This window comes from Neopsephotus bourkii, unplaced genomic scaffold (genome assembly GCF_033783945.1).
Source record: "Neopsephotus bourkii isolate Nb327-2 ecotype Australia unplaced genomic scaffold, CSIRO-AGI_Nbou_v1 NB_547, whole genome shotgun sequence".
Classification (NCBI taxonomy): Eukaryota; Metazoa; Chordata; class Aves; order Psittaciformes; family Psittacidae; genus Neopsephotus; species Neopsephotus bourkii.
In genome coordinates this window covers 1,202,238-1,490,595 of record NW_026901048.1, presented here as the reverse complement: position 1 = coordinate 1,490,595, position 288,358 = coordinate 1,202,238, and the positions used below count along the sequence as shown (strand labels likewise).

General features: G+C 41.3%; 9 protein-coding genes across 17 annotated transcripts in view; 6 read left to right on the top strand and 3 right to left on the bottom strand.

Annotated features, from left to right (window-relative positions):
* Positions 1-89,233: 89,233 nt before the first annotated feature.
* LOC133211007 (glycerol-3-phosphate acyltransferase 3) lies at positions 89,234-179,088 on the bottom strand. 3 transcript variants are annotated; one of them, XR_009725068.1, is made up of 13 exons: positions 178,903-179,088; positions 169,112-169,181; positions 163,546-163,816; positions 162,978-163,052; positions 162,393-162,482; positions 162,096-162,189; positions 161,586-161,701; positions 160,077-160,132; positions 159,511-159,596; positions 158,851-158,979; positions 158,303-158,382; positions 157,277-157,474; positions 89,234-89,243 (listed from the first exon to the last, which is right to left on the bottom strand). XR_009725068.1 is itself a non-coding variant. In XM_061350983.1 (12 exons), the coding sequence occupies exons 1-12, from the start codon at positions 179,044-179,046 to the stop codon at positions 157,348-157,350; spliced, it is 1,338 nt and encodes a 445-aa protein (XP_061206967.1). In that variant the 5' UTR covers positions 179,047-179,088; the 3' UTR covers positions 156,312-157,347. The 3 variants fall into 3 exon arrangements, 2 of the variants coding, with proteins under 2 accessions (XP_061206967.1, XP_061206968.1); XM_061350983.1 differs by lacking the exon at positions 89,234-89,243 and having other exon boundaries at positions 156,312-157,474; XM_061350984.1 differs by lacking the exons at positions 89,234-89,243; positions 169,112-169,181 and having other exon boundaries at positions 156,312-157,474; positions 178,903-179,064.
* Positions 179,089-184,746: 5,658 nt separating this feature from the next.
* Positions 184,747-207,539, bottom strand: LOC133211005 (glycerol-3-phosphate acyltransferase 3-like). 4 transcript variants are annotated; one of them, XM_061350981.1, is made up of 13 exons: positions 205,150-205,483; positions 198,399-198,471; positions 196,691-196,961; positions 195,508-195,582; positions 194,751-194,840; positions 193,732-193,825; positions 193,336-193,451; positions 191,966-192,021; positions 191,528-191,613; positions 190,630-190,758; positions 189,711-189,790; positions 189,132-189,249; positions 184,747-187,020 (listed from the first exon to the last, which is right to left on the bottom strand). In XM_061350981.1, exons 1-12 carry the CDS (start codon positions 205,303-205,305, stop codon positions 189,135-189,137), a joined length of 1,341 nt encoding a protein of 446 aa, XP_061206965.1. In that variant the 5' UTR covers positions 205,306-205,483; the 3' UTR covers positions 184,747-187,020; positions 189,132-189,134. The 4 variants fall into 4 exon arrangements, with proteins under 4 accessions (XP_061206965.1, XP_061206963.1, XP_061206962.1 ...); XM_061350979.1 differs by lacking the exon at positions 205,150-205,483 and adding an exon at positions 207,133-207,539 and having other exon boundaries at positions 184,749-187,020; XM_061350978.1 differs by lacking the exons at positions 184,747-187,020; positions 205,150-205,483 and adding an exon at positions 207,133-207,539 and having other exon boundaries at positions 188,461-189,249.
* A 5,114-nt stretch (positions 207,540-212,653) lies between these two features.
* Positions 212,654-219,082, top strand: ABRAXAS1 (abraxas 1, BRCA1 A complex subunit). 2 transcript variants are annotated; one of them, XM_061350975.1, is made up of 9 exons: positions 212,654-212,803; positions 213,490-213,580; positions 214,397-214,433; positions 215,263-215,329; positions 216,000-216,193; positions 216,838-216,957; positions 217,271-217,355; positions 217,824-217,932; positions 218,079-219,082. In XM_061350975.1, the coding sequence occupies exons 1-9, from the start codon at positions 212,717-212,719 to the stop codon at positions 218,498-218,500; spliced, it is 1,212 nt and encodes a 403-aa protein (XP_061206959.1). In that variant the 5' UTR covers positions 212,654-212,716; the 3' UTR covers positions 218,501-219,082. The 2 variants fall into 2 exon arrangements, with proteins under 2 accessions (XP_061206959.1, XP_061206961.1); XM_061350977.1 differs by lacking the exons at positions 215,263-215,329; positions 216,000-216,193.
* A 134-nt stretch (positions 219,083-219,216) lies between these two features.
* Positions 219,217-222,046, bottom strand: MRPS18C (mitochondrial ribosomal protein S18C). Its single transcript, XM_061350974.1, has 6 exons — positions 221,932-222,046; positions 221,686-221,747; positions 220,249-220,332; positions 219,800-219,857; positions 219,415-219,474; positions 219,217-219,333 (listed from the first exon to the last, which is right to left on the bottom strand). Exons 1-6 carry the CDS (start codon positions 221,978-221,980, stop codon positions 219,257-219,259), a joined length of 390 nt encoding a protein of 129 aa, XP_061206958.1. The 5' UTR covers positions 221,981-222,046; the 3' UTR covers positions 219,217-219,256.
* A 255-nt stretch (positions 222,047-222,301) lies between these two features.
* HELQ (helicase, POLQ like) lies at positions 222,302-240,521 on the top strand. Of its 2 annotated transcripts, XM_061350972.1 has the most exons (18): positions 222,302-222,481; positions 222,832-223,570; positions 223,916-224,094; positions 224,575-224,775; positions 225,758-225,830; positions 226,309-226,406; positions 226,957-227,055; positions 227,805-227,950; positions 228,827-229,066; positions 229,945-230,086; positions 230,385-230,489; positions 230,998-231,214; positions 231,982-232,139; positions 233,045-233,143; positions 233,439-233,612; positions 234,073-234,186; positions 239,104-239,238; positions 240,337-240,521. In XM_061350972.1, the coding sequence occupies exons 1-18, from the start codon at positions 222,332-222,334 to the stop codon at positions 240,421-240,423; spliced, it is 3,156 nt and encodes a 1,051-aa protein (XP_061206956.1). In that variant the 5' UTR covers positions 222,302-222,331; the 3' UTR covers positions 240,424-240,521. The 2 variants fall into 2 exon arrangements, with proteins under 2 accessions (XP_061206956.1, XP_061206957.1); XM_061350973.1 differs by lacking the exons at positions 222,302-222,481; positions 223,916-224,094 and having other exon boundaries at positions 223,359-223,570.
* Positions 240,522-247,467: 6,946 nt separating this feature from the next.
* Positions 247,468-261,251, top strand: HPSE (heparanase). Its single transcript, XM_061350971.1, has 12 exons — positions 247,468-247,700; positions 249,208-249,353; positions 250,728-250,853; positions 251,373-251,546; positions 251,987-252,158; positions 252,751-252,798; positions 254,811-254,904; positions 255,475-255,581; positions 256,534-256,648; positions 258,215-258,333; positions 258,483-258,629; positions 259,378-261,251. Exons 1-12 carry the CDS (start codon positions 247,525-247,527, stop codon positions 259,535-259,537), a joined length of 1,584 nt encoding a protein of 527 aa, XP_061206955.1. The 5' UTR covers positions 247,468-247,524; the 3' UTR covers positions 259,538-261,251.
* A 3,479-nt stretch (positions 261,252-264,730) lies between these two features.
* Positions 264,731-272,228, top strand: COQ2 (coenzyme Q2, polyprenyltransferase). The gene is made up of 7 exons (XM_061350962.1): positions 264,731-264,983; positions 265,095-265,261; positions 267,228-267,349; positions 267,575-267,660; positions 268,568-268,701; positions 269,157-269,345; positions 271,727-272,228. The coding sequence occupies exons 1-7, from the start codon at positions 264,767-264,769 to the stop codon at positions 271,871-271,873; spliced, it is 1,062 nt and encodes a 353-aa protein (XP_061206946.1). The 5' UTR covers positions 264,731-264,766; the 3' UTR covers positions 271,874-272,228.
* An 11,235-nt stretch (positions 272,229-283,463) lies between these two features.
* LOC133210999 (placenta-specific gene 8 protein-like) lies at positions 283,464-287,209 on the top strand. Of its 2 annotated transcripts, XM_061350970.1 has the most exons (5): positions 283,465-283,610; positions 285,422-285,550; positions 285,760-285,884; positions 286,681-286,784; positions 287,054-287,209. In XM_061350970.1, coding segments are annotated over exons 2-5 (345 nt in total). In that variant the 5' UTR covers positions 283,465-283,610; positions 285,422-285,435; the 3' UTR covers positions 287,055-287,209. The 2 variants fall into 2 exon arrangements, with proteins under 2 accessions (XP_061206953.1, XP_061206954.1); XM_061350969.1 differs by lacking the exon at positions 287,054-287,209 and having other exon boundaries at positions 283,464-283,610; positions 286,681-286,788.
* A 947-nt stretch (positions 287,210-288,156) lies between these two features.
* LOC133210998 (placenta-specific gene 8 protein-like) overlaps positions 288,157-288,358 on the top strand; it is a 5,256-nt gene continuing 5,054 nt past the window's right edge. Inside the window, exon 1 of the mRNA XM_061350968.1 lies at positions 288,157-288,358. This exon is cut by the window's right edge and continues 350 nt beyond it. The gene's annotated coding sequence lies outside the window, so the exon portion shown is untranslated.

Genomic DNA, 288,358 nt, shown 5'->3' with positions numbered 1-288,358 from the left:
CCTACAGTTACTCATGTGAGCTTAAACTAGAAAACACAAATAACTATTGCAGGCATACTTAAAATTACTTTTCATTTGTTTCAACAAAAAAAAACCACAAAAAAACAGGTTTTACACCTTCTCTCATAAATGAAATATTAACTTAAAATCTATTTTCACTGAGAATTTATTGGAGAAACTGAATTTTAGGATTTAAGTTTCTCCATTTATAAAAGATGAACAGTATCATGTGGCTTACAAAACCAATAAAAGGAAAGCCAGACTGAATTATGTTTTCAGTATGAGATACTATGTTGCACTGTGCTTCTGCTAAAACCAGACGGTATTAGTCCTAACTTCAGTAAAGTTTTTCACTTCAGTAGTGTGAGCATTTCACACATTGCTTAAAGTATCCCCAAACTTCAAAGGGAAAAAAAGAAAAGAATATAATAAAATAATAATCAATGGAGACTTATTTCCTGCAGCCTGGACTGTAAAAATGGTGCCTTTTCTGAGTCTGGTAGTTTGCCACCCGAGTAGAAAGCTTTACAAATCACTTTTTACAAGGCTTTTGGTGTAACTACCTTTAAGAGCAGTCAAAGGAAGTACAGTACAGAGCCCTTTTGTCAGCCATACTGTACTTCATTTAAGCAGCAACATGTTTAAGTGCAAGTTAAGATTACATACTGGAAAGTATACACATGATACTCTTTAAGTCTTGTGTGTCAATGAAAATTAGTCAAAAGTCCAGTGAATGAAGAAACGTGCCTTCTTTTAATGAGTGGTATTTCTAGCTGGGCTAAAAGGTTAATTACAGCTTCTGCTATTCATCGTACATGGGAGGTCAGAAGATCGAGCACAACAGTGAGACTTACCCTCAACAAAATAATGTCTATGATACAGTTATCAGGGGCAAAAATATCTTCAAATTATAGGTGAACTGCTGTCACATATTTAAAAATAAATAATCCTACCTACAAACATTGCAAGGGCCATTGCAGAAAACAGTACACCAATTTTAGTGAATACTGGTCAGTACATTTTGTAAGTGTTACCTGCAATTTAGCCAGGCTAAAAATTCCAGTATTAAGCAGAACGGTTTTTACCTTCTCACATATGTGAAATCCATCTTTCACGCACTTTTCAATGAATCATCACTGTACTAGAATTACCATTTATTAGAATAAAGCTCTTCAGGGAGTAAGAGACACGAAACTTGAGTTCAAAGCAAGATTTAAAACTCTCTATTTGGTAAACAGGGATGCATGACTGTACAGGTAAGGTTTGCAAAAAGTCACAAAAACAAAAAACAAAATTATTACTTTTCTTTTTCCCTATGGTGGAAAAAAGATTCACATATATCATTAACGAAAATGCAATGGGGAATTAAAATGGAGAGATTAATTTATCAGACTGGAGACTTAGCAACTGGGCAGTATAGTTCTGCAACAGGTCATGGTCTCAAGAAAATCAGCTAGTTAACTTACTTGGCAAAGGGCCAAGCAAAATGACTTTATCCTTTGGAATTTGATAATCTGATCTATAATCACAAAAGCAAAATCTGTATGTAGAATTTCCACAATTCTGGTTACATGGACCCTTATCCCAGCACAATGGGGAATTACAAAAAGCTGGTCCACAGCCCAAAGCTGAATGTTTAAATATGCCTTCAATACACGTCTGGGAGATGGGATCTGTTCCAAGAAAAAGTGACCCTCTCTTAGGGAGGAAAAAGAAAAATGAATCCCCAAGCCTTGGCAGAAGTTAAACATGTATTTCTGAAAGGTGCCACAGCAAGATTTGGAAACTCTTTGAAACCATTTTAAATACCATCCATGGCCTAGAAGTTGGGGTCTCCAAAGCAGATGGTTCTCAGTAGCCCTTGCACAATAAATAAAACCCAACAAACCCCTGGTTAAGGCTGTATTAAGGAAGTCCTTAGATTAAAATCTCCATTCTAGGAAAAAAATAAAGAAGTCAAGCTATGTAAATTTTGTCAAATGAAACATAAACATAAGAACTAAAGTGGACTTAAACAACCATGCATGACAAGCAATGGAATGAAACATTTGAATGTTCATTTAGTTAAAGTGACTTCATGTAGCATACTTTTAATGCCTGGGCTTACGTTCTGTGCTGCTAATAATAGCTTGCATGCGTAAACCTGGCAATGCAAATTAAATAGCAGGTTACTAGTGAGGCAGAGGGGCTAACAATCTGACATGCAATAACTAGAAACTTCATGACAGTCCTGGAGAGGAAGTTTTTAACACCCATTATTTTCTCACCATCCGGCTTAATTCTGGAGACCCGATTCAGTCTTTATGTAGCTCAACATTCCCCTTATTGCTTATAACACTAATGTGGAAGTTATATCAGAAACTCAGGCTGCTGGCCCTCACAGAGTTTATAGCCCTGTAAAAAAAATCAAATCACATTTCAGAGATCAGAACAGAGTTTTGTTGTTTTTTAACACAGACAAAATGAGTTGGTGGTGGTACTGAAGAAGCTATTTCTATGCTCTTTGCTGTTGTAAATTCCAGAAAGCAACCAGTCAAGTTCACAGCATCTATGAATGGGATACTTCTATACTCATAGCTGCTGTAATCCCCACAGAGCCAGAAAGAGATTATATTACAAAGGGCAATGAACTACTACTGCAATTGCTAGTACAAACTCCATAGAGAAGACAGAGTGCATAATGTTGCTGAACTGGTGCCCTCTGAAAGTCACACTCTTAATTCCAATATTATTTAGTAAATGTTAATTACTTCCAAATCATAGAAATCTCTTTCAATGCATATCATATCATATCACCATAGCTATAATTTAAGACCTCAACTATGGAGTCCCTAGCCTTTATTCCATAAAACACATTTCCATGCACTTTAAACACTATTTTAAAAACTTCAAGGTCATTTCTCTCTTTCTTTATTTGCCATGGTCCAACTGCTGCTGCTGCAGTAAAACACATCACAGCTATCCAAAATAGCGAATATGAGATTTGTATGTTCATGATATCATTGGCTGTTAGAAGCCCTAAGTGTGACCCTGAAGGCAAGTTCTGGTATGCAGGTAATGAAGGTGATAGTGGTTTTCAAATATAATCTCTTCAATGGAGAAACCAACATTTTGTTACCCAGGCAATAAACAGTTTGTTTGTCTTTACTCATTACAGCACATTCCCCAAAGGTAACTCAGTATTCACTCATATTCTGTCTCTCCAGCAGCCATCAGAACATGCCTAGGGAAGGCCTATGGCACATAATTGACCCTAAAAAGTCTTCTTTAACAATAAAGTATTACTGCAGTGTATTCTTTTTAGTTTATATGCCTAAGGTCACGAGTAGTACAGGTGACATAAACATCACAAAGAGAGGTAAATACAAAGCATGATAGGTAAATTATGACCCTCAGTGATTTAAAAGGCTCTTCACGTGATGTATAAATACCTGTCTCTATTTCCTTCTATGCTATTCATATAAATTTATATATACACACACACACATATAACAGGGCAAGAAACTGGATGAGTTTGAAAGCATCTTACACACATTGTGGATTCCTCATTGTCCAGCATGCATTTTTGGTTATTGTGGCATTAGCAGTAACAGTACCTTTGTGCAAAAGTCAGACGTGTCCACCTCATTGCTGACTCAAAAGCACATGGAATAAGTTAACCGGAACCCTAAAACCCAACTACTGTGGATGAGGGACAAGGAAGATGTCTTGTGAGCATCTGATCCTTCAATTAAAGTCCTCAAGGGGTACCCAGGTGATGGCTTTTACATCAAACATGCAAAACCCATCATTTGACATAATTCATTTTGTTCCCTTTAACCTGCTGAATCCTGTACTATATCTAGTGCTTTAGCATGTCTAAGTGGAGCTATGGTCCATCTTAAACATTTTCAGAAGACATGAGACAATATCTGTTAGATTACTGCTCTTCTTATAAACTGCCTTGCTGCCAAATGCCATTTGAATTTCTTACAGGTCAAATTCAGTAAGCAAACATTTCATCCTCTCCACTGCATATTGGAATTGCAATTTTATATAGCAAATCCTCATTTCTGCCTCTGGGCACACAAAATAAAATTTCTTCTAGTTAGATTATAAGAACAGACGTACTCCATCAGACCCCAAGTCTCATTTAGTCCAGTACCCTGTCCTCCACAGCAGCCAACAGCACAAAGTTAAGGAAGGAGTAAAGAAAACAGAAGTACTGAATTATTTTACACACATGGGCATCAACCAACCATGTCTTAACAGCTTCCTCAGCTGGGGTCTACTATACTGTATTTAAAAGCTGCCAGTGGTCCTTGACTTACTTTGTCTAAACACTTTGATACATTTATCATTTTACATCCACAGAATTCAACAGAGATGTATTCAAAAGGTAAATATGAATAATTTTTTTTCTTCCTTTTTTAAGCCACATCCACCTGGGTTATCTTAGTGGAGGGTCATTTTCCTCAGGTGACATCATAAACAGCTATTCTTTCTTTGCCATCCTCACTCCACTCTTGAGTCTACTCATCTCTGATAAACCCCACTGAATAACTGGATAGAAAGTGCGTATTCTGATTTACAAGGAGGAAAAACAAAAAACCAAACACCATCAAAGCCAAATAACAACCACCACCACCAAAACAGAAATTCTCTTTGGCCTATCTAGCTGGCTTTCCATGTAGTATCTCTAATGAAGGCTGCATGTTCATTTTTCTGTTCTTTTAAAACAGGTTCAGATGTAGGGCAGGGATCTGGATCTAGGACAAATTGTAGGTTTTTTTTCCTCTGCCTTTTCATAAGAAAAGGTTGAATAGGATGGGAAGAATTTCTTTCCATTAGCAGAGCTGAGAAAGAAAATCCTTGAGTATTAAGTAATTTGTCTCAGGGTTGTCCGCCATCATTTTCCCTCTCCAGAAAAAAATGCATCTTGGAGCAAAAGAGAAATGCTGGTGGATGTCAAACATTTAGAGGAGAAGATCACAGGCTGCAGTGGAGATGGCAGGCCTGTGAGCAGTGCCAAGAGCAAGTGATGCATAAAATCATTAAATGTGAAGGGCTGGGCAACAGTGCCTAGACTTATCTGGAAGTTTAATCAGAGAGAAGAATTGCAAAAGAAAAGAATAGAGATGGCTGAAGGCTGCAAAGTTATGTGTTTGACCTTTTATAACAAACTCCCCCTTCTTCCCCCAGCCAGGAAGAAGAGTAAAAAAAAAAAAAAAAAGAGAGAAAAAGAAAAAATTGCCCAGGTAATCTCAGTGCATTATTGTAGTTATTATAGAATGAGTGTAGACTTATTTCTTGTTTTCTCAGGAACACAGGTGCAGTTACAGTACAGGCTGACAGCTGTTTGCTCAATGCTGTCTCCACAAAGGGAGATGGGCTTTTATTTTTAGCTTGCAGAAGAGCAAATAGCTTGCCAGAAATGCTCAAGCCAAGCAACACGTGTCTCTAAGTTACTAGCATCACTGGGCAGGCTTTAAATAGCAAAATTGTGCAATAAGTTTGAATGATTTCATGCTGGAAGACCTGCTGTAAGACAGGCAGGCTGCATCCCTTCCTCCTCCAAGTCAGTAGCTGCTCTAACATTCACCAGATACTCCATACAAATATGACGGGTTCTCAGTGGACACAGACTGTGAGGATGAACACGCTACCCTTAAAGAGGAGTACAAACCTGCTTCTCCTCCCATCAAGCTCCCTGTGGCCACACTGGGAAGTAAATGACAAATGAGCTTTGTCATTCTGATCTTTAAATGCCATCTTCCAGAAAGCCATTCCGACTCAAAAGGGAGACTTGGAGGCCCACTGAGGCTGAGTAGGACACAATATAGCACAAGCTGGCTGTTTTTTTCCAAGAGGACAAGGTGAAATAAAGTACCTTAAAATGGTTGCTGTTGAAATTAATAAATGCACTGAGCTACAATTCTAGCGTTGATAAGCCAAATAAATCATGGCACTCTGGTCGGAGGAAACATCAACCTGTAGTTCAGATCAGTGTTTAGCATGTACCTGACAATCCCATTTCTGCTTACAGAGAAGGCAATGCCTCGTGATAAATTAAAACAAACACTGACCATTCAATTACAGTGGTGTTTTAGGCTGGAAAATCACTTGCATTTCAAAAGTCATCTCGCAGTTTTTGACTGCCTGCAAGCAGCAATGAGTCCCCATCACTGACAGGCACCCAGTTATGAAGAGCTACCACAGAGGGTTTGTGGGAACCAAGCATGGAGTGGGCAACCCAAGAGATCTGTTCACACTCTTAACCCCAGGTCCTGAAATGATTCTTGGTTAACAAGGACTGCCTGATGAAATAACTTCAGGAAGGGCAGCAGAGAATCAGGTTCTTATCACCATGCGATAAAAAGCCAGCTGCTTATACAGCACTCAAGCAAATTGCAAAAGGGTAGAGAAAGGGGCATGTATGTGTCTGAGGCAGTCATTCTTCTTTCCATTGTCTACCCAAAGGAGAAAAGACAGTACTAATATCAAAAACTACCCCATGTCTAACTTAAGAGGACATGAAGCTTTAAAAGAAAAGTTTTGCTCCCAAGGGCAATCCTTACCCTCCATGTGAACTGCTGGGAGCTGAGTGCTTCCAAAATTCTGCCTCATGACGTAGAAAAGTAGGAACCAAACCCTCCAGAAAACTTGACCTGCTCCTCCTTCCTTACTCACTGAACCATTTATTTACTTCCACGAGGCAAAACCATCTCTACATGCTTTGGACCTCATCTTAACCTTTTCTTGTTGGCAGAACCCTCTTCACAACTTGCAGGCAATGTGTTCATGCAGTGTAATAAACAAAAATGTCCTGCAGATCAACCCATGGTTGACCAGTCTTCCTGAATATGCTATGAATCTTACGCATAACAACACCGAAACAGCACAGTCCATGTTTAGCTCTGAATCACAGAGGCTACTACCAACACAACCAACAGAAGTTTAGGAAAAGGTTCTTCCCTAAACTCCCGCACTGCACTGGATAGTGACCACACTGAATAGTGCCCATCAGCACTTGGGTAAAGAGGGCAACTCCTTACCTTGCAGACTAACTTAGAGCTTCAACACCTGGACCAAAAGATGCTTCAGATTCTTGCAACAGGACTTCTGAAACAGAAAACAAAGAAAAAAGATTGTAATTTCTTATGCATAGACATCTGAATACAATACAAGATTAATGAGAGTCACAGAAGTAGACTGGATGACATACTTTACTTGTAAAGGAATTTGCAGCAGCGTGTTCCTTCTAATCTTTCACAGAAATGTGTGGGGATGCACAAATTGTGAAGTGCTCTTTGTCAAGTGGCATTTTCATATCAATGGCCTTTGAAAGGCCTTCCATAAAACCAGGGATAAACACAAAAGGTTTAATCTCTTTTGCTTCCCCCAGCATTTACACAAGTAGCTGATATGCAGCCTGGGGTATTTTGGGACCTGATTTTCAGTGACAGAAGAGTTAAAATTCAGAGCCTCACAAAATTGTGAAAGATCAACTGAAGCTTCTAGGAATAACAACTAGGATCTGCAGTGTTTTTCTTAATATTTTGAGGGATCTTAGGATACTACCGCCTTAAGGGATACCCTATAGGAATATGTTTTTTTGTGAACACCAAGGTTAAGTTAGAGCTATGACTCACTTTCTCTCCTCCCCCCCCCCCCCTTTTTTTTTTTTTGGCTAAGTAACACTATTTGATCTCTCTTCACCAGCAATTTTTTACTTATTCTTTTAGGGAGTACATTGCTAATCTAGTACATCAGAGAACTGCACAGTGCCATATGCAGCATGAGCCAAACTGTGTTTAAAAGCGTGAAACGGATCTTGAGAAGAAAAAAGGTGACTAAAAGCACTGTTGTTTCCTCCCTTTTACAGGGTAACGATTGAGGCAGCCCACAACTCTGGGGGCAGTGGCTGGTGTTACCATCAGTCCTGGGTACAAAAGCGACCTCAAAGTAGTTGTGTGTTCTTCTGAGGACGCTGCCCTGAGTCTGACTTCACATCCCAGCTCTGAATACACAGCGCACAGTGGGCTCTGTTTGGCCACTGGCTGTCCCTGCAGCTGTGCCGATTGCTCAGTGGGGAACATGTCTGTTCTCACAAAGAATTTAACAAATTAACTATGAACAAAGTAGCCTGGAAACGACACAGATTAACACATGCTGTGTCATGCCAAGAAGCAGCTTGTCAGCTTGTTGTTTTCTCAAACCTGAAAGGAAAATTCCCAAGACCAACTGAAAATATGGAAATGTTTCCATGTTTAGCTGTGTTAGAAAAGAACACAATTGTTGCCGAGGAGAAATGAGAAACATACAGCCCAGATAAAAAGAGTGTATAACAGGACTCCTAGGAATCATCTGCAGCACAAAGATTAAACACGGGAGAATCTGTTGTCTTTGTGTAAACTCCACAACCATGGGAGATGCTACGGATGAATTTGGGGAACGTCACCTACGTATTTTCAGTTAACAAGCAGAGAAGACAACCCAAACATGAAAGCTCATGGATGTTTAGCCCTCTTTGCTGCTACCCATGAAGGAATAGCTAACCACTTTAAGTAAATGGCTGTCTGCATTAGCTTGTAGCATACCTTTAGGAAATACAGATCTTCAGGGGGATGCACCACGCAACGGTCCAGATCTCTTTAAGGCAGAACAGATGAACCCAAATCGTGTTTATTATAGTCTGAGATAAAGTAACTATTAAGACATAACATAAATATTAGTTATTTTTTTAAGCATTAGAAATATTGATAAGTAGATGAAAAAATATTTAAGCAAAGCACTGCTCAGAAAAATGTAAGGTTTATCACTTCTCTGCTACAGTAGAGGAGCTGCATGAAACAAGTTTTGAAAGTGACAAGTCAATCAGAATGACTTAAAAAATAAAAAAGGGCAAAACAATCATGTGCTTTTATCTTTGGGTAACCTTCTGTGATTCCCTTGAGGGTGGTGAGGCACTGGAACAGGTTGCCCAGAGAAGCTGTGGCTGCCCCATCCCTGGCAGAGTTCAAGGCCAGGTTGACACAGGGGCTTGGAGCAAGCTGCTCTAGTGGAAGGTGTCCCTGCCCATGGCAGGGAATTGGAAGTAGATGATCTAAGGTCCCTTCCAACCCAAACCATTCTATGATAAGTCAAAATATACATGAAGACCTAAGAGTAGACAGGAGCCCTCTACCACCAGGATCCTACTGGCCCTGGCAATGGTCCCCACCATGCGGCTATCTGGTTCAGGAGCTTTGTTAGACACCCCAAAATAAATTAAAGTGTATGCAGCCAAAGTATTTTTAATATGCGAGTCACATACTATTAGTTTACTTGTTGGCCATATCTCATGCAGTTACAAACCCAGAATTTGCATATCAAATGGCATTTACCATCTCTTTTTGAAATATCATTTTGAAATAAATGGGCTTACTCAAAGGCATGAAGGTTTCTCCTATGAATAGTGCTCAGGTGCTTTAACTCACCTGCGCAGCCCAGAAGACTTTCATCAGTACAAAGAATCTGTTTTCACTACCACAGTATTCAATTTCAGCACACAAAGAAACAATATTTTACGCTGCCTAGTTTATGCAAGGTGAAAACAAATTTATTTTGATGGTGATAACCTGCAGTGTTAGTTTTCCCCTATGAATGAGAAAGCTAAAATTACTCAAGAGTGTACTTGGTGCATGTGTCCTCTGAACTTATTTCTTTGCTTTCATTATGAAAGAGGTGAAGCAGAGAAAGCTCAGTAGTTGGGAGAAGGTCGTTTTGATGCTTTCTTTAATAACAACTCCTACCCTTGCTGTGGCTGTATAGCAGCAGTGCTTTTTTGTTTTGGAGCGGGGGGGTGGCAACCAGTGGTTACAGATTAATCTTTCTTGTCAAATCCAGACCATATTTTATTTCACAGAATGAGGAATACCACCTCACAACAGTTACTAGAGGCTTGGGGCTTCCCAATTTGAGGAGAGAAGGGCAATTTCACAGGACATTTCAATCCAACTGCACATTTGGACTATTAATGTAGAAGCTAATGAAAACAAGGCCTAAAAAATAGGAACCAGCAGTGAGTCATCATTTTAGATATTCTTAGGTTGAATAATTTATTGTTTTCATCAGCCTGTTGCCAAAAGAAAACACACTGTGGTACCCTTTAGAGAACAAATGCATTTTTCTCAGAAAATTAACATCTACAGAAGCCCAGTGTGAGGGAAACTGAAAGGTAACCATTTGGAAATGACAAGAGCAAAGTAAATTAAAATTTCATCAATTGGACAGTGAGTTCCATCTGACAGCTGTATCTGATATTAGTCTATTTCCTGATGTATTTGAACTTGCCTGTTGAACTAAACAGAGAAGGACGTATGAAGTGCCAGCAGTAAAAGCCACTGGAAATACAGAGCTCCTCTTTGGCTTTCACATTGTTCATCAGCTATAACCGGCTTCTAAAAATGCAATTCCAGAGCTACCAGTTTGCAATCATTTGGCCAGGTTGCAGACAGTTTTGCACCGTGTTAAAGAGCTCAGAAGTGTAGGCGTATTACAGTGTGTGTTTTCAGCTGGCCAAACCTTTCTGTCCCTAAGTAGAAGTAATTGAAGAAGCTACCCATCAGTTCCTACTCTAGTTAAACCTGAGTAACTAGTAGATAGTGTGCTTGCAGTGGCACACATCAAGGCACGTGAAGGAGCAGAGTGGAGTTTTCCCCTGCGTGTTTGTGAATAACTTCAGGTTTGTGCCTCATGATATCTTGATCAAGTCACTACTGCTCAGTTTTTTCAGAAAATAACAAATTGATTGCTTTCAGTGTTGCAAACCGACTTATTTTATATTAAAGGGGAAAAGGTAAATTTATCCAAGATGTCAATCTTGCAAACAGTCTCTATCTAGTAGTGTTTTGCATCTCTGCCAATAAGAAAATGAAACAGCATCCCAATGGATGATGCCCTTTTCCTTTTGTTCACTGTAGACATTAACAACACAGGTGGATTTCAAGGGATGATGAAAGCACATTTAGTAGGTTTCAGTTTTTATTTCCTACACACAAGATGATGATCATTTTTGCAAGACAACAGGCAGCACATGTTTATCTGAGCACATTTGGAACAGGAGGCACGGGAGCCTTTTTCTTGTGGCCCAGTGTATGCTTCAAACACATGTAACAAGGCAGAATGAAAAGGAACAAAAGAAGCCTTGAAGGAATGATTAAGTGCTTCTGAATTTACACAGTGAAATATGGACAGTTAAAACGTCCCAGCTATTTGCTTCTGTTCAGCTGCTGAGCAGTTTCAAACACCCCATGGTGCAGTAAGATGAGTTTTGCATGTTTTTAGCCTGCTTGGGGTACCAAGGAGAGAGAATTGCCACAGGATCTCTATTTGCCAAAGCAAAAAGTATCTCATTAATGTATGATTAATAGCCATTTGTGAAGCAATTAATTAGTCAAGTTGACAGTAAACTTCACCAATATACATGCTTTTACCATGCTGCAGGTTTGCTTTAAAACAAGTAGAAAAAGAAAAAAAGGTCCTTTCTCATACTCAACCCTCTAGAAAGGAAGGAAAAGAAAGGCGGGGGGGGCTTTGCATATTCTGGTCTTGTCTGACTTCATCTGGTGTGTCTTTAAGAACAACATCGCTGGAATAGAAGCTCTCTAACATGATTGATGGCTTCTCTAGCTATCTGCAAGTTGAAAATTCAGAAAACGGGTATTTTTTCATAGGCCTCTCTGCTTATTGGCACAAGAGTTATTTCCACTTTGCTGCAGAATTGATTTGCAACACCAGCATATGAGTTTGTATATTTTTCTCACCAGCCTGTCATGAAGTATCACTCAGCAAGCCTTCGGTGGCATGATGAATTGTGGAAATGAGAGCCTCATGACTTCGTTTGCCATCAAAGACTGGGATAATTGTCATTAACTTCTGCAAGTAGTGGAGCATCTGCATCCCTGTTCTGGACGTCTGCATTTTGCAAAGCATATTACACAGCAGATGTACAAAGCACATACTGCCATGCTAATTTAATTTCATTCCAAGCAAGAAGCCAGACACCTTCCTTCAGAGAAAGCTGTCTTACCCCTCTAGTAAAAGAGCTTAAAGGCAGGCTTCTGGGTTGCATGTCAAATTGTTCTGATTCACAAGGTAATGGTAGACTGCTTACCTTTTCTGTGTTTCAATTAGTCCTTATGAAATATACATACCTATTTGTTGGGGTTTTTTGTTGTTTTTTTTTTTTTGTTGGGGTTGATGATATTTTGGGGGTTTGGGGGGGTGTTAATTTTATTTTTTAATGTAGCCCATTATAGAGCATTTCATTTCTTTTTCTTCCCCACAATTAACACTGGAACTAATACACCACTGCTAACACTACAACCAGAACCATCATTTCATTTTCCTTCTGTACTGACAATTCCTTGTTGGTCTTATCCAGGCATCACCAACTTCAGCAAGCATTACAGCAATGCATCCAAATACAGGATTAACTTCAAGCAGGGATTTATGCAACAAAAGGTTACTCCTGACTCAAGTGAGGCTGACACCTAGTTTCTTTACAGCACAGGGGAGTGGACCATTTAATGTGAAGGCCAGCTGTTTCAGAAGAAGTTTTTTGCTGCACCTCAGAAGAGTCTGAATCACCTGTAGACACTAGGAAACAAATAATACTTGCCCTCGTTACAAGATCCTTGTATTTGCAAAGCAACACCACTCAAAAAATGAAGCAAGACAGATTTAAATGCATGCTAATAAACAGATAAGCTGCTGAAGCCTTTCTAAGCACAGGGTGTGTTGTACAGAACAATGTTAGCGTATTATTCCATTCTTATTTTCTCCTCCACTACCTTGGGATGTGCTTAGGTACAAACACAAAGACAAGGTCTCTTATTTCTCATGCTTACACTACATTCAAGCAGTACATTTTCCTTTGCAGCAAATCTGCCTGATGACTGACTTGGCATAGCTTGAAAGTTCCTTCCCTTAATTGCATCTTTAAGAAACCACACAACACAAGAAGTATTTTAAGTGGTAAAGTGATACCTCGTTACAGTTATCACAGTGAGGTACCATGTCTGTTAGCATTATTATTTTACAGAATTATTTTATTCCAGACTTCCACAGTAAAATTCAAAACTAGTGCTTACATGTTTAAGCTCAAAATTTAAACTGGGGGGGGTCTGTGACATCCATGTCCTCTAAACCCCTCTGCACTACGGTCTAGTGCAATTGCAGAGGACTGTCTTGTAATTTCCAAACCTTTAACTGACAATAGAATCATGGGTGGAAAGTATGAATGGCCAAAGCACTGCTACTGGATCTACCCACACAAACAAGTATCGTCTCTTCTTGAAACAGGATCTTGAAAGTCAAGATCCTGTTCAATCCTTCTACTTCAGCTGTTCATGCTGAACATGAACTTATTTCAAAGTGCCAGTATCAGAAACAGAGATTTCTACCCCACTCCTAAGGAAGAGGCCGCATTAGTATTTATTCCGTTCATTGGACATGACCGCTCAAATAACACAGGCATTTTGGGCTTTCTGAGGAAGAAACACAGGATTCATACAGGTTAACAAGCCACTCACCTTCAGAGGCACTTTCTTTAGCTGAAGACTGAGCCATTTAAAAGCACTGTGTGCCTTCCCATTGATTTTAGTAGGAACTGAGCAGTCAGAGTTTTCACCTCTTCTGCATGGCTAATAGAGCTCCTTATGGGCCCATGAGACCATTAGACACCTGAAAGGCACCCTTGAGCACTAATATGCAAATTTTAAGTCCCCATATCCACCCACCAATTCAGTCAACCTAAGAGGTGAAGGAAAACTTTTTCCCTATCACCTGTACTGGTACATCAGGTTTAAAGATGCCTTTACTCTTGTATAGGTATGTGTTAAGTAAAAGCACCCAAATGTCACCCAAAGCAAGTGACGCTACTGGAGTTAAAGCTGGGGAGATGAGAGGAAGGCCATCTGCTATCTCGAAACAGTTGCAGGGCCTTGGGGGACTCCACTGCAATGGGAGGAGGAGGAGGTTTCAATGGTGAACCATCAATGAGAGCAAGAGTATACATGAGATGCTGGAACATACATAGAGACATTTGAGGTGGACTCAACAGCTGGTTAGGAGAGAGATCCAAACCTGAACTCATGCAAGCTGCCAGACTACTTCCACAGTAACTTGGCAGTTTTATTTAGGATGTTGCTGTAGCTGGTAATGGAGTCTCTCATACCCTTCAAGTGCTAGCACTATATAAATAGAATAGCATTATAAAAACAAGACAGATATCTGCACCTTTGCATATTAATGTGTTAACATTCTGAAGTGGTCCAGAATTCTTAATGAGCATCTTGACACCCATGCTAAAGCATACAGCAGAGTGAAAAGCAACCAGGACCTGCTTCCTCCTCTCCTGTAGTGGAGTCAATACACAAATATGGGGTAAATTTTTTTTTACTTTTTTTTTTTTTTTAATGTCACTGTTCACAATCTGTGGATTTAGAACTTTTTTTGACTCTCTGTCCATGATGACATGCAGCAGGAATTGCAAACTAACCACAGGGGTAGGATAGTTCAAGAGCTACATTCAGCATGAGAAAGACTGATGAGAAGTGAGGACTATCAGCTGATGTGAACAAACGGGTACCAAAAAGGATACTGAGCAGTCAAAACAGCTCTGGATATTGCTTAAGGCTGTAGACAGGAACACAGAACAGTTAAATACAAGTTGGAGGTTATTCCACCTGTCTAGAGAAACAAGCAGACAGATCAATGCTCTGGCTACAAGTGACCTTTTTAGTGATTTAAACATGTACTTCCATTAGCATTTGTGTATCAATTGTTTTTGTAGAAGAAAAATGTTTGTAATTTAAGTGAAAATTATCACAGAACTTTTGCATTCTTCTCTCTTATCCTGTTACCCTCTCCAGCATTTAAAGTCCTTTTCCAGCTTCATTAAAAGAACCCAACCATCACCCCAAATAAACTCTATTTGAGAGACCGTTGGAGATGAAGCCTCAGACTCATTTGTTCAGCTCTAGTTAATGCTCTCCACTGCAGGAATCTCTCAGTCTCACAAGTACTGAAGGAAGGGACACTCTTGGTGTCATTTCATCCCTACTGAGCAGAGTTCAGCCTGGGGATAGGAGCTGCAACAAGAAGGACTGCCTTCATAGCAAGGCAGCTATTGCCCAGCATGGACACAGAGAGCATAACCAAGCTGAACTGCATACTCAGCAGCGAAATTCAGTTCATAAAGGTGTAACAAGAAGAGAACATGAAAGAAAAACCAGGTTTAAATTCAATCTACCCTAACAAAATAATATATTCTTCCCCAGGGCCAAATTCTGTGCAGTCTGACACAAAAATCAAGGCATCCACCAAAGCCATCTTTTTGGCTGTGGCATCTATACTGTTAAAAATGCATAAACTGGCACTCTAATCTTAAAAGAACACTTGTTCAAAAACTATCATGCACAAAAAAAAGCAACTTATCAAAAACATTTTAATGAGGCCAGTCATCTGGAAAAAATTCCTCCTATTCACATCGTGATCTTGTTTAGGACATTTAAATCATTTGCATGTCTTTGAGTACCTAGGCAGTCCTTTAACTGTATTTTAACCATGCCTCTAGCCCATCCTAAAACACTGACCATGTCTAATAGGCTTCCCAGTAGCAGCCAAAGAAAACCCCCATAGGCAAGAATAAAAACCTGGCAGCCTTAGATTGCATGCATCATCACAGCATCAGCAGCTGCTGCCTCGTTCAGATGCAAAACAGTAAATCTAGGAGGGCTGCTGCAAATTTATCATGTGCTTGGGAGGAAATCAGAAAGAACAGAAGACATGGTGTGAATAATGAGATGCTGACCAGCAGAAAGTTACTGACCACCTAAGAAAGCTTCAGTGGTGTTAATGACTGCTTTCCATTTTGAGGAGCTTTGTAATGCTTGAGCAGCTCAGTCCATGTTAGCCATTCTGTTTGTACTCAAACCTGTCAACAACCACAACGCAGCTCCAGCCATGCAGCACATTCATTCTCAGTTACTAGGTTTACAGGAGCATTTTGACACTGACAAGAACAACAGAAGTGGGTGTCAGACTATGTAAAAAGTTTCTTGTAAGTGATTTTACCTGAAAAAGTTTGAAAGATAAGCTTTTCAATTCAAAGAAACCTGCATCCTCTTTGTACTCAAAAATCTGGCACAAGACCACACACCACCTGAGATACTCAACTGAACATGCTTTGAGCAGGGGAGATTTTCGTTTCTTATCCCCACTTACTGTAGCTACTTAATAAGGGTAGAGAGAAAACACAGCAATTGGTGATGGAGCTAAGACAAACACAGGCAGAGACAGTCATTGCATTCTTTGCGTGATGGATTTGTGAGATTGAGTGAATTGCATGCAAGGCTGATAAATAATTCCATATCGAAATATCAAGTCATAAAGTTCTCTATTTTAGGAGCTGATTTTAAAAAAGCAATTCTATTATCCTTCCTGTTGGATGAAGTGTGTCTCCAGCAGGCACCTTACTAGCATCCTCACTGCTTCTGAAGCAGTCCTATTCCTATTCTGTGCAAACTAGCCCTGGCATGTACCGCTACACGGATACGAGCTTATAAACGGGGTGCAACTATTGCCTGTGACAGTCACAAGGACACACTGCACTTCGGGTAATATTTTGCATATGCATCATATTTCTTTCCATATTATGTTATTTCTGCAAATAAGAAATTCAGAGGCATGCCTGGGAACTCTGAGCATCAGGTGATGAAGACAGAAAATAAGCCCTAGATGAAGAAAACCCAGCCTATTATTCATGGTGTACATTCATACTTCCCCCTTCAAAGGGCTGTGATGCTCACCTCTGTCATTCTTACATTAAGAACAGAAAATAAAATAACAGGAACCCCCCAAATGGAACTCCCAATTTGGAACAATATGGAACCCCCAGTATGGAACAGTCTCTCTGACACTTATTAAAGTTATATTCCTATTCTTCGGGAAAATTAACTCATCATAAAACACTGTACAAGGGAAGAAATATTATAATTTTCTAGCTAATTATGGTTAAGTACTTTCAACAATGATTTAAATACATGCTTCAGTGCTTTGCTGACAGAGACAAGTATACAGTTATAATTCGGCAGAGTATTAATAAGGGCAGGTGTCTGACTTAGGTGTGCACCAGTGGGTCCCAGAGTCAATGCACAGCACCTGCTTTTATGGCTTAGCCTGAGACTTGTGATGGTTCTTCCTCTGAAACCACTGTTAATGGAGTGATGGAAACCTTCGCATCCTTCAAAGAAAACCTTTGAATTGCACAGAAAAGCTGATACCCTGACAGAACTCCTCTAAAGCAGTGTTTTCCTTGGGTTCAGACCTGAGGCTCAATAACATCCAACAGCATATGACAGCTGCAACACAGAACTCTGCCTGGTGTTCTGCTACTTCCAACCCAGTATCCCTCATACCCATGCTCGCCACAGGTCACTATCCTTCTCTAGGGGGAGTCATCCATTTCCATGTCCCTGCAGTGAAACCCAGGTAACAGCAACTTCACAGCTTCATGGCAGTGCCGACAGAAAAATCCCTTATATTTTACCACAGTTGGAGACACTCAAGTGCTTAATTTTTACAGAAGAGAATCACAATGGATTATTTTTTTAACAGATAATTGATTTAGATCTGCACCATTACAGATGATGGTAGAGCAGCCATTCTGGAAAGGCTTTTTCAAGGCTAAGGCTTGAGACAGTGTTATAAAAAATATATACCCCCAACTTACCTTCATGCCTGCACACAGAGTACAAGTTCACTATCCAGACCATGTACTCTTAATATAGACGCAGCCACAAAGATAGGGTTGGTCACCCGTTCTCCCCCTACATGCTCCTAGCAGAACACAAGTATTATAAGCAGACCTATTAAAAGTGTTGGTTTGGTTGATAAAACCTCATGCACACTGAAAAATTTTCCTAGTTTAGTTCAGCCTGTTCCTCAGTCTGTCCAAGGCACACACATGTTCAGAGCAAAACAGACCCATCTCAAAAACATATGAAGTTATTTCTACTAACAAAACCCCAAGATCTCAAAGTAACATGTTAACAGTGATACAGCATGAAGTCTCCTCACAGTGCTAAACTTGAGATGAAAACTTAGAGACTACATTTTTTACCCATATGTAAAAAGCTTGGCATATTCTGGTTCTGCTAAGATAAAGCTTCAGTTCTATTGTTCTTTCATACATTCATCCGCATATTTGGTGTGTGTTATTCCAGTGGCATACGTCTTTCCAGATGTTAATGTTTCATCATGCCTTTTTTGCAGTTTTTTATCAGATTCTTTACACAAAATGTACTATAAATCCTCCCTCACTTCATATAGTATATCATATAAGACACCCTGATAAACATACAGATATATGAAGGCTAGTAAATGTAATAGGAGATTTAGCATGCTACTTGTACAGATACGCTATTATTCTTAATGTTGTGATTAATATGGACTGGCACTACTGTACAGATTTATTTTTGTCCATATGCTCTTTAATTGTCATTGCTTCCCCCTGTTTACCCCCTTTCACATCTGCAGCGTGTGTGGGCTGACACTTTCTCCTTTTGCCTCAGCAAGAAGGGAGAACAATTTCTCAGCTGGAAACCACGATGAAGAGAGAATTCCAGCAACCGTGTCTCTAAAGAGCGATTAAAGTAAAATAAAGTTTTTTAAAACTGAACAAGCAAAGGGTGGGAGGGAGGAAACTCACTGTCATTGATGTTCTTCATCTGCCTGAGCTCAAATTCGCTGGAATACTGTTTAATCGTGAGCTGCAAATGTGATGCTTCAAAAAGCCAGCTGTTGCTAGAGCAAATGGACCCAAGGAAGACTTTCAAGTCCAAGAGCAGATGAGCTTGCAGAGAATGTGAAAAAACCTACCACAGCTCTCCCAGTGACAGGTCTTACTGATTTAAGATCCTTTTGACTGTAAAACTTGGCTAAGAGATAATTCAGCAGAGACTTTGATTAATTTTTAAAAGATTTACACTACAGTTTTAAATGAAGCCCCAGTTAATTAAGTGTCTTCCTACGTTACCAAAGAACAGTTCCTCTAAGCTATTTTTTCCCCTTGTGAACTTTAAAACTTAAGTTCAATAATCTCTTTCCTCTTCCCTGTATTAAATAGAAGAAAACAAAATACATATGGGTGAAGCAATCTAAGAAAGCCAGATTCTTGCAATCAGTATAGTTTTTGAAATATTTTTGCATCTAAAGTAAAATATTTTTGAAAAGAGAAAAGAATTAAAACCACTTATGTATTTTTTTTCTATTTCCATTCAGTTATAGCTTTATGAAACCTTCCTTCAGTGAGACTTCTCAGTGGCAATGAGTGCCGTAATTTTCTATGCTAATCAGATTAATAAATTAAAGAAATTTGCCTGCATACAAATGAGAAAGCAGTCAATTTATATGCCTAGTAACAACTTTAAGCCCTCTCTGTGTGAACTTTGCTAGGAATATTTTTCATACAGACAGATTTACAAAAAAGTGCCAGTTTAAAAAAAAAAAGCTTTTTATATCTGCTATTAAATTATTTACAAACTTGCTTTACAAAGGATCTTTTTTATATGATCCCTAACAGGAAGGGGAATGAAGCGAAGCACAAGTCCCAGCTGGGCAAGTATCTAAACAGCAGTATGCCACAGACACATCCTTCAGCTTATTTGGAGATCAGATATACTAGGGCGAGCAGTAAGATGCTGCAGCTACATCCTTGGTGTCTCCAGGCCACATCAGATAACTGAAGCGCATTCACATGGGCTTCACTTTCTCCGTCTAACAGGAGTCTGAACAAGCAAAAGTATAACAAAAAGCCACTTTGTGCAGGAGGCCATCCTCCCCCTTTCTGATACCTTTTCATTCAGAACTTGCAAAAGCAGATTTGGCTATCTCTTTCTCTGGAAGGACAAAGACATCTCTTATGCTTCTTCAGAGATGAAATGGAACCTCTCACTCTCATCTAACCCAGAGGCAGGCACAGAGCGTAGATCAGGTTCCAGCAAAGTAATTCAGATTCTCACCTGACTCCCAGTGTTGTTGCATCATTAACTTCAAGCAATCAGAGTTGACTGACATGACCTGAGAATCCAGAAAGATTTCCCTCAGATTTATGAGAGAATAACCAATGTTTGCCATGAATTCTGCCTACAAACCGTCTCTGAGATATTCAGGATGAGGTAATTCTATATAGCTTTAGAAAGATATAGATGAAGATAATAGCTACTTGGTTACACTATACACTTAACAGTACCATGATTATTTGTAACACCTGTAATGAGATGCATCTTTGCTGATTTCTGAGATAAACTGTTATACTTAACATTTTGATAGCAAACGCTTGTAGAGTTTTCTGTCTCTGTCAAGTTTAAAGACAAACACAAAATATCTGAGAACTAACAATCCAAGGAAAAAAGCAAATAAAATAGGAAAGATGGGTAACAGCAATGAGCAAGATCCTTGCCATCTCTGACTACTTGCAAAGTGCCCATTCATGGGGACAGGAATTTTGTCTGCCTGACATCTCAGCCTCCTGTCATCTGAGATAGACAAGGAGTCAGCAAAGCTAAAACCACCCTTTGATTCCAGCACAGATCTCCACAGTGACTGGTTCAAATCATTCACAGGTGTCCTTAAAGGCCAACAGCAATTCTACTATAATCATAGCCCTGCCTGTCCCTGTAAGCTGTAAGCAGGAATCCATCTTACCTCATATGTATGTCTAACAACTGGCACAGTAAATCTCCACCCCACTGATGAACTGTTTGCTGCCCTAATGCAAATACCAAGCTGTTCTTACACCCACAAAAACATATAAAGAAACTTGTCAGGAGGGAAGAGAAAATAGTTCAGGAGTTGCATTCAGCCTCCACTCTGTGGTACCAAGCAATGTGTGCAAAGGGGGGTGGGGAGGTAGGAGGCAATCACTGGCAAAGGCTGTTTCTTTACTTGCTTCTCTTTTTAAACATGATAAAATGCAAGCAGAGGCTGACACCTCTGCTCAGTCAGCCAGTCTGATGGCACAAGGCAATGAAGGACTCTGCCTCCCACTCAGAGACTGACAACATCAAGTTTGGAGAAAAAGAACCTGTGTGAAGACTGTCATGCAATTGTGTCTTAGATATGGGCTTCTCCTACTGTCAGTCTTTTAGAGCACAGTTGTCTCATGAACAGGAGGATTTGTCAGCCCTACGCTTCCTGAAGTGCTCCAGTTCAACTCTGTTTACCCCAGTCACACTCTGTGAAATATTTACTGCTCCTTCCCCAGAAACCAGAGAACTGGGTGGAAGATGGGCCAAACTCTGCACTTTGACTGGTGAACATCTCTGCTGGAAGTTGCCCAAATTGCAGAAGAACCATTTGGCATGTGTCTTTGACATCACAGACACATAGATTAATAGCCTGCCCCTCCCCTACCCCAGCTTTAATATCCTGTCCTTTATGAGTGACTTTCAGACTCGCTTTATATTATGTTATCCTCCCAGGCAAGCACTTCTTGTTTTGTGATTATTTTTTGCACTTAAACAGTAATACACTTTCCCCCCTACTGAGTTGATGCTGTCTGTAAAACAAGATCGCATAATGCTCACCTGCTCCCTTTTAAGGCACCATCCTTGCTGCTGTGAATAGACCTCTTCTGAAGCTGCATGAGGACAATCATCTCTCACACATATATCCCCTTATATTTCTGAAACTTCTACTTCAAGCACTGTAGATGAGGGGATTTGACACTTGCAGCTCTATGACTTAATGCTACGTAGCTCCAGCTGAACAAGAAATACTCAGAGCTGTTGCAAGACTATACCTTGCCCAAGCAGTGGCCAGCACAACAGCTAAGATTTATGTGATTTATGTATTCCATTTTTAAGGAATAAAAAGAAATTAAAATCCAGAGCATCAGTTTGCCAAGTTAGATTTTTACTTCTGATTAAAAAAAAGTAGGTATTTATGAGTTAGGAAAAAGGTAAGCTTTAGAGTTGTTTCCAGTTGCACCAGTTTTAAGGCTCAGGGAATTGTTATTACAGTCATGTACAGCCCCTTCCGCACCCCACTGCTATCAGCAACTCAACATCCCATGGCCTAGCATTCAGGTTACATCTATGATTTGGAACATACAAGTTTACTGGAGGCAGACCTTCACACCGTAAAAATTCTGCAAGGACATAAAACACACATCTTTAAATATCTAGAAGCTTTGCACAGTGTTTGGCAGGGCCCAGCCTTTCATATGCTTGATTTTGAACACCTTCGTTCTATCATTTAAATAGACACAATGTTTGTTGCCTTGAAAGAAAAGGGAGACACAGCAAGTTATGTTTAACAAATGTAGAGAGCCAGGGGAATATCAGAGGAAATGTACTAGGTAGAAATATATATTCCGATTTTTCTCAGGCAAAACAGAGAAATCACTCTTCTGTACAAGCTGCAGTGGAAGTAAGTGCTTGGAAGTAATGCTCTACAGAAGAACCCAAAGCTTTAAACATTCAGCTCAACATAAGGAAGTCTGTCATCCAGGAGGTGGCTTTGCTATACATGAACCCAGGACTCAAGGGATCCCACACCTTCCGATTCTTCTTTCTAATAGCACAGAAATAAGAAAAATTTCACCAGTATTCCACAAATTCATCAACTTCACCTAAGAGACACAGCAAGAAGATGCAAGCAGGAAGAATGTTTCTAGTTTTCCAAATCCCAACTAAAATCCAAGACAATTCACTGCAAAAGTATTAGCTATCATACATCTTCTCTCAAATTTTGAACCAAACAGGGAACCATTCACTGCCTTAAAAAAAAACAACAAAAGCCACAGAATTTTTAAGCTGTTTCTTTCACCCTTGAGGAGATTCTTATGGAGAAGACGATGTGCGAGCTCTACAGGTGATCCTTCAACAATGGCAATGATTGGGTAAAAGTTGCTAACCCAAGTATCGGCTTCAAGGTTCAATTAGCCATCTTTTCTCAATTACTTGTGTTTTACTATCAATTAAAGCTCATGAAGCCTACCTGGAAATACAGGTAACAGCTAGGTTGAGTGGCACACAATCCTCCCCATTTCACCTTAATCTCGCCTCCTTATTTAATTACTTACACTAAGATAAATGCATGGCAAGCATACATGAGGGGAGAATGTTGATGCACTTAATCATTCATTTTACTCAGTTGTGACAACAATAAGACACAAATGCCAGAAGCATCTCAGATGTTTTGATGGTGTTCAATTATTTGGTTTGGACTCTTGGCTATTTTATAGGTTAATAGAGATGTGCTGAGGGAGATATTTCTGGCATGCAGACATTCAGGCAGCGCAAGGGATATATGTATAATATCCTCTGTTATGTGAGAATGAATGATAGAGGGGAACAGACAGTTAGGTACAGAGGTGACAGTGACAGAAAACTTACTTGATTATTTTAATTTCCTAAACGATATGAGATTTGAATGGGTCTTTAAACTTCATAAGCTCTAGCATTTGTCTGAAGCTATTATCTTGCCCAAAGCTCTCACCTCTGTGAAAGCCAAAGAGACTCCAACACAAAAAATAGTGAGATCTAATCAGAGTTTATTGCTTCAGGTATAAGTACTGCCACAGGGTTTTTTATCTTTTTTTTTATTATTAAATTTACAAACTTGAGCATCCATATTTGGGATCAAAAGGTGATTCCTGCCCCCTGCTGCAGAGTGGTAGGCTGGATTTTTCATACAATAAAAAACCTTTTCTTGTAATTTGTTGGAAAAATAGGTGACATTTCATTACTGAAGCAGGGCAAAATAACTTTTCCTCAGATTATATTCAGAATTGATAATCTCTTTATATAGGAAGGGGCAAGTCCCTACACCTGGACCTCCACTACAGCTTCACTGAAATAGTACAGAGTAATCCTATCACTCTTGCAGAGGACAGCACTAGGATTGCCTACACAGGAGAAAACTGAAATTTAGGGAAATGGATTAGGTAGCACTAAATCCCAAATGCCCTGTATTGCTTAATATGCATAGCAATACGCGCCTCAGTGTCTTCTCGGGGCACTTTTATGCAAGCACAGTTCAACTCACTTCAGGAGAACATCTTTTGATTTACACCTGCATAGAAGAGCAGCAGACTTCCTGACTAAATTGGGTCAGTGTCAGGACCAGTAAAAGAATCAGGCAATGGGAATCGGCACCCTCACATACAGTACAGCAGCTCAAAAAAAGCCAAAATTGAACCCAAAACTCAGATGACATGTAAATCAAGAGTAGTAATTTAAGATATGAGACAAGGGGGGGGCACAAAATCACAAAATGAAATATATAAACCTTTAGAATCAGTTTTAAGCAATGTTAAGTTTGATGGCTTTGTAACAGTAGCAATGGAAAATTACTGAGGTGCATAATACACAGAAAAAAAAGTAGAGTACAGCTAGAGAACATATTGAGAATTCTTGTACAAGATAAATTGTTGTAGTTGACATAGTTTTAGGCCCTTATGACCTTAGTACAAAATGAGTGTAAGAAAAACAGGCTAGAAGAACAGGACACAAGGATAAGGAGTATCTGGGAATGGCAGGTGTCCAGGATGGGGTGCAGTTAAACTAACTGATAAGTAGAAGGGCAGGAGGATTGTTATGTCTGTGGTGTTAACAAACCAATTAAGCTGGTATAAACATCAAAGGCTTCCAGAAGTGATGAAGATTGTTGGAAGAAGTAAATGACCCTCAGAGACCACCACCACAATTCTATATGAATGCAGGGAACTTTCTGGAAAATGATGCAATCCATGCATAGCCTCATGAACATATATGTATGCCCAGTGGCTATATAAGGATGGCTTGTGTAGCAACACGGGGACGCAAGTTAGGAGGAGCTATCCCCCATATCTCCTGACGCTGCAATAAAGAATACCTGCTTGTCAACTTGAAAACTTTGTTGGCAAGTTTGTTCCTGGAGTTTTCTCCAAATCAGTAAGTCAACACATCTGGCTGTGTCGTTCAGTTTGCAACACCAGGCACCCAAATACCACTGAAATTCTTCAACTGAGTCACTTACACCTTCACGCCACTAAAACCGCTCACCTACAACTAACCATGGTTCGCAGACTTGGCTCACCAACACCAGTTACAAGTCTTTCCAACTGTGCTGAAAGTACAGGTTGTAGTTGTTCGGAAGAAAATGAAAAGAGTGTCAGGATCACAGTGGTGTTTTTTTAATTCAATTTTTTGAACAGAAACCAGGCACAAGCACTGCCCAATAGTGAACGTGATATTCATTCATATCAAGTGGAGTGGTGCAGATATGAGAAGAGGCTGCTCCACAGACTTCCTGCTTGTCCATCCTGGCTGATATACAAACCTGACACCATGCTCCCTCCTTTCAGATGTTTTCTTTAGCTCACTCTTGTGTTTCTGAAATTTCAGGAATGGAGAAAAAAAAAAAATCTGTTCTTTGGGCCAGCCATGTTTCTTCTCAGCACCTGGTCTTGGTTACTGAAGCTCAGCTGAAGGTATGAGTTTAGCATCAGCAGGTCTTCCTCAAGCTAAGGATCTTTGCATGGATGCCTGTCCACTGCCTCCTGGACTCCTAAGGAGAGTCTGGAGACGCACAATGGATTCAACTCTTGGGTGGGTCATTGTTGGTCTTCAGCAGCATACATACTGACCAGCCTGAGAAGGTTTTAGTAAAACATGAACCTGCTTGAACAGAACAGTTCCAAGAGGCACAGTCCTTTTCTGTGTGATTTACCTGACTGTGAAAAAATACTTTTCTTATAAGGAAATTTTACAAATCATAAGTAACTGTGCTTTCAGTTTTCTTCTTTTTACATCTTCAGATTTGAAGGGATGTTTCTAGAACAAACAGTTAAAAACTCCTTCAAAGCAATGGCAGAATTATTACATAAAATCCAATGGATAGCAGATAAGGGTATTAAGTTCTTCAGGGTCAGACAGCCACAGTAGGAAAGTAAGGGGGCTTTATATGAAAATTATATACACTTAATTTAACTCTGTACATGGAAAACACACTACTTTGACACTGTTAACACTTGAATGCCCAAGTTCAGTTTTCACTAGTGTTGGTTATTTTAAAGGGTTAAGAAAAATGCAAATTAGCAATGGTTTGTAGGTTGTGGTTTTGGTTATTTTTAGATTGGAGTACTTAGGAATATCCAAGCTTCACTAGTAACAGTTAAGAAGCCTGAAGCTCTTTTTCTGAGAATTTTCCACATGTTCAGTTTTATTAAATCACACACAATTGTCTCTAAGTCAGAAGTAACAGAGCTCAGGAAAATTGCAATAATTTTGCCTCATTTTTGAGTGGTTAGTCTGACTTGTGTCAACAAATTGCCCCTTTTCAGCCTTTTCTGTTTACTGCAAAAAATCTTACAGTCATGATGCATTTACCAAAAAACCCCAAATAATTCACATCTTAATACTAATAGCAACAACAGTCATGACAATAGATCACAAGGATCTCTATTTGACCTGAAGGGTTTGGACCTGTAAGGCTGACATCCATGCAAAATGCATTTTTTTATTTCAAGAAATAAAGGAGTGCAGGAATTAAGAAGCTGCAATAACGAAGTACAATGGAAACAAGAAATTGGATATTTTTCATTATTATTTTTAATAACATAACTCCTTTAGTGAGGGTTTATAGAGAATCACCAAGTTGTCAGCATCAAGGCAAAATAATCACAACATATTGTTACACTGCCATCTGACAACTAAAAGGCCTATTGAAATAGGCTGGTGATATCACCTCTGCTCCTGCCACAAATATACTGCAAAACCTACTATTTAAACGGGACTGTATTCACAGCTGAGAATATCTGCAGGGATAGTTTCATTATAGTACACTTCAAGCCACTACACACCACTTCCGTATATTCAGTCAGTGTCCTTCAAATCCTAACACTGCAAATTCTTTGGGACAAAAAATGGTCTTTTATATACATACATTATATACACACGTATGTATGCATATACGACACATATGTATGTATATACATACAAGACACACCTTTGTTTCCATGAAAACGATAACTGACTGGCACCACAGAAGCCTGGGCTCCAGCCCTCGATATATTACATGAGAAGCAGAGATCTGGAGATCTCAGTACATCCGAGCATTATGGTCTTTTTGACCCACACCCAAGTAGAGGCACAGCAGCCATTTTCAAGCTAAGCTGACTCTCAGATGAAGCCCACAACCAGTCACACTTGCTGCTACAAAGCCCAAGTGAGATACAAGGTATGACAGCACCGTTTTACTGTGTGTGCCTTATCCCTGAGACAGTCACCAAGCAGGACCAGCAGTGCTCAGTGCAGCTCCACACCCTGGGTCACTTTCAAAGGCCACCACGACCAGTAGAAAGACCTCTTTGGGCTTTGGCTCAGGTCCTTCTCAAGTCCTTTGAATTGAGCAGTTCTGTATTCTATATAGGATCATAAAACAGTTTGGGATGGAAAGAACCTTAAGACCATCTATTTCCAAACCCACTGACATGGGCAGGGAAACCTTCTACTAGACCAGGTTGCTCAACACCCTGTCCAACCTGGCCATGAACCACATAGGGCAAAACTAGCATTAGGCACAACTGCCATCACAGTATGTTTCCTGCATACTTGCAGCAGGCTGTAAAGAAATTAAAATCTATCATCCAAAACAGACAAATGAAAGAATCAGACTTCAGTGATAACACAATTAAGGTTTCTCCAAAGTGGCTGTCATCTCCTAATGCGTATTTAGACAAGTAGTGAAAGCCCAGATGCATTATGGGATGATAAAACTCACCTTGGAGGGACTTAATGCTTAATTAAAAGGACGAACACTGCAATAAATGCACTAATGAGATAAAATCACACTAATTCCTAAATCTTATGGAGCCAAAGTGTCGGCCTGAGTTTTAATTAATAGAGTTCTATATGGGTTTCTCAGAAATAATAATAAAACATTGATGCAGTAAATCATGCCCGAAATCCATCACAAACTTATTTCAAATCCTACAAAGTTTTCATTTAGGATTTCACAATTTGCACAGTTCCAAAGATGATTAGCCCTATTGAGATGTAATTTCATGAAACACTTTCCTTTTAGATTATGATTTATTTTGTTAGTGTAGCGCATTTTATATGAGTCCTCACCCACACTTCTTTTCCTTTCTTGTTCTTTCCTCAGTCTCCAAGAGATACTGAATTGGTCTACAGCACTTGAACATTAAGGAACACACAGCTGACAGCGTGTGACATTTCTTCTGGAAATTTCTTATTTTCATCCGCATCAATCACTCCAATCCCACTAAATGACACTGAAAGCACTAAAAAAACCTCAGCACAAAAGTGAGACGCGAAACATTCAACCAAGTACCTATTCAGTGAACAGCTAAAGGGTGGGCACAACTGCTCTCTGCAAATCTAGTGCATAAGCAAGCAACAAAGGATGTCTGAGGAAGGCACCTAACAGCCTGCTGGTGTTTTCAATGCAAGTCAGGTGAGGCTTCATTTCAGCCCCTTGTTCCTGGGTGGTTACCAGGTTTCCATGGTGCTTCCTTCCACCTCAGATCTTGAAGAGACCTCACATTTCCAGTTTCACCACCAGAAAAATGGTATCCTCCCATTCACATGTGGAAGCCCACATGAGGAGTCTGAATGGGAGCAGTTCAGCAGACTTTAGCATTTCCAAATATAAGCACCAGGTACAGGCTGGAAATCATGGATTTAGTCTCAGTACTTGCACAGAAATGGTAATGATTAACTAAACAGGTAGCTTTCTAGTTTAAGAGGCATTTTGCAGGGCAGGATGTCTCCCACGAGGCTGTCACATATGCTGCTAAACAGCATTTTCTGCAAAGGCAACATGCTTGAGAGTGCTACAACCAAAGCTCATTGTAATGCCTCTTTCCAGCCCAAAGGCCAGCTAGTTTTGCTGGGACTCACTGTGATATGGCTTTCTGCTGTGGTCATGACCTAACTCTTATCCAAGTCAACAGCTCACCTTTCCACCATCTTTAGAGGGTTTGGAATAGACCAGTTGGCCACTGCCTCTCCAAGTTAGCATATGGCCACCTCTCCACATGTCCTTGTGTCATCCGCTGGCAAACTCACTACAGAATGCACAGCTCTGAGCCCTTGCACACATTACTGGGATGGGGTCAGCTGTCCTACATCTGCTGTAGTACTTTTTGCATAACTTTTAGCACAAATAAAATGTGAATTGCTTCCTCCATCTCATGATGCTATGAGGAGAGTCATGACTATTACCCATGATCTGAAGGCCTAGCTCTTGTTTCACAGGCAGGGATGGTTTATGACATTAGACATGGGCATTTTAAGCCTGGTGGGTGGACAAGAAGGTGCACCCCAGGCAGGCAAGAAGGATGACAAAGGCTCTGGACACCCAATGCCCAGTGGAGCATGTCACCTCCATGTTCCTAACATTAGGCTTTGTCACCCTCTAGTGGGCTGTGTACAGAGATTTATCATCCCATCAGTGGTGTCCTGCCCCAGGACCTCTGAAGAGCATTAACAGAGGCCTAACCTTGAGTTTCCAGGTTCCATGACCAGAGATGACTCCAACTGTGGGCATTTGCAACTCTCCTGTTTTCTTTTCTCATTTGGGAAAACCACACCCACACAACTACTCAACCCCTCAAAAAAAGCCCATCAACTATAAACTGTCTATGAAGCAGCAATGAAGAAACACTAAAATTATGTCAATATGTGTACTGGCAGGAGGTACAAGAGTATGCCCGCATTAAACTTTTATGTATGTATTTATGTATTACACCTGTACTAGTCAGCAAATCTATATCAATTTGTAAAAGATAAAATTAATATTAATATACTCATTGCACATATTAAGCAGATTATGAGCCATTTTTTGCCTATTAGCACAGAAAACATGCAGTGCTGCACATTTTATGTCCTGAAATGCATTAAATGGGCTAGGACTCTATGACAGCTTGAAGGGGAATACAAACATGATTTTGCCTCCTAGAATAAATGTATCTGCAGCTTTCTCTAAATCATTTTCTGATTTTTGAATTATTTTTGTAATTCTGGTTTACTGGTACAGGAAGACCATAGATTTTAAAATAGAGCAACTTCTGCTTTAGGTCCAAATCCTTTTTTTGAGTACCTAGCCATGATTAGAAACCTTGCCATTTTTGTCTTTCATGCATGTAGCTGGCAAGGCCTGATTTTTTAGGAGCAAGGTCTTAACATAGGAATACCTTGTTGAAACACCTCTGGCTATCACACAGGGTATCTTTTCTATCTACTTTTCCACAACCAGTGAACACTGAGGCAGAGTTGGCATTAGAGTTATCAGGATGTACAGCTATTTGCAGCAAACTGGGATTGCTCTCTCCCCATCATTTCCCCAGGCTAATATTACTATACACTGCCAAGGAAATTGGCAGTAAAACCAGTAAGCCTTTTTATCTTGGAAATGTAAATTTAAGAATAAAGAAAAGAGATTATAAGTAGGACCTATTAACATCACTTCAAAATTAGCAGATGAATTAAAGCCAGCAATCTTTTTCCTTAAAAACTACCTTCCAGACTCTCATGACTCACAGCTTTTTTTTCTGGTCCCATTTCCTGTTGTTTTATACTTGCAATAAAATAGCAAATGGAAGCTCCATTTAAGGATAGTATCTACAAGCTGCCAATACAAAATAATCATCCATGTCCCGAAGATGAAGTACTTATGACTTAACAAGATTTGATGAGATTTCCTGTCTTCCCTCTTTCATGATGGCAGAAATCCCTTAATGTAGACGAATTCAGAGCATACCTCTCATTTCTGTTGCACACCTAATCCTTGGCTCTGTTTCAGACTGACACCAAATGGGGTCTGCACAAAGTGTTTTCCCCCTCTGAAACTTGGGTTACTTAATCAGAGAAGCACAAGCCTGCATACAGCTCATTGCTTGCACATGACCAATGATACAGGATCATAGAATCATAGAATAGTTAGGGTTGGAAAGGATCTTAAGATCATCTAGTTCCAACCCCCCTGCCATGGACAGGGACACCTCACATTAAACTATGTCACCCAAGGCTTCACCCAACCTGGCCTTGAGCACTGCCAGGGACGGAGCATTCACAACTTCCCTGGGCAACCTATTCCAGTGCCTCACCACCCTCACAGTAAAGAACTTCCTCCTTATATCCCATCTAAACTTCCCCTGTTTAAGTTTTAACCCATTACCCTTGTCCTGTCACTACAGTCCCTAATGAAGAGTCCCTCCCCAGCATCCTATAAGCCCCCTTCAGATACTGGAAGGCTGCTATGAGGTCTCCATGCAGCCTTCTCTTCTCCAGGCTGAACAGCCCCAACTTTCTCAGCCTATCTTCATACAGGAGGCGTTCCAGTCCCCTGATCATCCTCATGGCCCTCCTCTGAACTTGTTCTAACAGTTCCATGTCCTTTTATGTTGAGGACACCAGAACTGCACACAATACTCCAAGTGAGGTCTCACGAGACTGGAGTAGAGGGGCAGGATCACCTCCTTCGACCTGCTGGTCACACTCCTTTTGATGCAGCCTAGGATACAGTTGGCTTTCTGGGCTGGAAGCGCACACTGCCGGCTCATGTTCATTTTCTCAACGACCAGCACCCTCAAGTCCTTCTCCTCAGGGCTGCTCTGAATCTCTTCTCTGCCCAGCCTGTAGCTGTGCCTGGGATTGCTTCGACCCAGGTGTAGGACCTTGTACTTGTCATGGTTAAACTTCATCAGGTTGGCATCAGCCCACCTCACAAGCGTGTCAAGGTCCCTCTGGATGGCATTCCTTCCCTCCAGCGTATCAACCGAACATGGACATCTACTAACTTAATGTGCACTTGGCTAAGCAGTGCCTAGTCAACTCTGCTCAACCAAGTCACAGAATGGATAAGCAGTGGAGAGAAGCAGCTCTATCCCCTCCAGACTCCCCTCTGTGGGGCATGGTAGCTCTTTCTCCTGGCTGTCACGGCAAGGCAGACACTTACAGTGTTTGACTTTATTACAGCACAGCCAAATCAAATGCACAGCCACTGCTTCCTCAGATGTCTATATTTCATTTAAACTGGGATAAAGCAAAGAAACTGGAATATTGTCTCATCATGCATTCTAAATCAGCCAGGGTAGAAAATAATGGGGAGTTAATCAGATCACTGAAACTCTAATTCACTTGGTATTGATCGGGCAGATTCCTAATGGGACGGCAGACCAATTTCAAATTACAGTAAGCTGACTTATCCTGGAATACCAATGACCAGCTCCTGAGAGAAGCCTGGACAGACCATGGGCTCACCTCTCATTATGGCACACACTCGACTGAATGCATCAATGTATAATATGATGCAGCATTTGGCTAATTAATAGGAGATTGATGAAAGGTGCAGTTTTGAAAGCAGAAATCTCATTTGAATAAATGTGGGATGAAAGTCCCAGCAGGCATGAGGTACACAGAGCCTTAGAAACAATTATAAAAAAGAAAGAGGGGAGCTAATGGAAGGTAATGCAATTAAACCAAGCTTTTCATTATATTAATCAGAGGCTTCATCACTGAAATCTAATATATACCACATTTAACTCTTCCCTGAATTTATTTATAATTTATTTAGAAAAGGCTTTGAATTATGACCATAGTATCACAGTAACTGGATGCCTGTGAGGAGACAGCGCCAGGAAAGAGGTACCTTCATTTATACTGTGTTTCCAGATCAAGAATCCTTCCTCAACAAATTGTCCTCAAGCAAATCCTGCCACCTTTAAGCAGTGACAGGATTAAGGGGCTGCTACTGCAGCATTTTTTCTTGCTTGCCAGAGCTACCGTGGGAAAATTGTACCTTAGTTGCTCTTCAGAGCAGGTGTCTTGGCTCAGTTTGAGACCATATCGGAGGAAGCATATTGCTATTCATGCCTCTCACAAACATTCGTGTACTGAAAATGGTACGCCACTTGTCTACACCTCAAATTGTGGTGCTTACTGCCTGTTTTTCTTATTGTTTTAAAACTGCATCCTCACTATAATTTAACAAGTGTGCTTAAAGACATCTGTGCTCACTGAGGTCTGTGCGGAAGTAGAGTGATACGAGTAAAGGACCTGCTGAAGCCATTGGGTTCCATGCTGTCACAGTCCACTGTTTTTTGATCCAAGATGCAGGATTTAGCATTGCTCATCTCAGTGAAGTCATTCATTACAGGTAAAAGTTCAACACAAAGGAGGACTTGAAGCTGTGGCTGCCCTATCCCTGACAGTGTTCAAGGCCAGGCTGGAGGGGGCTTTGAGCCACCTGGTCTAGTGGAAGGCATCCCTGCCCATGGCAGTGGATTGGAACTGGGTGAGCTTTAAGGTCCCTTCCAAACCAAACCATTCTATGATTCTATGATGACTTTGTCAGTGACAAAGTTCTTGGTTGTGCTACGTAACCCCCTCAAGGGGTGGCACTTCCTAAGAGTACGCTGACAGAACCTCAGGTGGATATGTGAATGGAAATTAAGAGCTGGAGTTTTACCATAGAAGACCCATTGCTTTAACTTACAGTAATACATTGATGTAGTCCTCTCCAAGTCTACACAAGCTTAGGCATGGGTAGTGGCTCACCCTACTATTTAAAGTCACTATTACATACTGCTTCAGCCACAACAGTGCCGGGACAATTTAGTCTTTGAGAGCAACTATTTTTGCCTGCAGCTTGCAAATGGAAAATGTTGAGAAATACATGCAATGCTCATTTACTGCCTCATGTGATTAGAACATGAATTCTGACTTCGAAAAATTGGATATATCAATTATTTAGATTAGTAGTAGTTAGTACAGCTAACAGGTAGTGTATAGTAATTCACAAATCTTGTTTCAGAGATCCCTCTGAAAGAAAATTGGAGCTTCTCTCCCAGTTCTTTCACTTCCCATCTACTGGCTGGGCCAACAACTCCATCCTACACCTCCTAATCCAACATCTTTACCAACACCTCCTAACTATTTGGTAATTAACTGCTAAAATCTGGTCCTTAATGACACCTCAAGAATGGGATTGTTTGGAATCCAATTACCTCTGTCTTATTTCTGCAAAAAAAAGCAAACTACTTGAGACAGGAAGGCTGCTGCAACAGCACAAGCGCCAAGGGTAGAGGTCTGGCTATGCTTCGGCAGGTTTCCTGGAAGGCACAGATGGAGGAGACTGCAGTCTTATGCCTGCCCTGGAAATAGCTCCGATTGCTTCTGGCATCATGCTTGATGCCAGGTTTCCCTGAGTAGAGGAACTGTGAAGCAAAGCTAATGGGGCAGTTGTTCTCAGAGTAGTAAGTTGCAATATATTCATTCGTGGAATCACGAGGCTGGCAAGGCATTAACAAACAGCAGCTTCCACTTAACCTAACACAGAACGAGATCTCATACAAAATTAGCATCAAGATACATTCTGTTTGTATAAATCCCTTACTTCAGTGCATTTCCTTGTCCTTTTAAGCTACTCAAATGAAATCCTTCGCTATAGCCCAACACCAGCAACCCACTGGCAGCTGGTGGACTGTAAAGGTACAGCCTCAAAACCAAGATAAAAATATGCATTTGATCCATCTTGACCTTCTCATTGCTCATATCACTACTTCACAACTACCCTGAACATAGGATGGAAGACTGGGCTCAGAACTCTCTATGTATGGGAGGTAAATTGTCACAGTACAGTCATAGCTCTTATACAGGACAAAAACATTTAGTTCACAAGGAACGTCATTTGCACTCACATCCAGCCTAATATGGATTTCCCCAGGGTAAGACTTGACTGTGGTCAGAAAGCTTCCACTTAGAATACACAGGGCTAGAAACCGACTTTTTTTTTAAAGGGGATACTGAAGTTGTTAGCTTCGGATTACCCACATTATTTGGTAAAGGTATTTACTCACTTCCACTGTATTTTTCAAATTTATTTGTATTTTTCTTATTATTCCATCCTCTTTATACTTTGCTGAACTTTGCAAGTAATTTATGAATAAACATGAAGGCATATGCATTTCATGACAGTTTTTCAATATAACATTAGAGAGCTGCATTCAGAACTGCTCAGCGATGGCCAAACTGTTCCTACCTGCAGTCAGAGCTCTGGGGTGAATGGAGTTGGAGTTACACCAGTGCCGGCAACTTCTGAAATAACGGACCATTAATGAAATGATTTCCCAAAAGCTCTGCTGCAAAGAGGTTAAAACATGCAGTACTGTTGAAACCTCTTGCCTAGCTAAGGTTGGAGTAGAGAAATGTCAAGCCAACAAGGGTTATTCCTTTGCCTGTATTCAAACAACCAAACATGAGAAGCTTTGCATACTTGAGGAGCATGGGGAGCATCAAAGCAGATACATGACAGGTATTCCCTTCACAGTTGGCTTTGTAATCTCATGTAGTTGTTCAGGGAAAGTTAGAATTATTTTAGAAGGACTGATAGCAAAGCAGAAAATTGTTAACAGTGTAACATGGCATCTACTTTTAGAGCTCCATTTATTCCTTGCCAGCTCAATACAGATTGTGCATCACCACTGGCTATTTCACTACTTGAAGCAGATACTTGCAAGCTACTAAATACCCCAAATTACCACTGGGGATTCAGAAATAGAATAGCAAGAAGTGCAGAACAGCAAGAAGGATTCTCCTTAGGCTTTTTTGGCAAGGTTTACTATAAAAGGGACAGCTCCTGCCAAAACAAATACCTTTCCCCACCCCTCCAACAGGAAAAATAGGAAAAAAATCTTTACTGAAGACAGACTTTTCCTACAGCAAGACTGACCTTTTAGTCTGTAATTGATGGGCTACAAGAAAGGTTGGAGAGAATGCCACTGCATTTAGAGGGTTTCGTGGCATCCTCATAAACTTAACTGAGGATATTGATCTTGCTGCTCCAGAAAGCCCTGGTGGAGACGCATTGTTAGACTTCAGCTGATGCTGACTCTTTTGCATAAAGCTGTATACATCAGCTAGAAATTGTTATTGACAGATGTTTTAGGCAGTGGTGTTTTCAGAACTGCACAACCACAGAGAATACCAAGAATCTGAGCTATCACTGGTCAGGGCTGAACAGGAAAAACACCAAACTACTGCTGTTAGCAATCTCCTGGCTCATATTAATAAATAAAACCAAAAAGGAATAAACACTTCAGCCTGGGAAGCAGCATTATTCCCACCCCCCATGACACAAACCGGTCTGTGTAGCAGGGGAAGAATTTTAATGCTTTACATTGCCATTCAAGCACAGAGTTTCCAAGTTTCCCTTAAATCGGAAAAGTAGATATTTTTTCTGAGTGAAGCCCAGTGCTGTTTCATATAACCAGCTATCCTTGACAACTTGAACTCACAGGTCATCCACAGATTATATTCACTGTTATTGTAATCTGAGCTAACAATATTCAAATTCCTTTTATTCTTTTTAAACTGGGGGAGAGGGAAGACATCAAGAAAGCTTTCCCTTCTTTCCACCTTGCCACACCATGAGCAGGCACGGGACTATTATCAGACTAGCGCTTGACACCCTAGTCTAGTCACTGGTTTTGCAGGTACACAAGACTGAAGTCTTCTCTGCAGGAGGGAAGCAACAGCTCCCCCAAGAGTCTTGAGCACTATTCAAGATCACAGGTTGTGCAGACTATACACAGGCAAGTGGGGCTCTAAACAAGCCCTTCTATAAATGAGACCAAGAGGAAAAAGGAGTAACAAGCTCCCAAAGCACATTTTGTGTTGTGCTTTTTGAGTATTCTGTGTGCCCCTCTGAGTTGTGACACCTCACATCACTGCCTTTGATCTGTGCCTTCCCATGCACCAGCTAGTTGATCCTATCCTTATTTTGTTCACTGTGTACCTCATATCTTATTCGAAAGGTATTTGGGGAGCAACAAACTGACTATGCTTTGAAACCTCTGTAAGGTTTAATGCAATAGCAACTTCTGTTGGAGCACGAGACGCGCCTTAAGATTTTTAAAACAAATCACACTATTTTATCTGAAGAAAAGCAGTGTTTTGCATTCTCCACTACCACATGACTGCAGAAGCTGTAGTATCTAAGATGTTCAGCTGGGGCAAGGGCGAAAGTCAGCCAAATGCCACATAACAGGTCAAAAGACAGTAGAGAAAAAAAAACCCATTTTCAAGCAATTTGTGAGTTCACTTGAAATTCCTCAGCACTTGGCATCCCCCAGTTTCTGCCTCATTTTTAGACAAACTGTGCTCATGTTCTGTCACTGAGAACGTTTACCTCCATCTCTCATCTTGATGCAACAAACATTTACAGATTCAACTGAATACTTTGGTGGGACTGATTTCCAAGCTTTAAGTTAGCTGTCCAAATTTTCCCGTGCTCTTGGATCACTGTATGTAAACAGATGATGGAAGAAATATGACTTTCCTCCCCTCTTAGGCTGAGCACATTCTACTGCAAGAACAGAGCACTGCATCCGCCCCATACATGTCAGTGCAAAAATGCACAAATACATCAATACCCACTGCCTCCCACTACCTACATCCAGGCACACTTACATCCAAGTATTGATTTCCAGAATTTCTCCAAGGAATGCCAAAAATAATAAACGAAAAATAAATCAAAAGCAAAAGCCTCTTTCCATTATGTATTAAATACCCTTCCATGAAGTTAGAACAAATAGGAGATGTATATAGAGTGCAATGGAGACATATATCTAGTGTCGCAGTAATCGATTTCTGCCTTGTTCTTTTATTTCCAGTAAATAATGATCTTCAGATCTTTCATGGTGGCACTACTGTAAAGTCTGCTAAGGGAACGCAGGCAGTGTTTCATCTTTGATATAGCCAACAATATCACCACTCTAAAATCATTACACTCACTTATTTCCTGTAGCACACTGGTAACAACATTTAGCAGGATCAAAGGAAATTTACAGAGGGTACCCCTTCACTAACCTCCATCCAATCATGTATATGATCAATAACACGTTTTGTATTGTTCAGCAGCGTGCAGAAGGTACAGATTTGTGCACAAAATGATACAGCCATACATTTCTAATCAGTCTTCAGTTCTCTAAAGAACACTCCTGGAAACTATAAGCAGCAGTAATGCCTGGTTAGATCAATTATATTTAGAGATACTTCTTGTATGCAAATTAAAACCAGAGGAACCTGATTCCCACAAAAAAAAAGTGTGATCATTTGTTGATAGTGCTGTGCAAAACCTGTGTGCTCTTTTCTGCATTCTGAAATAGGTTTTTCAATTTGGTACATGATCAAATGAGGATATCAATTTTAAACTATGAATGAATTAATTAAATAGCAACCATGGGTTACTATTTATATATTTATATTACTTATTTTGAAGTTGGTATTTTAACCACAACACTTTCCAATAGATGATGAAATACACAAATTTTGACTTTGTAGCAATTGATAACAAAATGTCAACCGCAGACACCTACAAGTTAATACAGGTAAGTTAAAAGAAAAATCCTGAACTATTTGTCTATGATCCCATTGAATACTATCCAGGATATCTGCTCATCATTCTAGCCACCAGGAAGAACAAGTGAATTCATCTTACCTAGCCTGAAAGCAAAAAAAAACAGGAACATTTTTGTTTAAACAAACCCACTTTAATTGTCAGTGTAAGGAATAAGGCAAGACAAGGTTTGCAGGTGGAATAACATCTCATTAGACTAACTTATCTAGCTGGGATAAAATATATTAGACTTTAATGTACTCATCTGTATCTCAGATTCTGATCAGACAAGGAAAAGGCACCTTCTCCCCATCACTGTTACTTTTCCCACTTGTAGCCATTGATTGATTAAAGATACTATTTCAAGTTACAAAACTCATTCTGTCAGATCTGGAGAAGTACTTGGAGGATTACAGCATCCAACTCTGGACAGAGAATCTTTAGCTGAATTTATCCCCTAAATAGGGACAACACAGAACACTTGGTACCTAATTCACTAATATTCTACTGTCATTTTACTTTTGTAATTTTGAGCATGAAATACCAAAACAAGATGGAAATAGCTGTGTTTAAAAACCCCAACTAACCTGCACACCAAGGAGCAAACAGCTTCTTATACCTAGGCAACTAGCTTCACCAAAATGTAGTAGGCTGTTCCAGGAATACAGTTAAGAGACATAATCCATCCTCTGATACAACTAAGGAAATGGAGATACGCAGATATGCAACTGTGAACATAAAGCAGAAGGGATCTGAGATGTAACAGCCAAGTAGCACACCTAAAATCTTAGCCACATTTTTTCACCTGCTTAATCTGATGCACTATGACTTTGGTTCCAGTGCAATTTCTCAAAGCAGCAGAGTGATTTACAATTGTGCACTTTCACAGAAGTATGTCCTTTTCTTCAATTTCTGTGGCCAAGGCAGCAGCTGTGGCAGGACAAAATAATGACTCTGGTGACAAGTCAATTTGTTCCTCCAAGTGTCTGCAAGTGTAAGGAACAGCACCTGGTGACCACGCACACTCTGAGAAGTACTACATTAAGAGAAAGCAGCTCTCTTCTATGAGACTAGTATTGTAGTGATGAGAACTGTTAAAACGCTTAGAGTTCCTTGTTAGCTTATCATTCCTTTGACAATAATTGTCACAAACAGGATTCTTTATAGATTTTGGAGACTTCTTCTAAAACAAAGGAGACCTCAAGATGCTTCGCAATCCTGAGCCAAAAGAATTTAAACATTTAATCTTAAAGAGATGTTCCCCTGTTCCAGGCTAAAACAGTTTATAAAGGTCATAAAAAATTAACTTATCTTGCTGACTGAAGCTTTTTTAATGCACTCCAAGTTACAAAAGAATCACAGCTGGAGCCTTTAGGCCAATGGTATACCATATTTTTCTCCCATTAGCAAGGACAGCAATATCTACATTAGAATTTTACCACAGCAATTGTCTCCAATTCATTAGTCTTCATGACTGAATATAAAAAGCATAGAGCTAGCTGGGTGGTTACATTCTGTGCTTGTTTCATTAAATAAGCTTACAGTTGTTTTACTCAAGAATTTAGAAACAAAACTGCTGAGGCAAAATTCATCACTTAGCCTGAGCCATGTTCTTTCTAAGCTCTAAAAAGCAGGACTGATACAGCATGTTAAAGGCCACTTCAAAAAACTGGAGGGATTATACTCTGCAAGAAGAAACTTGGTTACAAGGTCACAATTCAGGCAGCTGCGCCAGCATGTGCACTTCATAGGTCTCTTAGATCCTGTGTGCTAAAGCTGGTGGGGAGGGATTTTTACATTTTTGAGATTTTTAGATCTCCAGTATTAAGAGGCTGTCTACAAAGAAGATGGAGACCCCCTTTTTACAAGGAATCACGTGGAAAAGACCAGGAGGACAAATTACTCCTGGGGAGATTCCAACTAGATGCAAGAGGAAATTTTTTCACTGAGACCAGTCAGCCATTGGAATAATGCCCCCAGGGAAGTGGTGGATTCCCCAGTGTTTGACACATTAAAGACCTGGCTGGGCAGGGTGCTGCGACATCTTGCCTAGGTTATGCTTTGTCTAGAATGGTTGGACCAGGTGATCCTTGAGGTACCTTCCAAACTGGTATTCTGTGACTCCCAACTCCAAGCAAACCTACTGAAGATGGCATCCCTAAACTACAACATCATTCATATGAGAAAACTTGAAAGCAAGACAGGCCTTTCAAGATTTTTCTTTGAAGTAAATTGAATTCTCCCATTTGGATTAAGAATGAGATCTTTTGCTACTTTATATTACACTACTAAGTAGAGTGGATAAACCCAGAAATTTTTCTACATTACTTTAAGCTGAAATTTTCCCCCACTTTGAATAGATTACCACATCCACGTTATTTATTTCAGGTTCAATCCAGATACAGGTCACCATTCACATCTTCCTTTCATCAATAATAACAACAGAAATCTGGCATGGTCCTGATTTCTAAGTGCAAAATCCCATATCAAAGCCTTGATTTCCTCAGAACAAAAATGTTTAACCTGTTAAGGAAGAGTTCTCTTGTTGGGCCTTGAAAAGGGTGCCACAGATGATTTCCTGTCAAAGTGCAGATGCCAAACTCTTACCTTCTGAAACAGTAACAAAAACCCAGCACAGAAGAGAGGTGTGAGCTAAGAACAGGAAACTGGAAAAGTATACACATGGCCAGCTTCTGGAAGAATTTCTAAGCATTTGATAATGATTTTCCAGTATTACCATTGTTGTGGCGATACACTCCCAATAGCCACAACAGACATGTATTTATACAACTCAGAATAAGCACAGTGTTCATGACTGCATAAAAGACTACCAAACCGGTAAATTTGTCAGTCTCTGAGAGCACATTACAGAGCTAGATATGTTCAGGTATCACAGTTATTAACTAGATGATATATTTAACCCAAACTAGCCAAAGGGGTATTCCATACCACAGAGCATCATGTTCAGTATTAAACTAAGGGGAGTTGACCAGGACAGCCTGATTGCTGCTTGAGGACAGTCTGGGCATTGGTTAGAGGGTGGTGAGCAATTGTGTTTCTTGGGTTTTATTTCTCTCTGTTCACTCTGTTTTCATTATAATTATTACTAGTAGTAGTATTATTATATTTTACTTTATTTCAGTTATTAAACTCTTCTTATCCTAATCCATGGGTTTTACCTTTTACAGATCACCTCCCAGTCCCACTGAGGGTAGTGGGGTAACAGATTAAACGTGACAGTTACCTGTGTATTTCACAGATGAAGAGTCTATGGACATGATTGTGTAGGAAGGTGCCAAGAACTAAAACCTCACTTGCCTTTCATGTTAAAGCATGAAAGCACTTTGCCTGAAATATTTCCCCATCCTCACCTTGGAGCCATGATAGCTGGGACAAAAAAAACACAGATTTTCATCAGTCTAACCCAATCATCAACTTGAAGGAGTTCAAGAAAGCCAGTATAGTACACCACTTTCTGACAGGCAAGAGACATGAAGTCAGTTCACTACATATATTATCACACCAATGCTACTCTCAATTCTATAATAAAACAAGATGACAGTCAGTTATCGAGCTTTCTTTTTGTTTGTTTGTACAGTGGTAGCAAGAAAAACATCCCCTTAATCAAACAAAATCCCATTGCAATGTAACCTTCTCACCAACATGAAACAACAGAACAGCTCTTATTTTCCATAAGTTCTGGCACTTGAGATCTCAAACTTTTTCATATCATGAATCATCTATTAATCCAAAGATTAACCTATGCCCTCATCTTATTCCTCATTGCTCAGATCACATCCCTTTTGCAGATGCAATCTCTGTGAACTACAGAAACTACTTCAGAAAGCTAAGAACTTGTGGTTAAAATGCTTGTAAAAAAAATCTGAAGAGGAAGAGAATAAGCAGCTGATGTCACCCACCTGCTCGAGAACATCAAGTTAGCTTTCCAAGTTCCATCATAGATAATGACACACAAAACAGTAAATTGCCTAGGCTCCAACTCAGCAAAGCACTTTGGCAGGTAACTGAAAATACACAATTAAAAACATTCCAATCCATCAAAACACTTAACTTGTACTTAATACGGGAAAATGAGTAAGTCCTATTGACTTCCATAAACATCAGCAGAGCGTAATTAAATCAGTGAGTTGCTGCATCAAGGTCGTACTGTGGAAGCCCTGACCTTTTAGAATGTTTTCAGTACATTTCACAGTGAAAATGCTAACCAAAGGAAAGTGTAGGTAGCGAACAGTAGAGGTACTTTACACCTGTATAGTAACTGTCCAATGAAGGGCTTTGGAGACAGTGAATTAAATGCACGACTGCCCATGTGGTAGTATGAAAATGTCATGCACATTATAGAAATGCTATCCATTCTACAAACTGGGAAAAATAAGGCAAAAAGCTTCAAGCAAATTGGAAATTCGCTCTTTAGTGTGTTATCAAGTCTGAATAGCCTATTGTCATTTTATAATGCTAGGTATGTGCCATACTCTGGGGTGGATCTTGTTCTCTTCTTACTCTAATGTTAATGTCTTAGGCTAACATAACTCAGTTTGACAGCCTTTATTTCAAAGAAATCGGACTTCAAAGTCAGTTGCAGTTATACGGGAGTGAAAGACAATCCTCACAAGCATCCCATGCATTTTACCATAAAAGCAAATATTATTTAAGCACTGAAAGAAGGTATGCTCACAGATGATCAGCATGATGCTATAGTTTCCAACAGCCCTCTAAAATCCCTTAGGAACCCAGTATCTTCTAAAACACTCAGCTAGCCATAAATACAAATTTTCACTAGTGAGTCTAAGTCCCCTTCTCCAACAGAACTCTTTGTCTTTACAAGGGATCTCATCAGTGATAACTGATAGTAGATTTCAGGCTTGCTAGTGAAATCTGACCTTACATGCCCCTTCTCAATACTTACTGGTACTCATGCTCTTCTGTGCCAATTCTTTCCAGCAGACAAACTCTCAATAAAGTGCATTTCATACAACACAATTTTCAGATCAAAAGGTATGTTCTGTATGAATAAACAAACTAGATTTGTGTGTGTGTGCGAAAGATTCTATGAAGGACAAGCTGATACCAGCCACAGAGAAAGAGCTTGGGTGCTGTAAGTGAAGATTGTCATTTAGCACCATAAAGACACAAGAAAAGAGGATTCTAAATACATGAGACGTATCACATAAGATAGATAAGGCTGGGGAGGAGTTCAAGTGCCCAAGGTTTCCAGAGCCAGTTCTGACCACAGAGTTTAGAATACAGACCTCATATCAGCCTGCTGGGTCTCCCTTCTTGACTGCCGACTTGCTTACACACCCTGATCAAAGTTGACTGTGCCTTGAGAATATTGTCCTTGAAAGCTGTATGGCTTTTCCAAGACTCACGTGTTCTACAGAGCAGGCTCCAGTGGGATTCTGTCAAGCAGATCCTTGGCAAGCCAAAGCTTACACTCTTATAACCAGAGCTTCATCCTACTGTTAGCCTAACTCCCCTTTGGATCTTAAACTCCATCAATTCATGTCACTGCTGCCAACACTGTCACTGACCACCACAGCCCCAAGCAGGTCTTGGTTATTGTTAAGAAGCAGATTCAGCAGATTACCTCCTTAAGTGAAAAGGAATTTGAAAAAATTCATGTTTGCTTTCTTGGTAGTCTGTGATTGATCCAAGAAAACTGTGTGATGACTGGAAATGAAAGCAAAATAAAATTAAAGATTAAGTTATTAAGAACTATATGCCTACTGTTAAAATTGAAATTATATTAGTAATCCGGAATTATGGTTGCACTTTCATTATCATAACAGTAGAGTTCTGCAAGTCTAGAAGGCAGATCCTTGCTAAGAACAAACCAGTACCCATGCGATGAATTTCTGTAGGGCATCCCAGGCTGCATCTACTAAGAAAATCAACTGAAGCTGGGGGCAAGAGGGCAAAGTGAATGCATGAGACCCTGACTTATTTAAGCACCAAGAAGCCCCATCCCACTAAAGTTGATGCACAAATACTGTGGAGGGACTTTATTAGTTGTGCGAAAGATTCTATGAAGGACAAGCTGATACCAGCCACAGAAAAAGATCTTGGGTGCTGTAAGTGAATTGAGAGAGAGACAGAAACTCAGCATCTCACCAGCAAACTTCAGGCTCACAGAGGGATCAAAGTTTCACCAGTGTTTGTGAGGAACAGCATTCACAATTCACTGGACTAAAACAACCACCACCCTGAAGGACTTAAGAACATCATCTCTATGATGTAACACATCTATAGCAGCACAGTACCGAACAGCCTTGCTCCACAAGAAATCCCTGCAGGGGCATTTGTATTGTGTTGAACACAAAAGCATTTGCATGTCTAAGCAGAATATATTTATTGCGTTCTAGTTCCTTAACTTTGCTGACCTGGTCCAGGCTCCGAATACTCATGAAGACAGCCTATTTTCAAATAGGGTACAAAGGTGCCTAATCTTATTCTTTCCATTTTTATTCCATTATCATATTTGCCTCGCCTTGTTTCACCACCTCTCTCTATCCTGCTAGCCTCACTGCTTATGTAAGAGAAAAATGAAAGCCTCACTGATTCCCACTCAGCTCCCTCAGTGTATAAATAATACTGGTGTATACTGGTTTGCCAAAACACAAGAAGGTCAGGAAAAACATTTTCTTTTGAGATGAAAAAAAGGAGGGAAAACCTAAGAATTTTAATAACAGCCTTGACATGAGAGCAACATAATACCAGCCTGAATTACACTTGGTACCAGACTCTCATTGGAAACCCTAGATTGCTTTGTTCCTGTCCCTGACATAATATTCAAGACCGGGTTTATATTTGCACAGAATGGGGCTGTTCACTAGAGTCCATGCAAATCAAACACTTGATTTATGCATCATTCCACTGGAGGGTGTAACATTAAATTTAATTTTGTAAGGAAAGCCTGAAGTGCCTCTACGCCTGGGGCTGACATTGTGAACTAGGGAGAAAGGTGCACAGGAATTCATTACTGTTTCCAATATGCGAAATGCAGCATTTGAATGAAACATTTGTCTCTTGTCAAAAGGGAGTAATGTCTGTTCTTTGTAAAAAAATATTTCTCCCCCCACTTTGATTTTATCGCCAATTCAGCATATTGGGAGCTGAGGTTACAAGTGTAGTTCAGACTTACGATGATGGTGGGATGAATTACAAAATGAAATGGAGAGACATTGGTTGCACTGCAGTAGAGTTACCGAGTATAGATGTTGGTGTGTCAAGTTGAATGCCTCCTGGTAGCAGAACTCTTTGGAGCAATAGTGCTGGTGGTTTTGACCAGCTTCACGGAAAAACCTTCTGTTAGCTTAATAGGTGTAGGTAACTGAAACAGTCTACTTCTATCATTTAGTTCTGAAAATAATCCTGAAAATACCAGTAAGAAGTTTTCCAAACTTCACATCAATGCATATTCAAGTTAAATTTCTCAGACACTGTCAAAGGGTTTCCACTCTGTCTCGCTGCCTAGGAAACATCAGATGAGTTTTAATGAGAACAAGGATTTCCAGTTAAGTAGCCTTTTTCAGCTACGGATCATTAAAAGTTCCCCTAAAGCCTTTCCACATTTCACATCTGTACAAAACAAAATACAGAGTTGAAGAGTTAAAGGTCAAGAAGCAAGGCAAGAGCTAGGCGTGATCAGGATGAAAGCCCATCCTACACTGTGACACCCTTAGGTGACACTCCCATCAACGCAAGAACTACAGTAATTTTTCCTATCAATGCCTTTTTCTGTTGTTTCCCCCCACCATGCTGCCCTCGGCAAGCTTACACAACCCAATCTGAAAGCAGGAATTCTGCTGCTACTGTAGTACCAGAAAAATCTGAATTCAAGAACTTTGTGGGCATTATTACTCCTCTAATAAAAATAATTGGTCATTCAGCTGCATTCTAATTCACTGTGCCAGCTGAATGATTTCTCATGAGACTTTCAGTGTAGTCTATATTGAATGATACTAGACAAAGAGACAGAGCCATTTATAGTCAACCAGAAATGAAAGGCAAGTTAACCAAGTTCCTTGGTGAGCACTGAACAATGCTGAAATTTAGTTGTACTTGAATGAAACTTTATATGGTAATGTAAGTCTTATTTCATCTACACACTCTGCTAAACTCAGCATTCAGAAAAATCATCCCTTGTTGCCTATTCATAAGCCAAACCTGCTGTACTACAGCTGTAGGTAGGTGCACATGAGAAAGTTAGGGTTTCTCTGGAAGAGCTGGTCACTGGTCCTCCACTTGAACATTCAAGTATAATGCAGTTTTCACCTTATTTTCCTGAAGCAGGTTGCAACTTACATGTAGAAATACCTTTAACATTTCCTAGCATGTGTCACAGCTAAGTAAAACTTAATATTAGCAAAATGTGTTGGAAAGAGTATATAGTTTTGATGCATTTTCTCACCTTGAAAACAACCAGAATCTTGGATAGTTTGTTTCCCCTGCAAAAATGATGTTTTGCTTCAAAATAATTAATATTTAAAGAAGTTAACTGAAATTAAATATTTGAGGGCCATAGGCAATATTTAATATTTCCCACAGTTGACTGTGTTTCAGTAAGGGCATTTGTACCCTAGGGTCAGCCTCAGAGATTTCTGATTTCACAGTTCAGCTAACAAAACGAGGTCCCTCTACTCACTTGCATAGCCCTACAGCCATGACACTCCTGCCCATTCTATCCTGCAAAAATCACACTTTCAAGGTCACTCCGGAGCATTCATGTCCCAGGAGGCCAAGCTTCTGCATAAGTTGCTCAGCTTGCCAAACCTTGATAGACTCTTGATCTGAAATCTTGAAGCTATTTTCTTTGTTCAGCTAATGAACAGTATGGTGATGAATACACATAAGGCAAAATTGATCCACTTAATTCATCATTTGTACATATGTATGGATTTAAGCCCTTTTAAATGGATTCTGGGATTAAACACCTATACCTACGTTCACAAGCTGTTAAAAAATACTTAAGGGCATTGTGGTGAATTTTGTCACTAATTTCTGAAATGAAATGATTGACCCCGTGTTTAGCATTTGCAGCTTTTTCAAAACAAGATGCATTTTGCTGGCTTTTTAATTAATTCCCATGCAGTAGTATTAGTCCAGCTGTATGGCCCCGTTTCTGAGGTAACTGCAGGGAATAGGTCCCTGCAAGCTGCACTCAACCTTGCTCTGAGGAAAGCAAAAAACATTTTGCTCTGCAACCAATCCTGTTCATGGAGAACAACAAAAAAAAAAAGGCAGAAAATCAAAACCACAACTCTGAACTTTATGCAAGAGAATTTTTTATATTAAAGGAAATATAATTGTACAGGAAACAAAAGAAAGGCCATAACAGGTGTCTGTTGGCTGCCTTTTGTTTAGAAGATACCGATCTCCACCAAGTCACCAGTCCTCTCTTGATTTGGATTTGTTTTCCATTTATCAAGCTTGGATTATTTCCCCCCCCACTTAAATTGCAGAATTTAAACTTACTAAACCTAGCTTTTGGAATTGTTTTTGATTCCCAAAGCTCTGCAGAAACTGTCTGGAAACCAGCTAGCTCAGTCCCAGCCAGGTTTCAGACTGAGATACATTACTTCAGTTGCCTTCTATGACACCAAAAAGTGACTTTGTAGTACCATACAGGGCTAGGTCAGACAAACATCCCAATAACTTAGAAAGAATTCATTATTTTCAATTGCTGCTCACACAGTGACATTAATAGAACAGAAATTGCCCTGTCTTTGTCAGCTCAGGGAACTTTGCCTCTAACTAGAATCATTATGAAAGAGTTTTAAAGCCATTTTTCTTTACAATCTACAGCAACATAGTTATGCAAGTCAAAAGCCTGAACATCTTCCACTCCTCTAGAAAGCCAAATAACTACTTCTTAACAGCAGGTCAACACCAATCCTTACATTTGTGCCTCACCACCATAGGATATTCAAGCACCTGGAGAGCATGCATATGAAAGAAAAGCTGAACCCACATCAGATGATTTCTGAGATACTATTTATATGTTCCCCAAAGGCAACAGACATAACTGCAGACTGAAGCATGCTTAACTGAGAAAAACATTTTGATTTTAAGCAATATGAGTGAAAATATTTTCCAACACCATTTTGGTAAATTGCTATTACAGCTATTTTCTCCCATAGTCCCATTTGTTCAGTTACACATAGCAACTTCCTCCCCTGTGAACCAAGTATTTGTTTCTGTCCACTGCTGAAAATTTTACCTACCATGGCTTGTTCTTTCCGCCAAGGCACTAGCGGTGTTACCAGTGTCTTGTAGACAAGAATCAGCTCCCAGAGGATCCTGATAGCAACTCACTATTTAGGAATGAGCAGATGCTCAGAAATACTCTCCAAGACCTAATCTTAACAGTGTTTCAAGCAACACAGAGTGCTGTGTTCGCTTGGCATCATGCTAGTTTCTCCATTCAAATTCTCTTGCAAATTCCAAGCACAATTTAAGTATATGTTTCAAGATTATTATCAAACAAATCCTCAGTCAATTCTTGTACATTTCTTGCAAAGCAAATTAGTAGAGCTTTGACACCCTTCACTCCACTGAAGAAGCATCCACCTTAATTTTGCTGCTTGACAGCCCTTGCACTGCTGGAACAGAAAGCCAGATCAACATTACAAAATGATCATCTGAACTTTACTGCAAATGCAGAATAGATACTTTCCTTGATAAGCTCTGCTTTCTAATCTCCAGTTTTATTCTCTGCTCAGCAACAGAGTAATACTATTTCTGAAATATCTTTTATTCCTAAGGCAATTAAAAAGACATGTTTACTAACCTTAACCATGTGAGCCACACATACTCTTTTCACCTTTTTGCTTCCATGCCAACTTTCTACCATTCTTATCTTCCAATTTACATTACCACTAGTTTTAAACTGTCTCCCATGTGATGACCATGTTTCTCTAACTGCTTTCAAGGCCCTTTTCTGAGCCAGACTAGTTTTTCAGTTAGGACAGAGCTCTTCCTCATCAGAAGAGCTGAAGAGGACAGTTGACGACACAGTAAATGTCCCTTAAAGAGTTTAATAGTTTAAAGTGTTTTCTGCACATGCCTTTGAGATTGCAATTGGGCCACGGAGTTTAGAGCCAGTAGTTCAGCTACCCCTGCCACACATATCTTTCATAGATCAGTCAAGCTCCATCCTACCTTGGAGAGCCATAAGGAGCTGAAAGGAGAAATGCCTTCATTACCCCAATGGGCAATAGCACAAAGAAAAAGTCTTGTGGTTTCCAGCTGAAATCGGTTCACAGCTTATATCCATGAGTTTGTGCTGACTCTCTTTCAGAAATTTACTCTCCTGATAGATTTATAGGAAATAATGATATCACCTCAGAATACTGCTAGGCTAAGCAAGCCATGCTCTTCCAGTTCTGGGATGATAGTCAGATTGGTCCTTTAATTATTCCCATGTCTTTTTTTTGCATTTAATTTACTGAGAGTTCATCTTTTTTGCACTATATTTGAACAGTATCGTGCTCCTCCCAATGCCTAGTACAACAGTATCACCCCTTCCCTTCACAAATTGACATCTCTCTTGGCTAGAACAACATTTACCATTCCTACAGCCATCTCACGTTTGTTAGTCCAAAGGCATTCTATCATTCATTCCCCCTTTTCTTCAGCCACCACAAATCATATTTTACTCACCTTATTTTAGATGTAATTTATATACAAGGCACTATGTGCATGTTGTGCTGTTGTAAAGCTATCTTAAAGCTATATTTTTTAATTATTTTCTTTTCATTCCAATATTCAGTATCTTCTTCTGCCTTGTGATACCCCAGCTCTCATGTTGATTCTGTGCTGACAAGATCACTGACGAAAAATTGAGCAAGCCACCAAAGACCAATGCCAAATAGAAAAAAACATTAGCAACCTTTCTCTGAGGTTTGTAGCCATGCTGCCTTTCACCAGTGACATGCAACTGCCTGCTTGGCCACCTTGCACTTCTATCCTACTTAACTTCCCATAAGAATAAGGCTTTAAAGGAGCTGCTGGTTTCACTCATTTGTGTGATGCTTGTATCTCCTGACTATCCATATGTACCCTACAGATCAAGGTTTTTGCATCATTCACTCCCTAACTAAAAGCTACCTTTTAGAAGCACTCTGGAATAATTCTCTACTGGAGAATTTAGTAGTACAAATATTCCCAGAAGCAGGACAGAAGGAATCCACAGATATGTAATGCAAAACTTACCTTCCTATTCCTTGCAGATACATTCAGCCATTTAAGTTCAAAACAGATACTCCCTAAACTATTTTAAGAATTATGCTTTTCAACATATACAAGCAATTTCAGACTAAGAGGAATTAGCAGCATTGTAGGATGGGACAAGGAGTAATCTGGCTGTCCTGGGTTCAGCAGTAGCAGTCATTTTTCTCCTTCTTAGTAGCTGGTGCAGTGCTGTGGTTTTGGCCTGGGAACAGCACTGGTAACACCGACGATTTTAGTTGCTGCTCAGTAATGTTTAGTCTGACCAAGGACTTTCTGAGTCTCCTGCTCTGCCAGGGAGGAGGGGAAGCTGGGAGGAAGCAGAGACAGGACACCTGACCTAAACTAGCCAAAGGGGTATTCCATACCACAGCACATCATGCCCACTATATAAACTGGGGGCAGTTACCCAGAAGGGTTAGATCACTGGTGGGGTCAGGCTGGGTATCGGTCGGCTGGTGGTGAGTGGTTGTATTCTCTTCCCTTGTTATTTCCCTTATCATTATTATTATTGGTGATAGCAGTAATGATTTGTGTTATACCTTAGTTACTGGACTGTTCTTATCTCAGCCCATGGGAGTTACATTCTTTTGATTCTCCTTCCCCATCCCTCCAGGAGTGGGGGGTGATGTAAGGGGGAAGAGTGAGTGAGTGGCTATGTGGTTATCTGAGTTACTGACTGGACTTAACCCACGATAAGAAAACATAGTTTCTTGGTGAATTTTTACATTTTAATAATAATAAAAAAAAAGTCGCTAGAAACTGAAGCATGACAAACTCACGCTGCTATTGAACTTAACATTCTTAGCAATGAGGCCAAGGACCACTAGCGACACCTCCTTCCAAACAGGAGATTGGTTTAATGACACATTCGTAAATGAGCCAGGCTGCTATATTGCGAACTAGACATTTAGTAAGTTTACATGGTGTAGCTTTTCACCCTACATTCAGGTTCTCTTCATACCACTAGGGCAAGATGGACTCAGGCTCTTAGGTTCACTGTCCTCATTTCGACTTTTCAGCAGAGGAGATGTTGACCAACTGTATCATTAAAGGGTTTATTCAGTTCTGCATCATTCAGGAATTGCAAAGTAAATATGACCTTGACATATTGTACTGCTAGGTGATTGCAAATGCAAAGACCCTATCTCATATCTAAAAATGCCTAAGTAATCAAGGTCAAAATTAAGTATACAGAAGCATGCTCTGCCTTATGAGAGGCATCTTTCAAGTGCCTGCCTCTTATGCAGGTTTAAGAAAGATCCTTAAGTTTCCATCACTAGAATTTTCTCTCTCCCTCACTCCCCACCTCAAGCATTCACTGCATTTACACAGGTCAGAAATGCGTCAGACCTCATTATATGAATATTGATTTCCTTATTGAAATCAATAGGCATGAGGTAGCAGCATTTTCTAAATGTTTTTAAAAGGACTGTTACTGAAATTTTTTCTTCAATCTTGTGCAGACACTTCTGCAGCTTTTGGGGGTGCATTTGCCTCCTCATGAAGTCTACCACGATTCATATCTCCATTTGGTAAGAAGCTGCATCCTGTGAGGAGGGCCTATTTAATTCCCACTGACTATTAACTGGTAGAGGAAGAGCATTAATATTTGAAACAAATTTCTTTTAACCAGGATGGTATGAAAGTGTGTCACTGACATACATATTGTCAGTGTACTAGATAAAATCCACGTTTCAGGAAGAGAAGACAATCACTGAGTTCCCATATGTAAGACGTAGAAGGAAGACTGTCCAAGGTTACATAGGCCCACAGTCATAGTTCAGTCCACTCACAATTTAGAAGTGAGATGTCCAGTAGTGGCCTCTCACATCCTGCAGTGTTTCAGTCCAGTGGTTTTCTTGAGGGAATAGGACAAAAGTTACACAATTGGTTCAGTTTGCATGGAAGTCAAAAATTCCCAGAGTAAAAGGATTCTTTGACAACTGGAGCTTACTTAAGAGATGGTGATGGCTTAGTTTTCATCAGCTACGTTTTCAAAATGTTTAGAGTGTTATTTGAGTTCTCCTTTACCAAATGTCATAAGGCTCTCTATGTTAAGTTAGGGTAGATGCAAAGCTGGATATTTGTTTTGAAATCTGATCCTTTCACAAAAAATCAAAGCAATCAATGAAACTACACTGATTTAAGCCCGTCTCCAAAGCTGAAATACGTTGTCATTCAAAATCTTATGGGGAAATAGATACAAAGAGAAAAAGCATCCAGAAAAGTTTTACAGTATGCCAGTTTATTATTCCAAGATAGAAGGTATCTGAAACAGAATCATCACATTTTCATTGTAAGTATTAGGATGTGGCAAATGCTAAATATCCGTTTCATACCTTGATTGCAGAATAGAAGCCTGTACTTCATTCTTACTTTATCAACATGCATATATCATTTAGCCTGAAGTTAAGCTGAAAAAGGCAGTTAATCCCTATGCTTCTGAATTTGTTAAAAATGCACATAGTTTTACATACTGGAACTCTGAAACCTCGTAATTCCTTAACAAATGAAGGATCACTGAGCAAAAAGCAAGAAAAGGATGGGCATACTCATTAAAGCTTCCATCCCTCACAGCCCTTCACATATAACACAATCCACAATTTGTGTGCAAGAGCTTAATGAAGACAGTGTCATTGAAAACACAAGCTTTTTTCAACCCGGAGCCTCCATGCTCCCTCCTCCAAAGAAATTGTACGCAAACTGAGGGCACTAAGCATTTTGCTGGATCAAGGCTCCAGAGTACACCAAAATACTAAGCTCTTGTTTTATTTGGATACTTTGGACACGGTCCTCAAAGACCTAACAAGTGGTGGCAAAGGATTTAATGTCAACTCAGTGTTGTCCCTAGATCACATGTAGGCCAGTTCCTAAAGGATTTTTCAATATAACAAGAATGTGATTTGAGACTAAGTTGCAATGGCCCAGCATTGCTTCAGTGTAGATTAAGGCAGGCGGTATAGATTAAATAAAAACTGCTCCATATATTATACTTAACAACTGCTCTGATGAGCACTGACAAGATGAGTTCTTGGGAGATGTTTTACAATTATTTTCTGATTCAAATTCTAAAACCACCCAGTTTATTAAGAGGAAAGGCTGAACATTCACACTGTCTTCAGGATAATGAGTTAATCACTACCTGGCTTCACATCTACAAGAGGATGGGTTTGGCAAAATTAGCCTGAATCATACTCAGCTTCTATGCAAAACTGAACTAAAAAAAGAAGTTATGTGCCTCAAATAAATGAAATACTATGATTTGCAGATCCTAATATTTTCAATGACAAGCAACGTTTGTTAAAGCATGCAAGTCACTCATGGCTCAGGAGGACAAGGCGACAGTGAAGACTTCTGTCCAAATCTTGACTCTAAGTGACAAGGAAAATGAATGAATCCCAACAGAATCCCTGTCACTCACCAGCCTGCATTTCTCTGGTATTCAAGCTTCATCATCTAAACTGTGGATATTGCTTCATTGACTAGAGTGTATTTATAAATGAGACTATTAATTTTCCTAACCCCATGTCAACTGAAGCTTTAGGCCCTACACTGACTGTCTGGACAAAAGCTGAGCTTCCTTGCTACTGCAAAGTTGCTGAAAATTAGAGTGCCTTATGCCAACAGTTTGAAATTTGTCCAGTAATGGAATTCAATCCAATATTCACAATCTCACTGGTCCTTTCCACTGTAAATATACTGGAATGTTGCTGCAAACCCAGCAATTTTGTCTACTGAACTCCTATCCTTGGACCAAATTACAATGAACACACAGGCATTAATCCCTCAGATCCAGCCTGCAAACAATAAGAGCATGAAGCTAATTCTTTGAGATTTATGACAGACCTATCTGCCTTCTACATGCATTTTATAGGCATTTGCAATAAATTAAGTAGTGGAGGCCAGCTCAGTGGCACAGAGAGTATCATGCATAGCCAAGTAGCAGAACTGGTCATTGCTCACTAAAGTGATAAAGGCTGGTGCTTCAACTGCACAACTAGCAAGAAGTGGGGCTACCACATGTCACAGGGCAGAAACACACATTGTAGTGCTCACAGACTACATTGATAATGCCATGAAAGATAATTCCTTCATTAGCAGCCTCAGGAAATATAGGCAAGGAGCAACACTAAAATGCTATATTAAGTACAGTGACATTACTCCTCCAGAAATAGCTTTGTCTAGGTAAGATTAAATGATTTAATTTAGGACTTCAAGTCTTTGTTCCACTTTTGGTAGGTGGGGGAGCAAAGTAATGATGACTTAATGTAAGGGATAATAAATATTTGGTTTGTAGGAAGGAAAGACTTCCTTGGGCTTGAGTCATCCCCTAGCCTAAAGGTTTTTCCTTGAGCCCAACACAAAAATAGAGGTCCTAGGACAAATCCTGAATTATTCAGACATGAAAATCCCAACAAACAAAATTTTCCCCCCATATATTTTAGAGCTACACGAATTAACCCATTTCTGATTTGTGTCCATTTCATATGTAATCTTGATGAATGAATGTAGTTTATGTTATTTCTACTTTACAACCATAGCTGTCTGCTCTTACAGGAATAACACATGCCTTCATCGTGATCCCCTAGGCCAATAGGACAGCAGCCTTTGAGGGGGAAAGGACGAGGAGGAGGAGGCTCAGTACTGAAGTAATTTCATGAATTAATATGGTTTCCTTCACTGTGTAAGAATCGTACCCTGAAATTGTCTTTACAATGGTCTGCTGCACATTACACAAGAGTTCTGTATTTAGCCATTCTGCTTTCCCTTATTCCTCCAGATTTTTTTAATTTATTTTATTTTTATTTTAAATCCCCTTGCATTGGCCTCCAGGGCCTGTTTGGAGGAATATTGTGAAGCAAATGACCAGACATAATGACTTTCCAAGGTCCTTGTGATTCCTTATTAACATTCAGTTAGCATAAGTCCTGACTTTATTATTGACTACATTGAATACACAATACACTGACCTCTGCCATCTGCAACTAAATCTCTTCCTGCAGATCTATCAAAGTGATTTCATACACAGAGGAAGTAGAAGAAAACAAAGCAGTAGCTACTTATCTTTTCTTTTTTTTTGCCCTGAGAAACTTTAACACTGTGGGAAAGACTGTTTCCCCTCATGGTGTTTACAACCATTAGTATTCCAGGCTTTTACCGCTGTTGCTAAACACTGAAGCATCATCTCAAAAATTCAGAGAAAAGAGGAAGTACCATACAAAATCCCTCATTCTTAATTTAATCTTGGTAGAAGGGAAGTTGTCACAGAGAATCTCAGCAAAACCTTGTTTCAAATACATGCCTTGAAGTTGCTTATGGAAACAAGTGTTTAAGTTACTAAACTGTTGCTGTATCTTCAGATACAGAGGAAGGCAGTATGTGGGCCATAAGAAAGGACATGACAAGTAACACCTATTCCACAAACATCTAGGGATATTTTTTTTTTTTTGTAGTACTACTGTTCACAGATTATGCTTTTATTAATCCTAAAGGCAAGTTGGTGTCCAAAAACCAGCATTATAAGGAGAAAACTATGTCATCACTGTGGTAAACTCAAATGCAATCCACAGGACCCCCACTACAGCTACGTTGAGGAACTCGGTACAAGCCACAGGTAAGCATTTCATTTTATTAAATGCAGAAAAACTTTCAGCTTAAGCAACTGAGAACTCAAGACATTGGAGAGCCAGAAGTGCACTCTCTGAAAGCCTGGTGGTGCAGAGCTACCTAGGGTACTTTGTTGAGAAGTTTCATTTTCTGAAAACACAGAATTTGGCAACATTTTCACCAGAAAGGCTGGGAAAACAGTCTCACATGTGCACTGACCTGAAGAGTTAATCCTCTGTCTGAGAGCAGGAAGTCAGAAATCAACCCCCTGCTTGCTTGGTTCACAAGCAATCCCTTACAGGAACTAAAACAATCAGATACAGTAGATTTCCAGTCCTAATCTCTACTATCACCTCATCAGGCCGATAGACCTACTCCTTGAAGAACTTGTGTTCAAGTCAAGCCAGATCTTTGCATCCAGGTTACAAATGGAGCGCAGGAACGAGGTCCCATTCTCCTCAGCCTTCTTAGAAAGCCAGAAAAAGAAAAATAAAAAATCATTTACACATCTCCATTAACTATCCTAGAGGGGGAACTTGCATTTCATTGACTGTAGTTTATGCAAATAGGATCAGAGGAATTAACATATTGGAAAGAGCTGACATTTGTCCTGATATATTGAATCGTTAGCATGACAGAATCACTTAAGCTGGATCCACTAACATCAGGTTTCCTCTCATTATTGACCCCTGCAGAGTAGGCCTGACAAGTGGAACTGCTGCAAAGTTCATTAATAATGTGAAATAAATCAATTGTTCGGGAAATACTGAAAACGGATGACACTGAACTCACACTTTTTGCAAATTCAGCACATACCAGATTCCATCAAGGACACTAGTTATAACAATGTCCTTTCCTGACCCATATTCAGGAGCTACACTTTACTCCTAGGCACGCTCACGGAGATACTGGGAATGGTGCCATTACTGGAGTAACTCCCTTCGCTAGAAAATGAAACGCAATATTACACACATCGACACAGATACCTGTAGACATTTTAGCTTACTGATTGACAACCTCAGCATGAATTATGGGCAGGACACATGCTACAGAGCCAGGCTTTGTTGCATTCAGAAGGAGCAGGGAAATACAACTTCTAACTGACTGGTCAGGCTGCTTTTTCCAACACAAACACTGCCCGAGTGTTTGTACTCTATAAGCCACTGAGGTAGAAAACCCTATGTTCAAGTAAAAGTTGTAAGAAATTGACATATTGAAGAGAACTGAAAATCAAGTTTGTGTTACTACCAGAATATAGAGGGCCAAATGCTGTTACATTCCCTACTGTGAAGTGAAAACCACAAAGCAGGTAATTGACTTGATTAATTCTGCTTTTTGTTGCTCACAAAGTATTCATGAACAGATTGAGACTTTCATTAATATATTCATGGTTTATGTTTAGTCCAGTTTGGGATAATTTTTAAACCACTTTATGGAGATGTTTCATTTTTCCTGCAGACTACAAGCTGGTTGGAAATACTTGACACATGGTAATTAAAGCAAAATGCATCTGAAAAAGCTATTGGTGCATGTCACATGTCGCACTCAGCATTGGGTATGGTGAATTTAACTCAAGCAAAGCAGAAGAGTACAGAAAAATCTAAGTTATATAAGATCCTAAGGTAAGATGCAGTTAAAATACAGAATCAGGTAAGAAAGAGCATTCAGAACAAGTTCACGTTCCTTTCATAGCAAATACAGGCTTACTAACAACCGTAATTCCTCAGAACAAGTTTAGGCTTTTTATTATTATTATTATTATTATTATTATTATTATTATTATTATTATTATGATTTCTCCTTTAACATATTTATAATTAGTCTTTGTGTTAGTTTATCCAGTGTTTTTCCTCATACATACATGAATATGAAGGACTTTGAATCCAATCCTTCTGTAAAACCAATGAGATCTTTTTGAAGTTCATTCTCCCCAGCTCTTCGCAAGTTATTTGGTCACAGAAATGTTAGGGAAAGACAAGCTCAGACACAGCAAACTAGCAACAACAGAAATCAGTTTTGATTCACTAACTCAGAACACTACTATTTTTGTATAACATTCAACTATAATCTTTTCAGAAGAAGAGTCAGTAACAATGATCATGTGAAGTCTGCCTCAGGATTGGAACAACTGTAAGATTTGACCACAGGCAGCCATGAAATAACTGCTTTTAAATTCTGTTTTAAAAATTAATTTTCCTGATTATGCATGATGACAAATTAAGGCTGTGGCCAAAACCTGCCCAACTACTAGAGTTTTAGGTTTAGGACTAAACAGCATTTCTCTTTCCACTGTCAGAGCACCTACAGAGCTTTGAACGTGCACGGAGCTGTGGTAGTACAATTGCTCTGAACAATGTAATACCCAAACTGGAAAAAACCTAAATACGTGAAAAATATTTCAAAGTGCAACTTAACATTTAGATACAATATAAACACTTCCTTCAGAAATCCAATTTAAATCATTCAGACATCAAATAATGTGGGCAGTGGGCTTGTACTCCTAAGGAGCCAAGATATTGGCGATTGCATTTTCAAGATCAAACAGTGCTCTTGGGAAACTCTGTTAGCATGCTCACAAATATTTCTTGTAGTTTTAAGATTTCTTTTTAAGAGGTGATCTTTTACAAGGATTAGTCACTGAAAACCGCTGCATCAGGAAGATAGCTGCCAGCAGGTCAAGAGACATGACCCTGCGAGAGGTCTCTCAAAAGTCAGGTCCAGTGCTGGTCTCTCAGTACAAGACAAACATTGACTTACTGCAGTGAGTCCAGCAAAGTCTCACAAGGGTGACGAAGGAACTGCTCACACAGAGAATCTGAGAGCTGGGACTGTTCAGCATCAGGAAAGGGTGTAAAGCAGAGGGAGCCAGGCTGCTCTGAGTGGTGGCCATTGACAGGGAAAGAGGCAACTGATACTAATACAATAGAAGCAAACTTCTTTTTAAGAGAAATAAAATCTTTGCAAGCACAGGGGTGGCAGAACAGTGCAACACCTTGCCCAGAGAAGTTGTAAAGTCCCCACCAGTTGAAAAACCAACTGGACATGTTCTTGGACAAGCTGTTCTCTCTGACTCTGCTCGAGCAGGCATTAGAGTGCTATTTCTGGAGGTGCCTGCCAGCCTCAACCACTCCGATTTTATGCTAACGAATACAGCTCCTCAAAGCACCTAACAAAGTTAATGCATGTCCTTTCCCATCTTTTTCTTTATACTCCTCTTTCACCTCCAGTACTTGTATTTCTTTTCCTTTCTTCCTGTTCGATTTTGGGCTTCTTTCCCCCACTATTCTTTTTCAGTCTTTCACTTTCTCACAAATGGAAGCAGAGCTTTCAACTCATGCAAATTAAAACTCAGCCTCTGTGCACAGGACTATTGTCAGAGATTTAAATAGAGCTAATTTGCTTATCCATGATGGCACTGTCCTGCATGGTTACACAAGTCTTGTAAACCTGCAGTCATATTCTTGCTCTAAACTCCAGGCATTGCAAATATTAGCATTAGGAAAATTTGTGAATCAAGATCTAAAGCTACAGTTAGCACTAATTCACATCATTCTAATGCAAGGTTGAAAGCTGTGCATAAACATCTACAGTTGCCTTCCATGCAAGCATAGCAAAGCACTCTCCAAGTACAAATGCAAAGGCACAATTTTGTTGTTGTTGTTGAAAAAGGAGTTCTTAGGAAGTAAACTCTCTCCTGCTTGAGGTCACACAAGCAGCTAATACACACAAACCAGGAGAAACCTGACTCTCTAATCACTACATACAAAAGCATTCTCTCCCCCATGCCCTCATGTTCTTTAGGATGTTATCATTATTTGAAGGAGTCTGCAAACAAGCCTTGGATTGTAACACAACTTACTATGCTGGTAAACTAGACTAGGAAAAGTGTTTTTTTGTGCACAAGTGTTACTGCTCTTGGCCTTTTCTTCTATAACCTTATGCTTGCCGAGGTTTAAATTATTGATCCTGCTATTTTTGTGCTAGCACTTTAATTTACCATCCCCAAAAATGATAATTATGATACTGTCATGACTGTTGTGGTCTCCATCATGGCCTTTCAGTCAGATTCTTTTCATTGGTTCATCATTCTTTACTCTATCGATTACTTCCGTCAACATCTTTCCTTCAGCTTGTACAGACCTGATGAGGACAGGTAGAGCAAACACTGCAATGCAGAGTCAGCTATTTGCTTGCAGATTTGAAAGGCAAAGCATTCCAGGAAGGCACATCGAGTGTTCAGCCAAGTGCATAAGCTTTGTCAATGTATTATATACAGTGCATCCAACTATCTTGCATCCTTTGCGATGAGCAGGATGGGAAGGTGCAGATATAACTCATCTCTTATCATCCTCCTGCTGTTTTGATATTATATGCTGTACTTCAGTCATTTAAGATCTGTGTGCCTTCTTCACACACCGCTTCCTGAAACTCATTTATTTTAGAAAACCTTAGACTCAAGCTCCATGTTCCCAGTGCATGAATACCTTACATGGGAAGGTAAGACGCATAAAGCAGCTGAACTGGGCCTCTTGCACTTCTCTAACACATTATCCTGTATAAGAAAGGTCCAGATATGTTCTACTTATTTCTTCTCCATTTGGCCACTACTGAGGTGTAGATAAACTCTTGTTACTTTTCCTAGGTACCTGTTTTTGCTTCAATTCCCAAGTAAAACTGAATGATCACCTGTTACATTATGTTCATACCATTGACTTACAACCAAATTATACCCTTATCCAACTAGGCTGCCTTCTTGCTATGCCAAAGCCTGGGCTAAGTATCTAAAGTCTTCTTTATTTAAAATTAAGAAATAAATATTGCAAAAGTCATCTGCATATCTCACCTTCGATCTCTTTCATTTATGCATTTTGAAAGCATCACTGCAATTCATTCCCTTAGTAGTTTAGGAGACAGCCTTTTCCTCGCACCTGGAATTGAACACATGCAGCTGACTCTCTCCATTGAACAATGTATCATGTTTTACTTCAGAAACGCTACCCAATTGTGCCAGTAACTTGCCCTTTCAGAAACAGAGGTATTTGATCTTGCTTTTGTTTCATTCAGTTTGAACCACTGTAATGCTCTTTTTCCCAGTATCCCTGAACACAATTAACATACTGCAGCTGGTACCAAATGGTGCTGCTGGGATTCTGACTGGCACCAAATGGAGTGAGCAAGTAATTCCCCTTCTGTCTCCACCATCCACCAGTTGCCAGTCAAATTTCACATTACCTTCAAGGTGCCCTCCATGACCTATACAGCCCTTCAAAATCTCAAATCATGCTTTCTCACTAATGTGATAGCCTTTCATATCATTTCATGCTGGTTTGCTGTAGTGCAGCAGTAGCAAGTGTTCATGCACAACAAAGGTGGGCATGGTAGAGTCTGAACAAAATATAAGGGGACAACAGCAAAATAAAATGTTTTCCTTTTTTACAAATAATTTTAAAAGTCTTTTTTAATTATTTCTATTAAAAGTATGAAAAACAACACAAATATTTGAGTCCTGCAGACTTCAATAGTTGATCTTTATTGTGTCCCACACTCTTAAATGACTTAAAACTAAAAAACTCTAACCTTACATTATTCATATTCATAAAAATGCACTCTGCTCAGGACTGTAGCTTGATTTTGTATGCTTTTCTTATTATTGTTGAAGCATTTTTGTCAAAAAATTAAAGGTACACAGCACAGTATCAGAATTTCTGCCACACCACTCCTTCCCTGTGAGCCTCTGGCTGAATGCCTCAGGGATTCTGCCATTCAGCATGTGCCTAGGCAGGAGATTCATCCTCCCCTTTCAAATTGCCACCTTCAATTTATCACCTGGATCATTAGGACACATGGTAGAGGAAAAACCCCAGAAACAGCTTACACCCTTCATCACAGTGAAAATAGGTAGAAACCAAGATTTTGTACGTTTGTTTTGAGCCCTCAAGCTATCCTCTACGTATCAGTATAGTACTGTCAATACACAACAAGCTGCTGACAACAGTTACTTTTCAAAGCCTATACGAAAAGCTCAGGATTGCCTTACCAGAAAGCAATGCAGTTATTTTGCAACAGCATCTCATTTTGTCCAAAACTGGATCTGTCCCTCAGCCAGAACTGCTTGGCTTTTCATTTGGAGGAGAGACTCCCTTTCCAACAAATGTATTAACGTGCATCTGGTGAAAACAGGAGAAGACTGGGAATGAATAAGGGAAGCAGAAAGCTATCAGAACATTACTTCAACCAAAATAAATCTCAACATCATTAATGGAAGTAGCTTTCTAGTAACTAGCTTGTTAACTGATTGCCCCAATAAATTCCAAGTGTAATTATCTTCCTTCTGCAGGTTGTGGAATTGAGGATCAGAGAAGGTCCCACAGAAAATAAGCAGTACCAATGGAAACCAGACTTGGAGCTTTACATTTTAAACTGCTCCTTTACCAAGTAGGCCTTGTTGCCATCCTCGCTGCTTGTAAGTATGTTGTGGGTGTGCAATTACAACAGGCTAATGTCATGCCCAAAGTAGCTCAGCTATGGGAGAACAGGAACACAAAGGCTAGGCAGGAAGTCTTTTGAAAGGTACTCTAGTTAACTGGAGTCTGCAGTGGGGCAGAAGTTGCCAAGTTCAGTGGGGCTAACGCATCCTAGCATAAGGGCTGTCAGGGGTTTTGGGACTTCCCCTAGAGCCACAGTGTGCAAATTGAGCTAATTTTGTGGAACAATTGAATAAATTCCCCTCAGCTTTGGTGGGGATTTGTGCTCAGTTATGAACCTTAGAAATCGGCCCAAATTGTCTTTTTACTCATGTCGTGAAGACAAAAGAGCTGCTACAATAGTAACAACTGTTAGAGTGTTTCTACAACAGAGGACAATTGAGAACAACCTGGCCTGGGTTAGGGTTGGTGCCCCAGACACTCAGTGACTGCCTGCCACTTACACGGTTGTCTTCTCTACAAAAATTATAGTGGCAGCCATCCCTTATGTACTTGCTAACAGGGATACAGCATTTGCCAGGTCCAGAATGGCATAAACCACCAACTGTATTCTGCATGTGAGCATAACTCCCTGCAGGTTCCCTTCAAAAGAGACTAAGTAAACACTATCTTTTTTATTTCTACAAATTAATTGGTTTTATAGTCAATAAATTTGTCAGTCAATTCTGCTACTCAAAAAATGGGAATCAGTTTTGCTAGCTAGTTTTATTATACCCCACAGAGCCCATCTTATACTCCAGAAAGTGCAGTCACTCCCATTTTTCCCCTCCATGTATTTTTTTTAGAGTAACTGTTATTTTTTTAAGCCCCTAGAGAGCACTTTTAGGGGAGCCAGTCATAAAATGGCTTTATGCCATAAACCATGTTCACAGTGACAGCCAGCATTTGAAAAGCAGCAAGAGGGAAGGGGTAACCCTGGCTTGTTACTGGGTAAAGGCACCAGTGTGTTGTGTTATGCAGCGATGCAGAGAGCAGCATGGTACAGGACTGACCAAATCACAGAATTTTTGTAGGAAATAGAAGAACACAAAAGTAAAAAAGGATGGGTACGGTCCAGAAAGTGTTCTGTGCACCACAGGGCCAAATAGCTCCCTGCAGCACCCTTCACATAGGATCTGCTCAAAGCTGCTGGAAAGGTCTCAACTCAAGCATTAGCTCCATCAAGACTCCCATGACAGACAGGTTGCTGCTATATTGCATCACCACTACCCTGTATCTGCTTGCAGCAGTTAGAAAAATGTCAAGGAACAGATAAAACTGAGAAGGCAAAACAGGGTTTCAGTTTACAAGGTCAAGCATTCTCTCCAGTTATCTGGAGCAAGTTTCAAAGCTCCAGAACAATTAATCCCAATTTGTGCCAATGTAAAGGAAACTTTAAATGGTCAAGGCTACAAAACACAGAAATTGAAAAGTTAATGTCGAGGCATGAGCCTGAAACAAGTTCCACTGGAAACTGGTGCACAAAAAAGCGCAGGCATTGGAAAGCACAAGACTGTGTGCTGAGAAGCAGGTGTTCAAGCATCTGAGAAAGCTGCCTTTACTTCATTCCCAGGTAAACATGCCACTGAACATAGCCAACAGCATCCTCAGGAGCTGCAATGAAGAGTGCAGCTTTTTAAAAATCAGGACAATCTGAATTGGCACAGGGCTAGATCTAGTGTGAGCAGGCTGAATTTCCTCCTTTGCTTCAATACCTCATTGTAGCTATGATCCCTTCCACCAATTTCACCACAGGCATCCCTTCATCCTGCATCTTTACTTTGTCTTTATGCTTCTGTTTACAGCTGCATCTTCTTTTAACCTTCCTTTGGGAAAGTTTGCTTTGCACCCACGTACTTCCTATCTTCATCCAGCAGACTATTATCAGCAAAACCCCAAAAAGACAAATTCATCCTTTGTGCTGATGCAATTGACTTGTCATCTACTTTTACAGCTAATTAGCTCTTTAGTAGATGATGGTGGGTGTCAGAGGTCATCTGATAGCTGATCCTACTAAACTGACCGTAAATATTTCTTTCCAATTGTACATGATTGCTTCTTACTGCTACATTCTCTCTCAAATTAACACAGCACATTTAACCTATTTATTCAGAATGGAGAGTATTAAGCTTAGTTTAAAACAAAAAAATGAGTTTCGTAAGTCACAAGCACTCAGAACCAAATCTTTCACTGAAGACCTGACCTAGTAGGTGAGGATGCCAGCAGTGTCTAATTAGACCCCGGTAACAGTGGTCTTGAGCCATGTTTTCTCTTGACATTTTCAGCTTTCAGCATCAATATCAATGGACTAAGTATCCTGCATTACAGCTACTATATATATATGTTGTTAATTGCTATGTGTCTATGCTCAAGGGATATCAACAGGACATGGTACAAAATCTAAAGTCTTCACCGTGAAAGACTTACAGAACAATTACAGGGTCATAACTTCCCTGGGACCAACTAACAAACAGCAGTGAGAAGCAATCCTCTTTCACTGCTGGGCAACTTGGGAAAAGTGAGTGTGACACTGCCATTCTTTGTCTTATATTTATTTGCCCTTGTAGAAATGAATATGGAAGATGAGATTTAGATGTACCAACTCCTGGCTACAAGTCATGGTTCAGTCTTCTAAACACTCATCACAGACATCAGCATATATACCCACTGTCTTGTATTTGGTGTTTAACTGACAAAGTTTCTTGTCTTCATAAATAGATATACTTTTACAATAAGATTACATGCACATACCTAAAATCCCAGCAAATAATATTAATTCTGCATAAAGGAATTTATGTTGTACAACAAGAAAAAAGCTTGATACTTAGAGTTACCAGCAAATAAAGGACAAAGCTTTGTTTTCATTCTAAAAAAAAATGTCCCTTTCTCAGGACATCAAATATTTCACTAAACTGAAGTTACTGAATCTAAACCACCTAAACAAGCACACAGTCCTGGGTTAAAAAAATCAAAACTAAGCACTTAATTAGTAAGTTGGTCCAAAGCAATAACAATAGTTTTTACCCAAGGAGCTCCCCACAACATTTTTTTCATCCCAGCAATACTCAGCAAGGATGTAGAGAATATTTCTAACAGGGCCTCTGACTAGCACTTGGCACCTGGAGCAGGTCTTTGCCTTCTCTTTTCCCCCTGAAAGCAGGCTCATCTAGTCACCTTAATTTCAGTAGTATGCATTTTTGCAGCATAAAACAGGAAGGCTCTATGTGCTCCATAGTAAAGGTATGTCTTTGCTTAACAGGAATAATATTTTCCAGCATCTGCCTGTGAGCTCCCAGCACAAGCCCGAGAGGTAGCTCCAGTATTTTGGCAGCTGAGTGCTCCCAAAGATGGCCACACTACCAACAACAGCTTTGTTTCTTGAGAAACTCCCTTATACATGTCTATCAGCAGCACCACAGGGGTTTCTACACAAGCAGCAGCACTTGCAGGGAGCTGTCGTGCAGCACTGCTGGGAGGCACAAGTGGGTGAGTGCCCTCAGGCCCCTGAACAGCATAAGGAGACAAAGTAGGACCAGGGAGCCCCTGGGGGCTAGGGAGGTTGCTCAGGTTGAGCAAGGCTTGCACACTGCATCTTGCTGTGAAAGACTCCTTACTCCAGCTCAATAAAGGGGAGCTATGAACATAGAGAGCTGCAGGTGGTACTGTGGCTGCACAAGCCATGCTGAGCAGCAGCTTTCATCTAGTCAAATGTTATCTCCAGAAATCACAGCTGCAGCTGAGGCCTCTAAGACACACAGATTCTCCTGGGAGCCTTTTTCCCGTGCTTCAGTAAGAACATCAGAATATTTGCCTAGGTTATGTGCCAACAGTTTGGTTTTGTACCTGGCATCTCAGTGAGTGGAAAGCCAGAGTCTGCAGGGTGAGGGAGAAGGACCAGCATTAAGCAACATTTGGCTCTCCAGGATCATCAAGAGCTTCACACTTGAAACCTCTCCTATTTACCCTGCTTGGACAGTTTTATTCTAATATGAAGCAAGATTCAGAGTAACATCACTCACAACCTAAGCAGACTGAAACAAGCCAGGCAATTTCTCCAAGGCACAGCACGCACTCAGAAGTTAGCATGCTTCTGTTATGTTCTTCTTCTGTGATTCAACTTTACACAAACTACCCTAGTTCAGGGACCATCTCTTGTGACTGGTCTGGCCAAGAGGGTTATGCTGCTAACCATCTAATTTCAAGGTATATTTTTTTGTTATTGTTTGGAGGGAAAAGGGGAAATTATAGGCTAGCTTGTGTAATGCTGCCCCAGTATTATTCAGTTGCCACCAGAGAAGAGTGGGCACAATTCTGAGCAGTCATCAGTAATTTTTCCCTTAGTTTGATGGCCCAGCTGTAGGGGAACATACACATGTGAATGGGAAAAAAGGACAGCTAACTTTTTAATAACATTTTTGAAACATACTTACATATCATACCAGAACTCTATTGCTGTTTTACAGTTAAATAGCTTTGGAAAATCGATTATTGAGGATAAACTACCAAAATTTAAATGTTTATTAAAGAGTTGCTTCTGTCACTTGCTGGAAGAACAAGCCCAAGCAAAACTTTTAGCTTCAAAAATCACATAGCCAGAACACCCACTGTTTTATACAAGTACTTCTTTAACATTAGAGATTTCTGGCATTCACAGCTGTCTTCAGTGGCAATCGCTTGAAAATCATTTTGCTATTCTTTCTGTATTAAGAAATCAATGCCCCTTTTTATCATTTATCTATCCAAAGATCCTCCTAATTTATTATCAGTTCATTAATGTACTGCCTACTACCTTTCAAGATCATTAAAGAAGTTAAATAATATCTTAAACCTTCTTCCTCAGCATTTTGTCCTAGAGCTGTATTGTATATACATGATTAAAATCATCTTACTGTTTCAAGTCTGATCACCCCTCACCTTTCCTCATTTTTTTCTAAGGGATAAGATTTGAATTTCCAACCTTATAATTTTAAGTATAACTAATCATTTCTCCTAAAGATAAGTTGTCCTGTATTCATCAAGCCCTGCGTCTTCTCTTCCTTTCAAGCAGAAAGAGACCACAGGATATTTCTAAGACTCCTCCAGGATGCCAGAGCCTCTCTGACCCAAGTTTCCCTGGTTACTTTTGTGTTCTGTTTTAGTAGCCATCTGGGCAAAACAAAACAGGGCTTGTCAATAGGACCGTCTCTCCACAGAGGGGACACAACTCTTTTCCGTTATCTTCATTGGATCCCATATATTTCAGTCATCTGAACCTTCTGTCCTCAACCATGGGCATGCATTCTGTGCCAGACAAGGTGACTCAGATGCTCACTGTATGTTAGTCCCCTCTGCCAACTGAGACAATAGATCAGAACACCAGTTTTGAGCTGTGCTGATGCAGAAGTCACTGCTGCTTTTCTTCACGTTCCTGAGGCTATCTTTTCAAGCCAAGTTTGTCGTTCACAAACAGGCCTATTTATATATGCAATCCTAAACCCAGGAAGTTCCTCACTTCATGTCAGAAAGACTTTCATTCAAGGAGTAGAGACTTTTGCTTTAAATTAGGAGTGACTTCAATGAAGAATGATATGCCAATCCCATCAGCTACGGATAGCTTATATTAGTTTATTGCTAATAAACTACAGCAGCGTAAATGACTGTCACATCTGATTAAGACGACTTTTTATCTAACTTAATTTACACACCACAGATCTAACTTCTTCCATTTGCTTTAAAATCGTTCAACACACTTGGAAACTCTCTGCAGACAGTCTATCCCAACTCACTGGTAGAGTTTGTTATATCAGATTTTCTCTGACATTTATCAGAATAAAGCTGTGATTTAATGCCAAACACAAGACTGAATGCTTAGCTCTAAGAATCAGGTTTGGTAGTGTTCAAAGGAGAGTGCTTTAGCGCATGAGATGCAACAAAGCCTAACGAACACCTTCTGAAGAGCTGACTACTGCCAGAATATCATGCCAGCTTATTGAACAATAAAAATACCCTGTTGTCATTTCCACCCTGTAACATACAATGTCTTTACTGCTTCTGTCTGGCAGTCCAGACAGCAGGAGAAACGACAAAGTTATGTTCTGACAAACTTACATCAGCAATCCTCAGTCCTAACTTGCAGGCTGTCTAGAGAAGATGAGAGGTAACAATTGTAAAGCATGTCAGATCAAGGTGAAGGCTAAGAGGAAACTGTCCTCTCAACTGGAAGGGACTTGGTTTCAGACAAGGTGAAAGAACTACTGTTGATACAAATAGCTGGAGGACTGTGCTGGCTAAGTAATCTCTAACTGCTCCATCCCTGGGGTATGTCTTAGACTCATCCTCTCTTTTGTAACAGCAGGGGAGAGTAACATTCACAGAGGGTATCTACTATGCTAGGGGCTAATTCTGCACCTGTCAAGGTAAAGGCTGAGGTATTGACTTCAGTAACACAGGTTCAAGTAGAAGTCAAGACCAAGAATTGAAGAGCAAGCGATAAACAGTCATGGCAGAGGACTGACTCTGCAGGCAGGTATCACAGAAGTCATGAGGAGCTAAAAGAAATATTGTAGTTAAAATCAGTTACTACTTCAATTAAATGAGGTCAAGGATCATGCAGTATCAGTGAAGATGCCAAACTATGTCACTTCCTTTAGTGGTTGCCAAGTTTTTTTTAACAGTACTTGGCTAGACAAAACTATATCATTAACTAATTGGTATGATGTATTCTTTTAACACTCAAGCTTCTGCGCTTGGCAGAATATTCATAGCATTATGAAAACTGTTATAGCAGGAGTAACTTTGAACTAAATATAATTTAGAGATTTATAATGGAATTAAAAACCTTCATTGGTGGATTTGTGAACTGTGATGTGATTTTGAGGTAAGCAAGCCTCATTTTCATATTTCAGGTACAACCTCTACACACACTTAAGTTATAGTATTTTATACAGACTAGGGACTCCAGTGACGCACAGCTTTTCACTGCACACTGAAGATCAGTAAGCACATGCTTCTTCATTGAGTTATCCAAGGAAGGATTTGCAACAGTCATTGCAAACATCTCACCGTTGTTCCAAGAATCACCTGCTACTCAACTACCCTAATGCACCTAAACCAACTAATCTCATCTCACAGCCATGATGGCCAGCTCCACCAGCCTGTTTGCCCGAGTGCCATGCCTGTAGTGTTTGCCTTTTCCCTTCAAGGAGTACAGTCTGTTCTTCATTTAAGGACATCTCCCTTCTGTGTGAGCCTCAGTGCAGATACCTGAGATTTTCAACTGGTTTTGGCATCAGAGGGTATTTTCCACACCGGCCTCACCCTCTGTCCCAACAACAGGCTATCTATTGACTAGGCACATATTGCCCATTCATATACAGCAGAGTTAAACTAAAAAAGAGACAAAGGCCACTACAGGCAGATTTCCCATCATCTGCAGAAACACTCAGCTCACTGATGCCTAACATCAGACTTGAAATTCTGGCCTGCTTGCTCCACATCTGCTGTACCACTATTTTGAAAGCCAGGGATGGCACAGGCAAGACCAATAGATGATGAGAGAAAACTATCTATAAACAATAGATTAATTTTACTGTGCTGTGTCCAAATATATAGGAACTGAAACAGTGCAATTTGACTGAAATTCTGGGCAGGGCTGCTGGAACATCAGCCCCCAGAAATAGCAGGCAATACATTTCCAGGCACACTGGTGGGTGCAAGAAAAACAGTAGGGCAAAGAGTTTGTTTAGGATTAACTTAGTTCCCCCATAGTTTTTTAATAGGATTTTTTTTTGTCCAGCTAGGGCAATTATATCAAGTTCTCACAATACCAGCTCCTGCTTTTAAGCTGCAGTGCTGCCTAGGTGTTGCTAGTAAGCCTCCTTTCCTCCTTTATTTATTTTGGTTTTTGCTGTTTTTCTTAAGCAGTATAGTAGAACGAGTTATGCTTTCTTCATGTCACAGGCCTCCTGGGCTGATTTTGTACACACAGAAAAAGAAGCTTCTGGCATTTTTCACATTTCAACCAGCAGTGGCTTGGCTGCATTATCAAAGCAGGCCTGGCAGATACAGAGAACAGAGCATCCAAGACCCACCACAGACGCTGCCTGCACAGATGAACTAATAGCACAGATACCGCTGAGCCACAGCAAGGAGGCCAGGGGAAAAATAAAAACCTATGGAGACAGGCTAGGCCACGGCTGTAAAGAATCTACTTTTCCTAGCAGGTGCTTTAAGTTCCAACATCTGCTGGCCATATAAATCAAAGCAGCTTCTACAACCATTTACGCAAATGAATGACGTGAACATATAAATACACTGTAAGGTTTTTTCCTATTACTATTCTTGGCATTGAACCCATATAGAAGTTTCAGCGATTTTTTGAAACTAGAAAGGTAAGCTTATGGTAAGAAAAATACCTCATCAACTGGTTTGTTGTTTGTGGAGGAATTCTCAAAGATTTTTTGAATAAAAGAAAAAAATACTAAGTACCTCAATGTATTTTAGAATAGGCATCCTTCCTACTTTTAGCTGTATTGTATATTCAGCTCCCAGAACTGAGTCCTGACTTTATTCAAGTCAAAAGGAGTTTTACCAGATTCATTTAACAGAGGATTTTGTTTCTGTTTATCACATGACTCAAGAGAAAAGGCAAAGCTTTCAAAACTCTCAGAACATCTCCAGCTGAACATCAGCAGCTGTCAGGTGTGACAGTGTCACACGGTTGTGTTATTATTTGCCACCTAATTATACAATTCAAGCAAGTCCTTATAACCTGATTTTCTATTCTACATCTGCTCACTTATTCCCCTCTATTACTGCAGATGAGCTCCTCAGACCTTGAGCTGCCTCTTTTTGCACACCCTTACACAATACCTTATTCTTGTTTGGAAGGGCTCACACTCTAATCACAACCTTGGCAAAAACGTGTCTGCCAAACTTGTACATGCTTCTCTAATAAAAAATTGGTATTTAATTCTCAGTGACTTAATTATGCTAAAGTCATAGCTAAGTTAAAAAAGTTTCATTGAGAATACTGAATAACGATCACCTTGCAGTGTTCTCCTCCTTTTTTCCTCCCCCCAGTATTTCTGGGGTAGCAGTTACTTACAGAGCTTGTGCACACCATGCTGCCCCTCTGCTGACATGGCTTGAGGGATAGGACTTTCCAGTCATTTCTGGCACAAAATGCTGGAATGGCTGCTTAGCCACTAGCACTAAACATGGCTTGCCCCATCAGATATTCACAAGCCTTGTTTTCTGCTGGACTTGCTTCTCTGAGACATAAGGCTATGTAGACTGTATGTCCAAACCAAAATGCAGCAGTGACATATTCACTTAAGCTTCACATTCAGTCCAGCAAGCCCCTCTAAGCTCACAGTGTGCCTGCTGTTCACTCTCACACTGTTAGTACCACAGAGCAATAGCTTCCAGGGCTAACACCAAGGTCTGGTCCTGCTGCTGCCCCCAGCCAAAGCAGCTGAAGGAAACTAGTATGAAGGAGGGGAGATCCTTTTTATCACACACCTGATCTGACTTCCACTGGTGCCCACAGCAGCATTTCAAGACGAGGGGAACCCAATTTTGATCCTACCTGCATCACAGTGAACTATGAAAATCCACCCTTATTTTCCACATCCAGCCCCCTCCCCTGAAAAAATCAGACTGACAGCATAAGTGCCAAAATGGAATACCAGCTCCAGAAGGACTTTGGGTTTCATTGTTTGCTTTCTTTAGCCACATATGCAATGAGTGCCATTCTACAGGTTGCGAATGCTTTTGGACCTCAAAAAACTCCAATTGCTTGTCACTATATATATTACAATATATTACAAGCAAGTCTAGAATGCATACTCATAATGCACATGAGCAAAAAGTATATTTAGAACAAAAGGAGAAACCTGAACCACCTGAGAGCAGTAAAAACAAGCCATAGAAAGTACACTGTAACAGAAAAAATTTATGACTTGATTTGCTTTCCTATTCTAATTAATGCAAGTGATTGAAAAAAACCCTGTGAGAATATCCTAAGAATAAAGTAAATAATGAAAAATGACAGTCTATCCCTAAAAGACTCATTCCTTTTATCTTAGTCAGACCTCAACCAAAATATCATTGAACCAAAAAATTATAATAATGATTGATATTGAATCACTATTGCCCTGGATTTAACACAGCCCATTTTGCAATATATCAGAGCAAAAAGTACTATAAGACGACTGTAGAACAGCGGTAAGTATCTAAATGGTACGTGATAGCTTTATAAAACAAGTGATGGGTCTGGGAAAAAAGTAAATCCTTGCAGAAACTAATAAGCTCCTGTCTGCATAGCGGAGTTCACAAAATGGCAATACTATGTCATTAGGCTGGTACAACAGCTGAATCACTAATATACCATTAGCAAACCATGTGCAGAATGAAGTCTGTGAAGTCAAGGTCTCCTGCTTCATGCCTTGGCATGCTGGGAGGGTCTCAGCCCTCACACAGACCAGGGACAGCCATGCTAGACAGGATCAAAGTTGTAAGTGACAAAGCACATGTTCAAACTGACTCACATGACTTGGCACCACCAAATGGGCCGCAGATACCCTCTCCATGTTTAGAGCTTCCCTGTACCTCCACTGCAAAGGAGGAGACGGATTCTGCACAAATCAGGAAATGTTTTCAGAGCAACGAGAAAAGTAACCTTCCGTGTACCAAAGAAATTAACTAAATTAACTCTTTTCCATCTTAAACCCATTGATGATGCTCAGATTCTTGGCAGTTCCCTGCAAGCTTAGGAGAGGGGGCAAAAAACCTGTACTGACGTTGAAGACTGGAGGAACACTCCACGTCTGTAGCCTCTTTCCAACAACCATAACTGCTTTTACCACCAGCTTTCTCCTACCCATCACTGGTATCTATTTCTCTGTCCTCTGAATATTTATTTCCCCACCAGGTTTGATGCAGGGCACAGCCTCCCCTGGGTGCTCCTCAGATTTTGGAACAGAGCAAGTCCAAACCCCAAGTGCTCATGTTTCCACTCTCTTATGCATCCTGCTGAGCAGTGTGAACATGACTAGGACAGGCAACTGTTCCTGAGCTGCCAAAACTAGCCATGACTCCCACACAGAATCACTGGAGCCAAAACAATGTGTATTACATAGGCTACTATCCAGGAGTAATGTGCTTTGTGCCTTAGTCTGATATAATAAAAAACAAATACTACCAAAGCAAATACTTAGCGCTAGCAAAGTGCCTATATTATCATTGTCTTGAACAAACAATGGCTAGCAAAGACATTTCCTCCAAATCAAATAAGGTCAGATTAAATATTCAAAGGTTAGAACACAAAAGTATGCTCCAACAATTTTGAAGGTAAATTGATTATCAACATGAAATAGGGCCTTTGGTCTAAAGGAAGAGCTTCTCTGTGAATAAAACAAGTGCAACACACTAGGCCTAAAGGAGAAAAGTCTCAGGCTAGATCTGAATGATTAGAAATAAAAGGTCCCCAAAATAATTACATACAGAAATAAACATACTAGGCAGCCTTCTGCTAGCATAAACCAAACTAAAATTAGAACACATTTGTCTAGCTGAAATCAAATTATACTTTTCCTCCTCAAATCAGCCTAGTTAATGTGGTTTATTAGGATGTCATTCCTGGTTACAGAAAAGGCCTATAACAGGTCAGTGAAGTGGGACCTGTCCCCAGCAGTTCAGGTTCAGATGTAAAGCATATAGTCACCTCCACCTTGGAAGAGTTCAGAAAAAATTATGACAAAGGTCTGGAAGCAGACACAGACTGTAAATACCTTTTGATCAGGTGCCTTTAAGACCCTTTTCTACTGCAGTTAATGCAAAACCAGTTTTCAAAGTTTAACACTGAATCTTAAACAGCTATTTGGATCATCTTAAACAGACAGCTTTATGGTTTGTTTGGTCAAAGAAAAAGAATCCCTCAGCTACTGACTTCACAAAGCAGGAAGTACAGATGTGTGGTGTATTTTATTGATAGATTTTTGAACATAAGTTAAAAGCTTCACTGTATCATTCTGTACACATACTCTAATATCATACTTAATCTAACATTTCATAAGCAGATGGACTAGCAGTGCTCAAAACTATGTGCTGATTTCTGTAAACCAACTGCTTAAATGTTCAAGTTCAATTTAATTATATTTATAAAGATGAAGGGAAGAAAGCTTCCCTGGTGGATGGCGTTTTATCAACAAAGTAAATCAGTGCACTGCCTACCTTGCATGAAATCATTAAAAGATCTTCAAGCTTAGCATATATGAAGTTGTTACTAGCACGCATTTGGCAAGATCTGCATGGGTAATGCATCCAAAGCCCTGCACTTCCGAGTGATGCAGCCAGTCCAAACTGACAGCACACTCCATCCATGCAGTCAAGGTCTGGAAGTTGCAAGGGTTACCATTAAAACACTGCTATGTGCTTATATTGTTGAGGTTCTCCAAAACCTAAGCACATTTAACTCAGGTGCTTGCTAGGCCAGAAAGTCTGTGACAGTGTCTACCATGTCACTTCTACATAAAAAATGTCTACATCATGACAAGAAAAAGAGGCAATTGGTTTTTTAACCACTCATGCAAAACATGACCATTTCCTAAATGATTGTACCAGTGGATGTTACCGTATTCTGCCCACCTCACAACACAGAACAGACATACCCAGAAAGACAATTCATAAGTAAGTTTTGCCAATGTCTTGCCATATGGACTTACAAGTGATTTCTCCTACTTTTGAAGTTTATAATATGAATTCAAATATAGCATGTTCCCAGAGCAAAAGATGAGATGTAAAACCCCACTGAAAAAATTTGAATTAAAATATTCCAAAACAAAAAAACCAAGCAAAACCACATCAAAACAAGCTGCCTGAGCAGAATTAATTTAGTTATAAGGTATCAAAGTCATGTTTGATCTAGATCATTACAACAGCATGAAATCATGTTGTTTTGCCATCAGTTTCCTGTTCCTGACACCATTTGCTTGAATGGCCTTGGTTAAATCACGTAGTACCTGTTCACAAGCTTCCTATCTCTTAGAATACTGGCCTTCTCCCATATCTACCTATCTTCTTAGTGAAGCAAATACCTCTCATCATGCTATCAAAAAGTCCTAAATTTTGCCCAGCTTTGCTAATCTCTAATATAATTTTTAATAATGCATTAAGCAGTTAAAACCAGAAACGGCCATAGACCTGCTCCTCACTCATCTCCCCAGTGACAAAACAAAGTACTCAACTTAGCTAAAATATAATATTAAGAAAAAAGAACTACCTCAAGTTTAAGTTTTGCCTAGACCAAGCAAAAGAAGGAGCTTTGAGTGGCTTAGGAAAGAATCCCAAAATCTAAAATGATACCTGAGAAAATCTGGGGTAAATTACATGGTTTTCATTTATAGCTCTCTCGGGAAAATAATAATAATAATAATAATAATAATAATAATAATAAAAGAGTATCTCTGCAGGGGAAAAAAAAATGCATTTCTTTCTCCTCAATTCCTATCTAAAGCACTAAAGGAACACAAAGGACAGTGAAGGAGGGAGGGCAGGCTGGCTGCCACAAGTAGTTTCTGTACAGTCATCACAGTCTACAGACCTCAGAGAGACCCCATCACATTTATGAAGACCTGGGGTGCCTACTTTTCTGTCATTGGACAAATGCTACCCATTTCCTACCTTTGAACCCATCCCTCTCCCTTTCCATTCTGGGGCCTGCAAGGGAACATGTCTGCTCATTCACAGCTATAGTCCTTTGAAGTGCCATTGATATTCAAGCCTTGTGGAGCCTTCTGAATCGTAATGGCAACCTCAAATGTAACTCAGGCCACACTACAAATAAACTTGCTCTGGTGAACCTGCTAGTTGCTTCAGCGTGCTAACGTCAGCCTACCTCTGAGAAAAGGGCTCAGCAGCATAAGCATTGCAAAGGAAAATAAAATCCTCAGCATGGTATCCCAGAGAAGAAAAACAGTGAGACATTTAAACCCAACTATTTCTTTTTAAATACTTGGGTGTTCTTCATAGAGGGAATTTCCCCCTCCCCCACTCCCCAGCAGAAGCGAGCGTCCAAAGTGTTACTCACTTTATTTACAGAGCTTTGATGTGAGCCTCCAAATTTTTAGTTCAGCTTTTAGGAATGCGAGGGTCAACTGATTTTCTTTCTGGGGAAATTGGGCTGAATTACATACTACCAATTATTCCAAACAAGGAAGTGCATGGAGGAATCCTATGTTAATTCACAACAGTGTTTAAAATCTCCACCATCACAGAGCATGGGTACCCTACACCACGTACACATGCATTTACTGATTATGTCTACATGCAAACGCCCACAGCAAATGAGCAGTATCACAAGATATTTGTTCTCAATGATCCAAAAGAAAACTACATCCCTCCCAAAATGAAGTTGGAATCATTACTTTCTAGAGGGAAAGAGATGCCTGTGCAAAAATACCAAGCCAAGAAACGGACAGAGTCCTTGGGAAAAAAAAAGTCAAGCTCAGCTTTCAAGCTGTGCACTCCAAGGCAATGCCTCCTGCCAAGGGGCCATCACTGGAACCATGCAGATCTGAGCAGGCTTTCCACCACAGGTAGGGCTGCTTCTACATGATGGATTTCCCTCCTTCAGGTAACAGTAATTGCTCTAAACTGCAGCAAGTACATGCTCATAGGCCCTGGCATTTCCATTTATTTATTTTGATTTACTGACTTCATTGGCTGGTGCGTGAGCCATTTTTCCCTGTGGTTACAGCAGCCTCTCAAGTATGACATCTTTCAGTGAGAGAAAAATTTTAATGGCATACTGAGTGCTCATTTGTAAAAGCAATTTTAGTCTCATTAAAAACTTTCAGCAGACATATCCTCCAGAAAGCTCACAGCAATCATGACAACAAATTGTCTAATGAGAACAGCAAGAAGATCCCACATACTTGAGCTGGGTGATTCTTGATATGATCAGTCAGGCACAAACACAAAAGCCTCCAGTATCTACTGGGATTTGAGAGAACAAGTGTCTCTGTCCCTGGAGTCTGATAATCCATTAAAATGCAGCTATAAATCTAGGAGCTGACTTTGCAGAACTTCCTCACCTCAAATCTTCCTTCCTGTTGGAAAGCACTGGAAACTATTAAACACAACAGGCTTTCTAAAACATCCACATAGCACTGTGGAGCACTGCCTACAACCATTTCATATTCCCTAATACATTCTCTCAGGGCTCACGCCTGCAGAATTATCCTACACACACAGCTCTGCACCAGACTTATCCCACTCCACAAACCTGGAAGGGAAAGGGAACTGATGGAGTTCATGCCCTCAGATGGAGGTCTCACTTGAAGCACACTCACCTATAGAATGTCTGTATTTCTCTAGCTGACTGCAGACAGATACACATACCCAGCAATCTTTCGTATTGTAAGCACATTTATAACATGTAAATTTAAAGTCAGCTGTTCCTGAAGAGTACTCCTTTCTTTGCTAGCTTTCTTTAGCTTTCTTTGCTCATTTTGAGCAAGTGTCACCTTGAAGAGGAGGTGGCTTGGGCATTATCAGCAAAAAAAAAACCCACCCAAACAGTTATGCAAAAAGTTCATTCCTGCACCTTCCTTCCAATTCTCAGTCTATTTCCAACCAAACAGCAGTCAAATTGACAATCAGACTAGTTCCTGCCCTGTGCTTTGAATAGGACACACACTGAGCAGGTCATTAAGAGATGCACTGTAATCAGCAGTCCCCTGTGACTTACAAGCAGCTCTCCGCATTAAACTAATCTCACATCTGATATTTATGTTACCTTTGCATAATGAAGGAGCAATCAGGTACATGAAATACAGACCACACTGGGGTTAAACACTTGTTACTTATAATCTCAGAGCATTTCAATACTTTACTCACTCAACAGAAAACCAAAATCCACTTCAAGCTGTGAAAGAGACACCAAGCTGGCCCCTGCTCCAGCAAACATGTGCTCTAGTAGCATTAAAATAACCAGATAATACAGTTTTAACTATGACCTGGTTTCAATGTATTTGGTATCCCACTGGTTAAGGCTGAAGCTGAAACAACACGAGCCAACATTTTCAGATGTCTTCGTCTACAGTTGGTTAAGAATGTAAGCGAGCTCACTCAAAGGGCCCGAGGTCACTCTTTATTTGTTCCAGATACACAGTAAAATGCATTCAGGTGCTTGGCTTAAAGACAACAGCTAAGATGCATAATTCATTTCTTCTCTTTTACTTAGTTGAGAGAGAAAACAGAATTCCTTAAACATGGATAACTTCCTGGTTTTAGAATTCCCAACTACTATGCACCTTTTGCACTTTATGTCAATGAAATGCAATAGTTTGTTTGGTAACTATGTGATAATTATATAGTTTTGAAAATATGTACATTCACATATACGAAATTTTTCTATGCAACACCACTTTGAATCTCTGACAAGTAGAAACTTAAGCTAACTACAACACTTGCGTGTTTATACAGAAGGCACAGTGTCACTCAGTTTAGCATCCTAATCCATGCCACCCTGAGTGTATGTATATGTAGAAATATGATACACACACATTTTACTACCTGCTTTAAGTATTACAAGCAGATACCCATTTCATACCTGTTCCCCAAGAAACAGGCCTTGAAACCTGCAAAACCTTTTGTGCACACCTACTAAGTCAGGGAGCTAATTGTACATTCACTAGGTTTTCCTGTGAAGCAGAGTAATTGGCTGTGCTCTTTACAATAGCCTGGAATATCTAGAAATAAGCAGCTCACATGCTTTAAAGTACATTCATGTTTTCTCTCCCTATACCTAATAGGAAGCATTACCTCCTGTAACAAACCATAACATCTTTATTTTTCTTCAATTCCTTTGAAGTTAGTAGCTGAAATTTTTTTTGCATAATTTCAGTAGTGACCTATAGTTAGAGCCAGCATTTGGACAGGATTTTACAATAGCCAAAAAGGCCATACTCATCCCTTGTACATCTTAAAGAGATCAATAAAACAAACTTAAGTTGTACTAGTAGATGTTTAATTTATGAGAAGGGCTAGGCAAATAATTACCTCTGTTTATGAAAGAAGTTTCTGTAAGAATTTGAAAGATGTCATTTGTTCTATTGAGAAACACACAAGAAGTTGGACAGTCTGCACAAGATGAGATGCTGGAGTGAGCATGTACATTCTTGAGAAGCACCAAGCTTCTTAGAGGGTGACAAAAGGCACAGAGCTTTCCTGAAGTCACCTTACAGCAGGAAGAGAGCTTTTTATGGTGTATCATTTTCGGGTCATAATCCTGGACACACCTCTCAATAGAAGAGTTCTGCCATGGACACCAACAGAACCAAGATAATCTTCCTAAAACCCAATGCCCTTTCAAATTAACTTTCAGTTAAGACAACAGACAATACTACCACCTGTTGTGTTTGCTTGCAAACAACAAAATTCCAAACAAGCAAGCCATGGATTAGCAAAGCACAGCTCCAGTGAGACATAAGTGCATGTCTAAATTCCGCATGTCTAATTATTTCCTCTTAATGTGCTTTTCAGGACACACTAGTAAGCTTCACAGTTTCAAAAAAGTCACACTGATGTAATTTGTATTTATTTTCATTTTCACATTGCCACTAATCCAGTAAAATCATTCGAGGCCCTGATCCCACAGAGATTTAAGCACATGCTTAACTTGAAGCACTCGAACTTTCTCACTGACTTCTGGTGAATTATACTCAATGATGTAAGTATGTTAGTTGGCCATTTCACAGGAAAGCAATAAAGATAAATTCATTAATATTTGTCTACAGCACTGATGGCTGCCACAAAGAACAACATCAGGAAATTATTAAATGCATATTTATTGCAGAGTTTACATAACCCCTGGCATTGAGCCATCACTACAGGAAGAAATATTGTAGAGTTGTTTCACACTTTGTGTGTGGCTCATGCTGTGCACTGAAGCTGGTAGTATCTGGCAGAAGCAAACATGCTTTGATATAATTGAAACCTGTAACAAAATGGGCGCACACAGATACACACACACACATTCACAGAGTACGTGATTTAGAAGGCTGGGTTACCTTAAATATGGTTTTTCTCAACTTCGAGATCTTGACTTTGAACCTTGGGAATAATGCTTTGATTAAAAGTCTTTCGGGTTTGCTTATTTTTCCTCCTCTGCTGTTTAATAGGTTATACATTTACCACTGTAAAGCTAGTGTATTTGCAGTAAACCATGTGCAGTTACCTAAGTCTTCAACCTTGCTTCAGCACTAAATCATCCAGAAAAGCAATTTATTGCTTCATATATTCCAACACCATGAACAATATCCATTAAAACTCCATCTCATATAGTGACCACATTGCTTTATGCTTGGATTGCAGGATATTACAGCCTCTCGGAGACAGTGGATTGCCCTTCTCCCTGCCAACATGAGACTCATTGCAGCATCCTGTGGCACCCAGATTCCTGACAAAGGCTATGTATTCCCAGCTGTAGCAAAGCAAAACAAACCCAGAGTCAAAACAGTCCCTAGTTTAAGTATTCTTCCATCACAAGGTGTAAACTTTGAGACAAGTCAGTGCTTGTTCTGGGAACAGAGGAACCACCAAATTGTTCCTTCAAGAATGACAACATAACTGTCTCAGAAGTTGCAATAACACCTCAGTGCTAAATCCCATATGGAACATGAATTGAAAGTCTCATAAATGTACCACATAAAATCAATTACAATGTCAGAAGCATTTAGCTTGTTTTTTTTTCCCCTGAGCCTGTATATCTTGTTGAAATAAGAGCCTTTCAGTCCACTTTTAGCCAAATCTGAGTCTAATGGATATTGCTTTTTAAGACAATAAAATCACTTTTATTTCTTTCTTTGACCATGTAGAGCAGGCTCTCATTAATGTACTGTGATTATTTTTCAGACTTTCTTCCTCCACAACCATTGGAAATAACAATTCAGCAATTCCAGCCTTTGGTGCCTACAGCTCAGAAAGGATTTACAATAAGAAATGACTATTACATGTTCAGTGAATTAATTTTTGGCCAGTGGTGAGAAAAATCTGCCAAGCAATCCACTACCAGTGGCTTAGAAAGGTTAGCAAAACTAGTTTCTCTATCTGCAGCAACTTCGACAAGATTTATCACACCTTTTTACCTAAGAGCCTGATACTTCAATGCAGACAGGCCAATGAAGCTACGAAAAAAGCCATCTTGCAACAGGTATTTTGGAGATGTTTCTTCATGGGCAAATGCAGCAGGCTGAGATTCAGGGCGTTCCACCTCCCCAAAAAGAGGTCATTAATCTCAGTTTAGGTGACTACCACATTGGGCATTTCAGGCAGCTTTTTCAACCTTGGAGGTTTGGGCAACCTGCCAGTAATGAAGATGTATTAATGCTTAATGCAGCTTAATGTAATAGGTGTCATGTTCATAATTTACAGAAGCTCTTTCTAAAGCATTAAATTCATTTATACTCCTTAAAAGCTACTCAATCCTCAGGGCTAAGTTAGTTTGGTTGGTGGGAGGGGGCACTTTTTTAGGATCAAATGATATATAAATTGTTAACATATCCAAACTCATCCATTAGTGCGTGTGAAAGCAATAAATGTGCCAAAGTAGCAATAACATGATCGAGGAAAGTCATTGTGGTCATTAGGGCTGAAAGGGTTTCATTTATGGCCCCAAAGAGAACTAAGGCTATAATATACAACTTGGGAGCCCAGCACCAATTGTCCCCATACAGACCCTGTAGTGCTGTGTCAGATTTAGAAATTAATACAAGGCACAAGCAATATGAAAGAGTGGAACCCGGAAATGCAACACTGATCACCTGCACCTTTCCACAGGAACTCGGAGACACCCTGAAGGGCTTGCAGCCACCTAGAAGGGCCACAAGACTGATGGTTTGAGACTTGGTAAGCTCTGGAATGCACTGACCTGACAGCAGAGCTCTTGCTGATGTAAGGCAAGGTTTGTGCTGTATCCAGACTGAGGCCTGAGTAGTCACAATACATTTCAGTCTCAGGACCTTCACTGAAAGTCCATACCTCAGAGCCTGCCTTCCTCAAACGCTGACTACAACAGGCACATAACACTTGAGAGCACAGAGGAGCATGGCCCAAGGAGTCTTTGTTTCTTGTGTGTCAGTAACATAAGACAGACCCTGACAGGGGAGATGTCTATGTGCTGCTAACAATGATCCCAACTCAGTAGTTCTCAAAACAGACCAGATCTTTCCTTGATGACAGCTAAAGCTTAATTAAATTTTGAACCAGTGACAAAACACCTCTGGGAACCCAGGATTTGACATTTTAGATCCCTAAAGAGCTGTCAAATCCATACTTGCAATACTGTAGTTACAGTCCCCCTAGTGTCAGAAATCTCAGTGATTTACTACATCCTAAATTACAGCACTATCTTTGTTCTGACACAACTATAGGTCATGCTGTAGAACTTAGCATTTCAAATTAAAAACTCCACATGTTTTTGCTTTTTCCTTTTTGTTTCCAAAATGTTTTCAAAAATCATCTCTCCAATTCTGTTCCACCTAGAGATGTCCAGCTGGGGTCAGACAAGTTGATCTGGAATCCTGCTGAGAGCAAAGTTTGACTAGGGACACATATGCTGAGAGAAGAGGCACATATTTGATGCCACAGAAGACTCTACCACCTGCTCTTTGCCCACCTTCTCCTCTAGGAAGAGTGGGTATCCCCTAAAAAGGGTAGTGTTCACCAGATAACACAGAACCGATCAAAGACCCCACCAGACACCCAGCAGGAGAACACCAACCTTCCTTTTTTGTTTTTGCCTAGTTTTAAATCTGCGTTTCCCACCACAACTGAGAGTTGCCTGCAGCAGTGTCAAGAATCCACATTGATGCTTTTGCCAGGCTAAATCTCTTAGTACATGGGTGCCCGTGCATGTGTTACATGACAGAGCTGAAGCTGTGCCTCCACATGCACCCTTATGAGATCAGACAGTGTGTCTAACAACCTGTAATTAAGTCATGTCATGTAGCCAGATTCGACTTGGAGAAAAATGCCTACAGTAATTGCATTTAGTTCATCTTGTAGCATGGTCCCCATCATAACTGCTAATTCAATTGTACGTTCATTCTGCCAGCTCATTGCCATTAAGCACACATTTAATTACTTCAATACAGGATTAATATGCAGCACACAAAAGAAAGGACATCACGCCTTGCCAAAGCACACAGCTGCCCCACCATTTAGTGAGGAGATAAAGAAAGAATATCATTGGGCAGTATAATCCTGTTACAAATACATCATTATTAGATGAACATTCTGGACTTTTATTTTCATGCTTGTTATTCACCACTCAGCATACATATCTTTCCTTGGCACCAGAAAGAGTCATAACATGCAAGTGACAGCTCTGCCATTGTTGTCCCAACGATGGCACTGCTGGCCCCCCTCCTCACTCCCCCACAAGCTTGTAAGGTTGCTCTTATCTCGTCTCCAGGCAAGGGCTTACAGCAGCTACATTACAACATCCTGAGATAAGGGGCCCTGCTTGACATTATTTCTGTCTGTGCTGCAAACAACTGACAAGCATGGCAAGTATAAAAAAGAGCGAGAGCAACAAAGGCAGCTGCCCCCCCTGCCACGGCTTCCCTCTCCCCCCTTCAGAAGACAGCTCATCAATTCTCCAGGATGTACACAATCATTATTGTAGTGGAAACAAAGACCAGTGTCAATTGTGCAGTGTTATAAAGCAGTCCCTCAAATTAAAACCATGTACCTAACTGCATCTGATGGCAGAAGCTATTTAGCAGAGATATTTTACGGAAAGGCAATGAAAAGCAATAACTGCTTTATTTAATGTATCTGTTCAATCCAGCTGCCTTGGATAGGCCTTAATAGAAGCTGTCGATCAATGTCAGTGCCTTTGAAATAACTGCAGCAGACTGCAATAAACACGAAGGAAAGATAACTAAAGCTACTGATCAGCCTCTTGTTACTTTCCTGCACCCAGAGATTTGTCATTTGTTTGTACTGCTTATAATAGCTGGGGGTGGATGATTATCACGGGAGCATGGGGCTGCATGAGTGCAAGGGGAGGAGTGAAGCCTGTTGGGGAGAGGCACTTACCAAAAAAAGTTTAGCCAAGATACCACGAATTCAGGTGTTGCATCTCTATAACACAAAGATCTGTTTTCCTGCTGTTTTCATTCAGGACAGCTACACTGGTTCACAGAGAAACCCAAAAACCAATGCTAGGGGCAAACCCATGTTTCTTGCTCACTTACAACTACTTCATATTAGCAGCACCCAGCTCTTCTAACTCAGGAATCCCTTACAATAATTACCAGAAAACTTATTTACATATTCAAACAGTTGCTAAGGTAATGACATAGAAGCAGGTGATATGAAAGCATCTGACTTTTATGGAATAAACATGCACAAGTCAAGTCAGCTGCTGCCTGGGAGAGAAGCCACAGTGCCCACTTGCCTGGTCTGCTTGACTTGGGAAAGCAATTCATAATGTCCCCTCCCGCTGAACCAAGTGTCTTACCTCTTGGTGCTGTGCAGCAGCTACTCACATGGGAGGATCAGACAGGCAAAAGCCCACAACCATTTGCACAAAGCAGCTTTCAATGGCATCAGCAGGGAGCTGAGCATATTATTTGCCCAAAAGTAGATCGTCTAAGTAAAAGTAAAGACTACAGTGAGGAAAAGTGTATGTGCTTCTCCCCAGCAGCTCCAGAATACGACTGCAACAGGAGGCAAAGACAAGACTTAAGCTTTGTATTAGCCCTTTCCTAACTCAGAAATGCAATGGAGACAGTTAGCAACTTTCAGCTGATCTGGACGAGCCTTTCCCAATGGGTTTGAATGACTCTTTAAACGAGTTTTGATTATCTTATTTTCTCTGCAGTATTTTAAAGCTTTAAGTTGGCAGCTTTCACAGCAACAGAATTTGTGGTCATTTTAGCTCTAGAGTCTCAATAGGCTGATTGTTATTTGTTTTGCTTCAAGGAGGCCAGGCTCCACAGGGCCCTACAAAAATTTAGGAGAAAAAAAAAAACAACCCAAAATTATTCTTCCCACTTTCTGCAGTGTATCAATTTTATTCAAAGTCTACTAGAAGCTCCCTCAATACGCTGGATTCTCATCTGCTGGCCTCCAATGTAGAAAATTTATGTTACCAGCAAGTCTGTGACCATCATCCCAGTATTGCAGGTAAAACATCTCCAACCTATAAAAGAATATCAGCAGAACCCAGGCTGCAATAATTGTATAACTAGAGTAGAAGTTTCTCATTTTCTTTCTGGTATCCAAATACTATTAGGACAAAGTGTGAATTGAACTTCCATTAATTAGAGGTAAAGCTGTAAAGGTTTGCTTTGGGTGAGCATCCAAGTGTAAAGACAAAAATTCTCCTCAGGAATTTTAGCCTGGCAGTTCAGTAACTTTATACAGATCTTTTTTCATCTCATCTTTTAATTACACAGCTGTCACCTATACAAGTGGATTCTGAAATATATGTTTCTGTAAGAAAATAGGATCAAATACACATTATCACTTCCGCTTTATAGGCAGAGAAAGCAAACCAAACAGTAAATGGAGTCATCCAAGGGCATGCAAGAGCTGCAGCAAAAGCAGACAACTCCCAAATGTCAGAACTGACACACAGAGCCCAGAACATGCCCATGGGTCCCCAGCAATGCAGCAGCACTCACTGACCTAGCATCCAGCTGCACTCTCCAGGGCACTTAATTGCAGTCATCACTTGGAGTGCAGCCTTTCATGCATGGATAGCTTACCTCCCACTACGGGAAATGGCACCTGAAACTCTTTGGACAAAGAATAGTATCTTCGCACAAGTCCACAACACAATGTGACTCAAGGGAAGAAGGCAGCAAGGACAAAGTTCTGCTGATAGCTTGAGAGACCACATACCTTTAAATGTTTCAATTTGGTTGTTACATCTGTGATGCACCATTGCTAGCTCCCTCCCAGCAGGGTGCTCTTTCCTTTCAGCTCAGTGATGTTACTTTCCAATCCATATTTTTCCATAGCATATGCTTCGTTAATAATATAGCCCTTCACAGCGTTTAAAAGTGGTTTTTTTCCTTGCTCTTGGCTCCAAGTATGTGAAAAAGAGATAAATGCGAGATAGACTCTTATCTATCTCAGCTGTCTAGATGAAAGCTTGCTCTAAGTTTGAGCAGCAAACCATGCAATTAATAGCACTGCTCCTTTCCAATGCAAAACCCTCCTTGAGAAAACCAAAAGGGCCATTAGACATGTCATTATGATCCAACTCATGCTATTTGTAACGTACAAACTCTGGCTATTTTGTAGTCTCAACATCTTCAGTGCAAACTTCAAAATGTTACATCAGGAAGCAAGCACACAAAATAACCCAAAGACTTGTGGCATAATTGAATATCCTGGACACATGCTCAATTTCCAAATGCTACTGTTTTAATCAGGGAGTCTCTGACCCTAGCATTTACTTTTAAGATTTAGGGATCACACTGTCATTGCTGCCTTTGCATGTGGAAGGGTAACAGGGGTACCCAATGGCAATCTTCGATCCGTACCCTGCCCCAAACTTGCTCTAGCTGGACACCCCAGACCACAGGAGACAATGCCTCCTGTCTTTCCAAGGCAGAATTCAAAGCTCTTGATGTTCCCCCTCTGCTCCTTTTGGTGTGGGTATACAGAATGACTATGGGAAAATGGCCTACAAGAACTCCAGCAAGCAAACCACAGCCCACATCACCAAAAGCCACAGTAAATTACAGAAGACCTCATGCGAGCTACCTGGCAGGCTTTGCTCAATGAAGCCTTCTCTGATCAGTATATAAGTAGCACATATACTGGGACTGTAAGAACAGCCTTACTGCATTCAATCCAGTTCTGCCTAGGCCAGGATCCTGTCTCCATAGTAGTCCATAGATGATGTCTGGGGAACAGCATGAAGAAAATTAAAAGTATACTGGGGCTTCTCCCTGGAATAGTCTCTCAACTTCTGTTAGTACTTGGATTAGTCATTTCCTGGACCAGGAGTGGTTACTCTGTAGTTTGTTGAATGGGCAACCAGGGAATGAGATTTAGAGCCTTCAAGTAAACATCTTGCACAAGCACTTACTGGAAGTCATTTGCCAACCAACAATTTTCATGACCTTCATGACCTATCATTTAGAAAATGAGTTACCATTATTGCAGTATACAGGAGAGAAGTCTCGAGAAGCAGGCTTTTCTCCTGAGATCAGTCAGTTTTATCTCATTTTAGCCACTCAAAAGCCTGCATATGCACATCAGTAACAACAACTTATTTAAATTATATCAATCCGCTCCACTGTTTTCTCTCAGATAGCCTCACCAGTTTAGACACGTGGGCCTTGTCATTCACACTCATTCTAGGTACTGGATTAAGCTAAGAGAAACTCCATAACCACTTTTAAACCGGTGTTTATAGACACTTGTCTCACTAACACCTGAATTAAGGCTTGTGGGTGTCAGCTGATTGAATATATGCTGGTATCACACTGAGAAGACAGCAAATAATGGTGGAAATAAGCAGTGGCTTTCTGTATTTTCCCAAAACAGAGGGGCCTTGAACACCTTACAGGAGCCAACAGCATGCCCCAGTTCCAAGATCTCCATTACTTCTATCCCACTCACCATTTGAAAGGAGTGTGATGAATTGTAGCTCTTCCTCCTAAACCTGCGATATGTGTATCTTCCTCATCAGGATGCCCAGATATCAAGCAAATAAATCCTGATGCAGACCACACCCTGCAATTAAGCTAATAATCCTGAGACTCTCAAGTTGCAAAGCCAGGGCTCCAAAACACTGACCAAATACATGGCTCCGGCCAGCAAGAAGAGCCACATGCCCCCACTGGAGTAATACCCCCTCAAATAAGCTCCAGGCACTTAAGTGTTTCACACAGGGGATCCAGTCTTTGCTCTACACTCAGAGGTAATCACTGTTATCAATCTGAAAGAAAATGGAAGTTTCTCAAATTAAAGGGAAAAGAAAGCCTAAAACCGTTGCAAATTGTGTGCAAAACACTGCAGGGAAACTACTTTGAGACTAATTTTTATGTTTCACCTAGGGACCAGGCAGCTGCTGGCCAGCTGCATATGGCAATTATGCCTACCAAGTCAGCCCATGGTGAGCGAGCTACATGACTACGAGACCCGACTGTGGGCTGGTGGTACCATCTACAATCTTTAGGCCATTAGCACAAAAGCAGCCACCATGCACTGTCCAATCCTCTCCTGCTGCTGGGCTGCCGACTGCATTCCCACTTCAGTTCTCATGCAGGAGGAGTTAAAAAGGCAGGAACTACACAATTCAACACAGCAGAAATTTAAAGGGCAGGAAGTACACAATTTAACAAAGCAGCAAGCACATTTTCAAGACACCATGGCTCTTCGGCCTGGGAGGACAACTTATTTCTAAGGTTTTGCAAATAGTTAACAAAAAAAAGACCCTAGAAAAGATGCAATAGCAGCAAGTGGGTTTTGAGGTAAGGTGCAAGAAGCAATTCCTGTAGGCTAGTTTAAGGAATGGGTGAATTTAAAGCTTAGAAATTGAGGAGACTACAGCCACAAACATTTAAACAGCTTCAGCTCTGCACAACGTTGACATTCTTTTGCTTCCTTCCCCCTTTCTTTTCAACTTTGCACTTGTTCACTTTCAAACCAAGAGCAAGAAAGCCAGCAACATTGAGATCACTTTTTTTTAAACATTTAAGTAAGAAAAAGCCATGCCAGGAGACTGATCAAGCTACTAACTCATCACATTAATTTAGCTGCCCACAACTTCCACCCTGAATTGGCAATTGCTAGAATGCAAAATTGTGGTATTTATTTTTCATCTCAGACCCACCAACATGAACAACAAACCCCTTTGGAGCCTATCAAAGATTGTCATCTATTAATCTTTTGATCCACCCCTTGCTCATTTGTGCAACATCTATATGTCTACTTCCTCTGCTTAAAAATTCAAAGTTACTATTTACCCTCTTATCTCCCACAGCCTCTTTTGTCCATCCTAATCACTGAAAAGTATCACCCATTCAAATGATCTCACACATCCACCACAACACTTCATGAAAACTTGACCTCACACCATAATTTCGCCCTGTCCACTCTTCTTCGTCAGCTCCACAAATGGTAACAGTGGTCTCAGAGGCTGATGTACTGCAGGACAATGCCCTTTAACCACCATCACATGGCCAAGTCCCAACATTATGACTTCTCTATCACCACTAGTTTCATACCTTAGGTATTGGTTCCCTGGAGATAGCGTTGTTTTCGCATTTCTATTTGTCAAAAGCCCCATGCTTTGAAGTTACTGTTAGTGGTAGAAGTCATAGTATTTTGAAAGCCAGTATTACCTTCCACCAGTACTTGCTTAAGCATTTAGAGTGCGTACTGGTCAGATTTCAGCCACAGCAGTAATTTCAAGAGAAGCTTTGCTTTGGATAGCACTACAGTAGACCTTACTGCAAGTTCAGGGGTTTGGGTTCTTTTGACATAGCAATAAGACAAAGTATTTGGGAAGAATCAGCTTTGAACAGAACAAAGATAATGTCTATGTCCAAGTACGGCTGCTGAGGCTCTCTTGACTGCCCTAGCCTCCCTGAAATCGCTGCTGGCCATTCCTACCATATCACACAATGACTTCATAATGTAGACAAATGTCCACTGGAGATTAGCCTGAGCTCACTAACCTCATTTCCACTTGTGACCCAAACCTGAATTGATCCTACTGTCTCAAGGGGTGAAAGGCTAACATACTGCATTAACCCAAAGAAATGGAGATATTTTTCCAATCGTCTCTTGCCTGTTCAAGTTTCTCAATTAGCATTCAGCCTCTGTTCCTTGTGTTGGCCAAGGCATCACATAAATCAGCTTTGCTTTCCTGTTTTTCAGAGACTGATAGTTCAGACTTTGCCATATTCTCCAGCACTATGGTGCTTTTCTCCACTCCCCTGTGTGCTGAGACCTCCCAACTGGAAAACAGGATCTTTCTGTTCAGTCTGTCCAAAACTGTACAGCACTACCAATGCGTAATACTTCATATCATCTTTTAATTTTACACAAACAACCAAAAACCAGCAAGTATTGCACAGTGTTTCTACACCACATACAGAGCAGCACACGTGTGCTCTTGGAGGAACAGAGTAGCATCCTTCACAGATGTTACTTCCATATTAACTTGCATGTATCTTCCTCCCTTTTAGAGGCCAGACTGCAAAGTCACAAGTGCCTTCCATTTAATTGGGTTTTTTCATTAAGCAAGCCAGTGTTTGATCCAGTTTCTAAATAAGAAGGTCTTATAAAGAAAAAACTAACATTGTTACAAAGAGGTCTGAGCCAAAGCCATTTCTTCACTGAACTGGACAAGCAGAAGAAAAAGTGAACGTATTACCACAAGAAGTTATGTACTATTCAATACAGTTTCTAGTTCTCTAAATCACTAGTGGAAAACATGACTTCTGAAAGTACCTACTATGTATACACACTATCAACAGCTAATATGCAAAAGGCTGCTTTGTAAGACCAATACCAAACACTTGGCTATTCAAGGTAAATCACGGACAATCACAAAGACATGTAACACTCAATCTCTAGCTCTACCCAAGCAATAACACACCCTTTTTCATCATGTCAGACGAGAGAGGAAACAACTTGTAGGGAACTTGGGTATGATGATTTATAGGAGAACCTGAGTCTAGAGGAGTAAAGATGGACAGGACACAAAGAAATTTCAGTTTCTTTATTTCCTTCTTTCTCCCAGCCATCTTTGCATATAAAAGAAACCAAAGTAAACAGGTTGGAAGATTCTCCCATATCTGATGAAACCATAGAAGAGTCACAAACCACATGAGTCTTGATTTTTTTATTGTTATAATAAGTACCCTTTAAACAAGGTGTTTACAAAGTTATTTGCAGTATAATCCCCATTAGTAGAGCATCTAAGTACATACACAGCTTGTGGGATATTCTAAGAATGTGCCAAACAACCCAGGAAGCCCCACCATATTTTGCGATAAAACTAGTCATCTTTGTCAGCCTGCGAGCAAGGAAACAAAGATGATCTCTTTCCAAACTAGACAAATTCCTATTCGCAATCATATCCTCTTTCTATAGCAGGCTAGGCTTTGGGGCATTAATCCTTCAGAGGGACAGAAAATACTCCACAGCACATTGGTAGACAGATGTCCTTCACACGTTTGCTACTTTTTATATACAGCTTAAGTCTTCTCTTATGCAAGAGGATATATCCCTGCAATTTCATTTCCACTGCATTCTGCTTTCTCCACCCAGAACTTTCACATCTCTGAGATTACTTTGTGCAAGAATCGTTGCATATAGGCTTAACTGTCCATGTATTAAAGCAAGCCAACAAATCATGAATATTAGACAAGGAATGATAATATAAATTTACCAGTACCTCTGGAGATGTAAGTAGAGTAGTCCCAAGGGGTGAACTAAGAATAGCATCAAAGAGCTTGGCTAAGGTTATTGTCTTTAATGGACAAAATTGAATTGACCGCATACTGTCTGTAGTTAATGGCAAAAGTAAATTAATTTACAGCAAATGACACCACAGTATGGTCCAAAACTGGTGTGATTGGCTACTGACAAGTCAATGACAGACTGACCACAGAACACCACTAATGCAAAGACAAGCATTTAGGGAGTTCTAAAGCTGCAGGACAGCAACAGCACAGCTGATCCCTCTTTTCAGGGACAACAGCAATATCCAAAGCTGCTTACTTAGCAAGTTTTGTGTCTATTGCTGAAAAATTACCTGTAGAACAAGATACTGCCTTCCAAAAAAATTAAAAAGCTATTTAGAGTTCTCAGTTTGCTTTTGATTGCATTTTACCAGGGTTTTTTATTTCCTTTATTGGAAAGCTATACAAACAACGATCTACACAAGTTTGTTTCTTCATTTGAAAACAGTGTGTGTTCACATGTAATTCAGGTCAGTTACAAACAGCAACACCACAGGTACATTCAAGTTGCCTAGTGAGACTGATCCAGAGTTTTGAACTCTTAAGGGACACATTAACTCAATTATTGACACTCACTAAGGGGTTGTACTTGAGGCCTGTGGTCTAAGTGGTGAAAGAAGCCAGGAGTTCCCCTATTTGATGCTGACCATCTCTGAGCAGTTCAATGGGTCACCACAACTTCTTAAACTTCTGTGTGAAAAATACAGTGAACCTAAATTCACTGATATGCACTGAATTTTCCTATGGTTTCCGCAGCATTAAGATTTCAAAAATATTTCTCAAAGTCTATGAAATTCTTTCTTTCTAATGAAGTGAGTACTGCTCTATGCAGTAGCCTTCTCTCCCACTACAGCCTCTCTGATGGAAAAGTATTAGAGCACAATACATAAGCAATGAGGCTCCTGAAGTGGTTTCTCCATGCTGCCCACCAGCAGAGACAGACTTTCACACAGACATCTCTGATAGTGCAGACTGCCAGCTGCAACGCAGAGGCACAGGACAGGTGGGGGAATTGTTGGGGAGAGATCTGATTAAAGTCCTGAGGAGGCAAATGGGGTCAGATTTAAGATCCTGCATCATGAAGAAGGTCCTGCTGAATTACTGACAATGAAAGGCCCTTTAACTGCAGTGCTTAAAAGTTCTCAACTAAAAAAAAAAAAAAGGAAAAAAGTTTATGAAGTTAGCTCTCAACCTCTCTCCCTTCCCTCACACTCTATAGACCTCTGGTAGCCATCCTTAACTGCCTTTTCACAAAGTTTTTATTTCAGTTGTATCACATCAGCTTAGGACCTAATTTTTGCTCCTCCTGACTGAAAAAAAAGCAGGTCCTGAAAAAGTGCAAACTTGGCACCATGATTCTATTTGTAAAATCAGATGATTTCCAGAGTGTGAAGATTTGGCCCCAAAAGCTTCACTTTACACTTAACATGCCCATCTACCTTTTTTCAGTGCAGTTATGTACACACAAGATTTAAGGTCCACAGTTAAAATAGCCAACGGCTTTCATGTGCTTTCATTTTTTCTGGTGTCCTCAACATAAAAAGGACATGGAACTGTTGGAACAAGTCCAGAGGAGGGCCACAAGCATGATAACGGACCTGGAACACCTCCCGTATAAAGGCAGGCTGAGAAAGTTTGGGCTGTTCAGCCTGGAGAAGAGAAGGCTGCGTGGAGACCTCATAGCAGCCTTCCAGTATCTGAAGGGGGCCTATAGGGATGCTGGGGAGGGACTCTTCATGAGGGACTGTAGTGATAGGACAGGGGGTAACGGGCTAAAACTTCAACAGGAGAAGTTTAGGTCAGACACAAGGAAAAAGCTCTTTACTGTGAGGGTGGTGCTGCACTAGAACAGGTTGCCCAGAGAAATGGCGAATGCTCTACCCCTGGCAGTATTCAAGGTCAGGCTGGACAGAGTCTTGGGTGACATGGTTTAGTGTGAGGTGTCCCTGCCCATGGCAGGGGTTTGGAAGTAGATGATCTTAAGGTCCTCTCCATTCTGCGATTCTATAAACCACTGAGTAAACTACCTGTATCTCCAGACCATATTACATAGAACACTAAGGCTGTGCTCACTAGAGATGAAGTCACTGGAAAAATATAAATAAATAAATAAATAAAAAGTCAGAGTACCTACAGTCCTTGCTGAGTCTTTACTTGCTAGATCACCTTGGAAAGCCACTTAAAGCATCCAGGGAAGTTGAAGTAGTGTTCTAGCTGGAATCTCTAATACTTCCTTCCAACCACCACAACCTCTGAGGAATGCAGCTAGTGTCAAAGATTTAATGCTTTTTCACATTAGTGATGTCAGCACAAAATGGCCATCTTCTCTGAATAATTTATCTCCCCACTGCATAATTTTCTTATCTCTTTTTCCCTTTTGGCTTTTTACTGAAGATGGGAAGGCAAGTGGCTGTTAGTCCTCGAAAAAACCTATGGAGCATCCTTCCCATCAATCAATTAAAAAACACTTACCTTACACTCAACATGATTTATTTCTTGTTAATACAATTGTCTCACTATATCCTTCTATTATTATACCCTTAATTCCATTAGCCATTCACTTAATGCTCTCTTTAAAGCTGACCCCAGTCTGGGGAGAAGGGAAAGAAAAGTTCGTCTAATAGTGGCAATGCCAATAAAATTCTGAAGCTCTTCTCTTAAAATCCTGTAGGTCACAGGAAAGACAGGTCCAGAACATATCCTGCTTGCTCTACAGGAGAACATTTTTTTTTTAATTCCTTTTCAACTAAATGCTTTGTTGGCTCTGAGCTATTTGTATTTTCATATTTCACTGTGTGCTGTACTCTTCCAACATGGCAACTTTGGCAGAGAAGGAAACCCTTTACCCATTCCTCCTTTAACAAATACAACTTTGGTTTGCAAAAAGGTGGGGCTAACAGAGCACCTCATCACAGCTCTTATGGCAGTGCACCTAGTCACGTACTTCTCAATGAGCCAACATTCCCATTAAAGCTTTTGCAATTGTTGGCTGAGAGGCATCAACTTATTCCTCAAGTAAAGTTAGAGCCTGTCACCCTCCTGCCCACCAGCCAATGCTTACTAAGGCGACACAGTTACAGCCGGAAGTGCTTTAATACAATCCCTAACTACAGAGTCCTCACCAGGCAAGACTAAGGCTACCTGAGCACACTGCTTACATGACTGACACCATCCTCTTGCCAAATAAACCTCACAGCTTAAGACGTATATAACCATCACATCACTTTTTGGGCATGAGAGAGTTTTCCAACACCTCAACCAGAAAAGACAAATCCATTGGTAACAGGTTGTTTGCTTTCCTAACAAACTCCCCCCAGCCATTTTCTCCATTCAGGTAAAGATTCTGCCTCCCTGAGCACGGAGGAAAGTAAACACCATGGCATTAGTCCTGAAAGCAGTTCTCACTGCCTGCTATAGCACCAAGTTACAGTACTGAGATTTCTTCTCTACTGGAAATCATATATGCTGTTATACACATCCAGTGTTATTATTCTAGATACATTTAAACCCTATGCCACTTCATGATTGCAGTACAGTTACAAAGCCACTTAGATTAAATAACATGGGTAATACCACTGTGTAACTAATGAGATTCACATTGCACCTGCGTACATACACAATCTGAACTCAGCTGTGTACATCACTGCCACATGCATTTCCACAGAATAACCATGTCTAGCTTTTAACATCTGGATCCCCTCACCCAATATCACTGACCATTAGGCACAAGGGTTGCCATACTGATGACATTAGCCTCATCTTCCACTTCCTAAGCAGTAAGCTCTCAAAGCAGAAGGCAGGACCACCTATTCTCATGTTGAATCATCAGCTTAGCAGTGGTCTATATGCAGTACACCAGACCTCTCTTTAAGCAGCTCAGTGAAACAAAATACAGTTCATCTGGCAGCTTCTAGTTCACAGTGACAAAGTCAGACCACAAAACTCACAAATACAGCACACAATTCCACCTGCTGACCAGCAGTAGCATGATCAAAGGTTGAAGGACCTTTAGGAAAATCTAAAAAAAAAACACACCAGGGATTCTTGTAGATTGATTATTTCAGGGTCATTGTGCTTTCTTAACTGGTTCGAAGCAATTAGTCTTTTCTCTGTGCCTGGACTCTTTCCTTGAGCTTTGTTTTTAATTAGAGTAGTATTATTAAGACTATGAAATATTTCCCACCTTTTTGAGTGCACACTCACAGAGAGAGGGATCTGTGCCAAGGGATTTGCGTTTGGATGCTACAGTGGTATCCGTAGAGATCAGGATCTCAGATTTTGGCTCAGTCGTTTCAGGCCCAATGGTAAGTTTCAGTTGCTGAACCTGAATCCTTCTATTGCACGCAAAACTTTTGTTCAAACTTGCCACAGATCCCAAAGCAGCTTGCAGGCTGCAAGTATTACAGCTGTATTTTCTTTCCCTTTTTTGGTATGTAACAAGGAGTGTTAATTCTTATGCATTCACAAGCACAGCACACATTTCATGAGCTCAGCTGAAGCCATGTCCATAGTCTGTGATAAGATCATGCTCTCATCTCCAGGGGAATCACAATGTCAAGTCTTGCCTGCCACAGCATCATGGTGAAACTGTGCAAAACGAAAAGAATGGAAAGATATATCTGTACCGAGTACAACAGTATTAACCTCCCACAAGATTTACACTTACTACCTGGGGACAAGCCATCCTCAAAGAAACACAACGTACCCAAGCAAGAGCTGCCCTCAGAGGCCCATCTTCTCAAATCACTTTCTTTGTTCCGCCTGTACACCAAAAGTGTAACTGGTGTACTGGTGTAACTTGCCAGTAAGAACAGACAGGTTTCAATTTTTGGTGTCATTATTTTCTGATGTGGTCTTCAGCACTGTGGTGATCATTGACAGCAATTCAAGAGCAGAATGCTGCTCTTGGTTTGGGGTAGCACTCTGCATATTTAGCAGCTTTCAAAAATATCAAAACAATAAGAAGCAAATGTCATTCCCAGCACTTGCAAAAGCTTCAAGGCATTTAAAACAGGATTACTAAGCAGACCACACAAGTACCTTACCACAGAGCTTCCATTTCCATTGGCATCCATCAGCTGAGCCCTACATCTTGCACTGGATATTCCTTTCTGTTGGGAGTCTCCTGCTCATTCTCCTCTGAAAATTCCTTATTTTAGCAGTCTATTTCATGAAAGCAACTGTGGAAAGTGTGCATGTGTGTCTCATATCTGGTATCTGTGACAGTCCTGCAGGTGTTCCGCTACACCTTATTGGAATGTTAGGTGCAGGAAAGTGATCACAAAATAAATAGAATTCCAATTTGTTATTGATTTACTTTCAAACTTAATAAATGGCTCTAGTGTTGATAATCACCAAACCTCTGTCCAAATAAAACCATGACACTTCATACATATCCCGTAGAGCTAGATCTACACATGTCCCATTATCCTCAGTATTTATAAATATATACCTTTAACACTGAATCTTCTGTTAGAAATGTCATCTTGGTCATACCCAGATGTTTGATTTTAAACATGAATCTTTCCTGCTTTGACTAATTCAAACAAACACCCCTCTTACTGTAGGCCCCACACATAAACAATGTTCTACCATGTGCATTCCTATTAGAAGTTATAGAAATAAAAGATGAAAAAAAATAAATATAGCAATCCCATGGTAATCCAATTGCTCTACTGGCCTCTATCATAGACTGACCCTACACCAGCCAGGTCAGCGTATCTACAGTCGAGGAAGTGATGTGCTACAACACCAAGAGACAGGTTCTCAATTAACATATCAGACAGGAATATTTGTGCCAGGTAAGCAACTCAAATTTTTCCCTCCTATTTAGACTCAGGGTTTCTCAAGAGCACACAGACCAGTTCTCACTTATCCTGGATGTTCATAACACTTCTTGTGTACTTAAATGTTTGGCCACATCCCTTCTGCATGCCCAGAGGGCACAATGACCCATAGTCTAAAGCCCAAGCTTTAGCCTGGTTTGAGACCTAGTTTATACAAAAAGAAGAATTTCTGCCATCTGCTCCTTTCAGCTAGTCCAAGAAGAAAAAGTTTGAAACCACACAGCTCAATACCATCAGCGGGATATTTGTTAGAGTAGGCAGACTCCTGAAGGTTGAAGGCTGCTGATGCCTCCCTTTCTCTCCAAGGAAAGTCCAGATCTCTCAGGCTAATAAACATGGGAACTGGACTGATCTTTGTACAGCCTGCCTATGGTGCTTATTGTTTAGACTAAACTGTGTTAACAGTAGGGGGAAAAACTTTAGATGTGTGGTGAAGGGGAAAGGGTATAAAAAGAAGGTCATTTCTTTCCACACAACATGAGACTTTCCTGTACTATCACAGTGGAATGAAAAGGCATTTCTTCTGCCCCGATCAGTCATAACATTCAAACCACAGAGCTAGCCATGAAATACTATGCATCATTTAGATCTTTGATGCTGAACTGACTTCATAGTAAAAATGTCCTGGCAGGGCTAAAGCACCTGCTGTCAAAGGGAAACACTGATTAAAGAGGTGGGTTGGGTTTTTTTAAAGTTCTGCTCGTTTTCACAAAACCATGTTACCATAATCCCCAAGTTCTAGCTCTGATGAGTAATTACTCCTGCAGCGTGGTTAGGGAACTGCTACTCCAAATCCTCATTAAAAACTTAATGTATTTCTTCTGCATTTGCCTTTCAGCTATTATCAATTATGATGATCCATGTACAAATACACACTTTCCTTCTCGATTATTATCCCTATTTCTCCTGCCTGATTCATTCAGTAAGGCCACAGTTCAATGCTTTTGAGGCCACAATGGCCTCTATGGGAATTAAGTCTGACATCAGAAATACTGAATTGTGGATTCAGTGAATGAATTAAATTGGTGGGTGGGGGGTGGGAAATCGCACTGAATAACATTGAGAGCACTCCTAATCACATAGCCAACAGCAACCTATTTACTATGGAATGAGATAAGGGCCTCACTAGGTAGAGCTCATTAAAATTAATTTTAGCATTTGGGACAAATTTTTTCGCCATTGCTTTAAGAAGCAGAAGCAGAGCATAGTTACAAACACAGTGCTGCTTTCTGTTCATTGTGTGTTTATAGGGTAGGATTTCCTCACCAGTGGAAGGAGCTATTAGGTTTTGTTGAGTTCACCTGTAGCATTATAGAGTCAAAACCTATAAGCACTGTCCAGGAAACAGCTGATATTGTAAATAAAAATATTGATGAGCACCAGGCTCATTTCCAGCTGTGTGAAATAAAAAAAAAATAAGTTGGTTAGTCCTCAATTTGTCATCTCAGCTTCTTACTGAGAGAAGGGTGGGAGAGAAACATCTATTTTGGAAAGCTATGCCAGGATTAATGGATTTTCAAAGGCAGAAATGTTAGGAGCAAAGTTCATGTAGCTTTCCCTGAGGCTGTGGCAATGGAAAAGCATACTGACAAAGCAAAGAAGAAAAGGAGAAAGAGCCAGGACATCTGGGAGCTGGAAGATAATACAGATGCGTAAGACTCAAGAATGAGCAGAAATATGCAACAAGCACAGGGAAGTGAAAACCCATTGTAAATTTGAGGTAACCCCCAAAACTCTTAGAAGAAATTAATCAGTAAATCAAAGCACCTCTTACTCTGCTGGGTTTAGTCAATTTATATAACTTACTTAAAGCTTCCTTGGCCTTCCCACGTCCTCTTTGGAGGAAAGGGATTGCATTGAGTTCCACTACCTCCTTATTTCCTCTGCTTCTTAGAAGGGAGGATAATACCTGTTTTCACAATAGGATATTAGAGGGGTCAGCGCCTGCACAGGTAGCTATCTTTCGTACATCTATGTTAGAAGAAGGCCCGTGGCAGTATTAAACACTAACTCAGCTACCCAAGAAGCTGGTTTAATTCAGCCCCCACTTAAAGAGCAAAACAATATGGGTTTAAGATGCTCCAGTCAATACGCAAACACTTAAGGTCCATTCCCTAATCAAAGACTCTACACAAGCAGAAGTTAATCAAAAAAACCCAAGCAGTGAATGTGAAGAGGAGGTGAGCTGTGCTGTAAAACTTATGGTTCACAAGCCATTCCACAGGAGATAAGCCACTTGATTCCCAGTGAGTCGCTCAAAGATGAATGTTAATAATTTAGTCTCAAATTGCTCTCAATATTGCTCAACTGCAATATTCAAACTCAAATATCTATACAAAAAGAAGTATGGGGGGTTAAAATAGTAGAAAAACAGTTTATGTCCTTGCTCTTATTTTGCAAGCCCTAGAGAAAAAAAAAAAAACAACCCAAACAAAACAAAAACAAACAAAAAAACCCACAAAAAAAATATCAAACCAAAACCAAACATAACAACCAAAAACCAGCAATTACTTAACTTGCAAGCTTTTCCTTAAAAATCGCATGCTTATTTTCAGAAAAGTGAAATTTGAGTTTACCACTGCTCTTCAAATCCACTTTTTTACTCCAGCATCAAGCAAACACCTAGCATGAGAAAATTTGCAATGGGACACCAATACTTGGCAACATCTGGACTTAAAAAAAAAAAAAAAAAATCACTTCAAAATCAGATTTGAAATTCTAGCTGGACTATGAAGAAATCCCACCTAATACTGTACTAAACTCATCCAAAATAGCCAGAAGTATAAGCAACAAAATCATAGATATAATTTCTCTGCATAACTATTTATGATCTTTCTAAGCAGGAGGAAATGGTCAAAGGAGTAAAAAACCCAAACAAACAAAACCAGCATCACGCTACCCAAAGCACACAAAGAAAATAACACCCAGGTATTCTCCCATCAGGAAGATTATTTATTTAGTGGAGTGGGTGGCTTTCATTTTCTTGTAATACTACAACTGACTGCTCTTTCAGTAGCTTGAATGGCCTTCATAGCCAAGGCAGTTGATGCACAGGCCTATTTGCCCATTTGCATCATAGGTGCATGCATCCCTGTTCTTAGAAATTCCTCTTATGATATTCAAATACACAAAATAGAAAGGTGCACCTACAAATCAATAAGCAGACCATTGCTATTATATTTTATTTACAAGGTAAATAACCATAGCCTGATCAAACAGGTAAGATCATAGGAAAACACTGAAAATGTTTACTTTATGAAATAGGCAAGCAATCTGTGCAGGATGCTTTAAGATAAACGCCTTCCAAATGAGTAGCGTTTATTAGCACACAGCTTTCACCAAGTATTTCAGTCTAAGGAAATCTTGGTCATTCCCCTCACTGGCTGAGCACCAGGTAACAGACAAAGACTGGCACATCAAAGGACAGAGCCTTGAGCACAGAGAAACTAGGTAGATTCTGGGTGCGTGAGGGCGCACAGAGCTTGTGGCCAACACATTTCGCAGGCTGCGTGTCCCTATGTACATTCAGGTGCTCCTGTTTTCAGTTAATTTTGCCAAACACATAACCTTTAGTTAATAAAATGCGAGGAAGGCCCTAACACTCCCAGCACAAAGTTAGATGAAGCAACAGACCCTTATGACAGTCACAAACAGCTGGAAATTAAATCTAATAAAGACAATCAATGGTATTTTCTAGCTAGCCTTCCCAAGAAGTGGAACTTCCTTGGGAGATGACACACCATACAGGCAAAGGAGATCATCTTCATGGCTCTCATGGAGCCTGAAGACTATGTGCTGGTGTGATGAAATATATGAGCTTTCCTGGGTCAAACTGAATTGATGCAATAAGAAGCTTTTCAATTACCACACAGAGCATGATAATGCCATTTAGAAACTGTTTAAAAGTATCACATGAGCAAAAACGTTAGTTTGCTTCACCAACAAATAAATGCAATCTGTATCTCCACCTGAAGCTCTGTTAGCAGTTTCAGTAAAGGTATTGCACTAACAGGTCTAAGGAATGTACAGCAACCACAACAGGACGAGTGTCCCTGCATTGCTCTGCATGACTGAAAAAGTACAATCTAATTATATATTGACTATCAGAGACACTTGAACTAAAGCTGTAGCTGCATGATCTTTGTATAAGAATTCTTCAAACAGATGTTTTGAATGCTATTTGTATTTGCCTTCTTCTCAAGCCTAAATAAATTATAAAAGCTCTAGAAATTCAGCAAAGCCAAATATGACCTATGAGAGTCTAAATACCTTAAGCTCTTATTAATGTAACAAACACAACATAAAATTACATTAGCAACATATTTTGCAATACCTGTTAGAGCAGCAGGAGCAAAGCTGCACACACTCCAGGGTCAGGCAATTCAGGAGCCAGAGAAGACCACAGCACTCAAAAGAAGAGAACAGAGCAGGTTGGTAACAGCAACTAAGACCAACCACAGCCCAGAAATCCTAAAAAAAAGCCTTCACTAAAAAGGCACTGACCTAAAGAACACAAGATGCATCAGAAAAGAGTTGCACCTCTTGTTTTGAGTTTATATAAAAGTCCCAAGCCCATGGGCTTGTGAGAAAGGGCAGGTTAGATGGCTTAGGGCAATTAAAGCTCCAGGTGTCCTCAGGGCCTGAAAGAGCTCTGCTTAGACACTAATGATCAAATTATTCTCAGCTGGCCTTTGAGTGAGCTCCCTGCTACTAGTGGCTGGCTGGGGGGAGGGAGGAACATTAAAGTCAGTCACTTAAAAGGTGTTGGACAAATCACCATTTAGAAGTGTTTCTTCATTGATTCAAAAGATACCTGGGCATCTGTGAGACGTACAGGCATCTAAATTTTCTGGAGATGAATCCTTTCCAATTACAAGTATGCTATGGAGAGTCCAGGCTCAGGAGCAAACAAGGAAGACAGTTGGAACTTGTAGCGTCTGGGAACCGATTTGTTTCTTACATGGGTTTTGCATGTTTTTAAAAGCATTTTCCTTTTTCAGGAAGCTGCTGTTTCCATAGGCCCCATACAGTGCTATAAGAAAAACTGTGTAAGGTTGTTTCTGACTATAACATGTTTAAAGTTGTTGCCAAAGAGCTTCTGCTTTTGTGGACCCACAAAATGGCTGGGCCAAGAGCCATTTCTTGACATATGGGCTTTTAGCAAGAAATTATTTCAAAACATATATTCTAGTCATTTTGTTGTGACTTCAAATTCACGGTGTGGTGCATTCATGTTGGGGAGGCTCCCTAGTCTGGGCTGAACAAAACTGGGATTGTTTCAGAGTTAGAAGTTGCCATAAACTGTGATCATCTAAATGGGAGTATTATTTCATACCATGCTTTTTATGTGAACCCTTTTTCACTATCCTGTTAGGTAAATTGTTATGGCCCCTGTATATTTTCAGCAGTCGTACCTCTAACTTAAAAATAATGGTGCTGTATTGACCACAAGATAACCCTTCTTCATTATGAGTAACATCAGAGAATATATCTTTCATACGTTTTTGCTTTATTCAACAGTTTTTGGTGTGCCTGACCTTATTCTATTAATGCTAAGCAGAATTAATTAAAGCCACAGCCTTTTTTTTTCTTCTTACTGCAACACATTTTGCTTAAAAAAATAATGTATCACTTCCTGATTAATTTTTCATGACTTAAATTATTACCTTTTTCCCATGGTTGTCATTGTTCCATATTCTTTTTTATGAGCAGCTATTTTTTTCAAGTATAAATTTAAACCTGCTTTGCTAACGTGAACAGCTGTTAGGCTTATATAGCTAAGGCAGGGCTCCCAGAAGCCTTGAGCTCAAAGTTTGGCACTGAGACCAAAAGGCTATGGCTTTAGAGCAAGATCACTCGGCACACTAAAGTGTGCGTTGCAGAATGGAAGGAGACATTTGGAGCCTGCTGAACCAAAAAGCCAGCATTTTGGTGTTCACTCTCCTGTTCTCTAGACTTATTAGGCTCGTGTGTCAAAGAGGACTTTTTTAAAACAAGCAGAACAAAGATATTTTGATACAGTAACTGGCACTGACAGTGGCCACCCGAGTTTGAAAGCCCTTATCCAGTTGAAGCCACAGTCTCCAGTTCCTTTTTGGCCCTGCTTTTCTTATTATCAGCAAAAAAATATTTTTTGCCCCTCCAATGTGTTTAAAATTGTTCCACCACAATCCCTGAAAGCAGGCAGCTATATTTACCCCACGCATATATATATTTGTGCTGTATCTATCTCATAGCCACATCAGTCGCAAACTGGCAGCTCACGTCCCCATGTGTACCAACTAGCTCTTTTCATATACCTGAACAATATCTGGTTTATAATGTTACTGCAACTGTTCTGCTCTAATGGAACAAGCAATACAAGGCATGTAGGAAGAATCACAGCTGTTAATAGACCCACTGTTACAAACAGGGAGTAGGGAGATGAGATTTCAAGATATTCTTCAGGTCCTCTGACCCCGAGGATTTTTCAGGGTTCAGATCACACGTGTTTGATCTCATTTGTACATGTACTCATGTGTCACAAGTTGCAATAACCTGTGTTTCTACATGTACTATTCCTATTGCAGGGCATTGCTTAGATTCGTGAAAACAAGGTACAGATTATGGGACAGGTTACCGAACATATGGAAACCATGCATGGTTGTTGTGTGAATGGTTTCCGACTTGTTTCATCACTTGCCTAGAAAGACTTTAGTTGTGCCTGAATCACTTGTTTGTAGCGTTTAGACAGCTGCAGTGAGGCAGGGAAAGACTTCCAGTGACTCCCCTCATGAGTCTGTATAAAAATACTGGGAAAATAGGAATTGTATCTCAGACACTGCTTACTGTGGTGAAGGAAGATGTGTCGTCCCCTAACACACAGAGAACACCACCATGAATTCTGGGGCTAAATGCAGAATTCCTCATAAATAATTACAGCAGTTCTCTGTAGTTCTGTGTTATAAGAGATATAATGACGTTACATAACTATGTATCAAGAAATTATGGAGGATGACATTGGTTCACAGAGCAGACTGGATGAAATTGAGCTAGCATTTGTTTTACAAATTCTGAAAGGAAATGTACAATGGGGAAAAAAAACACATTTCCCTAATCCTAAAGTCTTTGGGAAGTACCAGTATTGGCTCTAACCTGACACAAGTCTCTGCTAGCTCTAGACAGATTTTCTCTACCACGGTTTAGATATGCTTGCTGCGTGCATAGTTTCATACAGAACCAAACTCTTTGCATGCCAGTAAAACTTGCACTGATTTCTGCAGTGTGCAGTGTAGTTTCTAGTCTATCAAACTTCCACCAAATGGAAATGTCTTCTGCACGTGGTGACCAAGACTTTTAATAGGGAAAAGCTCAGTATGTAGCTATTTGTCCCCATAGCTCTGCTTTCCTTCTGCTTGCTCCTGCTCCCTTCATTTCTGTATCATTTACACAGGACATTGTCATTCCTTGACAATACACAAAAAGCAACAGACAAACTAACAAAACTAGAAATGTAATAGTGAAAAACGTATTAAAAACCTGCTTTTTTCCCAGGTTTTCATGGCATGTTTGAAACCCTTCCATAGTCCCCCACCAGTTCTTCTCTAGATTATTTGTAGCACAGGTAATATGTTTGAAATTAAAATGCAGGGAGAGGAGGAAAGCTTGGTGGTTGATTTTTATAAGCACAAAGGTCTGGAGTCAGAACTGAAGCAGTTAAAGTAGCAGCAGCATGTTTACTAAGCCATTTGAAGTTGATAGCCCACACGGCCTGGCTTTTTTCTCTATCTTCGTAAACCGCAGTGAATTGATGGAATGACCTGGACTTGATCTTCAGGGCAATATGTCTGATGGCACCGCTGGATTGATAAATTGATTCAAAACTATTACCATGGTGAAAAAGCAATAAGGTCATAAAAATTGCATCAGCTGGCTAAGTAAATCCTGGCATTTCATGACAAGTAATGCAGAAGAATCGCAAGAGGATCTGGGCATGAGGCTGAATGAGTGAGCGAGAAATGACTTTGAAGAGCTCATCATCTCCGATCTATTCTTCCTGCCAGCGATTCATGCCTTCGCATAGTGCCACTTCATTATGGGGAAATAACTGTACACTTCTAGCATATTCCTGGCTGTCCCTGGCGGCCCCTGGAGAACCCTTAGCTGGTTAATACCTCATCATGGGCTTCATTGAACACTTTAATCTGCACTTCTGTGATCAATAGAATCCTGGTGTAAATTAAAAGGACAATTTCATGTAATCAAGCCTGTTAATGCTCATTTTGAAAACCATTATTTGTGGAAGGCATTTAGGAGAAAATTACAAAGCGACAGGCTGATGCACTCGGAGCCAATTCAAAAGGAGGTCTTTTTTGTGACTCTGTGTATGGATGCTGGGGGTCACCAGCAAGTGTGCTGCTGCACTGGGTGGGAGGAAAGGGGCAGGAGGAGGCAGAGGGGTAGTAAGAGAAACAGTCCAGCAGGAATATGTTGCCTGCCTGCTTGCCTTCATGTGGGGAAGAAAATGAAATTTTCCAGTGTTCTATTTCTGTGGCAAATTCAATTACTGTGGGGACTTGTTCAAAGCGGTGTAACTTCCAAGAGGCAGAAATTGAAAACCTGGCAGCTAATGAAATGGCAAATCACTAGTAAGTTCAGACAGGGGGCTGTCAGTCAGCTCAAACACCTAGAGAAAAACAGCCACTTCCTTCCAGTTTTCAACAGGCAGGCTTTTCCGCAAAATACACACACCCCCCCTTTAAAAAGCAAAACTAAACTTTTTAGGGCACCATAGTAATTATTTTTCTAAAATTAAAATAATCATCAGTGTTAGATGTTGCTTATTGCAAAGGCTGTGTAAGCCTGCTCCATTCAGGAACACAAATCCTGCTCTTGCTGAGTACCTGAAGTTGGTTTTCAGCAGATGAATGAGGCAGTGCTTGCCCAGGCACTAAGCTGCATACTCATCTGAGTAGCTCCAATGTGCACACCTGTGTCCATAGCACTGCAACCTCTCATATTTCCTGTCATTCAGAAGCTGATAATTTTGAACCTTTGGGAAACAGAGACATGGGAAAACCACAGAACCCTTTCCAACTATTTCAAAATGTACTGCATGACCTCAGCTGGCCAGTGTTGCCTGAAAGATAGATATCACTTGTCTAGTGTCTATTGAATACATCGACCTGACACTTTGCCTTCTCTACATCTAGGGTGTGGGGACACCAGAGACCAAGTCACACTTTAAGGATGAAGTTCCATGTAGGTACATGACCTAGGCCACATGAAGCTTTAAATGCTTCTTGCTCGTGCCGCCCTGTACACAGTATCATACCCATTGTTAAGATCTTTACCCCTCTGTCCCTCTTCCTTCTTCTCTAGGTACTGGAACAGGCTAGATTCTGTTAGTTTGTTCTTTTCATCTACTTGAGCTTCCTCACTGAGCTTCAGCAGTGGTAACAGCAAAAGATGCTGTTATGGACTCCACCCTGAACTCAATTCCAAAAATACAGCTGCTTCCCAAGCAGTGAAAACCAGAAACTCGCCAGCCTTCCAGGATGTCCTTCTGTGTGGTCCTTTCAGAAATCCCTCCTAACCAATATCTATGGTTTCCTCAACAAGACAAGCGTATTCATTTCCAGCAGTTCATACCTCTGCTGTCACTGAATAGCTATTCAATAATCGTGTAATCTCTTCTGAAACAATACCTCGAACTGAGGGCATTTGACTTAATATCAGATGTCTACTTGCAGTGCTACCAAAGAGGAACAGGCAGTCTAAATTCAGAGTAAATAGACTGCAGCATATAAAACTTGCAAGTGCAAGGAGCTAAACTTCTCTTTTTACTCCTAGGCCCTAATTCAACAGATTTATACCAGTTTAAGTGAGAAAAACTGGTAAACAAGTAAAGAGCCCTTGCTCTTCATAAAGGGATGGTTCTTCCCTTCCTCATGCAGTAAAGGCCATAAGCAATCTGGCCTTCTGTTCCTGGGATAGGTTGATCTTAATGTCAAGATGAGTATGGGCATCACTCTGTCCTTTGGTCACTGTTGACGGTGAGTACTATTTGGGTTCTTCCATAAGAAAGATGATGTAAACCCAACAGCCATGTGTCATGCCCATTTTTTGCACATCTTTCTGTGCCATTACTTTTCACAGTTACAGTCATTTAAATTTCAGATGTCCCGTTTGTTGCCATCCAAACTATTTGGCTCAATTGCTCTGGTTTTATTTCTCTTCTGGAAAGGGCCAATATAATAAAAATCTGGACACTAATAACACAGTGTTTCTGCTACCTATTTTTATCTCATGGTCTGTTTTGTAATGAAGATCTTTTAACTCCTCCAAAACTAAGAAAGCAAGAGCACTAAGCCTCTGTTAACAAGGCTAAGCAGCAGAAGATACCCTGCGAACTTGACAGAAGTTTTTCACTGTGAAAATTTGTGTTGGCTATGCAGACAGAAGTTCAAATTCAGCATATTTATTTTAGGAAGGACTACAGAAAATGAAAGGAAGTGAGAACGACCTGAGTGAGGAGAGCAGAATTTGACCCTACACACTTAGAAAAATAATTCTTTAAACTGCTCTGGAAGTGGCAAAGATGTCTGCTAATGAGAATTTAGATTTCATCTTTAGAAGCTTTATCAAAAGTTGCCTAAGAAAGTAATCTGATCCTGATTTTTCCATTGTCCTGCATACCTGTAAAAGCCAACACAAGAAACAAACCAGTTATGAAATACTACCTATTCGGCATACAGTTGGTTTGAGCAGTAATAAGCTTTATATTCTCTAATCCAAGTGAATTAAATTGCATGTCTGATTTAGTGAATAAGAACTTTACCTGGGACTAAGAATGCAGGATCCTGATGCTGAGATACAGAACCTTTTATAGAGTTACAGGAAAACCTTATGCCTTATTTATCAATATGTAAATAGTATCTGAAGTCAGTGTACAAATCCTAGAACAAAAAAGGATACACTGGGATGTAGCTTTACATTCTGCGCTTAAATTTAAAAACTATTAATATTTATTTTTTTTTAATGCGATTACCACACTGGTGATTCTGAGACAGATTCTTTCTTGTATTAAATCTTGTATTAAACACAGAGGTGGGGCATGAGGGTTTCTCTAGAAATATTATTTTTTGCTATGACTGTTGTTTCCTGAAGAAACAAAATCTGCAGTCATGCTGTCTATCTTAATATCCCTCCCCAATAATTTTTCAACCCAAGAACACATTCAGACCAACTCCAATGGGCAAACAGAGCTCTCCGCGACATAGAATTCCCAAAGCCTTAGAAAATGGGTGAGCAGAGAGGAGAGAAAGAGAGAACACCTCTGCCAGTGTGCCATAGAGATCAAAGCTGCAACATGAACTCACCATTAGGGAAGCAAATGCTCTTGGAACCATTTCAGAGACTCCACACAGAAGCACATTATTAGAGACCTACAGAGAAACAAACTTTATCAGCACCCTGTTAAAGGAACTGCTTGTTCCACCTAAATGACTTCTACACTCAGAAAACTGTCGTTACAGAAAACAGGCAAGGAGGTGGAGGGATCAAACCACTTTCATTTGGAAGTGATGGAATGCTAGAATGGTTTATGCCACTGCACTGATGGAAATGGTGAGCCCATTTGCATTTACAAGGCACCTTTGCATCATGGTTGACATTAGGGAGCTGAAAAAATGAAGAGCAGAATAATCCCACAGAAAAATCACCATGTGCATTCTGGTTTTCTTGCCTCTATTTGAGCAGAAGCTACCCAATCACATTAATGCCATGTTCCACCCACCTGATCTAAGTATTAGGTGACAGCAACCTTAATGGCAAGCAGAGGGCCATCAGGGTCAGGATCATTTTATTGTGCAATGTATTGCACAAAGTCTGTGATGTAGAAACAAATGTGTGTTTTTTTCCCTTTTAGGCTCAGTTTTGAAACCAGCTCCACCCAAGGTGAGTCTCAGTCTCCAGCAGAGCTTTGCTGAAATCAGCAGAGGTCCACATAGGAGATGGCAGTTCAGCTTGGACTGCAAGACTGGGCTGAAACTCATGTAAAGGAAGAGAGAAAAATAGTGACTCTTAAAACATGTGATTAAGTCTAACCATTTACTGGATGATAAATTATTTGCTAAAACTCCAAGACGAACTCAAGCCTTATCATCATTTTACTGCTAATTCAATCATTCTGGAGTTCTTGATGTTAAGTTAATTAATTGTTGTTGGCATAATTATAAAATACCTTTGCTTTTATAATGGGTATAAAGTTCTGAAATATAAATTGAAGATACCTCACATTTTTAATAGTTATCCCTTAACCTTTAAGGCATTTAGTTTTGTGTGGTCAATGAAGTCAATGTGAGCTTTTTTCTATTACATAGAGGATGTTATCTGAGAATTCAGGAAACTGAATGGGTAGTTTTTTGTGCTCTTGCTTTTCCTTATTTGTCCCTCTGCAATGCTTTCATACCACATGCACATCTTTCGTAGATCATTCCACTCTGACACTTGGCAGATATACTAAGTATGTTCTCCATCTACTCCACTTTGCCCTTTTTCAGTTTATGCAGAGTAACCTTTCTTAGAACCTGCAGGACAACTGTCACTAGTGGTCCAGATAAAGCAGTGGTCTCATTCTGAGAACATGCTACAGCATTGTCTTAACAGGCTACTGCAAACTGATAAAGATGATATAAACTCTTATTCCAATTGACACCCACAGACTAGGGGAATCATGCTAGAACAAAACAGCATAACGATGCTGTTGATCTTGCCCCTGTGGCCATTATAACCCACCACAGCACAATGTACAACTCTGCTATTCTATTCAATAAGCCCTCTGTCTTGCTGGCACAGGCAGCCAGCTGCATCACCCAGTTGCCTCTTTCCCAAACTGTTATAGTACTGCCTCACAAAAAAAAAAAGTAGTCAGATTGGCTTTCAGGCAGTTATCAGGCCTGATAACAGCTCAGTAGTGGTTAGACAGCCTGAGTGTATTACTCTCAGTGCTTTCTAGGAGATGCCACTATATTCTTGCTGTGGTTGCACCCATACCTGGAGGATATTCTCAAAAACCAATCATTATGGATGGGCCTCCCAAAAAACCCTCAATATCTGTACACCTTGCAATGACCACACTGGGACAAAGAGGCATTCATCTCCTTCCAGAAACAAGTATTTCCCCATGAACAGATCATCCCCACTAACCAACCCAGAACACTGTCAGCTTAAAACTTTACTGGGAGGAACACCACAGCTTTTGGGGGATCCTGCCTTGTTTCTGGAAATTTTGCCACTCTAATATCACACATCACTGAAGGAATTGCTCTTCACGGAGGATAGGAAGCTGAAATGTTTCTAAAAACCATGAAAACATAATGGGTAGTAAAAAACCTGGAGATAGAAGTAGAACATGAGTTAATGTGACCACAAGCTCAGAGAAATGTTGACTTTTTCATGGTACGTGAGAAATTATAACAACCAGCAATGCTGGGGGCCGGTTTCTCTGCTCCTCCTGGTCCTATTAGTCAGCAGAATGCCAGGTAGAACTAATTCTCAATGTGTTTCTTGCCACTCCACACCCTCCAGATCACACCTTTAGGATCTTTTCCCAAATCGCACACTGTTCTAGGGATAAACTCTCTCCAATGTGATCCCTGAGAGCTACATTCAGAGCTCAGCTTCTCTATCAAGGTTTCTTGTAATCCATGAGCTTCCCGCTTAATTGAAAAGTAATGAAGATACCCATGCTTAGCATTTCCCCCAAGACTGTTGACTGCTACAGCCAAGCTTTATCCTAGACATGTAAAGAATGCTTAAAAGTGCTCATGCCCCTTGGGCGTTGCCAGGCAGTTTTGTTTACTGGCTGTCCAGGAAATAACTCTATCAGTCAGAGGTAGCTGCAGAATCTAAAGACCTGTCTGATACTTAACTTGACTATAAAAAAATTATTTATCCATTCTCCCTTCAGACCATCAGGGAAGGATTCAAGTCTCAGCTCAATATATGAGCTGGAAAAAACCCACATTTTATACAGTCATATAAAAGAGAGCTCTTTACTAGTTTTTGACAGGGCTTAGTACGTCAGCAACCAAATCAATATGAGGATTATAACATTTTGGAGTGAAAGATGCCAAAACCTATGTGGATAGGTTTGAAGGGCAGTGTGCTACAACACAGACAAAAAATCAGCTCCCTATGAGAAGCTGCAAGATTAAAAATATATCAATTTCATAATAGGTCTTAGTAGCATCACCTTCACGGCTCAACTTCCACAAGACATCTCTGCATTTCCCACTCAGAACTTAACACTGTCACACAAAAGAGTCCACCCAGATTTCTCACCCATTCCTGTTGCTCAGCTTTCCCCTCAAGCTTCAAGCATAGTGAGTGATATCCTTAGATAAGCTTAGACTGCAAGCTTGAGGCTGTCCCTTATTGCTGTGCTCTTACTAAGTATCAAGAAAATACAGCGTATTTTATGAGTCTGATCCCCTTTCACCCATGATTAGCTTGTCTTATGGCAAGCGTATTATGCATGTCACCTTCCAGGCATCTCACATCAACACAAAGTGCTATGCTGTTGTTTCTTCCAACACTTAAAATAGATTTTGAACAGAGATCATCTTTTTACTGAAAAAAAGCAAAAGTGGGGTGGACTCTTCTGTTTCTATTTTCCCCTGAGCATGATAAGCCTTAGGCCCAATTTTGGTGAAGTGTATTAACCACCTCATCTGTCTGAAAGAAACAACCAGCAGTGGCAACATTTCAGTAACACCATTCCCCACACACAATGAAATTCATTACAAATTCATTCTAAGTAGATTGCCTTTTTAGGACTGATGCTGTTTTCTTTCACTGCCAGGACAGGAAATAGTCCATTCTAGGTCACAAGTAAAATAAAAATGTATTGATTTCCATCAAATCTCCTTTTTTTCCCTCTAGCTACAGAACATTCTAAAGATGAGAATTAGTAACAGGAGATCTGAGGTATTTTCCTTTCATCCATGAATACTCTGTCTCTATCCCCAAACGAAAACAAAGTCACGAGATTTTATTAACCAAACGTATCAGTGCATTGATGAGGCTCTGGTAAGCTCTGTTCTTCATTTAAAACTGGCAAGACTTTTTTTATGACTGTGGAAACAGATACACTATATCCTCTGCATGTTTAAACATCATTAAAAGTGGAGTAAAAAAGTATCAAACCAATGTTATCATTGCAAAAAAAAAAAAAGAGCATCACATGGGTGAATCAATAAGCTTCACAAGACATACAGCGAAATGATAGAGAGAAAACCATCAATTGCAAGATAGTCAGAGGCTGCACTGGATGTGGGATTTAAGACTCACAAAATGCCTTAAAATTTTGCTGCACATAGGAACAACTTGTTCTTCACATTTTCAGTGGATAAGCCAAGAAAGAAAGGCCATAAACTACAGGGAGAGAAGAAAAGGTTAGACATGAAAAAGTTTTATAATGGGAAGTACAATGAGGCCCTCCAACAGGCTGGGAAGCCTCCAGAAAGGGACATTTTTAAACTCTAACTTAACAGATACCTGTTGGGAATCACAAAATATCTTGAATTGGAAGGAATCTGTAAGGAACATAGAGTCCAACTCCCTGCTCCTTACAGGGCTGCTTAAAACTAAAGCATATGACTAAGACCATTGTCCAGACACCTGTTCCAGTGAACAATGGCAGAAGTATTGCTGAGCCTGCCTGGGGCAAAGGAATGTGCAAGACTGCTTTCAATGGTCCCTCTGCCCTTTTTTTTCTGTGGTTTCTATGTTCAGTTCAGGAATGTCACTGGGGTAGAAATCACGGCAGCAAAAGGGGGAAATCTCTGCCTTTTTTAGTGAAGATACACCTGTGTTCCAGTACTGCGACTGTTTATATAGAGGAATGACACCATGAATAAAGTCTAGCAAGGCCTAACAATGTCAATACTTTATCTTAAAGTTGAGAGAACAAGCCATTCAAATCTGGGTGCCAAATGGTTCCCTAGTTTACTTCAAATATTCTGCTGGAAACTGCATAGCTAATCAGCGAAGAATTTCTGCTTGCAACCTGTTCAGAAAAACACAAGTGGGAAATGGATACACATCAGGATGACTGGATACACCACAGAACACAGACAACTAGGTGAAGCCCCAGGTGTCTTCAGAGGAAGAAGAATGCAGAGGTTTGTTTCACCAGAGGAGGTAACCTTGGCTATTTAACCTGTTCAGTGCACCATATTACATGTTGTAATACATCTTCCTCATGGACAGCTTTGCTGTTTTTTCATGTGGAAATTTGCTTTGTATTCCAAGTCCTAAGGATGCAGCAGAGCTGTTAGCCCTCAGAAGTGCCAGAAGGGCAAAGGTAAGATTAATTTTGATTGACGTGCAGCCATTTACAGTTTTCTCACGCAACCACTGCACAACCACTTGCTCAGGTCTACACGCATTTTCTGGGTTGTAAATAGCTCAGTGTATGGACTGTCTTTAACAATCTCTGGCATTGTATTTGTACAGCACTTAGCACAACACTGCTGAGACCATAACTAGCTTCTCCATGATAATCCATAATAGAAATGTGAAATACCAAGCTAAGTAAAGAAGACATCTAAGGGAAACCTAGGTGACTGCCAGAAGCTGTAATCTGATGCTATATGCATTTAATGCTCTGTACATCTGGCTATATTAAATAGTCAATGTTTCCTGAGGCAAATCACTGGCAAAAGAAGTTTGAGGACCCGTATGAAGCCCTTTTTAGAGCCATTTATGAGGCTTCCAGTTCAACACTCAGAGGAGAAGCAGATTTTTAAAATGCTAAGTAGGCAGAGCTGTCCATCTGACTATTTGGTTCAAGAAGGTTCAGAGGTTGCTCTTGTGACGCACTAGGCTGAGGCTATCACGGGAATCATGATAAATGTGTTTTCCAATGTACTGACCTGGATGTTAGCATATTTTTTTGCTGAACATTATGGGGTACTTCGCCTACTACATAATTGATTTTCCAGTAAAGCTTGGACTCCTTTCTGATTCCAACAGAAATCTGCAAACCATTTTCTTTATTATTATCGTCCAGTACAGGGAGGGGGGAGGAGGGCAGGGAGCAGATTATTAAAATCCAGCAGCATTGCAGAGTACTAGTTTAGCACCTCTGAGACTAACCTGTCGAATTCTTTGTGTGTGCTTATTCACATAAGCAAGGACATTTGCAAAGCCCTAAAAGGTCCCTGAAAGCATAATAATACTTAAGTAATCGGATGTGCCCCCAGGACTTACTCAAATATTCAAAGACGTTGGAATGAGACCTGGTAAAAACTGAAAGCTGATACTTCAATCTGTTCTACGGATATCAGTTTTCCCTCTTCATCCTCTCACTTTCAGCACAAATTTTTTTTTTTTTATTTTCAGAATCCTTCTGCACGAAGCTATTTCTTTATTCCTCCCAAGTTCTTCTGTAAACTGAACCCAAACCATCAAAGCCTCCTAACAGTAAAAAAAAAATAAATAAAAAAAAATCAGGAATCCTTGGTGTATTTACTAATTTTTGAAACGTATGAAAGATGCAATTTGGAAAGAGATCTCAGGGTACACAACAGAGGAAGCTAGTGTGTACAATCCAATGCATGTAACAAATGCCACATACAGTATGCAGTGTATCGTCTGCCTTGAATTAGATCATATGCCTTATGTAAAGTTTCCTCTATAACATACACTATAACTTAGGTCACAGTGATGAAAAATCTCTATCTCTTCTCCTACTTGATATTTTCAGGCTGCAGAATTTGTAGCTTCAAAGAGTGCTTCCACTCACGGAACTAATATATATATATGCACCCTGGTGCCCTTTCAGGGGCAGCTGCCTTCTCCAGGCATTCGGATAACTTAAGACTGCCTGCCAAACCAAAGGAAAAGTGCTACAAGTGGTATCATCCTGCAAGTTGTTGGATCCCTTTGCGAAGTGCCATTGAGAGCCAGCTGGCTGCCTTCTGGTCTCACATATACTTCCTTCTACTCACATCAGCTCACATTATCATTTCTTGGACAGTATTTAGATATGCAAGACTGACCCTTTCTAGTAAAGGTATACAGTGCTGGATATGTAAGTGACGTACAGTGTTGGATATGTAAGTAGCCCTCAGTGCTCGGTTAAGCCTTGCTTACCACTACTCATAGTATACCATCAGTATGATGTGAGCTGTGCGGCATACAGATGAAATGCAGCTGTTTTCCACTGTTACTCCCTCAAGAGTAGGCCCAAATCCTATAGGACTTAACATGCAGCCTGCAAGAAGTAAACCACAGCCATTAAGACTGCCATAGGGGTACAATCATCAACAGATCAAGGCACCTTCCTTTTTCATTAGTCTGCTCAACCCTCAGACTGACCCATTCATGCTAACTGATGCTATTTTCCAGGATAGTCTGAATTAAAACTAACCCCAATGTGAAAGCCCACAACCATTTTAGCTCCTTTCCCCTCTATAGTAATTTACTTTGCAATCATGCTTTCCTCCAAAAGACCACAATGTACATGTTTAAAAACAGGTGCAGAAACAGCAGCAGTACATGGAAAAGGCAGGAAGACTGGACCAAGTGCATCAGTGCATCTATGGGCATGCTAGAGTCCCATTTCTAAAAAAGTTCATCATATTCCAGCAGCAACAGCTTTGACTGCTTTAATTCAGCAGTATGTGTCCAGGGCCTAAGGCCGACTTGTCATTGATGCACTTGACTGGCAGACATGGATCTTCCCTGTCAAAATACCCAAGTGTTTAAGTAATGACTAGTGCCACTTGAGTGGAAAAAACTAGGCGAGCTGTCAATACAATGGGTGTCAGAAGCACATTGTTACTCATCCTAATCACAGTAATTGTACACAGGGACAGGCAGGGAAGAAAAGGAAATGAATGCCTATCTCTTGGCAACAATGCAACTTCATTTAACCTTAACAGACCAGGCATTGATATCATTTCTTCCTGGCACTCTCTGCGATCCTGATGTCAAAACAGCTTCTCATTTGCAATGTATGACAATTTCCTCACATCTGAAAAGACACTGCTGCAAGTCAATAGACTATAAATTGCACTTGGAAATGGGATCATCTTAACTAAAGCCCGCCTGCTTTCCCCAGGAGGCCCAAACCCACTCCCCCCTCCTTTTAATAATTTGTATGTTTAGGTGTTCGGTCAATTTACTCTACACTTGTAATGTCTTATAGCCAAGACCATCAATCAGATTCGGTGTGACAAAAATATCCTGGTACAATATTACAGGTTATTAAAGGGATGATGGGAGAAGGCTGCATGCATTTACTGGGCCCCTTTTTTCTCATCTCGGGGAAACCTGTCACAGATCTAAGCTGGTGATTCATCTTCCCTTCACTATCAACAGGTAGCAGCCAAGAGAGGACTTTGATGAGCTGCTTTCACTGTTCTTTACTCCCCACCCTCTATCTTCCTCTAGCTGCCCAAACTACACTGCATTTTTCCTCACTCCTGGGATAATGCATGCTCCGATTGATGCTGTGAAGGCCAAAAGAATAATTAGCTCCCAGCTTCCAAAAAGGCGAGTGAAGAGTTCCAGAAACTCCAGTGTCCATAGACTGGCTTTCAGGAAGGGGTTTCACCAGAGTCCTTATTTTTTCAGGGAGCCAGATTCACCCTGCAAATATTTTGTGTAAAGCTCTAAAACAAATGTTGATGAAATGCTACCATTCAGATACTCTTCTTAAAAGATTATAAAAGAAAAAAAACAAACTAGATTATATATAATATTCTTACACAGAATGAAAAATATGAACAATTTTACTTATTAGGACACATACCGTTTTCTCTGAGCTTTACAGCCTAGGGCAAAGTGGGGAGGAGTGGAAGGGCAACAGCTCATTCCCTGATTTCCCAGGTTACTAACTGTCTGCATGCAGGGTGTCTATTTATGACACTGCACATCACCACCAGAACCACATGTCAATCCTAAAATTGAAAGAGAAAGGGCTGAAATAAAGTAATAAGCACAAAGAACAATGTGAGGCCTACACACTACCCTGGGATTTCTACAAGTGACAGCCTGGGTCAGTGAGGGCCTGAAAGGATGCAGCAGCCAGTGCACAGATGCTGAAGAGGGATATAAGATCTCTCTCTTCCCATGTTTAGTTTAGTGGAAGAGAGTGTCACCCTGACTGCTTGTGATATTCCAGCAGTCTTATTCAAATATTGTAATATTTCCTGTCTTCCTCTGGGATAAATATGATACTATACACCTGACCCATAACACTAGAACAGGATCTCCATGCTGGCACATCTGACACACAGAGCATCTCTGGGAAAAATAAATCTTTATTTACTGCACCACGTATGTGCAGTGGTCATGAAAGGGGAAAGTGTTACTCTCATAATAAAATACATGTCTGAACTGCTGAAGGTCTGACCTGTGTACTGAAGTACTATTATGTACAATGAAATACCTAAGTTACAGATTCATCCAGGCCACATCACTTTTCCTCTTGCTTTGCCATATTCTGTTCCTCTTTAATACTCTCTGGCTCCCATCAACAGATCACACAGCTACCAAGGAAGAACAGTGTGTGACTGAACTGCAGAAATCCAAGTGAAACACACTGGTACTAGTCCTCTAGCCTTCTTCAGAACCAAGTCTTTAGCAAGACACTGTTTAAAAGAACTCTGTCATTATGAGACACAATCTGGTTTTGTACATATGGATCACTGTAGGCAACCAGAGACTACAGTTCTTTTGGGCCTTTCCAGACATCGTGTCTATTATATGGTTGCCAGTTTGAGGAGCTGATGCAGTGATGTCTATGATCCTTAAAATCCTGCAATCCTCTCTCATATAATCTTTCAGAAGAAATCTGGGACTGCTTTTGGAACTTAACTATATCTGGTATATAATTCAGGTTTTGACCTCTATTTTAATTTGTTTAAGTCTCTTCTTTTTACAACTAATTGATCTGGGTTTGTTGGTTTTTTTTAAGCATTCACTGCCCAGCAAATTTGCAGGAACATTTAGGGAATATACAGAGCATTAAACCCAAAGACTTTCACTGCACTTCTGACCACTGGTCCAAATGGCATCATTGTCTGGCTGCAAAAATTTCACGAGGTGACACTACTGCACTCAGCACAACCTATGGCAGGAAATGATAGATCACCATGGGTTGGTCCACTGGTTATTCATGTTTTCAAGAGAACAGGTGCCTACCAGCAGCAGTCTTGCAGTGAAATAAATTTCAGAAAACCATTTACAACACCATTTCATCATGTTTAATCCTTTCAGTCTCAGATGGCAGTTTTACTATGTTCCCATTACTCAGATGGCATTGTCTGTGTAAGAGGGCACTGGACAAGACCTTGAGGAGGATATGCTTCCTACCCTCCTGCACTTCTGTTCTGTGTGCAGGTTGAAAATGTGCTAGTCAGCCTTTCCTGAAATGTAGTTTCCTACCAGAAAAGGCAAGAGTATATTTCTCCTGAGCTATGCAATGCTGAGAAGACTTTTACATGGCCTAATACAGCCTAAGACAATTATCACATCATTAGACAGAAAAGTTAACAGTTTACCTTCAAAGTCCCAGAGAGGCTTCTTTGTGCGTTATTGGTGACTGATGTCAACAACGTTTATTTCCCAGAGGGGAAAAATGTAAAAGGACAGGCAACAAGGAAAGAAAAATGTGTCTAGAGCTAAAAGGTGATGAAACCACAGGCTTGTGTTCTTACCTGTATGTTTGTTGGTGTTGAGGCTGTCTGGCATGAGCTTCCTCTTCTCCACAGGCCAGCTCTGATACATCCCAGCTTCATCACCATGAATCAGGGTGCCTAGGAAAACCTGTGAGAAAATCCATAGAGGGATAGGAAAGGTGAATATATCACAAACAGAGGCAGGACTATTAAAAGACAGGATCCAAGAGGAAAAATAGCAACACAAAAAAGGTGTACAACACTAAAGGAAGAAAGCCCATGGAGACTGGCCGGGTAAGGGGGTGCAGCCAGGACTGGCCTTAGGGGCCAAGCACTGATAGCAGCCTCCCTTGCCTGCCCCAGGCCCACCTAGCCAGCACTGCCCTTCCTTGTGAGCTGATTTGGGTGGCTTTGTAGTATGGAGGCCCTGCAGTGGAGATGCTTCCACCATCTTTCCTCCATAGATGGCAAAGCCACCTGCTAATCCAGCAGTGCTTTGACAACCTACATACTTGTCACTTTTCTTCCATTTTCACATCATCATCATTATCCAAAAAATGTCATTTGGTTTTGTGTTTTTTAATAGTGCAATTTTAAGCATGGATGGGTTTTGTATACTCTTTATTAAGAGAAAAGGTCACTGGGGTTTTTCTTTGAAAGCCATTACGGAGTATATTCATAAGGCTCAGATCATCAGCACAAATTAATACAGCACTCAAACAATCCTGGGCTTCACAGTTTGCTTTTCCTTAGTGCCAGACTTTACTCGTAATTTAGGCAGCCCCACACAAGGGTCGCAAAACAGCTGCCTTACCTGGAGGCCTAAGGTGGAAGGGGTTGAATTCAGTGAATGTTTTTTCTTTTTCCTTTTTTGAGTAGTGATGAATTTAAAAATGAGCAAAATTGCATTCCCAAAATTACAGGCAATTTCACTAATTTACTATTATCTAGAGTAGCAGAATTTTGACAGCAATGGCCATGGTGTGAGTTACTGCAAGGCATGTTGTAAGATGTTGTGATCTTTGCACAGCCAGCCCATCTTTTTTATATTGAACTTTGAACACACTGTAGCGTCTGTGCCTGTGGAGAGATGGCCCAGGAAACAGCTAGAATATTAAGTACCCAGTTATATGTCTCCCAGAGGAGGCTGCTGCTAATATTATACATTACAACAACATTGCATGAATGGTTTATTAATGGCAGCAAAACAGAGTGAATACGACATACAATGATAATAACAATAAATGTTATTTATATGGTGCCTATCCGCAACAGCGCTCTAGAGGCCTCACAAAAATACACTTAAAATGCTAGCATTGCAGTATTAAAATGTGCCCGAGGCCTCAGCAAACAAAATGGATTTGATGTTTAAAATGTGATTTACTTATACGCAGTGCCCTTAGCAGCAAATTTACATTTTAGATGGACAGATAGATGTCTCTTAAATCACTGCTGGCTGTGTTTGCCCACATGTTTGGAAGCCAGTTTAAGCTGATATGAAAAGATTCTGAACCCAAGCCAACTGCAGGTTCCTTTTAGGACTCAAAGCAGGTTACATGGAAAGAGAAGCCTCTGAAGCAATCAGTTATGTTGGATTATGTGTGCAAGCAATTAGAACTGCAAGGTAAATATAAATGAACTTGATTTTTAAATGTAGCTAGAGTGCAAGGCGGCCAAGATAAACTAAAATGCCCCTGGAGTCTTTGATCCTCCCTTTAGATTGGATAAACAGTGCTGCATGTTTGACAGTCTTTCTCTACTTCCTGTGCATTTCCAGCTTTGGAAACACCTTTCTCAGACCTTATTACATGTGTTGGAGTTTACCTCCTTGAGCAGCCTGCTGCTCCCTGTGCAGGAAATGTTGTGCTGGAGCATGTGGTGCCTGCCTCCTGGCCTCTGAGCCACAAGGGTTTGGAGCTCGCATATTATCTCATACCTGCATCAACCCATTTTTCCTTCCAGTGTCCAAAGCCTTTCCGCAACACTCTGGCTCTACCCTCCCGCACATAAAACACCGCAGATTCTCAAGTGTCAGCATCAGTGTCAAAGCGAGCAATGTTTAGAGGAGCAGCAAGTGCCGAACTGCAAAACCAATAATTTCTAGGGCTCACATCCCCTCCAGGATTACAAGGTCTTTCTTTTCAATATCCATAACTTCAAAAGTTACCACCAGAGAATGAATGCTAGAGCTGCCAGAAGATTCTGCAGACCAGCCTAGGGAAAGCAGCTGGGCAGTAGGGTACAGAGTCTAAATTAATACAATTAGTTGTAGTTGGTGATGATAGCTGGGTTCACCAGCAAATTCAAACCTGACTCTTCATTCTGAAATGCTGTATCTGTTCAAATGGTCAAAATCACATTCCACCATTGTGTCAGGTAAGCAATTACAGAGCCATCTTCTTGTTCTTTGTTTTACAAAGTGTTGCATAGCCCAGAGATAATAAACCTTGCCAATGTGGTTAGGTAAGAAATAGCAACAAGACATAGACCAATGCCCTATTTATCTGCTAAAAACCTTTCTACATGCACTTCTGACAGCATCAAAGCATAGATTAGCATGAGTTCATCTTTTTGCCTGAAGACCCCTCCAATTGAACATTCTGAATTAGGAACCCAAACATCCCACATTTCCCCTTGGGCAAAAGCCTCTGGGTTATGCCACGTGCAATCCATGCCACATGGATTCTGTGGCATAACCCAGATGCACACTGTGCTCATCAAATGTAATTTTGCAAAAGTTCACTCTTATATGTGTGTGTGCGCACGTGTTTGGATACACGCACAAACATATTTATTCTCATGCAGTTTTCTAAAACAACTGCTATCATACATAGAGAGCACATTTGATTTAGATTTACTGTGCGAGAGACAAAACTACAGGGAAAAACTCAGTTTGGCCTTAATGTCACCATTGATGAATAATGGTCATTATCACTTATATACTTTAAACATACTTAAGTGTATGCTTTTATTTTTGTGGAAAAATAAAAATCTGAGGTTACTTACAGGGGAAAAAGTCGTAGGCTCCATGGAACAGAATCTGGTAAATGGGCATAAGCTGGGGATAAAAAAAAACTTAATTAAAAATAAACCCTTGGTAATACATCAGTGGACTGCAAGCAACAGCAGCATTTTAAACACCAGAAAACTTGGCCCCACATTCTCCATAGAAGGTATATAAAGAATTACAGTAAAACTGTTCTTAGCCCACAGGCTTCTCTGTGACCACAAAAGGCTCTTCTGCTGTCCCTCTCCAATAAGCATGTCCTTTTTCTTTAACTGTGAACAATGACAATTTCTCCATTATCAAAGAACCCAGGGGAGAAAAATTGTCTTGTCTTTGCATAAAACACCACTCGTTTTTATGCTTTATATAAAATAATAATGAATGTAGAAGGATCGCTAAGTTCCAAATCAATCACAGTCTTTTGATGTTATTATTAACTGCACATACTCCATTCTTGTGGTTTATGGTATCATCAGAACCCCTCAATTGATTTATACCCTGGTGATCTAGTTGTCGCTATTCATTATCCCATATTTAATTAATATATGCCTCAGAAGGAGTTGTCAAAAGACAAAGTTAATTATAGCAGAAAAAAAAAATCTAGTTGAAATCACATGTCATATTTTAGTTTAGTGACAGCTCCCACCAAAGACCATCTTATCTGCTTCTGTATTTTTTCTGCTTCTCCACATAAAAATTATTTTTGCTATTTTTTACTATTATTGTATTTTACTATTATCTATAAAGAAGACTTTTCTGTACTATTTAGAGGCACTTTAGACCACAAAAAGGTTTCTTACATGATTAATCTTTTACTAAATATTTGCGATTTTGAGATACACTTAAAAACCTGATTTTGAAGAACAGAGAATTTGGTGACAGTTTATTAATCTTACTAATCAGGCTCAAATAGCACCCTTTATAAGGGCAAAGCAAGTATTATACAATCTGCAGGTAAAGACATCAGAATTTTTATTCAAAATCATTCCAGCTGTATGGGGAACCTTTTTTGGGATGCTTTCATCGTGTTCAAACAAATTACTCCTTCTGGAGGAATGTTTGCAGAAACAGTACATAGTAAGTTCATGTTGGAAAATATTGATATAAAATTAACATTTTAAGTCTTAAGTACAAATATTCACTGTGAGAATCTGATTCAAAGCTTTACACCCGTGCAGAGATGTGAGGCTTACATACCCAAAGAAAGCTGTTCTGCTTATCTTGACTTATGTTTAAAATTATACATCAGAGCCAATGTACAAATAATATTGATTTTAAGACACATTCGCAAAATTTCAGCTAATTATTTTGAATTATAAATATATTGAGAAAATCCTATCTGTTCTTAGGTATAACTTATTAAAAGAAATAAATATTAGTCTTCACAAGCTGGGGGTGAATGCTGCTACATACATAGTACTTACACCCTTTGCATATGCTGACAAAATGAAACTATTAAGCAGATACTTTTAATGCCCATTGTTTAGGATTCTTTCCTCATATATCTGTGTCCATTTTGCTACTGACCTTCTACTCTAGGTAATAGTAAAATCTCAGCCAAATGGCAACGTTGGAAATAGCAAACACATAAAAAAAATTATCTAAAACTATTCCAACCATTAAAAATGCCCTTATTCCATATGCTTATACCTTCCATTATAAGGATTTTTACTCTATACTGCACCTGCCTACCTTCCTCTACAGAAATCCCTCTATGGGAGTTCACCAGACAGCTGATGTCACTTTACTACAAAGATTCCCAGACATTTTAGAATGGCGATTCCTGTCATCCCCCAAATTTTCTCCACTGCCAGCACAGCTGCTTAGAAATCTGTGATGATATAAACTTTATTCCAGATTACAGGTCTGCAGACCTGTCACAGGGCACTTATCATGGCCTCATAGACCACAGAGTACCATCTGGGAACCAGGGCTTTGAGACTCAGGTTCTAGCTGCGCATGTTTACATAGGGCCCACCAACTGTGTATGAGAGACATCTATGGAATACCTGGTGTTGCTGCAAAGCATTTGAGGACACTTACAGTAAGAGGCACAACTCTTCTCTTGGTTACAGCTCTGTATATATAAAAGAGCTATAACGTATCTATTTTATTTCCTGAAATCAGGAAATAAAATCAGGGGGATTTTTTTTCGAAGTTCAGATTTTCCCCATCAGATTTGATATGTCTGACTGGTATTCTGCAGTGCTGCCACTCTGACATAACCCCTGAAGTCCCAGAATTTTCAAAACTCTTCTGTAGTTTCACTGGAAACTGAAAAAAACCTTTGTCTCTGGGCAATAGTACCGATTAATGCACTAAGCAGGGAAATACACCCTCCCATCCGCGTCGCCATCTGCCAGATTAACACTGCTTCACAAGCTGCCTGGACATCAGCAGCAGCCCCAGACAGAAACATGGCAAGCACAGTTGTGATGCTCTTCTCTAGAAAACAGTACTATTAACAAAGATCTGACATCCCTCAGCCCCTAAAGGGAACATTTTCAAAACTGGGTGGACAAAGCATTTCAATATTTGATGTTTTGATCTTGCAAAGCACATACTAGCATTCTTTTCAGTGTGGCAGTATATTTCACCTCAAGAGAGGCACTGCTCCATTTACAAAATTGATCACAGTTTTCAGTGCTTTGCTATTTTTCCAAAAACTGATTTAAGGACACCACTGCAGGAGGTCAGTGCAGGACTTACAAAGCCTCTATCCAGCTCCCTTTTGTTACGTTATTCCTAAAGGCATCATCCTGTACATCTTCTACCACCCATTACCAACCAGTGGGTTCAGTTTCTGAAGGAACTATGAATGTCTAACGGAGATGGTCAACTTATTCTTTGTAAGTTATCCAGCAAGTTGAGTAACATTATTTTGGTTCATTAACCATTTCTGAGCAGACTTCAGCTTTTTACCTATGCATTTTACTGTTTGTAGCCATCTAATACAGCTAACACAAGCAAGCGGAGAAACATCTAAGACTTACTGCATATTTGCATTTCTTGAATGTGTGACTTAAAACATTTGAAATAATCAACACAAAGAAAGAACATAAGAAACAAGTATAGAACATAAATACAGACATATATATAAAATATTGTTTAAATAACTGAAATAAATATTAAAATTGATTTGATAACTAAAATAATTTTAGTATATAATAAATAACAAATATATACACAAACACAAATAAAGAACATAAAAAACAAAGAAAAATCAAGCTAGACTCTCTAAGTATCAAAAAAGGAGGTGCATCATGAACAAATAATTCAAAAGGGGAATATAGTTTTGCAACATTTGTAATATTAGACCCATTATAAGTTCTAAGAGAGACACTGACTGTAGAATATCACAGTTTATAACCATTCAACTTATATAGGTCTATTTATCGACTGTCAAGTTTTTCAATTATTATTCTCATTCAATACTTTTCCTCCTTAATATGCATGCCATAGGTTTGGGATTTTCTAATATAGCTGTTTAGGCTGGCTTATTGGCATATATCAGTGAATGAAGTACTGTGCTCTTTAAATTATATCACAGCTCGGACAGTATAGCAACCAGAATCAAGAGAGCTTGTCTGTCAGTTTGGGGAGCAAACATCTCCCATCACCTTCTCAGAGGCACTCCCTGCTCCAGCAACTGTGTATTTAATGATAGAATATGATTTCCTTGCAGTACCCTTTTCAAGTAATGCATGAATACACGCTGGCACTCAGATACAGTGATAATGGATACAGACTGAGGAAAAAAGGAAAACAAACCTGTATAGGATGGCGAGTATTGATGTTCTTTCATCAATACAAGGACACTAAAAACACATTTTAAAAAGCTTCATCAGACTGCCTGTGTGCATTCCTGCCACAAATCACCACTGTCCTCATGCATTTACAGAGGAAATAAGTAAATACCTCTTCTCAGCTTGTATAGTAAAAATGGAAGGAAAAAAAAAAAAAAGAGGTTGTGAAGTGTCTGCTTGGGAGTATATACAAACTAAATCAAAGGTATTGTTCAAAATTTACAGCAGGTCATCTCTTCTTTTTCCCTATTTCTTCTCAATATCGAATGAAGGGCTGACCAGCAAGGTCAAACTTTCGTTATTAATGAGGCATTGCTACAGCTTTGTCTCATTAGGGCACTCAGAACTATGCATTTACTGCAATTTGCAGCACTTAATAGAGAAAGGTCAGAGCGGGTTACGTTCAATTTCCACTTGGCAGAGGGAGGAAAAATGGAAGCAATTCATTTGCACAAATTTGAATAATTCTTCTCAGTCTCCTTTTCTTTATCTATGTCTAGATAATTCCTGCATCTTAGCCTACTCACAATCATCCCAAAACTGCCAACAGCCGGCTTTCTATGAAGGCTGTAATGGAGCTGACAGATTCTATGAATCCAGGTGTCAAAATAAAGCCATTCAGCTCCCCCCGCTCCTCTCTCACAACAGGGAATAGGAGCTGCCTCTAGTGAGCTCTTAAACTTATCATAAATGTATCAAGATTGCTGTGGGCCATGAAACAGCTGTAGACAATTAATCTTTCCACAATTCTTCGGCATAAGAATTGCTTTCCCTGCGAAGTAACATCTGCCATGCTGAGGTGATTATTCATGGGCAATGGGCGCCACCATAGTTTTATGCATAGAGCCATCAGTGGCAATGAAGCAAAATTTATAGTTTTCCCTGGTTCAGTAAAAATAACATTTCAGCTGCATTAAAATGTCATCCATCAGCATTGTCCCAGAGCACAGGGCCCCATCTCATCCAGAGAAATTAAAAAGTATTCATTTTAATGGTAACTTGCAAAGCTTGCAGTGACATTGACTTTTTCTCCCCCCCTCTTTTTTGTAAGCAATATTGAGGAGGAGGAAGAAGGAAAAGGTTATGTGGTGCAGTGAAGCTGAGGATTAAATATGCTACTAGGGAGTAATGATATACCAATTACTGGGCTGCTGCCTCTTATTTATTCATAACCCCTGAACGCTTAATCAAAAATCCTTGAATCAAATTGAACAACTAAAGAAGGAAAGTTATTTCACAGAGATAATGTAATTCTTCAACTTAAAAAAAAAAGAAAAAGAAAGAGAGACAGAGTGCCAAATGGATATAACGGCAAGGCATGGCTCTTGCCAGAGTGGAAGGGTTAGTCTTTTAAAACATTAGCTTAAAGGAGTAGGGAAATTTAAGCCGGAAATGTAACAGTCATAATTTACAAGCGAGTTTCTATTCTAACTCCTAGAGTAAAGCTGATTAATGGCTGCTTTGGCAGCATGCTTGAGGGAGGGAAGTGTGCAAAAACTCGCTGCGTGAGTTCAAAGTGCTCTGTGCAAGGGTAAAATAGCAAGCATCAGGCTATTCGGGTACCTACCACCTTGCTCTGGCAAGAACCAACAAGGACTGCTTAGGAACAGAGGTGACATTCACGTGAGCAAAGGTAGCACATTCTGGACTTCAGACTATTTGGAAATTTACATGGCTGAAAGTAATTTTTCCTTGGCAAAGAAGTGACTAAAACAAAGAATGGGTTACATCTGTACCTTTAGGAACTGGACCTGGCCCATATAGGCTCCGTGGCCTAAAGGAAGTGGAGAACTGCAGGGGGTCCAATTCACACTTCTTATCTGCTACTAATGCTTCAGATTTATTTTAGGGTGAAATAAACAGAATTTAGTACCTTAACCTTTAAGGATAAATTATTTACAAAGGCATGTTGGCAGTGAGGTACTAGATGAAGCACAGCACAGATGAAAGAGCTTGCTCACCAGAGCAGTTGGCTCCAGTCAGCTTGGGGCACACATGGACCTACTTTTATCTTTACCTACTAGGTTTACCTCAGTGTCCACAGACTGATTTTTCTGATGAGTTTTAGAGTAGCACCTTTACCCACTCAGATATTTTTCCCCATAGCATTACCATGGAGACAAGCATTCCCTTAGGGTCCAAATCCTCTGTGTTTTGTGTATTTCTGTCTTATGATCCACCTCATTATGACATGGGAACCCAAAACAGAAACCCAGGCTTGGATGAGGAATCAGATCTCAAATTCTTCAGAAAGTTAAGTGATAGCAAAATACACACTGGTGAGTCTGGAACAGCTCTAATTTCAACAAAACAATCATAGCAGATAGATGGACTTTTATTATGCTACCCAATTCTGAAAGTACAGCTTGCTCTAAGAAAAATACCTTTCTCTTTTCTGAGAGTCTCTAAAAAATGCTAAACACGCAGCCAGGGACAAATTCCCAGTCTAGTGCCTTTACCCGAGAAGGCAATTAATTATGGTGTAAAATAAAAACTATATTCCTTTAAGTGAAAGGCAAGGCTCTCAGGAGGTGAGTGCTGCTGAGTGATTCCAATAGGAACAAGCAGACTTATGATAAATTGTTACCTAAAATGCTTGGGTCTAGCTTTATTCTTCTGTTTCCTACACAGCAGGGGGGATGATTCAAGGCCCACATCTAGGATGAAGGAAGCTTGAGCTGATCTCTAATTAATCCTACACATTTTACTGTTTACTACAGAGAAGAAAAGACTTGCAACACTATGAGACCTATCTGCAACATATGAGCAAATCAAATAATTTTGATGGTTTGCATAAATTCTTTCTATCCCACTGCTGTTTCATTGGAAAGGACAGGTTTGGCTCCTGGGTCCTGACTGACCTCACTTGAATTATGCAGGCCTTACCTGGAAGAAATACTACTGTTGGCAAGATCAGAAACCAGCAACAGTGTTTTCTGCCTGCCTGCCAGGCTCTCTTGAGACTTCAGCGATCAGCTTAAGTGGTATGCTGAAGGACACGAGACTCAAGAGCAAAGAAAATACTGAAGGAGAATTGCAAGTAACAAAACCTGTACAGATTTGGAGAAAGAGGGTAACAGCTACTGAGAAATTACCTAAGAAAGAAATTCAGTTTAAGGAGAAGATACGAATCAAGTCACCAGTGCGGAAAGGAAAAAACATCCAATGTTTACTAGACTCCTTTGCTGGGTGAGAAAGATGAAGTTTAAGGAGGCAAAAGAAACCCCTATGAGAAGAAGCCAGAGAATGAGAGAAGAGGGAAAAGCTCTGGGTAAGTTGGGATGGCAAAGTATAAAATTTATAAACCGAAAAAAAAGTCATGTGAAGGAAAATGACAGAGATAAAAAAGTAGCAGAGACAGCAGGCACCTGACACAGTGAATTTCCCGCAGTCAAGGCGCCACCGTCTGCAACCTTATAGTCAGCTTGTGAAATTCCATCTGGGGAACTCTGATCAAGATCCCCCCCGGTTTCCACAAGCAATCTGAACTTTCCTGATTTCAGCCTATGCTCAGAAATAGCAACTTTTGGGTCCTGCTGAGAAAGCACAGTAATCCAGAGAAAGTACACACTTTGCTTTTTCATAGAGATTTTACTTTCTTCTGATCTTGGACTGTATTCCTTAATCTTAAAGCATATGGGGTTTGGCTTATGAATATGCCCAAGTAAAAAAGTTCACAAACTGTGGATGACTCACTAAAACCAAATCAAAACAAAAACAAAAACCAGGAACAAACAAAAAAAAAAAAAAAAAAAAAAAAAAAAAAGAAATGCAAACTGTTCTGTTTCTTTGGAGGTTTTGGGGTTTTGTTTTGTTTTGTTTTCAGTCAGAGGCCAGAGTAATACAACCCAGAAATCTGAATAAACAAAAGTCTGCTAAATTTCATATACCTAACTCTGGGAATAAAAATAAAGCAATAAAGCAACCTTTATTCTGTGTGCTCTGGAGCTGCCTGGAGCCTTATATTAAACTGTTTAGTTATACAGGTTAGAATTGGTTTCCACAAGCATGAAGAACAGACTCGAGATCCATTCAGTACTGCACCTATCTCTGACAGCTACAAGTAACAGACTCCCCAGGAAACTGTATAAAATCAAGAGGGAGCATTTTTTTCTCCTGAGTGTGCACCCCACTTTGAGCAATGGATGTTTCAGGGATCTCCCAAGCCAAACACTACCTCTCCTGCAGCACTTAAAATATCCAGTCCTCCTCAACATGTAATTGTGCTTTTGATGAACTAATTGTTTTGAACAGCTCTTGAGAGCTGCCCTTAACTCAGTGCTATCCCCTTCCCGCTACCACTGATCTCTGGAGAAGGACAAGGTAGATGTTGGTTGGTGCTATTGGTAATGGCCCAGGCAGAAAAAGGGCTCACGGAAAGGCTAGCCTTCCTTGGCAATAACCCACCTTTAAGATCTCCAGATTTTCCCAGTAGCTCTCAGTGTATTTGCCTTCCTAGGAGACCAGGTCTCTTGTGCATTCAGAGGACAGAGAGCACACCTTCACATGACTCCTTTGAGTCTCAAGAGGTGTTCAAGTACGTGAACCTTTTTCTGGAAGTTAGCAATGCAAGCATGATTTGGCTTTCAATTTAAAGATGTTTCAACTCAAATGGTAAGCCACAAGGCTTTTAAAATTTGGCTCTTTTTTAAGCTGTACAATTATCATTCCCAAGAAATGTTAGGACAAGACAATTAACCATGTTATTGATTTTCTAAAATGGCAATTTTACTGTGACTTCATCAGGAAATCTGCTGATGCCAGGCACTCACTGGCCACACCAAGCCATATTTTCCAACTGGGAAGGTCTCTCTCACCTTGAAGATGCCTGGGTTTCACCATGGCACAAGTTGAATACTTTGAAGGATTTGTGAAGAGCTTTTAAGTATAATTTATTACCTGAGGCCCAGAAACCCCAGTGGAAGCTCATGCTCATAATACAGATCTGCACAGCATTATCCAACATCCCCATGCTAACTCACCCTAACAGTAAAAAAGAGTGGGGAAGCACCAGTCTCATAAGCTGCAGCACATCCTAGTAGCCTGGGTATGTTCCCAGACTCTCCAGGGAACCTGCATCTGAGTTCCTCAGCCAGGATAAAACTGAGCCTCTGTGTCCTCCCATTAGAGGACAATAACGCACTGGGTTTAACTCACCAGGCTCCACGAAACAGTGCAACTGCACATCTCTTTCACTGGGCAAACACCAGTGTGACTAGGAACAGTGTCTCAGCACCAGTCAGAGGAGTCATCTGTAGGCAAAAAAGGCAAACCCTGGCAGATAATTACTCTGTTAGATATTTGTCAGGTGAGGTGATGAGATACAGATTATCTGCTTAAAGTCATGTGAGACTGCAACCAACCTGGGAACTGTCCTCAGATCTGCAGTCACACTCACCCATAAAGCACTCCTTCATACACATCTTTCTTCTTAGTACATGGTGAGATGCAGTACCATCCAGCAATTTCTAAGCAGCAGCGCTCTTGTGTACTGAAAGAAGCAATTTAAGGAGAGATGAGAGTCTTCTGTTAATTCAGCAAACCACCGGTTTTCCTATCCTACCAAAGTCACTGCAAGGAGAGAATCTGCAATGAGAAGGAACGACATGTTTCTGCAACGTCAACTCTCAGGCAAAAGCACGCATTCATTCACTTTCTAGCAAAAACAAAAAATATGAGGTGTTCACTTTTGGAGTCAAGGAAAGAGCAAATTAAATCTTTTCTCATGTTCTTTCCATAGAGCTAAACACCTCTCTTTTTTAATATGATTATTTACTATAACTTTACTTCATTATTGTTGAAGAAATTATTTCATGGTAAATATTGTGGGTCTTTTAAAATAGGAAACAATGGAAAAAAGAGGGTTGCTTTATCAAATACATTAAATGCTAACTCTATTTGATTTTTTAAAAATTGTGAAGCACAAATTATCCAGAGTTTAGCACTCAGTGTCTCTTCCTTGGCCTATAAAGTCAACAGTTATGGTGTTAAAGTTTAATCAATCCCATAAAATGTTACTCAGAAAGTGACCCTGGTGTTATGGCTGAAGTACATCTCCTACATTAAAAAGCACTTTCGTGAAAGCCAGAGCAGTGTTATTGAAAGAGAGAGCTAATAGGTATCTAGATGGGGTTATGAAAGAGAGGTGGAAGTAAAGAAGAGCATTGGGAAAGGCAGTCGAAGGAGGAAGTAAGAGGAGGAGGAGAAAATCCCTTTTTCCAAGTGGCTCCTTGAAGAGCCAAACAAATACGTGAATGTTCAGGCTAGAAAGATAAGAGCTCTTTTGACAGTTGCTCAAAAGCAGAGTTCTTCATGAGTTTCACAGTAAAGCCAAATGCAATTTTCACAATCAACAGAGAAAGATTACAGCAAACAAGACCAATGGTAACATCACTGTAGACAGATAACAGGGCATGATTGATTCCTGCAAAGAATAATTATTTGGATACTGTTAAGTTGAGGTTAATTAAACTGCAACTTCATCAGAACATTACATTTGTTGGCAAAAAAAAAAAATAAAGCCAGAAGATTACTAATTATGGTCCATGAACATTCTTTTTGATCATTATCATCCTGACTATTGATTCATTTCCTAACATCCTGCTATCTTTTACTGCAGCATGTACGCGCCAGGTAGAATATACTAGGCCTTGCTACATATTCTGCTTCATATGTTTTGGGTTAGAACAGCCTCCATGCTTCAATATTTATATCAGAGTACATGATAACTCTGGATATTGTCATCAGTGAAGTCGATGAAAGTCCATAAACACTCCTGAGAGAGACAATATGGCATAAAATCAGAACTGTTAAGCCTACCAAGGAGTTCAAAACTGAAGAGTGCGCTGTTGGCACAATTTAGACTCCCCCATTCACAATAGATTCATAAAAGTCGGCCAGGTCAATATTATTAACGACTCTGAATCTTTGGTATGATATATCATGTCTTCCAGACCCATGTCCAAACATACGCAAATGGCTACAATTACTAGAGGCATTCAGAAACTACGTAAATTAGTACCTTACCAAAAATAATCCCTTATGTCAGATGCTATGCAGGAGGAACCAACTAGAGGCAGAGTCTGAGGACAAACCACTTTTAAACAGCAGCTGAACAAAAACTATTTTAAGATGGAAAAAAAATATTTTTCTTTCAATAGCTTCTGTCTCCAAATTACCCACCTGTGATTAGCGGTGTATCCCCAAACCCTAAAGAAAACCCTATGAGAGTTTTTAAGTTACTTTTTCTCAGGACTATGGAAGAGGAGAAGGCCATATTAGAATTATAGAATGGTTAGTGTTGGAAAGGACCTTAAGATCATTCAGTCCGAACCCCCCTGCCAGAGGCAGGCAACCCTCCCTTTTGTAGGGATTGTAGATATTCAGAGATTATTTCAAATTAGTTAAACCCTGAAGCGAGAATGTCATCTGCAGCATCATAGCATAGTAAGGTGCTAGTTTTTCAGCCTATTTTAACTAAAGTAGTTAACACTTGCTATTTTATTAAAAGATTATCCAAGCCTGACCTGGGATAGATTGCAGCAATACTATTCCAGAGCATCTTTGAGTGCAGGGAAGATTTGCTTGGAACTACATGAACTTCAAGGTCCCTTCCAAGACAAACCATTCTGGGGTTCTGGGAAAACAGGAAGTTTTCATCAAAGGAAAGGAAAGGAAAGGAAAGGAAAGGAAAGGAAAGGAGAGGAGAGGAGAGGAGAGGAGAGGAGAGGAGAGGAGAGGAGAGGAGAGGAGAGGAGAGGAGAGGAGAGGAGAGGAGAGGAGAGAAAGGAAAGAAAGAAGGAAAGAAAGGAGAAGAGAAGAGAAGAAGAGAAAAGAAAGAAAGAAAGAAAAAAGAAAAAAGAGAAAAGAAAAGAAGAGAGAAAAAAGAAAAGAAGAAAGAAAAAAGAAAAGAAGAAAGAAGAAAGAAAGAGAAAAGAAAAAAGAAAGAAAAAAGAAGAAGAAAAAAAAAAAAAAAAAAAAAAAAAAAGAAAGAAAAAAAAAGAAAAAAAAGAAGAAAAAGAAAAAAAAAAAAAAGAAAAGAAAAAAAAAGAAAAGAAGAGAAAAGAAAAGAAAAGAAAAGAAAAGAAAAGAAAAGAAAAGAAAAGAAAAGAAAAGAAAAGAAAAGAAAAGAAAAGAAAAGAAAAGAAAAGAAAAGAAAAGAAAAGAAAAGAAAAGAAAAGAAAAGAAAAGAAAAGAAAAGAAAAGAAAAGAAAAGAAAAGAAAAGAAAAGAAAAGAAATCACCATCGAAAAAATTGTCTCAAACAGTGCTGGACAGCTCCCTCAGCCTCCAGGCCCTCCAAGTTAGACCCATTGACAGCCAGCCTTCCTTCCGTGGATTTTCTTCTCCAGAACTCAAAAGGAAACATTCTCCAAACTAATTTGACTTACATCTCAAATAACCATATGTCTTCATCAAGTGAATTATTTACAGGAAAGCAGATACCTGTGATTACTCAAATAGAAGTGTTGATTTTGCGGGCTTTGCACGTTAGAATGAATTTCAGAAACAGAAGCCAACCTATAAAGTAAATTATGACAAATTCCTACATGCTTGCAGCTCTGCACAAGCTAATCTGTAAAGACGCTAGAACTCAGATGAACAAATTTGAATGTACTAAGGCATCAGGAAGTATTGTCCAGGCTTATACCAAATTACATTAATCTGAATTTCACTTTGAACCACTCAGTTAACATAATTTGGAATTTCTCCAAGTTTTTATACTTTTCAGAGCTGAGATTTTGACTAGTTTAGTCTTGAAATGTATGGCAATGCAAGAAATATTTTAATAAATGTAATCCTTTAATCAGAAGGAAAATCACAGTAAAGAATTCAGTTGTTACTTCCAAGCAGCACACACAACTGAAACACTGAGGCATTCCTAACTATGCCAAAATTAGTCTTTGATATACCTATTCTGACTGCAGGCAGAGGTATTGAATAAAACTATGAGAAAACCCACCTTACTAACTCAAAGATCTTGAATTGCTCAGGTGAATTTGGAAAAATGCAGCAGTTGACATCAGTGAATACAACTTCTAAAGTCCTCAATTTGCTAATAAGTCCAGATGTCCAAAATTACCCAAGCTGCAAGCACAAAAGACCATTGAACTTACTGTATCAATCTTGCAGTCTGCTGTGGCAGCTTATATGCTTTTTTACCCACTAGGCTATCTTTAAACAGCTTTAACCACAGGTTTTCCATCCTGCAGAGGCTACTGCAACGCCATGGCTACTACCAAAGTTGTCTTTCAGTATTTAAACTAAACATTTTGCCTTCCTTTTCATCTTGCTGTTCTAAATTTTTATGTCCTATATACAATAAATAATTCTTTCCCATTTTTTATTTTTTCCTGATGAAAAATATTTGTAGACCATGGTTCCTTGCTCAAAATGGAGGTGTTTTTAAGGCAAGCAGTAGATCATTCATCTCCCTGACATGTCTCTGAATAACAAAAATCAAAGCGAAGTTCTCTTTAAATAATTTCACACCATAATAAACCTCTTTACCATCATCTCAACTGGAAACATATTGCTGGTGAACACACATATAATCTCCAGTGGGAGGAAGGTCTAGTATTTATCAGAGATAAAATGAATTATGAATAAATATATATAAGTATGCCTTCACTACAAAATTTAGATACAGATTACTGATTGAATCTCCCCAGTACAGAGGAAGGGTTGCTATCTCAATATTCTTCTGACCAGTCTATTCAAATTATGAGCTAAAAAGGGCTTTTTTCTTTTCTTTTCTTTAAATAACTGATTAGTTAAAAGGATGTGAATTAACTTAGAATGAATGTTCAATTCATATAGTAGAATCGCCATCATCATTATTACAGGAAGCTCTAATCATTACGCAGCCACTAATATAAGACATTCTGCTAGCTTGCCTTTAATGAACATGACTCACATTTCACTTTAATGATTCTTACACCCGTGTTTCCTCTGTGCTTTCTACACACACAGTCATGGGGGAAGGGTGGCCTACATAGCTTTTTAAAGATGAGAGTCCCTTCCAGTACCTCACTTTTATAAGAGCTCACATCACAAAGCTGTGGAGAATCTGAAGATCAGAAAGTACTTGGAACTATCTAATTTCAAGTAGTCTCCAACTGGTCTACCCAAGAGGACAGCACACCCAACTGCTCTCCTCAAGGGGGCTGAAGAGTCTTCAGCATTTCCTCCAGAAGAGTCACCTTCTCATCTCTCTCAGCAAATTCACTGTTTTCTACAAGAGAACGCAGCAGCTTAAACAGTGCATAGCTCGCAGGTAAGGGGCTTGCAGAGGTAGCAATATAGAGATGCAAGTGCATCGCATTGAGGACATGCAACCCAGAGAATCTGTGGGAATAGTCAAAAAAGAAACTCAGCACCTCACATCCTCTTTTCTCACCCAAATCTAGCTTCACTGTAAAAATGAGGTATTGAGATACTGAAGCTTCAGACGGTCAAAACAGTACACATTGTCCACTTACCTCCAGCTCCTAGGATCTTATACATCTTCATAGCATAGACCATTTCTCAGAAAGTCCATCTCAATCAATCAAGTCCCAGCCAGAAATATCTCCGTAGCAGCCATTTACTATTATTTGAAAAGCATTACTAATAATAGCCAGGGATAAGCACAAACTTAGCTCTTCATGTGCCTGCTACATAAAAAAACCCCACCAAACTGCTTTCATGGAATGAGGAATAAATAAAACTGCTACTTTTCCAGGATTTCCATTACATTCCTTAAACTTTTGTTGCCAGTAATTACACAATTAAACTGCAGAATTAATTTCACTACAAAGCCCATTATTTAAACAGAATCCTACTATTAACCTGACTGTGACAGCCAATTCTACCTGTTATCACAGACTTCCCAAAGGATAATACTTTAATACTTAAACATAGGTTCTGGTTTTATAGACAGTGGTTACCGGTGTAAATAAATTACTTCTTTACACACCAAGAATTTCTCTAGTGCACTCCTCAGCCAAATAAACTAAAACATATTACAGCATTTCTGGGAAACAGATAAAGGAAAAGCAGAGACAACTTCACAGAAGTTCCCTCACATCCATCTCATCCAGGTGTGATGTCTGGCACATAACCACAAAATGCCCAGCCACCTGAGGCCAGGGCTGAACAACACTACAGCCTTTTTAAACACTGGTGTTAGTCGAGGGGAGAACAATGTCTTTATTAAAACTGACTGAAAAATTTAACATTACAGTTTGCTTCCCTTCATTTGGTACCCTTTTATTTTTCCTTAACTTTGGCACACAAAAACACCTTTCCTCCCATCATTAAGTTTAATTAAGTTTAGAGAGGCTGGCAAAGTTTCTTAAATTACTTTCTTAAATTACTTTAATTGTCCAGGACCCATTTAATATCCAGTCCTTAATATCCAGTCTACAGGCAGCACTGGATAGGAATGAAGTTTGGTTCACTCCTGACTCAGATGCTCAAAAATATGACTGTCATTCAAACTCCACATGGTGATTCTAGCAGGAGACAAGGATGGGGCACAGCATGCAGTTCCCATGTCAAGAGACTTGACCACAAGTAGGGGACAGCACAATGTTTTGGAAACAGCACAGAGAGCAAAAGCGGTCTTTGGTCAAGCTACAATACCCCCTCCTAACCCTTTCCCTATACTCTTTAGCTCTGCTATATGTGATATCCATGCCCATGCTCAGCTCCTCAGTTTCATTCTTTACGTGTTTACAGCACATCTCTTTATGCCCAGTGCCCTTAAGACATGAAGGACATTTTCCATTTCAGTTTTGGAAGACTGCAGATATTATTTCACATATTTAGCTCTTCTGCAGTTGCTTCCTATTGCTCCCCAAATCTATACATCTATACAACCACCTTTTCTCACTCTCTGATCAACAGGACACAAGGATTTGCAGGATCACAGCTGAACTATTCCTGGAAATGCTAACCGTCTCATGCCCAAAATTCATCTGTGGTGTAGTTCAGCAGTTCAATCTGTCATCACCTAATTTGGCCTAACATGTTCAAATAGCTTTGGAACAGGAACAGAACAACAAAGTCATCTAAAACAACATTTCTTGTATGAAATGTTAACCACAGCTTTTAGTGATCCCCCCCAAAATGTCTTCCTTTTTGGTTTTGATGAAAACAAAATTAAGATCCTGTCCACAGTACTTACTTGTTGCTTTCATGCTGCTTCACATCTATTACAGCCAAGAATAGAAGCAGAACTGCTGATTACCATTGGAAAGACTGTTTCTTAGGCTGACTGGCAGAAGGAAAAATCAGTTATCCCAGAAGAAAACACAGCACAAGTTCAGAAGCCTGCAAAGCCATCCCAAAGCACCCAGGCATTGCCCACACAAAGTCCCTGAGTCTTTGGGGCCAAATTCAGACATTTCAGCTGGTGCTGAGTAGCACCTTTCTTAAGTGGCTGCACAAGTGACTGCGAGCCTGTGAGTTAGACTCTGACCCTCACAGGCTTTTTCAAGTTCGCAATTATCCCAAAATGTATTCTTGTCAACAACACACAATTTTCAATACATCACTTGCTTTTCGAGTCGAATTAACACTTCACAGTCAGATTCTGCTTCCTAGACAACTCTATCCTAATTGAGACTTCCCTGATTTTATTTCAAGAGAGAGTAAGAGCTTTCATTTGTGATTTTGGCTGTGGGGACATACAGATAATGAACTGCGTAGGTTTCTCCAAACAAAATATCAGATCTCCTGAATGCAGCTACCTGACAAAAGACATTAGACTACAGGAGCTGGGACTGTGCTTAAGCTCAGGCATGTATTGTTAAATGTGACATGCTCAATTTATCATTAGTTATGAAGTGAAAACGGATGAATACACATTCAATTTAGTTCAGCTGCTTTCTTCATTTATCACACTCTTTCATCATCCATCATTCTCCCCTACCACCCTTTTGATTTGAACAAATAACACACTTTCATAAGTTTAATCTAATTAATCATAATTGTAAGGTAATGTTCCCTTAATGAAGCATATATTGGGCTTTATAAAGTTTGTTGCAATTTTAATAAAATCTGTTCCAGATAAAATCTACAAATGTTTTCAATGGAGGCAAAACCAGCCCTATCTTTCCCACTCATTACTAAGGTTGATGATGATGTATCAGTACAAAGAGTTGCTCAAGCTTATTTTTCTTTTATAGAACCATTGCTTCAATAAATTGGAAAGCATTCATCATTCTGTGAGACAAGACATACAGTTTAAAAACTTAATTGAAGTAGATACAAATTAAAAAAACAACCTGAAAGATTTTTCACACATTATTGCTATGAAATACACAACACTTGCTGTCTTCTGAGGGCATCACACACACCAAAGAAGATATAAAGAAGAAGCTGTTCCTTAAGAGCAGAAGGGGTGCACAGAGCTACTAAGTTTTGTTGCAGTTCTCTCGACTGCAGTTAATGCAAACAAGAGCCACTCTCCAGCAAGGTCACTGAACATGTATCTTCGTGCATCAGACCATGTCAAGAAATCTCAGTTATTCTCAGCACAACTCAGCTTTGTTCACTGAAATTTTTCAATTCATTATGACCCCAGATTTCATTTCCCCCCACCGCTGCCTAGACACAATTTTTTGTCTCCTCCTGTGATTTTCAAAGCTTCATGAAACATTTTGGAGCATCTGGGTGGAAAGTGCTGTGGAGATAAATTTACTTATGATGATTATTAATAAGCAATTTTATTTGATCATTATTGGCATACATGGACTCTTCATACCAAGATTAACATAACCTTGATTTGCTAACACCATAGCATACTCACTTGTATCTTGTCCACTCTTAAACTGACAATTATTTCTATGCCGCAAAAGCAGAAACAGCACATTAGAAAATTGACTTATATTCCCACAAACAGGATTTTTGCCTGTCTGTACCCTGGTCATAAAGATTGCTGCAGAAGAATTGGCAAGTTCATATTCTACCCATCCAACCACTTATCCACAATGTAGTGTCTATACTTTCATTTTCAAGTGCAGTTTCACTAGCTTTACTTCAGCCTTTTTCCAAAGTAGTGAGAAGCTTCAGCAAGAGGAACAATTCTAACCACTATATGCTACTACCACCACCTCTGAGGTTTACCTGGCAAGACGATGGGTGAACAACACAGAAAACATCTATTTCAGCACCTTATTTTGATGTGAGTCATTACAGGGTCTTTTCTCCTTACATCACGAAAGAGGAAAGGCAATGTAGTTCTATCGCTTGTTCCCTAGTTTGCATCAAGGAGTTGCAGAGCTTTTTCCTCCCACTTTGTGAAATGAATGTGTGATGGTTTTTGGCAGACTGTTAGAAAAAATGCGATTGTGACTCTCCCTTCCTGCACACAAGATTAGAGCTGCACGGCTGCCAGTGTTCTCTTTAGACCTGGCAAGTTATTTTGCATACCACACAAACAGTGGCAGAAAATAGGGATTTACTGATTACAAAGACAAAGGCAAGACTAACAGGAACTAAATTCATGTCTGACATGGACTTACAGTAGCCGACCACCTCTTTTAACAGCCACTTATTTCTGTAAGTCATGCCTTGAAACACAGGAGTACAGGGTTTAATAATCCACCAAGGACACAGAACAAGGAAGCAGTAATGCCAGGAAGAGGAAATACCACATCAGCAGTATCAAGCCCTTGTACCTGGAGCTTGTTACAATAAATTCATTTTTGAAGGATCAGACACCACAGAGAGACACCTGGGTCAGTCTCTTTGTAGACAGGCTGGTACAGAGATATGTGGGAGAGAAACTAGAGACATTTAACATAGTTTTGCATTCTTGTGAAAAGAGAACTGAGATCTCCACTGGTAAGGGAGGATTGCAATGCAACGTCTTCTCTCCAGAAAGGGAGTTTCCACATCTTCCCACACGGGAGCATTCCTGCTGCAGTCCCCTATCCCAGCTCTTCCCGTTACTCCCATTTTGCCCACAACAATTACATGGGCCTGTGAGGTGGCACTTTCTTTTCCTTATCCATGCCCTTTCACTGTATTTTTTCATTTTTTTATTAATATTTTTGACTCAAAATAAATACATCTCTAAGGCTAAGCTACTAGAGCAGCCAGTGCGGCCAAAGCACTGATACCAATTAAGTTAAGTACAAAGTATGAGATCAATTAATCATTTATTATCTTTACAATGCAATAGCTGAAGCTCCAGGGTAAAGCAGTCCAATAATCCTTACAACCCCCAAGGGGCTCATCCTCTCCTAAGCTGATCATTCATTATCCAGATAATATTAGTATAGAAAATTCTTCACTTTTCAAGGCAATCAGCCTAGTAGACATGACAAGTGTTTGAAGCTCTGGCCCACCTTAAACACATGAAGAGGCCTGTAAACATGTTTGATCTTAAACAGGTTTAAGATCTCGCCCTGCTTTCACTGAAAGCAAAAGGAAAACTCTCCTTGACCACTTGGAATTCAGGTTCATTTCACAATACTGACAACGTCAGGTAACCTTTACAAATGCACTGGTCTGCCCCTAAGCACTACCTTTCTCCCAAGGCAGAATTATATAAGAATCCAATCTAAAAGATGCATATGCAGTGAATAAAGCTGCCTTCAGTAAAATGAATGTAGGCAGGAAGTGCTTCAGGCTTCTGCTGTGTGAAAGCTATGAAGTACATGTGCAAAATACCCCATCTCCTGCCTTCCTTGCTCTGAAATAACCTGTGACTTCTGACGCACAACAAGTAGCAAGATGGCAGCACAAATCGCACAAATCACAGAAATCCCAGGAAGTACACACGTAAGTCAATTCCCTACTAGAAAAAACATAGACACAAGGTGATGTGAATTGTCTTGTGGCATGGTGCACCTGTTCACTTTGTAAATAAAAAGGTAGTTTACAATGAGCCATCCCAATTTTACAAAGATTCTGGAGGAAGAAAGGTGATGCAATGCATCTCTGCTCCTTAAAACAGGTCAGCAACAAGTGGAAAAAAAAAACCCCAACTCTATGGAAACCACAAAGCCTGTGACCTTGAGCTCTGAAAACACAACCATCCAAAGTGATACAGGGCACTATTTAGAGAAGAGTCACTGCCAAAAAGAGAGTAACTTAGATGATGTAATAGGAGTGTCCAATTCAAAGGAACATGCTGGTCAGGACAGACGTTGATTTACCACAACACCACACAGCTGTCTCCTACTTCCTTTTGCCCCTCAAACCTTCTTTCTTTCAGACTCCAGTCTCCAAGGCCTCCCACTTAACTTTGTATCCCCACCACAGCACAGTTCCTAACATGGAAGCTGCTGCACAGGCCACCAAATAGCCTTTGGCTTCACCTGCCCAGCAGAGGCTGGAGCTGCTGGACCGTTTCCCTTCAGAGCTAGTGGCCAAGACAGCCTCACCTCCTATTATGTTTTCAGTAATTTTCTCCTGTCTTTCCCACCACTACAACTCATACCACAGAGGACTTGAGGGTACTCAGGGGTTGTGTCTTATTTGTTACTGACAATTGGGTCCACTTCAGTGCACTCATTGAACCAGGAGGTTTCATCCAGTGAAGCTACTGGAAGACCCTTCTATCTAAGAACTAATTTGTTATGAAGAACAATCTCTTGCATTTGGTTGTTGTTTGCCCAGTGAGTTCCTTTATCATTTATTTGCTTGGTGCAAGGTACTTACTGAGCACTGCACTCCTGGCAGCAGCACAGAAACCACTTGGACTCAATTCATTAGAGCTTAACATCATATTCATAATACGATCCACCACTTAAAAAGCACTAGCAAATGTTGCCACCGTATTATGCTGCAAGCACAAGATAAGGAGAAAATGTACTAAATATAATCTTTGTTACATATGTGCTAATGCTGACTTTGCTGTATGTGGCCACTGTAAGCTTGCTTTCAAACCCTGGCTCTGCCATATATAGTACTGTCTGCTCTCACAGTGCTAATGTTTAGTTAAACGGACACTTCATAAGAAAAGCACAAGGAAGGACAAGTGCCCTTCCAGCTTCACCAAGACCATTATTCACTCACTCGCATACAAATACGAACACTGTTTCCAGTTTAAGAGTGTGTAACAGCACGCAATCAACACATCCCAGCTCCTGTGCTATGCAGGTATATTTGTTTAATACCCATACTCAACACAACAAAGTGTTTCAATAGGGCAAGAGCTTGACTTAAATAGAAAAGAAAATCATAAAAATCTTAACAGCATGTTACCATTCAAAGTTTCTAACATAAGCAATTATTTTTTCTTTTGTTTTCCAAGTTTTGGTTTTATTGGAATCATTTGGAAGACAATTACCAGGGAATGGAGCTGATCAATCAACACCATGAAAGAAGAACAGCATTCATATGGATAAGTAGGGAGTAAGAGCAAGAAGAAAAAGAAGTGGCAATGAAGGGACAGAGAAGGAAATGAGTTGAGCATTTCCTGTGAACTGTCTTCCGTACGTTGGCACTTTATCTCAGCTTTTGAAAGGAGAGACACAGTCTAGAGAGAAAATTCAGCAGTGTCTACTTGAAGGGTAAGAGTAAACTTAGACCCTGACAATTACTAAATAAGAACATAATTAATTATTCCTTCAACTGAATAGTCCTGAATCCTACCACAAATCAATCAGCTCTTCTTGCCTAAGAAGCTCTGACTCTATTTCAGCTCAATGAAAACAAAATCGATGAAGGCCAATTATAGCCCATCTCGTTAGAGTATGCAAATAGTTCACTCTATAGAGGAGATGCCGTTGCTTAGGGCACTGCTGAGGAAGACACTGGTCTGGCAAACGCAAACGTGAGCTAGTGCTGGCCCCTAGCTGCGTGTATTGTAAAATACCAGCTCCATTCCAATGTCGTTGGAGGGGATGCAAAAGTAGCAGAGACAAAATGTGCTCAATAGCAGCTCTTAATCAGCTTTCTACTCAGTAATTTCAGGTGCAGAAAGCCCACAAACGTGTCTCAGAAAGCAGATTCAAAGTTAGTTACAAGAAATGGTGCATGCAAAGCTACAGAAAACAGAGCAAGAGGAAAGCTACAGCTGCAGAGCAATGGATGTACTGTGGCTGGATGGAGACAGGAGGCTGTTACACAGTGAAGTGGTTTGAGAGTTTAACCTTTTTTTCCTGCCAGTGTTCCACAGTTCTGCATACCCCAGCCACATGGGAGTATTCACATAGTGGGTGGTGACTGTATGCATGCAGTGGGCATGCACCCACCAGACCACAAGATCCAATCATACATCCACAAAAATCTGGCCTTCCTGGGTCCTGTTCATCCTGACTGATCTTCCCATTGTTTGCTCACAACAGACAGGATTATTGCTGTCAAGGAGTCACCTGCAGGGACTGAGTTTCCCAGATCTCTGGCTATAGCCTAAGTATATTTTTGGCCAAAAGCTTGGGCTTTCTGCACATGTAGTAGGACTCTACACTTGGCTTTATAGACAACTTTGATAGACAGCTCCACCTTTCCAATGGTTACCTAAAACTTATGATGCAATCCTTACTTTACTGCCACACTTGTCAGTGTTGCCAGGACTTGGGGTAAAATACATAAAAGCGGCTACAGAAGGACTTAAAATGAAGTATGTGATTTTTCAAGATCGCAAGTGTCTCCAGTTCTGTTTATGGTGTTGAATCCATCTCTGATGTCACAGCATAGCTCAGGCTTTTGGGCTTTGTGCCCCTGGGTACTTTGGGGTTGTGTTAGGGTTTTTTTTCGTTATTGTTATTTTTATGTTAGTCATGTTGTTGCTGGGGGAGGATGGGGTTTGAAGCACCTTGGAAAGAGGTAATAAATATAATTGTTATAGTTAATAATTGAAATATAATAGAATTGTGAATTATAGTATACGTCATATATTACTTATTCTATAGTATGTATTACATAGTATATGTCATATTCATAACTTATTATTATTAATAATTGTAATATAATTATTATAGTTATGCTCTATTTGAAGCATGGAAAACAAACCATTACTGCTTTTAACACTAAATCTTGACACACATACCTAAGAAATGTGAGAAGCCAAACCTGGGTGTTCAACTGCTCCAAACAGGGAAGTGTGCTCCAAACAGGAAGCTGAATCTCGCACTCCCTTCACATATTTGCAGGTAACTGATTTCTAAGCTAAATCCAGGCATCAGCACTTTTGCCTTTAAAAAAAAAAACAAACCTTCCTGTTTCAATACTGTACATCTCTAACTTCAGGAACAGAAAGCATTAGAACTGAAACCTTTAAAGCAAAAGAGTGGAGAAAAAAAACCAGTTTGTTACTTAATAAGCAGCCATATGCAATAAAAATCATCCTCTTCAGACAGTTTTGAAAACAATGAGCAAATCCTTGTGAAAAGTAACATAATGTTCAATAGCATAATAGCCTTCTTGAAACAGTATCCTTATGAGTTTATTTTACCTTTGTGCTGATAGAACAGTGCAAAACGTCCACTCTCATTTCAGAACACCCAGACAAATGCACACAATTAGAAGGCTGTCTGAGATGCTGCAGTAAGGGAATTCTGTAAGCTGTAATGGGGTCTGCTGGAATTGTCATCACATCCCCATGAAGAAAAAAAAAAACAAAACAATAGGGCTATCAAGGGCATTCTCAAGACAGCACTTCTCCTGTCGCACCCTGGGAAGTATTTCTTCTGCTTGTTCTCTGGGTCACAACCAATTCAAATACCAATTTTCTTAATGGCTCAGAGTTTTACTCTCTACAGAGTCCATTTTCTTAAAGAACCACAGTGACATAGCCAAGCAATCTTATTCTTTACCTATTTACTGCCCTGTCTCTTCATTTTATTTTTTTTTTTTAAGCCTACAGGAAAAGATACTCCACAGACAGAACGTAACAGCCGATAAGATGAGGAAGACTGCCTTTCTGATGGAAAAATCTAAGGACAGCAACAAGCCTACAACAAGCCCAGAGAACTGGCAGAAGTAACACAATTTGCCATAAGGAAGGCAGCTGTATGTAGAGGGGGCTAAAATGCAACATCAAGCAAGCCTCAACAGTGGGCCCATTTACACATATTCCATGTTTGCCCAACTTCATTTCAGTTGGTTATAAAGCAAGGCAAATAAAACTACCTCAAGCAGAGGTTAATCCAATTTAAGGTCCCAAATTTTTAAGCCACTTCAATTGTGCAAAGCTATAAAACACAGGTCTAAGTAAATAATTTTATCTTTTTTACAGTAAGCGTGTTCTTGGGTGGCTTGCTAAACTGATTGTTTTGTAATAACAGTGTCCTATCGTTTAGCCAGATCAAACTCTATGCAAAAAGCTAGTGTGCATTTCCAACCAGGAGGAGCCAAATGGTCTCATGTGTTCCTATGAAGTAAAGCCCAGTGTGAGTGAAGCAGTATCCCCAGAGCAGCACAGGTACTAGTTCTGGTGCTGCCATCAGCAACAACTGTAAGACTCCCAAACTCCCAGCTCATCAGAGAAGCAAGGATCAATTTGCTACGCTACCCTGGTTTCAGGTTTAAACTATGACATAAGTACAAATTGGAGTAACCCTAGAGTATGAAAATTCCCATTTCCCTATGTATCTGGTCCTCTGCCACACTACTTGTACCTTTGTCTTCGAATTGTTGAGGCACACAACTGAGGTTCAGAGGTTTAGGGGCATTTGCTGGATTTTGTTTTTCTAAAGCCTCAAGAGTTTCCAGGAATCTGAATGTCATCGGTGTAAGCCCTGAGGCCACACGGAAGCATGTGGATCTGGTTTTGCCAAATGACATACAGTTATTTTATTCTTTTTCAAGAAAACTTACAACTAATCACGTCCCCCCAAAACTTGTCTACCTAAAAAGCTGGAAAGGTTGCTAATAAATCTCAATGGTCCCAGTGACTTGGGAATTTTTTTACCTCAGGGTACTATCAGAAAAAGATATAACACAGATTTCCAGCAGCTTTTTGCTAAGCAGTCAGGCAAGATGTGAAAATGGACCCTGGTCATTTTACAACACATACAACAATATTTATGTCAAAGGCATCCTCATTTTTCATGAAACACAGAGGATTCAAAGCAGTAAAACTTAACATCACAGTTTATGGTCTGAGATTTTGCCACAGGATTCTGGCAGTGATTTCAGTTCATAACCACTTTAAACTGTGTGAAATAGCCCAGTAAGTGGAACTTGAAACACATTTCTCTCTCTCTGCTTACATGTATATGTATATGTAGAAAAAAAAAGCCATTCATTGCCAATGTCCTGCTGGAAGATGCAGTATCTGAAAAGTACCTAAAATGAGGAGTGTATTTAATTTAAAAGGATGTGAAATTCATTTTACAGAAATGTAGTTATGCCAGAGGCTGATTACTGTATAAAAGTGATAACAGTAATTTTAAGAAAGTAACAGCATGCCTCAATTTTGGCAATTAGAGATGGCATCTCTAGTGGTGATTAAATAAGACAGGCTGGTTAGTACTTGCTAGTGAGTGCACACATGCATCTAACCTTAATCTTTCCTATACACTATATAATAACATGACAGTAATGCCACTCTGGGTAAAAGTTAACTTTCAGTCTTAGACTTTAGTACAAACCTTAGCCCTTTAGCCAAAACACTTCAGCCTTCTCAGTGTACTTTGAAACCCTCTGCAAATACAGCAGTAAATACCTTGTCCATATAAATTAAGGATCAGAAATTAACTTGTCTATGGAAATTGGAAGTCCTAGCACTGAGATAGCACCAATTATCAACTCCCAATGAGTTTTCTTGAAGAGGTAAATGATTGCATGTGATTTCAAAGGAGGAGAGGGACACAAGACAAACACTGCTGCCATCCTCAAGGTTTAATTTAAGCTCCTTTGAAACACAGTAAATCCTATACTGACTGAAGTAGGAGCACGGGTGAATCCCAATCGAAACACATTCAAAACTGAGGAAACATCGCAAGCTCAAACAAAGGCAAAGGTTTTGCCCCTTTGGCGCATGAAGAGACGGTCATTAAACTGCCCATCAGAACTCCAAAAGATACTGAGATGAGTAAAACCTCAGGATGAAGTCTAGCTTCAGCACTACCTTTCCTGAGCAGCAGAAGCCATGACTGCACTCTTTCCCCGGTAATGTCTTCTTTTTAATTCACACATTACCTACATTTTGACAGAACTGGTCTGAGCTAGTGCAATTTTTTAAGTTATTAAGATTGAAGACTTACATTTGGGTGCTAGCTTTCTCAAGGTGTCAGGGACCATTTCCAAAGAAACTGCGGCATCTGAAGGTTAAGATACAAGTGTTTTAGATGTTCCAAGACAGCATCTAATACAAACCTATAAACCTAAGACATCTCCCTCACTCCCTTATGCCTCCCAAAAAAACCCACACCAAATGCTTACATTTACCTAAGCCAGCTCAGCTAAATAAACAGGTGGAATTAGTATTTCAGTTGATCCCTGTTTTTTCATATGGCTAACTTGAGGATTTACTACCTCCTGAACAAGATTCTTCCTCTCCCTCCCCAACAGATGGCATCATTATTATTGTTGAGCAAGACAAGGAAGAGATTTCTCCTGCTGCTAAGAGACCATGTTTCTGAATTCCCATACTATTCCCTAAGCACGAACCCAGCATTATGAGTCTACTGCATGAGTGGAAGTTTGATTGCAATTGTTGGAAAGGATTAATCCCTGCCCAGGCAGCCAACTTCCACAGCACAATAATTAAGCGGAACCACTGCATGAGATGAAGCATAAGGAAGAAAATTAGAGTACACCATGCAAGGGTTGTTTTGTGCTGGAGCTGTCCCCACATGGGTTTGCACTCCATCACGCTTACTTTATGCAATGCTGTCAAGCATCTTTACTAATCCATTATCCTAGGATGAAGTGAGGAGAACACAGAGCCAATCTTATCTTTCTCCTGTGTAACTAATTGCAGAAGACAGTGACTTGCTATTGTATGGGAATGGAGGTAGAGAGACAGAGCCTACAGGCAAGCAGGGTAAGAAAATCAGGCCTGAAAGTACACATAGACATTATTCTTCAGTGATAAAACTTATGCTTTCTTTTGGAAAAGAAAAAAAAATAATTAAAAAAAATCATCAGACATGCAATTGCACAACCATAGAACATTTAAAAAAGAATAAAACTAGGTTACAACGAACACATAGCAATAGTCACCAGGTCATTTGAAAGGCAGAAAGTTTTGGCATGTCTAGTCAAACACAGAGCCCCAAACTATGTCATATTGCTCTGGTAAGAATCCCCTTTACTTAAAAGCTCCAAGAGCATCAAGGGAGGCTCACTTGTAAAAGGCACGAGTCCCTGCTCCCATCCTAGCTCATCCTAAAACCCCTTTTCATGACCCAAAGCAAGAACACTTCCACTGTTTTGTAAAGAGATAAGGTTATAATTTATCCCCTTCCCCGCAGCCAATTCTTTGCACAAGGATGTAACTTGGATGGCGGAGAGGAAATACCACAAAACTCAATAAACCTTCATGCAGTCTCCAGCTGAAAAGTGGGACTGCTTAGCAAGGAAGTCTCCTTCCTGCAACGTATTCAGTATGTGGCTGAATGAGGGCAACAGCCTCAAGGTTCCAAAGTGAATTTCCTTTAAATTTCTGTGCAACTTGGTTTTACATGATACAACTCTGGAATTATCAGGACTGAAAGGCTTAAGTACTAAGACAGGATAAATATTTAAAGTATAGATAAAAACCTCACCCCTGAGATCCCTTTTTGTTTTAAACTGACAAAACTCCAGAAAAATGAACCAAGTTACACTAGTGGAATAGTGTCAAGACATCACATGACAGAGCAATGCATGGCAGGTAACAGTTATTAATTTCTCATGCTCTGAAATTAAAATACAGACAAAGTTAGGTTTCTGAAACATGCTGTGCACACAGAATATCGTCTGGTGTGCAAGAAAAAACTGGATACAGACCAGCCTGCAAAGTTGTACACTACCATGGCATAAGGACATGATGGAGTCACTGCTGCTGATGGGAATGCTGAAACATCCTGGCAATCAGTGGGACTAGGTCAAGGCCAGGTATCCCTTCCCAGTATAGAGATGCACAAATTGCAACCTAGCTACCTCTAGCTGAGTTTCTACCCCTGTGCTGTGCCTGGCCTACACAGGAGAGGCAGGAGGCTGGAAGGGAAATTTCTCTGTGCCTCCTAAGCATGTTGTGGGGCAGCCCCACTGAAGCTTGGATACAGACATCTCCATACCCACCCTGCCCCAAAGTTGGTCCCACCACCAGTCTGCAGTTTGGAAAACTGAACCAAGCACTTGCCCGTTCCACATTATTGAACAGAAGTTATCAGTCTTACCCCTGGAATTACCATATCTTATGTTGATCTTGTATTTAAAACCAATATCATTTTCCTTACTAGTCAAAGGGTAAGAAGAGGTCACACAAACCATTACAGACCTAAAAGCCAGATACTAATTTTGAAAAACTGTAATAGCTTTGTGATCTGTGCAAAAAAAAAAAAAAAAAAAAAAAAAATCACCATCATTCCAGATGATGTCTTACATTCACTGGCTTCTCTGTAAAATGAATTTACCTTTTCATTATTATTTACTGACTGTGCTTGTATTGCATTTGTATGGATTTTATCCATCAAATCTGGGAAAAAACCAGCCCCATAAAATCTAATAAGAAGATTGAGACAGTGAACAATCATTGGAGCCTGTATTTTGACTCTTGAGGCCACATTTCTGCATTTTTGATTATGTTCATTTCAGGGAAACAACAAAAAAACACCAACATCCAGGCTGGAACAAATTAGAGCTGGTAATAGCATGCACACATTCTTCAGGGGCAGCAGTGCCAAAAAGCACAGCTGAAAAAATCAGTTCACTCTCACTGTTACACTTGAAGAGCTAGTTTGTCATCCAAATCAATATTAAAAATTCTAGCAGCTTCCTAGTCCAACTGCATATGCTCACACATGGCTAAGTCAACATCCATGTTTTGCAGCACATAATCACCTGCATCCATCCTCCAAGTGGTGTCCCTCAGGGGACCAGACTGGGATCACAACTGTTTAATACCTTCATCAATGACATATTGGGATCAAGTGCACTCTCAGCAAATCTGCGGGTGACACCAAGCCAACGGGTGCAGTGATGCACCCAAGGGACAAAATGCCACCCAGAAGGACCTGGACAAGCTCAAGAAATGGGCCCACATGAACTTCATGATGTTCAACAAGACCAAGTGCAAAGTCCAGCACCTGGGTCAGGGCAACCCCCAGTTTCAGCTGAAGCAGGTCCAGAGGAAGGCCATGAAGATGATCAGGAGAGGTGTTCCAGCCTTCTGGAACACGCTAAGAAAGCTGGGGTTGGTCAGCCTCAAGAAGGCTCCAGGGTGACCTTCTTGCAACCGTTCAGTATTTAAAAGGGGCTCTTAAGACAGACAGGGACAGAATTTTTAGTAGGGCCTGCAGTAACAGGACAAGAAGTAAAGGTTTTAAACTATCAAAGGGCAGATTCAGACTAGATACTGTGAAGATTTTTGAGAGTAGTGAAAACTGAAACAGGTTGGGCAGAGAGGTGGTAGATGCCCTCCCCTGGAAACATTCAATATCAGTTTGAACAGGATGCTCTGAGCAACCTGATCTAGTTGAAGATACCCCTGCTCATTGCAGGGGGGTTGGACTAAGTGACCTTTAAATTTCCCTTCCAAACCAAACCATTCTATGAAAACATATTATACCACAAATTCAATTAGAGCTTGCAGCCTAAGTTGAGGCACAATTGCATATAAAATCAGGCTACATTAGTGCTAGTACTGATTTTTTGTTTGTTTATCTAACAGTTACTTAATGTCCAGCATCCACAGAAAAGAAAAAGTAACTAGGAACCTCCTTCTAGGGCATTAGTACTAGTACTTTGGACAAGGCTTCATAGCTGAAGTCCATTTTCACTCTAATTATGTGTCTTCAGGCTGTTCTTTCACCCTTTCCTTAAATACCTCTATACTGCTTAAAATCCTTTCCATTCTTCCTTGCAAACTGGATAATATCTGAACCATCCAATTCTTAAGAAGATCTAGTCAAAATAAAGATAAGCAGGAATATACCACATAGGCCAGCCTTGAGCTGAAAGCCTTCTACAAGACACTGTCCCTCACAACATCCTTGTCTATAAATCTGAGATAGATCAATTTGATGGATGGACCACTCAGTGGATAAAGACTAGCTGGATGGCCACATGCAAAGAGTTGTGGTCAATGGCTCAATGTCCAGCTGGAGACCAGTAACTAGTGGTGTTCCTCAGGGATCGGTGTTGGGACTGGTCTTGTGCAACATCCTTGTCAGTGACATGGACAGTGGGATTGAGCGTGCCCTCAGCAAGTTTGCCGATGACACCAAACTGTGTGGTTCGGTTGGTATGCTGGAGGGAAGGAATGCCATCCAGAGGGACCTTGACACACTTGAGGGGGGCTGATGTCAACCTGATGAAGTTTAACCATGCCAAGTGCAAGGTCCTACACCTGGGTCAGAGCAATCCCAGGCACAGCTACAGGTTGGGCAGAGAAGAGATTCAGAGCAGTCCTGAGGAGAAGGACTTCGGGGTGCTGGTCGATGAGAAAATTAACCTGAGCCAGCTTCAGTGTGTGCTCGCAGCCCAGAAAGCCAACCATATCCTGGGCTGCATCAAAAGGAGCGTGACCAGCAGGTTGAAAGGCATCCTGCCCCTCTACTCTGCTCTCGTGAGACCTCACCTGGAGTATTGTGTGCAGCTCTGGTGTCCTCAACATAAAAAGGACATGGAACTGTTGGAACAAGTCCAGAGGAGGCCCACAAGGATGATCAGGGGACTGGAACGCCTCCTGTATGAAAACAGGCTGAGAAAGTTGGGGCTGTTCAGCCTGGAGAAGGCTGCATGGAGACCTCATAGCAGCCTTCCAGTATCTGAAGGGGGCCTATGAGGAAGCTGGAGAGGGACTCTTCATTAGGGACTGTAGTGATAGGACAAGGAGTAATGGGTTAAAACCTAAACAGGGTAGGTTTAGACTGGATGTAAGGAAGAAATTCTTTACTGCAAGGGTGGCGAGGCACTGGAATAGGTTGCCCAGGGAAGTTGTGAATGTTCCATCGCTGGCAGTGTTCAAGGCCAGGTTGGACAGAGATTTGGGTAACATGGTTTAGAGCGAGGTGTCCCTGCCCATGGCAGGGGGGCTGGAACTAGATGATCTTAAGGTCCTTTCCAACCCTAACTATTCTATGATTCTATATCTTATATTCAGATAAAAACTAGGGGCCAGAGGGGAAGACCTAAATCTTAACCAGAAACCTTCATCAACTTGTTTAGTAGAGAACAAGGTCATTTTTAAGTATCTTAAAGCTCACAGTAAAACATAGATTGGATTTTGCCTCGGGAGCTTCCAGAGCCAATACTGAGTTTTTCATAACGAGCTTCCAAGAACTCGAGTATTTTCTTTAGTCTCCATATCAAGTGTGAGTTTCCTGTAATGACAGCCTGCATATGCTTAATGTATTAGAGGCAGAACAACTTAACAGGATACAAACAGAACCCCTGGCTATACCAGCTGTGCTCAAGGTAGAAAACAGGATCTAGGTTTCACCAGTATGAAAAGAATTAACTGACTTCAGTTGGATTCCATTACCACCCAACACCAACAACCTGGGTTTTTTTGTCCAAACCCTTTGAGGAACATACTTGTTTTCTTAAGAGTCTGAAAGGGGGCCACCTCTTCTCTAAACTCAGAAGTCTTCCTCTAAATCTAAACAAAAAATAGTGCTTATGCCCTTAAATAAGAATTAGTGTTCTATATGCCCAGCACTAGGAACAAAACTTCAAGCTCCAACTGCTCCACGGATTTCTTGAGCTGCCTCTGCTGATCCAATTCAGCTGCAACATTTCCCAGATCTGTCAGGGGAAAAAAAAAAAAAAAAAAAAAAAACCTGGTACAAAAGGCCTTCCCAAACCAGTAGAAAGAAGGGAGTAACTTAACTGGCATTGAGCCAATTCATATCTTCTATTCTAGGCCTTCTGCTATTAGCCATATAGGCTAATGTATGATATATATCACTGCCCTGTAAAAATACTTCTCCAAAGTTAACAGACACATTTCCAAGTCACTCAAAGAATGCAGATCTCATACCTGCAACAAATCTGTGATACGGTCCAGAACAGTCTATTACTAGTCACCAAGGCTCACACAGGCTCCTTGAACACACCACTTTCAGAGATATATAAGAAGTCGAGGAATACACCATCAAAAACCTATCAGGTCTTTCCAGGAATGGAGTCTAAGAACAAGATGACATTTTGCTTAGTAAACATACATGAGCAACTGCAGGATCAAAAAATCGCAGCTTATTCACCTACATCTTCTCCACTCATGCAATACCTAAGTGATGCCTCTTGTCATGGCCATACAGATAAACTCAATTTACACAGCTAATCTATTCATTTTCTTGATAATTTATGTCCAAACTAAGGCAGATTTTGTTTCACAATGAATTCAGTAGAAGTTATTTGTGAATCTGTTGAAGTCAGTTTCTGAAGTCACAAAACTCCATTTGGTTTGCCAATGAAATTGGCAATGGAGTTTCCTCAATGTCATTGTATTACCCTATTGTCATCATCCTTTGTCTTAAGCAGGGCTTTTTACCTTAAAAGACAATTTTGCCCCAGGCAAGAAGCAAACATCAGTCTTTAGCATTTCTCCCAGAGATCACAGTCCTGCTCCTATAACTATGTCCAGCAAACAGGGCATCCAGTGGACACAGCTGAGACTTCAAAAACCACTGCAGTTCAATTACTGATCAGCTCCAAAAGCAGGAAGAAATAGAGGGACATCAGTCCATAACCCAACTATCAAGATTCTCTTCAGAATCATGTATTTAAGCCTTCATCAAACCAATTTCTATTCCATCTGCAGAGGAAGACATCACAATGTATACCATAGAAGAAATATTCTATATACACACACCTGAGTACTTACATGTAATAGATACTAATTTACTCAATAGTAATAACTCAAAGTTGAACTAGATTCACATTAGTCAAAAAAAAAAAAAAACCACCTTTGTCTCACTTGTTTTAACACTCTAACCCTTTTAACATAAATAAAATCTTGTTCTTAAAGGCCATGCTAAACCTGAAAACATTTCTCCAAAAACCCCTTCCCAATGTGTTTCTTCCAAAGTCACATACCTCCAACAGGCTTCACAAACAAATTTCCAATACAAGGCATGATATACTACATGCCTACATAACATCCAATGAATAGATATACATTTGTCCTTGTGTAAGTGCACAGACTGCAGGATAACAGAAAACTGATCAGGAACCTTTTTCTGTGAGACATGTTCTAACAGACTGTTAAACTTGATCATCAGCTATGGAACAGGTTGGGGCTTCTTTCAGCATTAACTGAAAGTATCTTTGGTACAGGAAAATACTAAAAAACTAATTCAGTTTGTTAAAAATTTAGAAGCTCACAGTTGTTTTCCAGTCAATTACAGATTCATTATGTGACTTCATGTTGTAATTTCAAGTTAAGTCTGCATGATGAGTCATTCCTTCCCTGAAAAGGAAAAACACTAAGCCATGTATGTTCCCTACTGTCCAAGGAAGGGGCGGGGGGGAAGGGAAACTAGTCAGGTTAGAAATCTAGTAACAGCTCAACAATAATTGCTCCTTCAGTCACAGCAACTTAAGTTTCCATGACCCTAATTTTAAGTTTTCAGGAAGTACTACTGGTTTATTTATACACATTTAGAGAAGAGTATAAACACCACACAAGACCCACTAGAAATATAGAATTTATTTCTCTTTACATTCAGACAATAGTATATTGCAGATTCAAACATGCCACGCTTGTATCACAGGTGACTTATGGATCCTATGTTTATAGTTGTGATAGCTATTTCTAGCCCAGATCAACACAAAATGTGTTTCTGGAGTGGCTCTCTTAAGATCTTTAAGCCATTAGCAGCCATTTTCACAGAAGGGTAATCTTGAAAACCCACTTCAAAAATTCATCTGTCATAGTATATGTTAAACAGCTGCTCGTGGTATCTTAACTTTGCGGCTCCAAATCTCAAGAAAGCAATTTTGACAGTAGCAGTGGACAGAGAGATCGAGGACTTGCCCTTTATCTTCCCTTCCTCAGGTAGCAGTTCTCAATAAAGGCAATGCCATGTTATAAGGCCACCACAATCTCCATGGTCCATAAACTGTGCTTTTGGCAGGGCAGCTCCTTTCCCACCCTTTAGGGTCTGCAGCCCTTGCCTCCCTCCCACCTTGCACATCCAGGTGCAAGCCAATCAAAAAAGTCAGTATTGCCATTCTGACAACATCCTAAAACACGTTAATTAAGTTATCTACAACTAAAAGTCTGTGAGCAACAGGAAAAGGTAAAATTTTGTTATATTTAAACCTTCAAAGTACCATGAACAAGAGGTATTTTCACAACCAGTGTCTCAACAGCATCTGTTCAATGTATTTCCCTTCACCTTACAAGCTCAGAAAAACTGATGCTTTTTAACTTTTGTCTCAAGTTCCCACACGTTCAGCTTAAGAATACCACGAGCTGCAGTGCATCATCACATGAAGAGCAGCAAGAGAGTAAGATGAGTGAAAAGGGAGGGAGTGGTACAGACACACTGTCCTTGGCAGGCTCTGCACCAGCCATACAGAGAATATGCATACAGGTGATGACAGATTTTGTTCCTTCAGTTTGTGTTTTGGTTTTATTTTTTGGTGGTGGGTTTTGTTTTTAATTAAAAAACACTATTCCTGCTAAGGCTGGTTGTGCAAAACTAGTTTCCAAGAACCACCATTCAGTCTGACTCTGTTCCTGCAGACAGGTTTCCTACTGATCCATTTCTCACTAGCATCTTGCTGAAGTTCTTCTGCTGCTCTTCCTTGAAAGCATCTTTGACTTTCGCTCGTTTCAGCCCTCCATCCCTGGAACAGAGCAGAGAAAAAAAAGTAACCCATCATGATTATTACAACTGTTGTTATCAAGCTCTATAATATTATCTGAAGCCAATTCTAGAGCCATAACCTAGATTAGTAGAAAGGCTTTCTTCAGAACTTCTAGAACATCCAAGTTAAGCATGTTGATTAAAACATTTGCCTTAAGCCATAATGCTTATTCAGTCCAATTTTTGAGTTTAGCCCATTAAAGAAACCTAATCATGTTTGTAACAGGTTGCACCTACCATCAAAATCTTTGCCAATTCGAGATGCTATTTCCCTAGGCTGCAGAGGCAGTCAATCTTGTGCAACAGTATGGTCATTCCTTGCCTTACTTCACTCAGAGGGTTTGTGGATTCTCTTCATCTGAATCTTGCTCTCAAGTTTTCTTCATATAGTCCTATCTAATCTAGGCATTATACTGCTACTTACTGAGGTAGGACATGAGAAAGTCCAAGCAGAAAGCCAAGCCCTGTGTTTCACGTTTTGTTGTCTGTCAGTTTTGCAGAGTAACTTCACTTCTGCTCCTTAATCTTTGCATGAGCCTTAACACGAGAAACAACTGTGAAGGAGCCCTCTTTGAACGTACGAAGCCTTTAGGTTAAACTCGCTACATAAGAGCCATGTGCTCCAAGGACTTCGTGCATCTTTTTTTATTTTTACTTTCACATACACACATGTGAAGTTACTCACTTGTTTTCTCCCAAGTGGCATGAAGGTATATTGAATGCTATCTGTCACAAAGCTAAGGGAGGAAGCCCCTCTCAATCAAACAACAGATAGTCCATGAACTCTAACAAGGATGCCATCACTCACCAGGGAAGTTCAGTCAGTCCCCCTTGGCGAGCAATGGCTGACTTCACTCTGTTGGCAAACTGAACAGCATCTTCACCTTCCTTTAAGGGTCATAAATTCAACATGATCAAAGCAGAGAGAAGTAAATTGAAACAGACTTCCATAGCACTTTTCATTTGCTGCCTCATCAAATTAGCTCACCGCCAAACGATCCTTCCCTTATCATGCCAACACAATCTGGTGTTCTAATGTGATAATGATTTAGCTCATTTTCCCCCTAAAAGGTTGAAATTAAGGGCAAATTTTGCTCCAACAGGATTGAACATTAAAAGCACTGCTACTGTGAACAGCACTACATTTACTGCTATCCTTTGCATATTTGATGCACTGCTGATGGTGCTAAGCTGCATCAGGAAAAGCTAGCCCAATCATACAAAGTCAACACTAACAGAAGTCCAGTATAAAACTCTGATTTGGAAACACAGGGTAGGTAGGGGTTTGGGGGAAAAGGCACTTGCAGACACAGCCAGGTTCTTAAATAGTAGTCAGTAAACCAGATGCTACATTACCTGTCTAACCATTGGTGGCATGTACCACACATTGCAAACAATGGCCCAGCTGGTCATTATTCGCAGCAGATAGCTCACGATGTTATATTTGCTGCTGTTCCAGAATGCATCTCCAAACTGAGGATCATACTGTAAGAGATCACAAAAAACATACAATAAAACCTTTTCCTCACAGACCATGACAGCCTATCTCAGATCTGAGGTGGATGCTTTCTGGCACATGCTAGAGTAAATTGACAACTGATCCATTTGCTCAAAATGGGGCTTTAGAACAATAAACCTGTGCTTATTAGTGCTGCTTGCGATTACATGACAGAACCAGGAGCACATGTTACCCGTTTGCCCTAACAGCCAAAAGAGCCAAGTCTGCTGCAAGCTGCATGCTTCTCTTCAGCACTGGCAAGGATTAGTTAGGTCTCCCTTCCTCCCAGCTTTCTGAAGGAAGAAGCTGAGCCCACTAGGTCCTACTAACCATGCTCCATAGGCTGAAGGACTTCACTTCCATTTCAGCCACTTCTGCTCTAGGAGTCTGCCACAGCATGTAGCCAATTGCCAAAGCTACTGTGCTTTCATTAGCAGCTGTACCAAGACAGCTTCCTATCACCCTGACAAAAGCAGATCCCAAACTTTGAAATTTGGCTAACAGCTATTTCCACTTACTTTGATTGCAACAGGATAGATTGTCCCTCCTATTTCAAAGCTCCCCTTCTTGAACATCATCACAGAAGTATTGTTTATGCAGGTGCCTGTCCAGAAAAGAAACTGGAGTCATTACTTCACACAACCTATGACATTGTGATAGCAACACTCCATCAGTGAGCAGGTCTTAGACTCACTAAGGAGGAAATGCAGACCTTTTATGAGTATATTAAGCATCTCTCCCCTGCTTGCTTTTATTCTTTATCTTGTGACTGACTGAATGAAACCAGAATGTGTACGAAAAGAAAAGCACAAGGCTGAGGTTAGATCCACAGGACAGTGAATTGATATTCACGAGGTAAAAGAACCAATCTTCCCATTCTCCAACCAAAACTTCTGCCAGGAGACCCAACAACTTCAAACAGTACTGTGTTGTCTTTGTGTAACCTCTTCAAAGATGAAAAATAGGAATGCCCTAATAAAATCTAAGCCAGAGGTTAAGATATATTTGAGCAACAGAAGCTATGAAAAGAGAGCAGGCATGACATCTACACTGAACAGAGATAAGGAACATTTCAGCTTCTTACCTTCTGGAAAAATTAAGATAGGGAGCTTGTTTTTATCCGCCACATGTTCCCTGAGTCTGTGGAAGCAAAAGGAAAGATTAAAACAGTTCTTTTCCCACTATTCTTTCCCCAGGCAGATGCATTAAAAATATCTTTACACAGAACACATTTGCTTAAAACCAAAACCTTTTACTGGACACCCATTTGCACATGCTTTTGTGTTTCTACGAAACATGAAGCTTTGTGCAAGCCATTCCTTAGGTCCCTAGCAGATTACACTGAGGTAACATCCTGTTTTCTTTCTTCCAAATTATTTTATTAATGCCTGTCAGGGAAGCTAGCAAATGTATGCCACTCAGTCAGTCCAATTAACTCTATTCAACTCAACCTGAAATAAATTGCCTATGTAAGAAAAAAAGTCTTGCACAGTCATGTGTCCAGAGCTCTCCTTACTTAACAGCAGATTTCTTAAAAAGGACCCCTAAATGCCTACAGCTCACACTACTTGAGTAATACTCAGATGACTTGGCAAAGCTGTCCTGCTGCACAGAGGCCAGTAACGTGATGAAGAAGTTAACCTGTCAGAATTAACCTAAAAGTTCTTTAAAAATTCAGAAGAATTTCTGTCACTGTGCTACACTGCTCATGGGTATGCCTTTGGTGACATTCTGCAGTAAACTGCCTCTGTAAGCAGTTCAGTTTTAAAACTAGACACCCAAAAAAGCAATGCTTGTTATTTCTAGTGGCTCACAGTTTCAAATGAAGTCAAGATAGTTTGTGTCACACAAAGCCCACTTTTTATTAGTATTTCTCTTCAAGAGAAAAAATTTTAATTATCTTCACATCCTTTCAAAATGTATACCTGAATATATCAGACATTAGTTATTAAGCTGATGGCTACCCAAATTAGATTGTTTTTGAGTCTGCATGGCCTTTGGTCTGAACTATTTCATCCTGTATAACCTTTTCAAGCCTGCCTTGGTGAGCTGGGAACCTGGCATTTTGACCAGTCTACTATACCAAAGCCCACACAGGCAAGCACATTCTGGTCATTCTGAATGCTCCAGTTTGCTGCATACCACCTCTCCAACTCACTTCAAGAACTGCTGTTGAGCTACTAGTACACTGATTGCTTCCAATCCTATTTACATCTACCAATTTGCAATACCCCACATCACTCCAACATACAGTAATGTGGAATTGCAGATAACTTGTATCTTTGTAATTAGTATTTATAAGCAGCAGTCATTATTTAGACTAAGAACTACATATGGCTCTTGCTAAAAGAAGATGATTTTGCAAGTGAGTCTTTTGCCCTCTTGAGATCCCAAGGGTACAAGTTTCCCGTTTCCATTTGTAACCTCATTAGCTTCTTGGCTTCTGTCTTTCCGAAGACTTAATTCCTCATCTGGGTCTTTGATTATTCAACGACTCTTCGGGGAGTACACACCCAGACATGGCTTCTAAGGCACCACTAGGTACCGGACTTATACTAGCGCTGCAATCCCCCGGCTCCAATCCACATCTCACCTTTTTGTCACTAGATGGCGGTCTTTGACTTCAGAGCGTTCAAACCAGACATGAGGACAGGCCTTGACTGTGGCTCTCTGAATAATTCCCATTAGTCCACCGTGAACCTGGCCAACCTGCAAGCCCAATAAGGCACATCAGTATGTGAGGCACCTGAAAAACAGAACTTTCTCTTCTTCGTGCCCCTCAAAAAAAAAAAACCCAAACACACTGCAAACCAGGACTGGACACTGCCCATAAAGCTACTGAAATGCATTCACTTGAAAGACACATGCATGGAAGCCTGATCTCAAGTATTTCATCAGATAAAGAGCCTAGCATTGACACTGCCAGGAATTTGTTATTGGTAGACCAATTTCAACATAACTTATACTTTTCCCCACTGACTAGTGTTGAAGTTAACATCTCTACTGTGAAAGTTCAGTAATGAACTCCAGAACCAACACCCCACAATCTTTCTCTTTCCTGGTCTCTCTCCCTCTGCTGTGGTGACCATGGGTCTCCTCATACCATTGCATAGCATCCATCATTTGTCAAAATGATCGCATCTATCGGTGACGTGTGGTTGGCAACACAAATTCCTCCTTTCTGAGGTTTGTTTTCCCTGCAATTACATACATTTTTGTTAGACTGCCAGTGTGCTAAACGCCACATTACAAACAACAGTTTCATTAAGCTGTCAGGCAAGTCAACACTTCACATGACATTAACCTGCACATCAGGGAAGAACTGCCGCACTTCAAATGGGATACTCACATACACAGAAGTATACACACACTTTTGCTATCATAAGGTCAGCTCACTCACTTGTTATGGTAATGGATAGTACCAGACAGAGCTCTGACAAGGATGCGGGAGCATGTGAGGTGGACCACTTCACTCAGATAGTTTTTCACACTGAAAGAAATCACAGGCATCTGGAGCATCCTGTAAAGCAGCTAGACACACACAATATTCTCCACCCTATTCAACACAACTCAGGGCTGAATTTTTCCAGTACTCTGGAGCAGAAGGTTATTCCCAGCTCTACTACTCATTTGCTACAGCAGCTCAACTAAAACATGCCATACTAGTGGTCTCACTTACCTGGGCAAGGCTGTCAACTCCTCACTGTGTTTATTTTATCCCAGCACTGTTATCTTCCCTACAGTGCTCTCTTTGAGTCTCTCATGACAGCAAGAGGAGCCCATTAAAAATCACCAAACTCAGTGCCAAGCCTGGCACAAAATCAGCCTCAGCCCAAGTTCAACACATCACTAAAAGCAAGGCCACAAGCTTGTGGGCAGACTATCAGTAGTCTATGACTTTCAAAATCTGTCCAGTCCTAATCTTGAGCTGTTTGCACTGATGCAATTTGGCAAATTCGCCTCACATACCATACACAGTACCTACCTGCTGTTAGGCAGCTGTCCTACAATCATTGTCCCCACAATCATGGAGGTAATCCCAATGGCAGCAAGGGTAATGCTACAGACAAAATGGACATTAAATCAAGGTAAGTAGTTTTGTTCATTTTAATTTCATTTTGATTTTAAAATGGAAAGGGACTGTAGGAATTCAGTTATTCCTCAGTTCTCTTTAACCCAGTAGTTCCCTGGTTTTGCTTAAGAATTCCTTGACATTGCTCAAAATCATACTAGCAGAGGCAGCAGATTCAGACAGCCCCAATGTTGTCAGAGAGTTTTAGAGATCACCCAACATACACTCAGGTTGCAAATACACATGACTCAGGGAAGAATTCACAGAAAAGATGGCCATTAGCCTTACTCTCCAAAGTAGACAGCGAGATAAAAGCATTCTGAATGGCTTCTTGAACATTCAAAGGAGAGCTTAAGCAGGTTAATCGTCTGTATCTACTAATGCTGCTTTTGGGTTAAAAAAGTTGAGATGACATTTCCCAAGAAAACACAAAATTTGGTGTTCCCAGACTGGCAAAATTCCTCAGCACCCATGAGCTTACCGCAGGGGCAGCAGGAAGCAGTATCGCACTATAACTCCAATGACCCACACAACAGTTAGCCTCAGGCTGATGTAGTGGAAGTTGACATTAGTCCTTGTTAGGAGATTCCAGGAAACCAGCTCTTCGGAGGAAAACCTTTGGGTGACTTCATCTTCCACAATAGCCTCAAACCCTTTTCTGCAGAAGTAGAATATGTCAGAGAATTCAAAGTCCACTCGATGCGGATGCACAATTTCTTTCTCCATAGGCGTTTTATCTCTTTCAATGATACCTTGGGAAGGAAGGAGTAAATATATAAGGAAAACACTCTATACAGTAACCATAATCCTCCAAACCACTTGCCACTCCACATTATTCAAGGAGACAAATTTACTCTCAGAGACCCTCTTATGATAACAAGACCAGATGCGTAACTGAACACAGAATAGTCTTCAACAGGCCAGATCTAGCTCTTATTCCTCGCATGAACACCTTGTGCAGCAAATATACCAAGTTATGTTGCCCGCTGAAGATGAAGCAAGAAAATAAAGCCTTACCCACCATATGACAAGTCCCTAACTCCACAAATTCATCCAAGACCATCTTATGCTTCCAAAGGAAACCAAGCAAACCCTTGCCCTTTCCATTCCCTTCCAGTGTTCTGTGTATTTAAGGGCATTCAGTCTTTCTCATGGAGGCTTCCCTGTTCCCTAGGCCTATCTCTTGTTAGACAAGATCCGCTGTGGGACAAGAGATAGTTAGATCTGGTGTCCCACAGCCACATTCAGCTGAGATATGCTCTACTGCTACCTGTCAAACCCCCAGGCTGCAACAGCTATCTCACATCTGTGCATGGACCAGTTTTGAACCAAATACACCTTTCTCCCTTCACAGCACAAGTCTCTTCTGTAAGCACAGACAGGACCACAGTAATTTTTGTTTTACTTCAAATCAAACACTCCAACACACACAATGTCAAAGTTCTGCCTAGTGGTGCCTTGATATAATTTCGTTCGACACTAACAGTTGTGTTTCAGTTGAACTCTGTCCACATAAGCCTGGCAATAGAAAAGAAACCTGGAGAGTTCAGAATTGCACTACAAGTATTCCCTCTTCTCCCTTTTTGTTTTTTATGCTTACAGTCTGATAAGAATTAATTTCTACGAGCTTTCAAAGGCAAGAACAAATTGTGTAAGCTAAATATAAAGATCAAATAGCTGCTTTCTGACAATCAAGTCTAGTTCTAGAAACTGATGACTGAAGACATCTAGAGTGACATTTAACCAGAAAAACCATGCCGTGAGACAGTCAACTAGGATTACAGAGATCCAAATTCAGGCTGCCACTCTATCAGACACCCTCTGGCAAATTGCATAATCTGTGCTTTCATGTTGAGGTGAAAAAAAGGGGAAAAAGGAAGCACCCAACTGCTTCAAGCTACTAGGCATTGCCTACAAATACACCTCCTGCCATGTGCAAATCTGCATCCCAGGGAATGTAAGCCAGCAGAAAAATTCTGTGAATATATCTGCTGTGCAAATCACATGCAACGTTTAAATTGTGACATGCAACATTTAAATTATAAGTGACATGGAAAATCTTTGTATTGCATTGCAGCATACATATGGAGCAATGCAAGAAGCTCCAAGATACAAGTTCCACAGATAACTGAGGTAAACACTAAAGAACAACATGCAAGAGATGCCACACTGCAACAAAACATGTTAGCACCTTCAGCTCTGAACATGATAGCCACAATTAGCAACTCCATCAGCAGACAATCTCAGTGCATTGTCTTATCACTAACCTATAAATATAAATCCTTAATATGGCACACCCAAACACCCACATGCCTCTTGGCATCTAAATTATACAAACATGCATCACATCAAACATTTAGTAGGATGAAGTACACTTGTGTTGCATTTGAAACCCAAACCAGAGCTCTAGTTTGTGGTTCCATTTTTCCCCTTCAGCCCCTTTAATCTCTACATTGTGAAACAGCCAGGACTGCAGGTGAATCAGCCCAACCTGTCTGCTCCAGGCTACTCCTAGGGTAGGAGACTGGTCGTAGCCAAAACACACATCAGGGGAACTCTCAGCACCCATCACACAGGTATAAAGTACCTCCCTTCTCTCCAGTTCCCAGGAAAACTGGGAATCCTTCCTCCTTATTCAGCCCCCAGTTCAGCATCAATCAAGCAGTTAGCTCCCCTGGCTCTTCTTGGCTGAAACCAGCCCAGGGTTCAAGTTTAATACACTGCTGGCGCAGCCAAGAACACGGCTCTAATGACTTGCTTCAGCAGCCTGTGCTGTTGTTGTCACACAACATCCCCATGCACAAGCTGCCTTTCAGGCTTAGGACAAGCTACTCTGAGAGCCAAGATCTCAGCAGCACCTGAAGGGATTATGAATAGAATTAACACACATGCTGCTAGCATGATATACTTAGCCTTCTTATAATCAGAAGTAACATTTAATGGCCTTTAATCCCTTGGCCATGAGCAGAGCTGAGCTTTCCAAAGACAGATGAAAGGAGAGCAGCAGGAATGTATTAGGCAGGAGTACAGCAAAAATCACTCAAACAAAAAAACCTGCAGCCACTACTTTACTCGGTGTCACAGCACAAGCCCCAAGCCTTAAAGCTCACACACTCTAGTCAGCTAAATCACACCAGGCTCAAATTTTACATTACCTACTTGCAACCACACTATTTGCATAAGTTTTTCTTCTAGTGGATGTCACTTTCAGAACTCTGACCTGACAGCATTTTTGTGGCTTTTAAACCCACTAACTTGAAGAGAACTGCCTTTCCACATAGCCAACACCCACACTGACAGCTGAAACCTGGCTATTTAGCTGCAATGAGATAGACTTCTAGCCTCCCAGTACCTGCTTAGCCAATAGCTACCTACCATTGGACTTGGCACATAAACACGCTACCATCTAACACCAGGAGACCTTAAGGTGGCAGCACCAGGTAATTCCCACACAGCAACTATATCAGCCAACATTATTCTTGGAACTATTCCTTATCACACCTCCAACACAGGGGCACTGGTTGCGTTTCTGCCAACAGATGTGAAATACACTGGATTTGGTACTGCAGAGAAAGGTAGTGTCCCCTCAGTCATGCTCTCTCATCTTTCATATTGAGGGACACTGGATTTTAAGGTCTTTCAGAAAGACCATTTTTGCTCTGCCTGGAAACAAGAAAAATTGCATAATGCAAAGCAATGCTCCCTGCTATACTGACCTACCTCTAGTGAGGACTGGATAGTGAGGTAAGATTGAAGAGGTGCTACCATTCCCCTTCAGCACGTGTGTAACACACACGCACACAGACATTTACATGCACCCTGTTTTAGTCACTACTCCATAATTCATTACCACCAGGATTTTCTTCCCTCAGTAAATACTGTAAAACACAACTGGGCTTCTCCACCTGCTCTCGTTCTGTCATCTCAGGGGATGCCAACCTACATACTGCACTTTTAGATCTACACCTGCCCTGGCCGTCAAGTACTTTCATCCACACACAGGAATCCAGAATCCTGATCACAAGTCAATTCTATGCTTAGAAAGCTCCCAAAAGCAATATACAGAACACAAGTTGGCACTGCTGACTCCACATCTCGCCTGCTTCTCATACCTTCTCAAGTGAGGAATAGTTAAAGGGAACAGCTTACTGCAGAAAGTCATCTACAGGGGAAAAAGATTTTTATTTTTAATTTCAAATCTGAAAAAGATCTTAAAAGTGTGCTTCACGACACCACTGCAATTGTGTATCTTTATCCATAAGATCACTTGAACATAGCCTGCATGCAATAATCTACATAAATGACTTTAGATATTTTTACTAACTAGCACTAATGCTTCAGACAGGTGAGTGCACTCAGATTAATCTAAGTTCTGAACTATAGCACATATTAGCACTATACACCCACTCTGTTACACATACAGAGGGAATAGGCATTTGTGGTTTTATGGAAAGATAGCTCATGGAACATAAACTACTAGCCAGGTCGCTCTCCCTTTACCTTTCTTTTCTAGAGAAGAAAAAGCTACATGCCAGAATGATCAGATGTCTAAGAAGACAAAAGCTCCTACTGTACAGCTAAAGCAGTGCATTTGGATCTCTTGCCCACTCACTGACCCATGACATGATGCGATACTATCACCCTTACAGGAAGAAAAAGAATATCTTGCTGCATCCCTGACAACCTGTGAAACAGATAGCATGGCACTGACATTATTTGGAAGGATCACTTGCCTTACCTCCTCCCCATCCCCCAGAAGAATGAACCCAAACCTTTCAGGACACTCATGAGCAATACTTTGAAAGCCACTTTGAAGTCAGTAATTAAATAAGACAAATTTTAACCTGTTTCAAGAGCTGCTGTGCTCTTGAAACTTCCAGTTTATTATTACACATGCTAACTGACAATAGCATGTGCTACCATCAGAGCCTGCTTCATGCCTGGCCTGCAGATACTGCAATACCAGTGTTTACAGTATTGATAAGGATATTCCTCTGGAGATGAAAGGCACACAACCAGTTCAGCAGTTCAGTCCCTGTTACTGCATCATGTTCGCGTGAGCTAATTTGCAGAATCAGGTAACAACTGACTTGTCTAGTAACTGGCAAGGTGGTCCTGCTTCCAGCTGTGCTGCCGAATGAGACAGCACACAGAAAATGCTGATGCTGCTGTCAAATATTGTCAAGAAATGAGCAAATCAATAGCAACAGCAAAGCAGTCAGAAATCAGGAGATAACCAAGCACTAGCTGCTATGCCTTGTTCATCCTCACACTTCCTGGGCAAGCTCAGACTGCTTTCACTGTGCTTAATCTCCCAACTCTTACAGCCAACTTTGACCTAGTACAGCCTAGCACAACACGCACAGTATGGGTTAGGATACAGTAAAAGAACTAATTTCAAAATTAGGCTAAAGGAAGAAACATGAAGCAACTCTTCAGCTGTTGTTCTACAAATGCTGAGTGCAAGAAGTTTGCCTGGCAACCACTGAGGTAACTCCAGGGGCAAAAGATAAATAGCAGACGACTGAGAAAAAAAAGAAAAAAGAGAACTAGTGTAACACCACATACTTCCAACAGTCCTAAAACAGAAAAAGCACTGAGCTTGGGAAAGAAAAGTGCTGTCCACTAAACATTCAGATGTTCCCAGACGTTAGGTGCATTCAGGTGCAGTTAGGATGGAGATAGTTGGCCAGCAGCCCTGCAAGCAGCAGCCTTCAGGGTTCAAAACAAAATCCAAGCTTGTATTGTAACTCTAAAAATTCCCTCAACTGAAGACAGCCTCCATCGTAAGCTCTACTTTGTTTCGTTAATGTTATTTCATACCCTTCATTTCCTCATCCCTTGATTTTTCAACCATTTCAGCATGAGCCAGTAAAAGTGTATCATTCTGCAGGAACGGTTCTGGTGCCAGTAGCATTGCAAAACAATTAAATGCAAGAAATAGCTTTTCCAGTTCTCTCAGGTACACATCTAACTTCATTTGAAAAGGACTCAGTGCTACTTTAAAACATTAATCTTATTAATACGACTTTACCCCAAGCTCTCACCATTAGTAGCAGAAGTCTTTATCTGTGGCTGTGGCTTTTTGACACCTTTTTCTATCCGTATAGTTGCCCACTGTTGAAGAGAAAGAAAATATTAATTTCACAAATGCAGTATTCACTTAAGATAAAAGCCACTTAAAAAAAGCAGCAGTTAATCAAAGACAGGTTGTGATTTTCAAAGAATATCTTCACCAGGCAACCATCACCCATCTTCCTCAGCTGAGTCCACACACAGTTCCTCCAAAGAAACACTGCCCCAGTGTACTTAATCAAAAGGAACCTCAGTGCCAGTAAGTACTTCCCAACTGCTTGCAGCCTTCAGAGCTGGCTGTGCTCCACAGATGTTTCAGTTCCTGCTCAGATACACAGCCACCAAGAGCCTGAGATAGGCCTCTGCCAGCCTCACTACTCAAACACCAGCCACCGAATCATGGATGCATGGGAAGCTCCAGGAGCTGAGAAAGACACCAGCCCCTGAGCACAACAGCACACATTCACAGAGCCAAGAGACACATCACAACTCAGCTAAAAAAAAACCAAAAAAACCAAACAGCATTTGCAGTCATAGGAAGTCTCATTTAAAATAAGATTGTTCCAATATTTTTCCAAGCTGAGCAAAACTGTAATTTCCCTTACACTGCAGCTGCTCATTTCTTAGCATTTTAAAGCTCTGAGCAGCAGGAAAACAGGACAAATCACAACCTCTAGTGTACAGCTGCAGAGAGCCCTTCTCCTGTCCTTGGGAAGGGCTGCCAGCTCACTGGGTTTAACATGCTGTTTTCTAGTAGGTGGGCTGAAAGAGGGAAATTGAAACAGGTGATAAAGTAAGCTCTGCTCTCCAAGGAGCACCCAAGCTTCTCAGTAGCTACACTCACCACAAACCCCTGTGGCAGGCCCACACAGGCATCAGGACACTTCCTCTCATCTTGAGCCCTGAGGCAGCTGAAGCCAGTTTAACCTGTTCTCTTGACCTTCAGCTGCCTCAGTTCCACACACTGCTTTTAAATAGCCTTTCCACCTCCTCCATCAGGCTTCCTTTTTACCGGGTAAACAATCACAATCCCTTTGCCACCCCAAAGCCTCACCATGATGACAGAGTAGCCCTTTTGACCTGGATCCTTCCTTTCCCCATGTGGCAGCTTTGTGAAGGGATGGAAAGAGGACTGACTTTGTGGTTCCTCATTATTAGCATTAATTCCTCTCCCATGAGACTTAATACTATTTCTAGGAATACTGTTATAATAGGTGTTTCCAAGAGAGGTGACCTGGCTGAAATGAGCTTGCATCCGAAGACCAGGATATTACCTTGTTCAAAGATTAAGAACTTCAGCAGTATCAAAGGCATGCTTTGTTTTAACAGCATACAGAAGGTCCTCACTGGTCTGCACAGAAAAGGACCCAGACCAATGCTAAACCATGTAGTTTCCATTTCTCCTCTCCAACAGGGCTGTAGGGCATTTGGAGACACAATTATCTTTTGAAAGGGCAGTATCCTGTCTCATGGCACTACCTCCACCATGTAACTCCTCAGCAGCTAGGACTGCTTACTGTTTCAGGTCTTGCTTAATCCCAACCTACCCTGCCAAAATATTCACTTGGGCCTGTTTTCAGTTCTGCTGCTGCTAAGGCAACAGCAATTCCAGGAGCTAATTTTACCTGTAGGAGTAACTCAGTACTTTGTGACTACACATCATTCTCAGCAGTGCTATAGCCATGAAAGTTCTGGGAAATGCCAAAACAAAATATTGTTCAAGAAAGCAACTATTCATAATACCTCAATTTCTACATTTCTTCTACTGAATGGATTTGGGGGTTACAGGCAGACCAATGAATGCATTACGCAATCATTCTCTCACCAGACTTGAGCCACTGTATTCAATGAATTAAAATCTCCACAAGCTGATAAGTTACTTATTACATAGAAGAGAGAAGAGTAAGAACATACTTGGCTATGGTCTCAGCCATATATACACTAGCTGAGAAAATAACTTCTCATCTTCCAAATCCTCTCAAACTGGTAATTAAAACCTAGCACTGCCACCTTTTGCTTTACAAAACCTGGAAGAACAATTTCTGTTCGGTGCTCAGAAAAAGCATAAAACGCTCCCTACACAATGCTCTTGCTGCAGAAATCCTGCAATTACAAGTTCACATTAGACAGTGTCAAAAAGTTTGAGCCTCAGCACAAGCCATGAAGACACAAGCTATTGCAACATGTCTTTGTGAAGTCTCAAAAGCTTGCAAATCCTACTGTACTGTAGTATCTTGATATTTTTCTACACAAAGGAGACAGTGAACTCCTCCAAAAGGAGAAACTGCAGAGTCATGTAACTCAAGTACATTTCTACTGCTTAGATGCATTTATCTATCCTGTTGCTTCTAAAGTAGTCTGACCTTTGGTCTACAGGTTCCTATAACTCCATAAAGCTGCAGCACCCCACCTGGGCCATGGGAGGGATAGGGGCAAAGAGAAAGAATGGAAAGGCTAGTTCCCTTTGACCTCTACACATGCCCTCCCAGGAGATGCAAGCACCACCACAAGCTTGACACCAGGGAGGCATCTAGTACAAAGGTTGCACAGAGCATACCAGGGAACAGATTACTTGTGCTAATGCAATTTTACTTCTAGTGCCAGATCTCCCTGGGGATTTAAGCATGCTTCATAAAACCAGCAAGGGTGAGACTGGCTCCCCTCTTTTGCTCCCCTTTTGGCCAGAAGCCTTTGAGGGTTCGTAAGGGCCCACATCTACCAGAAGCTACAGCAAATGAGTTTTCTCTGTGTCAGCTTTCTTCTTCCCTCAATTTCATATATTTCCTGTATCATATTTTCAAAAACTGTATGTTCCAGCAACCAAGCAAACCAGACATTTTTACTTAACCTGAACTAATCCTTCCACTTATTCCCAGACACCTAAAAAAGGCACTATCATCAAAGCCAAAATTTGATATTTGATCAAGTAAAAAGCTTATTTATACCCAGTTTGGAAAACAAGAGAGACATCACATGCAGCATGCAAGTAATCTCCCTTCCTGCTAGACAGGAATTTGCACCATCCTTCACCACTTCAGCTGGATCCTACACTTAGAGAAAAGCTTTATACTACAAAGAGCTATCATAATGTAAGATAATCCATCACACAGAAGGGAAAATAATGTGTATATGTGTAACAGATCAAAACACAGAACAAAATAAGGCACAGACTCCATTTTACTCAGGAGATGAGCAAAAGCAGACTGGTCAGTCTTCTGGATTTATCACTTACCAGTAACACTGACTAGTATCTTAAGTGGCTTCTCCCAGTTTGCGGGCTGGTGCTCAGCAGGTAGTCCCAAATACCTTGGTCTAAGTCTTTAGCATGGATTCCTGAAGCAGTTCTGGGGAATGAGTATAAAGCAACAGGCTCCTGAACAGATTAAAAATAGTCCTGCAGCTGGGGTTACCCACTGAACTAACACGAAGTTAGAAAGCAGCATGATCACAGAAACTACATAAACACCACCACAGGTCTGATTTTGAAATTTTGGTATTCCAACTGCTCAAGACAAAGTAGCTTGAATGCTTTAATTACACAAGACATGGTCTGAAGACACCACACTTCACTAGGCAAGGAAAACATACGAACCTTTCCCTGCAAAGATTTCCCTCCTCAACCCTATAGAAAAGGCTTCTAATTTATCAGCGCCATAAAAACAACCAAACAGCAAGTTATCAGCCTAGACAAAACAGCCAATGAGAAATTTCATTTATACATCACTAAGCAATTCCTACATATACAGGTCTTATGCAGCACTTGAGAAATATGAAGTTAGATCACAGAGGCAAAACAATACACACATTATTTACAAGAGATGTAAAACAAACAAAGTAACTCATCTCCAGATAAGATAGTTATTAGATAGGCAACTATTTCCAAAGGCAAACTTGACATGCTGTTTCATGAAAGCACATCTAGAGATACTTTGTTAGGATCAATCACAAGCCAAGTTATTATGAACGCTTCAGGAACTTCCTACATTTCACTAAGACACGGACCTTTGCCTTTCACCCTATTTATCACCTTTACATCACCTCTGGCTTAATAAGCAATGCTTGACAATTATTCTGAAGAGGAATTATTTACAATAACTGAAATGCACAGTCATGCGGAGTTAGATCACTGATGTTCCCCTACTTAAAGGGACTGCCAGGTCATGTTCATAGCAAAAGTTTATATGCTAGCTTAGAGTGCTCCTCCTTGGAGGCTCTCCAAACTTCAGTAACAAAGACTTCACAGCACCTCCCATACCATGCTACATTAACACAGCAAAATCTGCATGCCTATTATTGGGTTGTGTGAGGAGAGGAAACCACCACCACCACCACCAAGAGCAACCACTCCTGAGAGAGCAAAGGTCTTTGTGGTCTCCCATGACATATTTTCCTCATTCTGATGGGACATCCTTACCACTGCCTCAAAGCAGCTTTCCAAATTCTTCTGCACACAAGTTGTATAACAAGTCCTTCCTGGTGAACAGGTATCCAAAGAACAAGAGAGTCCAGCAGAAGGAAACAAGGGGATCAGCAACAGAAATGCCAAGCAGCTTCTTTTATACCAGCATCACAAACTGTTTAAGGTAAGCTCTGCATACAGCTGGTGTTATTTTAACAGCATTTACTTAACAATAACAGAAATTCCAGTATTCACATGCTGTGAAATTGCGAGCAAGTTCATATCAGAGTTGCAAACCAGAAAGATGCTGTGTTAACTAATGATGCAACCCCAGCTGTGTCAACCTTACTTATGTGCAAGGAGCCTTGGTGAAAACACACATAATGGCTTTCATAGGACTGGGGTCTAAGTTAATACAGCCCAGGAATTTACTTCAAGATCATGCAGCAGATTTGCCAAAATACTAATCCGAAAGACAGTTCAAGCCCTGTAAACAAGGGTGCCTCAATTCACATAAGGCACATCTCCAAGACATGCTTCTTGTTAACATCTGAGCTGGCAGCCTTCAGAGTTATTGTCTCACTTCAGAACTCTCCGTTTCTGCCTCTGCACAGCAGTCCTTGCAGGATATATCAATTACACAGAGGCCTTCACTGTCACTGAGCAATGACATTAGTCAGCAAAGCCTGCTTCAAAGGCCAGTGAGTTAAAGAGGAAACAGTCAAAAATGATTCACTTATTTATTAGTTTACACATTGTCCTTTTCCCTACCCCACCCTTATAGCCAGCACCACCTGCAATGATGGTGGCTCACAGGAAGAAGCTGTAGTCTGACATACTTGGAACAGGACAGCCACACTACCAGGGTCATCTGCAATGCAAGTTAACTTTTGCGTAGCCTTCCAGCTACTGAATAATGTCACACCCTTATCTAGCAAAAGTACATTTGCATAAGCAACTATTAGAAATTGCTTCTGTTACATGGGGCCACTATTAAACCCAGATGGATTAGTTACAAAAAAAACCACCAATGACTTCAAGCATCTGTTGTGCATTACAACCCTAACCAACCACCCAAGAAATGCTTTTTCTATTAACTGCAACCCCCACAGTCAAAGAGCCTCAAGACATCAGAGAGGAGAGAAGGTATGTGTGCATTCAAAGCGCTTGCAGTCACCAGCAAACCATTAGCCCAAAATGCACAGTAACACTATGTTAGTTTATAGCCAGGCTGTTTCTTAATACAAGTGTGACCCAATAACTTCACTTCCCTCAGGCTAGCTCATTTCTTAATATTCACAAGTAACATGCATCACACAGTTTAAAACTACAAGAAGTGTTTTTCCACTAGAAAGAGCAAGCAGAGCAGCCTGTACAAGTGTGACTGACAAGTCAACCCTACTGTCTCAAGGAACACCAAAAACCCAGCAGACTAAAAGAAAAAAACCCACCAAACCCAAGAAAAGCATTGGAACTAGTTCTTAACAAGGTGAGCTACAATCTGTGAAGCAGTAGTCATCCCTCAGGGGGAACTCACCACCAGATATATAGGCACACAGTCTGAACTAGTCCTACAGATTTTCTACAAACTAATGGAAACAGATTGCTCCATGATAGTGGCTGCTCTATGGGCCTTAATGAAACAAATCACTTTCTGAAAGGCTGGATTTCTCCACTGCTTGTCAGGAGAGCTCAAATGGCATGCCTGCAGGGGCCTTATGAGCCCTAACTCATAGCAGACATTATAAAAAAATAAATTAACTAAGAGGAAAAATGAGACCAAGAGATAAAGACACATTAAATTTAAAATTGGAAGCTATCTGATGATGTTTAAAAACAAGCAGAAATGCAGCATGGTTGCAGGAGGCAGTCCCCAGCACTTCAGCAATAAGAAAGATTTCTGTGGCAAGTGATTTCACAAGCATCAGCATGGCAGATGACGAACCCAGACTAGTTCCTTGTAGGAACAAACAGCTGCTGGATATGGCTTTTGCAAAAAAAATTCACCATTTAAGAAAAAAACCCAAACATGCTAACATGGTGTCAAAGATCCTTTTATTAGCACAGAAAGGGAACCCACAGGCACAAGGGAGCAGTGTCCTAAAAGTTTGCTTAGGTTGGTAAGGCAATTCAGAAGCAAGTTAATATACTTTAAGGAATATCAATGTGATGGGGGAAGCCAGTTTTCTAATAGCAAGTAGTCTGCCTGTCATACTGCCTTCCTTGTATTGGAATATCTGGTCGTCGTTTTCTGCTCTTTCCCCCCCCCACCACACAGGAAAAAAAAACAAAAAACAAACAACATTCTCCATATAAAGCTGGTCATCCCTAGCACAGTACTTCAGAGTCAAATGCAAGCCCCAAAGCAACCCAGGAGAAGCACATCCTCGACACTTGCTGTCTGCACAAGCTGCATTTTGCTTAGAAGCATGTGCCTTGCAGAGGCATCCCAGCACAGAGAAAAAGCTATTGTGCACTAACTGATCTCTCTTGTCAGTAGCATCAGACAATCGAAGTACAAGAACACTTTGTTCCTAAAATAAGCTTTTCTCCTCCCTTTTATTTGAATTTATTTTTATTGGCAGGAAAAAAAACCCTCAAGTACAAGTTCAGTATCATCCTGAACTTGCTCCCTGCCACAGCCTAGATGACAACTAAACACCACAGACTCATTTTTATATGCCTTACTTCATCTGACATGACAGTGGATTAGCAGACTCCATCTACACTAGTCCCTGGAATATGGTACCAAAGTTGACAGACTTGGACCCTCACAACAGATTAGCTTTAACAAAACACATACTGTTACCTGACAACTGCCATGTAAGAAACAAACCTCATAGCCACTGTATCCTCCCACTAGGCCAACATGTGGGATATAAACAGGCAAAGCCAGAGAGCAACACTGCATTCAGCTGGCATGCAAAAACATCTACCACTCTGCAGACAGCTCAGGCGATATAACCCACCAAAGAAGAAACAAAGGCAGCAGCATCATCACCATCTTACTGAGTGTCCTGCAGGCTCAAGAGCCTGTGCTCCTGAAAAGACAAGGAAGACTGCCTGAGAGATCCAGGGCTAGAAGCTTAGGGAAGCTATTAAGTTAATCTGTGTGCTGAAAAAAGTTTTAGCCATCAGATACTGCAGCATCCTATGACTCAACCTATCCACAAAATGGACCACTGCTTCTCAGGAAAATGTCTGCATACACAGTTCAACATCCCAGAAGTTTCAGACACCCAGGCAAGCACAAGGCTAGCAGATATGTATTTAACACTTGATGTTAATGTGCTTTTTGGCAGGGAAAAGTCAGGTGTGACAACACATTTTCAGGCACTCTTGCAGGCACTGCTTGGAACTGGTTGGAGACTATCAATCAGCCTGTCTCTGTCAGACTGCTAACCCAGACAGACTTGTGAGCCAAGAAACAGGAAGCATTTCACACCCAAAAAAAAGAAAGTCAAACAAAACAAGACAAAAAAAAAATACACACACAAAAAAAAACACCCCAAAACACTATTTCAGCTATTCTCTCCCTACTGGTATTCTGAGGGCATAAAAAATTCACAGGCAAAGCAAGCCCAAATTGAGATAAGTGGATTACCTAGGTGGATTGCACTTCTTCACTTTCCTCCAGCAAATGTACTCTCTTCCTCAAAATACTTCCCAATTTGTCACTAGTTTCTTTTATATATACATAATATTATATATGATATTTATATACAGACTATTAATATCACATTTTTCATATATGAATGAATGGCCCATAATGCCAGAAGTTATGTCATGAAAAATTAAGGGCAACTGTCAAGATAAGTCATTACTTCCTCCCTTAGGCATCACAAGAATTCTTACAAGTCACTATCATTGATATGCCACCAGCTGCTTCTTCATACTTCTGCCCAAGACATTTTGAATCACCTCTTGTTGCAACACTTGATGACACTACAAAAATACCTATTAATGATCTAACAATAAAGAATGCAAATTGCTAAATGGTTAATCACAGGTGAAGGCAAGTCATCCAAACAAGACTATCTTACTAGGCCATCTGGCTTGCTCCCTCAGGCCAGTGTGACCTTTATCACCTCAGCTTCTGCTATCCAAAGTTTCTTTTCCAGTAACAGCTGTGTCTTCTACCCCTAACAGTTATCTTCATACAATCCAAGGCCCCAGAAACTACTTCAAGCAGGTTCATTCTCACCCAAAACATTACAGCATTTTAACTTAAAGGTACATTTAACAGACAATACATTTATTAGTGGCTGGTGGGTTTTTTTAGCTGAGCACCAATGATCCTGAAGGCACGGAAGAACATCAGCAAGGTCTGACTGAAAAAGCTCATAGAACACGATTAAATTAGACTAAAGCTACTTTCCATAGTAACACATAAACGTATATTGCATTGCCACAGGCTGTTCCTTGTGCCACTTTACTTCCCCTTACAACTGTTTTGCTGGGTTGGGTTCTCCTTCTTGGAAAAAAGCACAATGAAGATTTATATAAGGCCATTTCTACCAACCATTTTGAAACACTTCCTCACCGCCACTCTGAGCTTCAGAGAGCACTTTCACACACATATGAACTATGCCCTGTCAGAAAAGCAGCACCTTCATGAGAAACTCATTTCCCCAGAGATTTTGGGGAAGATGGAGCCTGAGGTGCTGGAGACGGTCAATAGGATGGACACTCAGATTTCTGAGCATCAGCACTCTGTACATTTGCAGTCACTGGCACTGGGCATGCTGCCAGATATTTATACCCTCCAAGAACATGACCCAGTACAGCTTCTCCGAGATAGGGTGCAACTGACACCATGCAGCAACAACCACACCCAGGACATGGTACAGCCTTAGGTAACACAGTTTACCTCACACTCCTGCAGGTCCAAAGGGGTGCACGCTAGAGTCTGCACAACCACTAAATTCATACACATTTAGGTTTCTGACAAAGGGTCTGTGAACACCAAAACTACAGAGGAACACAGCCAGGCAGCACATAACCTACTTCCTTCATCTCAAGCCCTCGCCCCCCAAGTGACAGCGTTTCTCTGGTCTGCTTACCCCCTCACACCTGCCCGCGGGGCCTTCACACCCAGGGCAGCGGCCCGTCTCAATTACGCTTCCACCGGCCGGAGGGAGCCGAGCCCCGGCCAAGCGGATCCCACCAAGCCTCCTGAGGGACGAGGCACAAACACGCCGGCGTCACTGAACGAACAAACAGCCCGGGCCAGGGGAACGGCAGGCAGGCCCAGCCCCCCAGGGTGCCCCCCACCCAACGCCTGCCCCAAGCCACACCTCACAGGGGAAGCCATTTTGGGTCGTCCCCCCCCACACGCTTGAGGGGACAGCGGCCTCCACCTACCTCCAACGTCTTCATTAGAACCCATAAATAGGCCTCAGAGATGCCCAACGAGACGCCCAGCGCCGAGGGCAGCACGATAAGGATGAACACCAGCACCACCCATGCCGCGCCCACCCGCAACACCACCGACCACACGTCCTCCATCGCGGGCACAGCCCGACGACGCCCCCGACACCGCCAGTCCTGAATGGGGAAGTTACGCGGCCGCCGCCCTAAAGCCCCGCGGCCGGCCCGGCCCCGCCCCGCCCCGCTCCGCCCCGCCCCGCTCCGCTCCGCCCGGCCTGGGCCGGACAAGGGCAGCACCGCCCCGCCGCCGGGTGAAGTTGAAGAGGGCTATGGGGGGGATTGGTTTAAGTACCTTCGGGCAGTGAACAGAGGGTGCTGCTTGCAGAAGCACATCCTCTGGGCAACACAGGGCTATGGAGGTGGGACTTCGCCTCCGAGGTGGTGCTTGCGGGGTGGAAGGCAGCTGAAAACAGGCCACGTCCACGCTAAAAACTTCTCACTTAGGAAAAACGGATCCAGCATCAGCAGTGCTGCATGGGCAGGAAAGCCATATGAAGCCCCAAAACAGCAGTTCAGCAAGTAAAAGAGAAAAGTGTGGAAAGCTCCTGGATTTAGGAATACTAAAGTAGATAAGGACAGTTTAAAAGGCAAGAAGGGGCAAGTTCTGCATTTCAGCCAGTGGCAGACATGGTCCATCTGTGTTTTGTCTCATGCCTTGGGCTGGGAAGAGGGACACACTGGGAGACCAGGACTGGCTGTACCTCACCAGGTATTAGGCACACACCAAGAGAAATGAAACTGTGAAAGAGCTAAAGGAGGGATTATCTGCCCAGGCCTGTGCACAGCAGTCGTATAGCACTTGGTGTGACACAAAAAGTGGTGTTAGCAGAAAGAGGCTGAAGATGGCAGCCTTGCCGAAGCATCCTGTCAGAAAGGAGGAACATTATCCCCCGGGAAAAAGGACTTAACCTAGGGACCGCATGCATCTATCATAGGGGTTTTCTAAAAAAGGGATATTTGATTTCCCTGTCCATCTTTGAGAGGTCAGAAATATACCTAAGAGCCAAGTGCTTAGGATCCAAGAAAAAACCTGAACTAGACTCCAAGGACTTAAGAACTATTTCTAGGGCAGTCATGTGGACAAGGCCCTTGCATTCTGGCTCCTATTTTTGGCTCTGGCACTGTGTCATGTTGGGCAAGTCTTCCCTGCTCTCAGGCTCTCACCTCTCCTCCCACTCTCAGCCTCTAGTTAGATAACTTCTCTGAGGCAGAGGTAGGATAACCCCTGATGAAGCCTCTGGGCACAACCACAGAAACAGCCTTCCAGCTAGCTCTCACACTGCCAACCAGCAGTTCAGTGTTTTCATCCCTGTAACTGTTTAGTTATGATCATGTTTAAAAGGCCCAGTTAGGACTAAAGGCAGCACCCTCTCTGTGCCATACACACAGTAATGTCTACACCAAACAGCTGTACTGCAGTGGTTTTCAAACATTGCAAGGGTGTGTGGATCCAAGTCGATTATGAGTGTCCAAAGTCTGAAACAGAAACAAATTAAAGTCATTACTTTCCAAACTGCGTGTTATTCACAATGCATATACCCTTGTGTGGATTATTTTAAATTTGTATTTTGTCTGTATTTTGTATTTTGTCTGTTGATTGTTGTCACTTCACAAGCAGGAAGTGATACAGGGAATTTACTTCTTGCTCATGAGTTTTCATTTGAGATGCAAATAGCAGAGGCCAAAGGCTTGGTTTGTTTGGTTTTACCTGGCATAAAGGAGCAGAGGTCTCCACCCAATGGACAGATGTAGCCCAGGCAGCAACAGTGGATGCTGTTTTGCTGCTGAGGAAAACAATACAGTAATGTGCTATACAGATTTAATCTCCATTATGTTTCAATATCTTCATCTAAAATTGACACCTGAAGGAGGAATTAAAATACAGGTAATCCTGCCAAGGCAAAGCTTTTTGTGTTTGCTGACAAAATCTTGAAGACTAAAAATAAAGAATTTGTTTGACTTGGTCCACGTACTTGTTAACCTCTGCTTTAGTAAAATGTAGAAAAGTCTTGACTCAGCATGGTGGCATGTTGTATGTCAAAATTGGTGGCATATGGCAAATTCCTGAGTCTCAGAAGGCTGAAATCCGCTAGTGTCCATGAAGCATCAAAGGAAAATTCTGAACGTCTCATAACATTCATCACATGGAATTAAGGCATTGCTTTTCTGCTGCAATAGCCTGGCTAGTGGACCTACTGCCACTGTCCACAGGCTGCATAAACAAATACTAGTAAATGAGCAGTCCCTAGCAACGTTTGTGTTTAGAGTAGAAGGTGATTGCTTTGATCTCTGCTGGCATTATACATCAGTGGGGAAAAAACACTAGCAAAAACGTATTTTAACAGGAGGCAGCCATTCTGTATCAGCTGAACAGAAGCAGGACAGAGGCAAGACATGTAAACAGAAACTCTTGGCTTATTGCATCCATGTTTTCCCTTCACACTTGCATGAATAATTCACAAAGCCATTAATGCTAAATAGGAAAAAAATCAATACTGTTCTTGAGTTCCTTGAAGAACAATCTTCTCTGTCTGGGACCGCAGGAAGAAAACATGTCTGCTGACCTGACAGGTTCCTCCTAGTGATAGACCTGCAGGCAAAGTCCTATTGTGAACATGCTAAAGTTCATCCTTTGCACTTTTCTTGTGCTCCCATCAAAGAGTAGCTGGTTGTTAACTGCAGAAACCCTTGGCTGACTTAAAAAATAACAACCAAAGAGCTTGCTTTCTTTGCCAAGTGGCCTTTGTCTTCTAAAAAGATATAACTGTCATAAAACACTGATCACCTATCTACTGATAAATTGGTTTTGAATTCATTTCATCATTACATTTTGTTTGTTTGTGCTGTAGCCTGCGAGAACACACAATTTCTCTGCCAAACTTTTACCAGTGAGGCTGTTTTCCTAAGAGAGGAGAACATTTTTCTTTCAAGCACTAGGACCATACTTTCAGCACAGGTAAGACAACGTGATTTCACCGAAGACAGAAAAAATGCTAGATCTAACAATTTTCCATGCTTTCATTTTTTGAAGTCCTATTTTCTGTACAAAGGCTACATGTAGTCATGCTTTCTAGTGGAGTATTCTCCAGTAAAACGGGCAAGCCATGAGAAAGAAACACCCCATGAGAATATATCAGAGTTGATAAACTTGGAAGAAAACATTTTCATATATCTTTATTTTCAATTTTATTTCACAAAGTACAGTGCATGCAAAAAAAAGCTTCAGTTAAAATTATATGTCACAAATTTATCTAAACCACATGCTCCAAATGGATCAAAAAAGGTTTGGTTTGTTTTTTAACTTCATGCAAAGTTATCAAGATTCTTAAGTTTTGTTCTATGAACACTAGTAATACTATATTTTTATGTCTGTTGTAAGAATGCATTTACATTTATTGCCTTAATATGCACAGCTATATAATGTAATGCATGATTTTAACAGAGGTTTGGATTGAATTGAAGACTGAGAAAAAATGTGTGTGAAATTCTCATCAGTCTTACCACACTGCTTTTCTGAATGATTTATTTGTATGTTCCTTTGGCTACACTTATGTTATCCTGCCTACTTATCAGAGACTACCAAGTTTTGGCACTATGGAGCACTGCAAACCTGGTATCCAAGATGAGGGAAATCTTGTTGAACTGACTTGGAAAGAGAGCCTGGACAGTGTCACCTCATGTGGCAGCCATTCTCCCTTTGCTAAGTTAATGTACACGTTATTGGCTTCTAGTGGGTCAGATCTAATAAAAAACAGCTTTTCATCTGTCTCCTGTCACTGGAGCCAGGCAGCTTCAGCATATAAAACAGTTTCATCTTATGTAAATATCTGTATTTTATTGGAAATAAATAGGGTCAGGGTAGTTACCCTGGTACTCCCTTTTATCTTCTGCTGTTGAGGCATGGCAGGTAGCCAGCAAAACACTTGGGGGAATTCTGCACTCTCTCATCTGTCTTTGGGCTGCAGGAAGGTCATGCTTTCTCTCTCCCACTGCATTTGCTATAACTCCTGTAAAAATTGATACCCTTTATACAAGGAGTCAGATGTTTTCAGCTTCACTTTTTATCTAGGAACTTAAGTGGAATTTCACCTTCTGCTGTCATGGACCTCTAGTTGTTACTACACTGAAAATGAGTACAGGGAGCCTGACTTCCACAGACCCTTTAAGCCTAGCATTGTGGATTGACAGAGCTGCAGTCTTGTGGGCTCTATACAGGAAAGACAAGGACTCATAAGCACTGTGCACTTCATAAACACAGCACCCACCCATGCCCCATCTCAAAAAACTTAACTTCCATGATTTAGAAATCTAGGTTTCTAGGAGTTCAACAATACAGCTACAATTAAAACCCTATTAAAAGATCTGAGCTTAGTTTCTCCTTACAACGAGAGGGAAAATGTGAACACGCATGAAGGACATTAACGGAAGCAAGTGGAAACAAACAGTATCCTAGCTCAAACAGATAGCAGGAAATAACACTGCAGTGGAGACAGCTGCAGGCCTTAGAATCTGAACAAATGCCCCACACAGCCTTGGATGTCTTAGAGGTGCCTGTGCTGGGGTGACTCGGTGAGAGGTGGAGTCTGTACTGCTGAAGTGGGGAGAGGAAAGAGAATGGACTAATGCAATGGTCATATGAACAAATCCCAGGAGCAAATGTTTTCCAGGTGTTCAGCATCCAGCACTTTTCATTTGGATACTCTAAGCACAGGGTTTGTGGTCATTTGGCCTCCCATCTACAGCAGGATTTTATCACTTGGAACATAACAGCTGAGACTCCTCATTAGTCTTGGAAACAGGATCTTTGGACCTTTCCAGCAAGCAATATACTTGCACATTTTAAAGTGAGACATCTCTGCTTGTTTCTGCAAGTTACCAAATATGCTGGAATCTGTATGACGAAATAAGTGCATACTGAAATTAGTTCTGTAGTGGTAGAGGAGCATCAGAAGGCAATTTAGCAATGGTTTTCCCTTCATGACCTTAAAAGCGTCTGCATTCAACTCAACAAATCACCTAGAAATTAAAAAACTTCACCACTCTGTTAATGTGGGAGGGGTTTGAGTATCTGAACAGATTTTTGCATCAAGCACAGGAGGAGATGCAGACAGCATCTTCAGGGCAAAAATGCTACAGTAAACCCAGCAGACATGAGAATCTGCAGCATTAATACAAGGAGCACACGACAAGGATGGCACTGTATTGCACACCACAACCAGGCCTGGCAGGCTGGCTTTCCACTGTGCTTGGAGAGGAGAAACAGTGAAGAAAAAAATGTATATGTCTTACTCCAGAACTTTATTATCTGTGTATTGATTGAAGCTTCCCATATAACAAAATACCACTTAAAATGATACTGTACTTTTCTGTTCATGCCAGTACTTTAAGGAAGGAAAAAACATGCTGAATGTACAGTAAATTAACTTACCTTTTCATATTTTATTTTTTTTTCTTAAGTGATATTAAAGCCTGTATTTCCCAAAAGGGCATTAAGGTTCTATTTCACCTGGCAGCGTTAGCCAAGCATACAGCGCTGCCACCTCCTGGTCCACAGCAAGAGCCACTCGTGCCTGTTTGACGGATGAAGCAGGCTGCCTGCATTTGATGCACCCTTCAGATGCCCGTGTCACAAATACAATGCAAAGGGTGAGGGTGCAACATGCAAAGAGTAACTTAAAACTGTGTAAACCAGCATCTGGACAGAAATCAGCCTCAACTCAAATTAACATAAATGTACATTTTATATAGATACCTGTCCTTAGAATACCTTGTAGGTGTGTTTTATAAAATGATATTAAAAAACATGACAAACAAAGTGGTTATTTGAAATATAATATACAGTTTATTTTATTGAATGTGTGTACATACTTATATTGTATGTAAAGTTATAGATTATATGAGTAAAGAAAACTGCCCATAGCCATATCTGATGACCATTTTTTTGGTTTAAATCGATTATATCCTTGATAAACACAGTATATAATGTATGAACAAATGAACGCTTATGATGTAGTTACAAAGTAAGCTGTTTAATAGATGTTTGTATAAACTTAGAAGATAGTATTTAATAGCTATGCCATATAAAAAGAAATATACCTTAATAAATTACTTATTAACCTATTTCTTAAAATTCTGATATGCAAGGATGCAGTATTTCCCCCAATATTACTCTAATATCCACTGTGTAGATATTATATGTCTTTCACCACATGCATCTTTCGTATAGTCAGATACGAGTATCAGGGGATATTAACTGATGTCAATGATCTGCAGTTGCACACAAACCATGACTACTGATTAGTAAAGCAATTATCATATTAAAAGAGTTCAACAGGGCTCAACATACTGTAAAATTAAAAATCAGTCAATACCACAACCATTACATAGAACATCATTGATTGGATGTACTAAATGCTAGCCTTGATGACAATTGATCACAATGAACCCTACTCACAAAGGAGTCTGGTACACTAATTGAAGAGCCAGTGTTAAATAGAATAATAAATATAGGAGGAGGAGGATGGGAGAGGAGAAATGTTAAGATCCTTCCCATCTGTACAGCAACAATAAAATAGCAATAAGCCAGGAAGGCCTCTTTCTCTACTGTATGTCCACTAATTTCTAAGCCTACTTTTCCAAAATCAAATGCACCTGTGAATGCCTCACAGACCATCTCCACAATCTGCACCACAGCTGGGAAAAATGTTCAAAAGAACCTGAGCAATAGGTATTTCACCTCAGCACAAACATTGCCAAAAGCAAATCCTACAGAGAGGCTAAAAAACCTGGAGGTCCCACTTGTAATGCATCTGTGACCTATCTCCATTGGCTTACTTGAAATCAGGCCTCAAACTGCACACATAACCAAAACATGTTCCATAGAGTGCGTTGAGGTTAAAAACAAACAGCAGATGAAGGCTGCTTTTCTTGCTTTTGTTCAAGGCAGGCTGCACAAGGAAGAGTTTGCATAAAATGCTGGGTTGTGGAATTCAGCTCTAACTGCTCACTGTTCTTACTACAGCTTAAGGAAATCTGTGTAGGTAGAATACAAGTTCAGAGCATCTGCCTCATTCTCCTGAAAACATGTTTTCTTCTGACAGTGTCCCCAGCCCCTGGTCAGGAGCAAATAGTTTCGAGGTACTGAAGAAACTCGTGACAGCAAATGAAGCGCCATACTGCCCTCAGGAACATCTCAGGCTTGCTGGCTCTACTGAATTTTAAAATACAAGTAGAAGGTCAGAGATTAGATCCCTAACTGATTTTGAAGCAACTGAAGGACAGAAGCATTTCTGATTTAGATTTATCATAGCTAAGAGGCAGCCTGGGGAAAATACACTGAACACAGGGTGACGAAACTTAGAACAAGTACATGCATTGCTGGTGGTACACCATGACTGATAATCAAAGATCCTGTGTTTGAGATATACGGAGTTATTTCTATGTTTTCATGTTTTCCTGGAAAGTAGGAGAAATGAAAGATTAATTCCTCGGAATTAGATAACTCAGCAAGGGAGAGATCGCTACCGCTAACTAGATGCCACTAGATGGCATGCTGCTCACATTTCTCGTCCTGCATGGATGTAGAATTATTGAAACGGATCTTAAAACAACAGCGAGTCAAGAGGGGTCTCCCAATAACGTAAAGCAGGTCAGCAGAAGTTGTAGAGAGAAGAGCATTTCAGACATTCCCGAAGATAAGACATAGCTGTAGGAAAAGACATTTGGAGTCAAGAGAATTAAGGACTCCAGCAACAGTTAACATCACTTAGGTGTTTAATGTGTAGGTATCAGAAAGCAGCATCAAGTTACAAAGCAAGGCTGTGCTTTACAGTGTAGGTCTCCCCTACACTGATTAGCCATACCAGAAGGCCCTCATATTTTATTTGGAGAAGACCCCACCCAGTCAATTAAAGGTGCAAGGTCTACTGGGTAACGATCTGAAAGGATGACATGTTAAGTGGTAAACAGTAGAGGAAGTTTGTCCTCTTGAAGAAGACAGAGCCGCAGGCTTCTCTCAGATGGTGATGCAACTTGGCTGTGTAGCTTGCACAGCTAGAAACTGAATAAATAAATAAGCCAAAAAAAGCATTACTTACACTGACAGATTGGGGGTTTTTTTAAGTTTGGGCTTGGTTTTTTGAGTGCCTGATCCACTGAAATACTCATTCTCTTCCATCCAAGCTTACCACTTGGCACAAATGATCCAGAAATAATTACAACAGAGGATAACAGAGGTCAGGTCACAGATTTTCTTTAATTTGTGTAATGCATACAAACAGACACAGTAAGGAATACAGCAAGGTAAGAAGATACAGTATAAAAGATGTGTTTTGCTATGACATTGTCCTTGGCTGCAACTAGTTTATCCCACTGTCGCACACACAGGCATTAGGGACGCTGTTCTGGTGTTTGTCAGTAGGACCCTAGAAAGTCTATGTGAAAATCAGTGAGGGGGGAGGGATAAGAGAAAACTGGGATCAGGCAGAAGTTGCAGTATTAGAGAAACCTTTTTTGGGTAAAATACAGTTGCCCCTTTCAGGGTGCTTGGCATGCACAGAATCTGCTCCACCATGGTTGCCTAGGCAAGACAACCTGCCTGGATGGTACCACACAGCTGATAAGCCACATGACAGTTGTCAAAAGGGAAATGTAAGAGATGCCTGTTGCTGAGTCAGCAACTATGGCAAAATCACTTTCCTTAAGGGAATCTTGCTCGTTATGATGTTGTTGTAATAGCAACGTAAACCTCCACCCCAAAGTTACTTGCCTCCAAGGTACAACCACCCTTCTCTGAGCACACACTTTATCTATTTCATTGGCTGCATCTTTAAAAGTGAAAGAATTTTACACCAATCAATAATAAAAGAATGGATGACTACAGTCACTCAAGCTCCACCTGAAAGTGAAGTATAGAAGGGGGGAGGAGTTGGAGAACAGTTGTAACCTCTGGGATCAGTTGACATGCTGAACCTGTCTTCTCCCCCACAGGGACACCTCTTAGGCAAGAACTTTATATTATGCATGCTGAATAACTAACCCATGCTAGCTAGCAATTATAGTCTGGTTGTGTATCACTTCAAGCTTGTTTTTTGCAGACAGTATCTTATCACCAGCAATCTCTGAACCTTATCTTGTCACAAACTTGTGTTTTGTATAAATCTCCAACTGAAGTCCCTTTTGTATGAGCCCCCAGAGACTTGAATAATTGTAATAAAGGATTTAACCAGGGGATGCTGTCGGTGCACGTCTCTGAACAGGTTGGTTGAATCACACTCCAGTTTGGGGGGCTGTAAAGTGAGGTCCCCCTAATGAGACACTGGACAGGCTGGTCAGACACAAGAGTCCCAACTTCCTTAGGAAACTGGTCAAACGTAAAGAGTTTGAGGACACCCCCCTTGCAACGTGACAGTAAAACCAATAGGCATGCGGGACAAATTTAGACATGGAGGTGCAAGCACTACACAGTCCTTTTAGACATAAGCCATTGACTAGGATTGAATCCAGATGCACCCAGCCTCTCTAGTATCTGAGGATCAGCTGGAAAGCAAGGGGGTCCTTCTTGAACCTGCTGTGTGGGAGGGTCTCTCTAACACATCTTGTCCACTGTCATAGGCAACCACCAGTTCCACAACAGCTTCCATCCCTGTGACATGGATGGTGAAGTCAGTGACTGCCTTTTTCCCTTTGACATCCAACGCTTCTTTTCAACTTGCAATTTGGAAAACATATTTTGGCGAACTGCTTAATATCCTAATATCTTCTAAAATCAGGAGAGCTGCCTCTACAGCACAACACTGACTGTGGCTCACAGAAAAAGCACCAATCCAGGTACAGAAGTGTTTTATTACAAGTTCAGAAGTTACTGTTTAAGCCTTCAGTGTAATGCAAAGATTTAAAAAAGGTAGTTTAATGAACCTCATAATTTATTCCAGATTCTTCTCATTCAATATCAGTGAGAATTTTACTAATATACTGTAAATCTTCCTACTTACATAAATGATATCTTTGTTTAATACAAAATATTAGCTCTTCATGGTTTCCCTGCTGTGTCATTTGCAAAGTATCTTACAGGGACAGAAAGAGAACATGTCAGGTTTAATGTAAAAAATAGCCCATTTTCTGGTAGAGATTAAGTAATTTAAGACATGAGATAAAATAAATACCATTTAACAAACATTTCCATTTCCCACAGATCCATTTTCTATTACCAACTGGCAGTATTTTTTCTGTTGCTCTTCCTTGAAAGACTCTTTGACCTTTTTCCTTTTCAGCCCCCCATCCCTGAAAGATACAGAAAAGAAACAGCCTTGAGCTCACTTCAGGTTGAAAAAGGCAGAGAAACATTACACTATTTAGACTACATAGTCAAAGCAGTTTTCACCCCAAATGTTGGCTTTTGCAATACAATGCTAAATGATTTGTACTGTAAAGATGTACACAACACAAGCAATGCCTTGCCTTTAACCTCCTATTTAATAAGCAAATAATTTCTTTTCACCAAATATTACCTCCTGGCTACATTCACCTGTCAGATCCATTTCTCTTTTTATACTTTATTATTCTATTTATCCTTGTGGACTTGTTCAAGGAATAAAGTAGTATTTTCTGAATCAAAGTCATGAAGGATGATGGACTAAAATGCAAGCAAAGCAAATTTGGAAGAATTTTTAAAGGATTCCAAGCTAACATTTCAGAACACCTAAAAATGCTTTAAACCCAACCTCAAAGATATTGCTTCTTACCAAGGAAGAACAGACATTCCTGCCCGAGCAGCAATGACAGCCTTGACTCTGTTGGCAAAGCAAACAGCATCTTCTTCTTCCTGACAAAGAATGAATTACTTGCTTTGTAACTGAAACATTTTCTCTGTGTCTTACTTATAAGGATACTTCTTGTTAGACAGCAGGCACTTGGGTTCATGCCAGGCCCTCAAGCCAAGTGTAACATACAGGGCAGTTCCAGATGGTACTAGGGAAAACTTCCTGCTTTGCTACCATTTGATGCCAAAAAGAACTGAGTGGAAGGCTCCATGTTTTCTGGGGCAATCTCAAACAATACACAGCATGAGGTCATAGGTCTGTCCAGAACTGGAAATACATCTGCTCCCAGCACTTCGGCTGTTGTATAAAGCTGCTGGCAAAAGATAAGGCGGGTATTCTGCAGGGCTGAGAAACAAGGAAGTAGAAGGAAGCTGTGCAGATGAAGGTAGTGTGGGGACACACGGCAAAAGCATCCCAGTTTGGAGTGAGGAGAAGGCCTGAATCTATGTATTACGTGGGGAGTAAAAAAGGAAGGTCTGTGCCAGGCTGAGGGGCAGTACTCCTGCAACATAAAACCACATTTTAACATCTCTTTTAGTCTCTGCAAGTAGAGGAAAGCAAGGCAGCTCCACCCAAGTAAAGAAGCTGTTCGGCAGCAATAGGGAGCATGATGCAGAAATGTCTGAATACCTGCAAGAGTAATTTTTACTTGAAAATAATTAACCCAAGTAAATCTGTGCTCACTTAATTTTCAGACCACAGTGTTGCTTTCTGGCCTTTATCTATTAAGCTGTCAATAAAGACTTGCAAACATAATGCCAACACACCACGTGTAGTAATGCAGACTTCCCCCCAGACAACATTTTATGATCATTTTCAAAGCATGTGATAGCATAAGTACCTCTTTGACCATTGGTGGCAGGTACCACACATTACAGACAATAGCCCAGCTGGTAAGCATATTAAAAATATAGGTCATCATGGAATGCTTTGTGCTGTTCCAGAATGCATCTCCAAAGCGGGGGTCATACTGAAAAACAAGAAAAGTAAGCAAAAGGGCATGATCTGCTACCTTAGTTTAAATCACATAAGCTGCTTTTTTTTGGCCACAAAGTCACAGTTCAACTTGTTAAATCAGAGGCAAATCACACCTCCAAAAAGCAGCAGTAAATTCAGAGTAAAGCTCCACATTTTAGCATTCATTACAAGTTTTTAAGTTGACCTCCACAAGCAGCACAGACCACAAACTGTGACAGACACATTGAAAAACATCTCAACAAAACAGATCTATTAAAAATGTAAAGACTTGTTACCTACAAATATGCTGAATACAAAGGTTTCCTTGGTAATGCTCACACCAGTTTTAACAATTTCCATGAGAATTTCCATAAGAAATGCAACATTACAGTTGCAGAAAAAGCAACTAAGGTATCTAGAGCTAGGTTTACTCAGAAAGCCTTGAAAGTGCCAAGAAAAGTGCCTTCATACCCAAAGCACACAAGAGCAAGAAGCCCTAGGACAGAAAGAACAGGCCAAGCTGAACATGTAGCACAGCAATTGCAACTGTGCTTTTCAGGTTCCTCCTAACCACCTGTAAAGATACTCAGCAAAACATTTTCCATACTGCAGTGAACTGCAAGACACTGCTCAAGTGAAAAGAGTCTGTTTTCTCAGGGCTTATTCAGTACCTTATTCACACAGAACAACCCCTTTTTAAGGTTTACACATGAATGGCTTCTCCAACATGAGAAGCTTCTGCAAATAGTCCTGCCATGTTTGGAAAACTGCAGATACATTACCTTGATTGCTACTGGATGGATGGTTCCTCCTACCTCAAAGCTTCCCTTCTTAAACATCATTACTGATGTGTTATTTATGCAGGTACCTGGCCAGAATTAAAACAGATTAAGAGTTGAATCTACTCAAAGAATAGTATCAGCAAATGAATCCTAAAAGCTGTCCTCACGGAGACTTAAGTTGCTAGAGGAGAAATAAGCTTTAGTTCTGAAACAAAATCCCAGGGCCTTTTCTCTCTTCCATACTATAAACTAAAGAAAATAGACTGTCAAAAAGCTGTTGTAAAGTAATAGAATCTGACTTCACATATCTCACAAGAGCTAATTAATTCTACAGAATAAAACCAACCAAACACCTCACTTATAAAGACTGGGTATAACAAACTGCACTCAGTGGCAAAAAGTGAGATGAACAATAAAATCAATACAGTTGTTTCCTACCTTCTGGAAAAATTAAAATGGGTAATTTGGCCTTATCTGCAATGTGTTCTCTAATTCTGTGGAGAGAAAATAAAATTTCAGTGTATGCTTCATATTTGTATTTGGCCAAGAACCTAAACACGCATTACCTCTTTCTTAGGACAAGAAAAGCCTTGACCAATTGCTCTTTTCTACCCTAGCCTCAGGTGAGTTGTATGTTTCAAGTCTTTATCTCAAGATTCTCTCTTGCTAATTGCAAAAGTAGGTTTTTTACAAAACTACCATTTTAACCCAGTTATCATGAAGCCAGAGAATGGTGGTATTTGAATCATGTAAAAATCACTTTCTTATCTTTGACAGATTTCAGCTATGAACACAGTCAAATTCTTCTTTGGACTGACATATATGCCGTATTTCAAGTTTTCACATCTTCTAGGTTCATAACATCAGTTTTATATGTATCTAATGAATCTCTACACGTAGTGGAAATATGCCACTACTTTCCCATATTTCCTGCATCACTTAAAAGCAAATGTATTACCACTAAGCAGGTTACTGACATACAAAATCTGTCATTTTCCTGTCTTTCCTCCTATGACTCAAGAGCACGCAGATCTCCTCCAGTCTGCATTAAAGAACAAAACCAAAACATCAGATATCAAAAAGAAAAAAAGCATCTGGGGACTCTCTCCATTTTTCTAAGGACAAACTGCCACAGACATTTACTTAACGTTAGCTGCATTGCACTCTACTTTATGAAGATTTAGGATGACTAAGAACAGTTGCTGTGAGTACCTGAGAATGTAAGAACTGCCATGCTGTCAATCCTGTTCATACCCTTTAAGTCTGACATGCCGTCTCTGCCAAGAATCAATATTTCAGGCCTGGACAGCAGTATAGGCACTAAACAAACAGACTACACTATTCCAGGGTGGTCTTCCAGCTTCTAGCAGCTAGATGGTAGCACCAGCCTCCTGGGTTTTGTTTGGAGTTTTTTTGCTACAGTCAGCCTCCTTTTACTCTTTATTCAAAGGAGATATAACCATCTTCAATGTTCACAGCTGATGAAAAATGTAGCATGACATGGGAAGCAGGTGTACTGACAGAATTCCTATTTCTGTCCTGACATTCCTCAATCCTCCCTGTGGCAGACAAGGCAACTGTGGCAATGTGGAAATTCCCAGAGGTTATGGGGCAAACAGTCAGAAGGTCAGTAGATGATTGCTACACTCTGCACCTTCATTGATGGCACAGTTCCAAACCTCATACTGATGACAACCTACAGCTGCCCACCAAAGGGAGATGCAGGATGAAAACAACCTCAACTCAGGCTTGGACCTCACCATTAAAAGACCTGACAGGACAATTAAGCAAACACCTCACTACCTTACTTTTTCCTCACCAGATGACGGTCTTTCATTTCTGAGCGTTCAAACAAAACGTGCTGAGTGGCTTGCATGCAAGATTTTTGAATAAGTCCCAAAAACCCTCCATGTGTCTGGCCAACCTGCAAGCCCAAAAGGAACTGGTTACTATGCATGACTACTACACATAAATGATAAAATTCTGAACACAAATGCATCATTTTCTAAGCTCATTCACAAATTATACCAATCTTGCTCAAAAGTGGTCACGCACTTGCCTGTGTCTATTATTCTGTAGTCCAGAATGTGAGTTTGAATGCTATCATATCCAACTCTTTCCACCAGTAGGTTTATCCTCTTACCCAACACTACATCTAAGGGCATACCAACATTACCAGTATTTACCAACTCTCTTGTTCATACCAGGGAGTAGCATCCATCACTGGCCAGGATTAGAACATCTAATGGAGATGTGTGGTTGGCTACACAGATGCCACCTTCCTGTGGTCGGTTTTCTCTGCAGTGACAACCACAAAAGTAATTACTTAATGTTTATTCTGCAGACTACAGGCTACACCCATTAGGTGACCCATCCAGTGAGCATACATCCACAACTGAGACTCTCTTTGACAAAAGTATTTCATGCATACAGCCTATCTTCAGATCCATAGGAAGTAGAAGGACACAATACATTTTAAAATACTAAACATCAGTATAATACATATTAAAATTTCTGGCAGTTCATTACAGCAGATAAATCATTTTTCCTTGTACTTTCAAGAGTCCCTTCATATTTCAGTAGTTTTGGTATTTCACCAAACCAGTTTCCTTTTAGCTAAGGAGATGAGACTTCATTTCTGTAGACATTTTAGCTGCATAAATTAACATTCAGAGGCATATATCAAAGAATAGTTGAACACTAAAACGCTAAAAGTAAAGACACTAGAGCATGTGTTTTCTTGTTTTCTAAAGCATAAACAAAAAATATTTCAGAAGCCCCCATTATATAAAGCTCCATCACTAAGCAAGCAAGATATCACAAAACCTTCCTGAAATACCATCCATAACTTACTGTAGGAGAAGCATGAAGAACTAGTTACCAAAAAAATTGTCTGACAGGACAGCTGAATATTTATGTTGATGTTCTTGCATGTGATTATAACGCATGGATGGCAAGCATTGAGAAAATGTTTAAGTGTATATCTAATTGAGAACATAGTACTACTTCACCTTCACATACTCTGCCAACACACAACAGAAAACACAGTAGTGCGTGCAAACATCCTGACAGAGCCTTGATGATCCAAATAGCTTCTTGGATCGAGTTGTACCATCAGAGTATCTGTGCAGTAATGGAATAAGAATCCCACTCTGCAACTTGAGACACTGAGCACTGCAAGAAATCAATACCCACCCAACAAGAGGAGGGTGGCATCACTCACCTGTTGTGGAAATGAACAAGGCCATTCAGGCATCGGATACCTAATGTGGCACATATCATCTGAACCTGGTTGGCCAGCCAGTGTTTAACTCTGAAAGAAATGAAATGAACATACATTTCCACATTCACAGAACAACATAATATAAACTCCCCAAATTATTCCCAATAGCTGTGATTACAAAGACCATATTAAGATTAATTGCACTAACAATGCCATGCAGGAGAAGTTTATCAGGTATCAAAGATATTCTTGTTCTAGTGTTCTACTGTAATCTATTCAAAGCGCACAAGATTCAAAGCAGAGAAGATAATAGTCAGGAGTTTGTTTTATAGATTTTCTCTGGAAATAACCACTATTGACTCATTCATTAACATTAATTTAATAGAAAAATATTTAGCTGATGAATCACATTTGCATTTTTTGCACTGACAGGACATAACAACCTCATAGGACTAATATAAAATTGCTCAGGACAGATGATTTACTTGCCCTATTATAACTTAAGTAGAGCATACTCTATTTTCACTCTGAGACATGCTTCCAGAAGTATCTATCTGGCTGCCATTGCATGTCTACTTTCAGATGCCATTGCCATACTCTCTCTGGTAGTGTTCTATGAGTTTACGGTAGAGAAAAAGTCACCCCATGATAGTCCACATTAATCCTCTGGACTCAACCAGATTTATATTTCAACACAGTAATCAAAATCTTTAAAGAAATATAAAAGGAATGGAAAGAGTCCTCAGAAAATACCTACCTCCCATTAGGAAACTGTCCTACTAATGTAGTGGCTGATATTAGCAAGAGGATGGTGAAAACAGCCAAGCAGATGCTACAAAGGAAAATAATCTTAATTAAATGCCAAGAAGCAAAATTGGAAGAGCAAGCAAGAAAATATTCTCTTTAACCCTTTGATCCGTTTCACAATGCTTCCCTCTGTCACTAATACTATCTAAGCAGCAATAAAATCCAGCTAAGGCCAATGGGATAATACGAGCGCATGTTTTCCGCAATTAATTCCGCACCAAGTACACAAAACCTCGTGCTGCCTGCAGTCTATCTTCCAAAAAGCACCACACCCTGATGTGAAGTTCTCACGTGGTAAAGAAGCTGTTGTGTTCAAAGAGGATGGTAAGTAGTGGCTGGTGTTCTTTAATGCAGATGAGATTTCTCAGTGCCAAAAGGGATGGTTCATTCCAATTTTTTAAACCTATCCAGACATTTCAGAACATGCTTCCACTCCAAGCAGTAAGCTACTATATAATCACAAAAATTAAATAACATTGGTTACTAATGAGTGAGCAAACCCAATATTGAAGCCATTTCTACATAAATGTTGTCTTTTTAAGCTGCATGTGTGAATGGAAGCAGGATATGTGCTCTGCTATGTGATTGACTGGTATGATTTAAACATTGCGTCCTCCCAAAGGAATAAGAAATTTTAAAAGCACTTGCTCTTTACAAGAACATATGAATTTTTGTAACTGTTATTCTTGTAACCATTTGGTCAATACGATAAAGGCTGGGTTTTGCTTAATAGACAATTTTAAAAGTTTGAAAACCTAATACATTCTGTATAGCTGTATCTCCATCCAGCCCTGTGCTCCCTGAACATTGTCTTTGTTTCACACAAGTGTTCAGCATACAGAGACTGATCCTTTCAGCGGAAAAAGTTGTTCCTTTACATAACAAAAGTATCTCCAGATCATTTCTATACATACCAGGATTTTAAAACCAAATGAATTACTAACATCCTGAACATGAGAAATGTGCATCTTCAGCACCTTTTTTTCTTTTAGGGATATCTGAGCTTTGATGGCGTCTTGGAAAATAAAGTCCTGCCAGGTTCTTCATTCTGCACTAGTCAGTAGTGTGTTATTTCACATCTTTTGTAAAAAGCAACATGAAAAACAGATCCCAGCGAATTACATCTGGCTTACCGAAAGGGCATCAGGAGGCAATACCGAATTAGGATCCCAATGACCCACACAACAGTCAGTTGCCAGCTGACATGGTGCAAGTTAGCATTGGTTCTGCTGAGGAGATTCCAGGACACCAGTTCCTCAGAGGAGAACCGCTGGGTGACTTCATCTTCTGCAACTGCCTCACACCCCTTCTTGAAGAAGTATATAACATCAGCAAGGTTGAAGCAACCTCCACGCTGGCCAGCAAGCTCCTCTTCCATGGAGGTTTTCTCTCTCTGGATGATCCCTGCATGAAGAAATGAGTCTTCCTTCCACACAGTGGAATGGACAGTATGGATTCCAAAGACAGTAAAATACATGTGCTTTTTAGAAATAGCTCTCCTCCTACTCCAAGCACTATAATTTCATCATTATATCTCATTTATGTGCTGGCATTTAATTCCAGAAATTACTTCTCTAATGCCAGGCCATATAATACCTCTAAATGACTGAAGAAAGGTGAAGAGCATTCAGACCAAGCTGCAAATAAAACCTTGGGCACAATACCTACAACATGTATGTCATCATCATCATCATCATCATCATCATCATGGCTTGACTTCGCGAACGAAGATTTGGGAAGGGCATTTACCCACGCTTACTACAAGCGCGCTGGTGACTAAGAAGGCCAATGTGGGATAGGCAAACATGTATGTACACACCTAGAAATGGCAACAGTGTACTGCCAAGACGGCAGAGCCCTCCTGGTGCCTTGACTGAGCTTCAAGCAGTGTTTGTATAGTTGTCATTGCTGCTATTTAGTTTTACTTTTTCCCAGTTGTTGCAAACACCTTCCTCTGATTTTTTTTCTCCCTTCCCCAACCCTTTTTTCTTTAGAGTCACTTCACTATAAAGAAATTTCTAAGTGTCTAGATTCCCCACCCTCCCGAGTTATACATTGTGTAACATAGAAACATTGTGTACATTTAAATTATCTTAATGAACTAGCCCCCATCACAATCATAAACTTTCATCCAGCTGCACTTCAGTCAAACCTTCAATGTCCAAGAAATCATCAGACCTAAATTCACTAGCTGAGAACCCAAGCAGTCTACATGACTAAACATGGCACTACAAGTAAAAGGATCACTATGAGAACTCAGCCCAGTCCCCTTTGGTCAAAGAAGGAAAAGTAGTTAGGAAGAAAAAACTTACTAATCTCTCAGACTTTATTCCCATGCCTAGAGAGGGATGCAAATTGTAATTGATCTGCAGGATGGTTAGCTTCTTTACTTGACAGACCCCACCTTTTTGCATGCTAGAAGTTACAAGAAGCACGAATCCAAACAGAGCATCGTCAAAGGCAAAGAATACTCATTCCTCCTAATGTTGTAGAGAAAGCTGATGGAGTTAAGTACTAAATACTCATGAGAACAAGGACAGCTTCTCAAATGCTTATCAGTAACATCCTTCTATACTCACACTAGTCCATAACACTTTTAGTCAGAAGACTCAACCGTTCACCAATTACCTTGCTTATAACATACTTAAAATCTCTTTTGTAGGTTTGTTACTTCAGCAGTTATTTGCCCACCAAACTCCATTTTCGCCATTCCAGTTTTCATACTTAAAAAACATCAGATGCAATTTATATTCCTGTTTACTCTTTTCTAGGTAAGATTTTAAAATAGTTTCCTTTTAACAAGATGAATAGTGCTGTGTCACCTTCATTCAGAGATCTTACCAGTGGAGATTAAATTTTCAGGTGCCATCGCCTTCTGCTTTTTTACTCCCTCCTCAATCTGCAGGGTGGCCCACTGTTCCCAAAACAAGAAAGGTAGATGTTGATGGTTTTCATTTCATCATTTCCAGACATTCTATAATTACCTTAGATGAATTGTCTGTCTCTTTTATTGAACCCAGCTCTTAGATTTTCAGCACAGGCTACCCTGCACGCCTCCTTTTCATTTGTTACATAGATTACCTTTTGCCGTTTTCAGGAAAAATGGTCTGGCACAAGCAGGTAGGTTTTTTTTCCTTGGGCCCCACAAATTACTGAGCTACCTAAGAGACTCCGTGAGGTCTTTGTGTCCAAAACTCTCTTTCCCCAGTTAACTTCAGACAATAGAATGATGAGAAATGCTATCACTGACATTAGAGACATGCTGGAAAAAATAGATTTAAAAATTAATTTTGAATAAGAAAATAAGATTACCTCAGCTTTAAGGCATTCATGCAGTTTCTGTTAACAGAAAACAGAGGAGAGCATTTCATATCTATAGCATTTCTGAAGTAGCAGTTTTAGTAATGAGCTTTCACCTTTCCCTTTTACCTTTCTGAGTTAAAACAAGTTTCTCCTCCCTGTGGAGAGTAGCATAAAATTCCTCCATTAGGAAAATCAAATATACCAATATGCCTAAATTTTGAAGTTTTGAATATTTTCATCATACTTATATAGACATAAATAGTAGCTCTCATGAGTACTAGATATTCCTGTATTCCTACTATTAAGGCTTCCCACCTACAACAGATAAGGACACATCTGTTTGTTTCAGGATAAACTCTTGCTAAACAGTTTATTCCCTCCTCCTGACATGCGCAGCCACTTAAGTTACCATGAAGCTTGACCTCAAATAGTCATCACCACATTACAACATGCTGCATATGCTAACACCAACTAGCTTTTTTGCCATCGTTAAGTTTCACATGCTTTCTACCATCTCCTTCTGTAGCTACTGAAGTCAGTAATAAAAAGGGACACTTTATCATGGCATAAATAAAATATTACAGTTATCCTTAGCTGACCTTTTTTTTACCTGCCATTTTAAAAGAAAATTAAAAAAGAGTAAGCAGAATAGGCAGTGATGTGGTATTTTAAGCTTCATGCAAACTACCTACTACAGCACCATATTGAAAAAAAACACAAAAACCCCCACCACAGGTCTTCACCTTGTCTATAGTTTCCAACTGTTCCCTAGGAAAGGCAAACCATACACCATCTCTCAGTCTTTTGCAACACATGGAGAGTCATTCAGAACTGGGGAGTCAGAAGATGTCATGAAAACAGCAGCCCACACACTGAGATAAGAAAGAATATATGGCAGAGGAACAAGAATATTGCAAAAGAGAGTAAAGGCAGACATGAGGCAAACCTAACCTCTTTACAATGCACTGTTGTCCCTCAACCCTTCACCATTATCCTATAGGAGAGTTGTATGACATGAGGGAGGAATAAAATAAAAACCATCTAGGTTGACAAATAAAGCCTTTTGCCCTACTCTCTTCTTTGCATTATGTTGTCTACCAATCTTATCTTGCTCATCAGGGTCCTCCTACATGATTATGCACCTGCCAGTTGGCAAGCACTGTCAGAAATGGTTTTGTTCATATTGTCTCAAACGATTTGGAATACATCAAGGAGGCTGGCTTTTGAATCCCAAGTAGAAAAGGGTGATAATCACTGACCACTGACTCACCAAATATATGCCAAGTAATTCAAATGAGCAAGACAGGTCAAAACCAACAAAAATTTATAAAGTTCATGAATAAAAACTCCTGCTTTGTAGCACAGAGAAACTGGGACAAAAGTGGCAGTGTATCATTAAATAGTCAGCCAAGCAGAGGACAAGGCAGATAAGAGCTTTCAACAGGTAAATGCTTACACAAAGCTTGTTTGCTTGGAAGAGAGGTGGTTAAGACAGCGTATGACAAAAGTCTACAAATCTGCAATGGCACAAAGCAGGTGCATAAGGAGCAGTTAACATTTTCTCTTCTAGTATAAGAACTGGGGAGCATCATAGGAAAGTGTTGGACAGAAAATATAAGAAAGAAAAAGATACTATCTTTCCACAAAACACAAGTTATGAGCGCATTGTCCAGGACATATTGCCAGAGATCACCTGAAATGGGAAGAGTTACATAAAAACACAGATGAAAATCATCATGGGACACAAAACTCTCCAAATCCATGAACTGGCACTGGCGGCTGAAGTAAAAAGCAGCTGGGAGGGCATTCCTGGCAATAGGACTGTACAATCACACAGCTCTTAGGCTTTTCATCAAGCAATTGAGTTGACACCTGTCAAAGCCGGGCTGCTGGTCTGGGTCAAACTCTGCACTAACCCAGCAGAGCAGCTTCTACACTGTTCTGCATTTGGTAGCATCTGTATGTTCAATTTGTTTTTAAAAATGAAATGAGGCTTTGCGATCACCTTTGTTTTGCACAGTATTGAGACAGAGCTGTCATGCTGGTCTTTGTTGCAAAACAGTAATGAAAGGATGTTTTAAATACCTTACAAAAACACAGATGTTGCAACCAACACAGAATTTAAGCATTAAAAGGAGCAACTTAATTTCCTAAGTTTGATGACCAAATGAGAACTCAGGTGCTGTGCTTTTCTCCTTCCCATTTCTGAAGTGATAGGGACACAAGAAGTCCAAACATCCAGCGAGTGATGCCAGCTGAAATTGTGAAGCCTTGGCAGCTTAATTCAAACAGTCCATTTGTTTGAGGCTTCCTGTAATTAAGTTCTGAACAAAATAAGGGTGCCAAATACTTCATTAAACTATTTTCTTCATAGGACATGACATGAAAAACTATACAATATGGAATGTTCATTTTTTAAAATATCATTTGTTTTTTCCTCCCATTTTCCTTTTAAGTACAGTTCAGTGTGTTGGTTAGTATTCCATTTTTCCATACTACATAATAGTTCTTTTTTGCCTCTCTTCTTCTACATCCCACATTCTACTGCCTCTTCTCACAGAATTTTTTTTCTAATCACTCATTACACTGGCATTTTTCAATCCTTTTCTTGGCTTTGTTCTCATGTGTGACAAAGGCCTTGGGGCAATTACTCCGTTTAAAGTCTTCCTATACAAACAGAAGGTTCACCACCTAAGATCAAGCACTTTCAGGCTTTTCATCCAACAGTCCTTTCTGCCTGGTGTCATTTCTCCTCTCAGGTCCCAGACGAAAACCCAGATCAAATAGTCTCTGTATGATACTGCATGTATGAGAGAATGAGCAAGCAGCGTCTGTCCACAATCAGAGAGTGAAAAGCACTGACAAATCTCCTGGCCATTCTAGTGAGGCAAATGAAACAGGTTGAGAAGAGTCCAAACATTTGTTTGAGATGGTTGTGATGCACTGGCTAGCTCAGGATAACCATGTATTTGAAAGCACAAGTGAGTTTCTTGCACTACCTTAGGTGTCTGCAACATGTGCCCATGCTGCAGTGGGAGTTTACAGCATACTAGCTACCTCAGTGTACAAGTGAGCTATCAACTCAAAGAAAATCCACAATTATTAGCTGGCTGACGTCTTTCCTACATGTGCGTATTTCTCACGAAACAATACTCCAACTGCCTACAGAAGCTCAGATCCCATGAAATTCCAGAAGATTCTGGGCACATGGGGCTACAGCTGTTTAACATGTGCATTTGACTCTCCACAGGACTGTGAGACCATGGTGTAGATTTCATCCTAGCAAACATATTTTCTTTTGCAGCTGCAGTGCTAAAGAGCTGGAATCATGTTCATAGCACAGTTTTGCTAGTAGTGTCATTTCCACCAAACCTCATTACGGACAAGAAAATACAGAGCTTAGAGAAAACACATTATTTCACAATAAAAGCTTACAATCATATAGGAAAGAATAACCCTATCAGAAAGCAAACTAAATTCTTTGTTATTGTTTCCAAAAATAAGTAATGGATAAAGGAAGGGTAACAATAGCAATTATGCCCTAGCAATTATGAAATTGAGAAATTACTGTCTTGGAGATCTTCTACTATCATGCCATCCATACGACCTGAAAAATAAGCTCCCCAAAAGCCACAACATGATAAAAAACCCACAAACACAAAAACCTCACAAAAACTAAAACCCTCCAAATAAAAACAACCACCCCCCAATTTTTCAAACCTTAGGTCTTGCTTTTGCAAAAAAAAAATTGGTTTGCTATAAAAAAAAAAAACCAACAACAAACCAAAACCAAAACAAACAAGGAAAACAAAGCAAAAAAATTATCTAGATTCCCCGATGGAACCTTAAGATCATCCAGTTCCAACCCCCCTGCCATGGGCAGGGACACCTCACACTAGACAATGTCGCCCAACGCTCTGTCCAACCTGGACTTGAACACTGCCAGGGATGGAGCATTCACAACTTCCTTGGGCAACCCATTCCAGTGCCTCACCACCCTCATGGTAAAGAACTTCTTCCTTATATTTAACCTGAACTTCCCCTGTTTAGGTTTAAACCTATTACTCCTTGTTCTATTACTACAACTTTGCTATACATAGATTACACAGTGTTTGCTCCAGTCATTGTTCACACTGCTAAAACACTTCGGTGAAGTCAGGAAATCAAAATTCCTTATCATATGCCACCATTACTCATTGCTTAGTAATACATCTGCAAACTTGGACTTTATCCTAAAACACCTGGAGCTCCTAGCAAATTCCGAAAGGACTACAGCTCTGCTTTCCTTGAAAACACAGCTTTGGAAAAAATATCTTTTGATTTCAAAAATCCTTATCTCAGCCTCTACTCTCATATTTTTCAAATTGACAAAACATGAGGAAAATAAAACATGTTTTCCCTCTGCCTCCTATTTTGCATAGTCATTTACAGCTCTAAAGAAGCAAATAAAAAGCGTAAGGTAAGAACTTTGGTACTAATTTTTTTATTATACATAATAGACTAAAATAAGTGCAATGAAATGGAGAATCTGACATAGTGCTCAAGGCTGGATTATTGATGGAACATCAAACAGTTGTTTGGTACTTCCTAAAAGATTGATATTCCTGCAATATAGTAAGTAGTGTGCTAACACATGACTAAGCATCTGCATTAGCATTTTGAGCTAGCTGTCCAGTAAGGCATCTTATTTCACCATTTAGGCTAACGACAGGAAGCAAAGATGGTCTTTGTGTGCATTACCTCATTAGCAAGATCTCAAGTGACTACGCAACAACTTAATTGCTTCTTTTTTTGATAAATTAATCCTCCACAGTGTGAACACAAAGTCTGCATGCTCATACCTTGTTATAAAAAGCGCAGAAATAAAAACATTTAACATGTTTTTCCAAAGAGAAGTACCTGCCTATATAAAGTACCACTGAGTGGGTCACAAGTCCTTCAAAGCTGGAAAATGCACAGGAGGAACAAAAATACAGGAATTATTTTCATGCCTGCCAACTGCAGCAGCAAAGCTGTCCAGCAACACCTCAGGTTTGTGTTTGATATGAGAGTGCCTGATTAAATCAATTCTAAAGGCCACAAGCCTCTTAATCAGGGCACCAACAAGAATGTAATTAGCATAACACTGGCCAATCTAAAACACGAAAAAAGTGTTACATATAAAAGCCAGTATTACATATAGCCACTGCAGGGACTCATTTCCCATTGACATCAGTATCAGAAAAAAAGTAACCCCGCAAGTTAGCTGTCAGGTACACTATGCTAAATAGCATTCATACAGCCGAAGACAGACCCTGCCCAAGAGCTCTTAATCCATATTGAGAGAGAAGAATTATAAGACAGAAATAAGACAGAATTGGCAAAGTAAGACAATCATATTAAATATATCACATTGTTACAGACATGCTGTACTGCACAAATAGATGGCTCTAACAGCTTAATAATAGTGACAATACTAGCAATAAGTTTTCTGCCACAAACAGAAAGTATATTCACAAAAAGAAGGCTTATGCCAAAAAGACAATATTAATCTACTGGAAAATGGAAATATAACACTGGTCAATATGATGAATTCACAACACCTACTTTTGGCCACTGATGGATATGAAAAGTCAGACTTGAAAAATTAAATGTACTTCTGGCTTATTAAAAGCTCTAAAACACTTCTACTGATATCAGCAGAATCAGGATCTTAGCCATGATCTGTTCATCTCTATAAAAATTACAGTTTTAGAAGGCTGCATTGATTCCTCAAGTATCACACAGCAGAATTTGTGACTGCTGGATGCCTCAAGTTTTAACTGGAAGAAGCAAACACACAAAGTTAGTATTCTTACCTACAATAGTATTCATTAATACCATGTCATTAAAATAACGCCAAAAAACACTGAAATTTATCTACATCTAAAATCATGTTCTTATTACCAATTCTCATAAACTAATACATCCTTTTATTTAAATTTGACTTGTCATGAAGTATTCTAACCAGCTTTATCTAGAAGCAATGTAACATGGAATCTCTACTTGACCCAAGCGGACTTCAAACCAATAATACATGTTATAACCTGGTGCATAATGAAAAGTACTTGTTATAACCTGGTGCATAACTAGATTAAAGGCACCATTCAAAGAACCATCCTGTAAGTTAAAGCTGCAAACAAAACATCCAAGTTAATGGAATTCTTTCTGCTGACTTTTATGGCATCCATGTCAAATATACACATTTTTACTTTTTATTAAACATGTCCTTAGGCAAACATACAACTTTTAAACCCAATTCTCAACTTACCTCAAACGTTGTTATTAGAATTTTCACATAGAAATGAGCAATCCCCACTGACACTCGAAATACTGAAGGCAACAAAACTAATGCCACAAACAAAATTGTCCAGATAAACAAAATCTTGCCCTCTGCAAAACCATAGCCCCCTGTATTTTCTTCCATGTTTGCCCCTTCAAAATGCCAACCTGCTGCCTTCCTGACAATATGAGATCATCTGTAGTGGAGAATCCAGCAAGCTCCAAGAGACAAATAAAACTTAAACATTCTAAGAGCTCAAGCTATCTCTAGGAGAAGGCTGCTGCCGTCTGAAGCCTAACACCACAGACACTCTCAATGATAATGTAATTTCTAAACCCTGTCCCGCCCTAACTCCACCCACTTTTTAATTGATAAGCATTTACTCATCAGATATAATACAGGGGAGAAGAAAGAAAAAACATGATAAGTAACATTATATGCTAAGTAATAAGATACTGCCAATAAAGTAACTTGTCAGTGTGTCAACTAGCTTTCACAAGGTGTCCTACCAGTGGATTACAATACAGAATTAAGTAGGTGCTGCTTTAAGATTGCCTAAAATCTTCTCTTCTAAAACTCATTCAATACACCTGAAACACTTCTCAAACTGACATTTGCTCAAATCAGTGACTTATTTAGTCAGACTTTCTACTTCACAGCAAAACAGCTGCCTTGTTTTGGTATTTGACCAAAGGAACCAAACTGAAGCTTGAGGTGCAAGTCAGGCTTTTTTATTTCATTTTAATATTTAAATTAACTATTTTATTTTAATAACACCTGTGTAATCAAGATGCAAATTTCATCAGGCAGGAATTGACAATACCATAAAACCTGTTCCCTCCACTGCTCTACAAGAAATTAGCCAAACTGTATTACAGGGTTACAAAATGTGCTGTGGTGAAGTAACAAGTCACCCACCTTTATATCTATTTGATTACATAATTCAAATACAATAGGTAAGCAGCTGTCTCCTTCTATCCTATAAAATGCCAATAATTTAATTCAGTATTTTTTTAGGAGACACACAGTTCAGCCAGTTACACCAACCCCTCTCGTGCCTTTTTGTATGCATCACAGAAGAAACAAAGGTGAATAACAATGTCTGGAACCCAAAAGGAGCCAACCAGCTGCTCATTTACCACCTTATCACAGAATAAATTAACTAACCTTGGTGGCATAAGCATTTAGGGCGAAACTTCCAAGATATGATATGCTACGAAAAATCCATGAAAGATCCACGTGATAGCCTATGAAAGGTCCACGAAATATCTTACCTTTGCACATGATTACATTAGCACGTCTGTCTAAAGCCAGGGCTGTCCTTTTCAAATATCCCCATACCATTGTTTGGTTTGTGTTGTGGAGCAACCACAGTACATGCACACTAGATTCCTTAGAAATGAAAGCAGACGCAAAGATCCTCTGCAGAAAGAGTACCCAACACTCTCCAGTCAGTAACAGAAGCGCAGATAGCAGAGTGAGCCGCACCACCACTACGTCCTCTAGTCCATGCAATGTACCCAGGCACCAGCAAGCAGGCTCTTGACATGTTGCAAGCTCACATGATACCATGACTTGCTTCTTGCGCCATATAACGAGTCAAGTAGCTTTTGTACCTTTGGATTTGCTGCTGAATGCCATCCCTCAGGTCTCTGTAACTATACCACATCTTCTTCAGCAATCTGACTTTTCTTTTGCATCTTTTTTTCATTACTTGCCTACTTTACCTTCCCTCCCATTGCTGATCTGTTTCTGAGCCTTCTGTATGTTCTACAAAACCTCATGGGTCTGATTTTTAATTCTTTCTGCCTTCCCATTGCTTTTTCTCTCAATGGCAATTGCAAGCCCCTCTCTCCCATTACACTGCTGCTGCCAGGCACACCATTAGCCACTATTTCTCAGCTTCCTCACCAAAAGGCTGTAGTTCTCGGGTTATCTAGGAACGTTTCATTGTGCAACAGCTTTACCCACCCATTTGTGTTTAGCTAACATTCCTTACATTCTCATTTCTGGTCTCTTCCTTGAGCAGCCTGCCCTGCTAACACATGTTCCCTAGGGTGCCATACAGTAGAAAGCTGGGTAAGTGGGTGTTCACCCTCTGGCACAAAGCAGCACATCTCTAAAGAGCTGCCTTCAGACTCCGCACAGGGGACTGGTATGTGTGTCAGCTGGGCGCTAAAAACTTTGTAGGCGGGAGGGTGGAGGTAGTTTCTGAGACCTCATTTGAGGCAGGAAAGGTGGGTGAAGTGGGGCACACCAGGGCGGTGTAGTGCCTGTGCTAATGAGATGCCTCAGCAATGAGCCTAAGCACACAAAAGAGGGATATTTCTCATAAGAAGAGAGGGGGAAAAGAGCCTTCTGTACCCTGGGGGGAGGAAGGAGAGGTTCTCCTGTATGAGGGAGAATGGTTTTCCATCCTGTGACACATTACCATTTGCACTGCATGTCTAACCCTTACAAAGTCACATTCCCTGCCACTCCCAGCAGCACTCCAGGACTTCAGTCTTGGTTAATTTTCTGCCAAAAGTAGCTGGCAAAGCTTATAAAGTATCTTTCTGCTCTTGGGATCATGAGCATGGAAACAACTGAGACACAATGGTCAAAGCAGGTCTATGTCTGAACTCCAAAGCACTCAGGATTGCTATTAGAAGTAAATCTGGACTTGAAATATATCTCTGCCCTGTATGAAAGTGATGCACTTGCTCACAATGTGAAGAAGAAAGAAAATTCTTTATTTCTCCAGGCAGTTCATAACACTGCTTCCTCTTTTCCAGTCACACCTGTGTGCTCCTAACACAATCACTGATTTATTTCTTTTATTATTATTTCAAAAGAACCACTGAAATGTACATGTTTGTCAGATTCCAGTATGCACAGACATGCATTCAACACCATGAACGTTGACTGAATAAATAGTTTGTGATGGCACTACACGAAATTCCTCAGCACAGTAACTTCTTTAAGATTTAGCTCTGCCATCCATCAACTAAACAGAGCTTCTCCATGTCATTCCTCTACCCTTCTTGCATTTATCCCTCTTACCCATAGCCAGCCTGCTGTAATCATGTCTATTTTGAAGCTGGAAGAGCTACGTAATCCAGACATGTGAAGGTGTTGCAAATAATTCAAATAAACAGGCAACAATAGAATGTAGTTTTGCTCATTTTTAAGATCCAGTAGGTAACAGCTGATGAATTTCTACCAAATAACTACATGCAATTTTTTATTATGAAGTACCTTATATGTCAGGAAAAGTCACCAGACAATGTGCAAAACTGTCTTCATTTGGAAGAATGAAATACAACTTAGAAAAAAGGGACGCTGGTGACACAGGACTAATTTAAGAGAAAAGCTCCCTTCAATTTAACAAATCTCAAATTGACATATGTGATCATAAGAAATTCACTTGAAACAACTAAGATATCCCTGGTCTCCTAGAGAAATGAGACGGAGTGGGTGTCAGCTGCCTACTCTGGGCTCTCGAACCTTGAGGTCATTCTATTAATTTCTTATTTGCAAGTGTCTGAGGGAACTGGAATTACAACCCATTTATTTTTTCACTGCAAGGAGACGTGAACACAGCACTGACCTCTGCCTATCTGTAGTGCCTTATATGGAAGGATTAAATCAGGTATAAACAGGAGTGGCTACTCCAGTGACTCCAAAAGCTGCCCGGAGGGATGTCACAGAGAGGAGAGTCTGCAGCTGCTACTGGCCTGCTTTCTTCTAATGCCTTTCTTATCAGACTACCAGAACACTGTATGTTCCTAGCAAATACAGTTCCAAAAGAGCACTGACACATCAACAACACAGGTGGTGCTTCTGATGTTCAAGTAATACATCTTCTATGGGTTAACAGAGGTATTTCTACAGGCAAATGAAAATAGGCTCCACAACTATCAATCATGGCCAATCTCCTATCAGTTGACATTTTTTACACAAACATACACAGTATATTGTTTACCCATTTTGAGCTGCAACATGATTAAAAGCTGCTTATGTCTAGAAGTACACCCTAACATTGTCAGTAGGTACATGAAGGTGTTAATACTGCTAAAATTGTTCTTTTGTCATCAGCTGTAGGGCTCCCTGGTATTTCTATTCAAGTTTTACCATGTTACAAAGCCCGCAAAGCAGACTGATCTACTTAGAGAAGCACTTTAGTCAATGACACAAAGTCATGGAAGCAAACCTGTGCTGATTCCTCAGCATCTCTTAACATTCAGAGGTACCAACATTATGTTTTGCAGGACAGGAAAGTCTTTCAAACAGACCAGAACATTCTACACTCTGGGAATTCTGATGTGTGTACTCACACATGAAAACAACTCAAATACTTCCTTTTCAATTAAATTTTTACCTGCTGTTTGAAACTAACTAAATAAATAAATAAAAAGGCCCTTTTGGTTTTTCCTTATATCTTCTCAATGTTTCAACCTTACATTCAGCAAACTCCTCATCTGATTGCTAATCAAGGGTGACATCTCTGCTAGTTTTGTTTCCATTTATATTAAGACTGAGGTTCATGCTTCACTTGTGAAAAACCCTCCAAAAGGTCAGAGTAACCTTGAAGCTCACCTATTGCATGGTAAGCAATGTCAGGTGCAATACGCATTTATGGAAAGCACACTGTCTGCACACACTAAAGTGCAAATACCCCCTTCTCTTCATTCATACTCTAACTGATCTATGTCTGCTGCTCTTCAGGCCTGCACAGATCCCATCTATACCACTGATCTACAATGATCACCCATCTACACAGATCTGTGTTTATAACTGACTGCAAAAGACTGTGCTATTTATGGTTTATCTTTGGATAGCAACAGTTGAACTAGGAAAACACTGAAGGAGTATGTTTAAGTATTGTATCACTTACCAGGATGACTGTAACACATTTAGCTCTGACCATGCAAGTGTTACTGTTTCCACACAAGATAAATGTAACAATTACAGAAACTGTTTTATCACATTCTGTAGCTTTGTAAGCTTGCATCTTTGTGTCACAAAATTGGGAAGTCCACTACATGTTCTCGCTGCATGTTTCCCTCAGAGTGTATAGATAGATACACATCAGATGTGTAGGCATTACATGACTGCCAGTACGTATCTCATACATTGTCACTATAAATCTTGTATATGGTTTGTGTATCATCCATGCTGTATGCCACAGAATAATCTGTCAGCACCTGCCCAACATTTATTGCATAAATGCGTAAAATTTTCTCACAGCTCTGGCTTAGGAGTGACTGCAACCACAGCACAGGGTCAATTGAGGCAATTGTAAAAGATGACAGCATTCACCATTTTCTCCACAAACAGCTGTGGAAACTGGCCTTATCCATATGTTCTTACTGCCTCCACCATAGCAACGTGGTTCATAGCAGGGTCATTTGTTGCAGTGTACCACTTCGGTTGTGCTGTACTTACTAGCCATTTGTTTAGCATCACATGGCCTGCACTGCAAGAGAGGCATACTAGCTCTTTTCCATTAATCTTGTCACCATTCTGTATCATCTGGAGACTCATTACCCCCTTATTCAGGGTTTGGGTTTGGGTCGGAAGCAACCCTAAAGATCACCTAGTTCCAATCCCCCTGCCATGGGCAGGGTCACCAGCTTTCTTGAGCCGCCCTTCTTCCAAGACTTTATGCCTCAGTACCGTACCAAGCAGATCCCTGGAGAGGCCAAAGCCAGCTCTCCTAAATCCAGGGTAGCAAGCTGGCTGTACATGCTCCTCTCCACCCTAAGGATCTTGAACTCCACCATCTCATGGCCACTGCACGGCCACATTCTCCACCAGCTCCTCCTTGTTGGTGAGGACAAGATCCAGCATGGCACCTTTTCTCATTGGCTTCTCTATCACCTGGAGAAGGAAGATATCCAGGAAATAATCCAGGAACCTCCTGGATTTCCTACTGCACTAAAAAGGTCAATTTTATATACAACCTAAAAATACAGCCATGAGATCCCAAAGTCATGGGAATACCTCTTGAAAGACTGTCGTGGTTTAACCCACAGCCAGACAGCTTGTTACCCACTCCCCCCCCTTCTTGCCCTCCCCCTACTCCTGGGGGAACGGAGAGGAGAATCAAAAAGAAATGCAACTCCCACGGCTTGAGATAAGAACAGTTTAGTAACTAAGGTACAATACGAATCACCACTGCTACCACCAACGACAACAATGATAAGAGAAAACAGCAAAGGAAAGGAGTACAATACCACGCGCCGAACCGCCAGTCCGACCCGGCCGACCCCCTCTCCTTCCGGGTTCCCCCCCAGTTCCCCCCTCGGCATGACGTGCTGTGGTATGGAATACCTCTTTGGTCAGTTTGGGTCAGGTGTCCTGTCTCTGCTTCCTCCCGGCCTCCCCTCCTCCCTGGCAGAGCATGAGACTCACGAAGTCCTTGGCCAAACCAAAACATCATTTTTATCAGCTTTGTTCCGAGCCCGAAAGTCAAAACACAGCACTGCACCAGCTACCAAGAAGGAGAAAAAATGACTGCTGCTGCTAAACCCAGGACAAAGACCAAAAGAGCACACATCCTATTTCAAGAGTCAGGAAATGAGAGTCTAAGGCTACGAATATGCTTAGCTATAGTCCTGGTGAGGGACAAAATCAAACATTTGCTCTTCTGAAGTGAAAGGGAGCGTTTAGACTAGATCTCTGATCATGTTTCAAAGCACACCGCCACTTTTATCTCTCCCTTTATTACTTCCTTATCACAATTTATTAGGTTACTAACTCAGAAGACTCTCACCACAACCCTAAACAATACAATGCACCTCCAGACATACAGTTTCATTGTCCTGTTTCAAAAGATACAACCTTGTTACAGATAGGAGTGCCAGTAGCCAGTGCACTGCCTTTTCATATTGCAGGCTGGCATGACACAATCCTCCCACTCCAAAGACATGAACCCAGCTCTCTCCACCCACGCTCCCAGACAGGTGATGTGGATGAGGCAGTTCTGTTTCAGTGCTGGTTTGATGCTTTACTAAACCTCTTAGTACAGATCAGTGAGGTGTTTCCTGTAAGCTCAGATCCTGCCCTGTGGAGAGACGTATCATGTCCTGAGGCTTGCCTGCAAGTGACCAGCCAGGCACCACTGAGGCCAGGTCACCTCACCCTCAGGAACAAGCCCTTGCTGCTGCATCTGCAGTCCTTCCCCCCCAGAAGCCACCCATGAGACTGCAGGGCGACTGAGCAGCTTTCCTAAATCTGAGCATTGTTTACACGGTAAAAACGAAACAGAAATGTAGACTTAACAATTACGCCGTTCAAGGCAAACTGAAACGGCAGGTTTGCGCTGAGCCTCGTCGGGCAGGTGGCGGGAAGAGAACGGGACAGTCAAAGAGGGCTGAAGCGGGCACGATGGAAACGAGGGCTGAGTACAGCCCGCTCCCCTCCGCTGGATCGGGCCGGGCCAGGCCGCTGCCCGGGCCCCACACACCTCCGCCGCTCTCAGGGACGGGATGTGCCCGTTCCGGCTCTGCCCTGCCGGCGGCGGCCGCTGGGGGCTCCCGCCGCGGCGGCTCGGCCCGCCATTGTCGGGGGCATGGAGGGCGAGAGCACGTCTGCCCTGTTGTCGGGCTTCGTCTTCGGCGCCCTCGCCTTCCAACACCTCAGCACCGACTCGGACACGGTGGGTGCCGCGGCCACCTCTGTCAGGAGAGGCGGGAGGGGAGAGGGCGGGGCGAGGCGGACATAGCCGGCGGGGGGAGCAGAAGGAGGGACGCCGCCGCCGCCATGGCCGTGCCCGCCGCCGGGTTCTCCCGTCCCCGTTGAGCGGGCGCGCTGCTGCCTGCTTGGATCCTGGTGCTGGGAGGGCCTCACGAACATGCAGGGCCTCGGCTTGCTGTGCTGGGGCGCGGTGCTGCAGCGTTCTCCTTCCCCGCTGCACGCGGCTGCCGTGGAGGTTGCATTCCGTGCTGACAATGACGGGAAAGCGTGGTTGTTCCCAAACGAGGCGGTGCGGGCGGCCGAACGGTGCTGTGGCGGCAGGAGCGCCGTGCCTGCCAAGGGCTGACCGGAATGCTGGTCAGGCTCCTGGCCTAAGCCTCGGAGATGGGCATCGCCTGTACAGCCCCAAACTGTTCATTTGCGAGTGAAAACAAGAGGAATGGGAAACAGCTGAGTGCACATTCCAGCCTTTTTTCTTCCTTAAACATGAGCAGATACGGAAAAATGCGAGAGAATCTAAGAAAAACAGTTGACCTTGACAGCTTTTTTTCCTCTCCTGAAGGAAAGACAGCACATACACTGTTAACATTAGACAAAGTCCCGTTCAATGATGCTGTTAATGTGAACTTTTTCTCTTTCCCTATAAAGGAAGGTTTTCTCCTTGGAGATGTGAAAGGTGAAGCCAAGAACAGCATTACTGACTCACAAATGGATGATGTCGAAGTTGTGTATACGATCGGTCAGTCTGTCCGCATTTTTAATACCATGCTTGGTTTTACACAATATATGACTGCTTAGTTTTCAGTTAGGGCAGTCAGCATCTTAGAAAGTGATCAAAACTGCTAGAGCCTGGGATACATGTCGATGGAAAAAAAAACACAGCACCAACCCCCCAAAAAAACAACACCAAAGAGATTTATTTTGTAACATTTTAATTACACAGTAAAAAAAAAAATAAAGCCCACCCACAGAAAAAGCACCAAACCAATTTTACTATAGAAAATATAATTGAGCAAAAATACTAGCTCTTAGTTCCTTTAATAGCTCCTTTGCCAAGTATCTTACAGGTTAAAGGTGAAAATGAAAGTGGTGAATTTAGGTAAAGGAAAGGATTTATCATGCCATTAGATCACTTAGTGTTTTTCCTTGTGGTAGTCAGTCTTCCAGTTCTCACCATTTACACTACAGGTTCCTGTTCTCCAGCCTCATCTCACTAACAGCATCCATGCCTTGCTGCAGAGTAACTCAAGTGAAATATTTCATATTACATACTATTCCTGTACTGGACAGAACAGAGGGAAAAATAAACTGCCCAATTTGATTTTTCACTTAAAATGTATTAAAAATAGTTAATAAATGGTTCCTTTTACATTTGAAAGATTAGAATATTTTTATATATTTCCTTTCTTAACCTTATTTAATCAGGTGCCAAAGTATCTGATTTTAAGAAATTATATAGAAGTGTCTTCTACCAGTTTAATTCTGATCATAGTATACAGAAGAACACACATCTTGAACTGATGAACCCAGAGTAATAAGTACCTTCTCTTTCCAGACATACAGAAGCATATTCCATGCTACCAGTTGTTCAGGTAAGACACTTAAATGAGCAGATATGAAAAATTTTAAATTAACTCTAACTTGAACTTTTCAAGATTTAAACTTATATTACTGAGAAAATCACCTAGCTCTAACTACAGTAGCCATATCAACCTCTTGAAATGCCTTATGTTATTCCTATTCTGGTTTATTATGCCCTTTTTTGGTGTTTGTCTCTGCATACAGAAAGAGATATGGCATTCTCTACCTTCTGGTGAGTTATGATACCATCTAAACTACACAATAATGTCAACATACTAAAAAAAAAGTAATAAAATGCATTACTTTTCAAAAACCATACATCCCACTGTGTCACCGTAAAAAAAGAAAAAGCATCAGCCAGAGGCTTTTAAGTGGGTCAGAAAACAAAACACTTGTTAGAGCCATGGCAGGAGTAGTTTCAAGGACTAGTTACTTAGATACAGCAGGGCAGGTTTACACCCCTGTGAGAGCAGAATCACAACAGTCTCCTCCTCAAATCTTTCTGAAAATTAATAAACCCAGATGTTATTAGAAAAAGACATTTCATATCAAATTGAAGGCATCTTACTATTTTGTGTTTGAGGGAACACAGATGCTACCTTTAGCGTCTCCCAGTAGCACTGATGCTAGGATAGCACCTGGGCTGTACAAGACCACCTACATAGCTATTTGAGTAATGAAATTAACTGTACTGTCTTATCAGAGAAGCTGTGTCAGCATATCTTTATGCCTAACAAAGTAAAAAAAGCTATTAAATTGAGAGGACTGCCAGACTGCTAGGGAATAATTATTTCTACAGTTGCATTCTTTTTTCCTCTAATTGTCCTGATTTTCTTCTAGCTTTTATAATTCTGCAGGAGAACTGAATGAACTTGCACTGAAGAAAATACTATCAGGCTGTAAGAAGGTATTTTATTTTCAAGCTTAAACCATACCAAGGAGCTCACTCAGATTTTGAGGGCTATTCTGGACACCTCTGAAATCAAGCTTTCCCCCTCCCCCACTTTCATGCTTAGTCACTCACACTGCTGATCAAGGTAGCTGCATCATTTTTACCCCTAAAACAAACAGATGAGGTTATTTTTGACTATGGTTTGCCTGCATATACATCACAACTTTGTTTGTATTTGTTTTTCAAGTAAACAGTTCAAATATCCCAAAGGTGTCCTACTGATCTCTAGCTCAAACTCAGTTGAAGTCAGTTCATTCAAGTGGTTAAAGCACCACTTGATCAAAATACAGTTAGTTTTCTCCACAGAATAAAGTTTCTCAAGGTGAAAGTACAAGCTGGAAATAGACACACAAAAAAATAACAGAACAAAATTTGCAGAATTTCAGCTTGAGCACAAGCTCAGAAAACAGACCAGTTCAACACATGGTTTTGAAGGAAAGAGGAAAGTTGTCATACTAGAGTTCAGCTCTAGATGTTTTAAGGTTTTCAAGGTAACTAGATTGTTTGAATATGTACACAGCATGGAACAATTCAGATTTGTGATTTTGTACTGAATCATCTAACTTGCTTCGTGACACACAGAAGCAGCATTGTTCAACAGCAATAATTTTTCTTCTTCCTGCAGAATGTAATAGGATGGTACAAATCCAGACGCAACACAGACCAGACCATGACATTCCGGGAAAGACTTCTTCATAAGAATTTACAGTCATACCTATCAAACCAGGGCCTTGTATTCCTGTTATTAACTTCTAGTGTTATGACAGAAAGTTGTTCTACTTACAGACTGGAACATGCCTTACATCGGCCACAAGAAGGGTAACTCGTTTGTTCTCTGGTTTTAATGAAGCAGTAGCACAGATGTGCTATAACTTAACACAGTTTGTTTTCTTCATTGCAACTGAGTTACTGGTAACACTTTATTTTACCCCTGAAACTTACACATTAAATAATCTTATTCCTTATATTGCTAGAGCCCAGCTGAAATCTTACCCCAGAGCTCTGTTCAGAGATTTTCCTTTATAACTATTTGTAATGCCAGTGTCAATAGGCAGACACTTTAATTTATGCACATAAATGATTTATGTTCTTGATCAATTTAATGTATTAGATTTCAGCTATGCATGGTGTTCATCTTCACATATCACTGAAATATTTAAACTGGTGGTAACTTGCAGTTTTCCTCAGAAACCTGCTGCCCCTAGGCTGCGTGTAACAAACAACAATCATGTTTCTGTGACTCATACAGAAATGGGGAAAAAAAAAGCTAGAGGCATTGCTCAGATCTTATGGCTAAAGGCAAACTGCAAGAGCAACAAGTAGTCATCTACATGTTATCTAATGCATTTAGCAAGAACTGACTACACTGTAAAACTATCTGGGATGCTTAATGGTCAAGAAACTTTATCAGAGAGGCCTCTGGATGTTTAATAAATCATATTTTTGTACTTCTGCTTTTTAAGTCTTTTCCAGAAAGTTCCTTTGGTGGTTACCAACTTGGGTATGGCAGAACAGCAAGGCTACAGAACAGTATCTGGCTCCTGTGTATCATCAGGGTTTGTGAGAGCAGTGAGACAACACAGGTACCATATATACCTTATTCACTGATAGCTGGAGCTTTCAGTTAAGTATAGTTATCTTCCTATGAAAGTATTTTTTTAAGTGCTTTTGCAAATGCTACAGCCATACCCTGCTCACTTTTTTCACCTGTTTCCTGCAACTATTTACCTTTCTAAGGTACTTGGTTCAGTCCCATACTTTGTCATGAGAGCTGTCTGTCTCAACATCGGCACCTACTGTTGAAGCTCAGAAATCTTCTTTATATATTGTATCTCTTACTAAGCAAGCACTGAAGTCATTAACTTGCAATTTCACAATTATCATCTTGGTCTGCAGGTCAGAATTCTTTCATGAAGATGGATCCTTACAAGAGGTTCATAAGATAAATGAGATGTATGCCACCTTGCAGGAGGAACTGAAGGTAAGTCAGGCACATCTGCCAATACCATTACTTTCAGCAGTACTACAAAAATAAGTCAAGCAAAGGGTATGACATCTTTCATTGAAGAACTAAAGCTGTCTTTGAAAGATCAGGGAGGTGCATTTACTATTAAGAGCTGTACAACAAGTTCTCAAAGCTGAAGAGTTCAGTTTGCACTTGATCAAAAGGTACACTGACAAATCCTCAAGCCCACTAAATTCTCACAGTAGGATTATTTTAAAGGACTACTACCTCTAGTTTGTTACATCTCCTTTGCTTAGATGGAACAAATAAAGTACCTTGCACCTCATTCAACACAAGGTTTAAGTTACCTCTAGAATCAACTCGTTACTTAAGCTTTTCACTACTTTCTGTCCAACTTGCAAGTACCTTTAAGGGTATTGCAAAAAGGTTAAATTCACCTTCTGTGATTACTGGTAATCCCACTGAATGCTCTTTTCCTTGCAGAAAATATGCTCTACAGTGGAAGTCAGTGAACGATCTGTAGAGAAACTCTTAGCAGAGGTGAGGCAATTAAAAGAAGAAATCAAGAGGAAAAAACAACAGACCTGTTCAGGTAAGTTAAATAAATGCAACGCCAGTCTGTAAGACTTCCAAAATTGATTCAATTGGCAGAAGCCAATTCCAATCTTGAGGCAGCCAAAACAGTAGTGGTAGTAATGTACAAGAGGGACTACAACTCTAGTACTTTTTTTTTTCCAGAAGTCACAGACTACGCAGGAGAGCCAAAGGAGAATGTTCTCCTATGTCAGGCACTGCAGACTTTTTTCCCCAATTCTGGACTTCAGGCATGTATTGTTTCCTTGAAAGGCCAACATATACCAAAGAACTGCTGTAACATTGACCATAACATTAATGTCAAGGACAAACTAACTCTCATGGTAGAGGAAAAAGATGTCACTGAAGCTGAAACAAGACACTTAACCAAGCGTAAAGTCAGATGGACCACAACAGGATCAAAGTCATTCAAGAAATCCAGATCACTGCAGCTTCATCAAAAATTACTTCAAGACAGAGAGGACAGTGAGCAGGAAAGGAAGCTTACACTGAGTAGTACTGGAACAGATGAGGATTCATCTGAGAAGAGAGACACAAATGAATACCCACAATCTCCTACTTTCTGATCCATTAAAGATTTGTCCAGATCCAGACCTTCCACCAAGAGCTACTGCCAGCACATTCAAGTGACGTATCAATTTATAGTACTGCAGGGATGAAAGTAACATAGTGCATTTTTGCAAAACAGCTTTTTTTTTTTTTTAAACTCCGATGGATGAATCCTGTTTGGCACAGAGACAAGTCCAGATGACATTCCCTCATTTTGCCTTACAGGGCTAGATCTGTATTCTCTCAGGGTTTAAAGACTATAGTAGCAGTATGTCAGTAGTCATATAACTGTATCACATACTGCCTCAGAGTAATACAACTTGAAGCTGCTGCTGGAGAAGTGGTAACATGCTTACCAGAATTCTGTTTGCATAAACTGTCACAATTTAACTACTTTAATCTCTCTTTAGGTATCTAGTACTTGTTTATTCCTCCCCTTTCCAATCCTACAAGGGAAAGAACAGCCACCTGAACTTTATCAAGGCTTGTAAGTGGAGGAAGCGGTCCATGCAGCTGCCAATTTTTGTTGTTGCTTTATCTTCTATACTGCTGACAATATATTTTAGAGATGTGGCACTTCATAAAAAAAACAAGCAAAAAAAAAAGAACAAATAAAAAAAAAGAAAAAAATAACCAACCAAAAAAACCCCCCAAAACCAGAAAACTGACATCCACCCTTCAGTCAGCAATGCATTGTACTAGCCAACCGGATTTCAAGTAAACAAGCGTATGATCATGAAAAGTAGTTTTATTGTTTATTTCTTTACAGTGTATTACTCTGGATACTTAATATTACATATCTTGGGGTCTGTGAGAAATGCTGGGTTCTTAAACATAACTGGCATAAATCCTGTAAAAAGATAAGATGGAGGTTTTTCTTAATAGAAAAGTAAGCCTGACTGAAAACATTCAAAAGCATAGTCATACTTACCAATTACCTGGGCTCTTTTAATGGCTTTCGTAATTTCTTTCTGCTTCCTGTTGCACAAGCCTAAAGAGATGAATCATTGTCAGCCTCTTAAATCAACAACCACCAAACCATTAGTTTAAAGAGTGAAAGGGATATTACTGGCAATTCCCTCTAGCTTTGCCCAAGTCTTCCTAGACAAATGCATGTGAGCTTATAGTATTAAATACGAAATGCATATAATTAAGGACTATTTTCATTCCTTGAAGCAGGCTACTAAGTCAGAGGAGTACTCTTACAGAATGTATGGAGTTGGTAGTAGTTACTTCTGGAAAGATAAGCAATATACAGTTACTCTGACTCACAAACACATTAACATTAGTATTTAGTGATTTACTATTTCACATACCTGTTATATGCCTGCCGTAAATGCGGCCAGTATGCGGAGAAACAAACTGGGAAAGAAGCTACTTAAAATGAAGAAATCCAAAATCAGTTTAAGAACTTTAAGACAGCTTTAGTTTATTACTGCATTCTGGTTTTCTTTTTTTGATGTTCTTAAACTAGAGACAAGAAAAAGTATAATTTAGAGGTACAGTATTTTATATGCCACAGCATTTAAGTGCTATTAGAACCAAGGACTATTTGATAAAGTTTTAACGCCAGCACACAGGTCTAGTAGATTGAACAGTTTAGTACATTATTTGACCATTATCTGCACACATTTTTGCTCTTAAGTTTTAAACCCCTACACATATGAATAAATTCTTATTTTTTTATGCTGGTAGACTTCCTATACACACTTAAAAATCAGTAAACTAGTTGCCATCACTTAAGAACAGGCATTTTTTAACTCACCTGTACATTCTTGTAGTCAACATTTATCCCACATAAGACGCATCTTTTTGGAGGCTCCTTATAGGGATTCTCCATTTGTATGGGCTGAAATTAAGAGGTTTATTAACACCTGTAAGCTTCACAAGAAACTAAGAAGTATTTGATATTTTTATTCTTTAGGCAAAACAAGCCTTGAAAGCAAGAGGTATTTAGTGCATCAGTGAAGTTTTTCAATAACTTATCTTTTTCTCTTAACACAGTGATTGAAATCTAGCAGTCTAAAAGGCTTTACACAGCTACACAGCCGTTTATATATTAGTAATAATCTAAGAAACCAATTAATTAGGGTGGTGAAGCACTGGAATGGAGTGCCTTGGGCAATTGTGAATGCTCCATCCCTAGGGATGTTCAAGGCCAGGCTGACACAGTTTAGTGTGAGGTGTCCCTGCCCATGGCATGGGGGATTGGAACTAGATGATCTTAAGGTCCTTTCCAACCTTAACTAACTATTCTATTCTAATTAATAAGATAGTGCTTACACACTTTACTTTAGAAAGCAGTATCTACAGCAGCTGGTAGTAAGGTAGTTCTGCCTGGTTAAGTCTGAAGAGACTTTTCTGAACATAAATTCAAAGCAAATGGCCTAAGGGAGCTCCTGTCCACACACTTTAACAGAGAGATTCTCAAATATTTACTAAGCCCTGAACAGCTCGTCAAGCTTTGGAACAAGATACGAGAAAGAAAAAAAAAATGCAGGCATAGATAGAATTGGGCAGAGAAACAGTATCTTTAAAAGTTTTTGCTTGTACAGGACAGCACTTTTTTATGACATAACTACATGCAATGAAGTTTCTTCAGCTTGTTTCATGGAATGGTTTGGGTTGGAAGGAACCTTAAAGACCATCCAGTTCTAAACCCCTGCCATGGGCAGAGATACCTTCCACTAGCCCAGGTTGATCAAAGCCCCATCCAGCCTGGCCTTGAACACTGCCAGGGATGGGGCAGCCCCAGCTTCTCTGTGCAAACTGTGCCAGTGCCTCACCAGTCTGCTTAAAGCCACTTCCCCTTGTCCTATCACTACTTGCACTTATTTCTCAGCTACATGCAAGAAATCAGTTCTGCCAAACATTTTGCTCCACATTTGTGTTACTCAGCTGATTTACATGACCACAGTTAAGATGCTGGCCTATAGCTCAACGGCACCTTCACTTGGAATACCTGGTGGCTTCCCTCAGCACTGGGTCCCTGCTCTACAATACCCCAAATAAGTGAATTCAGAGTTGGTTTTCTTTTAGAAGCCCGAGTTACTTGAGTTCAGGGGGGCTTTTCAGGAGCCCAAGTTACGCGAAAACCAAGGCACTTTCGGACACCTCCGCTGCCCGACCTGAGCCCCTCCTGGCGAGGGCGGCAGCGGCCCGGGAGCAAGCAGAGGACGCGGAATTCAGGGGGCTACCTCACCTGGTCGGACTGCTCGGGCAGCTGCTCATGCTGCAGGCGGTGCGGCCGCACCCACAACGCCGCTGTAAGGGATAAAGAGTCACAGTTAGCGGCAGCACAGCAGGAGAGACCAGCTCACAACTTTTTTCCCCACAGCCACCTCGTTTTGGGGGAGGGGCAAAGGGGGGGGTGGGGAGGGAAGTGGGTGAACAAGCTGTCTGGCTAAGGTTAAACCACGACATAAAGGAATAAAGCAAAGGAACACACCGGGCCTCAGCGTCCGCCAGGGCCGAGCCACCAAAACCCGCGCCGCCATCTTGTCCCCCACAGCCCACAAGCATCATCTCCGCCTATAGGTCATTTGCCTGCCCGACCGCCCTCACAAATGCGATTCGCTGGCCAATGGGACCGCCGCCCGCCCAGCTGGAGGCAGGCGATTGGTCGTTGCCTGGCCGCGGGCTCTACGTCTTAGCAGCATATTGGCGGAAGTAATCGTGCCTGTTAGAGGTGTAGATAGATTTCCGCTCTTTTCATGGCGGTCGCATCCACTCTCGGCTGCTTGGCCGTCCCTTGTGGTAACGTGCTGCGGCCGTGACGCTCTCCGTATCGCTTCCTTGTAGCGCCAGCCGGAGGCTATACGGCCCCCAGATTCACGGGGTTGGGGTTAATGGCTGAGCCCCGACTCGCGGTGCGGAGGAAGAGCTGCCCCGGTTCTGTCCGCAAGCGGAGCCGGGCCCCGGTGCAGCCTAGTGCCGTCTGCTCACCGGTGGCTCGTAAGAGACTGAGCTCCGCAGAGGGGCCACTGGCGGAGACCTCGGTACGGGGGTCGCAGGGTGCGGGCGGGCGTATCGAGGTGGAGGGAGCACCGCCTGGGAAGATGGCTTGGCCTAGCCTAAGCCTGTGTGCTGTCAGGGAGCGCCTTACTTTGTATGAGAGGGAATGTAGTTTGGCTTTAGCCGGCATCATGCCTACATGTAGGTTAAGCTTCACTCGCTGCAAGTTCACTTAGAAGTGAAGCTAGGTTTTCCTCACAACATCAGAAAATCATATACATTTCTTCTGAATCTGGGAAAGGCTTAAATGATTTGCATCCTGTATGTGTTGTGCAAGATGTGCTGCCTTCCTTGGTGTCACTTTGGAGTACTAATACTTTTTATTTTTTTACAGTGCGCTAATGATAGCGAAGAAGATATGTTTGGTGACTATGATAGTCTTTGTGGAAATGATTCTTTTCTAGCTCAAGTTGATGATATAGAGCACAAATACCTGCAGGATGAAAAGCTGGCTATTAAAGCACCTGGAGAAATCATACCTGGGAATCTTCAGCCAGGACTTCCACAGAAGAAACAAGTTAATTTTTCTATTCCAGAAAATACAGTTACCCTTAAAGCTGACAAGGAGGATGCTTTCCAAGTGAGTGAAAGGGGTGCAGTGGATAACAATCAAGAACAGACTGACTCTATTTTAGATGAATTGCCATCATCACAACTTTTGTATTTTGAGAAAATGGCTGAACTATCTTTTGCTTCTAGAATACCTCCAGCCTCAGAAGGGATGAATAAATGTGTGAATCCTTCCTTAGAGAAAATCAGGAGTACATCATCTTTTTGTCATGGTGCTGAGCACAGAAACAGACATACTGACTCTTCCTCTGACTCCAAGAGTGATTTATTTAAAACTGAAAGTCTTAAAGATCATCTGAAAAGTGCTATGACTGGAAATGCCAAAGCCCAGACTCTGCAGGTCTCTAAAACCAAGCAGCTTCAAGAAGCCGTTTTATCTGAAGAGATCTGTGTTGCTAGAAAAACTATTGAATCTTCTTCTGTTGATATAGGCCCTTTCTATGGATTACCTAGCAAAGTTAAAGATCTATTCAGGCAATTTCGAGGGATTGAGATGCTTTATGGTAATGTAACTAATTGTTGAGAAAGAAAAAGAAATACTAGTGAAGACTTGCTCATTTTACCCATTAACACTGTAAAAATATTTAAGGTAATATTCAATGTAAACCATGTTGGAAAGTGGTGGTTTTCTTTTATTAAGTGGTTATTTTGGGTGTTTAGGTGGGTAGGAAAGTTTGATACAGTCTTATAGAATACTTTAGAAGGCTCAATCACTAACAGCTTTTAGTGGTCTGTTGAAGAAAATCTCAAACACTGGACTTAGAGTAGTCTATAGGAAGTATAGGCATTTTTTTATATTGATTCATATGCTTCTGGGGGCTGCTAATACTTCTTTCTTAATTTTACAGATTGGCAGCATGATTGCTTAATGTTAGAATCTCTACAACAAAGAAGGAATTTAATATACTCATTGCCAACTAGTGGTGGAAAAACACTTGTAGCTGAAATAATAATTCTACAAGAATTACTCTGCAGACAGAAAGATGTTCTGATGATCCTGCCATATGTTGCCATTGTCCAGGAAAAGGTCTGCTCATATTCTCTGCTATGCCTTCCTACTTGGCTGGTTTTAACACTAATTTAGCAAACTGCATGACTTTTATAAATATATGGTGGGAAGTTAGTCTTTTCTCCTAAATGTTGCTCAGAGGGTCAGTAATTTTGTTGTAAAACAGACTTACAAAGGTGAGGATGCTGAGCCAGAAAATAAATCATGCTGAATTTTGAAATAATAGCTTGTTACAATGTTATGTGTAGTTCTGCAGTTATCCTCTTGGCATAAAGGAAAAGTTAATTTAGAGAATAGATGCAACTCAAGCTTGATAATATTTGTAAACATTTCAGCTTTGCAGGTGGAAAAGGTAGTCATAGATAATATGTTTTCACTAATCCAAGCAGTTGATTATTGTGTGGGTTGGTTATATGCACATTGAGTTCTCAAGGCAGCTCTAAAATGCAAGAGTGTGAGTTTGCTCTCTGATTGATTTTTTTTTAATTTTTTAAACAGATTAGGAGTTTATCAAGTTTTGGGATAGAATTGGGTTTCCTGGTTGAAGAATATGCAGGAAGTAAAGGAAGATTTCCACCAATCAAGAGGAGAATAAAAAAGTCTCTTTATATTGCTACTATAGAAAAAGGACATGCTCTAGTGAATTCTTTAATTGAAACAGAAAGAATTGATGACGTTGGTCTCATTGTAGTAGATGAGGTATGCTACAAGACTTACTAAGATTTATAATACACAGACTTTTATCTTTATAATATGCCATTATTAGCAAAGAGCATTTTTTGATTGCTTGGTTTTGCTTTGAGTGTTTATCATCACTACTTAACTTTTCTGCATTGGTACGTAAACGTGTAATATTGAAAGTTATTTTTCTTTAACTGAATCGTTTGTTGCTGTATCAGGACAATGGATTCTATATTGAGAGATCTACTGTTAGTGATGAATTACTGATAGGTACTTGCAGTTAGACATTTCTAATTGGTTAGAAACATAGATAGTCATGGAGAATGTATTTTATGAATCCCACAACTGGACTCTTAAATGTCGAAAGCGTGACTGGTACTAATAATGGCTGAATGAAGTAACATTTGACTGGGAGAATTGCCCCTTATTCTGCTCTTAAGTGGTGCAGCCAAGTTGTGCTGCTAAGGGTTGAATCACATGTATAACATCTAACAGGGATGTTTAATTCATGGAATACTTCATCCTAACTGAATTTACTTTAGTAGCTTCAAAACAGAAGACAGTTTAAGGATTAACTTGTTTTTCTGGAAGTAGCTGACTGCTAGAAATCTTTGTATATTAACTTCCACTGTAAGTGGTCCTTAAAACAGTGTGCTTGACACTGGTGATCACAAAGATCTCTATGCTGACTGTTTACTATCAGGAGTTAAGTGTATCACTAATGGTCTAATTAAATGGAAGGTAAATCTTGTTTTCTATGTTTGCCCTTGGGTCTGGTTTCCCATGATTATTAAATGTTGTTTCAGTGAGGCTATACTTGTGGAAGGAGCTTGGCAGTCAGAATTTGCCAGAGGGATATAATGAGGAAGTCCATGATAATCCCTCTGTAATAGGCAATTCTGTAATATTTATTTAGGACTTTAAAAAAAATATTGTGTGTTTTAGAAATACTCTTAACTCAGTAACATTCTTGCATTTTCTCTTTCCTTTCTGTGCACAGTTGCATATGCTTGGTGAGGGAAGTCGTGGAGCAACACTGGAAATGACTCTTGCAAAAATTCTTTACGCTAGTAGTAAGTCACGGCTGCAGTTAATGTTACTAAAATATTGTAGTGATGGCATCGTTAGAGAGATATCATACTTTGTCTTTCAGGATTTGTGGTGTTCTGGCTGCTTTTGAAAAACTAGGAATGACTCCATGCAGTAACAGTGTTTACTTATTTGTTAGTCCGTTGACCCTGTAATGGTGGACCAGGTGTTTCTGAAGCTTTTTGATACTTCTCTAGGAAATCCTGAGTGTTGACAAATGCCTTCCATTTCTTTGTAGGAGTCTCTTAGCCATTTCATTTAAAAGCTTCCATAGAGAAAGGTTCCTTTTTTATGTGTACATCTAGAGTAATATTTCTTAGTTATATCCCACTTCAAGCTTGCTACTTCGGCATTTAAGAAGACTAACAATAAAGAAGTGGGCTTTTGAATTCAGTATTGAGCAGAAGTGTTTAAAATTGTGAGCATGGCAATAATAAATTCATGTCAACTTCTGTTTTACAGAAAACACGCAAATCATTGGAATGAGTGCAACCTTAAATAATGTTGGAGACCTGCAGAAGTTCCTGCAAGCAGAGTACTATACTAATAATTTTAGACCGGTGTGTATACAAGATACCATAAACTAGTAAAGATATTTGACTTTAAAATTATAGCATGTCTATTTAGGATTGTATCACAGCTTTATGCTTAATTTCACAATGTAATACAATGCCTGCTAATGCTTGCAGTTGTACTAATATCGGTGCACTTGTAAATGCACAAATGCAAGTACCTTTATATCATGTTAAGCCTCTTGTATCAGTTTAACTAAACCAATTCCTAAATTACAACTACTTTGATAAATCATTATAGTTCATTTGATAGAACTAGAATTTGTACTACAGGTGGTTGAACACTGCCATGACAATGGTTTATGAATAGTTCATGGGAAACAACATTTCTTGTATTCTTCATTATAATCAGATGTTTTCTCAGGGCAGGCAATTAAAACAATGAACTCTAGGAAATTCTTGATGGGTGGAGTGTGTTCTTGTGTGCATGAACATATGTATGTATATGAAATGTGATTCTTAGAAAAGACATCGGTAATAGCTTAACCTTTAGAGAAGGCTTAACTAAAGTTTTTGTTCATGGCTTTTATCTCCCTAGGTAGAGTTAAAAGAATACATAAAGATACAAGACACCATTTATGCAGTTGACAGCAAAACGGAAAATGGCTTTACTTTTTCACGTCTCCTTAATTTCAAGGTAAACCCGAAGTGCTTATAGTTTCATTGAAGTATAGTTATGAAATGTACTATTTTACACAGATTTGTTTACAGATAATCTGCAAAGAAATTATTTAAATAAGATAGTTCTTTTGTAATGCATATGAGAAAGAAAATGTTAGGCTTTGTGTAGAAAAAATTCCTTTAAAATACTGAATACTTAACTTGATTTTCACTTCTTTACTGCTCTTTAAGGTAGAGGTTTCTTCAATATTTTGATAAATGAAGAGGAATGGGTTTGAGTATTATATGTACCTAGTGCTTTATGGTTTTGGATAGATCTTCTCACCAGTTGATCTTTTGGACTTGACCTTAGATGATACTGAAAGGAGATACCTTTCAGGGGTTTTTTTTGTTTGGGTTTTGTTTTCTTTTCCATTATTGCCTTTTATGAACTAATTTCAACCTTTAAAAAGAAAAATGTGTGTTATAGTAGACTGCCAGTAATAGCACAAGTAACATCACTGTGGTGTTGCTAAAAGAATTTGAAGTTTTGAGGAGAAAAAGCAAAGTATTTAATTCTTATGTCCATGTATTCTTCAGGTCAAGATAGATGTGTTAATAAACTATTTCAAGTGAGGATTGGGAGAACTTATCCCACAGTTTCTTGCATTTATGTTGTGTTAGTGCAAATATGGTTTTCTAGCAAAGGTTGAGAACAAGTATTGAATATTTAGTTTCTGACTTAATTTCTAAGTTTAAATGTTTGTCAATATCCATTTATGATAGTATTCTAGTAGTCTGGAGAAAGCAGATCCTGACCACATTATTGCACTGGTTACTGAAGTTATTCCTAAATATTCCTGCCTAATCTTTTGTCCCACCAAAAAGAACTGTGAAAATGTGGCTTCAATGGTGTGCAAATACCTCAAGAAGTAAGTATCTCTCTTTTTTTTTTTTTTTTTTATTATATATGGAATAAATGGTCAGGGTATAACTTCACTAGTTTGCAAGTGACTTTCCCTCGTGATCAGAAGTAAATATTTTGAATATGAATCATGTAAAGTTGCTAAGTGCGTAAATGATAGCAAACTGCTCAAGGCTTATTAAACAAATGCTTTAACAAGCAAAACCCCTTATTTAAAAAAAAACCCCAAAACTAGTTAATAAAATGGTTATTAGAGAGCAAATAAAGAAAAAAGGAAAAGCATACTACACTAATCTAACCTTGTACCCCTTTGGCACTGGTCTCCGCAGGCTTAGAAAATGAACGTTTTCTCTGTAGCCGGGTATATATAAGTTGTAAAATCTAAACCAGGCTTTGTTAATAAAGAAAGTAAGACTCACATATGGTATCATTTAATTATGATTTGATCAACTCATAATGGTCTAGCCAAGTTAAATTTTATGTAGGAACAAATTATATTCAAATAAATAGTAACTCTCCCTCACTATTAAAATTGAAACCATTTTGAAGTACCTGTAGCATCCACTGCAAGCTGATACTGGCCCTGTTTCCTTTCTTCAGTGCAGTTGGTGCTCACATCCAGTCAGAATTTAATCACTTCTGTACCTGTGCTTACAAACAAGAAAAGAGTTCTGCTGCAACTTAATCACTCTCCTGTGTCTTGCTATTTCAAAATTAGTGAGAATAACTATTTCTCTGACATAGATGTTAGAGGTATGGATAGTGAACAGAAATAGACAGTAAGCATGTCTCTTGATTTTCTTTTTTAATTTTATTTTCTAAGTAGTTAATGATTGATCTGAAAAAATAGGTAAGTCTAAATAAATGCTTTTCCTCCTCCAAGAGAATTTAGAGCTCACAGGGAGAAAGAGAAACAAGATCTCATCAAGAACCTAAAGTATATTGGAAATGGAAGTGTCTGTCCTGTTCTGAAGCAAACAATTCCTTTTGGTATCGCCTATCATCATAGTGGCCTTACAAATGATGAAAGAAAAATTATAGAGGAAGCATATTCTGCAGGTATCCTGTGTCTCCTTGCTTGCACAGCTACCTTAGCTGCTGGAGTCAACCTGCCAGCCAGAAGGTTAGTAACTGAAATGTATTTCATTGTTGCATTGATTTTTCTTGCTTTATAAAAAGTTTTCTTTAGTAATTTAGTAATATTTGGAAATACTGATGCTATTTAAAGTATGTTCTGCTTTTACTAACAAGTGAAATGCATAGGGGATTTAGTGTTCGACTCGGGACACAAGACTGCAAAGCTTTTACACAGGAAAATGTGAACCAGTATCAACTTGCTCAGAATGCATAGCTGAAGGGCACTTACATAAATGAATTACAAAAACGTGAAGAAATCAAGGATATGCTTCAGTATTTTCTAATGTTATCCGGAAGAGTAAGGAATTCATGGTGGTTTCTTTGGATATTGTCCTAAGAACAGTGTTTAAATCGTGACATTTTTCTAAAGAGATACAGTTTGAATATGTTTTAAAACAAAAGATATTTACTATTTTCTTACACACATGCTGAAGACATGGCTGCTGTACTCTGACCAAAGACTGTTTATTAAGAATTCATATTTGTGTGCATGCATGTTGGAATGATGCATTTGAGGGGAGGCAAAAAATGAATACAGACAAGTATTGTCTTACTAGCATAACTGATGTATGATCAGTATAGCTTATATTTTGTGTAGGGTTTATTTCATATCTCAGTGGTTTTCATCTTAAACTCGGGCCTCTGAGTAAAGGCAAAGACTAGTTCTAAAGGTTCTGCAAAACGTAATAAACATGGCTTGTCATTCAGTAGATCTTAAATTGTTAAATGGTTTTCTGTTCAAACAGGTGCATTTGGTTTTAAATATTTACTAAGCAAGGGGCATTTATAACGAATGTATTTAAAGTTTTATTGCTACTTAGTAGTTCTAATATAAAGCATAACTTATTGAAGACTTCTTCACAGGGTTATTCTCAGAGCTCCTTATGTTGCTAATGACTTCCTGAAGAAGAACCAGTATAAACAAATGATTGGCAGAGCTGGGCGAGCTGGTATTGACAGTGCTGGAGAAAGTATTCTCATAGTACAAGAGAAAGACAAACGCTTGGTAATTTTTATAAAGCTATTGGTAGTTTAAATTATTGGATTAAGCTGGTGGGATAAACAGGAGGAGCTGAAATGCCTAGCTCAATTTTTGTTCAATTCTTAATGTTGCACGTATTTGACTTACATAATAATACTTGTAACCTGCCTTTATGTGGTTTGTTTTCAGATGTGAGCTGTAAACTTTTAGATGCCTATACTTACTTTCTTTAAAGCTGAATCATGCATATCAATATTTTTAAATGTGTGAAACTAGTGCATAAATCTTTTCTCTTAGCTACTATATTTCTTGCTCTTTTTAGGTTCAGGATTTAATTAACAGTCCTTTGGAGAATTGTTACAGCAGTCTTCTGCTGGAGTTTACCAAGGGGATGCAGACTCTGTTGTTATCTTTGGTTGGATTGAAGGTATCAGTTAACTCTTCTGTGTGAGTAACTTAAGTGCTTGGGAATACAAAGAAAATCTTTATCTGTTGATTCTTTAGGGAAAAATAGACCTTTTAAACATACTGGCTTACAAGCTCAAAACAGCTTCTAGTCGAATAAAAAGAACAAAGTTTTGATTAGTCTTATTTAACTCGGATGTCATGTTATGTAATTAATTGATAATTTCCTTATTTGTAAAAAACAAAGCTACCTTATGATACATTATAGTATTAATAACATTTCCATTTCTGATACTTGATTCAAACTAGAAACAAATTAACATGATGCAGTAGCTAGAATAATAGAACAGATGGAGAGCAATCCATCCGGTCCATAATAAGTTGTCTATCATTTTATTTGTTCCCATGTAATTCTGTAGAAACACATTAACAGGATATCCAGCTGCTTCTGTAGACAGTTTTTTTCATTTAGGTTACAGAATGTGTAAAATGACACCTTAACATTCTAATCTCTTGCAAAACTGATGCAGATAGCAGTTACCTACGAAGAGGTCAACAATTTTATGTGCAGTACATTGCTGGGTGTTCAGAGGCAGCTGCTGTCTAAAGAGAGGAGCCTCTCGGAGATAATTAAAGATGGGCTACAAAAACTAATAGAAAAAGGACTCCTAAAAGGAAGAATATCTGAGGACAACCATTCCAAATGTACACTAACAGTCACACCGCTGGGTAAAGCTACATATAAAGGTAAGACTTTTTTTCTATTCTTATAATCTTTTATTTCAACAAACACTTTCATCTCAGCCTTATTTCAATTTAGTATGTTTTCCCATCTTCAGTCTGAAACTGTAATGAAAAATGAGTTGTAGAGAGACAGATTTGATTGCTAAATAATGTGCTGGGCTGAACATGATGGGAATGAAATGTAATAACATTGATCATAGTGGGAGTAAAACCAGAAGTCTACCTCCAAAAAAGTGATTTAAAGATTTGATTTAGTGGTTGTACTCAAAATGCTGCATAACCTCATCTTATAATTAATTGTTATGGACAGTTATTGTGAACAGGGGGATGTCTTGACCTAGAGGGAAGCTTAGGAGGGAAAGGAAACATATGACATATAGACCAGTTGTAGTAAAGGAGTATATCAGGAAGTTCTGTTTTCCTGTCATAGCATAAAGATGCAGGGTATGGAATGCCATTGGAATAGAGTCTCTGAAACAGATTCTTTCAATCTACAAGATTTGTTCCAGGATTTCTTTAAAGCCAAGGCAATTCACAAACACTCCAGAACCACACCCTGAACAGACATAGATGGAAATAGCTAACTGTCTTTCATCAGTTCTTTTTTCACTGCTCAGGTTAGAGCGATTATTCAGGTTACAACTGTTCATCTTCAGATGGCATAACAAGCTGTTGTGGAAGATAAAGGAAATGTTGATTCTGTGTTAAAGTCTATTACATTAACTGTGTATACCTGTTTAAAGTTGCAGTACATTGTGTGCTTATTATAGGGTCTATAGACTTGGCATACTGCAATCTTCTTTATAGAGAACTGAAGAAAGGTTTGGAAGGGCTGATTCTTGAGAGCAATCTTCATCTTCTGTACCTGACAACTCCGTATGATACAACTTCTAACTGTAGCCCAGATTGGATGATATACTTGAGACAGGTGAGAATTTACTAGCAAACATGCATCGGGCCATGTAGTAATACTGATTATTAAATTTTAAGTAAGTTTATACACGTAGGAAATGCAGATAGTGGGGTAGCAATTTGATGAAAAGTTAAGATATGCTAATTTATTTTCACTCACAGGGCAGAAGTGCTGTCTTTTATTGCATAAAAACCGAAGTTCTCTTCTGCATCTGTAATATTTGATCCTGTTTGAGGGAAACAGTGGCAAAAACACATCTTCGGAGTTGCCAGTACTCCAAATCCTGACTAGCCTTGGGCCTAGCCTGGCCATCACTGGGGTCTGTTTAATCCTAAATCAGTGCTTTCATATGAACTAGTTATATGTAACCACATCATGGTAGACTGCAAGAAAACCACTGTTAAATGTATGAAGAGCCATATTTACCTTCTAATGCTCACTCATTTAATCTGTAATTTTGGGAGCAAAATCCACTACAGAATGTTTAGTCTTGATCCTTGATATAAGTCTAATGCTTAACACCAGCCATGATTGTAACTATTACACTGTGACCAATACCTTACCTACAGACTACTTATGCTTATGTCAGCCTAGCAGCACAGCACTTAACCTAGTCTTGCACACTCTGTAAGATCCAACCATAGTTCAATTCCTCTCTTTATTGTAAAGTGATGTATACTAAGGGTAGCACTAATACCTAGTTTTGTTAAAATGTAGCATTCAGAGATTGACAGTTACAGATAATTCAAGCAAGGCAAAGAAGTTGTAGATCTGACTTTAGCGACTCTGCTAGTCTAGTGACTTGAGTACTATTATAGAGATATTACAAAACATTATTTCACTTCAAGTAGTAGACTTATGTTTTCTATAATATTAAGAGAATTAAATATCTGAAAATTCTTTATAAAATCTTATTTTAGTTCAACCAGCTAAGTGGAGCAGAGCAAAAAGTAGCAGATATTGTGGGAGTACCTGAAAGTTTTATTACAAGAAAAGCTTCTGGCCAAGCCATCAGAAAGGTAGGCTGGAGATTTCTCATACTTAAGATCACAGTTAAGTCATTTCATTTGGTTATTTACAAAGTCTAGATTATTTTTCTGCTAGTGTTCTTTATTGCTGTTGTACTTATTAAGTTTCTTTTAACCTCATTGATTGGTTTTCTTAGTGTTGTTTAATGTCTGGGTAATGATTGGGTATAATATAATTATGTTTTAAAGACGGGAAGGAGAAGAGGGGAAAAGAACTTCCTTGTAGCACTAACAGAGTATCTCAAAAATGATATTGGCTCTGAACTCTGACTTGCTTTATTCCTAGAATGTGGACAGTGCTGTGGTAAACAGGCTCTACCTGTCATTTGTCCTTTATGCGCTACTGAAAGAGACCGATATATGGAGTGTTTCAGAGAAATTTAATATGTCCCGGGGATATGTGCAAAATCTCCTTAATTCTGCTGCCTCATTCGCCTCCTGTGTTCTACGCTTCTGTGAGGTAGTGTGTTAATGATTTCCAGTAAATTCTTTGGGATTTGCAAGATCTGGAGTCTTGTTCTCTTACATTAGAACTGAATGCAGGTGTTGTATTTCACCTTTCCTGTTCAAAGTTATTTCTCCTATTCAGAAAAGCATGCTCATACAGTGATATTTCTTATATTAAAAGTAAGCTTTATGTACAGAGAAAATATACAAAGTGTACAGTGCACTGACAGTTTTACCTTTCTCTTGGAAATAAGGCCATCTGCTTGTGGAATGTCATCTCAGGAAAACAGCTTTTGGATGTTCAGCTGAAGAGTGTTGAATACAGCCCTGCAGCTCTGAAAGGATAACTAAAAACAGCAGTTTCCTCTGTCTAAAAGCCAAATATATACTTGTTGCCATCGCAGAGCTCTTATTAGTCATAACCCCCAGTACAGAACTTAGGATTTGATTTTTAATTCTGTTTATCTCTGCAGGAATTGAAAGAATTCTGGGTTTACAAAGCTTTGCTGACAGAACTTATCAAGCAGCTGACATACTGTGTTAAGACAGAACTCATCCCTCTGATGGAGGTAGCAGGTGTTCTAGAGGTTAGTAAACCTGGCTTTATGAGATTTTCCCAATATAAACTACTATGCTATATGTTACTGTGCCTTATCTGGAAGACCAAGCTAGTGTTTTTTTGAGAATTTGGCATAGTGCAGATATCCCACGACAGTCCTGGAGGTTGGGGGAAGAGTGATCTATTGAGGAAATGTGAGCTGGAGCCAAGGATGTTTTTCTTCTGGCTGCTGCCACAGTGAAAAATCTTGTATTTGAACAACAATCTAGCTGTCTACTTAGTTAGAAAACAGAGTCCGGGTTTCTTGTGGTAAAGGATTCTTGAGTAAAGAGGAAAACCAATTTACATATTTAGTTACATTACAAGATCCTCACAGAAATATGTGAAGTCCGTTTGGGACCTTAGGCTTTTACAATCACTTGCAGTGTTGCATATGTTCTAAGTAACAAGTTTACTTGGTCTCTGAATCAAAGACTCCTATTAAAGTAGAAAATCTTTTTGGTCTTCAGGGCAAGGTTATAAGTAATTACTGGACTCCTTTGCAAAATTACCTAACTAGCTTGTACACCCTGTCGTAGAATCAGTTTGTCAGCAATCACTGAATTTGGTGGCAGTAAGGCTTTATTCCAAGGAGCAAAACAGTGAAGACTTAGAGCTTAATGGTGTCTTTTGTAATTGGATTTTCTGAATTAGATGCAGGAGGCAAGTAGTCTTTTTGATGGCTCATTCCATAGGGGAATATTTCTGTGTAAGGGCTAAACCAGCCTCAACAGCATGATTCTATGAAAATTTTGTTTTAAAGATGACTCTTGAAAATTACTGCTATAATTAAGGTATTTCTGCACTGGAGTTAAAACTGTGCCACAGCTGATATTTGTAGCAGATTAAATTGTCATCTTGAGCAGACATTATTTGCTTAAATTTATGTGGATGAAAGATAAAATCAATCTTGAGGTTACTGTAGTGAAAGAGAGAGTTATTTTCTGCACACTCACTTGTACAGTTTTCAAAGAGCAATCTAAAACCTTTTCATGGGGTTTAAGTCATTAATGGGGAAGGATTCTGTGTCATCAGTCATACTATGCGTACAGCAGCCAAATAGGTCACAGAAAATACTTGCTGGCAATTAGTAGTTATTTTTGGTGAGATTAATGACACCTGGTTCACATCAGTGAACATGCATAGTCCTCAGTTACCCTGGAGGAAGATAATGTATTGTAAGCCGTTACCTGTTAGATGCTGAAGAAAAACATATGCCATCAATTAAATGTCTTTCTATTCCTTTTTGTCTCTAAAAGAGGCAAGAGGAGGGGGGAAACAAAAGGTAATTGACCAGATGTGTGGAGGTGCAATAATTGCTCATCAAATAGGTATTATTTCATAACTCAGGATATGAAAGCCTTGGGTATACAAATTACTCCACTACTAGTGTAGACATGCATTTTAATTTAAACTTTGTGAAGTTCTAGCAGTACTTGTTTTGCAAAGGAAATGTTTGCCCAAAGGCCCTCTGTTAAGCAAATACTGCATGGCTACCTTACATAACAGGAGGATCAAACCAAGTCAGGAGAAGAAGATAGCGCACAAACCCTTATACTGGTGATAATCAAGTTCTGGACAGTCTCTTCTGTGATGTGTATCTCTCTGGTATGTGTGGGATCACAGACATGACTTCACATGAAACTAGAGAAATAAAAATTATGATATAATAGGCATCACAGAAACATGGTGGGATGGCTCCTGTGACTGGAGTGTTGGAATGGAAGGTTACAGACTTTTTAGAAAAGACAGGCCTGGCAGGCAGGGATGGGGAGTTGCCCTTTATGTTAGGGATAGGCTGGAGAGTATGGAACTTTGTCTGGGGACAGGTGAGCAGTTAACAGAGAGCTTGTGGGCCAGGGTTAAAGGGAAAACAGCAACAGGAGACATTACCGTGGGGATCTGTTACAGACCACCTGATCAAGTTGAACCTGGGGATGAAGCACTCTATAGACAGATAGGAAAAGCTTCACGCTCACAGGTCCTTGTTCTTATGGGGGACTTCAACCACCCTGACATCTATTGAAACAAGGGTACAGCCCGGCATAAGCAATCCAGGAGGTTCCTCAATTGTGTGGAAGGCAGCTTCCTTCTGCAAGTAATAGAGGAGCCAACAAGGAGAGGTGCCATGCTTGACCTCGTGCTCACCAACAGGGAAGGGCTGGTTGGAAATGTGACGCTCCAGGGCAGCCTTGGATGCAGCGGTCATGAGATGGTTGAATTTGAGATCCTCAGGACAGTGAGAAGAGCGTGCAGCAAGCTCACTGCCCTGGGCTTCAAGAGAGCAGACTTTGGCCTCTTCAGGAACCTGCTTAGTAAGGTTCCATGGGATATAGCCCTAGAGGGTGGGGGGGGGGTGCCCAAGACTCTTGGTTGGCCTTCAAGGATCACCTGCTACAAGCTCAGGAGTGTTGCATCCCTACTAGAAGGAAGCACAGCAGGAGGGCAAGGAGACCTCCTTGGATGGATAAGGAGCTCCTGAGGAAAATTCAAATGAAAAAAGAGGCTTATAAAAAGGGGAAGCAAGGACAGGCAGCCTGGGAAGAGTACAGGGATGTTGTCCAGGAAGCTAGAGACCAGGTTAGGAAAGCAAAGGCCCAGTTAGAATTAGACTTGGCTAGGGATGTTAAGGATAACAGGAAGGGATTCTACAGGTATGTAGCACCTGTAGGGACAATATAGGCCCCCTCAGGAAGCTCTCGGGAGAACTGGCTACACAGGATTTGGAGAAGGCTGAGGTTCTGAATGACTTCTTTACTGGCAAAGGCTCTGACTGCACCACCCAAGTCTTGGAAGGCAGACGCAGGGACTGTGAGAATGAAGACCTTGGGCCCACTGTAGGAGAGGATCTGGTTCGAGACCATCTTGAAAATTTGAATGTGCACAAGTCCCTGGGTCCTGATGAAATCCATGCATGGGTCCTGAAGGAGCTGGCAAATGAAGTTGCTAAGCCACTGGCCATCATATTTGAAAAATCATGGCAGTCAGGTGAAGTTCCCAACAACTGGAAAAAGGGAAATATAACCCCCATTTTCAAGAAGGGGAAAATGGATGACCCAGGGAACTACAGGTCAGTCAGTCTCACCTCTGTGCCTGGCAGTCTTGGAGCAGATGCTCCTGGCAGGCATGCTAAGGCACATGAAAAACAACAAGGTGCTTGGTGACAGCCAGCATGGCTTCACTAAGGGGAAATCCTGCCTGACTGATTTGGTGGCCTTCTATGATGGGCCTACGGAACTGATGGACAGGGGTAGAGCAGTTGATGTCATCTACCTGGATTTGTGGAAAGCGTTCAACACTGTCCTGCAAGACATCCTTGTCTCTAAATCGAAGAGACATCAATTTGATGGATGGACCACTCGGTGGATAAAGAACTGGCTGGATGGCTGCACGCAAAGAGTTGTGGTCAATGGCTCAATGTCCAGCTAGAGACCAGTAATGAGTGGTGTCCCTCAGGGATCGGTGTTGGGACCGGTCTTGTTCAGCATCTTTGTCGCTGACATGGACAGTGGGATTGAGTGCGCCCTCAGCAAGTTTGCCGATGACACCAAGCTGTGTGGTTCGGTTGATACGCTGGAGGGAAGGAATGCCATCCAGAGGGACCCTGACACGCTTCTGAGGTGGACTGATGCCAACCTCATGAATTTTAACCATGACAAGTACAAGGTCCTAAATCTGGGTCAGAGCAATCCCAGGCACAGCTACAGGTTGGGCAGAGAAGAGATTCAGAGCAGCCCTGTGGAGAAGGACTTGGGGGTGTTGGTTGATGAGAAAATGAACATGAGCTGGCCTCAGTGTGCGCTTGCAGCCCAGAAAGCCAACCGTATCCTGGGCTGCATCAAAAGGAGCGTGACCAGCAGGTCGAAGGAGGTGATCCTGCCCCCCTGCTCTCGTGAGACCTCATCTGGAGTATAGTGTGCAGCTCTGGTGTCCTCAACATCAAAAGGACATGAAACAGTTGGAACAAGTCCAGAGGAGGGCCACGAGAATGATCAGGGGACTGGAGCACCTCCCATATGAAAACAGGCTGAGAAAGTTGGGGCTGTTCAGCCTGGAGAAGAGAAGGCTGCATGGAGACCTCATAGCAGCCTTCTAGTATCCGAAGGGGGCCTATAGGGATGCTGGGGATGGGCTCTTCATGAGGGACTGTAGTGACATGAGAAGGGATAACAGGTTAAAACTTAAACAGGGGAGGTTTAGATTGGATATAAGGAGGAAATTCTTTCCTGTTAGGGTGGTGAGGCACTGGAATGGGTTGCTCAGGGAAGTTGTGAATGCTCCATCCCTGGCAGTGTTCAAGACCAGGTTGGACGAAGCCTTGGGTGGTATGGTTTAGTGTGAGGTATCTCTGCCTATGGCAGGGGGGTTGGAACTAAATGATCTTAAGGTCCTTTCCAACCCTAACTATTCTATGATTCTATGAAAAAAGATACTGTTAAACTGAAAGAGAAATTATTTATAAGCTTGAAACAGGGAAGCATAGTCTTTTGGAATTCTTTGAAAGCTCTGTTATGTGAAAATTCTGTGTGTGGGGGGGAAACATGGACAAAATCTTTTCACTTGGACATCATCAAATGATGTGACAATCATTCCTGTCAGTGGTAGTGAATGCAGAGAACATGATAACAAAAAGAGGACGATAGAGTCAGTATCGTTTAGGCTCAGAGAAAATGTAGACAACTGGGTTCTGAAGAGCTGGGTAAGATTGTATTGGGCGATAAATCTCAGCAGTAAAGCTGTATTTTGGGGAGGTATGATTCTCGGGGAGTATTCGTGTTCTTAGGAAAATAAATCAGAATTGGATTAATAAGCAGAGATTACATGTTTTAGGTTGGCGCAGAGACTGGCACTTAATGGCAGTTGTTATTGCCTATTCTAATAAGCTAACACAACTTTGAACTTGCAGGCACGAGCAAAACAGCTTTATAATGCAGGGTACAAAACTTTAGCACACTTGGCTAATGCAGATCCAGAAACTCTGGTCAAGATGATTGATCATTTGTCACGACGTCAAGCCAAACAGATTGTTTCATCTGCAAAGGTAAGTTTAGAAACAAAGCTATAAAAACCTGCTTCAGAACTTCAGTATGTTGAAAGCGGGTGTTTGAATGATATTAAAAGTGAAGGATTCAAATTACAAATAAAGGCATTAGTGGACATTTGTGATCCAAATAGGACTATGTATTAAGAATATTGAAATATTTTCTTGACAATATCATTTATCTAAGATGGTTAACAGTAACAAATTGAGCAGTTGCTGACCTTCGAGCTTTTGGTAAAGTAAGGGAATGTCTAGAATAAATGAATGGGTGGGTGGTGTGGAAAAAACTATGCAGTCAGTAACAAAGTCTTAGTTTATATATTCTCATGGAGTAAAAGTAATTTTAGATCATGGCTGTTTATAGTTGTTGTAGGCTCCTTACTGCTTTTTTGTTGCTGTATGAGCCAAAAAAAAAAATAGAGGGATATATGCAGGTTCCTCATCAGTGCCAAGTGCAGCAATCTAGCTTATTCTCATGCTCAAATATTAAACTGATGGAGTTTTCTCTAACTGGGGAGTTAAGAATACTTGTATGTGAATGCTATGCATGCTACTGGGGAACTGTTATATGCCATCTGTCAGCAACAAACAGCTCAGGGTAGTGGATTAAATAGTTACTAATGTCAGGGGTCCCTATATGTGTGATGTAAAATGCTGTAGTAAGAAATTTTGTATAAAGCAAGAACTTGGTAACTTGGCAGGCACTACTTACAGATGTTTATTCCAGCGTGGAAAACAAGTATCTGTTACAGATGCCTCTGCTAATAGTTCTAGACAAAACTGTTCATATTCTGTTATATTTAGCATATTAAGTGATGGCAGAACTGAGAAAACCAGCTCTGTGTACGGTATAAATTTGTGTGTGTTTTTCATATGGGTGTACACTAAAAAGTAAAAAATGCTGATAGTAGTACTTCTGAAAATGTTAGTCCTTTGAGGCAGAGGTACTCTAGTCCTGTGAGCAGCAGCAATACCAGTTTTTTACAGACCAGATGCAAGCTTGGAAAGAAACATTGGTGTTTTAACCTAACCTATAGCTAATGCTTATATTCATTTTTTCAGGGGGCGGTTGTGTTCATTTTATTTTTCCCATTATAGATGCTGCTGAGTGAAAAAGCTGAGGCTTTACAAGAAGAAGTAGAAGAACTCTTAAAGGTGCCTACCGATATCCCAACGACCTACTGACCACGAAGAAAAATCATGAATGCAGAAATTGGCATATTTTAAAATTTTTAATTTTACTATGTGAAGCTGCTGTAATTATAATAAATATTTATATATTTTGTATACCTCATTTTAGTGTGCGTTCAGAATGTGTCTTGGAAAGTTGACTTCATTTGGAGGTTGTAATTGAACCTCTTGAGCAAGAGGCTAGAATCAAAAGATATGCTCTTAATTCATTCCTGGTTTGAGAAATAGCCCTCGGAGTGCTTTGAGGACTGGACTAACTGCCTGGTGTGTACTTCTGCTTAGAGACTGGGTTCATAGCTGACTTAAATAATGTGTATATGTTGGATATTCCCTTTAGGACACATGTTTGAGTGAGCTAATGCAAAATTGTTATTTGCTGGAATCCCTGAACTCTAGGTGTAACCTAATGGAAGGAACAAGTGAGTTGCAACTCATGACAAACTGATCCCAGATTTGTGCAAGGAATTGTAAATGATGCCTAGTTTAAGCCGTGTTAAAAGATGTGAATATTGAATTCACATTCAGTCTCTGGCAGTTCCCAAGAGAGAATTTTCAGGATATTTCTGTAGCAGTTTTCCAAACAAAGCTAATGGGTTTGTTTTTTTTTTAATATTTTTTAATTTCATGACTAAATGTGAAGACTAGAAGACAAAGGCTTGACGTTGATTTTTGAGAAGCCATATCAAGAGACCACTTTGTGGATAAAGAACTGGTTGGATGGCCACACGCAAAGAGTTGTGGTCAATGGCTCAATGTCCAGCTGGAGACCAGTAACAAGTGGTGTCCCTCAGGGATGGGTGTTGGGACCGGTCTTGTTCAACATCTTCGTTGCTGACATGGACAATGGGATTGAGTGCGCCCTCAGCAAGTTTGCCGATGACACCAAGCTGCGTGGTTCGGTTGATACGCTGGAGGGAAGGAATGCCATCCAGAGGGACCTTGACACACTTGTGAGGTGGGCTGATGCCAACCTGATGAAGTTTAACCATGCCAAGAGCAAGGTCTTACACTTGGGTCAGAGCAATCCCAGCTACAGGCTGGGCAGAGAAGAGATTCAGAGCAGCCCTGTGGAGAAGGACTTGGGGGTGCTGGTTGATGAGAAAATGAACACAAGCTGGCCTCAGTGTGTGCTCGGAGCTGAGAAAGCCAACCGTATGCTGGGCTGCATCAAAAGGAGTGTGACCAACAGGTCAAAGGAGGTGATCCTGCCCCTTTATTCTGCTCTCGTGAGACCTCACCTGGAGTATTGTGTGCAGTTCTGGTGTCCTGGACATAAAAAGGACATGGAACTGTTGGAACAAGTCCAGAGGAGGCCAGGAGAATGATCAGGGGACTGGAGCACCTCCCATATGAAGATCGGCTGAGAAAGTTGGGGCTGTTCAGCCTGGAGAAGAGAAGGCTGCATGGAGACCTCATAGCAGCCTTCTAGTATCCAAAGGGGGCTTATAGGGATGCTGGGGAGGGACTCTTCTTCAGGACTATAGTGATAGGACAAGGGGTAATGGGCTCAAACAGGGGAGGTTTGGATTGGATATAAGGAAGAAATTCTTTGCTGTGAGGGTGGTGAGGCACTGGAATGGGTTGCCCAGGGAGGTTGTGAATGCTCCATCCCTGGCAGTGTTCAAGGCCATTTTGGATGAAGCCTTGGGTGCCATTGTTTAGTGTGAGGTGTCCCTGCCTATGGGGGTGCTTTCCAACCATAACTATTCTATGATTCTAAGTTCTGAGACTCCATAGGCATGTATCAGTCACATTAGTTAGAATTTTAGAAGGTACCTGAACCAGATTTCCTCTAGCATAAAGCTAGGCTTTGTGAAAGTAGTTTTAAAGATGCTTGAAACTTCCTCAACTGTGATATGGGGAATTTCTTTTCAAAGCTGTTCTGTAGTACATAACAATGCTAGAGCCCTGCCTGTTAGGAATAACTAGAAAGCTGTGATAGGCTGCTGAGTTAAATCATGGTACCCAGCACGCTGGCACAATTAAATATGGCATTTCTCTGTAAATTTGGGGGTCCCTTCTCAGTAAAGGAAAAGTAAGATAAACCTTAAACTGTCTTTTTTTTTTTTAATCAATTTACGGTTGTGTTGTATTTTACTGCTCATTTTGTTGTTGCATTAGAGAAATCCTAAATAGCAATTGAACCGATTTTTATAAGCCTTCTTTAGCAGAAGTGTGTGTCTAAGACCATAATTATGATACTTTACAGAGGCTTACGAAGTTTGGATAAGTGAGATACTTGAATGCATTTATTGTTAAACCAGGTCAGGAATTTAAAACCAGTGTTTTTTTAGAGGCAGGATGATTCATTTGCATTGCTAGATTCAGTGTCTGCAGGGGAATCCTGGTGCTGATATTGAAGTGCCTGAGGCAGAAGTGGTTTTGGAAACGTGAGAACATGTTCAACTGGCTCTAACAGCAAGGTATTATTTGCCCTCCAGTGCAGAAGCAGTATTTGCCATGACTTGTGGTTATCTAAGCCTTCCCCTTTTAATCGAGAACGTATTTTTTACCAAATTATAAATAATGAGAATTTCTCTATTGGCTTATTTGCATTATTGTTAAAAGGTAGATGATGCCCACTCCAGTGTGAGTACGTATCTAAGCAATTGATGCACGTAGGAAAATTTCAGTGATGCCTGTAAAGCCCAACCAGTTGCTGTAAAGATGTATTGGTGCTCAATGTGGGTGCTTCTCCAAAGACTGAAACACTTGCATGGATCTGGGTGAGGGGGAGCCCACAGCAAATTACTCTATTTACTCTGAGTACTGAGTTATTACAATAACTTGTGTAACTAGTTAATTCATTGCTACATTAATTACAGGAGTTTCACAATACTTCCCGTGATATTCGTACTTGTATGCTAATTTTAAAGTGTATGGGTTTAGTTTTATATTGTAGAGTGGAACAGGAGGAAAATTGTTTCTGGCAGCTGTCTGTTGTTGGTTGTCAGCTGCCTATCCTCATGCTTGGAGATCACTGTAATTACCAGCACTGTTGCAAGACTAGGTTTTGGTGAGATACACATTTAGGAATGAAGTTAAGTATTCCCTACAAACAGTAGAGTCCCTTTGAAATGGTAGCAAAAGCTGGTTTGAAACAAGTAGGTGGCTTCAGGTTTATGTGATGCTGGTCTGGAAAGAGGGAGAGGATGACATTTGTTGTCTCTGCTGCTCCGTTTTACAGGCTGTGCTTTGCCAGATAGATGAGTGCAACTCCTCCAAGGCTTTCTGTGTGACCTTTAATAACGTTAGAGGTGAAACTGCAGTGATCTGCACTAAAACTTTGCTATGTGTAGCTTGCTTTGTTTTTCTGAAATCGGAAAGCTCTGTTACCTGGGCTTTTTCCCTGAGAGAGGGGAAAAAAGCATGTAACAGAGGCTAGTCAGTATTTTTGTGCTGCTGTATGATGCTGATAACGCTGAAGGGTCAAGTACAGTCCTGCGTTCGTAGAATGCTGTATCATGTGCAGGTGTCAGAATGGGTATATGTTGGGTTTGGTGAATATCTGCTACAGGTGGCTGTACTACAGGAAAGCTTATGCTAAGGATGGAATCAGAATGTTTTGGAAGGTAAATATTTCTTGCTTCAATGGGATATTTATATTCTAAATCCTGTGTTAAAGGAAAAGAACAATTTTAGGCTTATCTATGTGAAATGATAAATGCTTCAAAGCAAAGGCAGGTCATAAAAATATGCTCTGTAAGATGTTCATGCTAATTTCTTCATAACCCACAGTAACTTGGATCAGAACTATAATGTGTTTGTCTCTTCAGGCTGCACCTAGTACACAGCAAGTGTTCTGACCAAAAACCTTGGAGCATGTTTCTTAGTGTTTATGCCTATTTACTTCCCGGCATGCCTGCACAGACTAGTTACGGATTTTGTGTGATTCCCTTCCCTTCCTTCCCCTAGGTCCATAATTCTGTATTTTCAGGAATGCCTGAAATGCAACAACTTATTGAAAACTGTCTCTCTGGAAAGCCTGGTAAAAGTGTTAACGTTTAGCTGTTCACTTTCATTGTGTGAAAAGACCTATTGTATTCCTATATTCTGGAAAGCTGCTTCCAGTGAGCTAGTCCTGTGTAGGCAGTTCTCACTTTGTTTGCCCTTTTAGAGCTTCATTTGATCCTTTTCAGCATGGTGGTCCAGCACTGAGTATTGGTTGTACTGAGAGTCAGTTATTATCACTTAAAAGTTTTGTTGTGGTTGGAAGGGAGGCTGAATGATTCTGTGGTGCACTCTTTCTTGTGCTGGAGCTCAGCAGCTCCCCTGTTACCTGAATTTCTCAGCTGCAGACTCAGTGGAAACAGTCTTTTAGCAATATCTATAAAGCTATATGCACTTCAAAGACAACTCCTAAAACCTAGACCCAATGTGTCATTTTCATCTCTGAAGAAACAGACTGTGTGCTGAGAGTCACAACCAGCTGGGTTCAGAAATAAAACCAGCTGGGAGTCCAAAGAGCACTGTCAGGACCAGGTCTGGCTGGGGATAGGGAGTAAAGATAGCTTACAAAAACGCCTTGATACACACATCTGGTTTTACAGTTTTCAGTCTTTCTTGGCATCATCTTAGTCTTAATTTCATCTTCCTGAGGCTTCTCACACAGAAATATAGATTAAGTGCTACTCTGACATGGGTCACCTCTGTTCATCTGCCCAAACGCTGCTATGTCACAAGAATTGTTTGCCTTTTATACAGACCGTTCTTCCCTTCTAATTCCCTTAATATGCACAGATAGGTATAGATATGCATAGATACATCAGTTCTTGGTTCTTGCCTAGGAACAGCAGCGGGGTTGCTATTAGCAATAACACGCTGCTGCTGCTAACAGTTAAAATTCCTGGAAAGCTTTATTTTTAGCTCTTCCTAGTTGTGAAAACCTGGTGAGCACAATGTGTCTGTTAATGGCGTTGCTGGCATGGGAGAAGCACAACTGCCTGATAGGAGCTCTGTTACCACAGCATTTGAATACCACAAGGCAGGGGCAAGGCCTTCTGTGGAGTGCGGGAGCGGGAGGAGGTGCTGGTACAGAGCTGGCTTCTAATAACATGCAAGTGGGTTTAACCCTAGTCCCGATTCTTACACTCTCCCCTTGTAGCTCACAGTTTCTGTCCTAATTTCCATGAGAGTCCAAATACCTCTTTTTTTCTCCCCTGCTTTGCCATATTTAAAAATGGGTATAATACAATGTGGGAAATGCCCAGGCAAAAGCTACCCATTCCCGTTTAGTACCTGTAGCTCTTCAGGTGTTACTGGTGGAAGGCATTATGTTCCAGATACAAAGGTTTTGTGGGCTGCTAAAAGCATAGCACACGCTACACCTTTTGTACACACATGTGCACACAGCAATTGAATCCAGAATGTAGCACTGATTATTTGAAACGCACATCTTGCGCCTCTGCCATGAGAAATACGGTACAGGGGCAAGTGATTCTAAGTGCTTCTCTTCAAGGAAGCACATAAAGGGAAAAGCAGTGAATTCCAGCACAAAACAACTGTGCACAAGCTGCATCTCGCCTGACAGCTAGTAACATTTTCTGTACCTGCTGTAATGACCTTAACCTGGTTTGCAGCAGTGATTTGCCACGTGCTGCTCTGCATTCTTAAATCCTTGGTTCACTCATGGGTAGTTAGCATGGTGATCCAGTCATCTGCTGATAGATGAATTATTCCTCTGGCACATAGTCACCCCAGCCCTTCCTGTGGGTGTAGGCATGTAATTGGTGGTGTACCCCAGAATGGGAAGCATTATGCTGGCTAAGATACTGAGACAGTCAGGAGTGTCACTAGTGTTTCCTTTCTGACAGAGCCAAGGCTGTGTTTATCAAAAGCAGAGTTCATTTGCTCTAGTTCTTCTCGTTCTGGTGGCAAGTTACTTAACAGTATAAAAATGTAGAGCAAGCAGGAAGAGGAAGGGCCAGGCAAGGGAGCACTTGAGCCACACTGATTAATGCCCCAGCCTCAGTGAGCGTGGGAAGCACTGTGCCCGAATAAAGTAACAGATAAGGACTGAACAATTTGCAGCATGTTCCAGCAGATGCTTGTTTTCAAAACAAACTTGATAAGAAACATTTATGCTTCAGGATGAACCGATGCAGATAGGGAAATGTAGTAGTGTTGTTAAGTGTAATTGCTTCATAGACTTACAGAATGGTTTGGGTTGCAAGGGACCTTAAAGATGCCACAGGCAGTGACACGTTCCACTAGACCAGGTTGCTCAAAGCCCTGTCCAACCTGGCCTTGAACACTGCCAGGGACAAACACTTCCAGAGTTTAGAAACTCTGATGATGATTCAACAGCATGCATATTAACCTGCAGCAGGCTGTTTCCCTGCAGGGCTTCCAAAGGGGAAGTGTTTTGGCATGGGATGGATTCTGCAGGGAGTCCCTGGGATACAGATCAAAAGAAGGCCCGAGGTTTTTTTTGTTGTAACAGCAATTCCACGTTGCATGTTGGCTGTAATTAAGAAATACCCTTATTGCAACAGTGCTGCAGTGGGAGGTGGGGAAGGTGAGCTTCAGTCTGAAGTGCCAGGGTTGCCCCGTGTTATTTGGCACAGGCTTGCTGTGTTGGGCTGTGACTCGGTTTCCAGCAGCAGAGGCCCGTGGCTGGGGTGTCAGGCTGACATCTCATCCCTCAGTGGTAGCAGTAGCAGATATTCAGCGTGCAGTGATTTTCCAGCCTGCTGGTTTTGCACGCAGCTGCCCAGGGTTGCACAGGCAAGGCAGAAGTTGTTTGGTCGTGCTGCAATGCTTGAAAGGTCAAAGCAGGCAAAGAACCAGCTTGAACCCCGGGTTTGTTCTGTAATGGTTGAAGGTGTTGGCAGCGTAACCCTGCTCTTCAGGTGCCTTGGCGCTGCTTTGGTACACCGCGCGGCAGCGGGGCTGCGCTTCCAAGGTGCTGTTGCGTCCCGAAGCCCCTTTCAGAGGGTGAGGCGGGCCCCGGCACTCACAGCTCACGCTGCCTCCGCCCGTGTCCCCGTCCCGAGGGGGAGCGGAGGGTGAGCACCCACCCAGTACACACACCCCGGCACAGGCCCGCCCTCCTAAGGGGTGGCACCGGCCGGGCGCTGCGGCCGGGAGCGGAGGATGCTGCTGCCGCTGCTGCTGCTGCCGCTGCTGCTGCTGCTGTTCTCTGAGGGGCAGGCGGCGGTGCTGCGGATGGGGCTGCGGGGCACTCCCCGCCGCGAGGTGAGCCCCGCTTTCCTCTCCCTCACCCTGGACGCCAGCCTGGCCCGCGACCCGCGCTATGTCGCTCTGCTCAGGTGAGCCGTCTCCCGCCCCTTCTGGGCAAAGGAGAAAGGAACCCGGGGATGGGGAGCAGCAGAGGGGTCCCCCAGGGCGGCGGTCCAGGACGGGCGGAGAGCTCTACAGACGCGGGGAAGAGAGGCCGGGCATCCCGGCTGGGAGTCGGCAAAGGCGCTGCTGCTGCGGAGAGGGAAACGGGGGGACCCCATCCCTGGAGCTGGGGCCGGCTGCTGCACCCCGTCTGCTTCAGGATGCCCTGATTTCGCCCTCCCGGGGCAGCAGCAAGGCGGTCCCTGCCGCGGGTGCTCGGGGAATGAGCGGCAGGGCCGGTGGGTGGAGGGAAGGCTCAGCTCGGGTGGTACTCGCTGGAAGCAGCACGGGGATAAACTAGGGAGAGGAGCTGCTTTGCGAGCAGAAAAGAGAAGGAAGACGCCGAGCAGAAGGGTTACAAGTAGCAGAGCTGCTAGCCCTGCCGCCCGGCTTTGCAGATATTTGCCGGGGCACTGTCAACATAAAGTCAAATAAATGCTGAAGATCTGTCACTATCAAAGCTGAATCAGGAGATCCTAAAAATGAAGCCTTTTTTATCCCCTTGGGTAATGCTGAAACTGCCAAGTGATGGTTGTTCCCTGCCTGTTCTTTTGGCTTTCACCTCTCCTGCCTTTTCTTCCCTGCTTTTTCTCTATTTTTTTTTTTTTTTTGTACTCTGTTCCTTTTGACTGTACCTTTTTTGGGGGCAATCTTAATTCTTTCCTTTTCATCTGTCTGATCCCATTTTTCAACCCTACAGTACTTTTCCAGTCCTGATCTCCCTTCTTCCATCACTTTCATCTTTTCCCCTCATCAAAGTGGGGAGAAAGGTGACACCAGCTTTATTGGAGAGTGATCACTTGGGTCTCCAACCCCAACCAAACACCTTGGGGTTGGGTTTGAGGCCAGCACTGCCGCCACGGGGAGCAGGAAGTACTTGGTGGTCTCTAATCTGCTGCGTGTCACCACCAAGCAGATAGTGCTGGTGTGCCTGGTGTCCTCTGATGCCTTGTGGTTTCTCCCAATGAAGGCTGGTGTTGGTGCTGCTTGTTGAGTTATTTTACAGACTTGCTTTGCTAAAGCTAACAAGTGTCCCAGCACGGGCTTTTAATCTCCCTTGGGTAGAAAAGCGATTGCTTTGGATCTCATTGATGGAAACGGGACCGATGGTGTGAAGTCAGTTATATGCCCACCTTCTCATGGGACAGGTATGTTAGTTTGGTATAAACAAAACCAAAAAATCTAGGCGAGAAGGATGCTTGGCACAAAAAACCCAACCCCTATTTTGGAGTATGGCCTTACTTTGCCCCAAGATTTGATTCCCTCTCTGTGACCATGTTCCCCAGATGTTCCACATCTGCTCCTCACTACGGGGTAACCCCAGGTCACCTACTGCAGCACTTCCTCTGAGCACTTGCCATGTTTAGTCTCTACCCCAAAGCCATAGTATGCATGAATACAGTGTTTTTCTGTTTCCTTGTTTCCCTTCCTCAGCAATCCCAAACTGCATGCCCTGGCAACAGCCCTGTCCCCAGGCTTCCTGAGGTTTGGTGGCACCGAGACAGATTTTCTCATCTTTGATCCCAATAAGGATTCAACATCAGAAGAAATAATCATCTGGGAACTTCAGGCCCAGCAAGGTAAAGCTAGCATCAATGTATTAGACTCAAAACCATTCTTGGTTTAGGAGATGACTTTGATGCAGTGTGGGGATGCCACAAGGGGACAGCAGCAGTGCTGGGAGTCCTCTACAAAGTCAGCATTGTTCTCTGTGGAGAGGAGGTCTGTGGACCTTCAGCACCGTCTGTGGGAGGAGCTGTGTCAGCCATGGGAAAGCCAGGAAGGGTGTGGGGGATGTCACATCCACCCTGGCTTCTGCTGGGACTCCCCCTTTGCTGCCCTGTGCTCCATGCAGCAGCCTTGGTAGCTCCCCTGCTGCCTGGGACACAGACACAGGCAGCCCAAAAGCTGTGGTTTCAGTGTGAAAATCAAGTCACGGACAGGAGTAATTTGATGAGAACAGAGTGTCCATTTTCTCTATCTTGGCCAAAGCCAGAGCTAGGCTGGGGGCGCAGCCTTGCCCTCCTGTTGCTTCGACATGCCAAGTGCAAACCCACAGGAACACTGCCAACTGCTTGAGCTTGGTCCTGGTGCGTGAGGTTTCCTCCTGCATTGAAGTCCATTTACTCTTTAAACTAAGGAAAGGCACATAAACCCTTCTAGAGGTGTTTAAGAAGAAATGATTCCCATCTATTCCTGCATGATAGCACAATCGTACATCACTGATGGTGATGCTCAGTTTTGAAGTCAAGTGGTACTTTTACCTCTGTTCCACTTTGCTGAGTGGCTGCCTCCTCTCTGAGATCATGAGGTGTGGCTCCAGCTCATGCCTTCCTCTCTGGCTATGGCTTGTTCCTGATTTACAGGAGAAAAGACATGAGCTTTGAAGAACTGGTGTCTTATGACTCCTGCTGGTGGTGTTTTTAGAGCCATATGAGGCAGTCAGCGCTTTCCCCTGCATGAGACAGGCAGTTCAGGAAGCACTGTACCATATCTGCTCACAGCAAGGTGGGCCCTGCTGTGCCACTGCAAGCTGGGGTGGCTTATCTGCTCCTCACACACAGCAGCCCATGCTTTGTCAGCTCACTGGAACAAGGGTTTCCGGCTGATGCTCCAGCTAAAACAGTTTATCATGTAGCAATGCCACAATAGCCGCCTCCAGAAGCAGAGCTTGGTCTTCCTCCACTCTACCATTTCCATCACCCTAAACTGGGAAAGATACATTACATACATACTTATGCACCATATATTTATATTTATGCACAAAGCCAGACCTCTTTTTCTATAGAGTTAACACTGTGGAAGTAGGGATGCACTTCACTGAAGTGCACAACTGACTCTCAGCCTGGCACCAAGCCACTGGGCTTCCTCCTGAGGGATACATCCCTTTGCATGCGGGCCTCTGGCTGTGAACATGAGGGCTTAATTGCTATCAACCTTCTTCTGCCCTGCAGAGGCTTGTGGCTTGAGGCCTGCATTTGCTGCTGTTGAGAGGCTGCTGCTGGCCCAGTGGCCCAGCCAGGAGAAGCTGATTCTTGCGGAGCATAACCGGAAAAAGCACAAGAACACCACCATTACAAGTAAGACCTCAATGGATTTCTCTGCTAGGGTTTATAGCAGGGGGTTGCAAATCTCTGCCCTGTGGTAAAAGGGTCACAGGCTGTTAGGAGCTGAAGCCACTGTAAAATAAACATTTCACCCACTTAGAACAGTCATAGAGTCACAGAATGGTTTGGGTTGGAAGGGACCTTAAAGCTCATCCAGTTCCAACCTCCTGCCATGGGCAGGGATACCTTCCACTAGACCAGGTTGCTCCAAGCCCCATCCAACTTGTCCTTGAAGAAAATATTCAAAGAAATCTTATACTGTCTGCCACCTCATATTTAATAGTATCCTGCTGCTGCAGGACATGGGAGGATCTCAGCACCTTGCAGGACGGTGTGTAGCAAGGTCTGGGCTGTTTTGTCCAGCTGGGAGAGCTAGGCACATCTGCAGTGCCAGGCTAAATAAACACAGGCAGTAAAGATCATCACTTGGCTGGAGCTCAACTAGCACACCATAACCTTGATATAAACATCCCCCCCTTTCCCTCTGTGCAGGGAATACCCTGGACATTCTCTACAGCTTTGCAAACTGCTCAGGGTTTCACCTGGTCTTTGGGCTCAACGCCTTGCTGCGAAAAGATGGCTTGCAGTGGGACAGCTCCAATGCGCAGGCACTGCTGGACTACTGCTCCTCGCGGAGGTACAACATCTCCTGGGAGCTCGGGAATGGTGAGTGTGAAGCCAGCTTGTGGGCTAGGCCAGCAGTCACCTGAAATGCACCACCACAGGGTATGGGCTGGCAATTTTGGATGTTTTGGATGACAGCCCATAAAGGCAAGGAGATGCTTTATTGAGAAACAATAAGGTCTTAATTTGCGAGGAGGGATTGCACAGAAGGCCCAATGAAAGAGCCAGTTGAGATCATTTTGCTCTGAGATGAGGTGAATGATGCTGTTCAAGGTACAGGATGTCACCTGGGACAGAGTACTGGAGAGCAGCACACTCTCCAGTCACCCAGGCTTTTGGTGTCATGCTTGTTGCCTTCAAACATCTCACCCATACCATGCCAGATCAGGCACAGAGGGTTGGTACTCTCCCAGTGGAACAAGCTGCCCTATTTTGTGCCCCAAAACTCGAGCAGGACGCTGATGCACATGTGTCTTCCCCAGAGCCCAACAGCTTCAGGAAGAAATCTGGTGTCTACATCGACGGCTTCCAGCTGGGGCAAGACTTTATTCACTTGCGCCACCTCCTCAGTAGCTATACCCTCTACCGGCACGCCAAGCTCTACGGTCCTGATGTTGGGCAGCCCCGGAAGCACACACAGAGACTGCTGAGGAGGTAGGGCTGTGGGGCCCTGCAGCAGGCCCGGGGTGGGCAGCTGTGGGTAGCAGTGGCTTGTCTGCACCCAGATGCAGTATGGGCATGAGGAGGCATCTGGGCAGGGGTTTGAGAGTTTTCTGTTCCAAATCAATACTGGATACATCCTATTTGAGAACTAATTTCCTGATTTTCCTTTGAATTAGAAACATGGATTGGTTTTTTTCCCTTGACTGGGGATGACTGAAATCTTACCTGCATGCATGAGCTCCAGGCTTAAACGCTCAGCCAGTTGAAACAAAGGCGCTAGCAGTACTTCAGTGATCCGCACACCTCTCAATTGAGCACTGGCTGCGTTAACAAGGGCTTTTCACACTAGAAATCTCTGTGTGTTACACTAGCATTAATTCATCCTCCCAGCAACCTGCTGAGGCAGCCAGGCTGCCCAAAGCCCATTTAAAGGCCATCACAAGTGTGGCCTCAAGGCAATTCACCATCACTACCGGCAGCTGGGGGAGAGGAGAGGGCTGTGCAGGGCAGTTTGCTCAAGGTGGCTGTGATCCATCACCAGTACTAACCTCTCTGCTCTCCACTGCATCCCTTCTGGTTGCAGCTTCCTGAAATCAGGAGGGAAGGTGATCGACTCTGTCACATGGCACCAGTAAGTACTGCTCAGATACCATCCTTGGTCTGCTTACTGCCTGTTTTCTTTGCAAAACGTCAATTTGAGCACCTCAAGAGGCAGGAGGGGGTGCAACAACCCTCTCAGCAGTTCCTCGGGGGCCTCTCCTCAAATTCCTCCATTCACAATAAGACATGGATTGAGGGAGCACGCTACAGAAATGCAGGAGGTCTCCAAAGAGGCTACTTGGTGCACAGACCCAAAAGCAGTGCTGGGAGGTTGTAACGTAAGCACAGCAGCAGGGAATGCAACACATGCAAGACCATCATTTTGCCTGCTAAATATGTGCATTGAGAAAAATATAAGTGGGATGTGGAGAAAAGGATGGCACCGCAGCTTTATTTCTCAGAACAGTGTGAGGGGGTATCACAGCTTTCCCCTGCATGATGAGAGTATTTGCAATGGTTGAGCCTTTTCGCACACGCCGTGTTTTGGCACGTACCAAAAGCTGGTGAGATCTGAGCAGCAGTCCCAGTTGTCTCAAAGCTTCAAGCTGCCAACCGTTGCAAATGAAATGCACTTTCCCATGGGAAGAAGGGGGTGTCATATAAAAGGAAAAGCAGGTAGCTCAAACTTACTTGGCAGAGATGCCTCTGCTGAACTTCTGCATGAGAGAACGTTTTTAATGCAAGGTTTAAACAACTCATGGGTGGCTGAGCTTGGAAATGGAATCAGTACCCCTAACATTGGCGCGCTCCTTGGCATTAGAAAGGTTGAACCTGATTGAGTGAAAGTTTTGCTCCCTTAAAACAAATTCAGGGACTCACTGATGACCCTGCTGCAAATGCAGCCAACTCCTTGTGAAAAGTACAGCAGAAGCCCTGTTAGCTGATGCGTTACATGCTGCTTTTTTTCCCTCTAGATTTATGTCTGTTCGATACAAACAGAAAGCCCTGCAGGTCTGGCTGACCCTGACCCATAGGAAAGTGCTAGAGGTTTCTCCTGTTCCCTTACATTTGCTCTGCAAGTCAGTTTGGGCTGTGTGTGTATAACTTGCCCTCAGATCACAGCCACAGGGCAAACAGCGCTGGCACAAGCCCTTTCCTCTTGTCTCATGGCTTAGAGAAGCAGTTTTAAAGTGCTTGGGTGTGCAGTGGGGCAAGCCGTCCCCAGGACACCTGCCATGAACTCCACGTATTTGAAAGTGATTTCTGTGTGAAGGTGGTTTTATTCCCAGAGCTGAATGCAGGTCTGACATGCAGCAGTCAGTAACAGTGGGGAAAGATGCACATGCTTATATTATATATATGTATAAATATATGACTTTATCTATTTCTTTTGAGCAGCCAGCAAGGCATAAAATGTTTCCTCTCCCTTTCTTGGGCTGTTCTTGCCCTTTGGTTGTCTTTGCTTTAAATGGGCATGAGTTACTTTCTTTACTAATTTAGGATTATCACGTTTTAGCTTCCTCTTGTGGTTGGAAGACTTCAGCTACTTCTGGTAGGACTGAGTGTTAGTGTGATGAAATGAACCACAGGGATCCCAATTTCCTGTTCTTTACATGGACAAACCAGACTTAAGAGCTCTTCAGCTCATGGTGGAGGGCAACCTTCATCCCACAAGGATGCCTCATTACAGTTCCCCTCCAGGTAGATAGCCAAAATACCCCTATAGAAGGATAGAAACAGGGATCTGATTTTTAATATATGACTTGATACAGTAAAGTGAGTAATCACATACGAGTGTCAGACTCTTCAGCAAGAGAAGGCTAAGAGAAGCTGGCTTTTAGTGATATTTTCCTTGTTCTAAATAAGTTGATGTAAAAAAACCCTGCTACTTCTGTTGATCAAAATTTCTGTGATACCCTGGCTCCATCATGGTAATACCTGATAATCCCTTAAATACAAACAACACACACATCTGGGAAAAGAACTGAACAGAAAACCAGTGCTGTAAATAAATGTATCAAGCAACCGAATACTTTTGGTGGTGTTTTGTGCCAGTGCTGGTATTTTTTTCTTCATTTTGTATGGTTTTTTTTCCATTTCCAGTTACTATGTGAATGGACGAAGTGCAACAAGGGAGGATTTCCTGAGCCCTAAAGTGCTGGATACCTTTGCCACAGCTGTACATGAAGTCCTGGAGGTGCTTTGTCCTGTTTGTTCATTCCCATGTTCAATTTCCAGAGTGTTAGCAGAGAATCCAGAATAAAGTAGGGTTTCTCACTAGCAATAAATGGGGATCCTCAAAGCCTGGGTGCTGCTGCCACTGTAAATCAAAAACAAAAGAATGGTGCTAGATGCATCACAAACCTACAACATTCTCATTTATCAATGTATTTATTACTCAGGGATGTAATTTATGGTCATAACTCCATCCCTCCCTGATTTCTTTGAATGTTGAGATCCTGAGAACAGTGTAACTTAGAGTATATCACTACTCAGCGTAAGACTTACAGAACCTGGCTTTTAGCAATGTTTGCCTCATTCTACATGCACAGATCTGGGTATTTTTGGAGGGGGGGAAAGCAAATTGCTTCTAGTCCTTTTGATCAAAATCTGTGTGACATCCCACCTCAGTTGGTGTTATCCCTTAAATGCAAACCTCATATGTAGGCATTTGGCTAAAGCATAAAATTTTGATTGCCCACTATTTCCATAGCCAACAAACTTAACTGTTGTCCCTTCCTCTGCTTCCCTATGCCACACGGGCCAGATTGTTGACAGGACTGTGCCCAACAAGAAGGTCTGGCTGGGAGAGACAAGCTCCGCCTATGGAGGGGGAGCTCCCAAGCTGTCCAACACTTACGTTGCTGGCTTTATGTGAGTACCACGTCACAGGTGTGGGGAAATGTCACATTTTACAGGCTGAAGGGGGTTTATACCTGCCCTATGGGAGGAATGCCTCCCTGAGGCTTCCCGGGGAGCACAGGCAATGAGTGGGTTGAGTATCATAATCCTCCCAGTGCTCCCTGTATGCTTCCCCCATGTCTAAGGTTCAATGTAGGCCCAAGTTATAGCAGATTCCTCCAGGAAATGGGAGATAAGAAGCGTTAGAAAGTTGTATTTCTGCCCTTGAATCTGCAAACCCAAACTCCATCCTTTTGTGACTATGGAAAGTCATTCACAAGATGGGTGTCCTTTTCCAAAGCCATCCTCTGATTACTGTGACATAAGTAACCCAATGGAAATTTAGCCATAAAAATTACTTTTTCCAAGGACTCCAGTTGCAGCAACCTGTTCAAGTGAAAGAAATCAGGTTTTTCTTACCACTTTGGTCAGTTTGTAGATTCAGGGAGATAAAATTGCATGGAAATGTACAGTCCATGCTTTGAAAATGAACCAAAACCATGGATGCAATGTATTTTTTCACTCTCCTATGAGGCATGATGATATTCTCATCAGGGCCTTGTGAGTCAGCAAGTCAAAGCCTGGTAGTAGCAGGCAACCTTGCTGGTGTAATAATTTCTCTCAGCCCTCAGACCCTTGTCCAGTTCAGGAGCATCCACTACCACTCCTGGTTTCCACTGCCAGCAAACAGGGGAGTGGAGCAACTGTTCCCACCAACTCTGACCTCCAGAGGTGGTCTGGGGTTGTATTTTAAGGTAATCAGTGCAAGACTTGAATTGAAATCAGTTGTGTGATTCTTAAGGAAGTCAATATCCTGCCCTAATTCTTGCTTTCCTACTTCCTGCTCTGGTTGGAGAGGGGCAATGGTGGTCAGCTGAGGTCAGCAATTCCATCTGCATGATGTTTGCCTTGTCTTTTTTGTCAGGTGGTTGGACAAACTTGGGCTTTCAGCCAGGCAGGGGATTGATGTGGTGATGAGGCAGGTTTTCTTCGGGGCAGGGACCTATCACCTGGTGGATGCCAACTTTGAGCCTTTGCCGGTATGTATGCCACCCCGCTAATGCCGCATGAACAGTGTGTGTATTTCTGCACGGGCAACACTGGATGTGGAGATACAAGTCAGCTACTTTAACAACACCTTTTTTTGTAGCATAGTCACAGTTATCCTTGTACCTAAAGTTAGCTCATATTTCATTATAGGTTCATGTGTTACATATATATAGATAGATGTTTACTGTAACCACAGGGATGCAGCTAGCCTTCAGCATATCAGAGACTGATAGCTGGGACATGTCTGCATACAAATCAGAGCATCACTTCTGGAGTTCGCAGGGCTTTTCTGGATGGACTGTTTTGGTTTGAGTACTCCTCAGCTGAGCAGTAAGTAGTTTCTAAATAGAAGGGACAGGAGTTATTATAATAATTATATCCCATATGAAAGCAAGCCAATATCAAGTCAAGACTCAACCATTTCTTAGCTCATGAACACATGAAGCCCTCAGTAGTGGCTGAAGGATAATTAAAGGAAAACATGCATTTAGTATAGTTGGATTTATTAGGAAATAACATTCTGCTGTGATGAAACATCATTATTTGAACAGCATGTTTCTTTCTGCTAGTAGCACTTACCTTGGGGTGAGAGGATAGCATCTGTCTTTTTAGCTTGCCTCTCATTGTTTTGCTTCCAAGTCATGATTTTCACAGGTTCATAGAGACCATCTGTGAGGAAACCCAGCATTCAGGGGTTTTCTGTCCTGCCTATTCATCTGGTCCCTATGCCAGGGACTGGGTTGCCAGGCTTGTTACTTTGGGCTTTTTATTTCCTCATTTAAAATAATTTAATTTGGACTGAAAGGACATGCCTTTGTTCCTCACCTACAGGCATACAGATGCTAATCAAGCAAATAATGCTTTAGAGGCAGGGAAATCCAAACCCAGTTCCATCAGTGTTAGTTAGCAGGGAAATGAAGAATCACAGTAGTGTCAGGAGGCTTGCAGAGGAGCTGAGCATGCAAGCTCACAGACTTCATAGAGGCACAGTAGTGGCGAAGATGTAAAAGGAAGCAGACCTGGAAAACATAAGCCTGCACTGGGCATCACCCTGCTCTCAGGCACTATCCTGGAGTGTTAGAGGATTAACTCCATGACTGGTGTTCAGCAATTAATCCTGAGACCTGTTCAAAAGCACAGTGTTAGTGAAAGGCAGGAAGTTGCCTCCTCCTGGCATTCTGCCTGTGAACTGGGCACAAGCTTTCCTGCTGGCAGGGCAGCTCATCCCCTGTGCGTTCAGCCTTGCAGTGCTCTATGCCCTGCAAAAGGGAGTTTCCAGAATGCAGACAGTCTCTCCTCCACAGAGATTTGCATGTGAAGGGGAAAATCACTCCAAGGTACCTTGTAATCACAGCTGCTCTGCAGCTTGGAGCAGGAGTTTCTCTTTAGCTGTGCCGTTCGTGGGAACTTGAATAGATACAGTGAAAACCTTGGAAAAGAAAAAGTGTACAGGGCAAAAACAACCCTGAAATTAGCAGCAAAATGAATGCCGTTAAGCACTGTGTGGAGTATCTGGCATGTGCAAAATTGCTCACGTGTGATTTTGTGCCTCCCAGGACTACTGGCTCTCGCTACTCTACAAGAAGCTGGTGGGTACCAAGGTGCTGCAGGTTGGCCTGACAGGAGCTGATGAGAGGAAGCTCCGTGTGTACCTCCACTGCACAAACCCCCTCCAGTAAGCTACAGAAAGGGTGAAATATCCCAGAACCTGAGCCCATGGCCATCCCCAGGCCAACAAAAGCAATCTGAGGCAGCACAAGGATGCCCTGTATCTGTGAAACCTTTCTCTCCTAATCGACACCATCATCTACTCTTGCCTTGCAGCCCAAAATACAGAGAAGGGGATGTGACGCTGTTTGCCTTAAACCTCTACAATATTACCCAACATTTGGAGCTGCCAAATCACTTACTGAGCAAGCATGTGGATCAGTACCTCTTACTGCCTCATGGCAAAGCAAATATCCTTTCCAGGTAAGTGCAGTTCCTCCTGTCTCTGTAGAAAGGATTGTGAGTAGACTTCGGTGTCCTCTGAAACCTCACCTTGTTTGATGTGGAAGGTGGGGTGTGGCAGGAAGAGGGTATCATTCAGTCATAGAATCAGAATGGTTAGGGTCATCTGGAGCTTTTTCTGATAAGGTCTGACTCCTGGTAAATCAGTTCTCCAAAAAACGAGGCTGCTGAAAGCTTGCTGAGGTATGAGGATACTTGTTTGATGTTAATTGGGAAGCTTTTTCCTAGCAGGCTTCAGGGCTCTAGACCAGCTGCTGAAATCCTTTTTCTTTGGCACAAGCACAGATATATTGCTTTCCCAAGTGCTGGCTCCTCATTTACAGCAAGGTGTTCAGGCTTTGTGTGGTTTCTTTTTATTGTTACTGCTAATGCATGAACACAGGAAGGATCTGCTCTGTGGGCGTAGAAGATACCTTAATATTTGCAGGAGAAAAAAAAAATTAAAGCTTGTACTTTTCAAAGCCTGTTCTGCTGTTACCCTCACTAGAAGAGTAAGAAACATATACTTCCCAACTTGCATGTGCTATGACTCTAAAGGAGTCCTTGCAGAGGGAGTGCTGCAGATGCTGTGTGTGTGCACACATAAACCCTCAAGGGAAGTTTAATCTGGCTTTGGGCTGAGTTTATGTTTATACTCAGCTCAGAGCTGTTTGTGCTCGATAGCAAACAGAACACAGCTGCCCAAACAGTGTCTCTTGTCTCTCTCCAGGTCTATTGAGCTGAATGGCCGTGTGCTACAGATGGTGGATGACAAAACACTGCCAGAGCTTACTGAAAAACCCCTTGGTCCAGGCAGCATCCTTGGCCTTCCAGCCTTCTCTTACAGCTTTTATGTTATCAAAAACACCAAAGCTATTGCTTGCATTTAAATGGTTAATGCACACAGGATAAATGTAAAGCACTTGGCTAGTAGGGAAGTCTAATCCTAGAAATTCACGTTTCTACCATGAGATTTAATTCTGGCAAGAGATGCAAGTGTGATGGCACCAGTACGATCTCTGTCCTGGGGAAGACATGAGGTCCCACTGGGTAATATGTACATGAACGACGCTTGTTAAGATCCTGGGAAAATTATCCAGGTAGAGCAAGCCCAGGCAGGGGTTGGCTTTGCTCTTGATCCAGCCTGGATCACTACACTTGAGCACGGGTCCCTTCTCCATGCCCTGTGCAGAGCTGCATCAGCTTCTCAGGCTGCCCTTGGGACTTTGCCAGGTGGGAATTGCAACCTCCACTCTCGTCTCATTTCTGCAAGCACAGTTTTCAAAGCAGTTCCTTTGAAAGCTTGCTTTCAGAATGGATGAGCAAGGGGTTTATTTTAGCTGTACAGTTGTGATTTTGCCTGCCCAAGGAGGGGTTGTGATTGCTGAGGGCATCCTGGCGTGGAAATCAGGGACACAGAGCAAACTGAGGTTGGGGTTAGCTGCAGGGGAAAATGCCTTGCCGAGAAAACAGGCTCTCCGCAGGGACTGGGGCAGCACTTTACGTTTGTCCCAAGCTAGGAGGTTCGGTCACAAGATGGAGCTATAGCCATGTACTTTCGAAAGGCGAGCTTTCAATAAATGACGTGCAGGCAAATGAGTGCTCAACCTCCACCACTCCGCAGGAGGTTCAGCTGGAAGAGACTTCCTTGACCCTATCTGTAGGTGGAGCTCTGCTTCACACTCCCTAAGTCGCTCAGGTCCTCGAGGACGTGATAGTAAAGAGACTGAGCAAACCATCCACCCCTCGACCATCAGAGGGGCATCAGTGGCCTTAGACAATTCAGGGGACAAGCCTGCCCATCAGGCTGACATTCCTCCTGCAGGGCAAACAGCAGTTTTGGCCAGAAAGCTGTGCTGGTGGTGCCTTTTCTTCCCCAACCGTGCCTTCCCCATGCACACCCTGCTGCAGCTCAGTGTGCCACTGGCTGCTTTTTTCTGCCATGTGGGCTGCTGGTTTGCAGGGGAGCAAAACCCCGCAGAGAATACCTGTGGGCTCCTCCTGCATGTGTTGACTTGCATCTACTTTTCTTGAAGACATATAACCCGTGCCACTGTCAGTGCCTCATGGTATTTTGAGCACAGCAGGGGAAAGCAACAACACACCACTGTATTTCACTTCTTAAGCTTTAAGAGGATGCTACCAGCTACAATGGATTTCAACACAGGGAGGGAGGGGACATGTTTTAACGAGAAGACTTTAAAAACAGACAAACTTCTGAAGCTGTGATGAAAAGTTGCACAATAAAGATGTTATATTTAAGTTCAGCATGTCAAAGAAGTGTTTGCACCCACAGTGCAGATACACTCTCCAAAGAGGAGGTAATACAGATCAGAAATGAGAATAAGGAATGCTAAATTCATTTATATTGTCCAAGTTCGATAAGAGAAGATAGCATAAAATGAAGTGGAAAGTCTTACATACTGTCAACTTAAAGTTAGGAATATAGAATTATTATAACAATTTACAACTAGGACGTCAAAATGATTGTTTGCCTGGTAGCTTCTTTTTAGAACTTTTCTAACAGTTTTGTTTGTTCCAATGCTCGTGACTTTTATATTTGAAGGTTTTAATTCAAGTGATGTATACCAGTTTTTGGCAATCCTCCCATTTTCTCAAGACTCTTTTTTTCACATACTGATACCACAGAAATCCCTATATTCCCTTTTGGTCACACATCATCTGCACTTTGCATGATTCTCAACAAGAGTAACCCGAGTAAGTAAAAATTAAAGAAATCATACCCAGGCTGGTGTGTTTCAGTTGTACTGAGTCATACAGAGGGGTCACCTCCACCCCACTGTTTGACTCAGACACAGTACATGGGCTGATTGGCATGCAAGAACTACTAGGAGCGGTACAGGGAGGTCCGGGTGTGCAAGTGACAGCTGCTCTGGCTTCCCCTCCCAGATAGATACGTCTCGTCTCAGCATACAGCCTGGTTCTTCACATGGCAGGGTGGTGAGAGGTATCACAGCTCGTGTAACCGCTTTTGACTTAAAAAGCTCTACACACACCCAGGTGGTTTTGCATCATAGAATCATTTGTGTTGGAAGGGACCTTAAAGATCATTTATTTCCAACCCCATGCCACGGGCAGGGACACCTTCCACTAGACCAGTTTGCTCCAAGCCCTGTCCAACCTGGCCTTGAACATTGCTAGAGATGTTGCAGCCCCAGCTTCTCTGGGCAACCTGTTCTAAGTCTCAATGAAGAATTTCTTCCTAGTATCTAATGTAAATATCCCCTGTTTCAGTTTAAAGCCATTCCCCCTTTTCCTATCACTACTTGCTCTTATAAAAAATGTCTCTCCAGCTTTCCTGTAGGCCCCTGTTAAGTATGGGAAGGCTGCTGTAAGGTCTCCCCTGAGCCTTCTGCTCTTGAGGCTGAACAGCTTTCTCAGCCTCTCTTCATAGGATAGATCCTCCAGCCCTCGGAGCATCTTTGTGACTCTCCTCTGGACTCATTTTTATAGCTCTATACCTCTCATGCTGGGGCCCCAGAGCTGAATGCAGTACTGCAGGTGAAGTCTCATGAGAGTGGAGTAGAGAGGGAGAATCACCTCTCTTCACCTGCTGGTCACACTCCTTTTGATGCAGGCCAGCATAGAGTTGGCTTTCTGGGCTGCAAGCACACACTGCTGGGTCATGTTGAGCTTCTTCACAAAGTGACTTTTCTTTACAAAGTGTTGTATATTAAGCTGATAGCTACTGTTAGCTCTGTATAAACAAAGCAGGAGGGAGACAAATGTAGTAAGTGACACTGGATCCCAGCACAGCAGAACAGGTATGGTCAGACCCAGAGTTGAATACCACCCTCGCAGGCCCCATCTGCAGCAGCATGGGCCCCATGAGCACTTTATTCAAGGGTTTTTTCCCCTCTGTGAATGCTGTAAAATTTGGGGTCTTGAACTTAAATATGTGTGTATGTATATATACATACACACACACACACACACACACACACACACACACACACAGATTTATCTGAGACCAGGAGCAAGTGTCTCACACATGTTCCAATTTGGTTTTGCATTTTTGAGCTTGGATTGCTCACCTTGGATTTACTGTGCATCAGTTCCTGGAAGGTGGAGTACATTGCGTCATGAGACCTTTGTATAGGGGATCATTTAATGCATGTAAAAATAAGGAAACTGATAATCTCCTTGGAATCAGGGACATTTTGACCATTGACTCAGACATAAGTAAAAAATGACAGTGGGGACTTAATAGCTTTTGGTGATTTGTCAGGTCTGAAATGTGCAATTCTCTAGACTTTTGAGGGTTTGGGTTTTGGTTTTCTTCTTCAGTGAGGAGCTAGGCCACCTTACAGTGAATATAGGCAAAGCAAGCGTGCAAGGCTGCAGGGACTTGCTTGCTGCCTCCAAGATACACTGTTCAAACACACCTCAAGCACTCATCCACACCTGAACAAAGCCCACAGCGACTGATCTCAACAGAATGAAACAGCCAAGGTCACACAAGAAAAAATATTCTAGTTACACTTCATCAGAGCTGAGCATCTGTTTCTCTTATGGTCCTGAGCAATCTGTGTTACTGCTGTGCAGTACTGCTCCAGCAAGTGGAAAAATGTGAAAGTCTCTTCTCCATCACACTGGTTTTTTACTTCCTCTTGGCAGTCAACTTTTTGGGAAATGAAAGTCTAAAATGGTGTCCCTTCGTTTTTGCTAGTGTACGAGGTGCTCAAACTGAAGGGAGTGTGCAATGACAGAGAAGTTACACACTGCACGGTCAACAAATTCTCCAAGAAATCTTTCAGCAGCAAACCTGGGGACATTTTATCACTGAAACCATGCAAGACAAGGTGTTTATGGTTCTGTCCAAAGCTCCTCTCCCCATTTTATGCAGTAACTCAAAGAAGATGCTGGGAGAGCTAAATGAACGAGGACAGAGATCCGAAGATGTCATAGTTTAACCCCAGCTGGCAACTAAGTACCACACAGGCTCACACTCACTCCCCATCCCTCCTAAATCCCTGCAGTGGGCCAGAAATGAGAATCAGAAAAAAAGGTAAAAACCCACAGGTTGATATAAAAAGTTTAATAATTGAAATAAAAGTAAATTATAGCAATACAACAACATTAGGAAATAGAGACAGAGAAGAAGGAATAAACCCCATCCTCCAAAAAAGTGATGCACAGTACAATTGCTCACTACCTGCTGACTGATACCCAGCTCAACCTGAGCAGCAATCAGTTCCTTCTGGGTAATTCCCCCAGTTTATACACTGGGCATGATGTGCCGGGGTATGGAATACCCCTTTGGCTAGCTTGGGTCAGGTGTCCTGTCTCTGCTCCCTCCCGGCTTCCCATGCCCCTTCTCACGGGCAGAGTATGAAAGACTGAAGTCCTTGATAAGGGAAAGAGCTACTGAGCAACAACCAAAACATCGGTGTTACCAGACAAAATCCAAAACACAGCACTCCATCAGATACCGCAAAGAAAATCAGCTCTATCCCAGCTGAATCCAGGACAAAAGCCCCTATACAATCCTAGTATTTTTTCGTAATTACAGACTGGGAGGTTTAGGAGATGAGACGTGCTGAGGATGCATGAACATGATGGTATATTTTACGATATAAAGTCACCTATGGGATTTCAACGAACAGCATGAAAAACTTCACAGAAACGTTAACAGCAAAACCAGCACACGTGCCTCTTGTGCGGTGCTGAGGTACAGCAACTAACGATTATAGGAGTTATTAAATGTGTGCACCCTGTTGCTGTGCCATCGGTCCCCCTGGGGGGCTCTGTCAGCATCCGCCTCTCGAAGCCTGACTTCAGTCAAAGCTCCAACCTCCGTCACGCCCCGAGCCAGGACTTGGCCACCGTCCTTTGTACCTGTGCCAGGACCGATTCCTGCTGATCCCCGCCTGCCCCCGCGGAAACAGCTTCATCAGCGCCGCGGGGGATGGGCTCCGCCCGGCCTGTCCCGCAGTTTCGATTCCCGCGAGCGAGCCAGCACACGGAGGAGGGACAAGGAAGGTCACCATCGAACCCCAGCGCGCCCCAAGCCCGGCCCCACTCTCTCAGACGGGAGGGGTGGGTTCACGCATGTGTGACCCCACGTGTCACCCCCACGCCGGAAGCGCGGCGGCAAGATGGCGGCGCTCTTGGCGCGGCTGTGCCGGGGAGCTCCCGGCCTCCGTGCCGCCCGCCTGCCTCTCGCCGCCGCCGCTGCTGCTCCGCCTCTGCGCCGCCCCTTCGCGCCGCCGGGACCGCAGCGCACGCTCAGCTTTTCGGCGTCCGAGCTGGTGCGAGCCGCGCCGGTGCCGCTGCAGCCATACCTGCGCCTCATGCGGCTGCACCAGCCCGCCGGTGAGCGCGACGAGGCGCCGCCGTAGTGACGCGGTAACCGTGGCGACTCTGCCTCCCCCCGCGCCTCGTTCCAGGCTCCTCAGGCCACCCGCGGGTCTTCTCTCCCCTCAGGGACGTGGCTGCTGTACCTGCCGTGCACATGGAGCATCGGCTTGGCGGCAGAGCCGGGCTGCCTCCCCGACTGGCACATGCTGTCCCTGTTCGGCCTCGGGGCGGTGCTCATGCGCGGAGCCGGCTGCACGATCAACGACATGTGGGATCGCGACTATGACAGAAAGGTAGAGCGACCCCGTGGGCTTCACAAGAGCTCTGTGCAAAGTGCATGTCCGCTCATCTCCCACATCACCAGTGCTTAGCTGCTGAGTGTAGGCGTAGGGCTCCAGGTTCAGTAATTCCTCCGTTCTATCCGAGATGCGTGCAATTAATTAATTCGTCTGCATCTCCTCCTAGAATAGTAGAAATAGTTCCATTTTTGTATAACACTTCTCTGTCTAGGGCGGTAGTAAGTCTTCTAGAGCACTTCTGTGTAAGATAAAATACATGTGTTTGTCAGCTTGAAGTTTATTTTACAACACGGTTTTTACAACACAGTTTTGCATGACAGAAGAAAATAAATAACACCTTTTTTTTTTTTTTTTTTGCTACACTTGCTAGTTATGATCTACCCAAGAAACACTTTATTTGATTTTCAGGAGCCAGGTTTCCTTGAGTATTTGTAACTTGTTCATGAAAATGGCTGTTAAAAGAGTGTCATACCCAGCCCTGAGCTAATCCTCTTCCATTGTGTTGTATTTTTCATTTCCTTTTTGTTCAGAAGAGGGAAATGAGCAGAAGGCAGTGCCCGGTGTCAGATGTTGTAATGTCCACAGGTGGAGGCTTGGAGGGGAGTATCCTGGCGATGCGTCACTGTTTGCTTGTCCTGTTTGCTTCTATATTGTTCCTCTGGTGTGGGGCTTTGGATTTCGGTGCTGGTGAGAGACAGGAGAATGAGCCAGCCCGTGAAGTTGTTACAGCACTGGTGTATCTGTGCTGTAGGGAAGGCAGTGAATGAATCATTTCAGGTTTTGTGGCAGTTTTGGATGGTTTAGTGTTTGGAGATTACTAACGACTACGTATAATAAAAATATTTGCCAGGGTGGGGAGTGTGATTAGTAATAGGGACTTTTCAATATAATTAATTGATTTATGCCTTAATGTGATTAGATGTAAAGCTTTTGACATTCCTGTCACGGTATTACATATCTTAAAGGATATATTTAAAACAAGTGTGATAGGGGCTGGGTCAGTAGCAGGATGTTGTCTTGTGCTGGTGATAATGGGTTGGGGTTTTCCATTTTATGTTATGGATCATTTAGTAAGTATTTTCTTCTGTTTAAATGAAACATCCCATGTTTGGCTGCAATATGCAGTGAAATTGGTCACAGATATGTTAAGAGTGTGTTTAAACTGCAGCAGCAGAATTTGATGCTTAACCTACTCTGAAAAACTTTATTTAAATTCACATTATTAAAGCATGCGCAGAACACCTTATGCCTACAGAGTATTCTGTAAAAAGTTGGATTTTGAACCTCTTTGAATAGACTTTATGCCATTTTCGTCAACATGCAAGACATTTGGGTTCTGTGGGATTTTTTCCCTTTTGGCAGCAGTCACCTTTGGCAAATAACTCAGTTTAACTTGTTTCTGATATTTGTTTCTTCTTTTAGTTTACCTTTTATGATTTTTTATTCCAGACAGAGTTTCTAAGCTCCACTGTACCCAGACTAGGATTAAATTAATTGTCCTTTAACAGTCATCAACAATGGTTACATGTGTTAGAGGAACCCTGCATCTTTACACTGTTTTGTGTAGTAATCACTTTAAAGTGTTTGATCACAGAAGTGCTCCTTGAAATTGGGATAGTCAGCTCAGTTTTTAAGTCTGATTATTTTTTTCCTCTAAGGTACTAAAACTCATATACAAGATGTCTGCAGTGTTTCTAATCAGCCTTGTTACATAGAAATGACACTTTATTCCTGCTCTAGGTTTTAAAGCCTGCATGCTTCTAGTATAAGCACTGCTGCTTAGAAGTACAGCTCATGTCTGTGAAGATACACTGTTTGTAGCGTTGAAGTAACCTCATCTCATACATTCTGTGACCTGTTTCTGTTTATTTTTCTGCTATATGCCAATGGTGTGACTTTTAAGATCCATTGGAATGTGTTATGTTGGATTTGGTATTAACATTATTCTTTCTATTTTCAGGTGGCGAGGACGGCAAGCAGGCCCCTGGCAGCTGGAGATATCTCCACTTTCCAGTCCTTTGTTTTTCTTGGCGGACAACTAAGCTTGGCGCTTTGTGTGCTTCTGTGTCTGAATTACTATAGGTGACATACAAGTTATGTTTTGCTTTTTAAAATTTGATTCTAGGTCTACTGTCAGGCACAGAGATTTTCAGCAGGAAAGTCCCTGGGGGCAGGGGAAGGAGGTTATTAGTTGTGGAGTTGCATTTCAAAGTAGAAGAATTAGTTCAGTAATCTTTACCTCTCCTGTGTAATGCCACACTGCGTCTTTAGGCTGGCAAACAATAAACCTCATGGTATGTTTTACAGTATCGCTCTGGGAGCAGCCTCTTTATCTCTTGTGGTCACCTACCCTCTGATGAAGAGAATAACATATTGGCCACAGTTAGTTTTGGGTGAGCTGGAAATATTTTTGCTAATTTTTTCTTTGGGTTGAGCTTTTGGGGTGTTTTACAAATTAGCAATTGAACTTGAGCCATCTGATTTTGTATAACTTTATATGAAAATAAAAATACCTTATAGATGAAATTCTGTTGTGTCAGAAGCTTCTTAAGCAATTTATAACACATGTAAGACTTGATGTTTGGGTTAGGGTTTTTGGTTAAAAATCAGTTCCTTAATTTAATGGAGTGAGGGGAGGGGGAAAAGGAGGGAGAAAATAAATATTTGACGTTTGAGGATCAGCTTTAGTTTTGGGCTTATCTCAGAATCTGTCTTACACATGCATTTGTTCTACATTTCAGTCTTCAGCCTCTAAAATGATTCCTGTGCAGAAACTGATGGTGCTTGTATTTCAGGTTGAGCTACTAAAATGTGTCTTTGAATCTTGGCCTTCACATTCCAGCTGTGTGAATCCAGGGCACAGCCACCTTCTTTCTCAAGCTTTCTCAACCAAAATTGTCATTTTCAGCCTTGAAGTACCATAGTTGGCTTCTGTGCAGTCAGTTGCACTAACATCTTTTGTTATACTGACATTTAAGTTTTGTAACTTTAGACCTGTTGTATGGGTATGCTGGAATAGTTTTGTACAAATATTTCCCTGTGCTAATGAAGTAAAATTTATACTGGGGGAAAATGTATGGCTGTATGTATTTCTCCTGGTACCTCCAGAGTATTTAATGTCAAATACTTGTATTTATTACCTTCCTGAAAATAAGTGGTAGAAAAATAGAGATGTTGGTAATGTACAAAAAGCTACTGATATGATATATGCTGGAACAAATAGTAGTGGATTATGTACATGCGATATAGATAACTACTGGCAATCTTGTAACTTTTTTTTCTTTTACTCTATGTTTTTAGGACTTACATTTAACTGGGGAGCCCTTCTTGGCTGGTCTGCCATCAGAGGGTCATGTGAATGGTCTGTGTGTTTGCCCTTGTACTTAGCTGGAGTAATGTGGACTCTGGTATACGATACCATTTATGCACACCAGGTAGAGTAGCAGTGGGAAATTTTAGATATCACTGCGTATTTGTGTGTTTAATTTACAGCTTTTTTGTCAAACAGCAGTGTTAACATGTTGCAGTGCTTCACCCTCAGCTGAGCTAAAAGTGTACCAAAGAAACCCCAGCCCTCAGACCTTTTATTGCTGCTTGCAAATGTTTTATATATCAGGTGGAAAGCTGGAAGTATAGTGCACTTCGTGTGCTTATGTATTTGCATTGTATAAATAACTTCAGTGTTGGTATTAGCTCTTGGCCGCTAAAGCAGATCTAATGACCAACCTTCTAATTTCAATTTTAATGTAGGGACCTACAAATGAACTTAAATTGGGCTCCTAATAAGAAGCGTTGGAAATTTAAGCAAGGCCCCTCTTTTTATTTACCTTATGAAGTGGTGGTTGGGTTGTGATTGTTTTTTCTTTTCTGATTCATCATTTCATTCTAGGATAAGAGAGATGACATCGTGATCGGTGTGAAGTCAACAGCATTACAGTTCAAGGAAGATACGAAGCACTGGCTCAGTGGCTTCAGCCTTGCAATGCTCTTGAGTTTATGCATGGCAGGAATGAACTGTAACCAGACATTCCCATATTACTCGGCTGTGGCTGCTGTAGGGGCTCACCTAGCACATCAGGTTTGATGGATTTCATAATTTTTCCATGTGGAAGTTCTTGATAAGTGCTTTTGAACTCCCATCAGTTTGCCAACTACAAAGAGTCTCTTTATAGAGAACTTAAGTCTTCTGACAATAAGCTTACTTCACTTAAATACCTCTTGCAGACCTTTTGTTTAAAGAGACCTCCACTGGTCCACAGACTGTAGAGCACTAGTTTTCAGTCTGTTCCTAACCAAACACTCTGCCTCAGGTTAAGCTGTCATCTCAAGGGAATGGTTTTCTTTTTGTTTCCAGTAGCAGCTGCAAGTTAGATCTACCTCAGTATCTGCTGCACAATCATTTACCATTTGATTTGTCAGAGAGGCCTTACATTGTAATTTCAGCACAAATGGAAATTAACTTTTCTTCAGGTAGGGTTTCTGTAAGTGAGAATGCAGAATGTAGGTGGTGAAATGTGCACAATTGTGTGGATTTCCAAGAGCACATGGTTCTGTGTACCACGGAGTAGCTTCCTTTTTGAATGATTATTTTTGGTTCTGCCAAACATCCTCATGCTTACCTTCATGTTGTAGATTTCTGAATGTGTTCTTAATTAGCTGAGTTTAGAAAGCTGAGTATGCTGCATGAGGGGTAAGTTTTACCTAATTCATTGAATTTTTGCCTGAGACAGGGGAGTTTGGGTCATGAAGATGACAAATTTCTATCCCACCCAAGAAGTTAACTGATAAAAAAATAACATCTTTTATTTACTTTGCATTTCTGAAGGTATACCTCGTGGTTTGGCTGCTCTTGGGTTTCATTTGTCAGTTCAGTGTTTTCAGTTCCCTGTGCTTGAGGGGCTGACAGGTTCTCAAGGGTGTGGACAACATCCTGTCTTAGAAGCTTGTGGCACCGTTTCAGATTATTTGATCAGAACCCAGACCTGTCACCTCTGTATGACTACACATGGCAGAGGAGCAGGTTTTCCAAGGAAGATTCCACTTCTTTGTGTCAAATACATTCTAATTTTATTTCTTTGAGTCCAATACATTCTGGTTTTACTTCTCTAGAGGCTGAGTTGCAAGTTTCGAGGTTTTCGGGGGTACTTTTCCACTAACCCTTTCATTTATTTTGCTTAACACTTCTTGTCATCCTTCTCAAGACTTTTTCACCAAGTTTTGTTTCCAGGAATACTTTTCAGTAACTTTGCTCTGGCTGCATTGTGTGGGTTGGTTTTTCACCTTTAGCTATGTCTCACAGCACACAACTACCAAGCTGGGCAGGCCTTGCTTCTAGATGTTGTTGCAGGTGTCCTGGTTTTATTTGTAAGAGAGCTGAATGGACGTACCTAAGAGGGACTGGATTGAACCAGCCGTGTGTGACTAGGCAGGGCTGAGCACCTTCTTGTGCATTCCAGTTAGCTTGGGTCACTGCTGGCTCTCCAGTGGCTTGTCTTTACTGGAACATAGAGCAACACCTAACAGCAGAGATTTAAAGCTGCAGGCAGATTTTGGCAGGCTTAATTTTGTTTAGAGTTCCCATTGAAGAATTAGTTGGCTACCTACAGAGGAAAATCTCAAAAAGACTTACTTACATGCTCTCCTGGTTTCAGCTGCGATAGAGTTAATTTTCTGTGCTGTGTTTTCGTTTCAGTCTGAGAATAATGTTGATAACACACCAGTTATTTAGTTTTTGCTGAGTAGTGTTTATACTAAGTCAAGGACTTGAAGTTTCCCATGCTGTGCCAGTAAGGGGGGGCACAAGAAGCCGAGAGGGAGCATAGACAGGACAGCTGAACATCATGCTCAGTGTATAAACTGGAGGTAGTTGGCAAGTAGGGACTGATTGCTACTCAGGGATGGGCTGGGCATCCATTTGTCAGCCAATGTTGCACAGTTGTATTGTGTATCACTTGGGCTTTTTTGTTTGTTTGTTATGTTCTTCTCTCTATTTCATTTTATTATTGTTGTTGCTGTTGTCATTATTATAATAATGTTTCTATTTCCGTTATTAAACCGCTCTCAACCTCCAGGGAGAGTGAGTGAGTGGCTGTGTGGTACTTAGTTGCTGACTGGGCTTAAACCACAACACATGCCCAGATATTTTTACACTTTTTACTGTCAAACCAAACACACCAGGCTGTTTATACAGTCCTTCATGCAGAGGGTCTGGGAATCGTGTCCTTATGTGATCCTTGACTTTCCTGCTCTATGTTGAATAAATTTGTGAAGTAAACATAGATGCCAGTTCTGCAGATAATCATTTAAGCATAGTGTATTCCTGTTTCTTGTGGAGCAAAAGGTAGACTTTAGAATTTGAGATTCAGTTTTTGAAGTTACAGACTTTACTGTGTCTTGTGATATGTCAAACGTTTATAAATCTGTAGACTAATGCTAGAATGTTACACTGTGCTTTTTCAGATTTACACTTTGGACATAGACAAACCTGAAGACTGTTGGAAGAAATTTGCTTCAAATCGTACTGTTGGAGTTCTGCTCTTCATAGGCATTGTGCTTGGAAATCTGTGGAAACAAAAAGACTTAAAAAATGGAAAAGAAAACAGGTAGTTGAAATTACTATAAATAGTTCAGCTGAAATGAAAGTACTGTAAGAAATAACTTATAACTGTAGCTACTTTATACTGTTTATTTATAAAAGCTGGTGAAAACATTCTTGTTTCTAAAAACATGCAAATGAGGTTATCCTACAGTGTAAGTTTTAATCATACTTAAATGACTTCAACCTCCATAGAAGCTTCAACAAGTGAAGCTGCTCTGCTGGTCCTGTGCAGTACAGGCAAACTTCTGTCAAGCTCTCAAGACTGCGAGCCCAGGATTTTACATGAAACAAATATCTCTTAGTGACAGCACGTGGCAAAAAGCAGATGTAAATAAAATCTGTCTGTACGTGTTTGGTGTTCTGGTTTCTATTAATTGAGTTTTGATACATTTTGAGTTGGAGGTTTTTGCATGAAAGAACTGCAATAAAAACTTTTATCCTGACATGTCTAGAAGCAGTCAGGACTCGGTGTGAGGTCCAGAATACAAAGTCAAAGGAGAAGTATTTAAAATTACCTTCTGCTCTTGCTGTAATTGCTGGCAGTGATTCTTTTTCATGTGCAAAGAACAGGCTTCTGCAAAGTTTCCTGCACAGAATGAGCTGAGCTCATTTATCAAGAACGGTTTGAACACAGATTTCTGACTTGAAAACAGAGCAGCCCAGAGCTGTTGCCAAGTGTGCGTGACTGGTGGCTTACCCTGACTTACAAGTTCCTCATGCAAAGTGATCCTTTTTATTTTGAGTTTTTAGTTGTATTCATTTTGACTTATGCCTGTTGGTTTTATTTGTAGTCTTACAGGAAGAAGTTCCTTATGGGAGGATGCCTATAAACAATAAAAATAGCAACTGCAGGCTAACAGATACATTGCTTCAAACCACTCAGGTAGTGAGGTGGACTGTGAACTGGCTGAAGGAGAGAAGCCAGAGAGTTGTAGTCTATGGGGCAGAGTCTACTTGGAGGCCTGTATCTAGTGGAGTGCCTCAAGGGTCGGTACTGGGACCAGTATTATTTAATATATTCATCAATGATTTAGATGAGGGAATTGAGTGTACTATCAGCAAGTTTGCTGATGACACTAAGCTGGGAGGAGTGGCCGACACGCCAGAAGGCTGTGCTGCCATCCAGCGAGACCTGGACAGGCTGGAGAGCTGGGCGGGGAATAACTTGATGAAATATAACAAGGGAAAGTGTAGAGTCCTGCATCTGGGCAGGAACAACCCCAGGTTCCAGTATAGGCTGGGGAACGACCTGTTAGAGAGCAGTGTAGGGGAGAGGGACCTGGGGGTCCTAGTGGACAACAGGGTGACCATGAGCCGACACTGTGCCCTTGTGGCCAAGAAGGCCAATGGCATCCTGGGGTGTATTAGAAGGGGGGTGGTTAGTAGGTCGAGAGAGGTCCTCCTTCCCCTCTACTCTGCCCTGGTGAGACCGCATCTGGAAGATTGTGTCCAGTTCTGGGCCCCTCAGTTCAAGAAGGACAGGGACCTGCTGGAGAGAGTCCAGCGCAGGGCAGCTAAGATGATTAAGGGAGTGGAGCATCTCCCTTATGAGGAAAGACTGAGGGAGCTGGGTCTCTATAGTTTGGAGGAGATTGAGGGGTGACCTTATTAGTATGTATAAATATATAAAGGGGGAATGGAGCCAGGCTCTTCTCAGTGGCAAACAGTGACAGGACAAGGGGCAATGGGTACAAACTGGAACACAAGAGGTTCCACTTAAACCTGAGAAGAAACTTCTTCTCAGTGAGGGTGACGGAACACTGGAACAGGCTGCCCAGGGGGGTTGTGGAATCTCCTTCTCTGGAGACATTCAAAACCCGCCTGGACACATTCCTGCGTAACCTTATCTAGGTGTTCCTGCTCTGGCAGGGGGATTGGACTAGATGATCTTTTGAGGTCGCTTCCAATCTCTAGCATACTGTGATACGTGAAAATGTTAGGAAGCATAACTGTTTTTAGGGCCTCCTTGGTCCTCACACAGAAATTCTTAAATAGAATTTATGATTTTGGGTTGGAGGAAGTATTACATTGAAAAAAAGCAGATCAAAAATTAGGAATAATAAGTTTCTGAGCAATTATGAGTTGCATTTTGTAGAGGGAGAATTGGATGCATCCAGCTTTGTGGTGAACTTCGGTTATAAGGCATTTACTTGTAGTAAAATTTTTGTGATGTAATTAGTATAGATTGGTTTCTTAATACTTGTAACATTACCTTGGAGAGGTTGTGGCAAATGTTATTAATCTGTTTTTAACATGTTAAAGTGTCTCTAAGTAGCTCAGATTTGGGATTTTTGGAGTGCTTTGGACCTAGCGGTGCCCTTTGTCTGATGGTAATGTGCCAAAAGCGTTTGTCTTGTAATGAGAGGGAGTAGGAGGTGTAGCTAAATAGAGTAAAAAATCAAGTTATAAAAACAGTCTTCATGTCCTGAACATTAACATCATTGCATGTTTTCTGTGGGGTTTTCCAAATCCATCTCAAAATGTGTCTTAAAAAGATAAGCCATAGCTGTATGTTAGGTTCATAGCATGAGAAGTGGAGAACGGTTTAGATCTAGGTTATAATAGTGTTGTTTATGTGAGCAATTTATCATTTGTACACAGAAAAATGGAATCACTTTTTAAATGCAAAATAGACAAAGACCGAACTACTTCCTGGATAAAACCCTGTTTGTATCTGCTGACAGGTATATGTACGTATCTTCTCCTTCCATTCCCAAGCTGTTCTATTCCAAAACTTCACAAAGACACTCTCTGCTGTATTTAGATACTGTCTATTAAACAAATCTCAAATACACATTTCTAAGCAGGACTTTCCTTATTACCTAGTGTGCTTTTGCACAGATAAGCATTGTCCTCTGGAAGTTCCTACTCCCTTTTCCAAGTGTTCCTCTGCAGGACCTTGAGATAATAAATGTTTTTGGTGGTAGCAGGAAGGTCAAATGTGCTTTGCAAAGACAAAAGCGCTGGCAGTTGCTCAGTGAGACAGAAGACTCTGTAACCAACATAAACGCTTGCCTTTGTGTGCTCCTATTGTACTTTGTAGAGAAGTGTATCAAAGCAACACCAGCTCTTTGTGCAGGAGTAGTAGTACACAGTAGGGTGCTAGCTCCTGTGGGATATGGGCAAGGGTTGCCAAGGCATCAGCAGCCCTTTGTGGTGGGGCTGCGTCAGCACACGGGAGCTTTCACACTCACTCAGGGGCAGAGACCTGCTATAGGGTCATCCAAGGTGAAAAATGCTTGAATTTTGCTTGTTTGCTGTATGTGCTTGTGAGGTGGGCTGATGCCAACCTTGTGAAGTTTAACCGTGCCAAGTGCAAGGTCCTACACCTGGGTCAGAGCAATCCCAGGCACAGCTACAGGCTGGGCAGAGAAGAGATTCAGAGCAGCCCTGCGGAGAAGGACTTGGGGGTGTTGGTGAATGAGAAAATGAACATGAGCTGGCCTCAGTGTCTGCTCGCAGCCCAGAAACCAACCGTATCCTGGGCTGCATCAAGAGGAGCATGAGCAGCAGGTCAAAGGAGGTGATCCTGCCCCTCTACTCTGCTCTTGTGAGACCTCACCTGGAGTATTGTGTGCAGTTCTGGTGTCTTCAACATCAAAAGGACATGGAGCTGTTGGAACAAGTCCAGAGGAGGGCCACAAGGATGATCAGGGGACTGGAGCACCTCCTGTAGGAGAACAGGCTGAGAAAGTTGGGGCTGTTCAGCCTGGAGAAGAGAAGGCTGCGTGGAGACCTCATAGCAGCCTTCCAGTATCTGAAGGGGGCCTATAAGGATGCTGGGGATGGACTCTTCATTAGGGACTGTAGTGATAGGACAAGGGGTAACGGGTTCAAGCTTAAACAGGGGAAGTTTAGATTGGATATAAGGAGGAAGTTCTTTACTGTGGGGGTTGTGAGGCACTGATATGGGTTGCCCACGAAGGTTGTGAATGCTCCATCCCTGGCAGTGCTGAAGACCAGGTTGGACAACACCTTAGGTGATATGGTTTAGTGTGAGGTGTCCCTGCCCATGGCAGGAGGTTGGAACCTTATTATCTTAAGGTCCTTTCCAACCCTAACTATTCTATGATACTATTTTTTTGTGTTTCTTAGCAAAATCCAGGAAAAAGTTCTTCCCTATGAAGGTGATGAGGCACTGGCACAGGTTGCCAAGGGAAGCTGTGTTTGCCCCATCGCTGGCAGTGTTCATGGCCAGGTTGGATGGGGCAATCTGGTCTACTGTGAGGTGTCCCTGTCTGTGGCAGTGGATTGGAACTGAATGAGCTCTAAGGTATTTTCCAGCCCAAACTGTTCTGTGATTCTATGGTTGATTCTTGGTAAATACATTATCATTAATGCAAGGAGGTCAGATTTTTCCATCCCTCTGATTTCAGGAAAGTATGCACTGCAGGCACCTGCAGACCCAGTTCAGGAGCTGTGGTGTGCAAACAGCACAGACCCAGGACATGGCACACCCAGTGTGTCTGGAAGGCAGTGGAGCCACTGCAAGTCACCAGGTCTGTAGGTCACTCATATCGTGGCATGGGAACAAGAAGAAGGCTAGACTCAAAAGTCAGAAAGGTGTGCCAGCATGTGGAAGGATCAGAGCATCCTGTGGGCTGAAGTCACTAAAAACATGGCTGAAAACTAAGGTAACCCTTCACCTGTAGCAGCATGGCATTGTGGTTAGCCAGTATGCAAGGAAGATGCTGAATGCACAGCCTGATGTGAAGAAGAGCTGATGTGACAAACCAGTCCTTCAGAAGTGGGAGAATGTATGTTGTGGGTGCTTCTTTGTTTCCTCCTTTTGGTGAAAACAGGGAAAGAGCTATTCTTCTTTCTGAACACACCACAGTGCAAATACCACAGAAAGAAGAACTGTTCCAAACCGCTTGAAAGCAAGAAAAATGTGGATGTTAACCAGCCACAGATAATGTGACATTCTGATACTAGCTGAAGGCTATTGGTATGAAGGTGCTAGCTCCTGGCATACTGGAGAGGCGAGTTTCCTGCAGTGCAGTGCCTCCCTGTAGTTTGTGATGGAGGCAAAAGGCCAGAGCAAATTTTGGCACAGTGTGTGCCAGATACAGTGCCAGAATTACAAAGGAAATGACAAAAAATCTTGTTTGCACTTCTCCTGAATTGTGGTGGTTAAAAATCACCACCCTTCTACCCCCAGCCAGGCAGCTGTACCCCTTGTGGTAGCTGTGCCCATTGTGGTTTTGCTTGAGCTAAGCAGGAAGAGGTCTAATACAACTGAAAACTGAAAACTGCCAACCAGAAACAGTCTTCAAATGCTGGTTCAAAACTTCTATAAATGCAGCTTTAGTTTCTGGAAGACCAAGCAGAAAATCCCTGCCCTAATGAAATGAACAACCAAACCAAACTCCCCAAACCCACCCCTGGATGTTTTACACCAGCAGAACGTAAGTCACTGAAATTGCAGAGCTGCTTGGCTGTGACAGGCAGAGTAACAAGGAGAAATACCTAATGCAAATATGCTGAATTAACTGCATAGCAGGAGCAAACCTTTAGCAAGCCTAGAGGGCACGGGGAGAAGGGAACTGCCTTCCCATTACACAGTGCCTTGTTTTTTTTCCTGGACTGGCATTAAAGTATTGTTCAGCTCTGAATGAAAAGTACATTGAAGTGAAAAAATGTTGCCTCCAAGTTAACCCTGCAGGCAAAGCACACATGCATAGCCTGAGTGAATTGTTCCGAGGAAAGACTTCACCAGTGTTAAGTGGCTGCTTAATGGAAAGACCTGTGTGCTTTGTGTTGGATGTCATGCTGCAGCATGACCGAATATGTCAAATGTATTTTCCAGCTTCATCAGTGCTTATTTCCCCACAAATGCTGTCATGCTATTAACCACTTTTCCAGGAAATGTGTAAATGGAAATAAAAATACTGCAGAGAAAAAAATGAAGTGCAGACTTTGTGTACACCATAACGTGATTTTTGGCAGTACCTGCATTCCTGTTGTGCTTTATTTAAGCTTTGGTTGAAAGGGACTCTAAGGAATTTGTTTGCATAGTGTTGGCATGACGCTTTTCTCCCACCCCCCCCCAGATTCCTCATGCATGACAGACATAGATGCAGTAATGCAACAAATGAAAGATTTGGCAGGTCACTGTACAAGGTGTCATGCTGACAGTGTCTGATAGAGAGAGGGGCTGGGAGGTCTCCTGTCTCCTTCCTGCTTGGGGAGAAAGCCAAGTCTGTCTAAGCACATTATCCATGATGCTAATAGGGCTGAGTTTGCTCTTGTGATACCCAACTTGCTCAGACCATAAAGGGCTAATCTTTATGGAGTGGGCTGAGCCTGGCAGGCAATGAACTGAGCTATCTTCTGTACATTCTGTGATGAGGAACTTAGGTAACACGAAATGTTTAGCCAGGAGTAGAATAGGCGTCTCTTTAAGCAAGATAGAACAAAGGGTGTTGGCCTAGGCCCTGTTGAACCAAATTCTGGTAAAACATTGGTAAAAGAGGAATGTTATTCATGAGTTCCAGGAAATGATTTACATATATATAGGACTTTCCTGGGAAATTTAATGAATATGTATGTATCACTGTCATACAATGCCTGCTTTTGAGAGCTCCAGGTGGAAGGATCTCCATGTCTCCAGCTCTGCAATAAGGAATGCCTGCTTTTTAAGATTCCAGTGCGAGTCTTAGAGAGTTTTATTTGCTGACTTTTATGGAATCACTTTGTGGCATAAAGGACAGGCTGAAGGTCTGGTGTTGTAGGAGTGCATACGTCTTCTCCCAGGTGACAGATGATAAAGTTCCAGTTACTCAACCCCAGGCAGGGCTCTAGCACCAGCAGGTTCATCCCTTGTTGGGTCTTTACCTGGCAAGGGTTGTCTCTGCAGCCAGCACAGCCCAGGGACCAGTCACCCATTTTAATATGCTGGGTAGGATGGGGAGAGAGTCTTCTTGGTCCTTCCTGTGTCTCTTAGCCCAGTCATGAGATGCTGTGCTGTCAGGGGTCCTCTGAGATGTTGGGACATCCATGCAGGGAAGCCACCTGCTACAGAGGGGGTGCAAAGGTGGTGACTGTTGTGCCTATCTGCTGCCTTCAGGCCTTGCTCAAGAAATCAGTGGCAATTTACTGGGGGCTGGGGAAGACAAAAAAGTTGACTTCAAGAGTTTGAGCTGCTCAGTACTGATTTATTTACACCAAGGTAAGTCAGAAGGTACTTCCTAAAACTGGAGGTTAAACACATAGGGAACTACCATGAGAGGCTATCAGGGGGAGTGCGTTGTGTGCTGCGTAAGTCACATGGAAGAAATCTCATCATACACAAGAGGCATCATGTGCACACATGATGAGGGGAGAAACAAGACTGCCGTAGAACTGAAAGTGAGCAAAGCTCTCCTTCAAGGAGGTCTCACGGTCATGCACACACAGCAGATGTGGAGCTGCACAGCTTCCCCTGCTTGCACATCATCCAGCCCAGCTCTCAGATTGCCTCCTCTCACCCATCTTAAAAAGAATCTTTGTTATTGAGTAGTAAAGGTCCCTTTTAACCCACAGCACAACTTACTCTACTAAGTAACATCAATACACTTTAAAAGTACTTGTTGCATGTCAAATTCTGTTACAAAGTGTGTTGGGTGTCATTCTGCCAATACCATGGTTAATGCTGGATTAACCCTGTGGTGCATGATGTGTGGCTGCTCACTCAGCTCAGGTTTTGGGCTAATGCATTCCTCATGTATGCTGAGAGTAGCATTGTCAGGTTAAAGCAAGGGCATCATGTATGCTGGACACAAGGGACAGGGGAATGGAAGATCCATCATTCCCTGCAGCATGGTGGCAGCAGCAGGCAGCTTAGGATAAAACTCTTGGGAGGCCATAGAAATGGCATAGAGCACATGTCCAGGGTGGAAGGTAGACACAGGTCAGCTTACCCAAAAAAGCCTCTGGAACTGGTAGCCACACTTCTGGGGTTCTCCTGCTTCCAGCCACCAGCTGGGCATGAGGACAGGGACAGGAGGACCACAGTCTCTGGTAGCTCTTCTGCTTGTGCATGAGTGCGAGTGAAGTGAATGTGTGAGTTGGGGAATTAATTACAAAACTAATTAATTAAACTAGCCTGATACCAGGGGGTTGATTTGATTGTTGGTTTTTACCTTAGTTGTTCTTTAACTCGTGAGCTCCTCAGATGAAGTCTGATTCTCATGGGGCATTTTCCAGTAAATCTCAGTGCAGGAAAAGTAGCACTGCTGACAGGATGTTGAGAAGTAACAGAAGATGAGCGCAGGCTTCGTGAAACCTCTTGTGACAAATCTTTGCACAAAGCCAGCATGTGACCACAGATGGATGTGAAACCACTTTCTTATTACTTTCCTTTGGGTCTGATGTGCTTGGCATGAGCCACATATAGGAGGATCTGGGACCCTTGGCCCCAGTTGTGAGCTCCCTGTTGCACACTGGACTTCACGTTTGGGTGTCTCCCAGCCTTACCCCCAGCACCAATTTGTGTCTGATGAGCCAGCTGAGCAGACCCACTCCACTGTGTGCAGCGCCCCTGCCATGGGAAGGACAAGAGATACATAGGCATGGGCAGGGTACAGTTCTCTCCTTGTACCAGCTGTAGCCACTTAGGTTTTGATGAGATGTGAACCTGACCCTTAGCTACATTTCTAAGGGCTGTGAATAATTCCCCCAGCTCAGCTCCTTTCTCCTCTGACTTCTATAGTTACAAGGACTTCCCTTTCATCTGAGTCATTCCTTTTTACTTGAGTCATTCCAAGCTGTGGAAAAGAGGCATGGTCTGGGTGAGAGGGGTCTTCCATCAGATCAGTGGAGACACTGGGATAAACCAGTATCATATGCAGAAGTCCTTCTCTGTGTCTGAAATGAAACCCTGAGTTTGTTACTCTGCCTTTTGAAAGGGCTGGTGGGACCACAGCTTTGGAGAGAGGCCCCCAGGCACCCTCCTACCAAGCAGCTACCCCTGACCTGCACACCAGTGAGCTTACAGTGGACCCTCTGTTCATGAACCACCTGCTTTTTGCCACTCAAGACACCAGGGTTCGTATAACTAATAGTACAAAGGCAGTGTACTGGGGAAGGTGGCTCTGCTCATTTGCAGTGGTGTTTGAAGTTGTGTCGTGGAGTGGTTTCAAATGGTACAAAGGACAGGTGGGAACGCCTGCATGTGGTTTGTGCCAGCACAGAGTAGAATAAGCTAGTTTCTGCTTGCAATGTCCCTGCAAAATACAACGGTAAACCACATAATTTATACTCCGTTCTCTGCAGAGAAAGCAAAAATGTATTCAGGAAGAGGTGGGGTTTTTTTAAAGACTCCTGAGTCTTTATCAAAATTGTGTTTACTGTAATGCATGTTAAATAGGTGAATATTAATTTCATCTGATTTCTTCCATTGCCTCCCTGGAAATAATTTTATTCTTACTGTGTGGAAAAAGGCATTACAGGTTTGGACTTTCTGGCTGTTGAGGAGTTTTGCTCTTGGCCTTGCTGTGGCTAAGAGAGGAGTGCTTTGCAGCTGACTGCCTGTCTTCCCCCAGTGCCACCTCATGGATCAGGAGAAGCCGCATGTGAAGGGGGCCACAGCCACCAGCCATAAGCAGATGCTCAGGCCTTGTGGTGGCTGCGACGGGAGGCGATGGGCACACTTGGGCCAGCGCTGGGTGATGGTGATGCTCTTGCTGAGCTCCAGGAGCTCCTGTTTTGATTTCACTGGTGAGATATTTACAGGTTTTTTTTGACCGACTTAAACAGTGGGTGAAGGGAATGAGCTGATGCTGGTGGTTTTGGTGGTGGTTTCTCAGAGGGACAAAGCGCAGTTACAGCTTGATGCACTGGAATCTGTGGGGAAAAAAGCACTTGCAGGGTCTGGTTGCTCAGACAGTGTCACCCCAGCTCTGAACAGAGCTTTAACAGACTGTTTAAATCCCTCAGGTGCTGCTGATGAGCCTTTTCCTGCATTATCTCCCATAATGACTGCATTTCAGCTTCCCATCTCCCTTCTTCCCCAGCAGACTCCCAACCTAGTCTGGCCAGCCGGTGGGATGTCAAGTATTTCCTCTTCTAAAAAGCATTGGTTGAACTACAACTTTTTGCAAACCTCAATTTCTGCAGCCCATTGCAATGTTTGGTTTGGGTTTTTGTTCGGTTTGGTTTTTTGGTTGTTTTGTTTGGTTTTTTGGGGTTGTTTTTTTTTAATTGAAAGAAAAATGTGCAAAAAAAAAAAAAAAAAGATAAAAAGGAAAGCATGTACAATGCAGGCAGGGGTCAGCCAGGCAGCCCCGTCATAAAGCAGTGATAGCTGCAGTTAGACTTTGGAGCTGTTGGAAGCCAAAGGAGTTATTCAGGGCAGGGCTTACTGTTATCCCAGCAGTACTATTGGTAAAAAGGCTCTGCTTAATATGTCATAAATCCCAGCCTGTTGACAAAGCTGGTAAATGTCAGTTTAACCCCAGCTTCTCGCTGGTGGCAAGCAGGAAGGGAAGTGCCATCAGAACTTTATGTGGGAGGCTTTGAACTTGCGTTGCTCCTGTCAGGCAGCAGTTCAGATCCCTCTGTGCTCTGTGCACGCTCTGTGCACTGTGCTGGGAAACAACAATCACTGTCCTGGTGTCGCAGCTTCTCTATGCAATATGGAAGTGTATCCAAGCCTGCCAGTGACTCACACAGGGCATGAGTGATTAAATATTTGGGGCATGTTGATGAAGAAATAGCAAACATTAGTTTCTCATGGAGCAAAATGAATGTGCGTATAATAAGGACTCAGTTAATTTTATAATAGCTGGGCTATGAGGCTTGTGACAAGCACTTAGGGAACCAGCCTAATTTTTATAGACACCCTCCATGTGAGGTATATTGATTAATCCAGAAATGAAAACCCAAATGCATCCTTAAGAAGGAGCAGGGAGCATGCCTGCTGGAGATGCACAACAGGATTAAAAGCAAAATTACTATCCCATCCTGCTGCCTCCTTATCTGGGCTCAATAGAAGTGGAGGAGGACAGTCAGGGCTGGGGTTCCCACCCCACATCACAATGCCATGGCACAGGGTGCTGACCTGCAGGGAGCCACCCTGTGGTGCGGGTGGGTCTAGTAGTTGCTAAGCAAAACCAGTTGTTGCTGGCTTTGGCTGAGAGCATCCTGGTTTGCCCCCTGCACCAGCAGGTTGGGGCAGGGGCTGTTCTGGGCACCCCTTTCCCTTTCACCCCAATGCAACCTGCTTGCCATCGCCTAAGGGTGGTTGTGAAAGCAAGCAGATCAGCACAACCCCTTCATCTGAAGCCTCTTCCTTAAGAAAAGGGAAAAGCTCAGAGTGAAGGACCCTACAGTGCTATTCATCTAGTCTGGCCTATAATCTGGGAAGTATGCTTTTCCTTTAGGGAAAAATGGTGGGGAAATGTCTATCCCCATGAACACACATCACTCAGAGCTGTTATCCGCCAGACGATAACCTCAGTACACAGAGTTAAGGGAATAAGACAATATACATGCAATCAGTTTTTTTCAAAGACAAATAGCAGTCTGTGATTTAATTTGGGGGGCAGGTCGAAATAAAACTGCGCAATATCTATAACCATACTGAAAGGGCACAGCTCCTGACCTCCCCTTCTAGTTACCTCCCACCACTGCACTCGCTTACTGCTGGCTGCCAATAACAGCCTCCAAGAAAGAGAAACTTTAGTTTCATCTTCCCCAGAGTCTCTTTGTGCAGGGCTCCAGACAACAAGGAAGAAGGCACTGGCAGAGTCTGCTCACCAGAAGGTTGGTTCTCTTAAAGCATGGGAATAGTAAAAACCTGATAGCCTGGGGAGAGTGGGATAGTAGTGCAAGATTTTGTGGCTGTTGTGGTTTGGGGTTTTTAATTTTTTTATTTATTTTTTTCTGCCCAGGACATTTTTTAAAGCCAAAAATATGGCAAATCCTACTTGGGGAAAGGGGGTGGATTAAAAAAAGCTAGGCAAAAAAGCTGGATTATGGAGAGGTTATTTCTTCCGTGCTTCCTTCTGCTTCCAGGATTGTGTACCTGCATTAAAGGACTCTGCTGGTACTTTGTTCTCTGTTTAAACTGGATTCTTTCTTGTCTACATGGACGCTTAAGGTGAAATTCCTCTTAGCAAGGCTGTTTTGTTGCATGTGTTTCCTGGTGGGCTCTGAGGATGTGCTGGACGTAGCTGCTGTCCTGCCAGAACCCTGCTTGTCACTCGCTTTTATATGTTGCTACCTCCTCTCCCTATGTATTTGCTGTCCTTTCCAATGGGATGTGCTACTGGTGACAAGAGCAGCTTAATGTTGTGATCCTTCATTAATGTTCGCAACCATGAGAGAAAAAAGGATGTCAGTAATGCTCAGGATACTCTATACTGTGCCTTTCTCAAGGTGTAGAAAGCAGATTTACAGTGTGTTGGTGACATTGCTGTGGGTCGGCAGAGGGAAGCCATACCTTGCTTCCCTCTGTCTCTTCCCAATATCTTCCTGTGGGGAGAGACACGTCTTCCAATGCCTCTTCCCAATGTCTCCCTCCGAACACATACCTGATACAGTGCCTTTGCCTGCATCCACACCGGGTGCACAGGCTGGTGTGTGCTGCCTGCTGAGCCAGGAGTGGGATTTCTGGAGGAGCACGCATTACCCCGAAGTGTGGAGAGGGAAGGAGACCCCCCCTTCCCAGCACTGTTCACTCAGTTCTGGTTTCTATTCTGCCTTCTGAGCTCAGGAGCTGGTGGGGAGGAGCCAGACCACCCAGCGGTGGTGCTGCCTTTGCCAAGGAAGTCTCAACAAATGTGAGCAGACAGGGGCCTGGAGTTTTCCTTCCTCTTTCTTCTACCAGTGCATAACTAGAAGAACTTGGCCTCAGGGCAAAACGTAGTTGTAATTGTTACCTGCGAATGTTTTGTGTTGTTTTGTCCTTGGGTGGGAGAACAGGAGCACAGAGCTTTTTGCTCTGATTTTTTTCTTTAGACCTCAGGCTTCTTGGTTTTCAGGGTTTACTTGCTTGCTTACTCACAGGAAGGCAAAGACTGGGTTTCAGACTTGGGGCATTGCATTGAGTTTCTGCCTTTCTGGCTCTCTATGACAAGAAACTGGAGATACTCGTTTTCTACAGTATCTTTTTTGCATGGAGCCTGGCTTCGTTATGAGGAAGTGAGAGAACATGGCTGCTTCCTGCGTGCTTGCTATTCATGCCACACCAGTCTTGTGCAAAATATGACAAGTTCAATGACTGAAATGCCCGGGTCACTGACTTTACCCTTGGTTCACTGCCCAGCCCTGCTTGGCACAAGGGAAATTGGTGAACTGTGTCTATGCACTAGTGAAGCCTTTCTGGGATGGAGTGGGGAACATCAGTGGCTTGATGCTATTTTGAAGGCTGGATAAAATGGCATAAAATGCAAAACCCTTGAGAAGATGTAAATGTGTGTAAGATAGGGTCACGCTTTGCCACACATCCAGTGGCAGCAAGGCAGCTGGCAAAAGGCTCCCTGCTGAAGAGTGATGGCAACCAGCTCGGTTGGGGGACCAAACTGAGGGCTGTTGTTTTACTAACTGCCCCATTCCCCTCCTGTCTCTTTCAGAAGTGCAACTAGGAATGGCTGTCCCAACCGTTGTGACGATCCAGCCACAGTACGGCATGGCCGTGCCCACTGCCTCGAGAAACATGTGGCAGACAGGGTTGATGGACTGCTGCTCGGACTGCGGCGTGTGTGAGTGCTCCCATCTCTCAGCAGTCAGCAGTGACATGCTGCAGTCGGTCCCATGCCCTCTCGGGATGCTTGTCTCACCCCAGCCGCTCGGGTCGGTGGTGTGACAGCTACAGTTGTGTAGCCTGGTCCTCTCAGTTCCCCTCCCGATGGCAGTGGTGCTGGGCAGGCAGGCAGAGCCTCACATGCTGCTGTGTTTCTTTCCCTGCCAGTCTGCTGTGGGTTATTCTGCTTCCCGTGCCTGGCGTGCCAACTCGCTGGGGACATGAATGAGTGCTGCCTATGTGGGACCAGCGTGGCCATGAGGACCCTCTACCGTACCAGATACAACATCCCGGTCAGTGGTTAACCTGCCCCTCACTGTGCTGTGGGGCTGGAATATGAGATACACCAAAGGCCCCCCTCTCTGCACATGAGGGATGAGCATAGGGTTGCAGCAATCTCCACTCACTGTTTTTTTTGCCACTCCTTTATCCTGCATGGTGCCAGGAGCACAGGACAGGGGCTGGACCACCCTCGGGTGCACTGATCCCTGGGATGGTGTCCAACAACACTCCCTAATCATTAATCGGGCACAGCTCCTTCCCAGCACCCTTCACTGGGGGCACAAGTCCTGCCTTCAGCTGCCGCTGACCACAGTTGATGCTTCCCCACGCTATCCCCAATCTTTGAAAGATGGGAAAGATTTGGGAGAATTGTGGGCAGACCAAAGGACAGATTAAGCCAGCTGCACATATAAACATCTGTAATTGGATGCAGAAGAAAGGTGGACATTCACTTAAATTACAAAAGTGAAATGGTTTCTTCCCAGCTGGGGGTTTGTGCCATTCCCAGATGAGCCATGCTGGGCCAAAACCAGTGTGTCCAAAAATCTATCCTCTGTGTGTGTTCCCTCCCAGTTTTAAAACTCAGAAGCCAAAAGATAATTAGCTATCTGCAACCTGCAGAAAGGGCTCTTTCCTTCCTTTCCACTGCATGTGGGTTCTCCAGCACTGGTTTTTAGTATCTGATACTCAGGACACTGCAGCCAGCCAGGAAACAAAGGGCACACAACCTGGAGCGTGCTAAATCTCTTCTTGGCCGAAATGTGCCTTTTAGGAAGCCTTCACCCCTAACCAATTTCTTCCTGACAGGGGTCCATTTGCTCTGACTGTTGTGTCAGTATGTGGTGCCTCATGTGCTCTGTTTGCCAAATGAAGAGAGACATCAACCGGAGGAAGGAGCTGGGCATATTCTGGTAAGCGGGGTATGCTGGTTCTGGTTTGTAGAGCCACTGCCTCACGCAGCCATGCGGCTTCACAGAGTCTCTCCTGCCAATGCCTGACATGTAACGCAGGGTCACTGCAGTAGGGAAATGGCCATGGGTGGGTAACAACAGAGACTTGCCCCTCAGCACAGTATTGTTGGGAAACTTGTGCAGGAAGGGGTGGGGAAGACTAAGGACATACACACAGTGTGGTGGGGCATGGCCCCACTCCCTGATCCTCGTCTCCCATCCCATTGCAGATGCTGCCATCCTCACTGCATCCTGCAGAGCTGCTGCAGGCAGGAGTCACCGCATTCTTGGCTGTTGGGAAATGCACCATGGAGAGGTTGCCTTGACTGTGCTTGATTTCCCTTTCCCCAGGTAGCAGCAGCAATAAAGAGCAGTTTGTCTTCCTGGCTGTGTGTGTGTGTGTCACTCTTGCACCACCTGAGAGCACGCATCCTTCTCTGCTCTGCCTGTCTTGGCAGCCCCTGGTGCAGCTGAGATTTCCTTGTCCCTGCTGCGGAGACGGATTTTCACTGTGTTTTGTTAATTACTCCGCTTTTAGAAAGGATGTTCAATGCATAGGAGGAGTCAGTGTTGGATGAGCAACACACTCATCCAAGCTGTAAAACTTGGCAAAGTGGCTTCTGTCCAGGGGCAGAGCTGGGACTTCTGGCAGATGAGTGATGGCTGCAGGCCACTGACTGATGAGGTGCCCCTGCTGCGGTGGCCCCAGTGGCCATCCAGGGCTGCTAGCCAGGCTGAACATAAAGCTGCCTGGCCCCACTCCATCTCCTGGGTTGCAGAGACACGTTCCTCTATGGACCCTGAGCAGGAAATTCCACCTGTCTGTGGAGATGACCAAAAGTTTAGAGCAGCTTCCAGACAAGGAATAAGTAAATGCACTTCCCTGGCAGTGTTCAAGGCCAGGTAGGAGGGGGCTTTGAGCAACCTGGTCTAGTGGAAGGTGTCCCTGCCTGTGGCAGGGGGTTGGAACTGTATGAGGTTAGAGGTGGCTTCCAACCCAAACCATTCGTTTATTCTGTGGCTCTGTGACAGAAAACCTGGTTGTGTCGTGGGTTGGCCAATTCCTCTCCATGGGCAAACCCTGCCGCCTCCTGGCCACAGCCAGGCACAGCACACCCGCCTGCTGTTGGCGATAGATAGGCTGTCCAAAAGGCAAAAGTTACACCCACCTCTCTCTCCATTGCTCTCTGAGAGATGCTAAAGGATTTTTGATCCCTACAAATCTTCCCCCATCTTCACTGACTACGGAAAACATGGTATTTTTTCTCCCTTTACCTTCGTCTTTACCACAAACCTTGTGAAGGACAGGTGTTTTATCAGTGCTGTGGGTGGTTCTGCGTCATGGTGTGCCTAAACCCCAGATAGCCCAGAGAGTCCTATGGATGATCCCTGGAAACGCAGTAGACTGCATTTTTAGCCTGAGAGGTGAAGGCTAGTGGAGAGGGGGAGAGAAGAAACACCATGCTGCTGCTTCATCCCTCCATAGCATGGCTTGATTTTGTGGCTGTACCTCGAGGCAACAGCTGTTATCACCC

What these genes read in the sequence shown, in the direction of transcription:
- LOC133211005 (XM_061350981.1), bottom strand. Translation starts at nt 205,305, where the DNA reads ATGGAAGAAAATACAGGGGGCTATGGTTTTGCAGAGGGCAAGATTTTG. An exon ending in TCCATCCAGTAGCAATCAAG is followed by an intron (nt 190,759 to 191,527) that starts GTAATGTATCTG and finishes CTTGTTTTTCAG; the next exon opens with TATGACCCCCGCTTTGGAGA. An exon ending in TGCCACCAATGGTCAAAGAG is followed by an intron (nt 189,791 to 190,629) that starts GTACTTATGCTA and finishes ATTCTTTGTCAG; the next exon opens with GAAGAAGAAGATGCTGTTTG.
- LOC133211007 (XM_061350983.1), bottom strand. Translation starts at nt 179,046, where the DNA reads ATGGAGGACGTGTGGTCGGTGGTGTTGCGGGTGGGCGCGGCATGGGTG. An exon ending in CGCCATCTAGTGACAAAAAG is followed by an intron (nt 160,133 to 161,585) that starts GTGAGATGTGGA and finishes TTGCTTCCACAG; the next exon opens with ACTCAGGGAACATGTGGCGG. An exon ending in TGCCACCAATGGTTAGACAG is followed by an intron (nt 158,383 to 158,850) that starts GTAATGTAGCAT and finishes TGACCCTTAAAG; the next exon opens with GAAGGTGAAGATGCTGTTCA.
- COQ2 (XM_061350962.1), top strand. Translation starts at nt 264,767, where the DNA reads ATGGCGGCGCTCTTGGCGCGGCTGTGCCGGGGAGCTCCCGGCCTCCGT. An exon ending in GCGGCTGCACCAGCCCGCCG is followed by an intron (nt 264,984 to 265,094) that starts GTGAGCGCGACG and finishes CTCTCCCCTCAG; the next exon opens with GGACGTGGCTGCTGTACCTG. An exon ending in ATACCATTTATGCACACCAG is followed by an intron (nt 268,702 to 269,156) that starts GTAGAGTAGCAG and finishes ATTTCATTCTAG; the next exon opens with GATAAGAGAGATGACATCGT.
- MRPS18C (XM_061350974.1), bottom strand. Translation starts at nt 221,980, where the DNA reads ATGGCGGCGCGGGTTTTGGTGGCTCGGCCCTGGCGGACGCTGAGGCCC. An exon ending in CTGGCGGACGCTGAGGCCCG is followed by an intron (nt 221,748 to 221,931) that starts GTGTGTTCCTTT and finishes TATCCCTTACAG; the next exon opens with CGGCGTTGTGGGTGCGGCCG. An exon ending in TAAAAGAGCCCAGGTAATTG is followed by an intron (nt 219,334 to 219,414) that starts GTAAGTATGACT and finishes ATCTTTTTACAG; the next exon opens with GATTTATGCCAGTTATGTTT.
- HPSE (XM_061350971.1), top strand. Translation starts at nt 247,525, where the DNA reads ATGCTGCTGCCGCTGCTGCTGCTGCCGCTGCTGCTGCTGCTGTTCTCT. An exon ending in CAAGAACACCACCATTACAA is followed by an intron (nt 250,854 to 251,372) that starts GTAAGACCTCAA and finishes CCCTCTGTGCAG; the next exon opens with GGAATACCCTGGACATTCTC. An exon ending in ACACAGAGACTGCTGAGGAG is followed by an intron (nt 252,159 to 252,750) that starts GTAGGGCTGTGG and finishes TTCTGGTTGCAG; the next exon opens with CTTCCTGAAATCAGGAGGGA.
- HELQ (XM_061350972.1), top strand. Translation starts at nt 222,332, where the DNA reads ATGGCTGAGCCCCGACTCGCGGTGCGGAGGAAGAGCTGCCCCGGTTCT. An exon ending in GTCAACCTGCCAGCCAGAAG is followed by an intron (nt 229,067 to 229,944) that starts GTTAGTAACTGA and finishes ACTTCTTCACAG; the next exon opens with GGTTATTCTCAGAGCTCCTT. An exon ending in CTGGCCAAGCCATCAGAAAG is followed by an intron (nt 233,144 to 233,438) that starts GTAGGCTGGAGA and finishes CTTTATTCCTAG; the next exon opens with AATGTGGACAGTGCTGTGGT.
- ABRAXAS1 (XM_061350975.1), top strand. Translation starts at nt 212,717, where the DNA reads ATGGAGGGCGAGAGCACGTCTGCCCTGTTGTCGGGCTTCGTCTTCGGC. An exon ending in CGAAGTTGTGTATACGATCG is followed by an intron (nt 213,581 to 214,396) that starts GTCAGTCTGTCC and finishes TTCTCTTTCCAG; the next exon opens with ACATACAGAAGCATATTCCA. An exon ending in TTACATCGGCCACAAGAAGG is followed by an intron (nt 216,194 to 216,837) that starts GTAACTCGTTTG and finishes CTGCTTTTTAAG; the next exon opens with TCTTTTCCAGAAAGTTCCTT.
- LOC133210999 (XM_061350969.1), top strand. Translation starts at nt 285,436, where the DNA reads ATGGCTGTCCCAACCGTTGTGACGATCCAGCCACAGTACGGCATGGCC. An exon ending in CTGCTCGGACTGCGGCGTGT is followed by an intron (nt 285,551 to 285,759) that starts GTGAGTGCTCCC and finishes TTTCCCTGCCAG; the next exon opens with TCTGCTGTGGGTTATTCTGC. An exon ending in GTACCAGATACAACATCCCG is followed by an intron (nt 285,885 to 286,680) that starts GTCAGTGGTTAA and finishes TCTTCCTGACAG; the next exon opens with GGGTCCATTTGCTCTGACTG.